Here is a 262,511-nt window from a genome sequence, read left to right on the forward strand (position 1 = left end):
CCCCCCCACCCCCAAAGCAATGCTGCTGCTGCTGCAGTCTCTCAACACATCACAGAAGGGATCGATTTTAATGTAAAAATAGACTTTAGGGCTTAATTATTCTCACCATCTGCAAATAGAAAGAAACAATCATGTAAAAATGTAGGTCACACATGACAATCTTGCAAATCCAGATCATTAATTCATTATTGCGTTGTTGAGGTTGCCTTGCAGTTGTGTTTAAATGCATAATTAATCAGATGCATTGAAGCACCAGAGGAAATGTGTAAACAGAAGTGAGATGAAAAAGTGATCAAGTGAGGAAAAGTAGAAAAAGTGAGCATCAAGCCGGCAGTGTGTCAATTTGTTGTTTTCAGGCACTCTGGTATAACCAACATGTATATAGCCCTGGTCCATGCTTCATAGTTTTCTTCCAGTAGAAAAAAGGAAGTCAAGCAGCGTGACAACATTACACGGTTCGGGGGGATTGCTTTCCACTCTTGTGGACCTGAAGCTGAAATATGCAGGTACACTTAAATCCAACACAGGGTGAAGTCAAAGATGGAAAATGTATTCTTTAGCCAGTGTTGCACAAAAAAAACAACAGAAAAGAAATAGATTTTTGCACTCATAATCTTAAGTTAAACTATTTTGAGCCTTGCAGACCAATACTGAAAATAAAATATATGGCTTTGTATTACATTCTCTCTAAAAAAACATACACTTTATTGATCTTCTGCCTCATGTCTGCAATAAAAAAAAAATAGAATTGCTTGTTTGATTGGCAGGGAATGATGTCTGGTACTTGTTTTATGTCATAAGGATCAAATAGTCACATTAAAGCATGGCTTTGTCCCTGCCTTGCAGTGTATAATCGACGATGGATAAGCCCCTGTGTGTCCTACTGGTGGCTCCATAGTTTCTCATGTTCACTGCTCCCTGGAGACTGGCGGCCTCGGATGAGATCCCGCTGCGAGACCACTCCTCTAAACCCATGGCTCATCCAATCCACTTCCCTCCGACTACAGATGTGGGGGAATTAAGAGATAAACAGAGTAGAAATAATCCAATTACCTCTAATGGGTATGCCAACTATGGAAGTATCTGAGGAAGGAAGAGCCTTGAATCATCCAAAAGCCTGCTCTAATTACTGTAGAGGTGTTTACAAAAAACACACTTCCAAGGTGAGTTACAGAGAAAAGCAGGCAGCATTTTATGGAAAGCAGCTCTTAAGTAGTGGCTCAGCTGTGATGTGAAATTAAAGTGCTGAAGTGTTGTTGTTTTTTTCTTATCTTCTGCATCTTATTTTATCTGTGTGTTGACTGTTGTGGCATTTTGGCTGTTCAATTTCCATTTGTAATTTTAAAAATGTCAAGGTTATTGCATTCTCTTATCAATTTGACCTTTTTGAAGAGTAAACATGTAAACGCTTTATGTGAAAATCACATTCGTAGTGCATTAGGGAGCGTTTAAAGTGAATCATAATGCATCCTTAAATGTTTTATGACTGCAATAATAAACACACAAAACAACTTCTGGTGCAAAGTAAAGACATTAAACATTATAGATGGAACTTCACATGACTTAATGAATTGTACGTTTTAAGGTTTATGGATGTCTCGAGTTGTAAGCTGGACTAATGGTGCTTATAATGCATTATGACAACCTCCATTCACGAATACACACCTCTACGATCAACCATGGTTAGCAGTGATGGCATGTGTAGAAACCATCACAACTTATTCCTTTGGTTATACAGAAAAAGGAGCCTTATTATCATTTATCTTTAAAAAAAAAAAAAAAATTAGAACATATGCATTATGTTTTTTTTTATAAACTAAGGCTCACTTTGTGGAAAAACTGAACCTGTAATAATCTGCTTGTTAGTTAGTTTGTCATTTTAACTTCATGAAAATGATTGGCACTTTCTTTACGCATAACTGAGTGTTGAGATGAGGCATGCTTTATTTCAGATGAAGATGAAGATGAATCATGCATATTGACTTAATATATACAAAGGTACTGCATGGACTATATATAGACTGTAAATATTAATGGACGAAGCCTGAGTGACATCAGCCATCTGTTCCTGCAGGGGGCTCTGGAGGCTCATCGGCAGCAGCCGCCATGCTAGAAATCCTGTCTCAGCCTAACTTTCAAGTCAATCAAACGACAGGCTGAGAGCTGGAGATGAGGCTCTTGACGAACCGTTACATCACGCACATCTGTCAATCATGTCAGCTACGCACCTAACTATGGATAACACGTATTGTTAATAAAATCAAAACGGAGCCGTTTAAATAAAGATTCACCCCCCGTGCAGTGTGTGCCAGTGAGACAATAACTAATCAGATCTATTTTGTTTTTTTAACCATCCTGTAAACATGTTAATTTCTGCTTTTTTGGTTGTTGTGTGTTTGCAACTTCCGGTGTTCCTGGAGCCAGCCTCAAGCGGACACTCGAACAACTGCAGGACTTTGCATTTCCGCATTGGCTTAATATCACGGTTTAAGACTCACCTCGATAATATTTTTAACTATATCATTCTGCACTGTACTTTTTATATAACTTTTTAGTATTTTAGCTTTTTTTTTGGTTACATTTTTGAGACGTGGTTTTAATTATTTTTATCGTGTGTCCTTTGTGCTATATAAATAAACTAGCCTGAGAGTCTTTGTCAGTTGAGGTGTGAAAGGTATTACATCATCGTGTATTATTAGTCCCACCAGTCAGACCTTTGAGGCCTTTGACCTCCTTCATTAAATATTCATTATAAGACATATCTTGAATTTTTCATGACTATTGATAGAAAACATCAGAAAGCATTTAAGTGTGTTTATCAGTCTAGTCAGAACACATTACACTTTGCACCATGAATGCTCTCAGTATACTAAGAATGTGGTCCTCTTACATAGTGTCACAGGGTATGTATCTGAAGATTGACATCAGCTTACCTGAGGTGTCTCTGGTTGACTTTGCAGAAGATTAACTGTTACAGGATAAACAAACAAGTAACTCTGGAAGGCAGCTTAGGCAGAAGCTAATGTGCTAACAAATGCTAGCAACCTAATACTAAGCAGGTATAATGTTTTTCATCTAATGTGAACAGTCTTTGTATAGTGCAGCTTGGGCTAACGGGGGTGCAATCATTTTGCAGGTTTACTGATGGACATTGGTGGATACAATGTGACCAGCCCCACTTTGTGAATCACTGGGTTAACACTACTTGGACTACACTCGAAACCCATAAATAATTGATGAGGAAATCTTGGTCCTTGCTCACAATTTTTTTTTTTTCATATGCTGACATTTTATAAAGAAGGCTCCATACGTTACTACAGTTATTCTGAGGAGGATATAAACATTAGAACGTAATTCAATTAAGTTGTTGTTGAGACTAAAAAAACACAAATGTAAACCTCTATGAAACATGATTGTAAAAACCATCCAATGCTCCAAGAAAAAAAAAAAATCCAAGATATTTCCAAGTGGACCAAAGTGAATCAACCATCTGACCAATAATGAGATCCCTTGAGCTAAGCGTTAGCATGGCAAGAGATGTAACAAAGTATTACTGTGGGGGGTTGGAGCTGCTGCATTGCTTTGCTGAATATGAATCATTCATGATAAAATGTACCATTTATTTTGTTTGCACCGAAATTCCATATCCACAGGAGGAGACTGGCAGTTGACATCAACTTTCACTGGAGCGTGCCCGCCTGCTGTTTTTTTCATATCTCATTAGGCGGGATGTGGTCATGTTCTGCGGTGCAAACACAACGATCAACAGCCATCAGGTAGCTCAACCCCATCTATAACACTCTAAGGACAGCATGCTACCCACACTGATGCACACACCATTAGCTCCTATGCAGATATAATGCCACAGAAAGGTAAGCAAAGACCAGGCAGGGACTCTCCACTGACCAATCTAATAATATATAGATATATTAATGTAAACATTGTAATAAAGTTCCACATATTGTACGTTTAAAGGTCAAATTACTTCCTGCAACGGCACAGGACTTGAATCAGCCAATATGATTGGCTATGAAAATAAGCCAGCCAAGTAAAGATTTTATTTCGAAAATGAAATCCTACATGATATCTTAATGATATCGCAGCAAATCACCAAAAAAAAGAGTAAAGATTCAAATAGTTTCTTATTTCTTTGTTCAGTTTTCCTGATGAGGGCCAACGTGTTATTTAAAGAGGAAGACAACTGGCTCCGATTGTCCCTACAAAGACTGATTTGTGTAGTTTTGTGATACAAAAATACACACTCTATATATGAACATATCCATAAACTTTAATATAAAAAGAATATCTAACACAGTGAACCTCTCATTTTCTTTCCCCATCTTTTTCCCTCTTTCTGTGTCATTAGATGATATTTGAATGAAAGGAAATACCGTATTTCTTAAATCAATTTTTCCTAAAGTAATATCTCTGTGTTTAGTGAATTCATTACTCATTCATGCCTTCTCTGGTTTTTTAATCCATTTCCTTGCTACTTCTTATTTTTATTTTGAAGCCCTCTTGAGTTTTGACAGAAATTGAATGTTGTGACTAATCAGTGTGGGGGCTGCAAAGATAAAAAAGACAAGGCAGAAAAACCCTGGTGTATCATGATGAAATGGAAAGATCTCAAGTGCCTTGAAAGAATTGAAAGCTTATTTCTAGACTTGATTCAGACGCGTTATGTTCAGTCAAAGAAATGCTAAATTAAATACTCAAAAGGCGTTCCCCCCTTAAAACATTCGCTGTCTGGAAATATTAAAGCTTGTCCTCTCTAAGCCTCTCCCAAAAGAAAAGGCACTTCAATTTAGAAAGCATGGACACAAACATGGCAGCTGGGACAAAAGGGTGCCTGCAGTGTGTCAGACACCAAATGAAATGCTGCAAAGACTTCCTTAATTGATATGTAGGCCATGCAACCTTTGTCTTAACACTCTTCCTCGGTTATACTCTGCAGTATAAGCCACGGTGTGTTACTGAAACTGCTGTGACAGAGATGACAAAAATTTAATTCAAAGCAGCCATGTAAGAGTACGCAAAGTGCGAGCTCTTTTGAATGTTAATAGTGTAGATACACACGGTGCTTTTAAGCTCCATCCTCAGGTCTCAGTGTGAGACACACTAGCTCCCAGAGCGGGCCTCCCAAGTGTACGTGTCAAAAACACTTTGAAGTTCTGAGCAATCTGGCAAAAGAGGCTGTTAGTACCACGGCAATACTGCTTCACTCTGGATAAGAAGTTTAGTCTGAGAGGGAAAAAAAACAGACTGGGGAAAAACAGAGCGATAGGACAAACACCCACACGCACACACTCCCACAAAAAAAAGGGGGGATAGAGGGGGGGTGGGTTTGTGTGTAGTGTGTGTCCCAGTGGTTTTGTTTTGTTCTCTCACTGTAAGCCTCTTGCATACTACAGTCTGTCTTCTGTTAAAACATCAGACGGGTGAACTTCCAGGCAGCACAGTTGTTTGTCTGTCTTGAAAAATGACAAGCAATATATTATCATTATTGTTATTGAGGTAGAGGTAAAACTAAATAACCACCATGATCAATGTTTCCCGGTCAATGACTGTATAGTTTTTTGTTTTTTTTCTCCTAAACTAGAACCTGCTTCACTGCTCCAATGCACTTTATATGTCAGTTAGGGAAATCCTCACTGCTTCACACGTTCAGTCAAAATATCAGACTCCATAATGCATGAAATATGTATACCATAATGGAATGTTAAAGGCTGTCAAACACTTATGAAGTGAAATAGTTCTTGATTGGGGGCGTTGCATAAACATTGCTTTAACATTGCTGTTGGATATGAAATGTACAATTTTTTTTTTGTTAGTATTTGTTCAGTTTTAAAAGATGTGCAGCAGAAACACAAGTACAACTTCTACACGTGTCTACTTTAGGTTTTCCCAACCTTAGGGTCCCGACCCCGCCTGTGGTCGCATGCAATTCAAATGAGGTCGTGTGAAATTTGTATTTACTGATCAATGAAAAAACATATTGATTGTGTATTAAAATATATTGAACACAGACTACTGTGGGCCATTTCCAAAGCCAAAACTCTGTCTGTCGTCCATTGTGCAGAAAGGTCATCCCAACCTTTTTTCATCTGTCCACAATTAATGTGGACAGGGGATTAATGAATGTTTACTTGCAACACAGTAGAAAAACTATTACGTGATTGAAAACAAATTAATTTTAATAAATTGCTGTATGTGTTTTGGATGTCTGGGGTCACCAGAGTTTGTGAAGTCAACTTGAGGTTACAAGTAAAGAAAGGTTGGGAACTTGACTGGTCTACTGGCTAGAAGAAACCTGATACCATTCACTGACGTCCACTGACGTCCTGGAGCGTCTAGCCATAAGAGAAGAGTGTGTTAAAGAGGTCTGGTAAGCTCACTTTATTTGTACCTCACACGGAACTTTTTTCACATCTACATAAGTACTCAAAATACCTGGACAAATGTAATTTAAAATCAATTTGTAGAATAAATGCTTCCTGGGTTGTAGTGGTGCAATGGATCAAAGTTGAACCCTGATCCATTTGGATCATCCCCCCATGGTTCTGACCACATGCAATCCGCAGATGGATGGAAAGTTTATTTGCTGTAAAACAAATGTACTGCCGCTAAATCCCTGCTCAGAGTCTTATTGAGAACAAGGTGGCATTTTTTTTCTGCTTGCACATTGAAAAGGGTTTTAAAGTGTTGATATTCCATTTCATGTGGATTCTTTTGTATCACAAACAGTGCTCCGCTCACTCTCACTAATTCTGAATTTATCATGCGACTAACAGCTGGTTACTTTGAGTGACAACAATCAGTAGCACGACGTTAACGACGAGATCCTGCAGCCTTCTGAAGTCTTTAGCTGTAAACTTATTCAAACTAACTCCCTTACAGAGCGCTGTGTTTGGTCCAAAAACTGAAGATATAGTCCCCATATGCATGCTCCCTGTTTGTTGTTTTGCCTGACTCACACAACAGGCGCTTCAGGAGCAGTCTGTTCAAACACACAGACAAACACATCTGATGAATAACTTGTGCTTTCAACTTTTGCAAAGCTCATACAAGAGAAAAAAACAGTTTTCGTATACTGCAGAAAACTTGTAATTCACAGAAAACTTTCTATTTTGTGTTTGAAATGTTGATGTACTTCATCAGGGATTAACAAATGAAGCTCAGCATAATTTAAAGAAGGAAGTCTGTTTCTCTTTAAGTTCTTAACCAATCAGATTCTCCCTCTATAGACCAATCTTGCGGTCATATTTTTAAAATCGGTTCCCCTGCAGTTTGTCATTTCAGTCCAATCGCTGTCACCTTCCTTCACTGCATTTCTTTCATTCCATCTCAACAGTGTACAGGTCTAGCTCCTCCTAAGTCCTCAACACATCTTTGTGTCACCACCACCACCAGTGTTCAGACTTCATCAGAGGGATGCACAGTGGCGATTCTAGAGTCTGTTGGGGCCCTAGGCAAGAATGTATTATGGGCCCCTCCAACCACCATTGTGCTGTTTTCACTCTGACAGAAAATTCCTCTTCATTTTCCTTTAGTGCTTTTAACAGGAAGCTGTCAGATGGGGCTCAATTAGAGAGGTTTCCTACTGTCATTGCAAAATTTGCACAGTTTGAACTACTGCTGTGGTTTAAAGTTTGTCAGCCCTTGGGGGCCCCCTACTGGCCTGGGGCCCCCAAGCAGTTGCCTGCCTTGCCTGTTGACAAGTAGCGCCTCTGGGGATGCAGTCAGCCTCACTACCCCTTCGAAATACATGAAGACACAAATTCATTCCCTGATGACAGAGGTTGCTATGTAGTGAGACCATCAGAAGTAACTAATCCCATTCATACGCATTCATACAGCGCCAATGAAGCAGAGGGAGCAATTCGGGGTTAAGTGTCTTGCCCAAGGACGCATCGGACATGTTTCTGCAGGAGCTGGGGTTTGAACCCCCAACCTTCCGGTTAATAGATGACCGACTCTAACACTGAGCCACAGCCGAGTTTAACGCTAAAGTTGAATGGAAATCCAAACAATGAAATATGTATGTATTGTCAAGTTTATTTTGTGCTTTTACCAAAACCTACATACAAGCCAGCACTTCAACATCTTTAATCTTTCTTTAATGACTGATGATATAGTGAGGTAATTTTACAATTGAATTAAGTAGATTTCTTACATTTTGGACTTTTGAAATCATTCATCATCATGGCTCATGCCTAAAAATATTTTTTGTACTATGAATATGAAAATACATATACATACAGACTTACACAAGTGACAGTCACACAAATCTCAGAAACATAACTATGCTAATATACCAAACCAGGGCATTTGACACCATAAACATATCTGCTTGATATTAGTTTGTTACAATCTCATATATAAGTTGATATGTGTTCCACATTGGGTGCTCCCCTGGGGGAAAATCCTTTCCAATTTTAAAGGTCTATATCCTTTCTACAACCAAGTTCTCTTATCTAAGAGACAGAATTCTAAGTTTTCTTAGTGCATACATAATCACAAGGGGATGAAGCCTTTTGCTCAAAACAAAGCTATGATCTTTTTCTTGAGCTCATCCTTGAAAGTACAAACATCACATTTTTCAAATGAGGCACTGCAGCCTCTGCAGACAAGAAAAAGGCTTTTGTACAGACTTTTAATGTAGACCATAAAGACTTTTAATGGTGATTAATTTCAACTTTGCCATCAAATATGTGCCCACAAACTTTCTATGAACTGTGCTGCTCTCCCCTGTAGCAGACAACACAGCGTGATAAATTTGGACACAGAGTGGCTGATACATGGCAAGTGTCACACCATGCCAATAAGCCATCTGACGCCCACGTTGGGTTTCAGTGCTGAGGCACTTTTACAAATTGACAACTGTGGACTATTTGAACAAAAACTACTCGGGGATCAGAAGCGAGGGCATTGCTGAATCACTTTTTGCAAGAGGATAAAAACACTCACAGTTGCTGTTTTAGATGGACTCTGCAGGCTGGAGTTCTGTCTTCACCCCCTGTGCCCTTAATGCTTTTGATTATGTTTCTCCATCAACAAGACGGATTCTAGCCCCCTCCGCAGAGACCCTGCTCACATCTCTCCTCAGAAGCCATGTAGCGCTCTCGCTGTTTTTACTGAGTGCGAAACACTTACTGCTTTTTACTATATCCTCAGTACTCTGTGTCGTCTCCTCAAGCCAGCCCGATCAATCTGCATGTCTTGCATGTACACACAAAGATGCACACTCACGTTGGCCCTGCAAACATAATGTAATTGGACAAAGATTTGAAATAACGACATATCCCAGTGGAGAGATAGGTTTCTCCTGGCAAAAGTGAATTGATAATCCACTCTGTAAAATGTTCCTGGGGTCTTTACTCTCATGTGTAGCTATTGCTGAATTCGTAGAGGCAGTGTAAAGGGGCCGCAACACTCAATTTTCCATATCTCATGCCGCCTAATCCTAATTGCCCATGGCTGCAGAGCCACAAAACAGCAACATGCCAATAACGCAATTAATTATATGTCAAGAACTTTAATTTATATGGTACGGCATCCACAAATCTGAAGGAGTTTGCTGCTGCAAGGCTGAAAAAGTTTCTCTTGATAATCTTAATAGTTTTTTTCCCCCTGAATGACTGATGTAATGTTACTCTGCCATGACAACAAAGCTTTCTCGCCTCCACATTAATCCGTGGAAGAGGTTGCCATGTGGATTTCTCTCCTAAGAGACAATTTTTTATCATCCAAGCTCAAAGAGTGATGATTTTATTTAACTGTGCCGAAAGAGAAACTTTAGCATAAGCTACTAATATGTATGAATTCAAGACCCGACTGTTTAATATACACTGTTTGAGCAGAGAGGAAGACAGAGCATGAGTGGGAGGAGGTGAGAGACCCATCTTTGGAGGAGAGCCAAAAGCATCCAGGTCCATTTTTTCTACAGGTGCAATTATGTGCATCTGGTTAGAGTGAGAATGAGAGCAACACTCTCTGCACACTGAATAACTAAAGGAGACATAACCTCAGAGTCAACAGCACTTCATGACGGAGGGTCTGTTGATAAAAAGAGCGATGGTATAGAAGCCGCCCAACAAACTGGTAATCCTTTTGCATTGTGAGATGAGATACTGTAGTTAGCCAAGTGACCTTGGCTCCATGTGAGAAGGATATTGCCTGAGGGCTGTACGCCCCATGCTGGGAGATATTGCTGTTTGGCGCACAGATTCTGCAGCTGAAGCCCAGCGTGCATCGCACTTGCTGTGTAAAAAGAAACAAAACATTCTTGTAAGAGGCGTTTATTCTGGATCCCACATCGTGTCAAACAAATGGGTTTTAGGTTTTTTTGCAAGAAATTATTATTACCATCTGTGAGGATGTACAGCATTAGCCAAATGATCATCCCCTAAATATTGAAATTACCAAAACGTCTTTATTTGAAATTCTAATCGCTGTACCAACATCAAACATGTACTTTCAAAATCAAATTAATAAAACCCCTTGTTACGCAGATCTTTTTAAGATCCAGCTCTCCAAAAGATTGGTTACACAAGACACTTGCATTAGAAACTGCAAACTTGATTTATTCCTGCGCCTTGGGACACTTTTGTCCGCATTAGTAACTTTAGACAAGGGTAAAAAATATTGTCTTGGCTTCTAATCTTTATTTTCTAATGACAAAATAATGAGATGGCTGACTGCAAGCTATATCGTCTCTCTGGCAAACGCCCTCTCTAATTCACGACTGATGGCCATAATAAAAACATGTGAAGTTACAAATCCTGACAAAGTTTGAAACCACAACATTTATCTTCCATCCTTTGTTAATTGAACATCTGCAGGCTACCATTTGGAGAGAATTGTTAATGTTCACAGTATTGATTGGTCTGTAGTGGGCCTTTAGAGTAACATTTGCAGCGCTGCTGTGAGGTGCCCAAATCCAATCTTGCTCTTTTTTCTTTTTTGTAATTACGAGCTGACATTATAGCCTACATTAATTTTTTATAACCTGGGGACAAACGCATGCCACTGAAATAAATCAGCCGAGGGTGTCAATCGACGCATGAACCAATTAATCTTAATTCCTCTAAACTTTTGAAAAAGTAACCTTCACAGCAACTTTTACACGTAAATAAAGTCTTAAATGACAGTTTGCTACCCCACTAATTAACAAAGAGCTTTGCTTACCATAGTGGTTAGTTATGCTGGGGCATGGCAGGTCTGCAGGGCTCTTTATTTCATTACATGCTAGCTGAATTTGAGAGCAGCATTTTTTTCCACCCTTTCTTAAACAATAAGTAGGCTACAGTAATCAAAAATGTTAGCCAGATGTGGTAACAGTTGCGGCTTAGAACAAACATGAGTCTGTGTAACTAACCTATCGAACCGAGCTTCAGGGCCTGGAGCACATCATTGACTAATTATATGAGTTTAGGGCTTACAAAACAAAGCAAAATTGGGGCGCTGGTGGGACAGTGGTTTGTGCGCGCCCCATGCATGGAGGCTATGGTCCTCCAATAAGGGGGGCCCAGGTTCGAATCTGGCCTGTGGCTCCCTTCCCGCATGTCATTCCCCTCTCTCTCTCCCTGATTTCCAGCTCTATCCACTGTCTTATCTCTCCATTAAAGGCCCAAAAAGCCCAAAAATAAATTTAAAAAAAAAACATAAAAACAAAGCAAAATTATGGCGATCATGGTTCAGTGCCGTGGGAATGTCCAGCTGTCTAGTCTTTATGCTCAGAAACACCGGCCATTATGTCAGAGCCGGCCCGAACACACTGGTGCCCTAGACAAGATTTTAGCTGGTACCCCTTGTATTGCAACCAAATCCACAACCAACCACACTTAAAGATACAATATGTAGATTCCGCCGCCAGGGGGCTCTCAATCAATACTACAATAACAAAAGATGACGTCGAGGCCTGCACGGTATCATGGGAGTTCTCTCTGCTACTCCCTTTGCAGACTTTCTTCATTTAAACTTGATATTTATCCGTACGGTCAGTGTCACTCACTTCTGATAACTCGTCTGCCCTCCTCCCCCACAACGAGCAGCTAACGAGCAGCTAACGAGCAGCGGCGTTGTGAAGCATCAGGTTGAGCAGGGGACATTTTTAATTAGATGATGTAGTTATGTTTTCTTGGCTTCTTTTGTTATAGCATGAAAATTACATTAGCTAGTGGTAGTTAAACACACTTATTATCTAACTTTTCTTCCTCACTTATTTCGGGTGCCAGGGCGCCCCCTATGGATGGCTGGCGTCCCTACCATATACTACCATATACTGCCTAATCCGCGGGCCGGCCCTGCATTATGTCAGAGATCCTACGTAATGTTCTTCCTTTATCTCCCACTGTTCGCATTTTAGGCAGTGAGCCTGAGAATAAAACTAATCTTGTCGTCACACACCTTTGGGCCTTAGGGTGCCTGTCACTTATGAGACTGATACTTCTTAACTGGAAGGAGCTAAAGCCAGCATGCTTCATGAAGGGGCCATGAGGTATACCTTGACCTGCTTAACATGGCGAGAGCAGCCACTTCACTAAAAGACTCTGACAGGGGTCTTAGTGGGCACTGAGATAGTGTCAGGAGACTTGATGTAACACAACACACACACACACACACACACACACACACACACATTTCTTGTTCTATGTTTTTGTTTGTTTGCTTGTTTTCCCCCATTTTTCTTTTCGTACTGTATCTTGTGTTAGTAAATGTTTATGTTGTTGAACATTTAAATAAAAAAAAGCCATTATTTGGTATTTTTATCTTTCTGCCCGTCTTTCACAAGATATTGATTAACAAAACACATAAGCCTAATTCAAAAACAACTCTAATAAAATCAATTGGCTGCAGGCAAACACAGCCTATAGAGTCCTCGGTAAGTTCATTTTATTCCATTCAAAGCAGATCACAAACTTATTTTTGTGTTGAAACAGAACAAAAAACCTCATCCACACAATTCATCATATTTTTCAACAAACTGGCTTTAATTTTTCTTTAACATATAATGTTTGGTTTAGATTCTGTCAGACTGGACCATTAAACAAAGAACCCAAAATGCACGACTCCACAAACACTTGAGTCCATTTATTCAGAAGGAGGTCGGTACACAATAATCCAAAAATCACCAAGCGAAGGTATCCACAACGTCAGGTTAGGGCAGGTCAAAATTCAGAAACAGGTTTGAAAAGAATAACTAGGAAAATACACAAGAAAACTGGAACGTAGTCTCTAAGGAACACGATGAACTGGCACAGAAGGAGAGGAACACTGAGGCTAAATACTCAAGGGGAATGAAGACACACAGGTGAGACACATCAGGTAATCACATACGCGGGAGACACAGAGAGGAGGGCAGGAAGCAAAGGATCTGAAACAGGACACAGGGTAAGTATCAACATAAAAGAAAGCAGAAGACATGAAACATGAGAATAACAGAACAAAACTCTATTATTATGTAGACATGACAGATTCTTTGGTTTCTCTGTTGAAACAACGATCTCAATTTGGTTCTGAATCTCTGGCTATCACCTGAACTATGGCATGTGAAAACCAGAAAAGAACAAATGTATTAATAACAATGCATGTATGATATACAGTCTCATATGTCTGTATAAGTGTAACAATCAAAGTTCATGCTGTGTTAAAATGAAACAAGACTCTTCATTTCTATTGTTCTTTTCTTATTTGTATTCTTCCTCTGGGGCAATTTTTAAAACATCATTTGAGTTGTAAACCAAGTCATCTGGAAAAGTTTCAATCTCAACCGAGACAAACTTTTCAAGTGATTCATGGAGCTGAACTAAGCTTAAGTCACGAGCTGTGTGCAGTCTCCGGTTCTCATTTCAGCCAGAAAATGTGTCGCTGGTTAGAATAAATCTAAATCAGGCACCTTTTGTTTTGCTTTAAGTTATTAGTCTCAGTCAGTTATCTGGCACGGTAAATTGCATTTATGCAATGAGACATACAGAGAAAAGAGGCCCAGCAAACTGCCATATGCAAAATGATTTCTTAGAAAAGAGATTTTATAATTGGCAGCCAAATCAGCTTTGTGGTGTCCTCACACTTACACATGGCAGGAGTTCATTTTTTCTCTTGATTTTACTTTTACGATAAGATAAACCTTTATTTATGAAAATAGAAGAAACCCTAATGATTTTAATTGGAAACAAATTACTATGAGCTACTGCCTCCTTTTTTTTGCAAAGCACCATGGCAACGATTTTCACCATCCAACACCATCACTTCTGCATATGTTGCCAAAAGCAAGAAAAAACTTGATTTTACAGCGAATCTCTCTCTCTCTCTGTCACACACACACACACACACACACTCGCACACACACACACTCACACACTGCCAGCAGCCTTCATTCCATTTTGTATGTATGTTCAGCTGGCCTGTCAAGTCCCCATTCAGCCAAGTGCCCACCCATCTGTTGAACCTAAGACAGCATGCCAATCTCAACCCGAGAGGAAATGATCCATCAAATGATGAACAGATCTATATGCAAACAATGGCTTGCAGGGCTACCCTGAGGTCAAGGTGCTTTAAGGTGTTTGCAGAAGTGAAAGAAAGAGCATCTCCCTGCAAAGTTATGTAACCTTCTGCACGTAAACAGTCTTGACCTTAGTTCCTTGGTTACAAAAAGTTTTTTTTTTATTGGTGCATTGCTGTTCATTCAGTGTTCCTGTAAGGAGTTTTTAGCTGGTTAACAGACAAGAGTTGTTGTTATGAGCAACAAGAGCAAACAAGACCACCAACATTACCAGTCTTTTTGTACATGTAGCCTACCACAGGATGGAGTGATAGGCTACCTTTGACTATTAAATTAAGCAGGATGAGATATTTTGTCAGAAAACACTACTTGGGCACTACAGAAAATCAGCAGAGAGATGAGCGGTAACACTTTCATCCACAGGGGGCGCCAAAAATAGCCACAAACTGAACATTTCTGAAAGAAGATTGAAGCTTTTAGGCTACAAGTAACTTTTTATTGTAACCAATTTAAATGCATTTGTTGATTTATTCTGTAAATACATGCATTCAGACATTGCAATTTTTGGGGTATACATTTTAATAGATGTGAAACTGAAATCACAAAGACTCCAGCTTTGTAAGGTCATAATCAATGTCAGCAGGGAGTAGGTACTTTCTGGCCAAGGGCACAAGTCAGACCAGCAGGCTGTTCTGGCGGAGTGAACTTAAGCATAGTTGAGCTCACCCTGCTTACTCACTGCCGGTAACTGACCACTCACCTCTGTTATCCTATTAGTCAGCTGCACGTATGGATACGAGATGCAGTGATCCTGTGCGGAAAAGTAGAATATGAATATTTATTGATGGAACACCTAGTAACTTACTGCCAACTTTCACCTGTGGTGAGTGTGCAGAATAGATCGTATCCCTAAGATGTGAGGCTTTCATTTCTGCTGTAAATTCAGACCATTGCAAGACATGGATGTGGGATTTTACGCGGAATGGAGAGGATCTCTCACCCTTACATGAGATTATTGTTCATTCCTGCAGCAATGAGCTGGAGGCAAACAACAGCATGAGCTGGACATGCATGCCAAAAGAAAAAAAAATATCCAGATGTGAGAGTGTGTGAGTGAGGATGCTGAGGGGCGTAGCAGTGTTGTGCCCCTCATGGTCAGCGCTCAGGAATTAAAATGCATGCCTCTCATTGCCTGGGAGCGTGTAATACGCGAGAAACTGTTCCCATCCTCCTCGCTCGCAGGATATAAAAAAAAAACGCATGGATGTGCTTGTTCCAGGAGGTGAGTGAGTAAATCTCCTCCCGGTGTTTTCGTATTCAAACAGACAGCGATGTGAGGTTGCCGGTTTTGAGCTTGTTTTCCCTCATAGTGGAGCCTCTAAGCTGTGACTGAGCTGATTTCCCTGCTTTTTCCCTTCTCCGCGGAGCTTTCAGACGCACCGCGCGGAAATAACGGGACTCCACTCGCGGACTTTCGGTGAGTAGCTCAATGCACAACATGCTCTAAAACCCGTTTGACAGCTATAGTATCACCTCCAGTTCTATTTAAAGGTGTTAATCTCAGTGCTTTAAACAGAGTAGCGCACTCGAGGGCTTAAAGTCTTAAAGTGCTGTTGACCAGGTGTTGCACTGTAACTTTCTTCTGCAAAAAAATCTGCAAACCCTACGAGGTCTAATAGACAACAGCCGCATGTTTTAACAGGTTTTATTGTTTGTGTTTAAATAATGCATGCAGGTTTGCATATCTTGTAATTAATTCCTATAGCCTAATGAATTTTATAATTACTATTCCCGTGTTTAGGTTTTAATGTGCATGCTTGTGCAAATCCCTTTACTGTTAATAACCAGCCCACACTGTAGAGACATGGTGGTGGAAAAAAAACAAACTTTTTTTCTTTTTGAGGACTGGTTTTGATTTATTCGCTTCAGATCCCGTGTTTTGGGGCTGCTGGCTAACTTGTGCACTGCTCAGCCTTCTGACTTCAAAAACACCATATACACTACACTGTATCACCCAGCTGTGGACCAAAGCCTAAAAGCGACTGTTGCTTACAGAAAGAGAGATATCTGTGCTATACACATTACACTATGTGTAATTGTGTGATGTTCTGGCGACAGTCCCTTTTAGAAAAAAAAACCCTTAGTCCACTAAGAGGAATCATTTAAAACCATTGTAAATACTAATCACTCAGTGTTTCAATGTCACTTTAATATCCCAGTGAGTAAACTCTTGGTTCATGGGTTATGCGTTTTTGAAGTGATCCTCTCGGTGGTCTATTTTGCATGAGATGTCACCTCATTTAGTAATGAAGGTGTCTGTGGCGTGTTGGTTAATTTTCCACTGAAACCTCTCCTCGCCATTATAAATAATAAGCAAGTGGAATACATTAGCTGAGCCGCTTGCTCATCACGTCTCCTATCAGATTGGATGGTGTGACCTTGGGGGACAGTGCTGCAGTATTTAGAGAGGAGAGTGGCAGAGATGGAGATGGGGCGCTTTGGTGGCACCTATTATCAAGGAAGCCAATTACATCTGGAAATGGTAGTTGCCATAAGCAATTGCCATTTGTGACACTATAGGAGATAGAGCAGCTATTTTTGAGAGGGATGTGTATCATCCTGATAATATGCTCTTCAGTCGGGCTCTCATCTGTATATTCTTTGTTATCTGAAAGATCTTTGTGATTCCTTTGAAAGGAGACCTTTGTGGACTCCTTTTAACAATAGAGTGTGAGAGAAGCAATGAGTCACTGTGAATCATGGCAACTCTCACCAGCTGCCAGCCAGATGAAGACATGCTGCAAGGAAAAGTCTGATGAAACCGCAGTCACAGCCGTGCTACTGTTTCCACTTTTAAAGCACGCTACCCTGAACAGATTTGTAAAGCTTTCGACAAGGGCGTCTTACGTCTCATTCAAAGTTTCTGCAAGTTTCTCTAACAATCTCTAACTTCCACTTTTAAGATCTTTTCCTGAAAGGCATTTCCTCTAGTCTTTAGCTGTCGTGGTGGAAAGGCTCAGTTAAGTCAGTGCAGGCTTTACTGTAATCATGTATTCAGCTCTAGCATTTGGGCTCCCATCTCCAGACAGAGGAATCCTCGTGGCTCACCACAGACCCAATCAGACCCTTTAAGTACACGGCTTTCCAACAAGGTCTGGGACCAAGAGTGGAGTGGCAACTACAAGAATGTTTCCAGTCCCTCGTGTGGTGGTCTGCAAGGGTCTGCAGCATGTACGGGAACATTTCACTCATAGTTTGTGTCTTTTGTTCAGGGCCTCCCAGCTTGGTCGCAGACTGTCTTTTTCCTCCGCTGTTTTCCCCTTGGACTTCTCCCTGGCTTTTTGATTTGCCCTCTGTTTCCACTTAACAGTCCTGGCTTTTGTCCAAGAAACACCTCAGCACCATTCTTGCTTTTTTTTCCCCCAAGCATGAGCAGACTTCTTATACTCCCAAGTCGATGAGGAGAAAACATGGTATTGACTTTATATGAGCATCTAAAAGCAGAATCCTCCTAGATTTTTTACCTAGACTTGGGAGGCTATCGCAGATGATTACAAAATGAAAATAAAGGCACGACTGCCTCCGCTCCAAAGACAGCCGTCGTGTGATTGCTGTCTTAATCTTTCCCAAGCGCAATCAGTGATGTCGAGACTATGCATCACTTCTGTAATTAGGCTTGTCAAATTACTGCATGGCTTTTATCTGCCACTGCTTGTATGATAATTCTTATTGGCAGGTGCCTTTGGAGGAGCGGAGGAAGGGAGTCCACAGCTGGGGCATTTCAAGAGGGATGGATGCATTATGTAAAACTGTACTGTGCAGCTGATGTCTGTGTCTTCCTCCTGATGGCTAGCTCAGCTATACTGTATAGCCATCTCCATTTCACAAGATCCTTAAGTTTTGTGCTTTTTTCCCCCAATTTAATGGACACATGCATCCTTGACTTTCATTGTTTTGTTGTCAAACTGAGCCACTCTCCACAAATTGTCCCCTCGCTTTCTTAATCGTTCTCTGGCACGATCAGTTGGGCTGAAAGTGTGCGTCAGTCCGACAGCACAGTTTGTTGAAGCATCATCCTCAATATAAAGCATCTTGTGTACCTTTTATTCTCTTTATTGTCATGTTGACAGGCCTGCATTGTCGCTGACCTTGTCTGGAAAAATGGCGTCATTCTCCAGTAGAGTCTCACTCGTACAATGTGTATGCTTCTATGATCCATTAGCTCTGACTCTACAAGACTTTGCAGGATTAGGGTTACTCTTCTGTTTTTAAACGCATTGCTCGTTCGCAGTAGAGTATAGTTTGGCAAATGAAAAGGAAAAGATGATTTTGTTGGTGGGCTTGACATGCATCCTTTTTGTGTGTTTTTTGAAGGAAAAGCTAATTGTAATGCCTCAGAGGTCCTTTGTTAATTAGACGTTATCCTGGGCAGCGCTCACATGGTCACCACTCTAATTGGCAGTCAAAGCTGTGAACCACCTGGCCTTGCCTTTAACTCACCAGGTGCTTGCAGCAAAACCGTCAGCCCTGGGTATAAAGACCCTGAAATGTGGCAGTCAAATTTGCTACAAAACAGCAGTAAACTGTAATTGCAGGCAACATAGCTCAGCAAGGCTTTGAAGCGAGCAAGAGACATTTGTTCAAAGAAATAAGTGTAATCTTTTGACGAACAAACATCTTTCACACATCTGTGGTTTAAGATATTAAATACCCGATGGAATTTAATATGGCAGCATGTCAATACTCGACAAAGACTGTGGAGGTTTGTTTTTCCGAGTTATGTCGTAAAAAGGTGTTGAGAAATGAAGCCAGTGTGGAAGTGCAAAAACCAAGTGTGAGCGAGTGTCCACTTGAGGCTGCATGCAAAAGCCAATGAAACCCCATTAGGTCAAATATTAAAATCCCAATTTTACAGCAGAAAGAAACGTGTTTACAGACTGGCTCAAAAAACAAATGTGGTAACAAAACTTGTTTCTTTTTGGGAGACACTGTACAGGGAGTAGATGTTTTTTTAAACTCATCTGTTTTGACAGCAAGTTACTTCTAATTTTGCATCATTAGGGGCGTGCCAGAGTTGCCTGACAGTCTGATATGCACATAGCTGTATGTCAGGATGCTTTAAGCCCACCTTGGTACCATTGTCAAACAAGGATATGCCTTGTGGAACAGATTCCAATATTTTGGTAATTCTGGCAATAGTAAATGGAGCTTGTATAGCGCTGTTCTAGTCTTTGACTACTCAAAGCGTTTTAACACCTAAGGTCACACCTACCCATTCACACACTGATGGCAGAGGTTGTGTCCACCAGTATTACCTAATCCCATTCATACACATTTATAAATTGCTCATGAAGCAGCAGGAGCAACTTGGGGTTAAGTGTCTCGCACATCGGACATGTTGCTGCAGAAGTGGGGATCGAGCCTCCGACCTTCTGGTTGACAGACGACCGACTCTACCACTGAGCCACAGCCGTCACTACCTCTTCGCCTGTTTCTAGACTGTGTTAAAATTAGGTTAAGAGCATTTCCAACTATGGCAACCGCTTCATTATGTCTCTTCAGAAACCACTGGGTGATGTCACTGAGGTCCATGTTTTATAAAGTCTACAATAAAATTAGGCACATGACTGAATGTACGTGGAAACTGAAAGGTGTAAACAACACTCAACAGGACCACAAAGCCTGACAAAGAGCTGTTAGTTAGGCTCAAAAGTCAGAATAGGCATTGCCTTACCCTGCCTAAAGCATATTTACACCAAGCACTGCAAGAATAGGGCTAGGAGAATCATTTCAGATCCCAAACACCCACATAATGTTCTTTTCTCCCTGCTGCTGTTGGAAAGAAGATAGCAGATACAATATAGGACAGGAACTGCCTTTGCCCTCAGGCCACTATAGGATCCTAAATGAGGTCACTTCCTAACTCTAGCCCCTATCATGTGATTATGATTATTACTTTCTATTCTATTCTTAGTTATAACTATTTTAAACACTGTTATGTATAAAGGGAATACAGAAGACTTTTTAACAGTGATTCCATCTTGTAGAATTGCATTTGACAGGTAGACCTTATTCATTAACTGCACCTTTTCAGCAGCTGTTTTTACATGGTAAATGAAGAATGAGGGGACAGCCACTGGATTTAGTCTATTTTGCTAATCATGGAGAAAGGTTTGTGTTAAATGGATCCAGGCAGAAAGATTTTCTCCCTAAATAATGCAATCCAGATTAAGCCCTGTAATAAGTAGATTTGCAACACTGAGCTGGGAACGGTGGAGAAGAGGCGGTGATTAAACCCAGAGATAGTGCAGCTGCTTTCCCACAATGATTTGGAAACTCACACTTGAATTATTCCGAGTATTGTAAAAAGAAATGTTGGAATGTGTTGCATTTCTATGATTGAAGGCTGCGTTTCCTCCACTGTGGGAGAAACTTTACCCATGCCCCTCATAAATCCAGGACTTACTGGTCCAAGTCCGGGGGTTCCATAATGCTTTGTCCTTTCAAAAGGCCAGACAGGTGTGTCCTGTGTTTGACACAAACAAACCTCTGATAAAATGTCCCATGCATCGCTGTGCTCTGGAGGACAAAAGCCTTTTTGTCTTTTTAGTTCACAAAAGTCAATAGGGTGGTTTTGTCTTGCAGCTCCAGCGTCTAAAGTTCACTCTTATTCCCAAATGTGTCGTCTGTTTGTTCTCTGATCACACAGGGAATTGGAAATGTAAAGCAGGTTTAGACAATGCACTTTATCTTGATAGGAACAGCAGAGAGCAGTGATAAAAAAGAAAAGAAAAAACTGCATTGTAACAGTGTTGTGTTAGCAGCCTCAGGCAGAATGTGTTCACATTGTACAATAGAACAGAGGATTATCTGTGTTTGAATCTGTGTGATTTTCTTGTTGTTGTTGTTGTTGTTGTTGTTGTAAGAGTTTTTTTTTTTTTCCAGGAACTGTTGAGCGCTGGCCCAAAACTTTGGCAGTTTTTGGCAGCAAAGTGTTGTCTAATTTTAACCTACATATACAGTATGAACATTACATGTACACAGTACTTTCACCAAGATAATCAGTCTTTTTTAGCACATAAAACATAATGTTGAATCAACATGGCTGCAGCAGCTGAAGCAACAAGAAGTAAGAATTTAGTTGCAAATAACAATAAAAACTAGACCAATGCAAAGACTATAAAACCCACTGCCTTAAACAGACTCATCCTAATAAACAGGCCTATTACTAATTAAACTACTGACAGTAGAATCATTACTTCCCCTAATGCGACCATCATTAATAACAGTTCATTAATTAAACATACTATATGGAAAACAGTAGCTCTGCTCTGTTAAGACTTCCTCTTCTCTGGACTCACAGAGTGTAACTTAATTTTGCTCTCGAGGTCATTGCAGGAATAATGAGCGGGAGAAATGTAAATACTCCTCTTTGCCTAATTGCTTGGGCATTTTAAGTACCTGAGAGAAGCCAAATTGAGATTTAGCTACATAATGGGCAGCTCATTGAACTACATCAGGAGTGAAAATGCTTTTATGCTTAAGTGAAAAAGGAAAAATAAATAGATATTTTATCTTTTAGATTTGTAGGAAAACACAAGAGAAGATGTCAGAATAGTTCAGGACAAATTAAACAGTTGTTTTAAGTAACAAAAGAAGACTGATTCAATTATTAGATGATGGAACTTTCTAAAAGAACTCAAATCCCCATCGGACAGTTCTCTCCGTGCATCAGTGGGTTCCCTCCTGGGTAGCCGGCTTCCTCATACAGTCCAACCACGTGCTCGGGATGTTAGTAGGTGACTTAAATTAACCCGTGAGTGTGAGTGTACCTGGTTGTTTTCCTCTGTATGTCTGCCATGTGTCTGGCGACTAGTCCACGGTGTACCCCGCTTCTCGCCCAATAACAGCCGGGATTGGCTTTAGCCCCCCACAGTATGATATCAAACACTAACTTTATGTTGAATTGTTCTGTAAACGTGTTCCTCTCAGTATATCTTACAGATACTTTGCATTGTGGTAGTTCATTTCTTCCAGATTGGATTTTTCCAATACCAACAAATAATCTTTGTTCTGAACTACTTCAAACTCTCAAACTGCTGTAGACCTATATGGCTGTTTTTAAATTACTGCAAATTCTTTATTTGCACAATCTAGTTGAGCTCTCTCCTCAAACTTTTGAAGATTGTCCTTCGAGCACATCAGGGTTCAGGTATTTTCAGAAAACCACCCACATGCTAGCTTGCTTTTATAATGGTAATGAATAATTGCTGTCTTGACTAAGTCTTACATCAGGATTTGAAGTACACGAGGCTTACTTCTGTGTGGACATACAATGGATATCAGAGGTCTACAGGCTCTGTTCTAATTTTTCTTGCAATTATTGCCTTGAAGTCTGAAATGAAAACCCATTAAAGCAAACTTCATTTTCCCATTACCATTTCGATATGCTGAAGAAACGAGTTAAAGGTAAAACGGAGTTGCAGCTAATTTGTGGCTAAGTATTAAGAAGGAAAAATGAAAACTCAAGTTATGCACTCATTGCCTTGATAACAACCGTGACCTTTTCAGATGAGTTTCTACTGTCTGAAGACATCTGAATGTGGAATGTGATGCCTTTTTTCTCCCTCCAGATTTGAAGGAGTTTCTCTCTGCACATTTTTCTTTGGATCAATACACAGACTTTGAACAATATTTAAAAGTCCAGGATAAAGACCTTTCTTTTGTCTCAGCTGGATGTGTACTTCTGTGTCAAGTTGAAAGATGGAATCCAACTTTGACTGGAGCTTCGTGTTTTTTTTACTCCAGAGGGCAGTATATTTTCCCCAAGAATATCTTGTTTTTTTTAAACCTTTTGTTTCCCTCTCTAACCTGACCAGGATCTTGTCCATCCAAGTAGAATGTAAAGCTGTTGCACACATCAAAAATGCCTTTGTTGTTTCAGATATTGATTGGTCACTGGCGACAGGAGCTGCCTAAGTTGCTTTTATTTGCAATACATCTTTTTTGAGAATGGGGTTAGCTCTGCATAAAATCAGACATTTGTTTGCCCACCTCATTATACAGTCACTTTTCCAAGAGTCTGTCAATTATCCTCATGGGTCATTAGGAAGAAAAAGTCTACAGATGACACTCTAAACCAGGGTCATTCCCTCAGCTCCCCTTTGCAACACTGTTGAAATGTGTGTGATAATTGGTGCTTGGCGCATAATGTGTCCTAGTTTAACATCTCTTTATTAGTTATTGTGTTTAAAATACAGTGTAAACCCTCCTGTATCTTAGAGGTGGAATAAAATAATTATGGGTAGAACAACTCATATTTTTAATCTAATCTGAATGATATTACTATTTTAAAAATTCATGATATCATTGGAGGCACAAGGAGCTATAACTAACAAGTTATCTCTCTTTTAAAGATCTTCAGGCTGAGGTCTGGGCTTACCACCAACAAACTTTATGTAATGCAAAAAACTTCCCAGAACAATTTCCCTTTGTGGAGAATGATGATGGATTTGGGTAGAGCCTTCTCAGGTAGATCTTTCGCCAAAAGCTAATCACAGAACCCATTGGCAATTATCGTCCACCATTGTCAATCAAGGATATGCCTTGAGGAACAGATTCCAATTTCTTGGTAATTATGGTTATAGTAAATTGACTTGAACTTGTATAACGCTTTTCTAGTCTTCTGACAACTCAAAGAGCTTTTACACCGCAGGTCACACTTACCCATTCACATCCATTCACACACTGAAGGCTGACACTGACCATCAGCTGTAACTAATTCATTCATACATATTCATATGCCTTTGATTAAGCAGCGCAAGAAACTTGGGGTTAAGTGACTTGCCCAAGGACATATCGGTCATGTGACTGCAGGAGCTGGGGATCGAACCCCCAACATTCCAGTTGAGAGACGACCTACTCCACCAACTGAGTCACCGCCACCCCAATGTTAGTGACTAATTTTCAGTAACTTGCACATCACTGCTAATGAGTGATTGGTCAATACAGCTCCAACTACAAATGTACTCCCAACAGAAATCAGAACACTTCCTTTGCTGAAGATCCAGCCCACTGAGATTCTACATTTTATATGTTCTGTGAAAGAGATTTGTTCGGCACTAAACAGGAGTTTTTTGTTTTTTTTTAGAATTATTGAGAGGAAAATGGTTTTGTTAAACAACAAAAGAACAATCCTGAAATCTTCATCAAATCTTTTGGTAAGAAGACAAACAATTTTAAACTCCAGTTTTGTCAGACCTTAAAATACCTATTCCCCATCCTTTTGAGTGCTTCTTCTTGCATAATTAAGATGAACTTGGTTTTATTTTTAGGGGGAAAATGGTGCCTGTCTTGCCACCTGACCGCACAGCCCTGAAACCTTGCAAACATGCAAATGAGCTTTTATACCAGTGGAGCTTGGAAGACTCTTGCACATGGTACACACTGCTGTGTGTAAGATTGCTGCTGGCCTCTTTGCCTCTCTGATGAGTTTGGTCCTGCACAGCCATTCATCTCAGAGGAACCTCCCGGTCCTGGCAAGAGCCTGCCGCTGTATTACCTCTAGTCTGTGATCACAGCCAGTAACACATCGTGTTACAAAGAAATCTTACTATGGCTCCATTTTGATCTCAGCCTTTTAAATATTATCATATTTTAAATATGTATAGCCCTATTGATATTAAAGTCTTTAGGTGTAATGGTTTGATTTATAGAGCACAAATATGAAGCAACAAAAAATATCCTCATTGAGAAAGACATAAATAATGGCTAATTTGAGACCAAGAGGGGGGTATTATATGTTACTGCCTCAAGAAACTGCTTGCAAAGATATGATCAGGAAGTATCAAATGACAAATAGACAATCTTTTTTTGTCTTACATTAATCAGACTTTGATTTAAAGCATGCTCATTTAAAATACAAGAGCAATGTTAGAAAGTAAAGAACTTATTCTGAGGATTATAAAGATTAGAGGGTAGGTTGTTGGCTGGATGACAACAAGTAATAGTTGAACTGGCTTTGCTGAATGTAAGGTGGTGTGATTAGCTGGAGTAAGTGATGTGGTGAGTAGTGAGCAAGCAGGAGAGCATGCAGGCAGGCAAACTGGCAGGCTGGAAAGAGTTGATCCTGGAGCACAGTATAGCGACGGTTAAACATACCTCGGACTACAGGAGTTTTAAAATCCCAACCACTTTTGAAATCAGGATGCATCACAGGAGAAAGTTCAGATATTCTTTTCTGTAATTTTGAGTGGCACCTGACACATGCCATGGCACATGCAAGTGCTACTTCAGGAACACCTGGGAAATTGTAAGATGGCGCGGCCGTGTCCAGATGCCATCCGGGTTGCTCCGCTGAAGCTGTGTGTTTTTTTCTTTATTTATGTTGTTTTTGTGAATTTTTTTACATCAGCTCTTTCAGCAAAGATAACTTATGACCGAAATACGCTTTTGGACATAAAGAGACTGGTCACAAACACAGTTTCCAGCTGTTTCAACGATGATCAGTGGTTGCCGGTCGAACTTCTGCGTAACACAACGCAGGACGGGAACAATGGCCGGAGGAGGAAAAAGCACAGAGGAAGACGGGGTGGTGTCCGAAACAGGCAAGAACTCAGGCCCACCCCTGCCAAGCATCCTTCTTGCCAACATCCAGTCCCTGGATAACAACGCTGCCCTCATCGTGGCTGGGGATTTTAACAAGGCGAACCTTAATAAAATTATGCCAAACTTTTTCCAACACTCCACCAGGGGCAACAATACACTGGACCATTGCTACACGCCATTCAAAGAGGACTACAGGGCTTTTTATGCCTTTAATGGAGAGATAGGACAGTGGATAGAGTCAGAAATCAGGGAGAGAGAGTGGGGAATGACATGCGGGAAAGGAGCCACAGGCCGGATTTGAACCTGGGCTGCCCGCTTGGAAGACCACAACCTCCATACATGGGGCGCACACACTAACCACTGCGCCACCAGCGCCCCAACTGCCATTTACCTTTTGCCAAGATACAAGCAGACTATTGTACGCGAAAAGGTGGTGAAGAGGCAGGTTAGGCGCTGGAAAGACCAATCAGAGGCTACGCTGCGAGACGATCTGGATGACGTCGACTGGGGCATGTTCCAATCCAGCTCAAGTGACGTAGATGAGTTTAGGGAAGTTGTGACGGACTTCATAGCAACGCTTGTAGACGATACCGTTCCTATGGTGTCTGTCCGGTTTTTCCCACCCCCACCCATCTGGACAGAAGGAAAGGGGACTATGTGAGACTGCTGTTCATTGATTTTAGTTCAGCTTTCAACACCATAGTCCCCGCCAACCTCCATTCCAAGCTGATCAACCTCGGACTAAACACCTCCCTGTGTGCTTGGATCCTGGACTTCCTGACGAACAGATTCCAGGTGGTCAGAGTGGGCAGACACACATCCACCCTGCATCCTCAACACCGGAGCACCACAGGGCTGTGTCCTCAGCCCCCTGCTCTTCACCCTGTACACACATGACTGTGTGGCCACAAGCAGCCCCAACATCATCGTGAAATTTGCAGATGACAATGTGGTTGTTGGTCGCATCAGCAACAACGATGAGCAGACCTATACAGGGGAGGTTGGAAACCTGTCACAGTGGTGCCAGGACAAAAACCTGCTCCTGAATGTCAGCAAAACCAAGGAGCTGATTGTGGACTTCAGGAGAGGACAGCAGAGGGATTACAACCAACTAAGAATTGATGGGACGCTGGTGGACAGGGTGTGCGGCTTCAAGTACATGGACAACCCACATAGACAGTCAGGTGAAGAGGGTGAGGCAGCGCCTCTATCACCTCAGACAGCTGAGGAAATTCAAAGTCTCTGTGAAGGTCCTGAAGACTTTTTATTCCGGAGCGGTGGAGAGTGCGCTAACTGGAAACATCACCAAGTGGTACGGGAACGACACTGTGCGTGACCGAAGAGCCCTGCAGAGGGTGCTGAAGTCAACAGAGCGTACCATGGGTACAACACTCCCCACCCTCCAGGACATCTTCACAAGGAGGAGCACAGCCAGGGCAAACAGGATCATGAGTGATCCCCACCAGCCACGTAACAGACTGTTTACGTGGCTACCCTCTGGCAGGCGCCTTCAACACATCAAGGCGAACACAGAAAGACTCAGGAAGAGCTTCTTTCCTCAGGCTGTGCGGACTGTTAACTCCACTCTCCTCAGTTAAAAACAAAACAGAACTAAACAAAACATAACTATGATTACATGATGCACACACACCACACATTCCAATCTGCACATTGCACTTTGACACTTTACACACTGACACTTTACACTGTTTACATTATTCTATATTTGTATATTCAAATATTTATTTTATATATTACTGTTTATATGTGTATTAGTAATTTGAATTTTTATTGCATGGCCTTGCGGAACAGTCTTTACATTTCATGTGACAAATAAAAATCTTGAAAATCTTGAATCTTGAACAGCGGCGTGCCACAGTTATCCCACAGCACATGGAAGTCCTGGTGGCTTGCCAAAAGGAGCCACTGATATTTTACTCAAGAATCACCAATCTTCCACCACCATGATTCATTTGTACATTATTACCAGTGGATTTGCTTTACCACATTTACTGCAGTAAATGTGTACGTACTTAATTAATTTGTTTACTCACTCATCAGCTACCGTGGTCATCCAGATTTCAAATCCTAAATGTATGACATTTAAAAAACAAGTGAAGACAACTGTGTTGCTGTGGGTTAATATGTGAGCTGTTCAAAAGATTAAAGGTTGGACCACTAAACCCCTCAGGTTATCAGATATTCTTGGTAAAACATCACTACAGACAGGGTGCCCCCTTAGTCCTCCAACTTTCAGGAGAATAGATTCTGGTATAAATGGCCCCAAACACTCTCTATTCTGAGCCTGGCCTTGAGTTGCCTGAAGTGTCTCCCCAGGTAAAAGTAAAAAGATCTGGGGCTGAGTGAGTGAGTGGAGAGTCCAGGTGGATGTGCTGCTGCTGTGATGAGCATTATGGTAGGCAGGTGTGCAGACAGGAGCAAAGGGAGATGAATGTTAGGCTACCGCTGTATTTGCAACAACAATCTGTCAATGAGTGATTTGGAAGTGTGTGCAGATGTACTGCTGAGTGATGAGCTTGACTGAGGGCAGATGTGCAGACAGAAGCAGCAGAGTTGAAACAGGAGGGTGGTGGTAGAGTGCCAGGGGGACAGCACACAGACACCTAACACCCACACGTGATGAGAGAGAGAGAGTTGGACAGGATAGGCCTAAAAAAACATTGGAAAGAGGAAACACATGGGAAGGTATCTGCTCATTGGCCACAGTGCTGACACATTTTTCCAGTTCTAAGTACATTTGATCAAATCTTATAAATAATTGTACTTGATGGCTTGTATGCTCGTGTTTTAATTTTTGATGCTGTTTGTGGTTGATGCAATAACACTTACTCGATAACTTATTGCATTCACAATATCTACACAGCCTTGTTTGTTAGCAAGAGCAGCAGTGGCAGTATCTCTATACAAGTTGCATCCAGGTACAGTATTGAGGGTAGGTCGTCTACATTGTGTCACCAGTCAGACACCACACAGTCAGTGAAGATAAGCATATGGAGTGTGCTTTAATACAGTGTTTTAATACAGCCCCCCCTTCAATATGATGTGCATTACAAGGTCATTTATTGACTTAATCTTATTTCGGTTTTTATTTAGATTTTGGCACACTATGATTAAAATGATGTAGCTACTTTCTTTGTTGAGTACAGCTTAAAATGTGTTGTTTTTGTGTCTTTAGTTAACAATCGTTATGAATTGGCAGTATACGAATAAAGGCTGATTGATTGACTGATTGATTGACTCATTGATTGATTCATCTTTAGGGTCTTGCGATCAGAAGTCCTCAAGCAGCTGCTTAGTTGGTTTTTCAACCTTGCAGAATGTGTCTTGACTTTTTAATTGAACTGATGGCAGTAGTGCTGTGGAAATCAAACATTAAGTTGAATGACACATAATAATTTCCTTTTAAATGTGTTTATACTGCCTTTATTTGTTTTCTCCTCTTGGCCACCACAAATGAAGGTCTTTACTGAGACTCAGTTGAGAATTGAGTTTTTCCACAGGAAATCTATCGCAGTCAGTAGCAGGTCTATACATTAGACCTGCCTGCTCTGAACACTCTTGATGCAAAGCTGTATTCAAAAGCTTTACTGTATGTGTGGATCAGTTGGTAGAGTTGGTCGTCTCTCAACTGAAACGTTGGGGGGTCGATCTCCAGCTCCTGCAGCCACGTGTCCTTGGGCAAGACACTTTACCCGAAGCTGCTCATGTTGTTTTGTCGGCGGTGTGTGTTTTTGTATGAATGATAATGGTAGTAATTATTAATACTGATGGGCACTTAACATAGCAACCTCTGCCATCAGTGTGAGAATTATGTAAATATGTAGGTGTGACCTGAGGTGTAAAAGTGATTTGAGTAGTCAGAAGACTAGAAAAGCACCAAACAAGCTAAAGTCCATTTAAAATAATATAACTTCAAAGTGAAGACAAACACATTTACAGCATGATACAATAATTCTGAAAAATAATTTTGAATAAACCCTGTTCTAAAATAAATTATTATTTTCACAGGTTTGAAATTAACTTGTATTATTCTGGTGTTAAAAGGAAAAAATCTGGCGCTTTAGATGTAATCTGTCATGTTGCAATGCAATAGTTCTTCAATATCCTGGTCAAAACAACTTGTTTAAGAGTGAAATACTGAGTTTTTAGAAAGTTTTGCAGTCAGGGCATGGTTCTCCTAACCATTTTAAACTTTACATAAACAATGGCAGCAGCTAGTGTCAATCTGAAACCCACTGCTGGATGCTACTTACCAGGTGAACTAAATCATTTTTCTAGCTGCAGTTTCACTGTAAAAGCTTTAAAGATTTTCACAAACATGCATGAATAACAATGCTTACATAGAGTAGATGTTGTAAAGACATAACATTGGAAGTCCAGTTTTCTCTGTAAAACTTGCATTCAGTGAGTGGAGCCGTCTCCATTACTCCACCTTTGAATCACTGTTGTGGTGGCCTCACCCGCTGAGCCTCTCACTGAGACAGACTTCATTTCATTCTTAACAGCCACACAGACTAGGGCCTGTGTGGCTTTCAAACTGTGTAGTTTTCATTCCCATTGATCAAACAGCTAAATGTGTCTGTGCCACAGATGTTGTGATCAAAGCTGAGCTGCAGAAAAGGAACACAGAGTGTCGGAAATGAAAGAGACGGATCCTCACCTCTGCCTAATGAAATGAACTGAGTCCTCGGAAAAGAAGAATATTCCTATACTGTTGGATCCAGCAAAGATGTGAATCACACCTATGACTTTCCCAATCCGCAAAGTAAACACACACAATCTCTGTCAGATTAGACCTAGCCATCTCAAAGGGGCTAGTAATCAGCTTAAAGGATATTACCACCATTATTGAGCTTTTCCTTATCTGTAGCGGCTAGTGATTCCCTGTATCCACCCTGACAATTTTACTTCACTCTCTCCAAATTCAAATTACCTGATTTTATTGCTCCTATTGCAGTCTTAGTGCATTAGAAGTGGAGACTTCATAGTATTCCACCAGAGTGAAATGGGGTGAAAGTAAGCTTTGAGGGTGCAGCCCACCCTCCCGATTAAAGATGTTTTCACATGCCAACACCACCTGAGGCTGAGTTATCGTTTCACAGTGAAGATTAATAACGGTGACAACTGATTTATGGACAATGATGAAATCAGTCCTGCATCTACATGCAGAGAATTTATGTGCCTGACTGAATGGAAGGAATGACAATAATCTATTTTATCTGCCCTGTTCAGCTTGACGCGTGCTTGCTGCTAGCTCCGTCAAAAATAGATTTGACGTGTTTTTGGAGCGGAGAAGGGTAAAGTGGCTCTACTAGGGTGCTGGTATCCTAGTTGGTGCGTGCGCCCCATGCACGGAGGCTATGTTCAATCCCCCACTCTCTCTCTCCCTGATTTCTGACTCTATCCACTGTTGTATCTATAAAAAAAAGGAATAAAAAGCCCCAGAATAAACCTATTAAAAATGAAAAGTGACGCTTCTGGCACCAGCCAGAGACAGCCAGGAAACACAAAACATTGACTAGAGGGCACAATCAGATCTGGAGTGCACAGTGACGATGGAACGCTTTGCACACTGAGCCTGTGGAATCTGCCCGTCCCAGGTTCATCTCTGACCCCATGTCAATTTGGTTTTCTCTTGAGCCACAATCTTTCCATCATTTTGCCTAAACTAGATCAGTCCTACAGATGAATTGTGTTGTTTCTCTGATCTGTTTGTGCCACTATTACAGACTTAATCTGTTTAGTGTTTGACTTGACAGCCTAGGATTAGGCTGTTCGCACGTTCCCTGACTAATTTTGGAATCAAACTAAATTTTCACTGGATCATCCTTCTTTTGGCATTCAGTTTAAGGAGTGTCACATGTTTGGATTGATTGCTGTATGATCAAAGAGCTGGCTCTTCTATGATCGTCCAGCAAGCTGTATTTCTGGCAGGTGATACAAATAAAAGTGAACTTAGCTGCCAAATGAACCCCACTCACTTCATCTGTCCAGCATCTTCTGGGTCCCTGGCGTTCTGTCTTTGTTCTTGTTTTCTCTTAAACGAATTATTGCACAAAGCTCAGAGTCACCGTAGAAATCATGCATTCTTATTATGCAGAAAGGAGGATTTAAATAAGTGTATGTTAAAGGATTGGGATGGCAGTCCTTAGTGAATCTTTCATAGGTCTAGGTGACTGTTGGAGCAATATGGAATATCAGAAAATGAATCCAATGTCCAAGTTAATAAATGTATAAATCCTCTTCCCATCCCTACATACTGTCTTCTATGCAGATTTGTTAAATTAAAAAAAATACTGAATGGTGCAAGTATAACATACTGTACATATCATGTCTTGCAACACTTCAAAGAGAGGCTGGGTGTTAAACCAATTGCAAGAAATGTTAATCAAGTTTCAACCTCATCATCTTTGATTTCAGATCGAGTTAATTAATACAAAAAAGCTTCTTCAAAAGCCCAGTCCTTTCACCACCGGCCCAAGTGCAAGCTTTACAGTACAGAGCGACACACTGGATGTATTTTTCTTCATGAGGCACGATCACAAATACTTCGCCATGATCAATGAATGTCAAAGGCTCCCTGGTTGCCCATGACTACTTATTGATCAGTGATACAGAGTGTGCATGGCTGCACATTAAAGTGCTTTCATGTGTTGACAGGTGGTGGCAGAGATGTGCTGAAAACTGTCTGAAAATTGACCCAGTGTTTTTTTTTCTTCTGCAGCATCCAGTTGACTCCTTTTTCAGGCTGATTCATAATGTGAAATCATAGCATACATTAGTGTAGTTAATATTTTATGAGGACAGGATTTCTGAGGAGGGCTTAAAACACAGGAGATATGAATATAATGTGAGGCTGCTGTGCACCTGAATAAATCAGCGTGAAGCTGGGGTAGCTGCTTGGCGCCGAAAAAGGAGTACAAACTAACTAATAAATTAAAAATTATTTCAAATGCCTTTTCAGAGTTTGTATTAAAACCTTATGTGTGTGGAAAGGTAAGTAGAGGGGCAAACTATTCTTCACAAACTGGCAGGGAGCCTCAGAGGATTCTGGGAAGCCTTCACAACCTCCCCCCAAAAAAAACCTTTAAAGCGCCCTTAAAGCATCCTACTTATTTAGAGTACACCGAGGGATGGTTTACTGAGAATATGAGCTCCAGGAATGTACGGCATGCCAAGTAGAGATTGCTGACAGAAAATGGAAAAAATAAATTTCCTGCTTAATATTAAAACTGTCTTCTCCAGAGGATAAGAGCTGCACATCAAGCTGATACTTAGTTGCTTAAGGAAATCCCCGGAAATTCTGTTTTTTGTTTTTTTTAGCTCTAAGGTAGATTATGGCAGATTTATGTTAAATAGCAACCCCTGCAGGCACAGCAACAGATGGCGAATCAAAATCGAAACCCGAGAAGGGCTCCCTCCCTCTGGTCTCTATTTGTCTACAGGACACGCTGAAGGAAAAAGCTTTAATCCACAGCAAAGTCTTGGACTGTCTTGACAAGTTGTCCTGTTGAACATCGACACAGATAGAGTAGCAGAAGACAAACTGCGGAGGGAAAGGCCAACCTGCGAGCCTCATTATCATCCTTTATCTATACCTGCTGTCCATCACAAGTCAACATATGTGTTATCAGATCAGTTAATCGTTAAAGTAAACCTGCGTCTTTCTTAACATTAGAGGAGATATTCTTGTCATTTTCGTGTTAGTAAGTAACAGCTCTGCAAACCTGGAAAGACAAATTACAACAATTTATCTTTAATTGTGCAGGAATGCACTGTGGGGACATTTTCTGTCTTTTATTTTTAAAGATATTGTTCTGGGCTAGGCTTTTTCTTTCCCACTGAGAAGCTCTTATGGCTTCATCTAGCTCTAGTTGTTCAATTGCTTTTGAATCTGCGTATTTACATGGACAGCACGGCTGACTCCTCTACTTGTGTTTAAAGCTGTTTCAGTGAAGGACTAGAGAAAACTGAATATCAAACTCGCTGCAACGTTTTTAGATAAGTTTAGATAAGTTAAAAGCATTATGAAGCTACGTGCTAACTCGTGTGTGCTAACGTTAGTCTTCTAATGCAGGCCACAAGCAAATGCGGCTCGAGCCAAGGATAATTTTGTCTGATTGCGCTTAAGTCCTGCATGCAAACGCGATGGGAGGGGGGTTGGAGGTGAGTCACTGGAGGAGAGCGGAGACCTTTGCATTACTGGAGAGGTCTCAGAGTGAGGGGGCTGCCCACAGCGGGCGCTCCAGAGCAGTTTTGGGGTTTTGTGCCTTGTTCAAGGGCTCCTCGACAGTCAGCTCAGCAAGTGGACTGGCACCCCTCCAGCTACAAGACAAACTTCCGGACTTGGTCCTGGACTTGAACCGGCGACCCTCCGATTCCCAACCCAAGTCCCCACAGACTGCCACCCCAATATAAGTGATACAATACAATAAAATACATATAATAGTCAAGAAAAGGCTGGAGGGGGGATTTTAATGTATAAATAAAACATTTTGTACATTTTATTTTCCTATAAAGTACACATTATCGCCGTTATCTTACTTACTCTGAGCACTTTGAAATGTAAGAGTTCAAGAATGGAGAAACCAGGTCATCTATTCCAAAAAGACATTTAAAAACCACTTAGTCAAGAAACATGTACTCTCTGTTCATGTTGAATATTTTTGAGGTTAAAGTAATGGGACATTTGCTTAATATGTGAAAGAAGTAGGTACCACAGAAATGTGTAAAACCACACTGGCCTTTTAGATTCCAGCCCTGTCCTAAACTTCATTTTATTAGCGATGTGTCTGCTTAAAAAAAAAAAAAAAGCTCTAGAGAAATCAAATGGGTGAAAATGTGTCCTGTAACCTCTGCTTACAGTCCCTTGGCTTACATAATGAAGCAGACGTATTTGACTTTTGTTTGACATTTATACAAAGTGCTCTGTCAGAGCTGAGTGTGGTTTTAGTGAAAGTTAGGTGAAAGAAGAGAAGTGCAGACACACATTGTCTATCCACTCTGCATGGACTGAAGTGTTTTGTTGATAAGATGTCTGTAGCAGCAGTTTCTCTCTGATCTGTGTCATGATGAGACTTTTCACATCGGCTCCCTTAAAAGTAGAGAACTGTGAATGTTTTCATTGTGTTTTTATTAGAATCAGTCAGTGTGACTTATCTGTTTCATCTAGAGATGTCAGAGCTAGACTTTCTATTAGGAGGGCTGTGGTTCCATAACACTGTCTAGATTAAGAAATAAAGTAAAGCAGCGCTTCTGTTTCAAATGTTATCTCTTAGGTTAAGCTTCAACATTTAATAACATAGAGTGACAAAAAAAGTTTATAAAAAGTTTGAATGGTTTCGTTCTTAATTATTTTTCTCATTGTTTTTTATTCAATAGATTTTTTATGTATTGAGGTGGTCCTTATGTTTTTATAGGCACAAAGACTATTTTTTACAGAAAATTGTGTTAATTTTTTAAGTCCAAAACAACAACAACAAATGACAAGAACAACAACAGCAAAAAAAACAAGACAAGGAAATGATGACAGGACAGCATCTAGCTCAAGACTCAGCCATGGTATAATATTTCACAACATGTGTTACAAAACTACTGTAACACACACACAAAAAGAGAGTTGAACAGAATAATGCCCCTAGTTTGCGTAAAAGATAAAAGGGGGGAGGAGTTATAGTAATAATCAATCTGTTTCTTTATGAGATGCGATTCACACTAAGAGGCAATCCACCCCTCTGTTTATGATTCTTTGTAAATAGTTGATAAGTACGTTATAGTCTTTTGATTTGGCCCTTGCCAAAAACCTGACTCCATGGAGGTTGTTGCACTGCAGGTTAACACAGGAAACATTTGGGGGGAGGTCGGGTGGGATAGAAGGGCTATTGTACTACAGCAGGTGTTACTGTTACTGCCACAGGATTCTGTTTATCTTTATTGTTCTGCACCTTACTGTTCTCTATGTGGCAATGGGCCTGCCCAGCCCCGGTGCTTTCTTTGTCTATTTATATATTTGTATTATTTCTAAGACTCAATAAAAAATATTTTGAAAAAGATAAATACTGTATAGGCAGTGTAGGCATCATTTGTTTGGCAATTGTAAAGTTGCAGCTGAGATTTAGAATACTTAATAACAGGTTCATAAATAAGGGTAAACGGTTTGCATTAGGAAAAACCTGCAGCAAATCCAAAAACAAATTCTAAAGCCCCAAAACAATAAACAGCTAAAGAAACGCCCTGAAAGTGGAAAAACAAAACAAAAACTGCTTAGAGTCTAAATAAGTATTTTAACAGCAGCACTGTGTTCTGATGGATTACAAGGAAATCTTTACCAAGACAGAGCCATGTGAAGAAAATCTGACTCCATGAGAAAGTCTGCTTGTGACGTTGTATTATGTGATGTTCCTTCAATGGAAACGAGCTGTGAGTGATTTTCACTGCAGAGCAAAATTGAGTTAAACCTGAAGGAATCCTATATTAATGCATTGGGGGGAAATAACAAAATGTGCAGGAAACGTATTGATTATTTCCATTGTGTAAGATGTAACCAGTCCTTCAGTAGATTGATACAGACACATCATTGGATTAGTGTTTCTGAGTAGACTATTCCAGGATCCTCTTCTTTTTATTTTTCCAGACTGCATCACACTGTGACAGGTATTATTTTGTATTTACATCTGACCTGCTTGTAAGCCATTGGCTATTTTTGATAAATGTATAGGAATATATATGTATATTGTTACAAGCAGAGGGATGTCCTTACACAGTGAGTAACCGAGAGGAATCCAGTTGTGATAATAATCGGATGCTTGCCTTTATTAAGCTAATTAAAATTTAAAAAAAGGAATCCCATTAAGTCTTTCCTGTATCAGGTTAACATTGATTATCTGAATGTTTGTAAATCCACTCAGTGACTGTAGAGCAGTGGTAAATTTATCCTGAACCTTCTCAGACCTCTCCTGAGCGTTTTTTCTGGACCCCTTCAGTTTCCTTCCCTGGTGGATGATGCCATCACCCTGCTGCTTCACCCCACTTCCTCCCGTTTAGATGACTTTGATAGCGCTGCGAGGGTCATATCTCTCTCTCTCCTTATGCCTTTGATTGCAAAGTGCTGGGATAAGCTGTAGGCGATGCAGGTGGATGCCCCTGTGGTGCGCTGGATTACAGACTATCTTGCCCACAGGCCGTGGTTGGTACTCTCCAGGTGCCACCTCAGGGTCCCATACTGTTATCTCTCATTCTTCTTCCCTTCTCTGATTTAAGCGAGACATTTTTTCCAAGTTAAAGACAGACTCTGGCGTAACCTCAGTTGCAGGATTTAACAGTAATGAGAACAAGGATTACCTGAGGAAGGGTCTGTGTAGATTCATATTAGTCATCCAAGTAGTGAGATGTCAACCAGAGTTCGAAACAATCCAGTGGACAGCAATTAAATGGTTCAACTGCTTCACAAAGTCTGCTGTCAGAAAAGATTGCTCCATATTTATCTCCTTGGAGGCACCAAACCTCCTGAAAAATTATGACATGTCACTGGCTACTGTTCCATAGAGGGTGATAGGACGTCACCCCAACTGCTCCCCAAGGGGAGAATTACAGACCTTCACTTAATATAATTTTTTAAAATAATTTTCAATAAAGGCAATGCAATGCAAAAATTGGGCCCGGGCTCGAATCCGACACTGCGTCTCATCCACTCAGTCTATATTCCAGACACTATATTCCAGCGCTCTTGGCCTCCATTGACTCACATTTTATGTTGCACATGTGCAATCTATTTCTCTTTAATACAAGAGATAGACACATCTCAGGAGCGAAGGAAAAAAGCGAGTTGTGCAGTGTCACTGGATCAGAGCAGAGACTGTTGATTAAGATCAGAGCATCAGTCAGCAGTTTTTTTAAAGCTTGTCTCCACAGAGATGAGGAAATACAGGCTTTAAGTACAAATAGATTTGGTGTTGTTTGTTAAGTATGTACAGATCGTTTACTAAGTTACAATTATTGTGGTGCTATTTCAGCATGTTTCCAGTATTTGTTAGCATCAAGCTAACAAACTAAGATGTACATCCTGGTGAAATTGTGTCCTCCCTGTCCCTAGCCGCCACTGGGAATGTTTGAGTCACTCTGAAGAACACCTGTAAGTAGTAGACAGACTATCCTATGAAAATGTGCATGCATACCGGATAAAGGATTGGTGCTGGTACTCTTTTTGGCACTGACTAAATTGCATTTTCCCAGTTCACTTTCAAATGCAAAGAAAAGCTCCAATTCCAAAATCGACATTGTTCATTCAGTAGATATTATAAGACACTCTGCATTCGAGACACTTAATTTCAAAGATAGTGTTGGAAATGTATCCAAATAGCTGCAGCAGCTATGTGTCACAAACAACACTGTTGAAGTGGAAACTGCATTGAAAAGTGTAGAGCCGAGAATAGCTTTAAAAATCTGCTGAAGTGTTATATCGCTACACGTGGAGTGAGAAAATAGAAGGCTGGATTAGTAAGTGAGAGAGGAAGAAACTGTGAAAACGTCTCAACTGTTCCACATGAAAATACTTTACTGGGGGCGGATAAGAACTTCAAATTAAGGAACATTTGTTAATTAAACAGAGGCATTATATTCTCCACCAGACAAAAGGGCAGCGATGTGACCGTTACTTTTTGAGCCTGAGTCTCTAATTTTCTTTATGCCTCTCCATCTACATAAGCTGCGGCAGATTTTTCCTAGTTATGTCACATTCTTATACACGGGATCTTATCTTTAAATTTAGTACAAAAGATTAGAATTTGGTCAATACATGCACTTAACACAATACTCCACAGAAGTGCTTGGCGCGGCTGTGGCTCAGTGGTAGAGTCTGTCAACTCTCAGCTGGGAGGTCGGGGGTTCGATCCCCAGCTCTTGCAGCCACATGTCCGATGTGTCCTTGGGCAAGAGCTCTTCACCCCAAGTTGCTCCTGTTGCTTAGCTGGTGGCATGAGAATATGTATGAATGGATTAGTTAATACTGATGGACACTTTGCATAGCAGCCTCTACCATCAGTGTGAGAATATGTAGGTGTGACATGCAGTGTAAAAGTGCTTTGAGTCGTCAGAAGGCTAGCAGAGCGCTATATAAGCTCAAGTCCATTTACCTTGTAACAATTTAGCTCATCTTGGGGTCTGTTTTGCTTTCTAGTAAATAATATCTAGTGCCCATAGAGGCTCATGTGCCTGTGAAAAATGTGTTAGTTAAGTAATCCATCCCTGTCTTCAACCAATATTCCAAATTCAGCCATGGTTTGTTGTTAGCATCAATACTTTTGTCTTGAAAAAATATTTTTGAATATATCAGCCTTAGCAGCACTTCAAGATTGACAGCCGATGGCATTATTCACTTCTTAAATCTTGGTAGAGTACCCTGCTGGAATAAAAATGGCTTTGAAAAACTTTTGCCTTCAAATACACATTTAAAGTGTTTTTGCAGCTCTGTTTTTAAAATGTTCCAAACCTATGAGAACTTTCAGTGAAAAAGTCAGATTTGCCCATCCTCAAAAATCCCTATTCATTAGTGATTTCCTCCTCTACAATACTTTTTTTGTTGCTGTATTGTTTCTATTATTGATGGCATAGCTGCTCCTGAACCTGGACTCAGACTACCAAGGAGAGAAGAACTGATTAACAAAAGAGTAATATTTCTCTCTAAATTGTAAAAGAACTGCCCTTGGCGATTGTGCTCATTAAATGGCCGTGATTGGTTGTTCACATTCAAAATATTGCAAGCCACCCAGAAAGATTAAAGCATTAATTACACTGTTAAAAATAAATGTTGCCCAACAATGAATGCATTCTAGGGGAAGTTGGGAATGTGTGCGTTTGTTAGCTTTGGAGGAACAGCTTCTACTTTCATCAGTATTCTGTTGCCTCCTGCATGTAGTGATTTGTTTGTTTGTGTCACATCGTCATTGTTGATAGCTCCGTGTCATGAAGTTATTGATTACAGTTTGAAAAGAAAATGATGGCTTACGCTCATGTGCCCACAGCAGAGACCGCTGCTGATTAATCCCTTTATCAGTTTCACTTCTGTTTAGTTCATCATCAGTGACTCAAATACAGACTTGCTTTGTATCCGCCTCCAGGGAGGAGTGTTTGGACTACTTACTTATTATTACTGCAATGTCAAAAGGAATCCTTTTTTTATAAACAGTGAATGCAAACATGTTTCAGCTGCTCACATCAACTGTACTTAAAATGCATTTTCAAGGTACTTGTCTTTTGCTTTAGTTTTTTAATGTATTATTACTGTATACCTTCCCTCCACAAAGATTTAAGGGCACAGTTTGCATCTCTTTATCCACTTTATATACCTGATTGTAACTTAGTACTTTTTTCATTCATTTGGGGGTCCCTCTCAGGCTACTCTAAATGATTTCTCAATGAATTGATGAATCATTTGCTCCATAAAATGTTGGAAATTAGTTGAAATTGATAACCACTAATACTCCAAACCAAATCAATCAACAAATCTTTCGGGGTCGGCTGAGGCTCAGTTGGTAGAGTCGGTTGTCCTCGATTTTATGATACTTCTGATGGTCACTTTGCATAGCAGCCTCTGACATCAGTGTGTGAATGGGTGTGAATGTGTGACCTGTGGTGTAAAAGCACTTTGAGTAGTCAGAAGACTAGTAAGTCTAGAAATAGAGATTCATATAAAATGTTATCTCTGGACACTTGACAAGATTTAGCAAAGTAACTATTGCAAGGAAAAACGTGCCTTTTAAACAGATCTGGGATATTTAATTGTTTGTGTCATCTAATTAAATGAATCAAAATATATTAGATTTTTACTATGAAACACCAGATTTGTCAATTCAGAGAAGCTGGCCCCAGTCCTATTTGGAATTTCATGATCAAAGATGTTATAGATAGATGCAGACGTGATTTCTCTAAATCAACAAATTACTTTCACAATGCATCTCGTCAAATCTCTTCAACATATATTTTTAGGTAGCCTTTAAAATCCATTGACTAAAAAGTATAAAGTCTATCTGAGGGCCCTCACAAATCTGATATGATCATGTGCAAATAACTCACTAAGAAGCTTGAGGCAGATGCTTAATTACAAATTAAAAACAAGTGTACTTCGGCCGTCATCAGATCCTTATATATGGACCGTTTATGGAGTGGATGCTGTTGCTGATTGTTTACTTTACCTGCAGGGCACACAGTGACATGTGTGAGTCACAGGCAGCTCAAGATGGCGAGCTCTTGTTTAATTAGAAGTTATAACAACCGCTCATGGGCTTAATGTAACTTTATTATTGTTAGAAATTGTTGATGCTCTGTAAATTATTCCATTGCAAGCCACAGCTTGTAAAGTTTATTTAGAAATGTCGCTCCACCTGCTGTCTCTCCTCCTTCCTTCATCCTTTGAAATCCGAATATGACTTAAAGACTGAAATAATAAAAAATACTAGTAGTTTGATTACAATTGTAATTGGTGTACATAAAAAGTGACTGTATTTATCTGGAGGGAAGTGATTCTTCTGGATAAATCCAGAATTCCAGATTTGGAGAAGTGAAGCGGTGACCCACGGGAATCATAGCAGACTTAAAAACACGTTTTTAAAGAGGCTATAAGATGTTTTGTGAAAAAGGAGAATTTCAGGACATATGGGATTACATTTGTGATGAAACTATTTATTTACAAGTATCCATGCTTATGTTTGTGTATAGCTTGAATTCAACCTTTTTTTTTAATTGCCAGCTGTGAGCCATGTTATCTGTAAGCGCTTTGTTTCTGTGTGTCTAGCGACTGCTGTAACCAACTTTGATGCACGTTGGATTTTCTGTGGTTTCAACACAAACATTGATCAGAAGTCTCAATCTTCATTAAACCCAACCCCTTGTTGCAAGAATTAACTACCGCTATGCTGTTTGAAAAAAAAATGAATTAAAAGAGCACAAGACATTCTTTTTTTTAAAGTCTAAATCAACTTTAAAAAAAATGTCTATGAGAATCACTTTTTTTAAGTGCACCTTGAGAAAAAGCTGGACTTATTTCTGAGAAACAGCTCTTAAAAAAAGTAAAAGCATTTTCATAAATCGTGATACTTGTTGGGATAAGTGTGAGATGTGACTGTAGCAGCTAAGAGTGGTTTATAGAAGAGGATGAGATGTAGCGTTGCCCTGACTTATGCCGGTCAATACAGGTCAATAACGTCATATCGGGTGTTAATGCACTGTTCATTAAACCCTGATTAACATGGCTTTTTTTTTTACTGACTGACACAGACAGATTCCACCAGTTACAGCTGCAGCAATGCCATCGTACTGGGAATAAAACTAAATTGCTGTTGGTGAATTTCTGACTGCTAAAAGAATCTGAATTCATCCAACAGTCCACATGGTGGCCCAGTCCTGACTACTCTGGTGGTGGAGGGATGGGGGGGGGGGGGGTATGTTATTAACAACCTGCAGTGGTCCGATAACACTGTGGGAATAGATTAGACAGGGCAGAGCTGGCTGTTCTTCCTTAGGAGGTTACATTTTTTTTTCTTATGCAGTCTGTCTTAATCCCACACACTGTAAGTTAGAGTCTGCCTCAAAAGGTCCATCTGTTCCCTGCATATATTGGCGCCTTGACTGTGCAAAGTTCTGTTACTTTTAAAAAGTTTTTGCCATACTTTCATCGGAAGAAATTTGAATGAAAAAGAGCAAAACAGATCTTTGTATTGATTTTCTGGGTGGCAATGATTTAAAAGTGATTTATCCCAAAAAATATACGATACATTAATAAGGCCATGAAGGCATGGTTTTCACCAATATCTCTGCAGGAACAGTAAATTGTGTAATAAGACTAATATTTATTCTCTCCTCCTACACAAGCCCCTATGCTGTCTCCTGCTTCTCTTCCTTTGCTGTGACTGGAACACACCATTTTCTCAACAGAGATGTCTGAGCTTTTTAATGGCAAGACTCCACCGAATGTTCTAGAGACAAGCAAGCAAAGTAAAGTGTTTGTCACGTGCGCAAATCTGCTGCAGATCCACCATATACATGGAGTTAGTCATTTCAGTCGCAGTTTGCGTCCATAGTCCGAGTCTAATGAAAAATAATATTCCACTAATTTTCCTGTTGACATGCAGCCATTCATACAGCAATTATCCACAACATTAGTATTGTAGTCAAGACCACACTAACCGAGACCAAGATATATACCAGAGACCAGAGAGACCAAAACAAGATCAAGACATTTAGGGATCCAGACCGAGATAAGACCAAGACCAAATACAAGACCATAAATATCAATGAAAAATCAACAATTTGTGTGCAGCGGGCACATCACTCACTTAGACTCTAACGCGGGGAAGGTTGTGGCCGTAACCAGGGAATAAAAATCAAATTATTATTTTTGAACAAAAGACACCATTTTCTTGTAATCACAGTAATGATGTGGAAAAATAGCCTTTAAGTGGTGGTTTTGGCCGGTCTTCATTTGAAATCCGGAGTCCACCCAGCCTGAGACTGGGAAAAGACAGAGAAAAAATGTTTTCGATTCTGAGACGAGACCTTCAAAAAGTAGACTAGAGACCGGTCCTGAGACCAAGACCAATTTCGAGTTCTACAACATTACTCTGCACACTGTTAATGGTGTGCTTTATATCATGGTAATTGTTTTAAATGTATTTATTAATATTGCATCAGAAGTACCCTGTTAACTAACCTAACCTTATTGGTAAATGGCATAATTGCATTGATTTGTGAATTTTATTTACATTCACTGTCCCTGAGCGTTTCTAAATAATGAATATATTATTCACAGGTTATCTTCGTAATAAGTGAAACTGTTCAAATCAAATTTTGGAATTTTAGAATCTTAAAACCCCTGATTCATAATTTTGATTTATTGTAAAAAGCATCAACTAATACAAACTAATTTTGCTCGGTTTCTCCCTTAAGGCATCTTCTTGCTCTATACTGGGCATCAACTAGATTGTGAGAGGAGATTGGGATCATTGGGGGCAGGCAGTGTCTGTTGCAGAAAAGAGCACAAGCTACAAAGTCGGCTGTGAAAGCCAGAAATGTCAACACTCAGACACATATTCTGGTCTATTCTATTTGAGTCACTGGTATGGACCAATGACAATATCAATCCCCTACAGATATACAGTAATGAGGGGATGAACTGAGCTGATTGAGCTGTCAGTTGAAGAGACAGAGTCAGGACGAAAAAAAAAATCCATCCATGAGCTTTTTCTGAGCTGCAGTCCAATTGTTTGAGTCTTGTCCAAGACTTCGACACCAAATACTCCTTCCTAAGATTAATAAGGAAAAACACATTGGTAAGTTAAAAGTAAAGCATTACATGGAGTGAGTTGAAGACATGATGTAATATCTGCATCAAAGTCAAAGACTTCAAAACATCCACACAAACCCCCTAAGCAATGATTTTCAGCCCACTAACTACGTAAATTGGTTCTTTTAAGTTGCTGAAAACAAACAACCAATGCTGTTGATCTCTGGAGAGAACATCATGCTTCTTTCTGACAGTAGTGGATTTTATTTTTTCCGAATGCAGAAGTGGTTCTGGAACAAGATCAGAGGCAGACTGAACTTCTCAGTGGATCTGAATGACACCGAACGCCCTGCTGATTAACTGTAGACACGGATCTAAAAACCCACATGATGTCAGAAATGAAATAAAACAAGCATGCCTTTGCCATGCAGGACAGCTTTCATTTTGGAATCGGGTGTGATTGAAACATGCATCCAATTTGTGTGCCAAAATTGTCCAATCTTTGGAGTATACTCTCCAGGCTGCAACCTTTTATGTCGCCATGTGTTGTCAGCCACCACTAAACATGGGGCCTTGGGCTCTGATATCTTTTATGGCTTATATTTTAATATCAACATAAAAAGGAAACGCATCCCTCTTGGATAGAACACCTGTAATAAACCTGCAATAATCAGATCCAGGGAACATAAAGAATCATCTTCCATAATGTGAGACATATTTATGTTGACAAAAATGGAAACAGAGTTGATTATTTCATTCGCGGCTCCCAACACCTTCCTTTGCTGATGATTAATGGGACAGACACCCCTGTTTGGACGGAGAACTTCTCTGACAAAACACATTAATAACAAGGCCTGTTTTACATTCTCTTCCTGGCTGCGTCAAGCTATCAGTGGATGTGCAGGAAGAGCATTTGTCTGCATGCAAAATGGCCTAATCCAAAAACATAGGAAACTGTTAACATCAACGGCATCATGGAAACACGTATTCTCTGCTGACAAATGTGCAAACAGCCATTTCATCCCATCAGAGGTATCCATGTCTTTCCTTTAGTTAATGATTATAAGACAGGCGTCCCATTTTGGATGGAGAATGTGCCAGACAACACACAATCAATATTCAAAGCTGCTTTGCATTCTGTCCAGCTTGCTATCTGTGGAAGTGCAGGAAGAAACATTTGACTGCATGCAAAATGGCTGGAGATTTTCAATTCAAGACTAAACATCAAAACCAATTTTCAGGGGCGACTGGAGCTGCAGCTACCTTTACTTGAGTCAGGTTTTTATTACATCTGGGCTTTACTATCTGAAAAATCTGAGCTGGAAAAAGCAATTGGATTTTTAAACTGTATTCATCAACCTTATAACGTGTTTATGCATTTGTAGGTTTCATTAGCATATTCATGCACTTTGTTGTATCTTTCTGTGTCTGTCTCAATATGTATTTATACAGCACCGAGCAGTATACACTGTTCAAGGGCATTTTTTCTCAGTGATATATTAATTTTCATTTCTAGATTTTTTTAATATCCAAAAGTAATATAGAAAGAAAGCTAAATAAAATGGCGTTTATTTATGGTAAATGAACTTGAGCTTATATCGCGCTTTTCTAGTCTTCCGACTACTCAAAGTGCTTTTACACCACATGTCACACCTACACATTCACACCCATTCACACACTGATGGTAGTGGTCGCTATGTAGTATCATCCATCAGAAGTAACTAATCCCATTCTTGCCCAAGGACACATCGGATGCTGCCCAGCTGGGGATCGAACCCTCGACCTTCTGGTTGAGAGACAATGACTCTACCAACAGTTGGTAATAGCTACATACTTTGAGGGCTATGATGACGACTTATCATATTGAGTCACATCTAAAGTAGTTTTGATACAGACAAATCCTTGTGATAATTGACAGCTGTACACTGTAGCTGGTTAGGCTAATGTTAGCATCATAGACTTACAGGATGGACAGCTTTAAACCTCTGAACCTTGGATGTCTAAATTCAAAACTGTCAAGCTAGAAAGCTTCAGACCTTCAGAGAATTCTCTTAAATTTGATAGGAAGATTTTGAAAACTCGTCATTTGCACTCACCAACTGCCTTAGCCACCAGTTAGCTAGTCTTAAATCAACCTGAAACAATGTGCAAGGCCTTGTAGAAAACATTTACCAATCTGTGTCTCTTACACGCAGTAAAATTACATACAGTACTTTACAAACTTGAACAATGATCTCAACTACTCGTTTGTTTATGTTCACTTTATTTCTAGAAAATCAACGGATGCTATTCACCCTCTAGATCTTAATCAGGCGTTAGTTGCTTAATAGTAACATTTAAAACGCAACTTAGTGATTTTTTATTTATTTAAAGTTTATTTTGTTGATAGAATGACTCATCTGAGGTAAAAGTAAGAAGAGCAGGTTGTCCACTTGGGCAAGTCATACACCGATTGTGTAATTTCATGGTAGAATTTAAAGACATACACTGTCCACAAGGCTGGACAGCCACTCTGGTATATGGGGCATTTTCCCGGGGGTCTGTCTTTTCACACTTGGGGGTCTGTAAAAATGTGTGTGTGTGTGTGTGTGTGTGTGTGTGTGTGTGTGTGTGTGTGTGTGTGTGTGTGTGTGTGTGCGTGTGTCAATCGACAGCCCAGGGGAAGTGGACAATTGGTTTTTTTCTTTATGATGACAGTTGGATGGCCCATACGTGCCTCCTACAGCCCCCTCGTCTCCTAAGCTCCCCCCCCCCCCCCCCCACCGCCCACGCTGTGTTTGCTCCTGCTCAGAAAGTGGAAGTGTCCGGAGGATGTGTGACATTACATGAGTGTCAAAACAATCGCTTGCCTTTACAATGAAGCAAAAGACTTTTACTCATGATGCCACATATATTTTTTTAAATGCTGCAGTTCCTGCCACACTGCCAGAAAGACACAGGTGGAGATGTGTGTTACACTGCCAGGCAGAGAGCTGGATGATAAGGTGTTTGGGGGGGGGTTAAGCAGAGTAAGGCCGTATAGATAAAGAGCATTAGAGCTGATGATAGTATAGCCTAGCAGTGAGAGAATTAGTAATTAGTTTTATTGAGAAAGGACATTTGAGCTCCATAGTTACCTCTGACCACAAGGGAGTCAGTCTAAACAAAGCAGCAACTTCCTGTGTTAAACAAAAAAAAGCAGATGCAGAGGTGCAGAATCCTGCAGTTTGTCAAGTGTCTGCTTAAGGCTGGCTGCAGATGCACCTGAAGTCACATACACACCCGTTAAAATTTTTTTTTATTTTGGATGTTTGTTGTATGTTTCTATGGCACTAGCTTCTCAGCTTTGTAATGATTTCAGGGAATAATGTTGTCACGCTATTAAAAAGGGACACATGGATGGTGAACACTAATGTTGTGTTCGACTGATTATAATGGGCTGGTTTGAAACCTACTGTAAAATGCCAGAGCCAAATTCTCTTCCCTGTCCAGCGCTGCTTGTCCAGCATGTTCAGAGTACTCACCCTGTCCATGTTAAATCAGGACAGAGCATTGTTTGAATTACATGAGGTCTCCAGGTAATACTGGTCCTGTGTGAGTAGGGCTTAATACGGCTCCATTGATGTTCGTGTGTCTGTGAATATGAATTCCATCTGAATGTAATGAGCAGGCACCTTGCATAGCAGCCTCAATCTTCAGTGAATGACTGTGTTTTAATGGGTCCATATTGACATGTAGTGTAATGCATTCTGATTGGTGGTGACACAAGAAGCTGAGTAGATGAATTCAGTACAGCAACACAGCTTTATTTAATTTTCATTTTGCATTTATAAATATAATGTTTCATTGTAAATCAAATACTGTAAATCAGGGTAAGTCATTTCCAGACAGTATAAGGATTATTCCTTAACACTATGAAAAAAACATTTCATTTTTGAAAAGGTACACATAGAATTGAATTACAATCCTTACTGATTCACTTATGGGCCAGTCGAAAGTAGTGCTGTGTATGTCATTTTCACGACAGAAAGGAATTCAATAAAACATTTAGGGGGATGCTAAAAGATACCAAACATGATAAATTGAATTTAGTGTTTTTTAAAATATTTTCCCCAGATTGAATGGCGCAGCAATAAAACAATTATTAAGTTGTTTGTTATGAAGCTTTTCCTCAGTGTAAACTGCATACGGCTAAAACAAAAAGCTTAATACCAGTGCTGTCAGACATGATGGATTAAGTTGATATTTTCTAAAAAATTAAATCTACCTTAGGTAATAAATACAACTTTTTTAAATGGTAAACGATAGCTTATTGAATTGTTTTGAATTATAGAGTGAAGGTTCATCCCAGACTGCAGTGCTCTCTGCTTTTGTTCGGTGACACAAGCCAGACTCACAGGGAGTTAACACACCAGGGAAACTTCATTTCTCCAGGCAACGGCAGGTAAGGGTGTGAAGGACGTGAGGAAAAAGAGGCTGCAGTAATCACTGGAAAATGCAATGAGTGAATCTCAAAGTGGCTAGATAATACAATTTTGCAATAATAAAATTAGAGATATAACAAACTGCTGAGCCAGGGTGAATGAGTAAAGGTCAATTCGAGTTAATAACAGTAAACCTAAGTGTAACAAGGACATAAAAGAGGCAGGGAGATGGTGGAAGGCACAGTGATGAATATCTGCTGCTGTGTAGCCCTATTGCAATTACTATGAGAGAACTATTACACAAAAAGCAATTCCTTCCTCCCATGACATCCTATAATAGCAGAAAGGAAATAAATGAAAGACATGAAGAGATCAAGAACTCCTTAAAGCTAATCAAATGCGCTGTTGAAAGGTCAGCTACATATAGGTATAACGATATTCTGTTTCCATCCTCACTTTTTAAGCTTACATGAAAGAGAGTTGATGGTTTTGTCCTGTTAAATATCTTCTTGGATTACACACCCTATCCTGTTGCTTTCTTCAGTTTATTTATGGAGGCACTGTACATTTTTCATTGCCCACCTACTGCTGTTATGTTTATAGAATGAGTTTTTACTAATATGCTGAAAATAGACAATTTTAGTGACGTCACCCATCGGTTTCTGAAGAGGCAATAATGAGCCTTAGCAATACCAGTCACCATGTTGTTAATGATTTCTAAACATAGCATTCCATTAATCTAGTAGCAGACAAAGGTGTGGAGGTGAGGCGGGCCAAGCTTTGCAAACAGCTACAACACATCCACCTGTAAGTCATCTCAGTCTCACCGCTAATTATGTAAAAGTATGAATAAGTGGTAAATGGACTTGAGCTTGTATAGCTCTTTTCTAGTCTTCTGGCAATGTGCTGCTTTGGCATGGCACATGTGGCTGCAGGAGCTGGGAATCTAACCCCCGACTCTACCTCTGAACCACAGCTTTATAGGCTTAATAAAATCACTTCTGCATTGGCTTCACTTTTGAACATTAACGGTTGCTGCTTGGCTTCACTATTTTTTTTTGTTTTGTCATCAAATCAATTGCAGCATTTACTAAAGTGTTTTTCCATAAAAGAAAAAAAAAATCAGCAGTGCTTTCTTATCATGGGGAAGAAACATGTCATTATGTGCAGCCCTCTTTACCTTAGCATGTTGCTAGCTCTGTCACTGATTATTGCCACACAAGTGTTGTCACTTTTGTGAAAATGATCACTGTGTGTGTGTGTGTGTGTGTGTGTGTGTGTGTAAAGCATCACAAAGCTGAGTGTAGACTGTTTGTCTTGTTAGTTTTTTTGATACCATGAGAGCTCTATGGAACAGAGGAAATGCTTTCATATGGAGAGAATACCTTTTGGATTAATTAGTTTATTGTTGAGCTTGGATTCCTTATCAAAATAGTCAAAAATAACCATCACTGGCTTTGTCCTTCAACAAACAACCAAGCCAGGAAATCTGCAGTGGTCTCCAGACTTTAATGTGAGTTAAAACACGAGCCAATGGTCACTTCAGAATGTCAGTGTTGGATACAAAAACAAAAGAAAAAAAAAGGATTTGTTCTCTCTTGTGACTTGTGTGAGGATGCCAGTCACATCCACAAATCAGGACGTGTAAACATCAATAGCTAGAAAAGCACACTATGCCAGTTTAAAAATCTATAAATAACACATGGCTGCTGGGCAAAAATAAAACCTCTAACCTTCAAAATGTCACGATAAACGGCTGCATTTTAAATTTGACCACTCTGCAGCTCCTATTTTGTGCTCTGGATTTTGTAAAGGTTCCATGAAACCAGAGGTCGCACAATGTACCCAGCATTGTGAGTACACCCCCTTAAATAAACCAATCCACCTTTTATATAATGACATGCATCTGAAAAGAAATCAGTACACCTGTTATTTCTATTAACCATTCCTCAATTCATTATCATCATGTGAGAACACCTTGTCCTGCTTTTTCAATCTATCAATACCAATGGAATCCTCTTTATGTGCTTTAACAAGAAACATAACCCTGTCTCCTTTCTATCCATATGAAGCACTGACTGAAAGTCAATATCTGTGAAAATGAAACACTCTCCACTAAACCATAAAGATTCATAGATCTGATGCCATCAAATGTAAAAATCTTTTAGAGCTTTTTCTTTTCATTTTCTATTTTATAATATATTATAAATTGATGGATCGGAAATTTCACAGAATCCTGCTGGGTTTCTTCTATGTTGCCTTAAACATCTGTTCTTATTGATCTTGGCTGTTGAGGTTTCACATATTGAATGTTGAGGGATGCAGAGATTCAAGTGTTTTTATTTGCTCTGGCATGATATTGTGAATATTATGAATTCTGACTGTAGGGTAAACATTAAGAGATCTCGTGCCCTTTTCAGACTTAGTTGACTTCACGTCTGTTACAGTAATGGATGTTGTTTTACTCAGACATTGGTGTTAGTTTTTTGTCAATTTTAGTCATCCAAATATCCTCTGTACTTTGTGTACTGAATTTAGCCCTTTGAATTTAAAAGCCCAGGCTTCCCGTTCATTTCATGAAGCTGACAAACCAGTAGGAATTGCCGATGCAGAATATGGCCTGCATTGTCCAATCTAATTTAGGCATATACGCATCGTCCAAAAATAATGCTGTATTTCTTGAACCTACTCTCCAAGGAAAGATATGAATTAATGATGAGATGGAAAAATTGTTTTGCAATATCTACACTGCAAAAACTCAAATTTTAGCAATTGTGCTGGTCTCATTTTTTGTCAATATCCATTTATTAACCTTATTATAAGCCACATTCACCTAGCAAGTCCAGATTTATATATTTCAAGAAGTAAAAAGCAAAACAACAGGGCCTGAATTGCATGTAATAAGCACAAAATATCTGCCAATATTTCTTCAATTGAGATTCTTATCTGATTTTACACTCAACAAGATTTACCTACTGATGGAGACAGTGCATGTCATTTTAAAACAAAGTGGGCATTGTTAATGGGTTTAATGGCTGCACAGGGGTGCGCTGGTTAGTGCTGTTGCCTCACAGTCCTGGTTCAAATCCCTGTGAGACAGAGCCTTTCTGTGTGGAGTTGTTATGTTCTCCCTGTCCCACTCCAAAGACATGCTCGTCAGGTCAATTGGTGACTCGAAAAGTATCCATAGGTGTGAATGTGAGTTTGGCTGGTTGTCTGTCTCTATATGTCAGCCCTGTGATTGACTGGCCAACAGTCCCGGGTGTATGTTCATGGATTTTGGAGCCAGCCAAGTGGACAGTTGAAGAACTGTAGGTCTTTTCACTTCCACAGGTCTTTGACGCCTAGTGCTTGAGAAGGTGGGGCGAGGGGGTTTTCTTTTCTTCATCTTTTGTCTGCAACGACGGAGACAATCTTTTTTTATGTACTGTTCTTACATGAGAAGATTATCCTCAGCACATAAAACGGGCTAATTTTGATGTGCTTTGTGGTTTATGGGTGATTTTAGCAACCAAGTCGTGCATTTAATTTATATCTGTGCATGCATGTTTAACCTTGCGCTTGTGAAGCTTTTCCCATTAATATTACAACATTAATTTCCGTCTTGAGTCATATTCGAGGTAGTCAAATTGCTGTCATGACTTTAAAGTTAAAGTGACTCAGACGCTTATTCAGACATGACATGTTGAATTACCGTCACATTAATGTCATGAGAGGCATGTCAAGTGTCAAGGTTACTTCCTTAGAGTTAACTCATACTGCGAGGCTCGGGTTACCTCAGCAAGCAAGTCCTCCCAAGCTCAGCAGAAAAACCTTTCTGAAGTATATAATACAAAGGAGCCCTTGAAACTGCAGAATTTTTGATTTCTCAGAATGCTCACAAGTGGAAGGCATAAGCCGGAGAGGAAAACAATTTCCACACAACACCAACTGAAAACACTTTACAGTAACTACACCCTGCAAAGTTGATGACTTCTCAAAACTGAAGATTAGGGTGAAAATCACAGCTTACACACCACTGCTTTCCACCCCCTCTCCTTCGCTTTCTTTCGCACTCCCCCTCCTCTGAAGTGTGAACAGACGCTTTGCTGTCTCAGCTTAGCAAACTTTGATCAGTGCAGGGTTGCCAAGCTTCAGTCAGACAAGGTCAGAGGAACGAGATGATGGCCGGCATGTTGTCAAAAGCGGGGAGTTGCCACCTGTTTCAGAATATATTCTGCTTGCGCTCATGTCTTCCAGGACCCCTAATGCCAAAGGGCTTCAAACTGAGTGGAGTCAACAGCCTGCTTTATCGAGGTAGGCTTCATTGAAGTGTCCATTATAAGAGTCCCCAGGTTTCCTTGTCAAACTTGCTGCCTTAGACAATAACCAACCTTGGGTTGGTATGCAAATCCACCCTCTGCTGTGAGTTATGGAGCTCCCACCAGCCGACAGGATCACTTCTAAGCTGTCCTGAGCATTGGCCTGTGTCAGGGCTGCTGATAAACGGCTGTACAGTTTGTTTTTCTGCGCTGATAGCAAGAAAAGAATCAACAGAAAAGCTGTGCTGCTGTGTAGTCTTTCTCAGACAGTCTTAAACTGAATCCGCTTTGCTTCCCTCCAGGGTGAAATTTGAATGACCTGATCAATTTCTAATCAGGAGAAACCTAGAGCCTTTCTCTTGTCGTAATGGAGCCCCACAAATCTTCCATATGGAAAGCTCCCTCAGAAATGGTGCAGAGCAAAGGGCAGGTAGCAGTTTTTCTGTTCATTTTTCACGTATATATTTCTAACTTGTGAGGCAATGATAGCACCGCTACAATGCAACTCAGCTTTTAGCTAAATATACCAGTGTTTGTGAAATCCTGAACACTGCTGCATATCAGAATAAAAAAAATCCAGGCCCTGTTTAAAGGCAGAGGTGGCCTTTTCATGTCGGAAATGGAACCCTAGGAAGTCTGCCTGCTTTGTCGGTCATGAAAGCCAGAGTCTGAAAAAAAATGTATCCTGGGAATTCTGTCACCAGCAAGGTTTCTTGCAAACTGTACAGACTACATAAAGCTTGAACAAGGTATAAACCTGTTTGTCACAGGTCAGTAGGTCTAATCTCACAGACCTGTCAAATGCAATAAATATTGCACCTGAAATGTTCCAAATGTGTTCATTTGAAATGATTGCGTTTGTTGGCCATGATTGAATTCATTTTGCTACCTTGTTCTGTAAGAAGCCTGATGTTCTTTTAACTAATTCAAACCAAAGATGGTATGTAAAAAGAGGATGAAGCCACCATGACATAACCCTTTTGTGAACCCCTTCTGTTGAAGCATCAATTCAGCATCTTTGCTGTTGCCATCTTGGGTTTTTGACACCTTTAGTCAACATATTTTTCTCACCTCCTTCTGGGTTTACGGACCACCCTGGTAGTGACTTTTCAATCACCCTCTGCTATGGTCTAACGTTATTTACAGATGTTTTTTTTTTCTCTAAATGAGACCAATACTAACAAAATGAGCATAATGCTGTGTTTAAAAAAATACTTGAAACTAGTCTTTGACGGGCAGATCCTGTGGATGGCCAGGGAAACAGGGCCATCCTATAAATGTAATGGGCCACTCAGGTGGCTTCCACAAAATACTAAATGATTGGCTTTTTGCAATGTCCATTGCCAATAGATTAAAGTTCTTAAGAGGCCATGATGACTTAAAAATGATTAACAATTGATGAATAAGGTATTAACAGACGTTTTCTCAGCTCTGTCCTTAACTTTTATTTAAGTTTAGGGTCTGTCATTATCCTGTGGCCAATAAATTGAGCTTTATGTGTTAATGATATATTCATTGACTTCAATTTAGTTTTCCAGACACTTAAATGAAACATTAAACCAGATGTTTGTGGGCAGATTTCAGTTGTATGTTCACAAGTGGATAAAAAAATGGTAAGCTATCAAAAAGAGCAAAACAACCGCAAACTGTTTATGTACAATGTGTGCTTGATGAACATTTGTCGGATCAATAACTCGTTTTGGCATTGTCCCAGGAGTTTGTCAATGAATTGTGAACATGGACTTTCCTTTTATTTCAGTTAACAAAAGCTTCCTCTGGTTATTGACATTTTCTTGACAGAGGGGTTTGAGGGGGATTGGGTTGTTGTCTTTTTGTCCAATGGAAACTGTATTAATTTGCACAATCAATCAAAGTTGTTTGATTGTCTTTTTAAGAGCTTTGATACTGCAACACGTCCTGTGTAATTTGGCAGAGAAAACATAGCCATAAACAAAACACTGTCAATGAAAGATTATCTCAGAAAAAAGTGGTGTGATATTACAGAGACATTGACACTTTTATTAAAGACTGTCAGTGCTTCATGAAATACTGAGCAGTGTACAATTTACCTCCTTTGTGCATTTAAAGGTATTTATTATGACAGGCTTGTAGGCTGTTTTTTCCCCACATTTTTTCCATGCGTCACAAAAATGTCCTTTTATTTGCCTTCCAGGTGGATCATTAAACAATGTCTGGTGGATCAGTAACTGACCTCTCAGTGTCAACATCTGAGTAGTTAGTTACACTGACTGAATCTGATTCACCGGGAGCCATCAAGCTGACGGATTAACTTTTTGGATTTGACTTTTATTTGGTTTCAAAGAATCAGAAAAGTAAAAATGCCAATGGATTGTTCTGATTAACATTCATGCACCCAATCCTGTGTTGTATGAAGAGAACAGCAGGGTATGCTCATTGGACAGCAGTGGCTATATTTGAGCTCCTTGCACCATGTGGTCAACAGGGTGGCTTTATCCTCACACCTTCAGGACTCTAGAATTATCATGATGCTATTTTTGTCTGCTGCTCTTGCAAAATTCCTAGCCAGCGGAATCTGACTGTGACAACATGTCCGTACCAAAGCGAAGAAAAATCAGGACTTTGGCTCTGCTATTTTGTGTCATCACATTCACAATGTTCTTCTTCAGTTACACCTTTCGGGACCCCTCTTTCTACTTCTTCAAGTACGCTTTTCGCCTCTCAGACAACTTTTTCTCCAAAGGGCTATGCGCCTGTAGACAGTGCATGACAGAGCTGGAGGACGACCCTTGGTTTGCTGAGCACTTCAATCAGTCCATCCACCCTTTGATGACCAGGGAGAACAGCGTTCTTTCCGATGAAACCTTTAAATGGTGGCAGGTAAGATTCAGTGAATGCTTAAAGGGGATTTGAGACGCTATCCCACAGAAGATTGAAAAACAAAAAAAACATGCACATTCAGCTACTGAGGGCAGATGAGGTGGAGGTAAAAGAAAGATCATGAATAAAGAACAGAGATTTGCAGACCGCTTTAATGCTCCCAAGAAGTGTTTGTTTTTGCCATATTGATTGTTTCAAATCCGAGGGATCTTCGGCAGGATCAAGTTGTGAAGCAAACTCCCACGTACAATTTGTTCATATTAAAAAGTGAGGTGGTGGATATCTATCACCATCTTTCCCACATATATTTAGAAGAAAAGAGATTTGTGCCACCACACCATTAATACATGTTAACATAACCATTCACTTTAAGCATTTAGCGTTTGCCCTGCAGAAATACATTTCTCTTTAAGCATCTTTTTTTTTCGATCATGTGTCTCAAAAGAAAATAAGCTGAAACATTTTGCAAACATGCCACTCTTGTCCATGACTATGTGCTTAAAATATTCCCTATACTGTACCACAGTGAAGACAGAAATCTGGCCATCAAGCTCTCTAAATTATGTTCAAAAATAAACAACACGATATACATTTAATTGGTCTGCCCTCCTCTCCACCTGCCTGCCTCGCCAACATTACATTTCTCCAGCTGCCAATAAAAATAATAAACTTTATTTTTGCAGCACTTTTCAAAACAGGCTTATAAAGCGCTTCACAAAATGAGATGACAAAGCATGAGCATGTAACCATTTCCTTTGGGTATGACAAGAGTTTCATATTCTATTTGACTATGTATTCTTTTCTTTTGTTACATCATAGCAATGATATAACACAACTCTACTCAGGACACATTATAAGGTGTGGGACATAACCTTTTGTAAGAAACACTTCCGAAGCATGTGCTGAGAAGATCTAACCTGAATATGTTTAATTTGGATTCATAGTGGCAGACGGTAATGGTGTGATGAGGACACAGTGTGTTGAATTAAGTGAAATTCATTGCACCAGAGATACTTCAATGCATGTGGGATATGTTGGGAAGTCAAAGAAGATTTCCAAGGGCAAAGGAACAGATTTTGATAGAACAGAAACATTTTTTTTTTTTCACAATCAGAAGTGGGCCTTAAAACTTAAGACTTACACTGGTATCAATGTCAAGTTATGAAAGCCAGAGTCTGAAAAAAAATGTATCCTGGGAATTCTGTCACCAGCAAGGTTTCTTGCAAACTGTACAGACTACATAAAGCTTGAACAAGGTATAAACCAGTAGTATGTCTGTTTGTCACAGGTCAGTAGGTCTAATCTCACAGACCTGTCAAATGCAATAAATATTGCACCTGAAATGTTCCAAATGTGTTCATTTGAAATGATTGCGTTTGTTGGCCATGATTGAATTCATTTTGCTACCTTGTTCTGTAAGAAGCCTGATGTTCTTTTAACTAATTCAAACCAAAGATGGTATGTAAAAAGAGGATGAAGCCACCATGACATAACCCTTTTGTGAACCCCTTCTGTTGAAGCATCAATTCAGCATCTTTGCTGTTGCCATCTTGGGTTTTTGACACCTTTAGTCAACATATTTTTCTCACCTCCTTCTGGGTTTACGGACCACCCTGGTAGTGACTTTTCAATCACCCTCTGCTATGGTCTAACGTTATTTACAGATGTTTTTTTTTTTCTCTAAATGAGACCAATACTAACAAAATGAGATGACAAAGCATGAGCATGTAACCATTTCCTTTGGGTATGACAAGAGTTTCATATTCTATTTGACTATGTATTCTTTTCTTTTGTTACATCATAGCAATGATATAACACAACTCTACTCAGGACACATTATAAGGTGTGGGACATAACCTTTTGTAAGAAACACTTCCGAAGCATGTGCTGAGAAGATCTAACCTGAATATGTTTAATTTGGATTCATAGTGGCAGACGGTAATGGTGTGATGAGGACACAGTGTGTTGAATTAAGTGAAATTCATTGCACCAGAGATACTTCAATGCATGTGGGATATGTTGGGAAGTCAAAGAAGATTTCCAAGGGCAAAGGAACAGATTTTGATAGAACAGAAACATTTTTTTTTTTTCACAATCAGAAGTGGGCCTTAAAACTTAAGACTTACACTGGTATCAATGTCAAGTTAAAGGTAACTCATGCGCTTCAGCCACTCCACAAATGGAGGTCAGTGCTCTCAGAGAAGGACCTGAGACGTTCAAAATATAATTCAGTGGACTCCTTCTCTCAGACAGGATCCGAAGAAAGTACTGGAGCACACCAACCACTTAAGGCAAATTACTTAAAGGAAGAATATGTGATTTCTCACACTTAAATGTAATAGAAATCAAGTATATCCTCTGAAAATAACTCTGTGAGTAATGACTGTCTACAATGGGTGTAACACTAGAGTCCCACTGTCTGTGATGCTTTCTGAGTTTTCAGAGTCCTATCTTCACTTTGTTTACATGCCGGCCGACTCATCCCCTTGCGTATAAAAGTTGTTTCATTGAAGGACTAGAGAAAAGAAGAATAACATACTGTACTCACTGCTTAATTGAATGTTATCATTTTTAGATTTAGTGAATTTACATGCAGTGTGAAGATACGAGTAAAATAAAGAGCACTAGCATTAGCATGCTAACACAACAATGCAGCGCGAGTTGTTTTGGTTTCATGCTGGTGCTCAAGGGCGACATCTGCTGGATCAAAAAGTCGTATATTCTTCCTTTAAGTGCAAAGGACTAAGGTTTTAACACACTGCATGTTCCTCAGAGAGTTCAACAGTGGTGCTGGTGGTATTAATGTGTTGTGTTTTGGCTTAGCCCTATAATTGCTATCTGTAAAGTTTAACACATAACTCCCAGAATAAATATTGTGTAAATATTAGGTGAAAGTTGTATAACAATTGAATAATTTATTGTGTAGCTGTGGAGAAGCATCTTTAAGTCAAAGAAAAAAAACCTGTTGATGTCATCAGGGTTACATCACGTAAGGGTTGAAATCATTTCTAACTGTGTAAACCATCTGGGGATGTGGAGTTTGAAAATAAACATTTGTTTTAACCAGTCATTTAAGTGACAAAACATGCTATTGTGATGCATTAGGGGAAGTGTAGGATTACGTTTATGTGGTGCTTGAAACATGCAAGGGGCATGAAATTAGGATTTCATTATATCTAAATTCAAAAACTTTGACCATTCTTTTTAAAGGGGTCTTCCTTAGTAAGAGAAAATGTGTAAATGTATTTGCAGCTTTCTTTGCATGTCACTGACGACACAAAAACGGGTATTTGACGGATATCCAGTTCCAGACTGTTTTTTATTCCTTTTTTTTTAACTTGTTTCTTCTCTCTGACACTGCAGACAATGTCAGGATCGTTATCTCTGCCTCTTCCAGGATGGGTTTTGTCACTTTCTTGATTGCTGAGTGTCGGTGTTAAATGGCTGCTCGGGGGAAAAACCATACGAGTCAGAGTGATTGACAGGAAGACCTTCTGTTCACTGTTAGTGTTAGTGAAACATTTCCTCATATCAAACTCCATTTCAGCTCCACTCAGAGTATCTTAATTGTTGAAATTCCAGGTACATTTGGCCAGTCGTGCACATAAAAATGAATCCAGAATTATTTGATAGAATAGCTATAAAGTGTTTTATGGAGGATGTCTTGTTTAAATCCATTTTCTTGTAAATTAGAATTCACATCAGCTCTATAACTAATTACCTACCAGCCCTAATTTAATCCCGTCCAAACAATATATATTGTGATTGCTGTGAATCCCATTATTGGGGTTCAGCAGTCTAAATTAGAAAAGCCTATTCACAAAATGTATGTCACATAATTATCCTACCTTTTGTCTGGAAGGCATCCACTGCCTTAAGTAGTTCAGCATTCACCTCACACCTTGTCCAATTAGAGGCAAGAATAGAAAAATTACTGCAAGGTTGCCTCCTGTCACTTCTGGTTTTGGAAAGTTCTTCTCACAGGGAGTCTGATGAGGCAAGTGTCACATATCAACAACGTTAGCTCGACCAGATGGTTCATGTGGCACTCCTGCGAGGCAAGGGTGTGTGACCTTTCAGGTGTACCCAGGCTGCTTGTTTCATGTCAAAGCGTACATGTTACACGGCTAAGTGTAATTTCTGTAATAAGACAGAATAGGCATCCACCATGTCATTTGTAATCAATGTTTATGATCTAAACTAAAGCAATTTTTACACTTAAACTGCATTTTTATAAATATTATAATATTGCCCATATTCAATGGTAAATAAATAACGTTAAAAATGTTGAAGACATTTCCCAGAGTTCTGTTTGCTCAGTTTCAAAGCCTCCAAAACAATATTTTGACTATGAGTCACTAAAACTCTGCAATAAATTGTGCCACAGCACAATATATGTAACAGTATATACTGCACACACATTCCTATATTTATTCTCTGTCTCTCCGAGTTAAAAGCCCCCAGAAGAAGGCAGAGGCAAAGGAGCCCCCGCAGACAGAGCTAAGCCGCCCCTGAGGTTATTTCAGAAATGTGTTTGGTGTCTCGAGCGCCGCTGCCCTTGTTCAATCACTTCTACTTAAAGTGGCCCTGGAGCCACCACTCTCTCTGAGGCGTCTCTCTGCTGTGTCACCAGTGGTTGCAGTCAGAGAGGCAGCCGGCCAACTTCAGTGGAGTGGTGGAGGAGCTGTTCCAAGTCATCCCTGATGATGTGCTCTACATGGACGCCAGCCCTGAGCGCTGCAGGACCTGTGCCGTGGTTGGGAACTCTGGGAACCTAAAGGGCTCCCTGTACGGCGGCCTCATCGACTCCAGTGACTTCATCATAAGGTCAGCTGGCATTTCAATCTGTGTGGGGATCATGAGAGTATCACCAACACACACGCACACACACTTGCCTTTTATAATTAGACATACTTACTTTTATAGTAAACAGTTTACCACGTCTGCCTTAACTGTTTCAGGTTTGTTTGAAGGATCTTTGCCATTTCTGAAAATTAGCGTGTTATGTCAGTATCTTGACAAATGGCTTAATTTCTGTCAGTTGTGAGAAACCTTTAACTCGCAAAGAAAATGCTAAAGTACAATCACAGCAACTGAGGGGAAGAAATATCCATCCAAACAACTTTGAGTGAAGGTAAAACTTTAAAAAGTTAACTTAAAAAATCCATAAATGTCCGGGCCCCTCTCATATCATCTTATACTTATTTAACCTTTTGCATTTCATACAGACGGACCATTCTGTGTCTGTTTTCTTCCTTTCCAGCAATTCGTTAAAATTGAATGTGATGCTATATCACTCACCCCATGCACAGAGGCTATAGACCTCAAAGCAGGTGGCCCAGGTTTGAATCTGACCCTCTGCCGCATGTTATTCCCACCCCCAGTTTCATCCTCTAGCCACTGTGTTTGAAAAACTACATGAATAGGTTTATGAAAAGCTTGATGGTGTAAGTTAAACCAATGAATGTGTTATGAGCAGTGTTGGCAGGTGCATTATTCTTCAGAGGTAACGCAGTTACTCACAGATGGACTAGAATGTTAGTCGGTCAGCTTGGTGGTAACACAAAAATAAAAAACAGAATTAGCATACAGTTATAATTTTCACTAAGAAATGTGAAGTCAAATAGATCGTTTTTTAAATCAAGAGATGCAAAGGTAGTTTATTTGCATCTCTACAATCTGTTTTGCAACAGTGATGTCATTGGTCAAAGTCAGTTGCCTGTGGGCTGAATGTCGCTCTCTGTAGCAACAATTGCAGCTTTAAAGTGATTTAATTGGTAAAGATTGAAAACACAAGAGCTCTGTGGTGTGCTTTCTTCTTTAAACTGTTGGCTTAATGATAAAATCAAGCTTTTTTTTTTTTTTTTTGCACAAACACAGTGAACAAACACTCTGGCTCAGACTTCAGTTCAATGTTCATGCAATATCTCCAGGCTGGACAAAGCATACGTTAAAGCCTTTTCTGTATTTCCTTTATTTAGGTTTTGTCAGGGCTGCGAGGGTCAAACGTGCAATTTCCTAAAGTACAGTGGTATTCTGTTTTTCTCCGAATATTACATAAGAACTTTGCACAATGTCGCACAATCTTCAATCGCAATTTGTATTACGAATATGCTATAAGAAATAAAGATTCAATCAGCAGCGTAAGACTGTTTCTGCACAGATGGGATGACGTATATCATTCTAGAAGATACTTATCGCCATGGCAGAAAAAAACAACTCATTTTTAGATTGAATGTTCCAACCAAAGGTAGTTTATTTATTTATTTGCATCTCTACAATCTGTTTTGCAACATTGGTCAAAGTCAGTTGCCTGTGGGCTGAATGAATTTAACTCAAATTGTGAACAGATCAATGGAGTGTGCCATGATACCTGTCGCTCATTAATATTACGTAAGTGAATTGAAGAGGATTCTACAGTGCTTGGCAGGAAACGAACATGAGCCTTTTAAGAGATATTTTGTGGGGGGTTTTACTATTAAGTTCATTGCTACTCTAGGTCCCACCCAAAATATAAAACAATCTGTTTTGAGTTATTTGAAGAATTACTTTCTCATTGTATAAGACAGGGTGGGCTTAACCCTGCTAACCCGTTGAGTCCACATGAAAGTCTAAAGGAACCAATAAAACATGTTGTTATAAAACATTGAGTGTTTGCCTACCAAGAAATGTGATGGGCTGTGATAGCTCATAATTTAGGTCAAAAGATACCATTGAGCACAATGGGAATATGTTTTTTTTATATAGTTATTTCGTCATAATTATACTACTTGCCTAGAATGCCTGTTATTGCCAGATATCATTTTTGACTGTGAGTACAATCAAACTTCAGATAGGTTTTATGGTGAAATCTATTTTTAAAAAAGGGACCTGTTTAGTAGAAAACTGTACATGCAACTAATGCTTTTTTCACATGTTAGATGAAAAGAAAAGAATGCCATTCACAGACAGCCCAATGTAATATCTTCAGAGGGCTTCTTGCATAAACACTTGGATACTTTCCTTCTACTTCCTCAAGGGTCTCATCCGTTTTCAAAAAAGTATTTATTCAAATCATAATCAATTCATCATTATAAACACTAGATTAAAAGGGTATAGTTTTGCTTACCTTGAAGAGGCCCCCGTGTCTCTCTCACAGTGCCCCAGCCTGCTCTCAGCTCAGAGATGCTGTCGGATATTTCAATTCACACACCCTTGTTCTTTATTCCCCAAACATTATCTTGACAAAAACAGCAATAGAAGACAATAAAGTTTGATTATTCAGATGTTCTTTTTCCTGCGCCTTAGGGCAGCTGGGAACAAGAGGTGAGTTTGTCGCTCTCTGTAGCAACAATTGCAGCTTTAAAGTGATTTAATTGGTAAAGATTGAAAACACAAGGGCTCTGTGGTGTGCTTTCTTCTTTAAACTGTTGGCTTAATGATAAAATCAAGCTCTTTTTTTTTTTTGCAAAGGGTGAACAAACACTCTGGCTCAGACTTCAGTTCAATGTTCATGCAATATCTCCAGGCTGGACAAAGCATACGTTAAAGCCTTTTCTGTATTTCCTTTATTTAGGTTTTGTCAGGGCTGCGAGGGTCAAACGTGCAATTTCCTAAAGTACAGTGGTATTCTGTTTTTCTCCGAATATTACATAAGAACTTTGCACAATGTCGCACAATCTTCAATCGCAATTTGTATTACGAATATGCTATAAGAAATAAAGATTCAATCAGCAGCGTAAGACTGTTTCTGCACAGATGGGATGACGTATATCATTCTAGAAGATACTTATCGCCATGGCAGAAAAAAACAACTCATTTTTAGATTGAATGTTCCAACCAAAGGTAGTTTATTTATTTATTTGCATCTCTACAATCTGTTTTGCAACATTGGTCAAAGTCAGTTGCCTGTGGGCTGAATGAATTTAACTCAAATTGTGAACAGATCAATGGAGTGTGCCATGATACCTGTCGCTCATTAATATTACGTAAGTGAATTGAAGAGGATTCTACAGTGCTTGGCAGGAAACGAACATGAGCCTTTTAAGAGATATTTTGTGGGGGGTTTTACTATTAAGTTCATTGCTACTCTAGGTCCCACCCAAAATATAAAACAATCTGTTTTGAGTTATTTGAAGAATTACTTTCTCATTGTATAAGACAGGGTGGGCTTAACCCTGCTAACCCGTTGAGTCCACATGAAAGTCTAAAGGAACCAATAAAACATGTTGTTATAAAACATTGAGTGTTTGCCTACCAAGAAATGTGATGGGCTGTGATAGCTCATAATTTAGGTCAAAAGATACCATTGAGCACAATGGGAATATGTTTTTTTTATATAGTTATTTCGTCATAATTATACTACTTGCCTAGAATGCCTGTTATTGCCAGATATCATTTTTGACTGTGAGTACAATCAAACTTCAGATAGGTTTTATGGTGAAATCTATTTTTAAAAAAGGGACCTGTTTAGTAGAAAACTGTACATGCAACTAATGCTTTTTTCACATGTTAGATGAAAAGAAAAGAATGCCATTCACAGACAGCCCAATGTAATATCTTCAGAGGGCTTCTTGCATAAACACTTGGATACTTTCCTTCTACTTCCTCAAGGGTCTCATCCGTTTTCAAAAAAGTATTTATTCAAATCATAATCAATTCATCATTATAAACACTAGATTAAAAGGGTATAGTTTTGCTTACCTTGAAGAGGCCCCCGTGTCTCTCTCACAGTGCCCCAGCCTGCTCTCAGCTCAGAGATGCTGTCGGATATTTCAATTCACACACCCTTGTTCTTTATTCCCCAAACATTATCTTGACAAAAACAGCAATAGAAGACAATAAAGTTTGATTATTCAGATGTTCTTTTTCCTGCGCCTTAGGGCAGCTGGGAACAAGAGGTGAGTTTGTCGCTCTCTGTAGCAACAATTGCAGCTTTAAAGTGATTTAATTGGTAAAGATTGAAAACACAAGGGCTCTGTGGTGTGCTTTCTTCTTTAAACTGTTGGCTTAATGATAAAATCAAGCTCTTTTTTTTTTTTGCAAAGGGTGAACAAACACTCTGGCTCAGACTTCAGTTCAATGTTCATGCAATATCTCCAGGCTGGACAAAGCACACATTAAAGCCTTTTCTGTATTTCCTTTATTTAGGTTTTGTCAGGGCTGCGAGGGTCAAATGTGCAATTTCCTAAAGTACAGTGGTATTCCGTTTTTCTCCGAATATTACATAAGAACTTTGCACAATGTTGCAATCTTCAATCGCAATTTGTATTACAAATATGCTATAAGAAATAAAGATTCAATCAGTAGCGTAAGACTGTTTCTGCACAGATGGGATGACGTATATCATTCTAGAAGATACTTATCGCCATGGCAGAAAAAAACAACTCATTTTTAGATTGAATGTTCCAACCAATGGCAGTGATAGGATATCAGATCAGAAAAACCAATGCCTTTCAAATACCCACAATGCAATCTGCCCAGATCCTCTAAAGCCCCCTTTATAGACTATTATGAATATCGAGCAGCATAGGCCTGGCGGCTAAAGCCCCTTGTTTGCTCAGCAGATTGAAGTGGTGAAATAGATTTGAGTCTTAAAAAGAGCCTTTGCTTTTGCCTTTGACGGACAAAAAAAAGAGCTCTGTGGCTTTGGAATAATTATATTTTTAAATATGTTAAGACGTCGTAGTTATTCAGATTACACTGAATGTCTTTAGTGCTTCTGAAACGTAATAACTAGTAAGCAGATGGATATCTTGTTAGAGCACCTTTTTTTCCCGATCCTTTATCTCGGGGGAACTTAGAAGAACAAACCATACCCATTTTCAGGTTCAGTTTGTATGTGATTGCAGATAAAAAAAAAAGTACATCTAAGACACAAAGTCAATGCTTTTATCAAGCTAAAGTGAAAATGCAGCTAACTTGATGGAGACACAGATAATCTCACTTCATTTCCCAGGCAACTCAGACCCATAGTGGTGATAAGGAGGACAAATCTGAACCAATCACCAGACAACAGTGGCCTTTAGGACTAACATAAATTATTCACCACGATGGAATGACAAAAAAGAGAATGTGAACAAATGTGCTGTTGTGTACCCTTAATACTTGTACTCGACAAATGTAGCATTTATGGAGTCTTATCAGTGAAGACTTGTCGGTCCTTGCTTTGTCATGGCCCAATCACCACTCTCAGCCTTTACTACCAGCAGTAAATACAACATAGATTACAAATTAAAAGAATTGCTGACCTTGTTTTCCTTGCTAGCAGCTGTTGTGCAGTTACATTCTTCATGTTATGATGTCAGTGCCGCCTGCATAGACAGAAGGCGACATTGTCAGTCCTACATGGGGCGTTGGTTGTGGGTGAGGGAGTAAAGAACCATCATTTTCTACACCCCGTATAATAGACACATCTGTTTATTCTATAGTGAGCCATAAAATGAAACTTCAGACACTTAAAAAGTGTGTCATTATTTTGCCTCATCATTAACTGTCTATGTGTTGTGCGTGTAAGTTTTGCCCTGATAAAACGCAGAGTATTGGCTGGTGGGATTGTTGAAAGAAAACTCTGCACATGCCGTGGGCACTACTTTTTTCTTTTCAATTATAGAAATTGAAAGTGGCACTGGGGCGTAGTTTTTAAGAGCTGAGTGCATAAAATACAAACCAGTATTCAGGCAAAGCCTAATCCTGAAGGTTCATCAACATCTTAATAAAGACGCTTTGAGCAGCTGTTGTAAAAAAAAAAATAAAAAAAAAGGTTTTGAATTATAAGCATGCATGTGCAATTGTTTTACAATTTTTTAACTGTCTGGATGCACAGGGTGGAGTGTGCCTATCTGTAACTCAATAAGTAAATTACTGTAATATTGAGACTGTGAAATTGAGTTATAATACTGTTTAGCCTATAATTAATAGATTCTGTTGATCTATGATAGCAACTTAGCTGGTAAGGGTGAAAGGTCCAATCAGTGAGATGTGTAGTGAGTGAAATGATAAAGTGACCTTACTATATGATCAGACATTAAGAAAAACATGCTATGTTGAAGTGCTGGCTTCTCTGACAACAATGCAGCAGCCAGTATGTCCTCCTTCTAACTTTAGATTCCGGTGTGGAAAGGTTTTGACCAGAGAAGGTAGACAATTTTGAGGCCCCTCAGCTTTCCAGACAAACAGCAAACCATCCGGTGTTGCAGCGATGGAAGCGGGCAAGCTAACTGGTTCAGATATAACTGATTCTAACCGACCTTAAAAGCCTCCGCATTTTTCTAATAAGCTCCACGACCACACACGTAGTAAAACTAGGATAAATATTGACAATGCTTTTGAAAAATGGAGAGATGTTAGAATGTAGACGTGGCTAAATACTGAAGCTTCAGTGTCCTTGATATGTCAACCTGTGTGAGCATGGACTTGAGGGAGGAGAGGGCGGGGGGGGGGGGACAGCCCCACAATGTTTTGAATTTGGTCTGCAGCACCCATTTTAATTGCTAGGTGTCAGAGTTATTGCTCCTTTAAGTTTTATACATTAGAATAAATCTTGATGTTTATAAGCAAAAATAAAGAGATTTATCTGGCTTCATTTCATACAAACCACAACGAACATGTTTTAGTACCATTGTAACACAGAAGTTTCACTTACATATTGCATTTCTCAGTGATTGTGAAACTAGATGTAAACATTGATTCTTCTGGTCTGGGAGTCATAAATTGCTTTTTGTGAATCTCAATAACAGCGGGAACAGGGCGTAGAATAACTGTATAGATATGGTATCTTCTGACTGAATCTGGTTTCTTTTGAATGTTTTAGGGAGGCATTTGTATTCAATTGAGACCATTTGTTTTACCAATTAAAACACCTCAGAGTATCTGAAATCTCTCTGGGAATATTCCCAATTTTGTTTGGAATAAAAAGTGTGGATACCTAAGAGTAGGCTAAGACACTCACTAGGCTGTTCTATTTCTGGGGTAAAATGAGGACACTGTTGAGATTCTTGGAAAATAAGTGTCATGATGATACAGCTGACATGCAGATCTTGCCAGCAGTATAACCAGACTAGCGCTTCAATAACCAAAAGGCAATTTAATGCAGTATTGTTGCATCCCTTTATTTTATCACAGCATGGCTTTGTCAACCTGCTGTGACATGTTGCCTCGGTAAAAAGCCACATTACTGCACTTATCTTCTTTGACAGCCCCCGCTGTGACAGCAGCATGCCATTGTCTAACAATTGAATTATCCATTGGCAGGGACAGCAACAAGACAAGAGTTATTACTTTGATATTAGCTGAGTAGTTTGGGGCAGGAGCATGCTACTGTTTGAGACTGCGCAGGTTTCGTTTTTTTCATATTCCCCTTCATCATTATTTAATATATTTTCAAGACTCATTATTTCAACTCCACATTTCATCCGCTCCTCCTTAAGCTTTTCTCTGTGAGCTTTTTTTTCTGGCAATGCAAAATAACACGTTCTTTACCGTTTCTTGATGTTGTCCACAATCACACTAACTTGACTTATGCTTACCTATTAAGTGTATTGTTTTATTTAACCCTGCATGTCCTAGTCTTAGTCTCATCATTCATGCCAAATCTTTTGCCAGGCCGACATGATTTTGCTTCGGACTACTGCTTTAGCCTCAGCTTTGCTAAACGTTACCGCCATGGTTGAATTTCTCCTTATAAGCTTGGTGCTTCCGAATTGCAAAGTGCCTACACAATCTGACAGTAGACAGTCCCTTCTACTGTTCAGTAGGTGCACACAGTAGGCCGATATATCAGTGTAGAAGTGGCGTCATTAGCCCGCCTCATGTTATTGACACTCCAACTCAGATGTGATATGATTGATGGCTCAGTAAAAAATACAAAACTTTACATTGCATGACAACAATTTTACAACTTAACATTTGAAAGGGGCGTTACCCAAACCAGCCGCATCTATCCTCCTTTTTTTTTTTTTTTGGAGGCGCACATGAAGTGACATTTTACATTTAATATTGCACAGCATTGTGGGTGTTAAAATACAACTCATTATCTAAAAGGATGCATCCAAACCATACTGCACAAAACCCGAACGTTTAGCATCCATGCTCAAATGTTCAGTCTACTGAGGTGGACCCAAATAATGCCCACTGAATGACCAAGAGGGTTCAGTCTATACTGAAACCCCCTACTGAAAATTCTGCACTCCATATTGAATTGTGGCTTTTTTCAGAAAGGGCCACAATCTACCTGAACTCAGCACTGGGCTTTAAAGCACGAGGTGCACCTCGTTAGGCCGCCAGTAGCTTCACCTGGTCAGAGCTGAAGACAAACATAAGGGGAGGAGAGAGCACATTTTGAAGTGGTTGGTCTTCCAGTGATATAAGGATTACATTTTTTTTTCATCATGTTGAACAGAAGATTTGATCATATGCAATCACATCCCCTCATGTGCATTTTATTTGCTCTATGGGAACAGCAGCATATATTATTTGAAAAGCAGCAGGCTTTACAGGGTTTGTGATTGTCTCATCATTCATATTTACTCTGCTGAATTGAGGATCAGTCAAGCTTATATACTACACGCTGATGAAAGCCCTTCCAAATAACTTCATTAAGATGGATTTTAAAGCCAGCAGATGTAAGAAGGCAGGATCATCGCGTTTGTGACTCACAATCCCCGTTTGAAATTGGTTCTAAAACCAGCATTTTCACACCTCTTATGTGCTGTGTCTCGCTTTGGCTGTCTGCTGGTTTTGCTTAGCAACTAGCGACAATGCTCTTAAAACCTGTTTCCAAGAATCAGAAAATTGCCTTTTTTCTTACTCTGTAAGAGGGTAATTACCATAATTGTATGTTCCCAAAGGCCCACAAGTGACCACAATGTCCCTTACAAGTACCTCTTACCCATCAGCACAGCCTGACCATAAACAAAGTAGCTATTGTATTTGAATCAGCGCCCTGAAGCTTGTTGTATTTTTTCATCTATTTATGGTTATTATTCTTTTAAAGACTTTAGTTTCCTGTAACAATTCTGCAATCTACTCTGCACTTTGTTTATTGAACATATTTGTTATTGTAGCACATCTACATTGGAGTTCAAGGTCTTGATTGCCACTTGGGTTGCCTGAAGCTAAGAGCGGGCGAAGAGCATTCATCAAAGTCCTCTTGTGATGTAGACTCAAATTATTGCTGCAGCTGCAGATCATTCTGTGGTGGGAGTAGTTTAACCTTTATTTATATTGTTCATTTCCATTGTGTATTTTGTAAAAAGCAGCCTGGCAAAACCCCTCTTAATCAATCAGTCAATCATTGTTTGTATAGCGCCAATTCATAAAAAATGTTATCTCAAGACAAAAAGCAGGTCAAACACCTTGCTCATTTTTAGTTACAAAAGAAAAATTGGATGGGGGGGGAGATGGGATAAGATGCAGGAAGGATTTCTCATTTGTTGTCCTTGCGTTCCTGTTGTCCACACTTCCTTGCCGCTGAGGTGGAGGTCAGTTAGATTGGTTTGGGGTATTACTGATGGTAAAACTTTCTGGCATTTTAAGGCCGAAACAATTCATCTATTCACTTCGTGTTTTATTCAGTCTGTTATAGATAGTACAAAGCAGTTACTTTTTTAAGTCTCCTGCAGGCACTTGGCTGGTATACTCAGTATCAGCTGATCTGTAAATTCTAGTTTCAGAATTGGTATCAGAAGGAAAAAATGTATTGGGACATCCCTAGCAGTAAGTGATTAAAACAGGCCAAAAAGCACAAGAAGATGATATGTATTATAGTTATATAGTGTGAACCAATAGAAGATGACTTTGGAGTAAGCGGTATGTCATCTCAAAGACCCGCACTATGTACAAATGTGCAATGGTACTGGTTGGTTATGTGCCTACACATACATAAAATAGATCAAAGGTGAGGGTATAAACCCTAAAATGTAAGAAAAAAAGTTGTATGAGCACTCAACCAATTGTTATGTAAATGCTTGCAGTGTGATATTTGTTGTGTGTTTTAACTTCCACGTGTGTCTAATTATGAGGATCTGGTCAATATTAAAGAACAGTCTTTGCTGTTGGCTGTCCTCCTTCTTACAAGTATGGAAACAAGGCAACTATTCAGCTGAATATGATATTGCATTGGCTTTAATCTTCCAAAGCTTCTCTGGATACCTATTTGATTGTGAATTAACTGCAACATACTGCTTTTGAACCATTATGTGAGAAAACTTTACATAATCTTCTGTGCTGCTGGTGCTTCATCACAGCATTCTTTAATCCACATGGATAATATCACCTGTGGTTTTAGGACACTGAAACAGGTAGACTGCTACACCGCTCTCAAAAACAACCTTGAGTTAAAGTTTAGTATTCACCCTGTTAATTACAAAGCCTCGGGCTTTAAAACTTCACCTGAGACTTTCTGCTTTCATCTCATCGGGGGCTGTTGCCTCATTCTGCTCCCACTGCTTCACTAACCTGATAAAAATGTACACAGCGTTCATTCCTCATCATGACAATTAGTCAGCTGGAACTGCAAAAGCATTTGGAAAATTCACACAGTTTGGCTTTGAAAGGAGAGTGTATGAGAGGGAACTAGCGAGTAAATAAATGGAACGGCACTGAAATACCACTGACCTTTGAAAGTGCCAGTTGGCTGTGACATGCTGCGTGATCTGGCTGCACCTTGAAGCGCAGGGCTGTGTTGTGGCATGCCGGAGTTCACTGCTTCAAGCATTTTAAGGACTAATGAATAATAATTTGACAAATAATGTCTCACTCTCTGCTGCTTGGCAAACTGCATTGACATTAAGATGCCATTAATCAGAGATCAGCATGATGGTCTTACTTTTATCACCTTTTAAAGAAGAAGCAGAGACATTTTCAGACAGAGAGAATATGATTTAAGCAGTAGTTCAACAGCAAACAAAATGTCGGGCCCAAATAGAATATCACGTCAGTAATGGTTGAATGTCAAAAGTTAACGTTTGATTCCTAATATGAAGACAAACTCTTTAGACCTCCACCTACTGCTCGACAGAATATAATCTGACTTCACAGCCGTTTGTTTTAACTTCAATTATTCTGCTTGACATTTTGTGTTTATGTCAACAGCCAGTGATATATCCAGCAAAGCTTGAGTACGCTTTAAGGTTTTCACAACCAAAGATGTAACTTTAAACATCACGAGTAGTTACTTAGGGTTTGCACCAACCTGTTTTTCTGCTGCAGCTCATTCCTTTTTTCCTGTCACTCCTTTTTTATCGTGTCAAAGTTTGTTTGCCAGCACCTGGGTAACAAATGAAACAGTTGAGTCCTGACAATACACTTTACCAGCACACTAATTGAAAAGAATACTCAGATTATAGTTTTAACTGTCTACTACACCTTACCTTTATTATGTAGGAGGGATACTATAAACCTTAATTTACGTATTCACAAAGTCTGTGATTATTTGCCATCTGTCCGTCTTGTAATTGGCCACTGCAGTTTTTTTTCTCTTTTCCTGGACAGAATTGGGATGGCTGGTATAAATGGGCTTGCAGGGCTAAGCCCTACCCCTTTCTCAAACAGTAAAGATAAGTTAATATAAGTTATAATAGATTGCTTTACATTTTTTGGAACGTGGGTGGCAACCAAACCTAATATTTATAATATAAAATCTCTAATGGGGCACTGTTGCATCCTCTTCCATTCACTTAGTGTAAATGAGTGACAGGTGTCATGGAACGCCCCCTAGATTTGCTGATAATTTGTCAAGTTAGTATTTAAAGGAAGCCTAGTACTGTTGTTACTGTAAATTATGTTTTGGTTTATCTTTTTAGCATTCCTGTACTGTTGTTCAGCCATGAATCTATTAAAGGTCACATATTATCCTCATTTTCAACCAGTTTAAATAATTCTCAGAGCTCCCCAAAACATGTCTGTGAAGTTTCTTGTTTTAAATCCACTCTGATCTTTTTTTTGATCATGTCTATAAACCCCTCTATTTCAGCCGTGCTCAGAACAGGCTGTTTCTGTGTTTGTAGCTTTAAATGTAAATGAGCTGTGTCTGAACACGCCCCTCAAAAAGGCTTGGATGGCTCGGGCTTTCTTGCACCTTGCCACATTGTTAACGTTGAGAAGACAGACTCAGAGGGCAGAACAAACACCTAGATGTGGGAGTGTCACCCACCTGGGGGAGGGGTTACTTCCCTTTGTGATGTCATCCAAACGGACTGTTTGAGCACACATTTTATGAAAAGTGGAGCAGGCAGAAGACAGAGGGGTTTGACTTTTCTCATAATTGGGGGGTTTATAGACAGGCCCACTGACATCTTACACTTTTTTTTCTTTTTTTTTCCAAATCATACATTTTTAAACTGCCATGAATCCTGCTCTAGGTCATGCATAATCTCCATTATTAAATCAGATCATATAGCAAAGGCTGTAGTGGAAGGTCAATGAATATTGACATCCAACAATAGTGTTTACTCATCTTTTCATAAAGATCCTTACATATGTGCCATTAAATGTGTCTTTCTTTGTTTTTGGCAATTACATTTCTCGGTGACTTTTTCAGTATGCATGGTAATCTGAAGGGTTATTCATGTTTTAAGCTATCCATCTGATGTCCTAAAAAGTACCCAAAGCTTCAACTCTGAAAAACATGTCAGAAAAATCGAACCCAATTCACCTCTTCGTACAAACCTGACCTCTACATATGTGGAGTCTCTTGACTTGAATCATAACAGAAACACACAATCTGGACCGCAAAAGGCACAAACCAATGAGTATCTAACCTCTGAATTTGGCCAAGTCATAAGGTCATGTTCTGATACACGTACACACATACCCACCCACTCTTTCCTGGTAAGAGACCAGGTGTCCGTCCAAAAAACTTCTAGGAAATAGTCTTTATATAGCACACATGTTGTAATTGCTCAGTGTGTTTATTGCCCATGAAAGGATGATTGGTATAAAAGAACTGCTCCAAGAGAAATAAACAGATCCTCGATTCACAAACCACATGGCTCTGTCTGATTGTTCAAGAGCATTTACTATTCTACAATGCTTTAAGTACTGGCAATTAACTCCTTAGCATTAAGATAGCCCTGCTATATATCACCGGTCAAGATATCTGTCATCAGTACAAAAGACCTCCAATTTGAATTTCACTCCTCCACTGAGTCTGAGTCATTTGTCCTGGCTTCATGCTTTCTCTGGAGGTGTTGTAGTCCCGCCAAGCTTTAAGATTCCAAATCTATTATAATAAGAGAGCTGCATAAAATCTTTATATGAGCTAATGTTTGATATCAAATATTTAGCATAATTCCTTCCACCAACATTTCTAAAAAGAAATGTCTTGATAATCATTGCTGTACTCGTTTGACCGTTTTGCTATATTCCAGGTAAAAATTGTTGGTTTCCTGTGCATGAGAAACCCATCCTGGTGGCGGAATGAGCTTTTCAAGGGCTCAATACATCTCCTTCAGTTTCTTTCAAGCCCATCTGGTACAAATTTCCAGTGCCAAGGGGGAGTTAGAGCAGAAGTTGAATATTGATTAGACCAATCTGAAATATACGCCTCCTTAGAGCAGTTGACACCACATGCCCCCGTAAGATTAAGTGGATGAGCAGCACACTGAATCCACTTAGGTTAACTTCTCGAGTGCCCTAACTGATTTGCATAATCATGGTATTGAAACATGCAGTGAGTAACGGCAAGATGGGTACAGTAAGGAACTTCATAGTTGCACAAAAAAAGGAAGAAAAAGTGCAAAGACAGGTCTGTTCTGGAAATTGACTGAATGTTTTTGGCTTTTTTAGCAAAAGAGAATGACTTGCCTTTTTATAGCAGTATTGTAAGTTGTCAAAACAAGTATAGTTTGGTCTTTTTCAACATTTAAAGAACAAAACAAGGTAGCTTGTGTTGTTGGATTCCTTCTATGTGCAGGTTGAGAAGAACATGAGATTTAGTCCCATCGACGCAGAGTCTAAGGAGAATGTAACCTGCATGTAGTATCTCTGAATGTGCAGCAGAAGTGATGAATTTGTCACATAATACAGTTTAATATGTGCCATGGTGTTCCTCTGCCCTCACTGCCATACTTTTTCATCTGTTCAGGGTGGCAGGGATCCATTCTGTGAGCAATTCTTGCATTCCCAGAAGCTTTAGTTACCATTAAAAGAGAACTTCACCAATGTTCTGCTGTCAGAATTTTCTTTTCTACTGAGATATTGCTCCATAAAAAAACCTCTTGCCAATACTTCTCCTTTTCCATCTGCAGCAGTGTTGAGCTAAGTCATTACCAAGAAGCTGGTTTGTTGTGGAGGAAACAGTACACCCGGAGAGTAAACCAATAACTCTTCTTCTTCTCTCCTTTTCTGATGTAAAATGGACCAAACAGTCTGCTCTGTGAGATTTGTTGATGTGTTCGCACAAAATGACACATCATTATTGTTTAAAATACAGCTCTTTTCCCCCCAGAATGCAATAACTGATGATGCAATGTCATAATAATCAGCGCTGTGTCGATGATAACCACATCTGGTGCTGCAGCTTTGTTACTGGTGACACAACACTTCTCATCACTGGGACTGAAGGGCCTCCCAAACAATACACAGATGTATGATTGCTTTAGTTAGCTGTTACATTCAAGACAGCAGTGCTTTTATGTACCTCCTTTCTATGTACCATGACCTATCTGATACATGCTTTTAATTAAGGTGCTTGAATTAGACCTTTCCTGCTTGAAAGAACGCAATGCAAAAGCCCAATGTGAAAATAACAGCATATTTTCTTTAAGTTATTTTTTGGCCATTGTTGTCTTTATTGGATAGTTCAGCTAAAGAAATTGTATGGTGGAGAAAGTGGAGGATGACAAGAAGCAAAGGGTTGAGGTTAGAGTATAACCCGCTGCGACGAAGACAACAGCCTCTGGGCGCGTGTTATAACCACTATCCCGTGTCCCAGCTGCAGATTATTAACTGATTTTATAAAATAAAAAGCATGCATTTATAGTAAGCTTGAAATCTCCTATCATCAATAGTTTTTTAATAACAATATTGACAATCACATTTTTCAGTATGCATAATAAAAATATCTGTAATACAACCACAGGAAAATTCATGCATTCGTAGATTTAGTCACTTAAGAGCCGAAATATAGCCGTCAGGATTTGGTAAATAATTGGAAAAAAAGAGCTAAAAGAAGGGAATATTGGACTTATATTCAACCTTGTCTCCAAAAATGAAAAGCAATCAAATAGTTATGTTCCTCCAAATGAGCCATGTGACATTTAAAGAGATAACTGTCAATGTCATAACAGCAATGTTAGCCACCAGGTAGTCATCAAGTTTAAAGCCGATACAGTAATATTACAGTGTTGTGTAGATTGTTAACTTCCCCCATTATCACTTACAGATATACTTGTGTTTTATGGCTTTGTAGTTAATTAATAATATAAAGGTGTATTGTTCTCCAGGGTGGGCACAATATTTCATACAGCTGGACTTGGATGTTTGGACTTAGTTTGTTATAATTTTGTTAACTTTAACTTAGGAAACAATCAAAATGTATTACACTTAACAAATAACACCATATGCATTCGTACTTACAGGCATCAGTCTCCTAAATTTTGGGACGACTAAACACAGTCAGTTGACTCGTGCTATTGCCTGGTTTGCTGCTTTGATGCTGATTTGGGCAGCAGTAGCTCAGTCTGTAGGGACTTGGGTTGGGAACCGGAGGGTCACCGGTTCAAGTCCCAGTGTGGACCAAGTATGGAATTTGGTCCAGTAGCTGGAGAGGTGCCAGATCACTTCCTGAGCACTGCTGAGGTGCCCTTGAGCAAGGCACCAAACCCCCTACCCACCACCAGCTCAGGAGCACGACTTACAGAGTGTAAAAACAGAATTTCCCCTTGCGGGATCAATAAAGTAAATCTTAATCTTAATCTTTGATCCATCATGATAAACAGCCAAAGCTCTGATCCAGTGACACTGCATGCCTCACTCATTATGTCTCAGTTCATGGGACAAATCCATCTGCTGCCTCCTTTTGGATGGTGGCTTGTAATGTGTCTATGAGCACTTTTATCCTGCACCCAACGGACCTCCTATCTCTTGTCATTAAAAGTCAACAGAGGCCCAGGGGTTGGAGTCTAGCACCCAAGACTGGAAAGATGTCACCAATCCATAACTTTAGACACATAGAACATTTTTTTTTAATTTTTACTGCAGATTATACATTTTACTCAATAAGTATTGACCAGTCGTCACTCGTGATTACTCTTTATTTTACTCTTAAAGGTGTGTTATTGATTAATTCATCAGTGTACACATGTTTGATGGACTGACCCCCATCATTTGTCAGAAGTGATGCTTTGCATTGTTTTTGCATTTGATTTGCAAAGAAAGATATTTGGTAAATATGCAAATAATTTGTTATTCAAAGAGTATATTTGTTTCTAGCATCATAAACAAAATGAAATAACTGATCATTTTTTTATTTTTTTGAAAACATGAAGAAATAAAGCTGATGCAATAGTTTAGAAAAGTTTAGAAAAGTTGGTACATTAACTATTAATAGAAAGGGGGATGTTGTAAGTATTGCTTGAATCTCTGCAATGTACAGATACAGAGTGTTAACCAGAAGGGGAAAAAAAGAGAAAGAAATTGTGTTATTTTGGTCTAGATACATTAGAGAATAGCAAATGAATTTATTTTCCAAAATATTTGTACAGTTAAATTGTAAATTGACTTGGACTTGTATATTCTTTTGACAACGCAAAGCCCTTTTACACTACATGTCACAATCACCAATTTACCACATTCACACACTGCTGGTAGAGGACGCTATGTAAAGTGTCCAACTGCCCATCAGGATAGTTCCATTCACTGTGACTGTAGGAGCTGGGGATCAAACCCCCAAACTTCCGGATTAGAGACAATAAACTCTACCTCTGAGCCACAGGCCATTTTAAGTTAAGTGGAAGAAGAATAACTTCATTTAATGTATTTGTCGAGCCATGTCATGGTAATTTTTGAAGTCAAGATGCTTGATCATATGTAAAGATGCAACATGAAATAGCCAAAACAAATGTCATTGACTCTGAGATAGCCGAGACACAAAATGCCTTTAGCAGGAGGTCCGTCTGAGGTTCTGACAGGCTCAGGCTGCAAATGTCAAACTGCTGTCATCTGAGAGTCAGTAATGAGGAAGATGATACTGGAGCATCCAACAGGTGATGCCGGATACACATGGAGTCAGATTAAAATGTTTCTTCTATGTGTCACTTCCTCCCACTGACCAACCGACACTGTCAAACTGTGTTCCTGCCAATTACTGCCCCAGCCCCTGAGAGAGTATTGTTAATAATAATAGGGCCGCCTAGTCTATCTTGCCAAACGGTAATTGTTCTGCTTTGATTGGACACCGGATGGTTCTGAATTGCTATTTGGAAGTGGGACACATTGTCCTTTAGGTTTCAATGTTTCTTGCTGAAATAGTTATCATGTCTGGTTTCGATGTCTAAAGTATGTACCACCTGGTTGGCTTACATATTTATAGATGGTGGGTATTGGCACAACAAAGTCAAAGGTTTTCCATCTTCATAACATGCAGGTGAAATAAACCTCAATTTGAGCTGCAATGGAATAGAAAAAAATGGTATGGCAGCCAGAATAAAAACAACCTTTGCTTCTTTGTCCTTGCAGAATGAATCAGGCTCCCACCTCCGGTTTTGAGGAGGATGTGGGTGCGAGGACGACACATCATGTCATGTATCCAGAAAGTGCCATAGACCTGGACAATGCCACCAGCCTGGTGCTGATCCCTTTTAAGACACTGGACCTGCAGTGGATTGTTAGTGCTCTTACAACGGGAACCATTAAACAGTAAGTATAATTATGCATATGATAAGCAGCACTTATCAATATGATTTAGTTTAGAATGAATTAGTTGTAACATAAAAGTCAATGCTTCTCGTGATGAATCCACAAGAATCAATCTGCTGCTGGAGAGCTTTTTTTTTTACGTTCATTGTTTTTGAACCACATAAGTAACAGATTGTGTTCTTTTAGTATCTAGCTGGTAAATCAAGTGGAACATTTAGATGCTAAAGAGACATTTATTTGTAAGGAGTTGGTGGAGACGAAAAGAGACTTTAAAGGGAAATTGTGCTGGCTTTGCATTCATCAAAGGGCCAGAAACATGACTCTAAGTGATTTAGTGCTGGTGCTCAAGGGCGACATCTACTGGATTAAAAAGTCGCACTTTCTTCCTTTGATAACATGGTACTCCTAATACTGTCCATGAGCTGCCATGTATGTCTGCCAGATGAGTGAATTGCTTTAATGTTTTAGCTGTAAAACTTAATTAGATGACTTGTCAATGTTGAGTTACAGCTAGTAGCCAAACAGTTCAACAAGGTTTAAAAGTGAGGTCTAAATTGAATTTGGTAACATGTCATTAGGTGCAACAATAACAGTGAAAGCTAAAGCTAAGCTAACACATTTGTTTTATCAGTATAATTAGTTACATTTAAAAGGTGAATTCATTTAAAACACACTTTATTAATAACAATGGGCAGGTCTAAAAAATACAAATAATTGTTTAATTTTCATATCCTGCCAAGCAATATCTATTCTACATCTAAAACAAGGGGGCCTCTGATTAAGGCTATTATTTTAAAATGTCTTATTGAATTAATGAATGTGATAATTTGTTAAAAAATGTACCTCTCAATAAAAGTTCAGTTCAATGACTTTAACTGTCTTAGAAATATGAAAGGCTTGCATGCATTATAATGCTTCATGTTTGTCTTGCAGCCCCAGAGTCATTTACACTCTACAAAAACCTGATTGTCACAACAATCACATTCACTGGATGCCCCTGTTTGTCAGATTGCCAAAACAAGGATAATCCCTCAGTTTTAATCTTCCAGTAGATTTCACTTTCATTCCCAGTGACCCATAATCATTATCTTAATTACTGGACATCCGGGGAAAGATGAAACAACTGCCAATTAATGCCACTGCCAATAACTCAGACACGGCAACATGTTAGATGGTAGAAGGACGAGCAAATCCCAACAAATGTTTCCTATAAAATGTGCTGTTGTCTTCCAGCTCTGCCAGAGCAATCTTTCTGCATCATTAAATTCCACTTTACTGCCAGTAATGTCAGCATTAGCCCACCAGCCATTAGCTCTTCACTGAGTGTGGTGAATATTTTGTCAAATTATTTCCATACACAAAGAACTGTGTGAAGAGGGTACAGGGCTCACTGCTTCTCGTCCATATTCACACTCCTGACTTTGAAGTTAGCGATCCTGAAACTCAAGCACCTCTCTATATGTGAAATTGTCAAGTCTGTGTGTGTGTGTGTGTGTGTGTGTGTGTGTGTGTGTGTGTGTGTGTGTGTGTGTGTGTGTGTGTGTGTGTGTGTGTGTGTGTGTGTGTGTGTGTGTGTGTGCGTGCGTGTGTTGAATGATGTACTTTCTAACTTTATAATGCAGTGTGTAATATATAGCACCAGACACATGGGCATTCCATTTTCATATTCATACACCGCAAGAGTAAGAGAAACTGGCTGGACTGTTATATTGTACAGCACATGATATCAAACAGCACTGGACAAGTCAGTGTAATCTTTGAATTTTAATGAGACTCTCTGCTGCAGAGGAAATAGCATTGATAAACCATTTCTTTAATTGGAAACGTTTGTCTGGATTGTATCTTGCCATATACTCATTACATTTCATTTGAGTCATTTGTATGCCATCCCTTCACTTTTTCATCCAAGTCCGCACAGGCTTCATGTAGAATTCACACTCTAGATTTGTTAATTTGTCAGCTAATCATGGTTGTCCTTTTTAGCTCCCTTTTCTTCTGGAAAATTGTATTAATGCAACTTTTGCTTTATGAAAATGTAGACATTTTCAGGAGTAAACTGAATATGGACACCTCCAGGGAGCAGCCCCCACCTTTGTTCAAAGTGCCTCTCCCAGTTTCATGTTTTCACCTTGCCTACCTGGAATGAAGCACATCTCTGCACTGCATGCTCTTGTATGATGAATAATTCAAAATGCAAAAAACACAACAAAAAAAAACATGACAATGAGCATGTTACTGCGATGACTTCAGAAACCTGCACGTGAACAGCTTCCCTTGTGAATTTGTACAAAAAAGACACTTGCTTTATATTTTGAAATGTTCTTAGTTATGAAAAATGTGTGTGATTGCGTAATTATGCCAGTTATGAAAGACAAACAAGCAGAAATGTGTAAAATGTTTTGAGATTTTAAAGGAAATTAAACTGGGATTATAAACCCTCTGTTCTTATCTTTTGTCACAGCACATATATACCTGTTATGTCCAGGATAACGGCAAACAAAGATAAGGTGAGTTATATTTCTTTATTTTACATTTTTATTTAATATGCATTAGTTTGGCAATCATATATTTAGAAATGTGCTGTTACATCAATTCACAAAAAAACTATTCTAAAAAAATAAAGTGAGCAAGGGGCTGAGATGGGCGGTATAGGGGCTTTGTCTGAGTCAGGAGTTCAGTCATGGAGCTGCTTAAACATTCTTAACATGACATAGATAAAGTCCCTGCCGCTTGGTATGTGTCATCATTTGCCTTTCTATAGTTTATTTCATAACAACTAATTAAATGTTGAAGAAATGTTTAACCCATATGCTATATACCTTTACACATTTGGTATAAAATGTCAATATAATGACATCATTATGTCTGTTTAGGTTCTCAGTCTCAGCATTATTGTGTTCCATCACAGTACAGTCATCTTAGTTCTGTGCCTTCTAAAAACATGTTCAAGGGTGAAGTATATCTTCAAACAGGGTATACAAATTTTAAAGAACTGGACTGATTGTTAGTAGTATTATCATGGGTCAAATGATTATTTCTTTAGAGATCCCTCCGATCTTGAAAAGTTAAGCCAATGCCGAAATGCAAAAATCCTGCAGTTCGTCAAGTCGAGGGTGCGATTGAGGCTAGCTCTAGGAACCCTGGAAGTCACATACACACCACAGCCAAAAAAGCCAGTTTTTATAGACATTAACATGTTCACAGCCTGGTATCAAAAACAAAATAGGTCTGATTAGTTATTGTCGTCATGGAAACACACTGTACAGGGGATGAATTTCCTTTTTTTTTAAACGGCTCCGTTTTGATTTTATGAACGATAAGTGTTATCCATGGTTAAGCGCATAGCTTACATGATTGACAGGTGGTTGGGCACGATGTAACGGTTTATCATCAGTCTTAAAACCCGCCTCAGCTCCAGCTTTCAGCCTGTCGTTAGCTTGACTGAACGTTAGGGTGAGACAGGATTTCCTGCATGGCGGCTGCTGACAGATGGGTGACGTCACACATTCATCCATTAATATTAACAGTCTATGGTTATGACACAGACTGAAGGACTATATGACCTACATAATGAACCATCAGAGAGAAGGCAGACTTTTTCTACATTGTTCTTTTTAACACCTGTTAATCTATATTTACAGATTCTAAATGAAAATGCAGCATCGGTACTCAGGGTTTTGATTTTAGTATGGAAAGTGTTTTGGTTTCCATTTCTAGTTTGTGTGTAGTCCGAGTAGTGTTGACCAAAGCACACTTTGGTTGCAGGAAACACAGTCAGTGTGGAGAACAAATGCAGGTGGAACGCAATCTGCTGTGATTACATACTGGCTCCCATCGGGAGAATTCATTTATTTCTCAAAAACAGATATTTTCCTGCAAGTGCAGCGAACAATCCATGCTAGATCAACAATTTAAACTTGAGCAAACAATCTACCTGACACTGTGCCATGACAAGTCAATCTTTGTTTAGATTTTCAGACTTCCTAGAAGGCATCCGAAATGACTGGTCCAACCCCCATTCAACAAACAAACATTTTAGAAATTGTTTCTTCATCGCATAAGGACAGACTTGACAAGGGTTTCTTCTTTACGTCTGCATCTTGATGCAATTACTTACTGACCTATTAAATGCCAAAAACCAGAAAAGTGGTTTAATTTTTGAGCTTATACATCTTAAATTAGCCAGAGTTAAGCTTCCTCGTAATTATGTATTTACAGTTAAACTGAAACTCATCAAAAAACAAATGAACGGGTGCTCCTCTAGCCGATGTAGCAAGAAACGATTTACCAAGAAATGACAGCATTTACTTTTCAGACATATTTCAAGGGGTGAATTTCATTTCCCTTTTGATCAGAACACATGGTTGCTTCTCAAAATGCTAATTGGCCTGTAAACAATGCCGCACATGGAAAGTAGTATTGGCTCCCTGAAATAACTGAGAAGTTGGCCATTGTTCCCAGAGGCATATGTGGTTGTTGTCAGACAATAGCAGATGGTTTTGGAGATTGAATGTTTGTTAAGCATGTCAGTCAGTTGGTGCCAATTTAAATGCAGACCTTTTCTTGTATAGGGCTTTTTCAGACTTTGTTATTTCTTCTTTTGCAGGTTCTAATTTACAGTCCAACGTTTTTCAAGTATGTTTATGAGTCTTGGCTTGAGGGTCATGGACGATATCCTTCCACTGGATTTCTCAGCTTGCTGCTGGCTATCCACATATGTGATGAGGTAAGTTGAAACACTTGAAGTAATGCTACATGAATGACCTCAGAAAATCTTCAGTAAAGTGGAATACATTTAGAAGGCCATGTTGCTTGATATCGTATTACACTGCATTTTTAGAATGCTGTAATAGAAAAATTATGAACTAAAAGGATGTTGATTTCAACATATGCATGATGCTTTTCTTCATATCTGCTCCAGGTCAGTGTGTATGGATTCGGGGCAGACCAGTATGGAAACTGGCACCATTACTGGGAGGAGAACCATTTGGCGGGAGCCTTCCGACACACAGGAGTCCATGATGGAGATTTTGAATATAATGTCACTCTGCTGCTCGCAGACAAGCACAAAATCAGAATGTTCAAAGGCAGATGATATGTGGAGTGGGATGACCACCAAATGGCCCTGAAGAGCCTTTCTTATCTTCTCTTTATCTCATGTAGGAAGAATGTTCCGACCTTCAAGAACACATTCAAACTCTGGAACTCTGGTCTGTCCTGTTTCGCGTCCTTTAACTAAGCCACTGTTTGAGAAATGTCATTCTTACTGACAAACCAACCAACCAACCAAAACACACAGGAGAAAAGCAACATTGCCACTCCTACTCCCATGGTATGCATTATTATCTAGGGAACATTCTTTATGGTCTGGCATAACAAATGAAATGTGTCTGACTTGTCAGCAGACATACGTGTGTTCTCTTTATGTTCTTTTTTCTTCCAATGGCTTGGAATCTGACTGTTGGACGGTTTGTTAACGTTGTTGACAGCCATAGTCAATGTGTCATTATTACTCTGTTGATGTACAGTATGTATGGGCTAAAATTAGTAGTAATAGATCTGAAAAGGAGTATTATTGGTATTAAAACACATGCAACAAATTGTTATTAACTACTAGCTACTTTCATTTGCTTGTCTGAGCTATACAGTAATACTGTTTGTCAAGTCCAAGGGATACCTGGGATAATAGCAACAAAGAAATAGCTTTAATAAGAGAAAAATATAGAAAGCCTACAATTCATGTTTAGACATTTATGGACTCCGGAAAGGAATCTTGACTTCCTGTTCTTCAGATTTTACCCCATTGGATTTTCATTTATAATTATTTTTTTATGACATACAGTATGTCATCAACTATTATTGTGGCGAAATTTGGTACCTATATTTATGCCCCCATCCCCCTAACGAACTGTGAAAATGTTGGTGGTTTGTATTTAATGTAATGTCATCATCAAGTCAAAAATGAAATTTGTCCAGTAACACAGTGCAACCAAATACTTGCAAAACCAATGACATGCCATTAGCCTCAGATGGAGATTGTTTGCCATGCTATTTAGAAAATACTAGCATGCTAAAAGGCTAAACATACATGGTGAACGTGATAATCATTGTGCTATTTCACATCAGCATGTTAGCATCGCTGCGTGAGCATTAGCTGGATGCTATTGTTAGCATTTAGGTCAATGCACCAATGTGCCTGTGTAAGGATACACAAAGCCCCTAGCTTGGCTATAGACTTTAGCTTCAACTCAAGCAGAACAAGTATACTGTAGCTGCAACTTTGAGCAAAGGGCCTCATTCACCATGTATTCCTAAGCTTTTTCTTACATTTCTGTTCTCAAGAAGTCAAGGAAGATTTGTAGACCTGTTTTAAATGTTCACACAGCCTGTGTTCTTAAACTGATGAATGCTAAGCCCTTGTAAGTAAAAGTTTACGCACCTGACTCTCAGTGTTTCCTCAAACAGATGTATCGGATGATATCAATGAACTAGAGAACGCTGTCACCAGACAAAAGAGACACCAGATCAAGTGAATTGAATCTGATCTAATATCTTCACAGTAAAAGTTTGCAAAAATGGGAGACACTAACTATATGTTGTAACATTGTAAACATTGTGCAACATGTAAACATTTTGCAGTTTAGACCAACCATAATACAACTGAAATGAAAGCTGGCTACACTAATATCGAGTATTTATATACAGTACACCTACAATGGTGCAAAACTAAGAAAAACACAATACCTGATAATTTTGCCCTGGCATAGCCACAAGTTTGCTCACAAGTGTTTGTAGATGCACTTCTTAGCTAAGAACAAATCCTTACAAAGACAACTTTGGTGAATGTCAGAATCCTCTTGAGATCATGTGTACGTGGGTTTTAAGAAGAAAGGTTCTTTTTAAGACGTGTTGGTGAATGAGGCCTAAAGTTCTCAACCCGTGTCAAAGTTAGCACATACATTGTCCTAAAAATGTGAGAATGAACGTCAGTTTTACTCATGTAATTTAACTGCATGGCTTATTACAAAATGGGTAATTAATGATGAAACACATTGTTTAAGGGTTGATTTTTGAAAAGTCCTGATGTACAGTAGAGTTCTGCTATTGTAGATGTTATGAAAAAAATAACTAAAGAAATGTTTGAGAGGCTACACAACACAACAGCTTATTTATCAATGTATAGAAAGTTGTTATTTATTTGCAGAAATCTGACATTTAATACAGCCTATAGGGTGCCTTATGAATATAATCAATGATGTTCTGTCATTATTATGTACATTGTAATATATCTTTTCATAAAACAGTAGGAGTTAAGTGCCTTTAATGGATTCTTTTTTAGAATTATTAGTGTTACAGCATTTGAATTAATCTTCACATGTTTAAATATTATTGTTGCGTATAGAGTGTTAATTTGAAGAATAATATGCATGGTTCATGTGTACGGTGTATCTTATTAATTCTTTATCAGTAATATCATTTTGTTGATGCCACAGAATAAAATGTTTGATTACAAGTGTATGATAGTCAGTATGGCTTTACAAGGTTGTCTCAATTTTAAATTATAAACTGCACTCTGAACTTTTTGTCCATGTGTGACGACTTCATTAAAGGTCACATATTGTACTCCTTTTAACAAGTTTAATGTCTCAGAGCTCCCCAAAACATGTTTGTTGCATAAAATCCACTCCGATCTAGTATTTGATCATGCCTATAAACCCCTTTATTTCAGCCCTGCTCAGAACAGGCTGTTTCTGTGTCTGTAGCTTTAAATGTAAATGAGCTGTGTCTGACCATGGAAAGGGATGACGATCAGGCTTTCTTGCTCCATGTCCTATTGTTTACAGTGGAAAGGTGGACTCAGAAGGCAGAACAAACACCTAGCTGTAGGAGTGTCACCCACAGGGGGGAGGGGTTACTGCCCTTTGTAATGTCATGAGGGGAAAATCTCATATTTTCTGAAAAGTGGAGCAGGCAAGAGAAGGAGAGGATGGGCTCATAATTGGGAGCTTCGTAGACAGACTAGAGACACATATTAGTGTTAGAGAAACCTTGGTAAAGTGCTTGTTGCATAATATGTGACTTAAGACTGTAATTTAATGCTGGCTTTACACCTAGCGACTTTTCAAGCCATTTTAAAGTCAAAGACACATTTACAAAATGGGAGTAAAATCAAGAGAGTTTTATTGTTGGGGCGGGGTCCCGTGATCTCGGTCGTTTGGTATAAAGTGGTCATTAACCTCAATCTGAGCTGTTTCAAGGCAGTCTTTTTTTAAATTAAACATGTTAATATTAACTCAGGTCTTTAGTCTTGTTTCATGAAAATTATGTTGTTCAGTGACTTGGCCATTGTCAACAACCAATAGGAGCGGACTCAGTATAACAGTAATTGAATTATTTTTTAACTGCTGTTGGGGTCTGATTAGGTTAAAGACTAGAAAGGCATTCATGAGGTATAAGGTAGATCTTATATGTTTCAAAGAGACTTGAAAAATAGATAACTCTTTGAAGAATAATGTAAGCTTGGCAAGGTATTGCTTAAAAATTCAAACTTTCTGTCCTCCATTAAAACAAAAAACAAACATGATCTAATTATAAATCAAGGTTGCCATATAGTCATATTATCACCCCTAATCCAGTTTTGAAATTCCCCCCTAAATAAACTATATTTATTTTTGCCCTTAAGTTGTAGTTGTACATTTCTACAATGTGCATTATGGGAAATTAACTCAAAGAGATATAAGTGTTACCTTGCAGTTAGTGACCTTGCAGTTTGTCTTTATAAAGTCTTTGTATGTGACTAAAAACTCTGTGAGCTGCCGTCACATTGTCTTTCGATGTGAGAGGGTGTCAGACGTTAGTCTTTAAATAGTCCTTCTTGAGTTTTTGCAAAGGGTTCTGGTGTATTAGAGGCATAAGAAAAACAGAAGCTCTCATTCTGCTCTCAAGTTACCATTTTCATCAATCAAATCATTAGTTTGAAATCTTATTCCAGAGTGGTCAGGATGTGCTCTGTGGAGCTCATCTAAGAGCCTACTTCCTCCAGGTGCCTTCAATCATTATGGGACATTTGCCTGTTCCTTGTCTTTATGGGAGCAGCAGGCTGATGAGAAGAAACCACAACATTTGTTCAATTCAAATTACTGAGCCAATTCACAACAACTGTGGTGTTGTATATAGGATCTTCGGTTAACACTGCCACCTAGTGGTCAAAAACACATCAGCATTAATGTCCCTTCTGATCTGTCTTTTACATGACTGATGTGATGATTACACATTTGATGTATTCATTGTTAAATGACAACAAATAAACAACAGAAATTACTCATGTCATATAAAACATTTTATGTTTATGATCCAAGTTTCCAAGTTTGTCACACTCCTTTATTAGCACGGCTAGCAGCTATCTTAACCATGAATGCTAACATTAACATAGATCAATTCCACTAGGCCTATATGATTTATGAAACAATGTAGGATTAAATGTTTAAAGCACAGATATAAAACATGTTAGATAAAACATCCTCATATTTCAAATATGATTAATATATGATGATATCTGGATTGAAGTAATTTTCTATCCTAGCCCAGCTAGCTATAGCAACATCTTTGATAAACTAGAAAATGTAGCACCATAAATGCCTGCTACAGGGCATTAGACTGAAATGTGTGTTGTTGTTTTTTGTTAATATAAAAACTGGAATGTGAAAAGACCAAGTGGTGCTATACATTAAGCAATCCCTTCCCTCACCACACCTAAACATGCGCCAGTTAGAGTCATTGTATGGCTTAGGTGACATTGGCTTGTGACCTATTATTTTAATGTAAATTTAAATAATGTTTGCCATGCTGCGTTTGTTCAATATGTTGATTGAGTAAGAGTAACATACCACTGAAAATTTGCATATACAATTAGGAGTGGTGCAACATTAGTATCTGCTAGTGAACAGGAGTGATATGTCATTTTTGAAGGTCACATATTATAGCATACTCCTTTCCAAAAAGTTTAAATAATGATCACAGGATGTTTTGTTTAGTATAATATATGCCGTTTTTTTCCCCCCATGGAACAGCTGTCACATGTACATTTATCTTAATCTGCGTTAAGAGGCACAGCCAAAACAATGACGGTCACCCCAACCTCTGTTAGAGTTGTTTATATAAAGACTTATGTCATTGATGAAAAATACAGAAAAGAAAAACCTCTTGTGTAGGTAAATTTCAAAAGAGTAGAAATTGCTTAGATGCGTTGGCATGTTCTGATTAAAATTCCCACCTTTTCCAAACTCCTTCATTAGTTCTTGAGGCTCTTGATGATATCCTTCCAATGGGATCCTTAGCTCATGCTTGCTATCTGAATGTGTGACAATGATGCAAGAATAAACACTTTGTGAGGTCATGTTTCATGTACGACCTTGTCAAACACGTGCTGCTCAAATATTTACCAAGACAATTTTCTCTATGTTGAGTAAAAACTATACTTTCATTGAAAAGATGATTCTGAACATTAAATTGAACAAAATACTCAGATGAACATGTGTATGAAACTGTTGTTTTACATTTCCTTCACAGCTCCAGGTCTGTTTGGATTTAGTGCAAGACAGTTTGGAAACTCATGGCGCCATAGCTGGGGAAAAAAACATTTGGCCTGTGTACAATATGGAGATTATGCATATAAAGTCATCCTGTTGCTGGCAAACAAACCCAAAATCCAAAGTTCACAGGCAAACAATATCAAGGCCATATGTGCTGCAGCATCGCCACCAAATGAACCTAATAACCCTTTACTGCTTAACTTATACTGAAAGAATGTTTTGCACACTCTAACTTCAACTCTTGAAACCTTGTCTGTCTGGTTTTGTGTCCATCATGAAGGACTCTGCTTGAGAAACATCTTTACATTGACAAACCAACAGATCTATTGTCTGTGAACAACAGGGGGAGAGATGCAACACTGCCACTCCTTCTCCACCTCCCAGTCTATACACAAATGTCATTCAACCTAATCCCTTTATATTCTTTTCTATGGAAATGGAATCTGACCACCTAAAGGTTGCCACTACAACTCAAACTGCTCAGCCACCTTTTACGTCTATGTGTGCATTAACTTTACAGGGGACACTGCCACCTAGTGGAAAAGGATATGCATCCAAATCCTAACTTGACTCGTGATGACTTAATATTAACTGAATTCAATGTTCAATGGTCAAACATAATTAAAAGTATGTCATGTGCCTGTACATGATCTCCCTTTTCATGCAGTCTTGATTGGTGAATATCTTTAATAAAAAAAATCTATTCAGGCTGCTCCAAGAAAAATCCTGTTCTGTAGTTTGTTTCCTGTCAAGAAGATATGAATAAGAACTAATTAGAATAATGAAAAGCTCACATAGTTCATTTATTCCTTTCAGTGGCTGTGACTCCGACAATAATACGAGAAACATAGTTGAAGGTTTTTTGCTGAAATGTATAGAAAGACACGTCTCAGTTTTTTTTAAGGTTTAAGGGGGTTCAAATGATTTATAGTTATAAATACATGATGTCCTGATTTCAAGAGGGATAACATGGCAACAAATGCTTTGAAGTACTTTAAATAGTATTTATGACTCTGCCTTTATTGACTGCACATGTTACATTAAAATTTCAACATGCTCTCATTGGTAAGGTGATTATCTATGTATAAGCTCATTATAAAGATGTGGAAAGACAATATACGAAGGAGTGCACTGAAGTGTATGGATTCTACTTACTAGCTATTTCATTTAAATCTCAAATTACACTAAATACTATTCAGTACTGTATACTGATGCACTGTTTGAGTGTAGATTATATATTTTACATCCACTGGTGAGATCTATGTCTGTTAGGTTAACTTGACTCTGACTCTGTAGGCCTATTTATTCTGTATTTTAAGATACTCAGTATCACAATCAAACATACACCGCTTCTGAAATGAAAACATTTATAATCCATGAGTTTGAGAGAGATCTTAACTTAGATCCAATATTATGAATGCAGGGACGTATTGAGCATGCAGCATTACTAATTCTGTTTAACTAAGCTCACGCTGATAGTTCCATATCAGTACTGCATCTGATCAACCATTCCAGTTCATGCAATATAACTCCAAACTATAGGATTATTTAATTAATGCAATTCATGCTGCTATTGTGCCCACCCATACTTTTTTATCTGGTTTTTTATAATGTTGGTTAATATTGTTAATGGTGGCATCTTATCAACTTATGACTATATGATACTCTGAAAATATGTACTAAAGAAATGTGCTTTGACTTTATTAGAAATTTTCAGAAGTAATCAAAAAGTACATTCTAAGAAATGGAAAAAGTAAGTAGGGCTAAGTACAATGTTAAAACATATTTTACCTGTAAATTGAAAGTATTACTGAGGGCAGCAGTCTGTAGGGACTGTAGGAACCACAGGGTTGTTGGCTAAAGTCCCAGTGCGGACCATGTCTGGATATTGGTCTGGTAGCTCTCCTGAGCATGTCTGAGGTGCCATTGAGCAAGGCATTGAACCCCGCCCCCCAACAAAAAAAGAAAAAAAGAAAATTATACATCACATTCTTAAGTCACTCTTGTTAAAGCGTTAACTTTTTGACAAATTAAATGGTTTAGCAGGTGTAAATTATTTAATCCAAAACCATGCATTGTATTTTGATGATGCTTTGAATGGTAGCAAATGCAAAGCAAATAGTAAGGCTACTTATAAAAAAAAAAGAAAGAGAGAATTTACAAATATCGAAAATGTAGGCTACATATCCAGAGTAGGCTAAATATAGCCTACCTCTCCAGTATTCTGTGGTGGAAAATCAAGGCAATCTGCATGCTAAAATCAATTTAACCACAAGATCAGTTTGGTGGTGTGGTATCATCTTTATGAGCAGAATAAAAATTGAACATAAAATGACAAATAGATTACTATAAACGTTTAATATGGAAAGTTCGTAGACACTGTTTTTCATACTGTAGAAAATAATATTGATTTAATGTAATTTTATATCATGTGTCATAATATCTTATAATATCTCATAACATCATGTAATGTCATATATCGTATCATTAATGAAGCTTTTTAATGGAGAAGTGATTAAAAGAGGGCATGACACTGTCTGTTCCCCGTTAACACATGAGTCATGACGTCATGACGCTGATGACGCCCCCTGCTGTTCAACAAGCAGCACAACAAGGAAGTGTTCAGAGTCACCAGCTCAACCCGTTTGATCATAACGAGCATTTCGACCAATGTTTTCCTTGTAAGGTAAGAAACACTTTTAGAAAGTGTCAGTCAGTCTTACGTGAACACATATTTTCTAATCCTGTCGTTAGATGTAAAAGTGTTCGCTTTCAGGGTCTAAACATTGCAACTAGCCACTAGTTTCACTTTATAGAAGTGATATCAATTGATACGTACTTCAGCTAAACTACGCAGTAAAAACACATCGAAGTCTTTCCACGGCGACTACATTTAAGTCTTTGGAGGTAAAGTTTCTCCTAGAAAATACACTTAAGGCTGCATAACACCTTGCCCTTTATACATGATATCATAAACAGACGAGCTTCCTGTTTGGTAGCTTTTCAGTGCAAGCTAGGCCATGATAACCAACATGACATGCTAAGTTTTAGTCAGTCTTAAGTTTACGTGGAAAAATCCTTAATTTAGCTGCAAGCCGATATTGACAGTCCTAGAAGCTAAACAAAGCATGTAGGAGAATATTAGCCTGTTAGCTGCTAATGTAAAATGCATGTGAAGAAAGTAAACAACACGAGGGAGTGTGTAAGGAGGCTACTAGTGGAAAAACAACAACATGTGGTCTTTCCTGTATTCAGAAATATTTAATATAGGATATGCATTTTTAAAGGTTGAACAAAATGTTTAAAAAAAATAAATAAAGCAATACACTGTTATTGAATGTGTTCTGGAAACTTCCAAGTTTAACATGTATGGCCCAGAAACTTTGTACTTCTGACTGCCCAATTTAAATAATATGTTAATTTGTTAGAATTGTAAGTCATTGTTTATAATCAATGTGCTCAGATATCTTTCAAATCATTACAAATCACATGGTGAAGAGTTACGTTCATTTAAGTTTACATTTTCACTAATACTATCCTATAATTTTCCCAATCTGAAAAATATTGAATATCTTGTGCTGTGTCAGCTTTAGTTGTTATGAAACTGTCATTCATGTTATTTCAGGATTTTGACATATAGTGTTGTGTATATATGGCCTTGTGTGAAATTTTACAGTATGGACCCACCCTTTTTGTTACAATTAATTTAGCAGACGCTTTTATCCAAAGCAACGAACATCAGAGAGTAAGTATAACACAAGCCAGGATTTAGAAAGGAGGAAACAACGTCAGTAAGTGCAAACTGACAGCTTTAAGTCCGGTTGGACACACAGGTGATGGCAGGCAGTGCACAGAGGTAAAGCACTTTACCCCCCCCTTTATTCAAAGTGAATATATCGCCATCAACAGCATCAAAACCATCCTAGATATCGTCGTCATCATCATCAGATACCATTTCATTCTACACACCACAATTTCCAAAAGCCAAGATGACATGTGATACCTTTTGTTTTTACTGATCATGGACGACAAGCATTCAATAAATCAAAGATATTCAATTGAATGTATAAAACAATCAAAGGAAGCATGTGGAGAGGCAGCAGTAGCTCAGTCTGTAGGAACTTGGGTTTGAAACCAGAGGATTTCTGGTTCAAGTCCTGGTGCAGACCTAGTCTGGAAATTGGTCTGGTAGCTGAAGAAGTGCCAGATCACTTCCTGAGCACTGCCATGGTGCCCTTGAGCAAAGCGCCAACCCCCCAGCACTAATTCAGGAGCTTCTCTGTTCTTGTGTTTTTTTTAAGGATGCCTGTTGAAAACCTGGAGGAGAGGACGCTGGAGTTGCTGGCTCTGCCTGAAGAAGTTGATGAGGAGCTGCTCTTTCTGTACTTTGAGAACAAACGGCGCTCCGGGGGAGGTCAACTCGTCTCTGTGGAGAAGAAGGCCGGCCGAGCCCTACTGGTGTTTGAAGAGGCAGAAGGCAAGTGGCAACATGGAGTCGTTTTATCAATTCATTTGTCATGTGTTAGCTTTTGACATGAGATGCTACGAAACATTTTGTGCCTCGTTTGTGACACCTGTAGGACAGAAAAGTAAATCAACACCTTTTGGATAACTTGTGTTGTGAGTGCTCAACAAAGATCAGATATCTGCTGAATCTTATTTTAAGGTGTTTATTAAAAGTCTGACTAATTTGACTCCTATTTGTTCTAAGATTTGTGTCAGTTTCTAGATCTTACATTGAGCAAGTTAGGGGGAGCAGACTTTCTGCAGAGCCTTAAAAAGTCTGAAACAATATTTTTTTTAATTTAAGGTGATAAAACGTCTTCAAAATTCTTCTTTTTTTTTTTTACTTAAAAGAGGTCTTACATTTTAGATTTCCCTTTGACTTAAATATGTCTGAATTCTTTATCTACACAACAAATCATGAAATTAACAGAAACATTTACCGCAGCATTTATGGGATGAATTATGTATGAATTTCGGCAAATTTTTAAATGTTTAGCAAGATATGCAAAAGAAATTAACTAAAATTAACAATGGCAGACAAAGCAGTGAAGTCCCATGAGAAATGTGAAAAAGAACCTATGCTACGTGGTGCAAAGATTTTATTAACGTTTTTTTTGTTTGTGTCTTAAAAGGTCTTAAAATGTCTTTAATTTGATTAAAAAAATGTTTTACAACAACCCTGAAGTAGTGCCTAAAAATCACTTCTTGTTTCCTCCAGAATCTACTGGAAAATGAGCTCTACTCTGCTCAGAGGAAAAAGCTAATTCTCGGCGCAAAATGAAAACCATGCTTTCTACTTTTTTATTTCTGCTCTTTGGATTTTGACAGCTGCAGCTCGAGTGCTGGATAAAGGCCACCATGTTCTGCAAAATGTAGAGCTGTGTGTGAGGAAGCCGGCCACAAAAGACCCATGTAGACTCCTGCTGCGAGGGATCAACCCAAAGACCAGCGTAGAGATGATTGAGCTTTTTGTGGAGAATATGATGAATCTGGATGACTACAGTCTGCATCCGTCACCTGGGAGAGACCTCATCCTCATTCATCTTCGCCAACCCTTCTCTAAAGGTGAAGTACTTTTTATTTTAATCTTTAAAAATCACTGATTTCTTTGGAAAAGCGTTTCAAATTGTCATTTACTTTTATGGAATCATTATAGTCTAATTGATTCTTTGCAGATTTCCAAAGTGTTAGTGCTAAAATCTCCAAGAGGACCCTTGATGGAGCCAAGTTAACTCTTGAACAGGTTGAACAAACGGACTCCATCTTGGTGCAGAACCTGCACCCTGGCACCACTTCAGACCTGCTCACTTTATACTTTGAGAACAAGGGGGGCGGGAGTGAGAAGGTGAAGGAGGTCACCAGGCTTTCAGAGGGCACAGCCAAAGTGTCCTTTACAAATTATGAAAGTAAGTTTTGTAGTATACTATTTTAGAAAAAATGTTTCCTTTTCGTTGTCTTTAACAAACAACATGTTGTCATGTATTTCTTCTGTCAGCTGTTGACATGGTTTTGGATCAGGGCCACAAACTGGACGGAGCTGATCTTGAAGTCAGGGCGTTCTTCGACTTTCTTCAACCTGCACCGAGTTTAACATCACAAGAGTCTGCAGTAGAAGCCCGAGTCACAACTGAGAGAAACAACAAGGACCTGAGGGATACCCCCATGCAGACTAGTCCTCCTATTGTCGCCAGCGCTAACAGCCAGTCGTCCTCCGAAATGGCTTCGGGGTCCCTTGCTGGCCATGCCACTGTAGAAGAGGATGCAGCCGAGGTCATGGATGCAGCCGAGGTCATGGTTGCAGCCGAGGTCATGGTTGCAGCCGAGGTCATGGATGCAGCCGAGGTCATTGAGGATCAAATGCAAGAAGAAGAAGAAGAAGCACCAACAAGCCATATTCCTATTGCGGATCCATCAAAACTAGCTTTGTTTCAACTCAGCAGCTTTAAACAAGACACTGAAAAGGCTCATCCAAATTTCACCATCCAAATCAAAGACAATGGTGTGCACATTGCAGGTGCTGACAGACAAACGATAGAGCAGATAAAAGGCACAATCTTGGACTTTTTTGGCAAAATGGCTGAGAGTTATTTCACCCTTGAGCCAGAGATGGCTAATTTCCTCGCCAGAACAGATGTCAAAGAGCGTTTAGAGAAAGCAATGAATGCATCTGGGTTATCCTCTATTTACACCGTTTCCGACTGTAATGTTTTGGTAACCTCCCTAAGTCAGAACTCCGCGAACCAGGGGTGTAGCTTTTTGAAATCACAGATTTGTCACTTCAGCATACCTGTGGTCTCCGAATATGAGTGCATGTTCTATTGCAGGGAGTGGACTGAGTTCCTGCAGTCTCTGAGTTTCTCGTCTGTAAAGGTGTCGGAACGAGAAAGGAATATTGATGTGTTAACTCTGAAAGAGATGGAGAGTGAGAAGCAGACTGCAATCATAGGGTTTCTTACTACACCCATTGAAAGGGAGACGATCATCCCTATGGAACCGGACATGCTGAAATACATCCAGAACCATTGTCATCAGCTGATGGCTGACATGGACCAAGTGTCCATTTTCCCACTGGAAGCAGAAGACGTTTGTGGGTTAAAGGTATGTGATGCATCAGTTTCATATGAATAAATGTCCATATATTTTGTATGTCTGAATTAGTATTTGCTGAAATGTGTTAAGGAAAATCAGTAGCCCTTCTGATTCTGTCTTTTGTTTTTTAATCCCCTCGTAATGTTAGATCCATGGCCCTGCCATTGCCTGTCAAATGGCTGAGGAGGTGTTGCAAGGTATCGTTTCCTCCACCCTCACCAAAACCATCACCTTTAGTGCTCCTGGAATTACCCGCTTTTTAGTTGTAGAGGACTGCAAGAGTATCCTAGAGGAGATGCAGAGAAAGTTCCAGGTCTATATCAATATCCAGCATGTGCCCTGGGAACCACTGCCAAACCAGGTACTGAAATAATAGAACTAAGCTCCAACTTTCTTATCTGTTCTTTTCTTCTGTGTATTTGAAGCTCTGATATGTGACCTCATTGTATCTCACTTCCTTCCAGTTGGCCAGCTATACAAAATGTCATTCATATTAAAGTGCTGTGCGCCTTGAGGCCGTGTACAGTAATAGCCTGAGGCTCACTTAACAAGCACACACCAGGCAGACAAAACACACAGAGGTTTACTGTGTTACAGAACAAGACCTGCCTGCTTATGTTTTCAGCATTACTTTGCTATTTTCTGCTGCTTGGCTATCAGCTTAATGTCAAACACAGTAAAAAAAAACATGTTCAGGAGTGTTAATGTTGCAATATTCACAGAGAAACCAACTTTAGGAATACAGTATCAACACAGGATGAGGAGGCAGGCATACATCAATAAGTTATTACATTTTGAGTCATGTTGTACAAAACATATATATTTTAACTTTTTATGACCAAACGGGTATCATTCTCCAACATCTTCCTTTAGATTTTTATTCGATGCTTCCTTAAGAAGATGCTAGGATAGATTCATGACACTTTCTTAAACTGCTTAATATTATGCACTTGTGCTCTTAAATCGATGAATGCCATGCCCTCGGAAGCTGGAAGCTTGTGCATGTCCCCCCCCCCTCCATTAACAAAGACCCTATGAATCCCGTATTAGGTTATGAGACTGCAGGGCTGTGTGCATACGCAAGGTTCGCACAGGATTGAAAAAAAAGTAAATAGATAGACACTGAGAATGTCCAAATTAAGTGTAAGAAAGCATAAGAAATATGCTTTTGCACTATCAGCTCTCAAATGTTCCTAGATTTTTGCTCTTAGCTACGAACAAATCCCAGATAAGAAAACCTGGCACTTTTTCCAAAACATACCGAGTTTTGAGATAAATTATGCACTCCCAGTCTTTGAGTAAATGCCTGTACATTGGTAGAGAAGTCTTAAAAACGTTGCTTGAGATATCATTGACTGTTGTTTGATTTAGTGAAAACAACATTGAAGTTCTTTTATAATTCAGTTACAGTTCAGAAAATCTGACATCTGAATCAGTATCTTTTTAATGCAGAAATTACTTTTTTTTTCTTTAAAAAAAAAAAAATCTATATTCTCTGATTGCTAATTCTGTTAACATTGTATGTAAATATGTTGTCTTGTAGCAGCTTGCTTTTTGAACTCAACAACATGGAAGTCATCAAAAGCTTTTTTCTTGTAATCCGCGTCGTCCTTGTTCAAAAACAATTCTTGCCTTTGGAGACTCCGCCACCTGCTGTCTGACAGGGAAAGTCTCTTGCTGTGAGATGCTGATGTCAACAGGCAACTCTGAACTTGAAGATTTCAAAGTGTCTGAAGTGGCTGTGTGAAAATTGCTTTAGTCTCTTTAAGACCAAAGTGGAGTAAATTTGTCTTTGTATTACTACATTGAAATAAGAAGGCAGAAATAAAGCCCAAAACTTCTGATGATAATCTTGATGACTGTTGTTTTTTCAGAACATTCCTGAAGCTGCATGGACACTGATGTCGCACAAAAACTTCCAGAGAATGTCTCCGGATGGTTCTCCGCAGGAGTTAAAATCTGATTCAATGCAAACTGGAGCTGCAGGCAAAGGTAATATCTGTCTCTTAAGTAATTGATCATATTTCTGTGCAGTCTCAAACAATCTGTTTACCTCTTTGTAGGCCTTTTAGATGAGGCAAAGAGAATTGTCTCAACCATTGATGAAAGACTCCAGGAGGCGGTGTCTAATTCAGACACAGTCAATGATGTGGATGAAGAGGATCTGTACACAGCTGAGGCACCAACTACCCCTGCAGACCAGGACCCGGGTTTGATGGTTGTCGATGCTCCCCTGCTCTCGGCTGAGGAGAATGCTACTGGTGGGTATCTCCAGCTGAACGATGATGATGAAGCTCTGGGCCGCTCCATGGAGCTTGAAGAAGAGGCCCAACTGTCTTTAGCCATCCAGTACTCTATGGAGACAAGCCATTGGTCCGTGGAGGATGAGGAGGAACAGCTACAAAGAGCCTTGGAGCTATCCAAGACAATGGTTCAACATGAAGTTTCCTCTAGTAGTACTGACAAAAGCCCCAAAGTAGGCAAAATAAGAAAGAACATGAATACTATCATACAGGACGCCATGAAGGCAGCCAACACAATACATCTGCATGTGTTTGCAGCTTATACTTCTGACCTGAGTAGGGTGGAAATAGCCTTCGGGAAGAAGGTTTCCTTGAGACAGGTAGAGGAGAGAGTAGAGCACCGGGCTTTAAGGAAACTGTCTGAGTACCACAGGAATTGTCTCGAGTTGATCAAGAGAAAGCATGCTGTCGAGATTCAGCTTCAGGGAACCATAATCACTGTTTCGGGCTTCAAGGATTTTGTGCCTGGAGGAATTTCGGATGTGAACCTGCTGCTGGAAAAAATGTCCAACTATGTACCCGATCGTGAAATCCTGAAAGCTGTTCATTGGCTGCATCAAGACCCAGACTCTTCAGACACGACTCCGTACTCGCCGGTTGCTACCGTGTTCATTGAGAATATTTGGAGGAAGAAGCAGACAACGGTTGACATTTTGCTGGACAATCAGCCCCACACCCTAGACTTTGAGAAGATGCAAGAATACAACGTAGCTACTGGGAAATCCGTGAAAATCTTCAGGAAAATGATCGATATAGGGGATGTGGAAGACGATGTGCCAGGTAACGGGAACTTTGTTGTCTTGTCTTTTTCTGCAGAACATTGCCAATGTGTTAGAGCCACAGTGTTTAAAAACGCATGCTACAGCAGTATCACTGAGACAAATGTAAAACTGAGACAAACTTTACATATTTGATTTGAAAGTTACATTTGCGCATGACTACATGCGAAAATTGCAATTTTGCCATACTACACCTGCCAATACACCTACTGGTAAGACACAGTAAACCTTGGTTTATGTTGTCGAAAACACTGTGACAAGCACCACACCGCGTTGTGCAAAGGCTTTTTCAGTCCTCCCCTCAGCCCTACTTATTTTTGTTTTGATTATCAACGGTCTGATCATCTTTTTACATATTTTGAACTTCATGTATATGTTAACAAGTCCGTCCATCCAACCATTATCTATACCGCTTTTCACGTTCTGGGTCCAGGGGGGCTGGAGCCGATCCCAGCTGTCATTGGGCGTGAGGCGGGGTTACACCCTGGACTGTTCGCCAGTCAATCACAGGGCTGACATATAGAGACCGACAACCAGACAAACTCACATTCACACTTACGGGCAATTTAGAGTCACCAGTTAACCTAACGAGCATGTCTTTGGACTGTGGGAGGAAGCCGGAGTACACATGCATGCACGGGGAGAACATGTAAACTCCACACAGAAAGGCTCTGTCTGATCCGACAGGGATTGGAAACAGGAACCTTCTAGCTGTGAGCAACAGTGCTAACCAGTGCACCACTGTGCAGTTATATGTTAGCAAGCAATTTTTAAATAAAATCCCTTTTTTTTTTTTCTCAAATAATGCTTTCATTGATGAAAACTGTATCTTTTGTTTGTAGAAGAGGAATACTCTCTGCTGGCCAACCTTCCTGAGGCAAGCAAAGTCGACGAGGAATCTGACGAATTTCAGAATGTGATCAAAAGTTTCTATGAGACCATACAGGAGTATCACAGCAAAATCAGAATCGTAAAGGTAAAAAAATGTTGTGACAAAAAGTGGAGGGGGTAAAAAAAAAAAAAAAAAAAGCATTTTTGGTGTGTATATTAAAAGTCACATTTCCATCAGGTGGAGAAGCTCATGAATCGACTTCTGTACAATCAGTACAAGTTGAAGAAGGCCAGTGTACTGCAGCGCGCCACATATCCGGTTATTGAACGGACACTCTACCATGGCACAAGTGAGACGAGTGTGAAAGAGATCTGCGTTCATGGATTCAACAGAAGCTTCTGTGGAAAGAATGGTATGTTTTTAACAAATTGTCTCTAGTTGTCACTGTCTGTTTGTGTTATGTTGAGTATTAATTGCTGACATCTTGGTTTCTCCATGCAGCCACCGTCTATGGCCAGGGGGTGTATTTTGCTGTCAACTCTGGACTATCCGTCCAGGATCAGTATTCACCCCCAAATGCAGACGAACACAAATTTATTTTTGTGTCAAAGGTTCTAACAGGGGACTACACCAAGGGCTGCCATTCGATGAAAACAGCCCCTCTGAAGGAGACCGGAGATATTCCCCTTAGATACGAGAGCGTGACTGACGACATCACCAAGCCGTCAATGTTTGTCATCTTCAACGATACGCAAGCTTTTCCTGAGTATCTCATTACATGCCAGAGAATTCACAGATGAGGAAACGGATTAGTCTGGATGAAGAGATGCCGCTGATGAGCATAAAATATGAAGAAAGAAAGGACTTTGAATTTCCCTGCATTTGATTGAAAAGTGCATTCGACTTAAAAGGGCTAACGTGTTATCGTTTTCATTTTGTATTTTTACTTTCATTATCAAAATATCATTGAGTATTTTGTTGTTGGCTGTTTGATTTGTAGCTCCACTTCCTTCAGTGAAGTCAAGTTTGATCAAAAGAAACTCAGAAACCTGAACTCGAGTTGCCCACTTTGATTTTATTTCTTAAAAAAGTGCCCTTTCAGCACAATACCACTCCCTTCTGTGGCTCCTTGAGTTACTCAACAGCTATTACATGACATTTCACCTGTACTAGTCACTTGATGCGTGTAAGGATTGCTCATCCGTGCAACATTTATTGTCTTTGCCTTACTTTCAAGCATCCAATCTTAAGTTTTTTGTAAAGATTTTGAATCACTAATCAACCATTATTGATCTGCTGCACATGGCTCTAGATTTACCTTAATAAAGGTCATTGTATCAATGTGTGAAAACCAAAAACATTAATCAGTTAATAGCCCAGGCTTTTATTTACTCTAGTCTATAAAATGACCCTGCCTTTGTTTGGAACAGGCGTCAATACGAGACAGCCTTTAATTAGTTGCAAACAGAACTTGAGTGCGGCAATGATGGGAAAGACTATCAACTGTTGTAATATTTAACAACATCAGGATATCGATAAACCAATTTAATTAGAATTCACTTATTTGATCTCGCTTTGTAAGCCAGCCTCAAAATCGGTCTTATGGTCTTGTCTCCGTCTAGCCCTGTCTTGGTCTTGACTCTGTCACGATCCTTTAATGTCTTTGTCTCGTCTCTGTCTCGGAGCACTCTGGTCTCAGTCTTGAATACAACACTAAGCCAGCTCATCCAGACCAATTTGGGCTTAAATTAAGATGGGCTTTTATTTGAAGTTTTATGGTGCATCAATATGAACGTTTGATATCGTTTCATACCGTGCTAATTATTATACTATCTGCCTGTAATTACGTGATATACCGAAATTCTGATTCGACTTTAAAATGTAGCTCATGTTCATGTTCTAATTTGTTTTTTTTGTTTTTTTTTTATCGGGTTTCCCTGAAGTTACTCTACAATGTCAAGGTTCTGGAGGTTTTATTTTTTATCTTGATTATTTAACAGAAATTGTTTAAGCATTTGTTTTCCCCATTGTAAAAAAAAAAAAAAACCCGCTTTGGAGTATTTGTAAATATCGTCATTGTTTTTAAGAAAAATAAAGATCCTTCAAATTATGAAACATAAGGAGTTGAATTAAAACATTTTTTAAAGAATGCCCTTTTTGTGCTCAAAGCAAAGTTAGATTTATTTCAGAATGTCTTACAATAATATTTACACACAGCAGACACAAAGAGGAGAAAAAGGAATCGTGCTGCAAACATCGACCAATGTAAAACTGTGACGTTAGTTAGGAGATGGACTGATGTATTTATTGAATAGTCACAGAGATTTTCTTCATTCAGAACCACTGTTCTGTCTCGAAACGTAGCACTCAGAATGTGTCCAGTAAGATTGCTTGGTCAGAGCTCACTGTTAGTTGCTCCTGGAAATCCAAGGAGCCTTTTGCGTCAGCACCACATTTATAAATATATTATTTCAATTAATATTATATTAATTATTATAAAAAATAATCAGGATTTATTGTTAAATGTTGCTTTGAACAAAGTCATGTTGCCTTAGTGAAACTTTCCAAAACTCAGTGGACCTCGGAAAGCTACAGCTCCAATTACACCATTTTAACCAATGGGGGCAGCAGTACGACTCAGATCCTAATGGGACAGCCGGAAAAGGAAAAAAAAAACACGAAGAAGAAGGAAGCGGCAACAACACAAGTTGCTAAGTGCTAGCTTACCTAGCTATCGGGGAGCTAGTTGTAGTTTGAAAACCACAAAATATGACGCCTTAAATGTAAGACGAAGAAGGACAAACAAAGCTGCGGACTCTGATAACGTGATTGATATAGGTACGTTGACAGGTTTAATTCACCATTTGCAAAAAAAACATGTCAGAAAAACGTGTCAGGTGCAGCCGCTGTAACATCATCGAGTTGCTAACATAGCTAACGTTACCTGCCTTCCCTGCTCAGTAATAACAAAGTCCCCACATGTGAAGTGCTGTGTGCGTGTGCGTGTTTAATTAATACAAAGTAAAGGTGTTTAAATAACCTACTGGTTGCAAAAGCCCAATGATGTGCTAGTTAGCGTTTGTTTATCATGGAAACCTCTTTAAAAATCCATGATTACATCAAACAATGCTTACCTGGTTGTTCAATGATGTCACAGCCACACAAAGTATTTTATAGTATAAAATGTAACGTGTGAGGTCAGTATGCATGTTAGATTTTGTTAATGTTCACCAAAATCAGCACGAGTTTTTATATTTTATGTCGCTTAAATATGATGCTCTTCCTTCCCTTTAAAGATAAAACACATCTTTTACTCCACTGTTCAGTAAGTAACCAACCTCAGCTTTGTTTCCCACTGCCTATAAAGAAACACTTTGTGTGTGTGTGTGTTTCCTAATGGGACAGTTACCATCAGAGTGCTTTTTAGAGATTTTAAAAACTAGATGCTTCTACCTTTCTGTCAGATGCTGAGGGTATCATACCAGGATGTATGCTGTGTACAGACAAGCCCACACACCCACTGCGGTGGAGTTTTCTGTCTACTGCAACTTCATATCCAGCAAGGAGAAGAACTTGGTTGTTGCCGGGACATCTCAGCTGTACGTCTACAGAATTATCCACGATGTGGAGGTAACTATAATCCTCCAAAATCAATTGTTTTCTTTGTTTCAAGTTTTGAAACTCAAGCAATGAAACCATCAAAATCTTTTAGTGATGTGTGTAACGATAATGTTTTTTTTTTTTTTCAGAGTACGTCAAAGGTTGACAAGTCTTCAGGTAGGCTATGTGTTGTGTTTACACTCAAAGTATTACTAGTAAACTACAACTCTGTCATTACTCAGTCATACAAACTTAGTTATTTGCATTCACTTATTTTCGTCTACAGATACCAAATCCCGTAAGGAGAAGCTGGAGCAAGTGGCAGCCTTTTCTCTTTTTGGCAATGTTATGTCCATGGCCAGTGTACAGCTTGTGGGAGCCAACAGAGATGCACTCCTTCTCAGTTTCAAAGACGCCAAGGTATCATTTTTTTATGCTGAGCATTGAATAACTGTCATTTTTAATGGCCTAAAATAAATAATAGGCAAAAATAACTTGATTTGAGTTGACCTCTTGGTGTGTTTCTTCTTTCAATAGTTATCTGTAGTGGAGTACGACCCGGGGACACACGACCTGAAGACGCTGTCTCTTCATTTCTTTGAGGAGCCAGAGCTTAGAGTATGTACTGTGGGAACAGGAAACACTAAATATATTGAAAAAAAAAAAAATGTTTGTAGATTTATCTGTCAAAAAATAGAGAAACGTTTAACATGAGCAAGCTTATGAATTCTGTTTTTCTTTTCATTTTCAGGATGGTTTTGTACAGAATGTACATATTCCCATTGTGCGCGTTGATCCAGAGAATCGCTGCGCTGTAATGCTCGTTTATGGCACCCAGCTTGTGGTGTTGCCATTCAGGAAGGATACTCTCACTGATGAACAGGAGGGTGGAGTCGGAGAAGGGTATGATTGCCGTCTGCTTGTTGTGGTTGTTTAGTTGCATGTCAATTTCTTAGGTGCACCAAAACCTGATCTTGAGTTTGTTTATTTCTGATCGTTCACAGGCTGACCGATTAGTTGTTTGTCTGATATTATTGGTTGATAATATCTGTTTTTTGGGCTATCACAGATACATCACTGTCAGTGAATATGTTTTCTGGTATACACTGTTATGATGAAGACAACTATTCAAAGAAAACAAGCTTGGGGTCATTTAGAAATGGTGACTTCATGTAGTTTTTCTGGCCAAGTGTTCTATAACTGCATTGTTTACCATACTGTGTGTACTGTCAATTCTGCATGTAGCAGAGCTGATGGGATGATCCTTGCTAGAATTGGTAAACAATGTATAATGTTTAAGATTAGATTATTCTTTTGAGTTTCTTTGCATCATCATGTTGGTGCAAAAATGATTTCACAGAAAATGTTTTTTCCTTTTTTCAACTGAAAATTCAAACACATTGGTCACAGTATCAGTAAAGCTGTTCTTTGGTTAAACTTTTCTGACACTGGACACTTCTAAATCAAACGGATTGGGTTTAATATGTGCCACATGCATTATCTATTTATCATCTATGTGTTCTTCTTATCCCCAGGCCTAAATCCAGCTTCCTGCCCAGCTACATCATTGATGTCCGTGAGCTGGACGAGAAGCTGCTGAACATAATAGACATGAAGTTCCTCCATGGCTACTACGAGCCAACGTTGCTCATCCTGTTTGAGCCCAACCAGACGTGGCCGGGGTAAGTCCAACAAATGATCTACTAGATTAAGTATTTATTTTAGTTTTGGTTCAGCTATATATGGACAAAGTTACTGCTGAAGTTGGTGACTGAGTTTTCTACAATTATGGACCTGACTTTTTTTTTTTTTTACACTTCTCAAACTATTTATTTCCTGATTCAACTGACAGGCGTGTGGCTGTGCGTCAGGACACTTGCAGTATAGTTGCCATCTCCCTCAACATAATGCAGAAGGTTCATCCTGTCATCTGGTCTCTCAGTAATCTGCCTTTTGACTGTACGCAAGTCATGCCTGTCCCAAAGCCGATCGGTGAGCTCAGTGAATTCTCTCCTTTTGGCAATACTAACGGTTGATGGCATCCCAAAGTTGCCAGGTCATAATAATTTCTGTCCGAGTTGGAGATGTTTATTTACACTTAATCTTTCAGGTGGCGTTGTGGTATTTGCTGTGAATTCATTGCTGTATCTCAACCAGAGTGTTCCACCATACGGAGTTTCTCTTAATTCTCAGACAACTGGGACCACAGCGTTCCCTCTACGTGAGTATCATCTTCATAAAACACACGTCTATATATCTTTCTTTTTTTTCTTTTTTTTATGGACTAAACCCATCATTTAGACTTTTACCCTAACAAAATGAGATGTGTTATTTACCAGGTATACAGGATGAAGTGAAGATCACACTGGATTGTTCCCAGTCTGACTTCATCGCCTATGACAAAATGGTCATCTCTTTGAAAGGAGGAGAAATGTGAGTCTGTGTGATTACCAAGAAAATTGTACAAAAATGATGAATGGATGTAGTTCATGCATCCTCACTGACTCTTGTTTTCTGACAGTTATGTGTTGACCCTCATTACTGACGGCATGAGGAGTGTCCGGGCGTTCCACTTTGACAAAGCTGCTGCCAGCGTCCTGACAACTTGTGTAAGTTTGTGGTGGAACTGTGAGCAACAACAACTGGATGAGACTGGAATTCTCTTTCTTGAACAAATGTACTTTTCTTTTTATCTATGGATAAACACAAAGGCCCGGATGGATCAGTTATTTTAAAATGTTGCATACTGCAGCCTTAAATTAATAATGATAAAGGACACTGATGTGATTTGAGAACTTTGAAAGTAGACCGATTTCTTGCTTATTATCTTATTGCGAATCAGAATCTGATTCATCATAAAAAATCTGAGTAGAATTCAGCCAACCTCACTCAAAACCCAGAGGTAATTTCCTCATATATATTTTTAAATATAAAGGAAATGCACAACATGTACAAAGTTTTTCAGCTTTTAGAGACTTCAGAAGAGTCTGCCGTCCCTCACACTCTGCGCGTTCCCTCTCCAGATGGTGACCATGGAACCCGGTTATCTTTTCCTGGGTTCCCGCCTCGGAAATTCGCTGCTCTTGAAGTACACCGAGAAGCTTCAGGAGACGCCGTCAGAGGAGGGAAAAGAAACGCTGGACAAAGATAAAGAAAAAGACAAACCGGTATGTTTGTAATTGCATGAAAGATGAGAGAAAATCCAGATGCTATGTGATTGTTTAGTTATAGTGATTCGTCGAGATGCTGTTTGATTTGACATAACTGATCCATTTCAGGAGGAACCACCAAGCAAAAAGAAACGCATGGAATCTTCCACCAACTGGACAGGTATGTTAAGATATATGTATTTTTTGTGCCAGAAATGTGTGTGTGAGATCTTCTAAGCTGTGTTTCCCTCATCCTTTATTTTTTCAGATGAGGTGGACGAGATAGAAGTGTATGGAAGTGAGGCCCAATCAGGCACTCAGCTGGCCACCTACTCCTTTGAGGTAAAACAAAAACAAACACCTAACAGCCCTATAGCTTTTCTTTGGAGGTCTTTGAGGAAGTTAACTAATTCATCTTTTCTATGTGTTTCGTAAAGGTGTGTGACAGCATACTCAACATAGGACCTTGTGCAAATGCTTCCATGGGCGAGCCCGCCTTCTTGTCTGAAGAGGTACACTCATTCAAACACTCCCAGGTGTCTCTGTAGATTATTTCCTGTGTTTAGAGGTGTCTGATTTGGTTCTCATCTTACCCACAGTTCCAGGGTAACCCCGAGCCTGACCTGGAGGTTGTGGTGTGTTCTGGCAATGGCAAGAATGGTGCTCTGTCTGTACTCCAGGTAAAACCTCCCTTCACTTTTATTTATTGTTTTAATGCAACTGTTCCGGTTTTACTGAAGCCCTGTGTGGCAAGTGAGAGAAAAAAGTTAGTGATCCTCCTGAACAAGATAGTTTTCTCTTATGTGTCTGTGACTTAAGCACTGATGCAGTAAAAACATTTAGCTGAATAATTAAAGCTTTCTACCTGTTCCTAAAGAGAGAAACAACTCAGATCAGACTGTAAAACAGTAGATCACCAGATTTTTTTTCTCACTTGCCTATCGTGGCTTCTGTGCTGGTCAGTTATATATAGTATATAGTATATGCACTGTCCTAAAACCTGTGGTCGCGAGGGCCGTCTGCCACAGGTCCAGTGACGGTGCTACAGTAAAGTCTGGGTCTACCAGGGCTGCCTCAGAGATCGACGGAGTAGCCTGTAAACAACCCAGACACAAGCTGCTAACACGTGATTTTGTAGCTACTGTACATACATACGAGCGTGGAAATCCAGATAATGTACTGTGAACTGTCTGTGACTTGGACTTTTGTTCAATCTTTTTCTTTCTGTTCTCAGAGAAGCATCCGGCCCCAAGTAGTCACTACATTTGAGTTGCCAGGTTGCCACGACATGTGGACAGTCATCTCAAGTGAAGTAAAGGAAGACAAAAAAGTACAGTTTATGTCCGCCTCACAGCTTTCACTGGAATGAGTGTTGAAATGGTCCGTCATTGATGTTGGCAGCTTCAAAAAAAGAATTTTAATTTTTTGAATTTTTTTGATTTTTATCCTCTAGCCTGTGAAAGGCAGTGATTCAGAAGATGGGACAGAAACCGAGACGGGTGAGGATGGTGAAGAGGGAGAAAAGGAGAAAGAAGAGGAGGAGGGGGAGAAGACGGAGGCGCCCCTGGAGGACGATACAAAGAAGCATGGCTTTCTCATTCTGAGCAGAGAGGATTCAACTATGGTAAAACCAAAACTTCAATAAATATCTGTCTGGCAGTTTAAATTGCAATAAATTAAGGTTTAAAAAAAAGCTGATGGCCTCGCAGTTTGGTCGCGCCTCATGTACGGATGCTATAGTCCTCCAAGTGGGTGGCTCGGGTTTAAGTCCAAACTGTGGCTCCTTTCCCATAAGTCATTCACAACTCTCAAATAACACAACATGTCTTTAATATCATGAAGATGGTCTCTAAAAGACTTTGGCTTGGTTTTTCTTTTTCTTTGTAGATCCTTCAGACGGGTCAGGAGATCATGGAGTTGGACACTAGTGGTTTTGCTACTCAGGGACCAACAGTGTTTGCTGGAAACATCGGCAACAACAAGTACATCATCCAAGTTTCTCCCATGGGTATTCGACTTCTGGAAGGAGGTGAAATTGATTTTTTTTTTTGTAATTTCTTTGGAAAACAGTAGGAAGGGAATATTCCAGTAGATTTATACTTTGGCAAAATGGGCTGTATCGGCTGAAATGTAGTATTCAGGACAAAGCAGGAGTTGCGACTCATATCATGTTCTGTCATTGAAGGTTGGTTGATTTGAAGACAGTGACACAGCCAACAGCTTGATCTGTAAAAGTAAAACAAGAAACACCTTAAAATGGTCTGTTTCTGTGGCAACCCTTTCTTTTATGTTGTCAGAATTAAAAGCTGTGTGAACCTGCAGGGGGCAAAAACTCAACTGTTATTTGATCAGGTTTTGAAAAAATTACATATCAGACAGTATAGCTTGTTTTGAAGCTGCATGTTAGTCATTTATACCTGAAAATATGTAAGACAAAATAGCAACTTGAATTTTCCTTTATGGCCAGTATAAGGAGTTTAACATCATTCAAACCTGTTTTACTGACATGTACTCTGATTTTTTGCCTCCAGTGACACAGCTTCACTTCATCCCTGTGGACCTGGGCTCTCCCATAGTGCACTGCTCTGTGGCGGACCCTTACGTGGTCATCATGACTGCAGACGGAGTGGTCACCATGTTTGTGCTAAAAACTGACTCATACATGGGGAAGACACATCGACTGGCCCTGCAGAAGCCACAGATCCCCACTGTGAGTAAAGCATACTCAACAGGCTTTTCTTTTGAACAAACACGCCCCCTGCTGGCCGAACCAAAGCTCTCATTCTCGGGTTGCTTGTTCTCCTGGCTCTCAGCAGGGTCACTCTCTGCAATTCTGTGTAAAAAAAAAAAAACTTGAAACCCTAAAATTCACAGATTCTATAAACTCAGTCATTACATTGTAAGCTTCACAATATTCAGTGAAATCATTTTTATTTGTGCTAAACTTGTTAAAAACATATTCTTTTTTTAAACAGCAATCTCGTGTGATAGCATTGTGCGCGTACCGTGATGTAAGCGGCATGTTCACCACAGAAAACAAAGTGAGCTGCTCCGTCAAAGATGACACAGTCATCACAGGTCAGTCTGAAGAAGAGACCATCATTCACGACCTCAGGTAAATAAAATATCCTCCGTAACACATAACAATGCACATGTCATATTTAGTAAAAGAGTAACCTATTCTTAAATGTTATTAAATGTGTGTCTGCAGCAATGCTGTAGATGACGAGGAGGAAATGCTGTATGGAGACTCTAATGCGAGTGCAGCACTTGCGAGGGAGGAATCAAACAACAACTCCGGGGGGCCGGGTCATTTTGGAAGTGATGGAAACTCGGGCAAAGCCGAACCCACCCATTGGTGCATGATCACCAGGGAGAGTGGTGTTATGGAGGTGAAAGGGCATATAATGCACCATTAAAAAAAATACACATAATGCAATGTCTTTCCTTAACATCCCTGTTTTAACTGTCTGATTGTTTCTTACTTTTCAACAGATTTACCAGCTCCCAGACTGGCGGTTAGTTTTCCTGGTGAAGAACTTCCCGGTTGGTCAAAGAGTGCTCGTTGACAGTTCAGCCGGCCAATCAGCAACACAGGGGGAGGGTAAAAAAGAGGAAGTAACACGTCAAGGAGATTTGCCACTGGTTAGAGAGGTGTCTTTGGTTTCACTTGGAAACAACCAAAGCAGACCTTATTTATTGGTGAGTCCTTACTTTAAGAGTCTTCCTGTTGATTTCATTGATGTGTTTGTGCCTCACTCAATCAACCCTTTGAAAGTGGACTGAGGGGGGTGCAGTCTTGACAAATTCTGTTTAAATTGACTAAATGAAAACCATCACAGTTACGAGTATATCGATGAAAGGTTTGAGGTTGTGCAGACTTTATGGATATGAAGAATCTTAGAAGTAACATCTAAGTTAGGGTTGTCACAATACAACATTTTTAACATGATATGACAAGCAGAAATCAAATGAGATCAATACCTGTTACCACAGTGATACAAATGGAAGTCCAAGGCACCCAGTATCGTCATTTCTTGTTTTAATGACCAAAAAATTAAAGCAAACTCCTGCACACTATCTCAGTAGCACAAATCAATTGGCAACATTTTGTTACCAAAACGTTGCAAATGTGTCTGTGGCCTGTGTCTTTAGTTGATATACCTGTTTTTAAATTTCTTGATTATCACTTAAAATCCTTACTTTTTTGGGGGGGAGGACAGATCTGTATTTTTTTTAAGCTCTGGTTCTTTCTTTACTTTTGATGAAGAAAATAACTGAGATTGTTTTAAAAGATGGGATTTTGAAAAGTATCCAAATATTGACAATTTGACAACCCTTTTTTACAATAAAAAATACCAAAGTGAGTATTATTTCTAAAGCTTTCAAGAGGCCTTCACACTTTGCTCAGTCAAATGGCTCAATCACAGAAATTAAAAAATACTCAGACTTCAAATGACTAATGGTGAGTTAACAGATATTATGTCATGAAAAAATGTGCACAGAGATAAGAGGTAGCACTTGTCCTAAGGTGTCGCCAAAATCAATGCAAGACATTAAAGTTCCTCACGAGCTTTAAATACTTAAATAGATGTAAGATTTTTAGGGATATGACTCGCTTCCAAATATTTCAAGGAATGACGGCACAATAGGCAAAAACACAAATGTAGGCCCTGGAGGAGCCATTCCTATTGTGGAGGTTTAAGGGTGCAAATGTTTCATGGAAGGAAATAAATAAAAATGTTGAATAAAAAAGAAAACTAGGTATGTTAATAAATGTTTTTGTTTTTAAGGTCCATGTTGAAAACGAGCTTCTAATATACGAGGCTTTCCCGTACGATCAACAGCAACAGACGAACCTGAAAGTGCGCTTCAAAAAAGTAAGAACCCGCTCTGGATTCTTTTGGACTACATAGAGTGTGGTTTATAATGAAGTGAATCTTTAATGTTTGACTTTGCCCTGCACAGGTGCCTCACAACATCAACTACAGAGAAAAGAAATCAAAGCTTAAGAGGGATAAGAAGACAGACAGCGGGGCTCCTGAGGACAGTTCAGCTGTGAAAAGTCGGATTGCCAGGTTCAGATACTTTGAGGACATCTCTGGATACTCAGGGGTAAGAAAGCCAATTTATCAAGTTGATTTTTAGACACTTTTTTAAAAATAGGACAAGCATTTTTTGACTGTTTTTTATAAGCAATAATAATAATAAAGTACTCTCTGACAAACCCGCTCGCACCCGTGCTTGTTGTAACAGGTGTTTATCTGTGGGCCGTCTCCTCACTGGATGCTGGTCACCTCTCGCGGAGCCCTGAGGCTTCACCCCATGATTATCGATGGTGCAATTGAGTCTTTCTCACCTTTCCATAACATCAACTGCCCCAAAGGTTTCCTCTACTTCAACAAACAGGTACAGTAAGAACACTGAAATTGTTTGTAACTTTAAAAGGTTCTCTTCTCCACCGACATCGCTCTGTGGTTTAAAGGCAGGGTTGGTAATTTTCTCCAGAAAAAACTTTTTAAAGATTTTGGTTGAAATTGTCTTTAGGTCCTGACAGACATTTAGAATTCATGTGCTCTGGAAAAGGAACAAGGAAAATCCATCATCTGTAGCAGTTGTAAACCTGTAAAAACTTTGACCAATGTCTGCCATGAGGTACCGATCTGATGAACCAATCATGAACCTCCCTGTCTCGTGCCTCGTTCTCTACCCCATGCGTGCCCTAGCCTACACTCAAAGCACGTCAGTAAAATTTACGACGTAGTATCTACACAATACAAGCGATGAGCTGAGGCATGCTTCTGGAGAAACGGCGCTCGTGCATGTAAGTGAGGGGGCGTGGCTTTTGAGGGAGCACAGAGGGGACGGGCTGGATGTAGACGGGGCACTGAGGGAATGCTTCTTTCAAAATCATGCTAGTTTTAGAAAATGACCAACCCTTGCCTTTAAGTTTAGGATTCCACACATATACGGATGATAATATTTCATTTTAACAGCAGTGATGTAAAAGTTACTTGTAGTTATTTAATGTAATGCTGTAATGTAAAGTCTTTATAACATTAGTACTACACTTTAATGAATATGAGCAGTGTTTCCCATACATTGATTAATCCGTGGCGGCCCGCCACATTATCGACAAGGTCCGCCACGGATTAATTTTTGTATTCATAAAATTGCTGCGTGCACGAGAGAGAGCACGCGAGAGAGTGCAGGTGCACTATGAGTATGAAGCGCATTAGATGTAGCTGCATCAACTTTCCCCGCTCCTCTCTCTGCTGTCATGACTGTGAGCATTGCAGGGAACATTGCTGCACAAACGCACGCACACACACACTGGCACACCTTACTTTGCAACAGCACAAAGTTGATCCGTGATCCGTACGGACCATAGACTGTACATAGTAGATACGGACCAAGTCGGGAACACACGTGATCCGGTCAAACGGTCGGTTCGACTTTACTCCGTTTACTCTCACTGTGTCTACAGCCAAGTTAACAATAGCAACGCCATCTCACAGCCTGCTAAACTAATGTAGAGGGAAAAAACATATTTGATATGAATACAAACGCCCCCGACTCCACCGCCCAGGTATCGCATCATTCTGTGGGAAACACTGTATGAGCCTCTGCGATTGAATGTTTCTTTCCAAAAAAAAAACATCTTGGGTATAGAGGATCCTCAGCCTTTTTTTAAAACAAAGATCCACATACTGTCTTACTCACTTCTATATTATTTTTTTTGAATATACAAACTTGTAAAAGTGCTGCAACCTTAAGAGGATTGGTCTATGTATAAAATATTTAAGAGTTGAACTTTGAGAACCAGTTAAACTCAATAAGGTCCATGCACTTTTGGACCTCCATATGCAATATTTAAAGATTTTCACAGCAACTGACACAAGGCAAAAACCGTAGAACCATTTCAAATCCTTGGAATTCTCATGGATAGTTTCTAGTTTTAGTGTCTTATCTTGTGTTTGTTTCCCCAGGGTGAGCTGAGGATCAGCGTCCTGCCTACCTATCTGTCCTACGATGCCCCTTGGCCAGTCCGGAAAATCCCACTGAGGTGCACCGTCCACTACGTCTCCTACCACGTCGAATCCAAGGCAAGGCTCCTCTCACTCTGCCCACACAGCACCAGAGGCACTGAAGCAGCTACGTGACACAAATTCAAGCTGTGAAACTCATTCCCTGGACTCACACACCTCGTCTTGCATAAAGCGATGCAAAATAAAAAAGCGTATCGATCGAGCAGCTTTGAAAAAGTTTGAGATGAAAGCCCTCTGGCCTTTAAGTTTTACTTGCTGCAAAGAGAGAAAAAAATCAATGAATGTGACTTTGAAGGAGTTAGACTTTGATGTGAAGTTTACTGTGTGTTTTTTGGCTTCCTCTCTCTCAGGTGTATGCTGTGTGTACAAGTATAAAAGAGCCCTGCACACGCATCCCCAGGATGACTGGAGAGGAGAAAGAGTTTGAAACCATAGACCGAGGTCAGGCATAATGACACACACTGTTAATATCACTGATTCCCAACCTTCTTTGCCCCAGCAGACCTATCAGATGAACTCCTGTACCTGTTTATCAACACCACCTGCTAAAATTGGATATGGATAATTAGATGCAGAAAAATGAACTAACTGAAATATTCTGCTGTCTATATATAATCTGTTAACGGCACAGGTCAACAACAAGGTCAAATGTTGCATCCTTTATGATATTTTGGTCTGCAAGCGCAATGACTATTTATTCCTGCTCTCCCTGTGGTGGTTGACCCTGCTGTGCCTTTGAATGGCTCATATTTCACTTAAAGAAAAATGTAAAGTGCTCAGTTTCCTGATAGTCTTCACACACTTTCTATTTCAAAGAATGGTTTGCATGCTCTAATGGACTCAGTTTTAAGGAAGGCTTCTTGACAGTCCACTTTAGGTAGCTGGTAGTTTACTGATTCAATGGCACTTTCTAAAACACACCATTCCCCCAGTTTGTTGTCCAGTTTCAGATTCTATTTCCTTCAACCACAGATATGTTCATAAGTTGCTGTTGTTTCTCCTGTGTCTTTCTGCAGATGAGCGGTACATTAATCCTCAGCAAGAGAAGTTCTCCATCCAACTCATATCTCCAGTCAGCTGGGAGGCCATCCCCAACGCAAGGTAAAAGCATTCTTCACTATGAATTGCACTCCGATGATAAGCAAGGGTGCAGTTTGCGAAATGAATAAGAGAGCCTTTTATTAATACCTGTTAAGCTTCTATAAATGAAAAGGTCCAATAAACACAGAGTTGTTGGCAGATTTGGTTCTCTCATTTTCTCCTCACCAGGTCGTCCCAGTGGAGACTTTGCGCTCCTTTCATTAAAATTCATGGGTCACTTATCCAAGTTGTAGAAAATTGATCAAGTCTCTCATGGCTTCTTTCTCATTTCAGGGAACGAGTAATGTAGGTTATTTTATCCAAGACCCAATTATTTATATGCACTTATTTGTGGTCACCTACTTTTGTGGAAGCTCTTCTCTGGGGACCTAAAACACATACATGTAGCATGCAGCATTTTTTGCATTGTATATAAGGGCCATGGGCTGTATACACAGATAAACAACCAGCTCAACCTCTTCCCGATCTGCAAAGACAAAGCCAAAGTACCCTAGTGACGGGCACTGACATATTTCATAATTGGAGCCTAAGTCTGCATAGTAGAGACAGGCTGCAGGAACTGCGGCACAGATGTTACTTGGCCAATCAAAACTCACCTTTAACATCCAAATAAAACAGGAGAGATCCCTCAGGATTGGTACAGTCCACAGCAGAACATTCTTCTGTCTGTTTGAAGCAGACACTCAAGGTTATGCAAGTTCAATGACTCTTGTGTTAGTTTGTTGAGTTCACTCTACTCCAGGGCACACAGCGCTGCAGTAGCTGCATCCATCAAAAGAGACGTCAAACATGGCACTTTAGACCTTTTTGTGACATAAAAATGACTAATTAAAAAGAAAATTCTAAAATAATTTGAACACAAATCAACATGACAACTATCACAATGAAATGAAATGTCATGTATTTTGATTTGATAGTTTAACCCCTGTCCCATCTGTTATTGATAAAGAAGGGTTTATGACCTGTACTGCAGCCAGTGAGAAGAGGGAGCTCTAAATCTATTTGCTTCATTTCAGGCAAGGTGTTGTGCTGTCCATCATGTATACAGTCTTAAATGAACACACTGATTCTGTGAGATTAGATTAGGGAGCACTATACCTTCTGTCAAACCAGATATAATGTAGTGTGATTCAAATCTGGAGATATTGGACAGTACTGTCCACAAACAGCAGAAGTAGACATAGCCACAGTGACAACACCCATTGGTTTGTGTTATTAACCATTATCCTTTGTTTCCTAGATGACTGGTAGCTGTGCCTTAAATTATATTTTGTCTGGTTACCTTTTTATAAAAAAACCCAACTCATTAAAAATGTTCTCTGAGGTAAATAATCAGAGAACAAGGGTCAGCTTAGCATCTCTCATACAATCAAATGATTGTAACCAGTAAAGCTCTGGTGGACATTAAAGAGAATACAGACATGCTTCCCTTTTAAACCAATGAAAACATCATATTTGTAGGTATATAACTATATCATAACAGAAGAATGTGTGGCCCGTCAAAATGTGTCCATAAAATATTTCACTGGAAAAAACAACGAGTAGACTCTTAGTGATGTTTGAGTGTGTCCTTGCTTCATTGTGTGTCTGTCGCTTTAAGGATCGACCTGGAGGAGTGGGAACATGTAACCTGTATGAAGACAGTGGCACTGAGGAGTCAGGAGACAGTTTCAGGGCTGAAAGGATACGTGGCAGCAGGGACCTGTCTGATGCAGGGGGAAGAGGTCACCTGTCGAGGCAGAGTGAGCAGAACAAAAATAACACCAGCATGAGATTTATTATACAGTATATATTTATGTTAGAACCAAATGATAAAAGTAAGGAAGGGAAAAAAAAAACACTGATGACTTTTTATTTGATGCTTGTGTTAAGATTTTGATCCTGGATGTAATTGAAGTGGTGCCAGAGCCAGGGCAGCCCCTCACCAAAAACAAGTTCAAAGTGCTGTATGAGAAGGAACAGAAGGGGCCGGTGACAGCCATGTGTCACTGCAACGGATACCTGGTGTCAGCCATCGGACAGAAGGTCTCAGCCACACTCTCACATCACAACTCTGGGAAATCACACAGCAGAAAACAGAAATATAACACTGTACAAAGGGGTGGATCTTATGTATGTATGTTGCATGTAAATATGCAAAAACAAGGGGTAACCTCCTCTGTGTTCCTGTAGATCTTCCTGTGGGTCTTGAAGGACAACGACCTGACGGGCATGGCCTTCATCGACACTCAGCTCTACATCCACCAGATGTTCAGCATCAAGAACTTCATCCTCGCTGCCGATCTTATGAAGAGCATCTCACTGCTCCGCTACCAGGAGGAGAGCAAGACACTTTCGCTCGTCAGCAGGGTGAGGAAATGACACCACTGAAGCAGTTGATTAACTGCAGGGATTGAATTGTTCCTCTGACGATTAAGATTAGCACCTTAGTGTTGTATTTGATTGCTGAGGGAGATTGCACTACTCACACTCAAGTGTTTATTGATTAGGATGTACTAGTAAGTATTGACAATGTGTCTCCTTGAATCCAATCAAGTTAATCTTGAAGAGAGCAGCTTTAGCAGCAGGAAATAATTCAGTAGCCATCTTTGTTTGGGTTTAACTTTTTTTTCTATTTTGGCAACAGGATGCAAAGCCCCTGGAGGTTTACAGCATTGACTTCGTGGTGGATAACAACCAGCTTGGGTTCTTAGGTAATGTTTAGTTCCCTTTGTAAGGAAAATTAATCTAAAATAAAATATCCTGGTCTCATTCATTCTTATTCTTTTTACTTTTAGTGTCGGATCGAGACAAGAACCTCTATGTGTATATGTATCTTCCTGAAGGTAAGACATTGTTCAGGAAGATGCAGATTTTTAGCAGCTCAGTTTGACTGCTCTTCCTCTCTAGTAACGTGCCGTGTGTGCTTGCAGCTAAAGAGAGCTTTGGAGGAATGCGCCTGCTGAGGCGAGCAGACTTCAACGCTGGAGCAAACATTAACACTTTCTGGAGGATGCCGTGCAGAGGAGCGCTGGATACTGGCAGCAAAAAGTCTCTGACCTGGGACAACAAGCACATCACATGGTTCGGTAAGTGGCCAAGATATCCAAAGCTGACCGGGCAGTTATTAGGGATGTTATGATTCACTGAACCTCGCAATACTGTATCTATCATCGTCTTCATTTTTACATCGGTAAAACACCCATGCATGTAGTAATCTCATTGGCTCTTGCACTTGTTTGTGCAAGTGAGGTTTCATATCTGCTTCCCAGCAGATGATAATGTGGTTTTTCATGTCTCGAGCATTTCAGCATGGTACTGTTTTACATGCTGCATCATGTTGGTTGTTCTATTTGTGTAGTTCATCAGCCTCTTGCAATATTTGCACATTGATTTTGTCCATTATGTGCTCAACTCACTTCTTCTGAAATCAAAACAGGAGAGACTTAAAGCATGTAACATCCTCTGCTGGGTAAAAATGGAGTATCACAATACAGTTTTTGTCTTATAATTTAAGTTGTCCATATTTGTATTGATTTTTGATTGCATTGCAAGTATTGTGACATCCCTAGCTATAATAAACAAGTGACCTGCAATTGATGACTGATGACAAATAGATGTAGAGAAAAGCAGAGCTGTGTCCATAACTGCCAATTTAGTTGTAAATACAGTTAATAAATAAAGGTACCGGTAATTCTCGTGTATATCCAAGAATGATACTATGGAGGAGGAAAGATGCCATATCAAAAATATTAAATGTACCCTAATACATTTATTTACTAGTGTATCCAATTTGATGTATTTGCAAAGGTATAATATGCAAATTTAAATGAAATGTACAAAAACAAAGCTAAATAAAATAAATAATTTATTTGTTGTAAAATGTGACGTACATACATTTAAATGGCTTGTTGGTGTGATGTGTAACACAACAGCTTTGGCCTCAAATAGCAGTCCTGTTCTGCAACATCCTTTGATGGCAGAGTAGAGTTTTCTGGCACAACTTCAGCAACCACCGAAGGTGCATGAAGAGCGGAAGGCTTGAAGAGGTCAAAAAGCTCCAGCAACACTTGTAGTACAAAGATCATCTTTATTGGACAGACGCGTTTCGGCTTGTGGACTTCATCAGGGTCATGGTCTTGATGAAGTCCACAAGCCGAGCTGCACCTTTCCTCTTGTTCTGTCATCAGGCCTCTGTCGAAGCGAAACGAGTACCTTTCCTCACAGTGTAAAACATTGCCACTGACAATTGATCAATCATTTTCCAATGTTTTTATTTTATTTTTTTCCACACTGGCTGAGTGGGGGATTCAGGGAGAGAGAGTGATACAATATATTGTGTGTATTTTAAAGAATCATATTGTTGTTGTAGACCTTTGTTAGGCAATAGATTAATTGATATTTCTGCACGGAAGAAACACCCTTTTATTCTGTATTCTAACAGCAACTCTAGATGGAGGAGTTGGCTTACTCCTTCCCATGCAGGAGAAGACTTACCGCCGTCTGCTCATGTTGCAAAATGCTCTGAACACGATGCTGCCTCATCATGCTGGTCTGAACCCAAAGGCCTTCAGGTTTGCCTCCGCCTGTCATACAGTACTTTTTATACACATCACTGTTGAGAGATGTGAGCGTGCTCTCTTGTACACAGACAGTGTGTAAGTCAAAAGTTTTAGTATGTGACTGATGGAGTTAGCCGTTTGGTAAAACCAACCCTTTTGTATCTTGTGTCCAGGATGCTGCAAAGCAACAGACGGGGCTTGCAGAACGCTGTGAGAAACATCCTGGATGGAGAACTCCTCAATAAGTACTTGTACCTCAGTACAATGGAGCGGAGTGAGCTGGCAAAGAAGATTGGTACCACTCAGGACATAGTAAGTACAAAAAACAGGAGATAGGATGCTGGGACTTCAGCTCTTCCTTTTTCTCATTTCCCTCTTCCTAAATCCTGTTTTTTTTTAATCTCTAGATCCTGGACGACCTTTTGGAGATCGACAGAGTCACAGCTCATTTCTGAGATTCACATTCCCACAGTCTCGTTCACTGAAGCCGTTTTATACTGAATGAAGAGAAAGAAATTGTCGACTTTTTTGCAAACTTAATGATTTTTCTTAGTTAAAAAAAAAGAGAGAGCAGCCATGTTTTCTTAGGATATTTTGTATAAAAACAAAAAAATCAGTAAAAGTAATTTACCCAAACCTTGTGTGTGTGTGTTTATTGTACTTTAAGAGATCAAGACAGGAACGCTGATTTTAATAAAAGATTTAAAATATTTTATTAACATAGTGACATTACATAAAAAGTATTTGGTGAGTTGGCATTGATGTTCCTTTGATTCTGAGCGTACTACATCTGAGATGCACTGTTCAGAGATGCTTATTAAAAACATAGATTGATCCTTGTATCACAGACTATTCAACATTTAGTTATTGCCATCATTAAAGCATAGTGTTTCTATTGAAGAACTGAAATCTCAAAGGCAACCCCTGATAACGCTCACTGTTAATTTGAACTCTTGCTCAAGTGGGTACGCACCTTTGTAATGGTACAATAATTTGGCATAACTCATTACAGAGACACTTTCAATCATCTCAAGTACTGATGACATGAGCATCTGCTACAAAACGTTGTCTTCCATTGATTCTAGAAAACCAACTTAGCTTAAAATCAGTCGAATATAAGAGCATTTTCACAACAGTTTAAAACAACTTTAACAATTTAAATGTCCAGATATAAAATTAATTTAAATAAAATCTGACAACATGATGTTCAGAGAGTACTCTGAAGTGGGTTTGGTGCTTTAAAAGTCCTGCAGGTTAAAATATCTCACTGATGATGGAGACTTCATGTCTGCCACCAGAGTCCAGGATGATTTGGTGTCGAGCACTCGAGCAGCAGCAGCTGCAGTTTTTGGAGCTGCTGCTGAAGTGAAAAGCTGTTGGATTGCATTAACGTGCTTGGAATAGCTCCTTATTCGCTCTTCCTTGTGGGAGCAGCTTGAACTACCTCAGGTACTCGTACATTTCTGCATCCACAGATGCTAGGCCGAAGTATGACAGCATGCTCAGGAACCAACGGGTCAGACTCATGGCTGCCATTTCCCATCTGTAGAGCAGAGTTAACGGAGTCAGAACTTATGCAAGGTAGTTTTTACAGATACAGGAAGTTTGTCTTGGTGTTTCAATGCTTTACAATAATATAAATGGCCAATACAAAAGAAAAAAAATGGAAGCAAAGTAAACAGTAGTACCCCTAACATGTAAAAGTATTTAATGTAAATATTTTTATTAAAGGATGAATGTGCGTAGATGTCGCGTTTGAGCACCAGCATGAAATCAAAACAAACTGCTGTTTAGCTACAACTCTGCCATACTAGAGCCTCCGCTCTCCTCCAGCATCATACTCCCAACTTCCAAAATTGTCCTTTGCTCGAGCTGCAATTGCCAGTGGCTTGCATTGTTGTGTGAGCAGGCTAATGTTAGCACGCTTTAGTTAGCTCGTAGCTTCACTTTGTATGTAAATGTATACGGAATGACCGTGATCTAAAAAAGCTTATGTGACATCCAAATAAGCAGTGAGTGTTATTCTTCTTTCCTCTAGTCCTTGACTAAAACAGCTTTTATATGCAAGAGGAGGAGCCGGCCGTCCCATCAATGTAAACACGGCTCTCACAACAACACCGCCAGCAGGACTCGAGCTTCTCACTCATTGTAGACAGTCATGACTCAGAGAGATATACAGTACTTGATTTCTGCTATATTCATGTCAAATGATGCACATTCTTCCTTTAAAGTAAAAAAAAAAAAGGATGTGCAGGAATGAGAAGATGTTGCCATGTGAGTTTACAGCGATCTAAATACATAGATTATAATGAATTCTGGCATCCACCGTGGACCAAGTAATAACTTATCTCTTGTCCTGTAAATATGCAAGTAGTGTTATCTGAAAAAAGTGGAATCCTGCTTCCTTAAGTATCACTCTATGAATATTAGCTGTAGAAAAAGTAAGTCATAAAAATGCATCAATGTTGATTTCAGTCTTTCATAACCAGAGTCACAGTTTTTAATTTAATGCAACAAAGAAGTGACTGAAAATAAATGATATGCATTATTGACTCAAAGTAAATGAGTCTTTACCTTAAGGCCAGTTCAAACTTGAGGCTCTCCCATGTTAACCTGACCCAGCTGAAGATCCAGAGTCCAGTTATCATCCTGCTCCTCTCTGCCTGAATCTTCCCCCAACCTCTGACCGCACTAAAAAAAAAGAAGAGAGAGAGAGAGAGAGGTGCATCGTTTGTTTCAAACCTGTTAAGATTTTGTGACTTTTAGCGCAAGTGTCCACTGACAACAGTGTTTTGTTCAACAATGCTCACTCACTGGCTTCCATCATTGGGCTTTTCAAACAGTGCATGGGGATGAGAATGTTTTCCATTTCACTTTGCTCTTTTGCTTTTCCACATTGGGAATATTGTGCTTTGGGCTGCAGCTTATTTGCCAATGCTTCACTGACTAAGCTCTAAAACGAACCTCTTAGCCATGACAAAGTAGCGATCCACTGGTGCTCCAAGAGTGATGTTGATGCTCCGGACGGTGTTAATGTTCCTGAAGACGAGCAGCATGGGCCGAGGCATCGACTTGAGCACCTGCATGATGCTTTCGAAGCGCTGCATGGCCATGTCGCGCATGTAGGTGGTCTCCTCTCGACTGAGGATGTTGGACAGACCCAGCTCGCGCATGTTGATGGGCCGCTGCAACAGCATCTCGCAGAAGAGGAAGTATTCTGCAGATCATTAGATAAGACAGCTGGTTATTTTTTCAAGCTGCAGCAACCGGGTGGATCTGCTTGACACGCTAAGTAAAAGAAAACGCATCTAGTATTGAAAAATGAGGGGGATCATAGCACCCAAACAAGGGGGGGGATATGCAGCATTTATTGAAACAGGAAGTTGAAAAATATGTACCTTTGACCCCAAGTGCATTGGAGTACTTCTGCATTGCTGCCTCGTCTCTCAGGACTATGGACCTCCACAGTTTACAAAGGGCAACTCTGTCACTGAGGTAAAGGTTACAGTTACAGTTGATAACGGAGTGTTGCCGGAGGTTTTGCTAAACAGACTCCGTCTTAAAATCTTACCGTTGACTGAGGAACTCGTACAAGCCGTGGTCCAGGAGCACCAACTCTGCCTTCTTATCAGGACCTGGTCTCACTAGAACTGTAGAGGAAGAAGTGGATGAGGGTTAAATGAGTTCATTGTTGATGACAACTGTGCAGCTTTGATTGATTGTGTCCACAAAATCAAGGGTGAATGCAGTCATTAAGGTCTGGTTTCCCTTCACATGTAAGACTGTTTGTTTACTTTTCTGAGAAGCACATGACTGCAGAACACCATTGATCAAACTCTGTTGTTGTAGAATTTGTTGTTTTGTTTTCACAAATTGTGAAATGTCTTATTTGGAAACAGATTATTTTCCATTCTCTCTTTTTCTTCATGTATGTGAACCTGTTTTTGGGCGGCTGTGGCTCAGTTGGTAGAGTCGGGGTTCGATCCCCAGCTCCTGCAGCCACATGTCCGATTTGTCCTTGGGCAAGACACTTAACACCAAGTTGCTCCCATTGCTTCATCATTGGCACGTGAAAATGTATGAATGGGATTAGTTACTTCTGATGCTACTTCACATAGCAGCCTCTACCATCAGTGTGTGAATGTGTAGGTGTGAACTGTGGTGTAAAAAAACGCTTTAGAAGACTAGAAAAGTGCTATACAAGCTCAAGTCCATTTATCATTTTGGTCCCCATTTTTCCATTCTAGAGGGAACCCTGTTTAAGGTCAATGCTAACGTGCTCATGATGGATAGGCCGGGTCTTTGTAACATAACAATGAGTAAGGTCTTTTACCTGCTTTTTGTGTCTAGAGATAACACTTGTTATGACGCTATACAAATAACGATTGATTGAGATTGATTGATTGAGCTCATTAGCATGTTAAATGCACTAGTTAACAATTCTTATACAAGGGAAATGTTTTTACACTCTAGTATTACACAAATGAATGAACCAACCGTTCCCAGGATGAGGGTCAGCATGGATGAAACCCGTGTAGAATATTTGCTCAGCAAAAGTTCGGATCAGTTTATCTGCAGTCTGAAAAAAACAAACAGATTTGAATATTTCAAAACAGCATGATCATATGGTTAAACTCTGCTCCACATATTGTAGCGTTCATTAACTCACATCTTTCAAACTTAATCCTTGTCTTTTAATTTCTTCCACATTGTTGATTTTGCAGCCATGGCAAAACTCCGCTGTCAAGACTCTCTATGAATTGGAGAGAAAAGGTATAGGTATATGAAAGGTTAAGTCGATGAAATGTTAGAAGTCATGGTGTTTTGTAACCCTGATATAAGCTCACCTTACTAGTTTGCTCCCAGAAAACTTTGGGCACAACAACAAAACTAAAGTGTCCCAGCTCCTCTGCACACCTCTCAGAATTCCTGGCCTCATTTTCAAAGTCCAGCTCTTGTGCCAATGTTCCTTTTAGATCCTACACAAAGACAATTATAAATCAATACTGGATAACTATCAACCTCAAAAAGACATTCAAAGCAAGCCCATCAAGGAATACAAACGTTTTCTGACCTTAAGAACCCATCGGAATCCAAAGCTGGGGTGCATGAACTTCACAATGTCCAGCAGAATTTCCAATGTTCTGATGTCACCATCAAAGCGATCCCTGAGATCAATGTACTGCACCTATAGGGGCCAAAAAAAACAGAGATGAAGGGTTATGCTGAACAATGTGGACTTTACCCTCCCATAATTGACTTAAAATGCCTGTTAGGTGGGGGAGTTTCTTTTGTAAACGTTCAATGATGAAACAGTGGGACAGACTATCAATTATCTTAGATTTATTCAGCCGAGTTCAGACAGTACAGAGCATGAATGACTGACATGTTTTCATGTTAACAGTCTTGCTTAATATTCTATTAGCAGGTACAGCCTACAAATTCCTTTCCATTTGGGTACACTTCTAATAGGCTAGAAAGAAGACGTTACCTTTACTTGAAACTGTCAGACATACACTTCTTCAGCCTCAGTAAATCATACTTCCTTTTCAGCTCACAACACACACCTGGCTCTCCAAATATAGACCTGCTGCTATGAGGTGTCTTAAACCCTTTTCACACATACGGAAATCTCCTGGAAAAACTCCGGAGATTTGGCTACGCTTGACCAGTTGAGAACCACTGGTTTAGAATATATTCACTGGAATGCCAGTGAAGAACAGGAACACTTACTCAGGGTGTTTGAAAAGTGTCTAAAATCAGGTTTGTGTCTGCACTGTACACTTTTTATATCTATCTGACATAATCTGACACTTTCTGGATTTCCTGTACTTGGAAGTAAGAACCCAAAATTCAGCAAGAAGAAGGACATTATAATGTTAACTTCAGCTTCTCAGACACCTTGCTTACCTTCACAGCAACAGGAGTCCCGTCAAACAGTTCTGCCTTGTGAACCTGGGCCAGGCTGGCCGCAGCGATGGGATCATAGTCGAATGTTTTAAAAAGCTGCTCCGGGGTTTTGTCGAAGTCTTCTTGGAAGAGAGCATCCACCTGTCACAGAGACAAACGATCAGACATTTTTTTTTTTTTTTTTTTTTTTAAAGCTGTCCTCGCTCACTGAAGCGCGTGCCTTGTTTGTGCTGCAGTTCTCACCTCTTTGTACTTCCTGTTCAAGGCTTTGTCTTCAAGTATTTGCAAGGTACGGATGTATTCGGGGGGTAAGAGGTGATTGAAGGAACACAGACCTTGGCCCAGTTTGATGTATATTCCTCCATTCTTCACGGCTCCTTCCACCATGCATTCTGCTGCCCTCTGGTGGCACGCTGACATCTCAGTATGGTAGGATGGGCTGTTCTAGCAGGGGAGGACGACAGTATTCATTGGCCTATTGACATTAACACCATTAGCAGCAGGAACAACAATGACTGTCTAAACACGGCTCATGGTTCAGCCTTTTTTTGAAACATTTGTTTTTGCATGTGTTACCTAAAAGTGTATACTGATGTGGAGAGAATATGTGACCAAGGTACATATTAACAGTTTGTTTTTTGTCGACACATACAACCAGAAGAAACAGGTCTTTTTTTTGTCTGTGGCTAAGAAACGGCATGTGTCAGGAAGAAACATGGAGTTGTCCCCCACCCTGCAGGTGCTGATATCTCTCAGAGAGTGTGCGCTTATCTCTCTCTTTTTGTCAGAATCACCCGTTTGCAGAAAGCGGCGATAAACAATTCAGTAATTGAATCTTGCGGGGCGCTAATTTGCTTTGTGTAACAGATTCTCCTCAAACTGTGAGAATCCAGAAGCTTTTATGTCACGTCCTGGCTTATCAATAATCACAACTTATTTCAATTACATGATGGAACTTACCTCATCTAGACCACGAAGAGCCACGTTGGCAGTCCACCAGTAATCCACAGAGATGAAGACTCCCACAGAGAGAGATCTAAGGACACACAGGTAAGAGGTTGCTGTTACTTTAAAAGCGTTGGAGTTGACTTTGTTAAATGACATAAACAGGCACAATCACAAATGATCAATATAAGCGCTGTGCCCAAGATCAGTTCCAACCCAGGGGACACAAACTTCACTCAGGTCATACCAGTCACAGAATGAATCCAAAATAATGATCTCATGATCGGCAGAGAGGTCAGCAAATCAGTGTGTGAATGTGTAGGTGCGACCTGTGGTGTAAAAGCGCTTTGAGTAGTCAGAAGACTAGAAAAGCGATATACACGCTCAAGTCCATTTACAAACAAATCAAGTGATTTTTTTGTGCCTCCGTGAAGTGACTTAGCTGAGCTTTAAAATCTGTGTCCAAGTTTACTGGACACAAATTCATACTGGTAAAATAGATTTTTTTTTTACCACCATCAGATGACCCAGATGAACAGTTTCCTCTTATTGTAGATACCTTATTTAATGTGTGCAATTCTGCGTCTCAATCTACAAAGTTTCTTCACGGTATTGTGGGAAAATAGGGGAAAAGGGCAAGCCAATAAGTGACCTTGTTGGACTAGTAGCTCAGGGTGGCTAATGCTAGCTAATGAGGACAACTGTCACATACTGAAGTTCCCTCAAAAGGTCCCTAGTTCCGGGGGAGAGTTCTTGAGGTTGAAAAGGGGCAAAACATCACCTGCTCGGTTGATTCCTCTTTACTGAAAACCAATTGTGTGAGCACAACACCTGAATGAATACAGTAAGGTGCATCTATTGACAAACACAAACCTGAAGAAGCGGCCAAATCCTTCGATCACAATCTGCGTCTTCCTTCTGGCTCTTTGATCGGACGCTGCATAACGGACACCCACTGCCACAGGCACACCGACAGAGACGCCAACAAGTGTCTTCCACAACATCCCTCTGCGCTTGCCTTCCCTGGGAGCAAGATCGGAAGAAGTCCCATTCATAAACAGAAAGAGAAACATCTCCACGGCTGAAATGTCATCTGTGACTTTGGTCGGGCTGTTCATTTTTGTACCTGAGTGAGCTGAAGGATTGTGTTGTTTGGAGGGAAGAGCCGGGATGTGGACATCTTCTGGGCAGAGCCATGTGACGCAGACACAACCTTATCTGAAGACAACAAAAAGCACAGCATGAGGAGAACCCTATGTTTTACTCTTAAAGACTTTTGCAAGAAAAAAAAAACGTTCCGCTGCTAACCAGAGTTCTGTAAACACATCTTTAGGGACAGCAAGTTAATTGTGGACTGTGTCTCAGATATTATTTTTACCTGGGGAAGATCATTGCAGTTTTTGTTTTGTTTTTTTGAGCGGTGTTGATATGTTCAATCTTAAGAGCTAGATATAAAGAAAGACTTATTCTGAGTGGATTGTGCATGCATTTTTCCAACCAAGAAAGTTTTCAGAAAGCTGCTCTCCAGGGAAAGAAAAACATCGGAGAGAAAAACCAGTTGGGCTCTAATTTAACGTAATCCAATAGTCTTATTATTTTCCCAAGCAGGACGCGTTGGGTTTTGTTCGGCTGCAACTACTGGATGATTATTGTCGTTGTTGACTTCAAGCTTGATTCACAACACAGGCCTGGATAGTGGGTTGAGATGTGCAAGCTTGTATTTATGTTTGTATATGCTTGCCGGGAAAGAAGAAGAAGGTTGTGGGGGGTGGGGGGTGTGGGGGGGGGATTCTAGATCAAGGTCAACATGGTAGGCAGGGGTACTTAGTTGTTTTTGTTCCCTGTCTGTCAACTGAGGGACAAAATGTCTCTAGTGCTGACAAATTGATGTACAGATAGCAGTAATGTCAGGGACCTTAGCACAGACATATCAAACAAACTCTGTCACTCACACACAGAACAAGCCTGAAAAATGCTTCTCACGACCTAAATACATTTAACAAATGTAACTGAGAAGATAATTAGCTCTGATCAACACTGGTGTTGTGATAGTAAGAAATCCACTGATAGTTTTCATGTGGTGCACTTCTGCTCTCATCTGTCAAACTCAAAATACAGTAACAACATATATTAAGTAAGTTGCCAACCAACCTGGACTTCAAATGACACATTACAACACTTACGTATCTAATGTGTGTTTAACACGTAAATAAAAAAACAGCTTTAAGTCCTTAACAGTTCTCTTCTCCCATTGGTCTACGTTGCTAACGTGGGTAGTTACAGTGAAGGCTAACCTGGCTAGCTGTTGGTCAACCGGCTAACTTTAGCTATCACAACTAAGGTTGCCAATACAAGACAGAAAACGTTCAAACATTTCGTTTATTTACCACTCTGTTGGTCTCTCCTTGCATTGTGTCGCGGGTGAAAAATAGCTCTGCTCAAAGGGATGTGTAAATTCCAGGGTGTCTTTCTCAATGTGATCGACTGCAAGAACCACCTCCTTTGGAAACGGGGCGGTCGGACAAAAACGGAACAAGAGGTTACATGGCCATTGACTTCCGTTTTCGCTTACATCTAGTCCACCAAATGAAATACATAAAGTCTATAAAGTTTATGATTTTACTCTATTCGATCAATCGACAGTGTGGAACCTGGTGTGAGCGAACGTGAAAATTACAATGAACAAGTTTTCGAATTTAAAGTATTATTATTATTATTATTATTATTATTATTATTATTATTATTATTATTATCATTATTATTATTATCATCATTATTATTATTATCATTATTATCATTATTATTATTATTATAATATTATCATTATTATTATCATCATTATTATTATTATTATTATTTATAATGTAACATTAATAATGATATTATTAATATTATTTTAATGTTTAAGAGCAGATTGCCTGTTCAAATGGTCCGAATACAACTCTGCTCCTTTTAAAAATTGTGACATTTGGTTAAAACAACAGCTCAGTGAGTTGTTCGACATGTGCATTTTCCTTTTTTATTTATTCACATGCTATTAATGTGAAGTAAGTCGCAAAAAGTGTTAGCTTATCATTAGGATGTGATTGTGATTTTAAATGTACGCTCTAAACTAAGGCGTAATATTTCTCAGTAGTAAATGATGCATCCTATTGCAATTAAGCCATCAGACTGTGTCACATGAGAGATTAGTGCAGTATTATTTCTGCGTTACATCATATTACATCACGTAGGTCTCGTGGGGAACAAGGTTCCCATCTCAAGCTTTATGGAAAGTTTTGGCAGACAAACACAATAACAAAAACAGGAATGGGCAATGGTAGCTTGAATGGATTAGTTATTATAGTCAAACTTTGACTTAGTTAATGTTCTTTTATGATAAGAAACCAAATCAAAAAGTAAAAAGAAATTGCTTGTCGTAAGAAGTGCATGGTCCACATTTGGGTTCACAGTGTTGACAATTTGCCAAAGTCAAGTTAGCCGGATTCTGAGGAAAAGAAACCAGAAACGCGGAATGACCTTCAAAATAAAGGTTGTTAAAGTGGTCACACACACACCATACAGTCCATGATACACACGCCAAAAGTTATTTTTTTTTTAGCGTATAGAAAAATAATAAGGTGTATAACTGAATTATGTTTCCAACCAAACGTGTGTTGATAAAGTACTTCAATAAACCACGTGATCGTAGTATTTCAGTATGCGTTTTATTTTGAAACGTCAGAAATAGTTGTCATCTTGCTGGTTGAGTTGTCTACCGGAAGCTGTAGTGACTCGTGTCGCTGCAGTATTGCGCTTTCCTGTTTACGGGCGGGAAGAGCGAACCAGGCTGACTGCTGGAGCTTCTGTGATCAAATTGACAGCACATTTGTTTGAATTTCCTTTTTCAGCTAATGATTTACTCGTTTTAATGATACACAGGACATTGCGAGATTTAGTGCAAAGGTTATAAAAGCGGACCATTGCTTAAAACAAAAGGGGATTTTTGGGTTGTGCAGGGACAGATGGAGGATCCTCCTGCAGATTCTGGCGGTGGTGCAGCAGCGGAGGGCCCCGTGGTGCAGGTGGCAGATATCCGCTGGCCGACCGGGGCTCTCCCTCTCCGGCTTCTCGAGTGGAAAGTCAAACCCGGGGCTCTTGTTAACGTGGACTCTGTGCTTGCACTGTGTGCCCCCATACCTCATGAAAGGGGGGCAGAGGCACCAAGGCTGCCAGAGAAGAAGGTGAAATCGGACCGAGCAGGAGTAATTAAGGAGCTATGCTGTCAACTTGGACAAGTCATACACCCCGGGTGAGTCTCTCTGCTACCTATACGGTTACTTAGTAAACCTGCAGGACACATACTAGCTGTGGCTTCTGCATAGCTTCGCTTGTTGCTGACATCTCCCTCACTGCAATTTCAGCTAGCTATCAAGCTAACATTGCTATGTGTTTAGGTAGGTTAACGTTAGCTTGTTTGCTAGCCGTACTCAAACCAGTGCTCGCATCACTCGCTCGATACCACTATCAAGTTAGTCAAAACAAACAAGGACACTATTTGGGCCAAAATATTCAAAATAAAAGCGATATTTTCTGGATACGCCGTGTCTTATCCTTGTATTGTCGAAATTAATTATTGAACATAATCCAAGTCAGAGCAGAATGTTGCTAATATCGGATGTTTTGTTTCGTAATCTTTTCCACTATTATCTCGACATCGTGGTTTACAAGTTATAAGTGGAGAGCTTTTATTTTGAAGGCGAACTCCCCGTGAAGCGTCGCATTGTTTTGTATGTCTTGAGGTCTGCTAAACTCGCGTGCACGATGTGTGTACAAGCTGGGAAAGTGTCAGATAGCTTTTTAAAACTGTGTGACTTCTGCTCACATTGTTGCGTTTTACGACACATTATCATTATTATTATTACAGTAAATGCAAACATTTTGACTGGATTTACAACTTGTTCTTTAGGTAATTACTAGTGCTGTCAAACGAGAAAAATCTGTGTCGTGATTAATCTCTACATTTTCAAAGTTATTGTGATTAATCACATTTTTATTGCATGTTTGTAAGTCCATTATTTCAGAATGTTAAAAATGGAGGCCTGTACTGTGTTAAACTGAGAATACTTTACTTTTACCCTGGCACTAAATAGCCTTTGATGAGTTAGTGATAAAAAAAAACAACAGAATATTGTATCTATTTAAGACCTAATGAATAGTCATGAACTAGTAAATACTGACAGCTCTGGTAATTACCCAGCATTTGCCATTTACTCAAAGCATCCCTATGAGTTTTGAGGATAATATGTGACGACCGATGGCCGAAACATTGACCTGATGTTCAACACTATTCAGTAATACACATTTATTAAATGATTCTGCCTGCCTCATCCAATTAAACAAAGTATTTACCCTTTGTTTAACATTCTCTTTTCTTTTTTCAGAGGTGTAATCGTCAGAATAGAGGAATGCAGCCATCCAGTGGTGATGAAGGGTTTATGTGCTGAATGTGGCCAGGACCTGACTCAGTAAGGACATACAAATTGCAATCCCCTTTTTTTACACTGTAAATGACAGGTGTTTGTTTTCCTTCCTCCTCTGTCTGTTCTTTTAATGATGTGCTGGCCAGTTTTGCTCACACTGTAACCCTCCCAGTACACTGAGCTAAACAAACCATCCAGAGGAATGCAGGCGTTCATGCTGACAATATCACACAGTATTATAATAAGTTCTAAAATGATTGATAAGAAAGGCCCAGTATTGTGCATTAAAAACCTACTTAATCCAAACCAAATATTTATGGTTGATTCTGTTACATTTAATACCATCAGGGGGCACTGGAGGTCATAAAAAGAAAGATGAATTCAACTCAGGGCATTCCCTCTTACTGTTGTTAAAGGAACTTTGTTAGTGAAACTTGTTAGGTACATCATCCCCCTCAGAGTTTGCATGCTGAGGATACATGGTGTTTGTTTACACCTGGTATACTTTAACTATAGGTATGATTTTCAACTCAAAAATCTGTTACTTGATGAACAAAACAAGGTCAGTCTGAATGAGGCTTTTAGAAAAGCGGTCTTTATTACCATCATACGACTCATAAGGCTTCTTTGACTTGTCCCTACACATGATTCCTTTTTGTTTGAACTATGAACTCTTTTTGACAATTCTACCCAGGAACCAATAAAGGCTTACATTTATAACCATCCGTAAAAAGTCTTTTCCAAAACCTTTCTTTTGAAAACCTTTGTACGATGTATTGAGTCCGCTAAGATAAGAACAATTTCTGGAAATTCTACCCAATACCTCCATATTCTAAAGTTGCTAACAAGAGCCCATCCAAGGTGTTCTACTGAGAACCCTTTAATATTTCAGGTATTTGAACATTCTTATTCAGGGTTATCATAAAGTAATATTGATTTTTCTTCTGTATATCATATTTTTGAGACAGCACGTTCAGTACAGCTGCCACGAGCTGGTGCAGGACTTCCTTTTGTTGCTTTTATGTTGCTTTTCTTGGCTGTCAGACTCAGTATTGGACTCATATCCCTCTCCAGTCTTATCTTGGTGCATCCCTAGGAAGAGAATAGGAGTGCCATCCTGAGGACTTAATGGTTCAAAACACAATCTTCCTCCCAAGTGTTTTCTTTCTTTTCACTCCGTATAAAAGCTCATAATAAGAGTCATATGCCAAGCATTATAAATTATATTAAGTAACAAAAGCAAAACAATTTTAAACCGATATTCGAAAGACTAATGTCACTCAGCTAATCCGTTTAGTCTCTATGGTCCCTGAACAGTGAATAAACCTACATGTACAACTATGTATTACAAGTTAGAGTGGTAGAGATATCAACATATCAGAATGTAATTTTTATTAATTTGAAAATCCCTTTTCAAACATGGGTGAACACTTGAATCATTTCTGGTGTAAATTCTTGCTTTTAACAACCCTGAAAAAAACCTTCCTGGTCAAAAGGTTCTTGTATAAATGCTTCTTAATGCTGCTTGAAGTCTTCACAAACAAAAAGTTCTTGGTAGGACCTTGTTGATTTGTCAATAACCGGGCAAAATCATTTATTTTCTGTGTGGTTAGACATATTTTCTGATAAACCAGTTACCTCTACTTGATTGACACGTTATGTAAGAGGACGTAATAGACACACAAACTACACAATCTATGACTCTCTTTATTTTCTCTCCCTCTCAGGCTGCAGAGCACCAATGGAAAACAGCAAACTCCCATCTCCACAGCAACAGTCTCCATGGTGCACAGTGTCCCTGAGCTGATGGTCAGCTCAGAGGTGAGTCATATGATGGAGATACCTGGAAGACTGGGCTAGTAGGGCAGCTGCACTTCACAATATAGGATCTCTGTTTGTACTTTTTTCTCTCTGAAGCACAGTGCCTCAGATCATCATCTGGGGAGGAGGTGGTGGTGTCCTAACCATATTTTAACTAGCTTGTGTTATATTTGAATATTAGGCTTGTATATGTTTTAATTTTGCTTTATTATTTAACTTATTTTAGTTTGTGAATAACGACTTTCTCTACCCATCTTAACTCCCGTCCTTTTCTATTTACACATCCACACACCACACATACCTGCTCCTCTCCTCTCTGCTTCCTCCATTTCATTTCTCACACAAAGCAGCCGGCTTGTTCCACCTTGCCTCATTCCTCAGCTTTGTTAATTGTGTGTTTTTGACATTATTCATCGGTAGTAGTATGTTAGAGACGCTAAGGTTCACTACTTGTGTTTTGAAATGTTGCACTCGATATTCTGCTATCACATCAGGAGACCTGCGCTTATTTATGATGCTGCATTTGACACGCATCACAGCGATCACAGTAGCTGGACAATGTTATTAAAACAACGGCATAAGAAGCTTCAGTTTTAAAATGAGACGTAGCACCACAATCGTTGCACTTATAGGAGGGATGCGTGGTCAGCAGACTTCTCTCTCTCTCTTTCTCTCTCTCTCTCTCTCACTCTCTCTCTCTCTCACTCTCTCTCTCTCTCTCTTGCTTTCTGTGATTTATAAAAGTTTATTTTGGGACATTTTGTTTAGAGATAGGACAGTGAATAGGGAAAAATCTACATTTCCTTCTCCCCATGCCTGACTCCAACGCTGTCAACTCTATTCTTGAAAATTAAATTATTCTCACATTGATAAATAAATAAAAAATCTTCCTCCAGATTGATTTTCCTTATCCCTCTCCCGAATAGTTATACAAAAACATTAAAAATAGTTCATACAACACAGAGAAAGAAAACTTCAAATCGTGTGATGAACTGTGTAATAAAAATGTCAATAAATATGATTTATTCATGAACTAAGTGTGAGTGGTGGCCCCTTGATGTTTTCTCATAGTCCTCTCATTATTTACATTCACAGCAAGCGGAACAGCTGGGCAGAGAAGACCAGCAGAGACTCCATCGGAACAAGAAGCTGGTCCTGATGGTGGATCTAGACCAGACACTTATCCACACGACGGAACAGCACTGCCAGCGTATGTCCAACAAGGTATCATTCCATTTGATCACTATTTCAAACCGTTGTAGAAAGTCACATGTAAATGATCTTAGATGAATTGAGCAGCTGTTTTTTTTTTTTCACTTTATCCACATCTTGAATGAAACTCAATTTCATGTTTAAAGGATAAATGCTTGACCCCGAGCTGCACAGATTTGAGTCCTTGAATAAAAATGTGTTGCCTCATTATGCATGGTAATGAAACAGCCTGTCTGAAAGGAACAGTTTTTTTGGAGTTTTCTTGTAATAGAACATTTATTTCCGAGCCTTAACAAACTTGTTGTATGCATACCTCTCTTCTGAGAACATTTTTGAGCACTAAAGGAACATTTTAAACGGTCCATTTTGTACATCTGTTTGTATCCCTGACTCTGTCCCTACAGATTCAGCTCTCTTTTTTTTCCACTGCCTTTGCTGCTTTATTGTGATTTTTACTAATGCTTCACAGTCAATGACGGGATGACATTTGAAACAGCTTAATGTAGATTGTGCTGTCCATTTGTAGAATTAATGGTGTCCTATTAAATACTCTTGTTATTCCCCCCAGGGCATTTTCCACTTTCAGCTGGGGCGAGGAGAGCCAATGCTCCACACGCGACTACGCCCACACTGCAAGGAATTCTTAGAGAAAATTGCCAAACTCTACGAGTTACACGTCTTCACATTTGGGAGTCGCCTTTACGCTCACACCATTGCTGGTAATTGACTTGTTGTTTTACATGTCACTGAACTTTTCTCTCATTAGACACAATATAGATGAATCCGTATAGTTTGATTGATTTTTAAAATTCAATAGAATACTTAAAATAAGTTTGACAGTTTAGAAAAATGTCTTGGTGTCCTACTTGTAATGCCTGGTTTTGTCCACAAGAGGGAAGTGTCTGCTAATGTTTTTTTGGCTGGTATGCATCTCAGGTGTTAAAGGTGTCATTTGAAAGCAGTAATGGGGTTTAATTGTAGAATACGTGTAAAACCATTTCATGTTTTGCATTAAACATTTTGGAAGGTACCCAGTCCTCCCATTAACAGCCTCGTTTTAGCATCGTTTGTCTGGTAACTGATTAGAGTCAGATTCAGTTTATGATTCAAGGTAGTGTAGGAAGTGTTTTTATGCGTTTATATTTGGCCTTGTATAATATATGCTGCAATCTGTCATCCTACTGTATATAATTGAAGCAGCGCCTTTCTCAGTACTGTTCTGCCTCCGTAAGATGAATGTTTAATGCATTTTGAATCTGATTTTTTACGACTGCCCAATGCTGTGTGGAGGTCTGTATGTTTTAGAGAAGTGCTCCAGCTCATAAGAACAGCCTCTCTTCTGATTTAAGCAGATTGGCCTGCCTCAGGTTTCATAAAAATAACATTTTCTGTGGCATTATAAGAAACCCTGAGATAGTTTTCTGATTCTGAGTTAATACCAAAAAAAAGTAAATTATTTTAAATTCCAGGGGTTTAAGATTTCAGATCGAGCTGGATTGCTATAAAAAATAATCTGAATTGTACTTTCTATTTTCCTTTTGTTAGGTTTTCTGGACCCTGAAAAGAAGCTTTTCTCTCATCGCATCCTTTCTAGAGATGAATGCATTGATCCTTTCTCCAAGACGGGAAATCTAAGGTGGGAATTGGCTTCTTTGATAGGTGTCAGCTACATGAGTCGTGTGCAGTTAGGTCTGTGATGCACCTGTCCCCTCTATGGATAATATTGAGCTCTTTTTAGTTTAAAAAAAAAAAAAAAAAAGAGACAGTTTCCTGTTTTCAGTGCTCTGGACTTTAACTTTTACACTGATGAAACAGATACAAGTATCATTTTTAATATGTTACACCAGGCAGTAACACAACATCAGTCGTTTCCTATCATAGACTGACGGACAGCTGGAAGATAGTTTGCTCCCTTTCAGCCTCTGTTCTAGTCCTGGGTTCATCAAACTGTAGATGTACTGTTTTTTATTTTAACCAAAACTATCATTTTTCTTAAGCTCAGCAAAGTACTGTTTATACCTACAGTAAATCGTGGTTAATGGTTTGAAATTTAGTGTTTGCCGATCACAGCACAGCACGGAGGGATTAAAGAATATTCCCCCGAGCTGGTTGGCACACCGTCTTTTCTCCGGTTGTCTGTGTTTCTTTGACACTGGTAGTGTATCAGTAACAATTAATTTGTGCTGCTCTCCTTCCTTTAGAAACTTCCTCTCTTATCAGGCATTTACATAATTACACGCGCCTCAGTTCTGCAAGTTTTGGTCATAATTTTAACAAATAGTGATGGCCTCGCTTACCCTCCTCTCACGGACTTTAAGCTTGTCCTCCTGTTTTCTGCAGTGCTAAGGTGAAAATGGGAAATGTGACATATGAAGTGTTTATGTAGTATATAGGCAACGATTAGTAAAAATGGTAATGCACCATGAAAACTCAATATTTAGATATTGTAGCTAGCCATCCCCCAGTAGCCAATAAGGGCCTCAGGTTTGTAAAATATTTAAGTTGATCGACTATTTTCTGGCACAACAGGGGAAAAGAAGACATATAGTCATAACCACAACCCCATTTTTCCCAATGATTAGACTCATTTTTATTTTTTACAAGGTAACGATGGGACCATTTTATTTTAGTTCCTTTGTTTTTGTACCATGGACACACAGTACACAGCAGAAACAGTAAAGCTCTTACAGTATGACACTTACGAATGTTAAGCAGTAGCATTTTCTTTGTAAAACAAAAGTGTAGGATAATGAGGAGCCTTTTATTTTGATTTATAGCAGAACATAGCATCTGTCACTACTTCACTTCAGTCAAATAGAAAACAAATAATGGCTTCAGCTGCATTTCTCAGTAAAAGTTTGTGCATCGGTCAAATCTCTGTCGTTTTACGAGTGTCTTGTGCACCATTTTCCTGACAGGAATCTTTTCCCCTGCGGAGACTCAATGGTCTGCATAATCGACGACCGGGAAGATGTGTGGAAGTTTGCACCCAACCTCATCACTGTGAAGAAATATATTTACTTCCAGGGTACGGGGGACATCAACGCTCCCCCTGGATCCCGGGAAGCTCAGACGGCAAAGAAAGGTACAGTGCCCACACATCTTTGATAGCACTGCTCCAAGTTGAGCCGATACTGAAGATCAAGTGGGCAACCCAAGGATACACTGTCCACTCATTCATTTTCGGTTCTGTGAGCATATCCCTGAGAGGCAGTTTTTGCTGCAGTTAACAAGCAAGCCAGACCAGTTGAGTCACTGATCCTCGGCTGCCCTTCTGAGTCCAGAGTGCTAATTCCGAATGTTACATGGTCCGTTACTTAGATTGAAATCAAGGCAGAGTTCACTTACGTCAAACTGCATCTCACTGAGCCTGGGCTGGAATAGGAAGACTTATTCAGTGTAGGTTGTTATAAAAAAAAAAGATCAGTGTTGCTCTGTTGCTTTATTACTGTTAAAACACAATGGTTTGGAGTGCACTCATAATGATATCAGATATTTTTTAATTTATTTTTAAATATTTGAAAAGCTTAGCTATGTTATGTTTTTGATGATTGAGGTCAAATACGTTTTTTAATAGTATCCCTTTCATTTCATAGAAATTGCACCTTACATGTTTCTAACTTATCTAACCCAATATCAACTTGTTGTTAATGTCAACTTACGAAGAGGGTAAAGGGCCAAGAATGGTTCAAAATGTTTGACGTTCATACTCACTTGAAAAGTCATTCTGACTCTCACTCAGCTACTTAACTGTTGAAGTTTTTATAACTTATGTATATAGAGATGTATTCATCTGAAGCCAGCACTGTTCACACTGTTTCAACTGTTATTGTAGATAATGGTAACAGTGGGTGTCTGTGGCTCAGTTGGTAGAGTCGGCCTTCTCTCAACCAGAAGGTCGAGGGTTCGATCCCCTGCTCCTGTCCGATGTGACCTTAGGAAAGACACTTAACCCTGAATTGCTCCCGCTGCTTCGTCAGTGGAGTATGAATGTGTATGAATGGGATTAGTTACGTCTGATGATCTTTAAGGATTCTGATACTTTCACCTCATTTAACTTGTAAAGGGGATCTTCTCAAAACACAGATTTATCCCCTGCATTATCATCATTACACCAAACAAGCTGCTTGGAGCCAGCTAATGTGTCTCCCCGGGGTGCTTTAGCAGGACCCCCCCCCCCCCCCCCCTCCTCCCCCATTGACACCCACACTCAGGCTGTCACATCAATTAGTGATAATTCCTGATTGTACTGATCCCATGTTACAACAGCTGCCAGGCTCAGCAGTAGGCCTTATTGTTGATACAAAGGAGAGTTTTTTTTCTTATGTGGATAAAACAAAGGCTACAATTAGCCTCAAGCAGATTTCTAACAAATATAAGTGCAGACACATTCACGTATGAAGCAGATGTTAAAGTGTGCTGTTTTCTAGGCATGTTCAGACATTTTGAAGTAAAGGACGTGGTTAAGAAATGGATACAGGAGGTTCATTTTTAATCAAGCATGCTGGAATAGAACATAAATGTGATGCCCTCTAATTTAGGAGGCATCATTTATCAACGCAACGTTACAGAGACCCACACAAACTGGCCTACTTTAAACTTATTTATTTATTTTAAGACATCAGGCTAAAGAAAAAGTCAATTCTTCACAGAAATGGAGTGATTTCTAGACTACTGTTTTATACTCTATGTGGCAGCAGGATGATATGACAGTGAAATAGCAGCTGGAGATGGAGGACAAGCTTGCAAACTTTCTCAATGCCACAAAAAGTTTAATAATCACAACCTTTTGATCAGGTCGACACTAGAGATGCACCGATCCACTTTTTTCCATTTCTGATCCGATTCAGATACATATGTACCGGTTCTGATACTTATTCAGATATTTTTATTGTTGTCGTATTGGCCACACAAAGAAAGTTGTTGTACACCATTTCTTATTCATAGAGCAAAAAATACATTCATTTGAACTGCATAAAAATTAAAACCATTCCAAATAAATTAGTTTGAACTTTGAGCTGGCTTCACATACAAACAGGAAGCAGCAACAACTGTCAGGTTTTCAAGTTGAGTCTTTAAAACTGAAGTGTAAGATTTATACTTTTGATCACATAGAAGAAGCTGTTTCATCTCCTCTGCATGTCTCGATGGAGACAATTTGTGGACACTTCTTACAGTTCAGTCCGAACGTCTTCAAAGTGAGACTGTACGAGCTGAGAATGTTTAAAGTGCCCAACCATCTTTCTTGATTGCTTACATGGATCGGCGCAATCCAACCGATGTCGAAGTAAATATCGGACCCAATAGCGGTATTAGGATCTGTCCCATCTCTATTTGACACGTTGTGAACCTCTTGTGACATTAAGTAAGATTGTTTCCGTAAACAACAATGGCAGAACATTTTGCTTGTGATTATCATTATAACACTCCGAGGAAACAATCACGCGGAGACAATCGTCAGACTTCTTGATATTGAAATGTTACAAACCCTGTAGGTCTTAAAAAATACTTTTTGTGTTTGTGAATGCTCCCAACACTGTTGGAAAGTTTGGCCCACACTCTTAAGTTGCTGCATTTGTGTTGTGAAGGCTGTTGTCTACTGGCCTGTGACTGCTCTACCGTGACCTGCCTCCTCACATTATTGAGGTTTTCTTCCTATCCATGCAGTATTTTGGCTCCTAATGGTACAGTTCACTTCTTGGAAGAAGTAAACTTCTAATCATAATTGCTTACAAGTCATCACTTATGATCAAGTTGGTTTCACACTCATACAGTCACTTGCAATAGAGTGACTTGACATCCCCAGAAGAATCTAATTTCCTTTAGGCAAAGATTTTACACCAAAAGATTTGCAGCCAAAGCAGCTCTTTCTGACTTCAATTCTGGGCAGTGTGTTCTACCATAAATGTTTAGGTAGTTTATGGCTAGTTGGTTCATTATCACAAGGCCACAGGCCCTCCATTATTTATAGAACATGGTGAAAAGGGCCTTAACTGTTACTTACTGACGCTGTATGCTGTCAAATTGTGCAGTAAAATTCAGAGCACACTCTGTATTGTTAAATGCATTGCATAAGTCATGATAGACCATTTAAAACACAGCTTTTTGTGAAATCTGGGTCCTTATTTTCCTGAAATATTACAGGATTTTGGAGTTTTTAATATCGGTGTTATATTATCGATACAATCATAGACGTTGGAGATTTTAAGTTTGTGACTGTGAAACCCCAAAGCCCTGTTTGTTTGTCTCTGTGTGTCATCCTGTGATTGACGATTAACCTGTCAGGCATTTACCCCACCTCCTCGGCTAATGACTTCTGAGATTGCTACAGCCCCCCCCACCCATTACCCATCACCATAACATGTGCAGTACTTTGGAGTTCATCATCACTGTATTATTTTAAGCCAGTAGCAACGCTGCATAAACTCTTGAAACAGCTACTCGAAAGGTGACAGACAACATGCTACTATCATCAGCTGGGGTGTCTCTCAACCAGAAGGTCGGGGGTTCGATCCCCAGGTCCTGCAGCCACATGTCAGAGGTGTCCTTGGGCAAGAAACTTAACCCAAGTTGCTCCCGCTGCTTTGCCGGCTCAAATGAATGTTTATGAATGGAATTAGTTCAAACTAATGAACACTTAACATAGCAGCCTCTGCCATCAGTGGGTGAATGGGTGTGAATAGGTAGGTGTGACCTGCTGTTAAAAAGCCCATCCATCCATCCGTCTCTCTTCTATGATATTCACATAATTGTTATTGAGAGGAGTTCTACATTTATTTTATTTTAGTGACATTACTGAACATAAAAACTCTTCATGCGTTTTTTTTGTTTATATATACTGTATTTGCAGAAACTTTTTTTATGTGATCATTTATTTAATAATTTACTGATTTAATATTTGACACATTGGTACTTTGCTGATTTCAGGATGTTGATTGGCTAGACTGACACCAGAATCCATTAATCTGTAGCCTTTCTCCCAGTTACCTCACCTATTGATTCTGGTGCATATGTCCTTGAATACTTTGCGATCACCTTGTCTTGTTCCAGCAGGAGGCCCGTCAAGTCGCTCAGCAGAGAGCGCAGAGCCATCAGGGACACCTGCTGGCGATGAGCTGAGTAATGGCCCCAGGAAAAGGGCAAAAGACCAAAGCGTTTCCGAAAAGGAAGAGTCCACAACACAGTCTTCTCAGGGAGTATCCACAAATGAACGGACACATCCTGCAGGTGCGGTGGAGGATGAATCAGGTAAAGGGTCAGAGACCGAGGCAGAGCCTGGGCTGGGGTCGAGGGACGCTCAGGTGGACGACAGAACAAATGTTAAGGATGTAGATAGCAACAGGACACTGTCGCCACGAGAGGCACAGGACAGTACAAACTCATCTGTACCCAGCCATGAGTCCAATAACTTGGACTTTGACCTCTCCAGTGACAGTGACAATGACTCAATTTCTGACAAGCCTCCCTCATCAGAGAGTGATAGTGAAATCAAGTCGGCAAAATCCCGACAAGAAGGAGTAACGCAAGAGCCTGGTGATGAGGATGGGGCAAGGGACGGGCACAGTAAAGGTGGCTGTGAGGGAGAAATCAGTTGTGACACGGCAGAACCGTCAGGAGTTCTTCTTCCTGATCCTGAGCTGGGTAATGGCTGCCCCGATCGGATAGAACCTGAAACGGAATCCCAGAATAGTGAACAATCTGGTGTCACCATGGGAGAGGAGCTGCTTGACCAGAGCATGGAGGATGAGGAGGAGGAAGAAGAAATTGATATAGACCAGGACGATCACCTGATCTATCTCGAGGAAGTGCTGCAAAGGATCCACGCTGAATACTACGCACGATACCAGGGCTACCTGAAGAAGGAGGCATCGGAAACCCCAGATATCCGCAAGATCGTGCCAGAGCTGAAAAGCAAGACACTGGAAGGCACAATGATAGTGTTCAGCGGCTTGTACCCGACCAACTACCCAATGGAGAGGACGCGGGAATTTTACCATGCCAAAGCGCTTGGGGCTAAGATAGGCAAGAACTTGCTTCTTAGCTCCAAAGATCCAAGTCAGACAACGCATCTCATCGCAGCAAGAGCTGGTAAGTACAAATGTCCAACAGGAATACAGCAGTTGCATATTGAATGTGAATTTTACAAGAAATGATTCATTTCAACCTTTTTAGATAATGAGTCCTAGTTGTATGCTGCAGTTCTAGCGAGGTTACAATATAATACGGTATAACTGTCTTCGTAGGCATTAGTTCAGGACTCTGTCTTGTAATTCCGCTTAAGATAAAGACTACATAGAAAGCAGCACATGTGTTTTCTGGTGTATATGCTCATGAGAACTTATTTTTCCAAGGTTTAAAGGAAGTTTCATGGCATCTGGAAACAAGCGTCCCATTTAAAGGAGCAATGTGTATCTCCGACACGTTGCGTTTAAAATGGATCATGCAGTCCAAATTCAAAACATCCCCCCGCCCCCTCCTCCTTAAAGGCGATGCACACACATAATGCCATGTCGCGGTCACTGCAGCTTCAGTTTTAACCAGCTCTGTACCGGTCTTGAAACCTTTCTGTGCTCTAACCTCTCTTCATTTTTTTTAAAAGCATTGCCAAAATGTATTCTAGTTTGAGCACGTTTCTGGTGTTGGAGCTTATTAGAAAAATGCAGAGGCTTTTTTTTAGGTCAGGTAAAATCATTTATCTGACCCAGTTCCAATGCCTGCCTCCATCGCTGCAACACCTGTTGGTTTGCTGTGATAACTGGTCTCATATCTTGACTGAGGGGTGTCGAAAACGGCTGTTTGGGTTGCCTTATTACTGCCTACCTTCTCTGGTCCAAACAAATCCAGACCGTTTAGGACCTGAATTGATACTAAGAAGGAGGACGCCAGCAACACATCAGGTGTCCTTAATGTCTGATGATATAGAAATTAATTTTATGATTTAATTTTGTAGATTTCTTACATATTGCTCCTCTATGAATCAGAGATGATCTCGTGGTCAAAAGTCAAGGCAATGGGGTCACCCTTAAAAATGTTATGGCCATAAAATGACATCATATAGGATGAATTGATAGGTAATGACATGTTTCCTAAAAGGTCAAATGTCAACTTGAATTACTAGAACTGAATGCTCAATGCAGGATTGTGATGAAGAGAGGGCCAACGTTGGTCTTGACCCCACATCATCTTGCCCACTCCTACTGTACAAACAACTGTTTTTTTACATCTAGATCTGCTTGGTATTAGTGCTGGGCACTTATGTGGCTGTGGCTCAGTTGGTGGAGTCGGTTGTCTTTTAACCAGAAGATTGGGGGTTCGATCCCCAGCTCTTGCAGCCACATGTCCGATGTGTCCCTTACCAAGTACATATGATATTTATTTTAAAGATAGGATAGTCCTTTATTAGTGCCTGAACAGGGACATTTGTGTTGTTACAGCAGTAAAAGAAAATTCAGATAAACATCTATAAAAGAAACAGTAGTAAGAACTGTGAAAACAAAAACTTTAGTTTTTCATTTTAGGAGAGCCGCTTTTATTTACTTTTTCTATATTGCTATTGTTCTCAATAAGCTAAAGGGATTTAATGAAAATAATTGCTGAGCAATATTGATTATTCGAATAACAAATAGAACACTTGATTATGAAAATAATTGATCACTGTGGCCCTACAATGATGTTGTAATCTAATCAGTTGTTACTGTTGTCAGAAAAACAGTTTTTTTTTTCTTGGCAGTTAACAACATACAAACAATGCAGCCTCTTTATGAATTTCTTCTCTGTCTGAAGAGCAGCAGAAGAGGATTCCAGCCTTTTACAGAAACATATTTGAGTTTAGATTTTTGAAAACAATCAAAGAAAGTGGAAGCAGCATTCCTGTAGGACACATTCCTGCTGAGAGAGGCACTCATTAACCGCTCATGTTGAGCCGGAGTAGGACAGAAAAATCAGCCAAAGACGGGATCTGGGATGTGCAATCAGTCAGTCACACAGTCTGAAAAGAAACCGAAATACAGATTGTGTTGACAGAATTTCATGTTTGACATGCATTCATTATGCACAGTTAACACATTTTTAGATTGATATGTTGAGTTTAGTATTTTCTGTACGCTGATTGAGGGGTTATGGATAGTAGGGGCTGCCCTGACTAGACATTTAACAAGTTTATATAGGTTTATATTAATTTAACTATCTAAGTGTTAAGTCATTGTCCGATATAACGTAATTAAAACTACAGTGAGGACCTTTATTTTGTGATGCTCTTGGCACTTCCTGAAGTTTCTCTTTAGTGATCTGCTCCTTTACATGCATTAGTATTAATTTAACAAACAGCAAGCTCTAGATCTGCTCATTTTGTGAAGTGCCTTGAGATAACATTTGTAATGATTTGGCACTGTACAAATAAAGATTGAGATTGATTTCTGATTCTGATTTAAAAATAAATATCTTGTTCCTTTAAACAGTCATATGACTTACTATGAATATCTTCAGTGGGAATTTAGATTGTAAATCAGCTGAAAACAGCTTTGTGTGACACAAATTGGTGACTGCAGTGACAGACATTACAAATAACTGAATAGACTTAATATATTTTCTTTCTGTTAGTCTTGTTAAGAGGTATATAGGAAAATGAATGTATTGTCATTTCAGTTGATTGAACCATTCATTTTTACATCTCTCACAGAGACAGTCTAGCAGCATGTTAACAACAAGGCTAAGTCTCTGTTCATGGAGATTACATCCTTTTAGTGAGCAGATCAACGCACTTCAGGAACAGCGTACTGTACACGGACTGAAGAGGATACATGCACAAACAGAAGGAGAAGTCAAATGTGGACAGGAATTGGATTTTAAGCCAAGCATGACTACAATAACCAAGGGTTAATGAGATTTGAGGCAGTCTGTGTAAAATGTCAATTTAGTCTCATTCATGCAGAAACACTTCTCTCTGTGGATTTCACTGAACAAAACATGACTTCTGATTTTTTTTTTTAAACTATTGACTCAAAAATGAAAGGAGAGTGACTTCAATAAGTCCACTAGAAACATCTTCCTTTGTATCTTTCTAATACTATTGAGCCGTGAATGATTCTTACTATTGTCTCAACATTGATCTGAATTATTCAGAAGACCCACAGCGTGTGTGTGTTCTAATAGCCTTTGATCGTAAGGTCAAAACCTTTTCACCTTTCCCTCTTTCATTTCTGTTCCCCAGGCACAGAGAAGGTTCGCCAGGCTCAAGGCTGCAAGCACCTCCATGTTGTAAACCCTGACTGGCTGTGGAGCTGCCTGGAGCGCTGGGAGAGGGTAGAGGAGCAGTTGTATCCACTAAAAGAGGACTATTCCAAAACACCAAGGTAAATCATTATTTAATGAGATTTTGTCTGACAAGCCACCCAAGAACCCAGAGTCGTTACCATGAACAATAATTCATCGGAATCTTTTAACAAGGTAACTCCAAATCTGATATCTTCTCTTTTGTCTGTTGTAGGAGCAATAGTCCAGCAGCGTTTTCTGACAATCTGGGCTTTCTGCAGAAGCCTTTTTTCCAACCCTCAGCCATTCAACACAGACCCCCAGTTCCAGCCCCTGAGGTCCGAACCTATGACCCTGTCACTGGGAAGCTGATCCGCAGGGGCCCTCAGGTGTCACGGCTACCACCCTACCTCCAGACGTCAGGGTCTATGCTGCTGTCTGATCAAAGAGAGCAGACTTGTCTCAGGTGAGGAAAAAAGTGAAAGCAGCTCAATATAGTGTTCAAAATGGATGCACTGATATAAAGCCATATTCTGTGTTTTTATTTTAGAGTTTGGACATGTAGAAAATTGGCTTGAAATACTGAAAACGTAAATGTGTTATTGACGGTGAAAAAAAATGAAGCACACACAAAAATCTGAATTAAATATAAAACTTCAAAACCATTTAAAATCGTTCAAAACAGCTCAGGAGCATTTCTCTGCTCTGCACATAACCACGGCACACGTGACAATCATCATATGGCAGTTGTGCAGCCCTATGTTTCAGTCGTCTGAGTCGGAATCAAAGGCTTCTACATCTGAAAGTGTTCATTTCACTGGACGGTGAGTTATAAATGGTTAGCTTTCCATAGTCAAGTCAGCAGTTAGTGCACATATGTAACAGTAGCTTAGGTCACCCTTTTTGTTCAGAAAGCTATAAATGCAATGCTAAAAAAAAAAAAAAGAAATCTGTCATCAGCAAACTGTATACAATTAAGAATGCAAAAATTGGCTACCAAGGTCAACACCCACAGACATCAGCAATCAGCTAATGCCATGCATGTGGCTACCCTGTTAATTTTGCTATGATTGGTTCTGGTTCCTGAAATTAAGTGTGTAATTATCTGACAAAATAATCACAAAGCATAACCACCTAAAAGGATAACCTCCGATGTTGAAAAAATGAAGCCAATGAGGAAATGGAAAAAGCCACAGATCCTCGAGTGTCCACATGAGGCTGGTTGCAAAAGCCAAGGAATCCCCATTAGGTCCCTTTATTAAAAGACTATTTTAATAGCAGAAATAAACATGATTACAGACTTTTTTTCAAACAACAAATGTTGCATCAATATCTTATTTCTTAATTTGCACACATTGTACAAGGAGTGAAAATGTGCTCATCCCTTTGGATCTCATTAAGCCGAGTTATTCATAAGTTTGCATTGACTGACTTGATTTGACTTGCTGCAGTTTGAGAGTAGGCTGAAAGCCAGCTTGAGCTTTACCTCTTTGTCGTTTCAAATGTGCATATCGCCTTCGTTGAACTTCATAACTACAATACCTAAGGGTGTCAATAACAGCTCTGTTTAGTAAGGGCTTCAAACAAGGGCCTGATATGGGATTTTTGGGGCCAATACTGATATCAATGTTTGGGAGCAAAAAAATCTGATACGATATATCAGCCGATATCTTTCTTAGGTATTTGTTCAATCAGTAGCGATAGATATATCTAGATGTACACATTTATTGCCTTGATCCCTCAAATGATCAAACACTTGTTGAAAAGAAATGTAATGACGACAAGATGGTCACTCAACTGGAGAGTAACTGAGCATGTACATGCATCACTGCTTGACACCCTGGAGAGTGATAATACTTGTTGTAATCCATAAAGCACACTCTGCTGGTGAAAGAGAACTGCTAGTGTAATCCAAAGATTCTCAAATGAAATGCTTTTTGACTGCTGAATAAATCGAGTAACATTGGCTCATATCTGGGATAAAATTAGCCGATACCGATAGTCACTGGATAAAGGTTATACCGGCCAATATTATCAGCTGGCAGATTAAACGGTTGGACTCTACTTCAAACATGTGCAGCGGACCCAATGATACAATTTTGATATAAGGGGACCTTTTTTGCTTTTCATCATTGCTATGATGGTTCCCTGAACACACAGGTCAATTCAGTGTGGTGCTGAAATGTGAAATTACAAAATTACATCATGACATTTAGTACCTAGATTGATCTCAGCTATAGACATGTAAATAAGCTTTTGTAAAGAGCAACAGTTGCTCTAGTCTGTTTTTTTCAATGTAGTATCACTCCCCACAGATTTTAAATGTATTGATTTCCCCCCCAGGACTCGTTTCCATCCCTCTGTTCTCTGTAAGCCACAACAGATGTTGGTGTAGTGCTACACTACATTCAGTTTACAAGAATTACCCACAATAGAGACATGCTGAGTCCTCAGCTATCAACTGAAGCACCATAAACCCCAACAACAGACCTTTTATTGTACAGGTTGTTTGCAGTATTTGGTGGCAGGGGATACCTGTAAACCACAGAATGTGTGGCTTAGCTCCAGCTACATGTTATGTCTTAAATCAGACATAATGGATCAATAAAATTCAGGCCACTTTGATACCACTAGGCAAAATAGTCTCTTAGTGTAAAGTGGAAGCATTTCAAAAAGTTTTTTTACTCGTCCAGACATATAAATATTTTATTTTCAGTCTAGTGCTCATTTAATTTCCACCTATAGTTTGACTGGAAGGATTTGGCAGGTAGAGGAAAGCTTCACAGCTCTTCAAGTCACCTCGGTGATCTTCGACTCCATTTGTCATTCATCCATCAGTTACGGATGCTAATGAGGAGTTTGTACTTTATAAATCTGTGTGTGTGTGTTTGTGTCCTCTCTATGTGTATGTCTGCCATTTGGGTGAAAGCGAGAGGCTGACTTCTCCACATAATTTAAAAGCAATGAAATATCCTTACCATCTTTTTACAAGCTTGTCACTGCGGCTTGAATCTTGTTAAGCGAACAAGTAGATGACGATACTGAAATTATTAATCACAAGCATGACAGTGTCCAACTATTATTATTATAAGGAGGAAGATTATGCACATTAAGCTGTTGTTTTCCAGCCACAGACATAAGTAATTATCCTTCAATATTTTTATAGACAGAAAAAAATGTAAATGTTGACTGCATCCCAATATCACTGTATGTCTTGAACTTGCTTTAATAAAAATATGTTGAAATGAAAAAATATATATATTTTTATAGACATGAAAAAAGACAGATACGATAGCAGAAGACAGGTTTCTCTATATTTTAATCAACTTCATTGATAATATGACGAGAGTGGGGATCATATGCACCAACGGGCTGTGGCCAGGAGTCGAATCTGCAGCCAATGCATTAGGGGCTTTGCCTCTGATCTACAGACTAAGATAAACTGAATATATGACAGGCTTTGCTCTGCCTACTCTGCACCATGCATGACAGCATGTCATGCTATTGGTTAGTGCACGAGCCCCGCGCACCCAGGCTGTAGTCCTCCAAGCAGGAGGCCCAGGTTCGAATCCGACCTCTGGCTCCTTTCCTGTATGTAATAAGGTTTTCTAATCTAATTCCCCACTCTCTCTCTCTACCGAATTTCTGACTCTATCCACCGTCCTGTCTCTGAAATAAAGGCATAAAAATGGGAGTTGAATCTTCTGGATAGAAACCGAAGATTCCACTCCATCATTATATTTTACATTTTAACCTATCGTTTATTCATGTTTATGTCTGTTTCTGTATGTTTATCTTTCTGCCTGGCTGGTAAAATAAGTTTACATTCTTTGTGTTTTTGTGCCATCAATCAGGGGAACTTCACAGAGTCAGCAAGATGACGCGGCAGGACCCAGCCAAGACAACGAGCAGCCAGGACCATCTCGTCGGAAACGGCAGCCGAGCATGTCAGAAACGAATCCTCTGTACACTCTTTGCAAGGAGGACCTAGAGAGCATGGACAAAGAGGTAGGAAAGGGGGGAATTATTGACTATATGACATACTGTTTTGTGTCAATATTAAATGAAACAGTAGGAATTAAATGTCTAAAGAGGTCTGAAAAGTGTATCTGCTTTAAGAGAGGAAAATACATAAGACTGTAAAGTGACCATATCATTCAAATACTCTGGTCTCAGCAGCGACTGGTTATTTTTTCCCCAGTTAGGTTTATCCTCCAAAGCACATCCATCTGTCGAGCCAGTGTCCAACAATCAAAGAAACGTTTTCAGTGTTATCTGTTGACTGTATATTAATATGGACAGTGCGTCTCCAGCTCCTTCCATTGTACAAAAGTGAAGCAAAAATACCTTGCAATAGGCACTGACATATTGCGCTGGTTTTGCAATTTGGAATTAAATCGTGCAGAAGGAAGCTGGCTGGTACAACCGCAGAATTTAGGCAACGCCCCTTCCACTGACTGAAACATACATTTAATTTACGGATAATCCGCCAACGATCCCTCAGGTCAGTGTAGTCCACAGCAGAACAGATTTTTGTGTTAGTTAGGAGCAGACACGCACAGCTATGGAAAGTTCATAGACTGAATTGTTATTTTTTGTTGAGTTTTTTTGTTGTTGTTCCTCCTCTACTCCATCAGTTTGGTTAAGAACGCTACAAGAAGCCGCATTTGTCAACAATAACACATTTAAAAAAAAATGTTCAGAAAAGGAACACTTGGAAAAAAATCACTCTGATAACTTTGTAGGTTAGACAAAAATGTATTTGATGTATGTTGTAACTTTATAGTTTTACCCATGTCCAATCTGTTACCATGGCGGGGGCAGGGTAAAGATCTATACTGCAGCCAGTCAGCAGGGGGAGCTCTAAATGTTTTGGCTTTACTCCTAGGCGACTTTTGTTCCATCCATCTTTTTATACGGTCTAAAGTATCATCGCAAACATTTTCTAAAGACTTACTTCCTTTGTCGTTGTGTGTTCCCTTTTACTCCTACCGAGTAATGATGTGATAGGAGCTTTGAGATTTTCTTTCTCTTACTTTGCTTAACTGTCTGCAATGGAGCATTCATTATCATGGCCAGTGTTTTCTTCTGACTACACAGTGAAAGTCTTTTACCAGAAAACAACTGACAGCCTTTTGTTTGTAAGCAATTGCATGTTGCATTGATCAAGGTTAGCTACAGTCCCTCTGCTTTTTGGTAATTTTTCAGGATGACTTGTCCATAGCACTTTGGGAATTAGGGCTGACCCCATATAGTTGAGTACTTGACGATTTGTTTTCACAGCCTCAGTCGACTGCCATTCTCATAGTTGAGCACATGGATTATTCCATTCCAGTTATATGGTGGCGTTTAATGTCTAATTTTACATAGATTTGCCTGCTTTTCTTCAAAGAAGTCATGGCCTAAAGATAATAGTATAAATATCACCTTATTAATACTTTCAATACAGTTCTGAAAACTCGTACTTTGAATCAATCTCTTTATGTGTGCAAGAAGAAAGCACCCTGAAGTATTGATAGAAGCAGCATATCCATGTTTCAAGAATCTCATTGGCTACAAGAGATTTCAGTCGTTACATGGGGACAGTGGCGTGCAATTGGCCTTGAGAACAGGGGGAGGCACCTCCTTTCGACAAAGGCTCTCATTGGCTGTTAAAGGCTGTAATGAGTTGTCATCAAAAGGCCAAGACTGTATGTCTGCAGCCTGGCTGCTCTCGTCTGTGTGCTCTCGTCTGTGTGCTCTCGCCTGGATGCATGAAGCCGAGCCCCCTGAGCTTCTAATTTTCAACATAAAGCTCCGGAAATAAAAAAAATATATATATGTGATATATTACAAACATACGAGGTGCTTATACATTCAAGACTAAATAAAAAATAAGCAATTTCGCCATTCTATATGTATATGTGCATTTTTAGTAATATATAAACACACAGCTCAATCAGCAGCGTCGGTTCAGCTATTGAAAAAAAACGGCGCTCTTACTCTCCCCTCTGCGTGACTCGTTTGAACGTCTTTTCATTCATACATTCATTTGGGCTTCTTGTAAACTGGCCCGTCTTCTTCACCGTCTTCTACACTCTTGTCTTCCTTTCGCGCGGTAGTAATGTTTGAATTAATCATAGACTGTAAATATTAATTAAAGCGCGAGTTCATGAACTGCTTCTTGGCCCAGCGCACTTGCGGTTGTAAATTTCTGGAGGAGCGGGGCGCCAGAGCACATGAGACGAGAGCACATAGACGGGAGAGCGCCAGGATGCAGCCATACCCGACTCTCAAAAGGTCAGCTGAATAGGGGACTTTTTTTAATGGATCTAGTGTGTTTGTATTTCATATTTCACTGAATTTAAATTGTGGGGACTCATTTTTGGTAGAACATTAGGATCAGTGGATTTCAGTAAATGTTTAATGATGGTCTGATCTGCACAAACTGGGCCGTCAGTGTGAGTGTATTCTGTATTGGACATGTGTTATATGGTTATAAGGTCACATTACTGCAGATGTAATGAGTGAGTAAAACATTGCCCTGTCATAGAATTACTTGTTTTTCCAACATTAGATTAGAAGACATATAGTTTAATAATGTGATTAAACTCAAATGAGAATATGGATCAATGAGCGCAAAAAAAAAACAACAATAAAACTTTCCACTATCAGCAAAATCTGTCGAATCAGGTTCAGTGTTAATCCCTAGTGGGGAACTGGCATATTGGGATTATTTATTAAACAAATGATGTGTATTTAGATCTATAGACAGCAGTGAAACATTCAGAGCAACACATCACTTAGTGTTACTTATTTCTCACTTGTTCTCACTTTCCCTCTCTTCTGATTTTTCCTTTCCTCACATAATATATTTATTTTCTGCATTTTCTTTTTTTTCTCTATCCTGGTGAGGCGGGGGAAGTGCTTATAATGTCTAGGAGCCTTGCACCCCCTGCTTGGATAATACTCTTTAATGGAGCCTGAGTTCTGCTAATCTTAATCGAGGAAAAATGTGCTAGACGGGTCTTTGAGAGTTGTCAAGGGCCTCTCAGCAGGTTATTATACTTAAGAAGGAGCCCTGTCGCCTGTTCACATGGGATGTAACATGTGACAAGCCATGTGTGAGTGAAATCACATGTAGCTAGTGGTTAGGGTTTATTCTCTTTCACATACAATGAGAATATCTCGTTGGAAAGCAGCATTGTTTACCCAGGGATTTTGTACCTGCATTTGAATCCTGACAGCAGCAATTACGAGGTTGTTTTCATTTAGAACAATGTTATCAAGGACAGCAGATTGTGAAATTGTCATTTCTAACTGCAATTAGGTCAATGTGGTGTCGACAACCAGACTGCCAAGGAGGACGAAAAGTGAAAGGAGAAAAACAAGTGAAAAGTTTTCCCCTGAGAGCATCTGTGTTTTTTCACTGCCGGCTAGATGTAGAATTGGGAAGGAACGTCAGTGTCCTGTCTACCAATAAATACTGATTTTGGGCGACTGTGGCTCAGTTGGTAGATTCAGTTGTTTCTGAAACTGCTCCTGCAGCCACATGTCCGATGACTCCTTGGGCAAGGCACTTAACACCAAGTTGCTCCCGCCGCTTCAGCAGTGTATGGATGTGTATGAAATCTATGAATGGGATTAGTTACTTCTGATGGTACTTCACATAGCAGCCTCTCCCATCAGTGTGGTGATGGGTAGGTGGGACATGAGGTGTAAAAGTTCTTTGAGTAGTCAGAAGACTAGAAAAACGCTATACAAGCTCAAGTCCATTTACCATTTCACCAAATATTATTGTCCTAAAATTAAAATATACCGCACGAATCTCCAAACATGCGTTCGACCTGCAGAGGAATTGTTATATAAGACAGCTGTCCCTGTTTGTCTGTTTGCAAACCGACTCCAGACAGCAGTGGATTTCTACTTCATTGTTAAAACAGAAATTCTTGCAGAGCAACAACAGACTTCATCATTGATGTCCGGGTGTGTTTGTGTCCAAACTGCTGTCCATATGCAAATGCTCTATGTTTGTCTCTCCCTGGTACTGTCAAAGTAAAAAAAAAGTTGGTTATTTATTTCATACTCAGTGACTTCTCGCCTTGGTCACAGCGTGTTGACATGTAATTAACAAGCTCCAACCTGCTGAAGTATATAGATCAGAATCTGGATTACTTTTTTAATCCTGGGGGTAATGATGCATTCATATTGATAATGAACAGATAAAACAGCTTATTGCCCCAAATATCTGTCACAGAGGGAAGAGAAGGTAACATTTCATAATCATACAGTCAGGATTTGGTCATCAGGTCATGGAAACTGTTTCAGGTCATGGACATTTTCAAAACTGTTTTCCAGGACTGGGGAACATTTTGAAAAAGGATTCATTTATCAATTAAATGTTTCTAAGTGCAATAAAAAATACAGAAAATTAGTCCCCCAATCATGTTAAAATCTGAATTCCATTCATAAGTCTGTAAGGGTAGCGTAAAGCTGAGGCAAAGAATGAACTCCACTCTGTCTGGAGAAGACTCAGACCTGGAGCCCTGAGACATTTCAAAATGTTTTGCATTATATTTTTAACTAGTATTGGAGATATTGAAATCAACATATAAAGCTACTTTTAAATGTACATGTAAAAGTGGGCGTGGGTGTTTTTCCACCAAGGAGTGTTTTTTTTTTTTTTTGCAAAACAAATGTTTGCAATGGATTCAGAATCCTAAAGAACCCCTAGTTTGACCCCTCACAAGCTACCATAGGCAGATGTTAACATTTTCAATTTTTCGACACTAAGGTTCCAGGTACCACAACTTTTTAGCAGCTCTCACAGATTTCCCTACAGATGTTGAATTTCAAATCTTTAAGTATGTGTAATGAGACACCTTTATGAACACATTTGTGAAGAAATGTATTGGTAAGGAATTTATTCCCAGATTGGCCAAATATCTGATCAAACTCCCTCACTAATGGGGAAGATGCTTATCAACAATAGATAGAGCTCATTTGCTGTAAACTGTTGTATCAAGCAATGTGCCAGTGAAGCAGAAACGGAACAAGTTACGTTTGCACATGATTTTGTGGCTATACACATGAAGGATTTAAGGATTGACACAATTAACATGTGCAAGAAAGAACATCCTGGTATGTTATCATTCTCTTACTCAAGAACTCTTCTACAAGAACTTGAAGAACAGGATTCACAAGGCTTCCTCTGAATTAACCTTTGAACACAGATTATAGATCCTGCAAGGGAATGGGACTTTACTTAGTCCAATTTAATTGAATAATCTGGATGTCAGTGTGATTGGTCATGCTTTAAATGATGAACAGACTCGTGTTAATGGGATGCAAAAACAGACTGCCCGATTATTAACTCAATTTAATTTTCATGTTAAGTAACCCTGTAGCTGCAGGCAACAGCTTAGTGAGAGAACTGCTGTGCTATGCCTTTCTGGGGAAAGTACTTCCTTATCTGTTTGTCATAACAGCTTTATGCTTGAAGAAGATGCATTGCTGCATCCCATCCACTTAAAATGACTGACCTACAATACCGTCAAAGCAGTTTAGCTCAGCTTGCTAACTTCTGAAATATAGAGAAATATATTTAGTTTATACTAAAGTTTTGAAATAGAAAATGTAGCTCTTCTTAGACACGACAGGGTCCATTCGTATTGGAACCCACTGATCCAGCTTTTCTCTACAGGAGATAAAACAATTATCCTGAAAGTAATTGTTCCAGGTCTAGGACTATTTGTCCTCCACATACAGCACATGTGGCAAAAAATAGGTAATATTCTCAAAGGCCACGCCTGTGTTTGTGCCTATTAGACATCATGACGACTGTAAAAAGAAGTGAAGTGGAAATTGTGTTTCTATTATTAATCTGGAAATGGTACATTATGTCAGCAGCAGTGTTCAGGCCTTCTGTGTCATTAAGTCTGAGCCAGTGTGGTGAGAGTGCAAACGATTTCCTCGATCCTTAATTAATCAAAAGGAGGTATTTTAATAGAATGTTCTTTATGTTTTATCCATTTCTTGAATTAAGTCAAGTTTTAACAATGTATTAAAAACTTTGAATGAATCAATCTGTTCATTGTTTAAAACATGGATCCAATTCATGTGCTGGGGTTTTCCATCAGTGAGGAGCTTGAGCAAAAGGCATGTTGAACTGAGATCAATGGAATCTCAAATGGTTTTTGATCTTTTTTGGCAAGGATTGTTGTTCTATGTTGAAATCATTGCACTGTCCCGGCTGTATAATGGTTTGCCCCTAAAAAAAAACAACCTTTTGTGGTAATAATCTGTGGTAAACTCAGATTTCCCCCCCTTGAACTTCAATCTAAGTATACTGAGAAATGACCAGTGCTACTTCAGAAAAAAACCCTAAAACACGAAATGACTACTGTTTGAGCACAAAAGCTCCTTCATTTGAGTCTTTTTGTAAATCCGTACCACTGTGCAATAAAAAATATTATCTGTGTCGCATACTTTTTTTAATTTTCAGTCTTTTTAAAGGTCAACTTCACGCTATTGTAGCTCTATCTTGGTTAAAGATCGAGCTGTTAATGAGGTTTTCAGTGCTCACACCGAGCAATCTGTCCAAACCACTAGCAGAACTTTTTGTGCAACAAATGTGACATTTAGAATGATTGAGCATAAAGCTGAGGGACGTTCACCGGTTATGGGGAAGTATTTGGTCATGTTCAATTTGATTTGGTTGTTTTTGTTTTATAAAAGAGGTACTGACCCCTTCTGGCAGATCTAATGTCATTTACCTTGAAGGCTTAAAAATGATTTCATTGTTGTAACACTTAAAGTAGTGCCACTTATCATTACTATCTTTTATCAGGAGGATAAAGGACTGTTACCTTTGTATAAGCAAAGTCAGATCCTTGTCTAACATCTTCTGTTCTGTAGAGAAGGTATCTGGAAGGAAGGGTCCTCTGTAGATACACTGTTTCAAATGTCAACCTTCACTGGCTGCTCTAGCTAAAGGGCAGCCTGTGACGTTCTTGAACACTCAAGATCTGCAGGCCAACCTGTCTTAATTGGCTGCGACAAGGTCCACTTCTGAGTCAGGTGGTCAGTGTTGCGTTTAAATGTCACCAGAGGTTACATGGAGGTATGTGCTAGTTTACCTGGATCATCAGCTGTCCAGCACAGAATCACAGCAGAGTGCCAACTGACCTTTCTTTAAAAACACAGTACCCTTAATGTCAGGTTATTGGAGGGTCATTTTCTTTCTGATTATGAATTCAGAACAGCTATCCAGTTTTCCCCATTAACATATTCATTTTGGCGTGCAATCTTCTTAAAAAAGAACTGGTGTGCCTCATTCATATGGTCTTGGGGTATAATAGCTGATTAACTGAAAGTCACAAAATAACATGAAAACGTGTTAACATCTTGAAACTGAACATGTAACACTTTTAATGTTGCAGGGCAGTCAGATTCTTTCTACTTACAAGCCTGATTAAAATCGGATTAAGTGATTGTTTTGTTTATTAGAGAGCAAGATGAAGATTTACACACAGGCCTGGGATGGTGTGACATGTGTAGCACCATAGGGGCCTTCTGAAACATGGCTCATTAAGTCTGGGATCATAGGAGAGCTAACACAGTCATCAGTCACATCAAGCCATGCTCCCTCTCCGCCTGCAGATATTGATCTTACACATCCTTGGTGAGATATAATCTTTGAGAGTACTGTGCAGGACAAGGTTTTGTGTTAGTCTGCAGAATTTAGAGGCTGATTAGTGAATATATTATTAAGACTGGTGAAGTTTCACAGACTACTTTTTCCTGTGTCTACTCTGTGGTCTACCCAGCACTTGGTGGCTTAGTGCTGTTTTGCAACAGAAATTAAGATTAGTAATGCTGCAAGAGCAGAAATATTGCCCCTAAGGAAGTTTGGGAAGTGTTAAACCAGGGGTTCTCAACTGGTGGGATAGGACCCACAAGTGGATCGGGGAGCTGTTTTTAGTGGGTCAGAATGATGTGCCTGAAAAAGAATTGTGTCAAAAAGTCTGTAAAGCGCTTTTTGAACATGATGTTTTTTTGTTCTGTAACGTTTTGATCTGTCTGAGGTCCAAACCTCAGCATTTTTCATTAAATAAATCTTACTGGTTGCAGGGCGGCTGTGGCTCAGTTGGTAGTCTGTCGTCTCTAAACCGAAAGGTCGGGGTTCGATCACCAGCTCCTGCAGCCACATGTCTGATGTGTCTTTGGGCAAGACACTTAACCCCAAGTTGCTCCAGCTGCTTCGTTGGCAGCATGTGAATGGGATTAGTTTCTTCTGATGGTCACTTTACAGAGCAGCTTCTGCCATCAGTATGTGAATGTGTAGGTGTGACCTGCGGTGTAAAAGTGCTTTAAATATTCAGAAGACTAGAAAAACGCTATACAAGCTCAAGTCCATTTACCATTTAAAATATAAGACATTTGGGTCACAATTTTTCATGGCATAGTTGGTGGTGGGTTCTGAGGCTGGACCAGTTGAGAACCACTGTGTTAAACATACAAATTGTATGTTAATGAATTTAAGTCAAGCCAATATTGGAAAATGATGTGAAGCAAGACTTCCTGTTGTCTTTCTCCGCTGGTGTCTCCTTGTGCCTTAAGCGCATGTGCTTAAGCATCAAACAAGCATTTCTTTGATTCTTAATTTTCTTAGTAATTACTTACTATTACTTTTCTCTAATAAATTCCCAAGAGTGTCATTGTGACATGGGTTGCGGGGTGCTGTCTGTGGTCTTATGTAACTACCCTCGACTAACCTCAGCTGCAGTGTTGCAAGTCTTTTTGATGCGATGGTGAAAAGAGGCCATATCATCCTGTTTGCAGATCTGTTCAAGTATTCTACGTTTCAAAGAACAGTTGTATTCACAACTTTTGAGTTCTTTTATGTAGGAGATGGCAGGGTTAGAGTAAAGTGGGTATCCTTGTGTTGTGATTCTTCCGTGAAGAACTCGGCAGCAGTGTAGCTTTTTGCCTTCAATGTGACCCTGAGCTAATGAGCATCTCAGGTGAATAGTTCGAAGCAGAGATGCCTCAAAGGTCTTCATTCGAGGCTCTCACCGGATATTACTTCTTGACTTTTCTTCTGTTTTTTGATTTTCTAATGCACCCCGTCCTAAGGTTTACCTCTCCTACTATACATTTGCATTCACTTTGCCTTCCTTTGGGCATCAGGTGAGCTTTCAGCTATTAATCCTGATCCCTTATCTTCTTCTGTGCTCTCTTAAAGTGGCCTGTCAACGGTGTATCTCTATCCAGTAATCAACTATCTGCCCTATTACCACCCCTGACTACGTTCCGCAGATGAAGTCAGTCATTTTGGCAGGGAATGAAGCTTGTGATAAACCCCCTTCAGTGGGAATATGTTATGTAAATTTCTCCCCATGCAGTCTTCAGTCTGGTGAAGACATAAGCTCCTGGAACAATAACCAAGCAGAAGTAGAAATTGCTCCGGACAATGAGTTGTGATTTTCTGCATGGAAATGTGTTATGCTCTCTCTGTGGGTTCCTGCTTCACATTTTCTGCTCTGGATTTTTCTTAGCAGGTACTCAGACATTGATGTTTTTCATTTTACGGCAGTACTGAAGTGAACCTGTTTCCTTCCTAAACTGTGTTCTACCTTTTTGTGGGTTTATTCCCTTGGTGAACTCCCATGCATGTTTTTTTTCTGAGTTGATATTTATGTCAGTTGATTGTAAGATCTGTATGTTTGAGTATCTTAAAGGCCTGTGCTATTTAACAGTGTCCAGTTGTGCTGTGATGTTGATGGCATTTTAGCCAATAATCTCTTGATGCAAACAGTTGTTGTTTAGTTTTTTTGAGAAAGTACATTTTTAAGCTAAATGTATTCAATCTAGTTATCTTGGTAGCATTTGCACAAAGGGAAGAAATCGGCACTATTTCTGTATGATCCTCCATTGCACCTTTTGTACATTTTCTGTTTTTATAGTTTATATTCCATTATATATTTTTTTAATCGCTTGTTATATTTGTATCTTATTCTATTTAAGTCGTCTTTGCAGTTTTTTTTAAAGATTCTTAACATTTTTTCTTTAACCCTAACCCTTTGCTGACCAAAACACCAAGTCAAATTCCTTGTATGTGTAAATGGACTTGGCAATAAAAAACAATTCTGATTCTGATGATAGCATTTAAAAACAAAGTAATGCCATTCAGTTATTATTTGACAACATGATGTTATATTGGTGTTTTGGCCAAAAGATTTCAATGGACGCAACATTTTTGCAAATCCAGTCTTATAACTGCATGGTCATTTTGATAAATTAAAGGTAAATGAAATGTCATTTGACAAAAAGCAGCATTAGCAACGTTTGGATTTCTCAAGTTAGGTCTTGCCTAGTGTTGTAGTACTCGACATCGGACTTGGTCTAAAGACTGGTCTCGAGACCACTTTTTTTGCGGTCTCGTCTCGGAATCGAAAGCATTTTCACTCAGTCTCGTCTTGGTCTCGGACTGACCGGACCCAGTATTACGGTCTAAGTGAGTGAAAAGCCCCCTGCACACAGGTTTATTTTTTCGATGATTTTTGGTGATATTTATGGTCTTGGTCCTGACTCTGTCTCTATCCCTTAATGTCTCGGTCTTGTCTCGGTCTTGTCTCTGTCTCGCCCTGCTTTGGTCTTGGTCTTGACTCTGTCTCTATCCCTTAATGTCTCGGTCTTGTCTCGGTCTTGTCTCTGTCTCGCCCTGCTTTGGTCTTGGTCTTGACTCTGTCTCGATCCCTAAATATCTTGGGCTTGTCTCGGTCTCGGAGCACTCTGGTCTCTGGATGTCTTGGTCTCGGTTAGTGTGGTCTTGACTACAGCACTAGTCCTTCCTAGCTGTGAGGATGTGCTTTTCTTTCCTCATCTTACACTTTGATCCATAATCAGCTGACATCCACAATTCCAGAAAAACAAAAGTTAATAATTAAGAAAAATGTATGATACAGCCCTTGCAATTTAAACTCAGATCAAATCTCAGAAATTGCTCTTGTGACCAATTAAGGCATTTCTTTAATACTTTTAAAGAAGTACATCTTTTACAATCGGCGATGCTCAGCAGATTTAAACCTTCCCTTCATGTCAGCTGTGAGAGGGTGTGTGTTCTTTCAGAGCTTTCATACATAGCAGGAAAGCGATCGCAGCCATCATCCCCTCTCAGAAATTAAACCTCTGCGCCACTCTGCTGGGCTCCATGCATGTAAGGGATTTCCTGTTAAATGGTATTCACGTTCCTTTTTTTCCACTCATGCATTAAATATAGCCAGTGGGATAACACTGATACTTACAAAAACCTGACTTTTCAAAATAACATTTAAATTGGACCCAGTTTCAGCAAGTAAATCAGGCGTATTGTGACAGATATTAAATTCAGTCTGAGGTTAAACAACAGGAATTTAATCAAATGATAATCCCTGAGTAATGGCTGCTATTTTTCTTTATATAAATATGCTGGTTGAAAGTCATTGCTCCGGGCAACATCTGTCCACTGCTTCAACTGTGACAGCTACTCCTTATTACTGGGTTACGTTTAAAATGAATAACGGTTGCTTTCTTTGCTGCACATCAATCTTTAAATGTGAGGATTAACTCTGGCTAGATTGAGTGTGATGTCAAAATATCTGTCCAGAGTTTAAAAGTGAAATGCAAAAAAGTTTTGTTGGGCAGGAAACATTTAATCTTTTTAAATTGTGAATTATGTGTGTTTCATGCGTCCGACCATGTCTAATTATTGTATTCCATTATATGAACACTAGGCTTATGATCAACCAACAATCAATTCTCTTTTGAGTGCAGAACAGCAGAAGCCTCTTTTTAAGCTCTCTATTTCACTCTCTATGTTGTGCTCTTCTACTCTCTACATCTTGCATCTTCTTCCAAACAGAAACATCATAGCAGTACACCACAGGTTTGCTACAACTGTCCCAAGCACAGCAGTGTAGCAACTGAAGCGCTTAGCCAAGAATACATTCTTTGCCCCGAGATTACACTCCTGCCACTATATGATCTCACAGTGATCAGACCAAAAGCCTCGCTGCTCGGAGGGGTTGCCATGCTGTGCTTTGAAAACGTTCATGGAGGCTCTTTGCCTGGCCTTTTGATCATAGCCAGGAAAAACAAGGCTGAAGGAAGTTTCTCCTAAGCTTTTTGTGGAGACAGTTGATGCTTCTACTTTTGTGAAGGCTATAAAGCCTTCCCTGACATAGTGAACTGTGGATTGGTTTTTTAAAGGGTCATGATCAAATGTGCCAGGATACTGTATGGCCATATATATATACTCAGTGGTATTTGTAGGTTGTCAACAAGAGCTGCACTAATCAAATCTAAAACCATGAGAGTGCTTTGAACTCTTTGTATGTAATCTGTGCTCAGAAATGAACTCATTCCTGTTCCTGGGAAAATCTGTCAAATAAATGACCCGCTTACTTTTCCTTGTATTTGCTGTGGCATAGTTCATCTTAGACTTCCCATCGATTTGATGATTTGTTAATTGGCTGTTAAACCTGCTTTATTAGATGGTAACCTCAGGGAAGTATAAGTAATGTGCTGCCTAATGAGTACTAGATTGATGAGCTGTTGGAAGCTGGTGCAATATTACTTTTGATAGCCAGAAGGATATCCGTGTGGACGAATTGACGTGATGTATTTGGATCTAGATTGTTTCCTTAGAAATTTTATCGGATGAGTTTATTACCCAGCCACAAACATTTTTTCCATCTGCAGGGGGTTGAGGGTTAAAATCAATCAACATTAGTTCAATGTATTAACTCATTTCTTACTCTGCGAAAATAGAATACTTTGGTATTAGATTTAAATTTGCATTTTGCCTTCTATTATTACAAGTCTATAAACAAAACTAAAGTAAATCCAGTAATTTGGTGCAAACTTTATATGGACCAGAGTCGACTTAACAGCTACATCTTAGGAAATGATGCTGGGCTAAACCAGTCCTGAAACACAAAAACCCTTAAAGTCCACATGCTTGTAGAACTATTAAAACAAACTTTAGAAGACACAAAAGACGACACAATGTGTATCATACGTATAACAAAATGCAGGAAATACATAAATTGGCTCATTAAAAACGGCAGAATGCAGTAACAGACAGTCATTTATTTACTCTAGACCAGAGTCAGTTTTGGTGTTTGTAGTTATTTAGCTAAGCTAATCAGCTTCTGGCTTTAGCTTTCTAATTACTGTACAGACACACACGCTCTGTCAATTTTCATACTTAAACCTTGGCATTAAAGCAAATTTTCCTAAAAAAAACTGAGAGAAATCCTTATCCAGCACTTTTTAAAGACTGTGTTTATGCATCAAAGAAAACTGGCTTGTTATTGATTGGGTAATGGGTTTTGATCACTTAGATATCATACTGCATTATTATAACATTTGTCATCTTTTAGTCTCTTGTTGCCTTAATGGCACTCCTAATCATCCTTGTATGCCAACCAATGATTTAGTGAAGGAAAACCACTTTCCAGCAATAATTAGATGCTTAATTGGAACTCTGCAGTACATTAAGGGATGGGTTTACACACATAGTTCTCCCCTTGTGATACTTTAAGCAGACATAATTCATTAAATACAACTCTTATCATTTCTGTTAAGTAATGTTTAAAGTAATTCACAATAAATGCCAAATGTAAGCTTTAGAATACTTTGGCTCTGATTCGGTGGATGTCTGCAACGAATTGGAATTTATTGGGTGAAGAAAATAAGTAAGAAAATTAAATCTTACCTGCACATGAGAAGCTCATATGCTGAGTGATTAGTTATTTTTGGAGATATGTTATATATGTACGCTGAAAATGATAACATGTAAAGTACTGAATAAAACTGAAAGGAAAGAGAGGAACTACCTGATTTGTTTTGGTGAGTGATGTGTTGTAGTGACACATAAGTCACATGACCAGACCTGTCCTAAAGCTTTCCAAAAAAAAACAAATTTCACAAAAGCTCCTTTTTTTAATAAATAGGTGGACGACATCTTAGGGGAGGAGAGCGACAATGAAAGTGAGGGCAAGGGGAAGGAGAAGCCATGCAATGAAGAGGTGGATGAAGAGGAGGAGCGACAGCAGCAGCAGCCAGGAGCTGGAGAGATAGCAGGAGGTGGGCCTGATCCTAAGGTGCCTGGTATGGAGGACAGACAGCAGACACAGTTTCTGGCCAGACTGCAGGACAATGTCCAAAGGTGAGCACAGGTCTATATTGAAAAACCCACCTTCCTCTTTAGTATTCACCTATAGTTTGTGACTATTTTTGGTATATTTTTGGTACATTTTGTGTCTTCACTGCTACGACTGTACTGTAGCTCTTCTTAAAGGGATACTTCACCCGTTGAAACATGAATCTGTATTGACATTGGGTCATATATGTAGTAGAAATGTGAAATACATTTTGAAGTTGGTGCCTTCTTGACCGAGAAAAGGCAGAAAGTGTCTTTTTGGCTCATGTGGATGAAAGACAACAACTCCCAGAATGCACAGCAACGCAGGCCACTCCCACTGATCTAGAAAACACCGCCTACCAAGCTAGCTACTACCAGACTGAGGCGGAATTCATTTCACACACAAATTCTACTGAGTTTTTCCAGGCAGGAAAGCGCTGGCTGTACGCTCGGGAGTATCTGCATGAAGCGTTTGTGCGCCGAGAAGAAAAGCACTGCACATCCGTCCGCTCAAGTTGAAAGTCTTGCAACTTTTCAGAAAGGCGCCGTTGACATCACAGGCGCTCTTTTCAAAATGTATGATATTCCCTGTATTATAGCGACCTACAAGATCGTATCTTACACATCCTCTTCGCTCCGTGTCTGCTGGGGTAAAAAACGATCTTGAATATAAAACCTGCAGTCAAAAGTAACAGAGCAGTCTCGGTCATACAGCGGCCATTGTCATCAAACTGTTGTCATAGAGACAGGACGGATGTGCAGCACTTTTCTTCTCAGAGCACAAACGCTTCATGTAGACACTCCAGGTGATATTGGTTGTAAGGTGAACAAAATGAAATAAGAATATATAGACATGACATAGACATGACAACCAAAGCGAGAACAAATAAACAAAGACAAAAAAATAGATACAAAATAGCAAAACATAAGCAAAGATACAGAGCAACCATACAGAGAAATACATTTAAATGAGATGAAAGTCAAGCAATGATTTTTATGTTCACTTCTGAAGTACTCTTACTTTTCTTTCAACATTTAAATTATTTTCAGTTGGTCCCACCCCCTATGGGATTGCATGAGGACCTACTAATGTGGTTTTACCCCCGCTAACCAAAGCAGCCTCCAATGACGCAAAATGACGATTTTTGCGTCATCAGAAGCTCCTTTTCTGACAAGAAATATGGAGCTTTCCCGTCTCAGTGGAAAATGAGGGCGGGATGCACGACCATTCAAAAATACTACCAGGTTTCTAATGATACAAAGCTTAATGCAAATGGGTGAAGTATCCCTTTAAGTTAATGTCGTACTTTTTTTTGTTGTTGTTGTTATCTTTCCCTCTAACTAACTATCCCTCAAGCCTAAATATTTACCATTTGTATTAGCAGCTCAACTAAAGTGCTCAGTTTAGCCTACTTAGATATATTCACACCAGTTTTTTTGTTTCTAGAGGAGAGGTTGACTGAAAGAATACAGGCACAAAAAGCATTTGGAGTCATAGAAGTTGTGTTTTTTTTTAACGTTCAGATTTGTGTTCTTTTGTTAAATGACAAGTAAATACAGTTGTCAAATAAAAATGTCACATACGCCAAAGGAAAAGTGGTTATATAACACACTTCACTTGCATCAGAAGAAAATGTCTAAAGCTTGACAAAGTTCAACTTTATTCCTTTGTAGTGCTCAGTCCATACTTTAGTTTCAGCAAGAAAAGGATGGTTCTAGTCCATCAAAAAAATCTAACGGTTCTACAATTCACTTAGCAGACGCTTTTATCTAAAGCGACGTACATCAGAGAGTAAGAACAACACAAGCAAGGATCTAGAAAAGAGGAAACGATGTCAGTAAGAGCAAACGGACAGCTTTAATTTTGATCCGACACACAGGTGCTGACAGGAAGTGCACAGCGGCAAAGCACAACATCGACAGCAGTTCTTGAGAGCTCTAATCAGTATAGAAACTATCTTAAAAACGTTATCAAACAAAACCATCGTCATCATCATCATCAATGATATCAAAACCATCATCAGTTCTACCAAACTGGTAAGTGATTGAAAAAGTAATGGACGTTCTTCAGTATTAATTGTGACTTAATACAGACAATCAGAATCAAATAATTTAGTCTATATCTATTGTAGATAGTGTGATATATTGTGAATGGCAGATCCATGAGGATCACAATTATTTTTTTTTATTTATTTATTTATATATATATATATATATATATATATTTTAAGCTATGAAAAGATGCAAATTCCTCATTTAAATTGACAACAACTATCTTAATATCACATGAGCGGCAGGTGGTATTTGCCTCCTCAAGCAGCTTAGTGAGATGGAAAATAAAATCCCAAACTATCTTGTTGCCTTCAGCTTGATGTTTCAGCCTCCTATCAAGGTGAGACACAGTGCATAATAGTGACAGAGAGCAGCCAGTTAGGCACACTGTTCCTGCTCACCCACTACACTGGTGGAGTGGTAGAAGAGACTATTTTGGGCAAAAGTCACGGATTAAGTTTATTTTTCTGTCTGCAGGTAATACAGACTACACCATGAATCTCAGCAATATGTTTTTTTTTATCCGATTACATTTATGAATTGAAGTATAAACATTTTAGGTTTAACTAAAAACCCAACGTCTTTCACAGACAAACAAAGAGTTACAGTTTGTTTACAGCGAATGTGTCAAGTGTTAGATGATTGCTTGTGTAGCCTCTGTGAATCAATGATGAAAGTGTTGACAGTATAAAACAAGCGAAAGTATTGAAATCCATTATCAGGGTCATTTCTATTTTCCCTCAAAGTCGTATTCCGTCTTCTACATTCATTCATGAAGCAAGCAGCAATAAAAGTAAAAGCCCTCTCTGGCACATTGTGTCAACAAACAGCATTCTCCTCTTTCATAGTTGATTCTCTGCATCCTGCATTCAAACCTTCAGAGGAGAAGGACGATGAACTACATTACAGTTGGCAAGGCTCTATATCCATTCAGAGGTCTTGCAAATGTATTGTATATTTTCAGACCATACTTATCCACTGGCTATAATCATAACACACCACTCAATCAGCATGGACTTGCTGAAGCCAGACAGTCTGGTCCGTTGCCATGGAGACAAATTTCAAACAGACATCAGGTAGTCGAAGAGTTCTGATGAGAGCCTCCTTTTGCTGAAGGACATGATTTAGTTCGGTCAGTCTTGTAGATTCAGTTGTTCCCTGTGGATTATTTAGTTGTCTCCTGTCCATCCTCTTTATCTAGTATTTGTGTTTGTCATTTTAACATTTTACACCTGAGAATTGTGCAATTTATTTCAGAGTTCAGTAACAAACCAGTCTGGAAACCCCAGACCAAAGTAAAATACAATATCCCATCTGTCTATGGCTGTACATGACTCTAAAAAAACACTTAATCCTCTGACCATCAGTCCTCTTTCTGTGCCGCAAGTGCAACTTTGTATGATACTGTATGATCACTAGGGATGTTTTTTTAGCCCGTTTGGAATTCTCCTTGGTCAAGTTTTTGGCCCTCTGTTGTCGTGTTTACAACAGCAATTTGTTATTATCTTGAGTATGACAGAACTGACAGTTACATTGACTTTATTGGGGTGATCTTTAACAGTGCAAAAATAATGCAGGATTGTTACTTTGAAGAGAAGAGGATTACAGACAAGGTTGGCACTTGAAAAACTAACTTCAGCATTGATATTACGTACATAAATTGGTACAACGTGAACATGTGCCTGTGCATTCAGGATCTGTATTTTGCACACAGAGCATATGCTTTAAAAAATAGGCACTTTGGCAGCATTCAACATGTAACAAGTGCAGACTGTTTGTAAAGTTTCCTTTAAGTGTGCCAGAATTAGGAGGGTTTTTAGTTAAAGAAACACGATTTTTAAAGTGATAAAAATCGTCCTTGTTAATTTTATATCTGTACATGAATAACAAAAGTCAGGTGGGTAGATAAAACGTGCAAGACATGACTAATTTGATTTGCCTTAGTACTGTGCTAATGATGGATAAATGTTGGGTCTTTGTGGATGGTATAACAAAGAGTAAGGTCTTTTATCTGCTCTTTTGTAAAGTCTCTTGAGAAAACATTAGTTATGATTTGGCACTATACTTATAAAGATTGATTGATTGATTGATTGATTGATTCCTCCCAGTCAATAACCAGTCTTGTGCTCTATGTCATTTTGGTATTTGGATACATTTTGTCTTTCATTACTATCCTTACAAGCATCAGAGTACTCTTGTTTCTTTATTGTTCATAAATGAATCAGATTCTGAAGATTTATCCAAAATCCCTCCTCCACAGTCACTCTGTTATTCTTCCCTGGGTGATAGACAGTCGGTAATTATTTCTTTAGTAGTGTAAAATGTCGTGTTCAGGCTTATGATTTGTCATTTTGCACCGTCTCTGAAGTGTTGTTTCAAAGAATTCGATAGCATCTATTCAACTTCATGCACTGCATTGTGGGACAATTGAAAATAGCGTTCATGCATGAAATTATTAATTAGAAGTCCCATTGTTAAATTGTATTGAATATATTTCAGGTGTTTCACTTGACATAGAGGGAAAAAATCACATTTGAAAATAACAAGTTCCAAAAAACTATCACAATGCAGTAATGTATTAGTAATGGTATAAGTTACATAGGCTTTTGATAAGTTTAGATGTTTGCTCAGCAACATATGTTCTCAGGTTGAACCCTTAGGTTGAATTGGTATAGGTCTGCTCTTTGGTTGGTAAAGGACTAGGACATGGACAGGGTTGTTTGGGTTGGAGAAAGGGGGTCATGCTGCGTGAATAAATGTTCATATGGCGGCTGTGGCTCAGTTGGTATAGACGTCGTCTCTCAACCAGAAGGTCTAGGGTTCGATTCCCAGCTCCTGCAGCAATATGTCCGATGTGCAAGACTGAATGGGATTAGTTACTTCTGATGGTCTCACTACATAAGTGCCACTACCACTGCCATAAGTGTGTGAATGGGTATGAGTGGGTAGGTGTGACATGCTATACAAGCTCAAGTCCATTTACCATTTACCATACGTGCAAGCCTTATTATACTGTAATATGGTGATATAGTACGTTTACCCCAAAAAGCAAAACAAAAAATACCGTGATATGAATCAGAGGTCACATCGCCCACCACTAACCACTGCTACTCTACTTTGAGACTTTGGTTTCCTGTCTGTAGGCCAGTGTTCAACCTCACAGTTATGATTGACAGCGCTTTAAAAAATATGATACCTTGTTAGCTGTGTTTCCTTCACTTTTGGAAAACTCTCTTCTTTTTCTGGACGGTCTGGTTGTGGTCCAGTATCCATGGCTACCCAGGCCTCAGCAGGCAGCAAAGTGGTGATTTTCTTCCTCCCCGCGCATTCTTTGTGACACATCAGTCTGTCTGTCACCTGGCCCCTTATGTTACTGCTAATGAGTTGAGCCTGAAATCACTGTCCGCTGAGTTGTGAAGTTGTTATTGAAGACTTCAGGAAGTCCAACTCCAGTCAAGTCAGTGGTGGAGGGAAAAGGCACAAGACAGGCAGACTGCCACACAAGGAGAAGAACATAGGTTTGAATGTGAAAGCACTGTGGGCTCACTTTGGCAGGTAATCTGGGATGCTTCCACAGATAGATTCAAGTTACTTAGTGTCTTCCTCAGTGATGCCCCAACAACTTTTCTGGGAGTGTAAAGTAGCGAGTGGGGAGTGTGGCTATGGCTAGCCTTCGGCACTCCTTGCAGGTTAACAGCCACATGTCTGTGTTAAATGTGGTTATGCATTCCTCCAGTCAATATGCCAGTTAAAAACCTGACAGCCTACAAACATTTTTATCTCAATTTCCTTGATCAAAGTACTGCTAGTCACGCTGTTGCTATAAGATGCTCATTCACATTCAGGCAGTAGAGCCAGAAGAAAAAGGACAATTAGCCAGTACTACAGCCAGTCTAGACTGCCATGAAGAGCAACAGTGACCACCCATTTTTTTTCAACGACTGTGCTTCTAGAAGTAAATTCTCCCATGCAAATCCTCCATTGACATTTTTACAAAATCCCTATATCAAGAGATTGACGTCTGAAACCACGATAACCAGCTATTCCTATACTCGTGACCATAGTACATTTGAATCTGCGCTGAAACGGCATTGAAAAACTGACAAAAAAGCAAAGGTACAAGAATGTGTACATAATTTTCATCCGGCGTCAAGGAACTACCCATCCCATCTGTTTTCATTCAGCACTATTCCAAACATCTATCAAATATCAAAAATAAGCTGCTGTACATAAAACTCTTTACCGGTTTCTTACAGTGGACACAACAGGTATAGTGTACATTCTGTTAAGATTAACACAAGTCATAAACCATGTATTTCCATTGTAAAAATAAAAAAAGAAAGAAGGAAAAAGTCAACATACATTACTGTCTGCTGAACTGCATCACTGTCATTTTCCTGTCAGACAGTGAGGGAATCTGACTGGATTGTTGCCCAGTATTACATTAGAAGCAACTTAAGATTTCTTTATTTAAAAGAAGTTGTACAGTCTATTCTTGATTTAGTCTCTGTGGGACCTCCATTCCTTCGAGAGATGGCTTAAGAGTTGACATTGTGTCAGTTGCCATCCCTGGCTTCACCAATTGCTGATATTTGGCACAAAACAGACTTACATCTGTTGCTAAGAAACTGTTTTGTTCACAGCATCATTCAGTATTTGCTCCTGTCTTTCTTTCATGTTTCCGTCTAAAGTAGAAGAAACTTTGTGATCTTATCTGCATCCACAGGGGTTATCTTGAATGCATTTTCAGTACGATGCACTTAAATAACTGACTGCAATCAAGTTATAATGTCTTATAATGTCTCATAGAGGTGATTACACCTTTAACACCAAGTTCAAGCAAATAAAAATCTTAATTGGTAGAAGGTTAGGAGACCAGATTCAAAAGAATGGTGTCGCTAACCATGGATTTAATTTAAATAATTAGCTTCAACAAAGGTGATCCCAACTTACCTTTAATGACAGTTCTTCTGAACACTGCTGAGTGCTGGTAAAGTCCAACAACTCACTTAAATAATTATATGCTGTCTTTTTTAAACCCATTAAGAAAGAATCTGCATTTGAATGATTCCATGTTGCATATTTTATGTGAAGTCTTTTATTTAAAATCAGTTTTCAGGCCCATTTCACATTCAGTGTATCAAGGATTAGATTCATGACAGGGTATGATCTTGAATTTCAAAATTGAAGGAAAAGGAGCCCATCAAGAGGTTGAAACTAATATTCTTTTTCAACAATTATGTCCAGTTTACCTTCTCAGACGACTGAGGATTTGTAATGAGCAAGTTATTACTCTGCAACTTACAGCATACAGCTTAAAGATATCTTCTTTAAACAAGTTGTCAAAAGAAAAAAATCTTTGGTAAGAACCTTTCCCTTCTTCAGCTTGTGCAATGAAAGAATCTGTCACTTTTGTTTGTAAAAACATCTTTATCAAGGTTCCTTCAACTGTCTTTTTGTTGTTTTTATGAAGCTGCTTGGGAAAACATCCCCTCATAATTTCTTTCAAGAATTTAAGATTGCATGAACATTGACAGAAAAAACAAAGTTTACTTCTTCATGGTCAGGTCTGAGTGTGTCTAGAGTAGGTGTATCTCTGGCAAATATGAAATTCAATGGAGTCATTGGCAACATGTTTTGAGTATTACCCTCCTCCATTGCTGTGTCCTCTAATTAGCTTCTTAGCAAAGGGTCGAGTTTACAGACCTGGAACTGCCTTAACCCCAACAGTCTTAACTTTCCATCTAATTTATATTGCGACTGTTCACCTTGTCAATAGTGTGTTGCTATAATTCAAGTTGAATTCATGTCTTAAACTCAAACTGTAGGATCATTAATTGCAAGCTGGTATTTTAGCTCCCATAAGGACGTATTGGAAGTCTCCAGCTGAATTGATGTGAACGATTTCAGAAGAGGCACTTGGCAGTGGCACTTAGGGATCTGACAGTTTTAAAGTTTAACAAGGAAGTTACAGGGAGGTTAAAAAGGTGGTTGAACTCTTACCTCCCACCAGCTGATACAGACACAGTTTCAGGCCATAGCTGTAGCGCACATTTTAGGCTTATAGTTGTTTTTTTTCTTGGTCATGTTTTTTTTAAAGGTTGTTTTGTTTATCAGGCAATCAGTGGAAATCATGACTTTAAAAGTTAAGTCTTCAAGTTGAAGGCTTCTAAAATTAAGTTTTTCTTAACATACTGTGAGCTGTTTGAATAATTTATATTGCTCCCTAGTAGGAACTACACCAACGAGAAGAATGAAAGGCATTTGATGGAGGCTGAATCAAACTTTATCCCCTAAACTTGGGTTTATGGAGAAATTATTTTGCTTCAGACTCTGCTCTTCTTGTTTCTCTTGCCTGAACAAATTAATACAGAGACTAAATAGGTATATTCTCTTATTGCAGGTCTTCTTTTAACCCTTCTACGCTTGAAACCAAATTTCAAAAGTACCTGGCAAATATTTAGAAATCAATGTCTCTGATTTTGGGCAGACTAAGACTTATAACGTTCCTATTTATTATTTTTATTTTTGCAGTTGCCTAGGGATAAGGGCCCTTCATTTTAAGGGGTTTGGAGAGTTATACCAAAGGTGGTTCCTTTGAAATACCTTTCGAGTCATCAACATACTGGAGCTGTTCAGTTTTATGTAATCTGGCAGCTCTATCCAGACCAAAGAATCTCCTGAATTCAAACTTTTAAACCGGGCATTTTCCAGCAACATACTATATCCCTTGTGTTTTTTGTCCCGATTTGATTCAAAATCAATATTAAGTTCCACTTGTAAACCTAGAAATAACTACAACTGTCTACTAAAGCAGTGACTATATGTGCCTGGACGATCCTCTATACAATTTTAAAGACAGTCTTGTTATTTTCAAATACGGCTATGCCGGTTTTGCACAAACTTTAGAAACTTCATAGAAACGATTTATGAAGTGTTGGTATTTCAGTGTGTATGGCTTCTTTGTTTAAAACGGTGCATTGACTTCATCCTCTCCCTCTCACCGTGTCTTCATTTAATTAGCATTTTTTTGATCTGATTCATGGCTCAAATTCATTGTTCAAAAAAACTGAAACAATACAGAGCTTGAGTTTTATGATCTTTCGCACCTCTAAGAAGTAGTGTCACAAAATGATGAATTTCATAAAACTACACTCAGTTTATTAAGAGAGACTTCTGAGACTGCAAACTGAAGTGAATTTATGGAGCTGAAGCCAAACAACAAACAGAGGCTTCCAATTGAGGATTAGTGAGGCAAACTTTTGGTGCCAAGTCATGCATGGCCTGAGGATTTACTCCTAACTATAACTACACGTTTTCCACTAAGATTCTGACAATGGATTGAGTCCAGGAATGTGACTGCAGGTACACACATGCCACACACTCCAATCAGCATCAGAGTCATTTCTCTGTTAGCCTATTTTAAAGACTCTGCTCAAAAAGGGGACAGAGTGACTACACTTCAGTTGTAAACTTTTAGGGGTATTATTAGAAATGTAGTCCAATTTCACCCGTATCTCTCTATGGTAAACTTCTGCTGTAAGTGTAATTTTCCCATGTCTTCGCAAACAACTTGGTCTGAGCGAACCACTCAGCCATTTGATGGAGTTGGTCACCTGGAAAAACGACAGGCTATTTCAGCACAGATTTTTAGTCTGCCCTCGATTAGACTGCAACAAGTTGCATTACTAACAGATAGAATGGCATAGCAAAATATGAGTGCGGAGAGAGGAAACATTTGAAGCATTCTGCTGACAAGCCATATAGCCCAGAAAATTGAAACAGCATTTTTGGCAGAACAAATGAAGAATAGAAAGACTGGGGCAACAGCTGCTCAAGTACAGTTCAGTTCATTCTGGTACATGTAAGCTGGCGCGTGCAGGCACGAGAACTTGGCTTTCTTTGTCAACAATCACACAATCAGAAATTGATTACTGAAGTGGAGTACATTTACAATGAACACTAATTTAACATTCACATACAATATGGCATCATTTCCTTTACACATAACCCATTGACCATACATTTTAATACATCAACATGTTCAGAGTGACTAACACAAATGGAACATAATACATTTTATCCATCTTTTAATATGTGGTATGGATGTATTTTCCATGATATGATTTGATCACCGTGACAACCTCTACCTTTATCACTGCAGAAACATTGGTATTTTGGGTAATTCTGTCTGGTCTCCAAGTAGGCATATTCTTGGCCAAATGGGTACTGTTAAGCCTAAGCATTTTACAGTACCAAGATTGTTGAAATGACAATCAAGTTAAGTTCCAACTATGTACAGTACCCTGCCCTGGGACCTGTGGCTCAGTTGGGTAGAGTCAGTCGTCTCTCAACCAAAAGGTCGGGGTTCAAATAGGTGTGGATGGGTTGGTGTGACCTGGGGTGTGAAAGCGCTTGAGGAGTAAGAAGACTAGAAAGAGAAGATAAGTAAGACTAGAAAAGTGCTTTGCAAGCTCAAGTCTATTTATCATTTAACATTGACCTTGCCATCATAAGTTAGTCATGACTGATATTCATTTTACAGATAGTCTGGTCTTTACAATGAAGTATGTGGAAAGTTTGCAGGCCTAAATTAATCACTGTCAACATGATCACATTCCATCCAATATTTTCCCTCTAGTTGCTGAATGTGTTGCATCCAACAATTTCTACTACGACACATTACAGCAATCAGACCCATTCACTGCTCAACACATCTGCTGTTATCAGTTCTCCTCACTTTTAATTTCCTGTTTCTCTCAAGGTGATGCGCATTCACTCAGGGTCTCCATTACCTCCCTCTCCTGGACCGTGTTACTCTGGAGTGTATTTATTTTGGAGTGAAAATTAAAGTGTGAAACTTGTCAGCATGAGGAAGCATGTTATTACAACATCTCCAGAGCAGAGGCGATGAAGGAGAGCAAATGGATTGTGTAATTTTTCATTCAGGTTGTAAGACAGCAGTGTGAGAAATTCAAAATATTCTCTCTATTTAAAATGTTTTTAAACCTAAAGGTGTTCCTGATAATGTGTCAGATGAAATGCTGCCATGAAGAGTTTTGCCCCTGCTCCATGACTATAGATTCTGCCAAGGTTACAAGGTTAAAAGCTACATGCTTACCAGTGTTTCCCCTACCATTATATTAGGGGGGCGGCCTTATTTTTGGGCTTTTTGGGCCTTTATTGTATTGTCAGGGAAAGAAGTCATTTAAGGATACGTTTCCGATAGAAAAGGACAGCTGTCATTAAAAGTAACGCATGAACACCAAGATTCCTTCAAGTGTTTGTGTCAGCATGTCGGCTTGTCTCCACCCCCCCCCCCCCCCCCAACGCTGTAAACCTAGGGGAAACACTGCTTACCAATCATTAATTTTGCCGTACCATTTTCTCACTTTATGTGGAAAATACCGCACTAGCTCTTCGTAGATTAATAGAGCTTTGATCCAAAATAAAACCCCACAGTGTTGCTAATCAGTCATGTTCTGAGTGGGACACATTGAGCGGAACCTCTAAACAGAAGCTACAGGTTTGGTTGGGAATGCCTGTTTGGATGATAACTATAAGATACCTCTCAGAAAATATTTATTCAGGTTTTTTCTTAATTATTTTCCGTATTTCAGTAAAAAGTGATTGTCCTGATGTTAAGATTAGAATAAACCTTTACTCTTCACAACAAAGGTTCCTAGACCTATTCTTTGTTAGAAAAGAAAAATGCAAAACCAGTCAGAAAACATATCTACTTTAGGTGGTTGTAAACGACCTGCGTGGTCCACATAGCTAAAGTATCTGTGTGGAAAAACACTTTCACGGTTAATTACCATCCTGTGGGTCATATATCAGGTTTGAAAATCCAGAATTTCCCAATAAATCCGGCAGAATCACATCCAAACAATTGAAATGAGTAGATTGAAATGACTTGATTGTACTCTGCAGCACACTCCCATAAACGTACATCATACTTTTAAAAGAAACTACAATTGTGTCTACACCATATCCACTGCATCAAAACCCCTCATAGCGTTTCCCACACATTAAACGTAAAACTTTTGAAGAACTTTCCATTTTTGTAGAAATTATTTAAACAGCACTTTTCATGTAGAGACGATTCCCTCAGCTAAACTTCTAAACTCTTCTTTTCAATATTCTTGAGGAGAAGCCGGTGATTAAATTGCAACCTCTCATTAATGAAGGCATAGATGTACAGCAGGGAAGCAGAGCAGGACGTCTTGTCTTCTTGTAGACTGTACCCATTGTAGAGATCAAAGAAGTGCTTCAGTCTGAGAGCGGATTAAACATGAATAAAACACAGAGCAGCAAAATGATCCAGACCTACCCAGAAGCTCAGACTATTACTTTCCTGCCTCCCTGCCTTCTAGCTGCCAGTCACTCAGTGACCATCTGTCCTGTTGCTGCCTAGACTATAGTATAAACCTTGTTGTGAATCGATTTTAGACTGCAGCAAACGTAAAAAAAAAAGAAAGAAATCTGATGATGCTCTCCTTTTCTTTCATTTTAGAGATTTATACTTTCGATCCCCATGCATTTTACCATCCTCCTCATGAAAAGTTTATTTTTTGTATCAGCCGAAGGTGTCTGTCTGACACTGGTTCGAGTTTGAGCAAGGCAGTAGTAAGTAAGAGAAGAGGAATTTATTGTAGCTCAGTTTGTCTTTAACAGCACAGTCATGGATCTGTAGGCTGTTGGACACCCCTATTTAGGCTACACATGATAGAAGAAGCCCTGTCCTCTTTGCTACAAGTGTTTTTAATAGCTGTTTGAATATCTCTTAGCTTTATATTTTGCTGTAGAAGCTTTGGCTAAATGACCTGGCCTGACTGAAATGGAAAATATATTTAATTGCTATTTTAATGACCATGGGTGTCACAAAAATGTACAAAGCATTATTTCCTACATGAATTTAACTCCTGGTCTATGATTTTGGTCGACAGAGTATGAAATTAAACATGATTGGACATCTGACACTGAGACTGTTTTGATACTTGACTAATGACATTGTTGTCCAGGCAAGTCCAACAACTGCCCAGTGTTCACCACTGTTGGTCATGTGGACTTCATTACTACCAAGCTATCTGCTTAATAAAAAAATTATTGTGTCATAAGCCATATTTTTTTATTTAGAAACTATATAGTACATGATTGTTAGCTGATTTTACTTTGCTTGCACCAGCTGCTGTCATAGACTAGAGGTGGGGGTCTAATATTAAAGTCTCACAACAACCAGTACAAAGAAAGTTTATTTGAATTCCATTTAAAATTGACACAATGAGTGCTAGTAAAAAATGATAAACACTGCTAAACCTATCGGAATTAAGATTTCAAACACTAACTTGGCATGGCTGACTTTTCGCCCTGCTTTGCAACCCTACACTTTCCTTGTTGGGCTGCATCCTTATCATATGTCACTCATCAATTATAACATCTGGGCCTCATTCATCTGGTTTAGAGCTATGCTTCATAAATTTCAAAGAAAGGCTTCGAAATGGAGGGTTGAAGAGACCTTTCAGTGTGTACCAGTCATTTTGTTAAATGCCTTTTTCAGTAGGTGCTTTATCAGCAGGAGGCTGTTCTTAGAAAGCATGTTGTTTTCCACTGACAGACACCATTGGAAAATGTTTCACGTAATTGTGCTTGTCCACTTTTCCCCCAAAGGATGTTAATGCAACAGCAATATACCTGGACCACTGTTGTTATGAAAGGTAACATGGCAGAGCATGGGATGTATTCTGCCTCAGGCTATGTAACTAATTGAACAGCACTACTGTATGTACTATTTTTGCTGATTTAGCAGCATTTATTTTCTAGCAGGCTCCGATGAATCATCAAAGCTTTTACATCAATGTTTCCACAGGAGGGGTTTCCTTATGCATTCAAAAGTAGTCACGAGATTTCTTACGGCCTCATGGCCACTGTATCATTTCCTTGTTCATATACCTTCAATAGACACACTAACCTCCTTGGAAAGAAACAACAATTCTCAGCATTTTTATTTAATGTTAAATATTCTATTGTGTCTATTTTTGTCTTTCTCTCAATTTTAAATCTTAAATTAAGTATCATTAGATATTAGCACATGATTTTATATAGAATAAATGCAGTACATTTTTTTTGTTCCATACTGCTAGTACATTGCTTTGACCTGTGTATTTTTCCAGAGATGTACAATTTGGCCTCATAGTATTACAAACTGTTGAACCTTTTCTGTGTGTTTTGTGTTTTCCCCCCAATGTCTTTTATGACTATAAGAACAGCTGCTACAAGTTCTTCTTTGAGTCATCAATCATTTTTTATATAGGTCCAATTCATAACAAGTGTTATCTCAAGACTCTTTACAAAAGAGCAGATGAGATAATGTGCAGGAACTGGAAGGATTTCTACTTTGTATTCCTCGCGTTCCTGTTGTCCACACTTACCTTGCCGCTGAGGTGGAGGTCGGAGCAGGCCGTGCATGAATGAGGGCTGGGTGTCAGGCGGCGGTGGTGCAGACGACACAGTCCGATGGTGGTGCCTGGACGTCAGGAATGTCGGGTGGTAGTAGTGCCAGATCACTGCTGGGACAGGGCCTCCTGGGCTTAATTTCCATTTTTGTAAAAAGTGTAGTTACATAAGTAAAGTAATGGTAAAAGTATAGAATGTTTCACTTTTTAGGACGGCTTGCATTCAGATGCGCTCATTTTGTAGGGAGTTCCCACCTCAGTACAGGCGGCTTGTAATCTTCCCGTTTTCCCCCGGATTCGTCTTTAAAAACAGTCTATCGTGTGCACATTGGATGGTAAGATATTACAAGCTGTGTAATACAGCACACCTTGAGGAATCAGGACCATTGTGTTAAAGTATTCTTTCTATTCTATAGCTATAAACTGTAGTAACCTTTATCTCCCACTTTGGCTTCTAAAGTTTTATTTGTCACCTCTCTCGTTCACATTATTACAAAATGTCTTGGGAAGGATATATTTCTCACGCCAAGTACAGGCTTTTTTTTTTTTGGGCAGCTAACATTCATTAGAGTAAAAAAAACTGCTTGTAACGTTGGGCAGTTTGTCAGGAGCATCAAGAATATCACACTGGTCACAGAAGAAGTAATTTCCCTGTGAGCTCCTGTTGCTCATGAGGATAGAAACATTATTTTGTTGAGGCAAAAGAAAAGCATTTCAATTCAAACAACCAGATACTTTCCCATCTTTTTACTGAAACCCATTTATAACCAAATCCATCTTATCGCTCCAATTTCAACACTGCTTTCAGATTTACTTGGCACCCAATGGAGGCCAATTCATTACACACAATACTTGGTACAAAATCTTGTTTTTACTCTGATGAAGTTTGGATTTTCTTCTGTGGAAAATTTTTCAATTCTGTTTTTCATTGACCAGCTGATTGCACGTTCAGCTGGCCCGCTCAGGTCAGTTAAAATACTGCCTGAAAAAAAAATAGACAGTAACACGTTCTCAATTTCACAGCGCTTTCCTGTCATACAGCATCACAGCATCAACGTATCATAAGCGCTCGTGCGCGCTAGTGTGTCACAGTTGAAAGGCAGCCGACGGCTTCACTGCTGTCCCTCCCGCGAGCGCCCTCGCTACTCTCGAATTGAACACTCGCACACAGTTTTTAGCGCAGGTTTTGTCTGATAATAAATACGTTTTGTAAAACGTTCTTAAAAACCATGAGATCTCGACAAAAGCCGAGCTTAAATCAGAATTCAGAGGAAAAAAATCACCAGAAGAGTCGAGAGTGACAGCAGGGCATGACAAAAACAGAATGGAGAAAAGTTTCAGCCACAGTGGCCTTTCAGGCATACACATCATCTTATGATAGCCTTAAGTACAAGAAAACAAACACTGTACTGGTGTCAAATTAACTTATTATTACTTATATCAAGGAAAGTTGTGAATATAACTGTTGGTGAATTGTAATCTTTTACTCTTCTTGATACTGGGGAGACTAGTTTGATTACTGTGTTACTGCCCAGCACTGAATTAAGCTTCACACCTCCACTCTGGTTGGGCTACATTGGACTGTTGAAACAGTTCTGAATGATTGCACCATTGTCTCATCTGGTCATTTCAGTTCACGGCCACACAAAATTGACGCGCAGAGCTTTACCTGGCAAATCCAATCGACAACCTTTTCAGGCTTCAAAGAGTTCCTCTTTGAAAAAGTTTCACTTCATTTCCAAAATCATCCAATATGACGTCAGTAAGCTGGATACAGCATGCTCATGTCTGCCAACCCAGCCAGTCTGTGATGCTTTATGCAAAAGAACCACAGGGGAAAGAGAGGCAAAAGATCTGACAGTCTAACTGGATAGAGCTCTTTCTTGTTTTTTGTTCAGCAGACAGTTTGTTTTACTCTTGAGATTGTTATTCTCTAGCTGTGGTTGTAGAGAGATTTCAGGACAAACAAGCTACATTTACAGGTAGGGTGGAATGAAAATAAAAATCATGTTAAATCAAATCTCTTACATGTGCAGCCCTGTATAATTAATGCAATGTTGTCGCCTTTACTGCTCAGTCCACAAACTTTTCAAGTTATTTTCCCTGTAACCCCTTTTCTCCAATTACATGTCTTTGAATGCTTTTTAGCCTGGCAGGTTAGCATTCTGTGCTATAAAAGCAGTGTAGGTTATTATGTGTCTTGTATAGAGTCTGATTTGCCCCTAATCTTTTAAAAGCACAGTTTGATTTGTTTTAGATTTTGCTTAGTTAGTGCAATGAATGATCAGAAGTTGATTGGGTCATCTAAATATTTGTTCTACTCAAAGTCAATTTCCCTGTAGCATGTTTCTCTGCCGCTGATGAAGCTGCATTTATACAGGCATAGATTCAAATGTCCTTTCTCCAACTGGGTCACGTTACCTGATCAGGGGTTATTCTGTATTGCATGTTATTCTATACATGAGGCGAGCCTGCAACAATTGTTGCTGATACACAGCAACTTATTGTAGGGCTCAATGCAGCTGATTTGGGTTAGCTAAATTTAGTTGAAAATACAACACCCATTCAGCCTAGAATCACAATTAGCTGACTGATTGTGTCAGTGTTTGGTGTTAACTCGAGCTTGAGGATGTAGATGCTAAATGTACTTGAGCTTGTATATGAGCTTTTCTGGTCTTCTGACTAATCAAAGCGCTTTTTACACCACATTCACACACTGATGGTAGAGGCTGCTATGTAAAGTGTCTGTCAGTATTAACTATTCAATTCATGCACATTCACACACCCCTGATGTAGCAGAGGGAGCAATTTGAGGTTCAGCGTCTTTCCCAAGAACACTGTGACGTGTGACTGAAGGAGCTTGGGATTGAACTCCTGAATCTTCTGGTTGAGAGACAATCGGCTCTTAACACTAAGCCACTGTCGCCCAATGGTAGATTTGATTTGCACTCCTCTATTTCATTTTCATGTTGTCTGTTGGCTTTACTCTTTGCTGGCATCCTATCAGCTGTTTAGCACCCTTTCAGATATCTACTAGTTGAAGATGAAAGCCTATAGTACGGTCATGAAACTCACTGCCTGTACTGGTCTGCCAACTTGCTCTCTGTTAACTGTCTGTTGGCAGTAAGTGTTAGTTTGCAGGTAACCCTCACCACACAGAACTCAAATCAACCTACCGGTAATTAAATAACACAGTAGAAACCTTCACACTACGGAAGTTATCCAGTATCACTTTTTTTCCAATTAACTCTTTATACAGAGACAGTAAATTATCATACTTGACATTCATCACCTCAACAAATTGCAATCTGCCCCCTCACAGCCTAGCCTAGCTGATTTGTTTTAGACCTGTATAAGAAGTACTTAGACAAATAATCTGCTATGTATGTTATAGTTGTGATGTTTTAATTGTGGCCTGCCGAGGGACTGCAGATGTAAACGAGCTCTAAGCTAACTCTGGTGCAATGCATCAAATGGCAACATTTATGTTTGATATTGTACATGGTCCCTTTACAAATAAAAAAGTTAAGTAAGTAATGATAAATGAGCTCTGCACATTGGGCTCGATATGTATTTGTTGAGAATTTCTTTGAAAAGGAGCTGTTTGCTTCACGAGGAAGACAGAACTGGAGACTTGAACACTGCTTGTTGGTTGTGCTTTAATGGCGTACATTCAGCTTTGTCAAAACATCTCAGCCTTGGTTAAGGTTACATAACATGATATGCAGTATTCATATAAGTATTACTTCACATCTGTATGAGATTTGCATCTATGGGAAATCAGAGTTCTAATGATTTGATTATGTTGACCTAAATAATGAGAAAATACTTTTCACTGTTGTCTTAAATATTTAGCATTGCAATAAGATCAAATGCTGTAAACAGAAGGAAAAGATGATTATCTGAATCCCTATGCTTATCTTCGTCTTCTTCAAACAGCAGAAAAAAGATTGGTTGGTCTCATCAGCATTTGCCGCCTTTTGTTCAGTGTGTGCTTTGACCGAGATGAAAGGGAAAAAATAAAAATACAGCCCATCTTGGCGTTCTGTGAATTGGACTCCCTCGCTTTCTTGTCTTGCTCTTTTCTCCCACCTCAGTGCCGTTGCATTGTTCTTCTTCAGGCTTCGGTTCTGTGTTGAACCAGCTATGTAGTCAGGCATCCTGTGCTTATATTAGGGTTTAGCAGAAAGCCTTGTAGTCCCATCTTCTCATGAAATGATTGTTCTGGTTCTACTGCTTTTAATCATTCAGTGGGATCAATTCATTCATGATCTCAATTCCTCTACAGAGCCTTTTATGTAAAAGTTTCTGGTCTTAGTTATTCATGTCTTGTTCATGTTGTCTTCTTAATTACACTTAAAGCTGAATAAAACGAATTCTCTATTAGCAGTAATGAATCGAACAAGAGTTGTGTTGTCCTGGATATTCCAGTAATTGGCTTTTATAGCAATTGTTTATTTTTCCCTTTCAGATGTGGGATTAGGTGTGCAAAAACCCACACAAAATGTCTCGTGTATTAAAATAATAAAATAAACAACATTTCCGAAGACCAGTCAAATTTCCTTTCAGCAATAACTGCTCCATTCCAATTAGCACTTTATGCAGATAAATAGCATGAACCTCTGCCAGTGAACACTGGAGCTAAAAGCATGTTGGCTGAACTACACAGCTGTGCTGCATCTTTTCTGTGCCTGCTGTGACTGCTTTCAACACAGCCTGAATATATTTTGGCAGCATTCTTAATCTTTAAAGGCACCCAGAGATTGCATGTAAACAAACAAGTCTGTTTTGTCTGTTTTTCTTGTGTCCATCTTTACCTGTTAGCAGTCCTATTCTTCACCATCTTTGCTGGGATTTTTCTACTATTAATGGCACATAATTGCCATTTCTTCAATAGATTTCAAACATTAGGAGGAAGGCCAATGATGTCACTTTTATGCTCCTGCCTTCTCAAAACAGATACCAACTCATTTATTTAGTCTTTGTGTTGGTTTAAACGCCAAAGGGTACTTTTGTATGCAGTATCTACTGTAGCAAGAAAACCAATTGAGATTTAAAGCAGTGTGATATATGTTGAATTATCCAGGGTTAACCTTAAGTACTGGCACTTCCAGTTAATTACAGGAAGTCATAAGACTTGTGTAAATCAGTGTACTTCTAGTGATGAAAAATACAACAGAAAACTCAAAGTACTTGGTCTTTTCAATCCTCTGATTTTTTGAAATTTTCAAAATCCAAAACAATCCACAGTACAATCGCAACTCTTATGCCAACTGTATGTGTTCTTATCCTCTGTGCAAACCAATAAAGCCATTTTGGAGGGGGGAAAAAATGCATATCCTACATAAATAATAAAATAATAATAATAAAAGACATCCTACTTTAAATTGTTCTTATTCGAGGCAAAAGTCTGATGCTGCAGTGCACTAAAATAAAAACAGTCTAAATGCTGAACACTGCCAGTTAAATAGGATTACTATTTAGACATGCACCTAGTTAACACAGTTAAATCTTAAGGAACTGCTATTAAATACTGAGAGGTTCATCACGACGTTCATTCCATCTGAGTAACTGGAGTTCGGTTAATTTACCTCTCGTTTTCAAGTGAAGAAGATGATGTGGGTGTAGTTGGGAAAACAAGGCTGTTATCTTTATGCTTGTATTATACGTTAGACTCCATGAGCTTTCCAATTACAATGTCTGCACCCGAGGGCCCTGTTGTGGGTAATTGTTTTTAAGGATCTGCTGATGCCCTGAAGACCTCAGTAATGGGGATGTATTTCTCCAGTATGTGCTCAATTTATTCTATTTGCATTATCATCAGCTTATCATCACGTGGTGTGCCAGAACTTTTTTTTTTTTAACTTCATATCTGTCTTCTGCTGTAGGGCATGTTGAAGCTTGCCTCAGACTAATTAAATGTCTACTGTTACAGCAGGAATTTCTGCAGGTGTCTTGACATTCAGGATGAGAAAGCAACAAAGAATATTCCATAATTGAGTTTAGCCTGTCATATATCTTCCCTGCACCTGATTTATATCTAAACACAGCTATCTACCGTGACTCTGTTCTTTTTCTTATGACAAGCAGTCAGAGCTGCTTCTGTTCGAGCGGGTTCTGTGATTGTGTGATTTGTCAGGCACAAACAGTCGTCAACAGCCTGAGAGGGAACCCTTTCCTTCTGCCTTGCTGTGTAGAGTTTGTGTTCAAACAACTGCTAGAAAAGGTGACTGGGAGTTTGTTGACGCTTCCAAAAGGTCAGCTGTCAGATTAGTTGAGGAGGTGTACGTTAGTGATAGTGTGCACAGTAGTTCCCTACACATTTATTGTGTCATGATTGTATCAGAGCATTGAGTGATGCATTGCATCTATGTGAGTAACTAATTAACAATCAAACATTATTTGTATAGCGTCAATTCATAACAACCTAATCATACATCGATGCACAGCAATAAACACGACAACCATGAAAACTCCTTTAATGGAGTCCAGTGTCTGGCACGGTCTACTGAATTATGTGTAAAACGTTTCAAACTGAGTCTTAAAATGATCACAAACCATAAAACTAACTGTGAGGAAAGAGGTGAAAGGTGAAGCTGGACAGCACGAGGTAGTGCAGTGCTCCAGTCTGACGGCAGCTCCAACACTCTCTGCACTGTTGATGACTGTCAAGTCAGGCTGTTAATTAATTAAGAGATTCTACATGATGTACAGGGATTTTTACCACGAGCAGGATGCCCTTAGGGGCAAGGAAGTGTGGGCAACAGGAACGCGAGGAATAGAAATCCTACCTGGATATTATCCCATATGCTATTTTGTAAATAGAGATAACACTTGTAAGGGATCACTTCAACGCCATGTCTCGCCTCAAGGAGTCGATCAATCTGGCCCATGAGACATTTTGTCAAGTGACAACCAGCTGTCCTATTAGTCTGACAATGAAGCCTGGCACCTGAACCCCAGAAGTGCTTTTAAAAGACGTCACATGCTGTAAAGGAGGATTATGAAAGTAACACGGGTTAAGAAGACACTGACAGCCATCCGCCTTGCTCAGCTGCCCCTGGGAGCACACAGAATCCAGCTGGATGTGTTTCTCAGCCGACATCCCCACACTCCCTGTTCTTGATAAACAAAGCTCAGCCGTGCAAGAAAGAGGGTGACCTGTTAGGAATAGGAATGCTTACTCAGGCTTTTCACATATATGAAATAAGACGAAGGAGGAATACGTTAGTAGGAACGACTGAAATTGCAAGTAATGTGACCCAGTTTTTTCTTCCCGGCTCGTGGCACCAAGCTGGTGATGCAAGCAGTTTTTCTATTTATGCTCTTGGTTTGGATTGATCTCACTTTGAAACTCGGAGGTGCATCTCAGGGGAAGGCTGGCCTGTTAATAATCATTGTTTATCACCAACTATACACACATGCATAAGTCATTTTTCCTCAGAAAGAAAAGTGTTTACAATGGGGTTTTCTGTTGAGAAAAAGCAGCTTTTCCCATTCTTCTGAGGACCTGCCAAAGACTATACCTCTATTTTTTTCAAACATGAATCACCACTCCATATATTTCTCATACTGGTTATTCCCAGTTATTTCTACAGCATCTTTAGGAAGGCTTATTTTTGATAAGAGGTTCAGTGTTGTATTTGTTTTTTGTGCCTGTATTTTTCGTCAACCTGCCGAACGTACTTTAGAAAGCATGATTGACAAGATACCCAGAATAACATTCAGCATCCTCAGTGCCTAGTGCTTTCAGCTATTCAGTTTATCTCTGTTGAAAGAACAATAGCGACTTTATGAGCACAATTTTGTTCTTGATCAAGACAAGGCTGAAGACGCATCCCAGATTTGTATCCAAAACTGCAATGTCAGAAGCAACAAGGCATGCTTAAGCTTCTTGGGGATGTTTTGCCTTTCAACTGAAAGACTTTCTGAATGACTGGTGAAAAGTCCCTGGCCTAGATATACCATGACTAAGAGGCTTCACAGAAAAGTGTCTGCGATAAAGATCCCGTGGGCACTAAGAATTAAAGCAGCATTGTTCAAAACAACACAAGGGGGCTACAATTGTGCTGGCCTTAATCAGAATGAAGACTCTTGCTTGAGCTCTTCAAACTTATTGTGCTCATTTCACCCATACCCACTACCAAGGGGTAGAGATAAATATTGTTTTAAACTAAAAGGAATGATATTCATAAGAAAGTTCAATATTTCAAAGACCATTATTGCTTACCCTTTTTTCTCACCAAAAGCCAATTACATCCTGTACTAGTCTGAAACATGCCCCTTATGTGAGGACCAGTCAAAGCAACCTAATTTAACAAGAAATTCTCATCCTGAATGCCAAAAATTCAAACCAACACCAATACTACTACAACTGACTGAGACCCTATGAGTGGTCTCTAACTAGAGCTCAATATTATGAGATAGATGGCAATTATATAAGACAGCTGCCAGCAATGGAGGTGTGAAGAGTTCCTCATTAGGAGCCACCTCTTCATAGTGTGGCAATTAGTCGTTTTTCGGAGCAATACTTTGAGCTCAGACACTGCTCAATGCTCTCCACCCACAGCATGGCATGACGAGGAGAGCATGAATGGTAGGAGTTTCAAAGTAGGCTTGGTTTTCAAACTGTTCTGCAGCTCAACCTTAATGCAAGTGTTCAAAAACCAATTCCACTTCAACTATGATTTAATTTTTGCTTTTTGTTTAAATGGTGGTGCAGTGGTTAGCTATGTTCCCTCACAGCTAGGAGGTTCCTGGTTTGAATCCCCGTCTGACAGGAGCCTCTCTGTGTGGAGTTTGCATGTTCTCCCCGTGCACGTGTGGGTTCTCTCCGGGTACTCCGGCTTCCTCCCACAGTCCAAAGACATGCTCGTTAATTGGTGACTTTAAAATTGTCTGTAGGTGTGAATGTGAGTGTGGCTGGTTGGCTGCCTCTTTATGTCACTCCTGTAATTAACTGGCAATTAGCTCAGGGTGTACCTTTGCCCCAATGACAGCTGGGATTGGCTCCAGCCCCCCGGCGACCCCGAACTGGAAAAGCCGTATAGCAATGGGATGGATGGATTTAAAAACTGATATCTTTGTGTTCCTATAACAGTATGATAAAGCAGAGAAGCTTGTGAAAAAGATGTCTCCCAATGTATACAAAAAGTTCTTCCAACATATCAATTGTTTCTATAACCAGACACAATTCTCAGATGTCCTCCTTTTAAGGTTATATTCTGGTCCGATATGGTCTGTAGGTGGTTTTAAGGCACCCACATTTGGCCATTTTGGACGCCCCTCGGTTTGCCAGACATCAGACCAGTTATCATGGCAAACCAACATGTGTTACAACGATGGAAGCTTCATTGTTGCAGACACGATATTGCAACCCGCGTGCACATGACTCTACTCTAGGGAGCGGGGGGGGGGGGGGGGAAACAGCTCTCTCCAGCGTTTTAAATTTGGACTACAGTACCCATTTTAAACGCTTATGTGTCAGAGTTACATATTGCTCCTTTAACTGATGACCAGTTTTTCCCCAATAAAAGACCAAACATTGGAATAAACTGAAGGTTCTTATAACTGAGAGACATTTATTATTAAAAAAAAAATTCACATTTACTCTCTCAGGTTTAAAATTGCAAGTGCCATCAATGGCACTCAGAGCTTTTTAAGTTATCAGAATGTTTTACTCTCCTTATCATTCCTCATCCTGTCTCGCATGTGTCACCTGTCATTTTGAGTTTGCGTGTGTGGGCTTTCATATTTTCGAGATATGACAGAGAAAGCAGACGGCTGGAGCGAGAAGGTTGTTTGCGTAGCTCTGGTAGAGTGTAGAGATGGAAAACCCCAAAGCAAAAACACCTCTCAAATATTTTATGAACAGAGACACTCAGAGCTTATGAATGAATTAGGATGCTTTGGAGTTGTTCAAATTTACTTAAAACATAACTCCTTCAGTAACCCTGTATTTGGTATTCCATGCATGTACGAAAGAGTTTGTCTTTGAAAAGCTTCCTTTCCTTTTTCAAGGACAGCTTGACATTTGATGGTTGTTTATTGGTACATTCACTGTCACAGGGATTAAACCGGAGGCCTCTCTGTTATTGGATAGTAACTAATAACTTTATGTCCTACCTCACCAGCCTGTAAAAAGTAAAGAGCAAGACGATGTTTTGTCCTCTACTCTTGGTAGAACTCTCAAGAACAGCTGTCGATGTGTTGCATTGCCTATCAGCACCTGTGTCTGGTCGGACTTGAAGCCGTTAGTTTGAACTTACTGACATTGTTTCCTCCTCTCTAGATTTGCACGTGTTGTACTTACTCTCTGATGTACGTCACTTTGGATAAAAGCTTCTGCTAAATTAATTGTAGAGTAGTACTAGCGGCAGGGTCCAAAAGCTCTGAGTAAAAAGATCCATGCAGCCTTGTCAAAACTGTTGCAAGCAGTAAGCAGACAGCGTAGAGAAGTTACTTACCGGTATATGAAAGGACGCCTGGGGCCTTAACTGTGACTCTGCTCCCCGTGGCTGAGCCAGTGATAGATGTGGTTTGACGCAGACATGGATGACTGGGGCGATATAAAGGACACTGACGGTGAATCACACAGTTGACAGGCTACATCACACCTCTGTCACACTTGTTGGTCTGGATTGTTACTGTTAGAAAGGTTGTTTTTTTTCTATATGTATAATTTTTGGTCTGCTGAATCTTGGTGAGGGAATATCGCTCAGACTGAACTTTATTCTGTGTGTGTGAAGCCATTGATCAGAACATCTGCTGGAGCTGGATCCTCCTCTAAGTGGAGCCATACCAACAGTTGTACATGTACCAGGATGTGTTATCAGCAAATAGTCACATCATCAGTCTGGCTCATCTTCAGTCCTTTATACATAAACTTATATACATTTAAACCATGTAAATATATTCCTGGTCATAACATAACCTGCAGTCACATTTTAGGGATGCGTCTCTCCCTCTTCGCAGCAGAGTCTCGTAGCTAGTTTGCAGTACAAGCTAAAGCAAAGAACACAGATCCAAGCTGAAGTGGCCTGCAGTTCTTCTTTGCAAAAAAAAGAGTTTGCTTAGTAACCATATAAACTTATTATATATCAATGTTCTGTTTATGATTTGATTCCCTACCTCCAAAAATAAAGAAACCCTGCTGTAAATTAGATTCCTGCTGTAAATTAGATTCCCAGTCAAACCAGAAGAAACATGTTAACTTTAAACATCCATATGTGTGTGTAAGTTTAATTTAAAGTCTTCAGAGACATACTTGAATAAATAAAAAAATTTGTTCTTGAAGTTGCTGGACATAATTATACTGTACTTCTTCCCAGCTGGAGGCATGTAATGGCTCTAGAAGAGGTTAGGTATTAATCAGCACTTCCAGAGCTGCTGGATATCAGTTCAGATCAGTTAACTGCATTTCTGCACAATGCTGTGCATAAGCATAACAAATCTGTCAACCATGAGCTTCATTCCTTAACCTTCTGTCAACATTTTTATGCCTTAAAAGCTAGTGGCCTCAGACACATCTGAGTGGTTGTATAACTGCATGTTTTTGAACTTTGATGCACTTTTGTTTCTTATTGCCTTTTAAAAGAGTTGAAAGATTTTTTTTTTGTTTGCTTGTTTGAAGCAAAGCTAAGCAAATCTTTCCCACCCCCACAAAAGCGCTTGTCCATTTATCCTCCCGTTGTTAGTTTTGATTGTAATATCATAAACTGAGGGACAGGCAAGATAAGGTCTTTATAAAAACAATCGTTTAACTCTGCTGCTTATCAGCTCACTGCATATGGAGCCGTTGAATGCATTAGGGATGGGGAATGAATGTATCTAACCATCTGCATTCGGCACATCTGCTGTAAATGATATGGGATTGTGGAGGATGTGTGATACAGAATAGAGGTGAGCAGCAGAGCTGAGTTGTATCGCCTCTGCCCTTGTAAGGCTTTTGTGTTGTTGGTTCGACCATTGTTGTCCTTTCACACAGGTTGAACACAACAAGGGTTCAAGAGTAGAAGGAAACTCTGGCGCTCTATCCACTCCACAAATGGAGGTCTGTGCTCACAGAGAATGACCCCAGACGTTCAAAAGTCCCCTGAGACCCTGAGGAAGACAATGCGTCGAAACCTTTGCATCTAAATACATTTCTGAAAAGTGATTTGTGTGCTCCAGTAAATGTTTTTCTTTGGATCCTTTCTGGGAGAAGGAGTGTCTGATGAGTGGAAATACTCAGTAAGGTTGAGGCAAAGGGTGTTGTTGGTGCTCCCAACTTTTCCAGACATTTTCATTCTTACTTGCAGCCCATCTACAGATGGAGCCACCTTACAAACCGTGACCGTAATGAGTCACAACGACGTAGCGCCACTTCTGGCTGGTTCTGTCTGAAACGTTTAAGGGAGGAAGTGTATGTTTCAGAGGAGCGAAACAATCCCTTATGTATGCAAAAAGATTTAGGAATGTTATAGTATACTTGATTAGTGTTAATCCTGTTTAGTTGTTTGGGTCTTTGCTTCTTTAGTTGAGACCTGTGGTTGTTGACCCTGCAACACCAAACGATTCTATGCAAGGAGAGTTGGTATGTGTCCTAAAAGTCTAGTTCATGATTTAGTTCATTACCTCAATCTTCTCTATTCTGCGCTCTGCTTCCTCCTCTTTCACACTCCATTTGCCTTTTTACTCCCTCTTTTCCTCAACTCCTCTAAGCAGAGTTGACAGAAGTATTTGAAGTCTCTCTTCTTTTTTTAACGTGGCTTCCTCCTCTCTTGATATGTCGTTGCCTCCTTTCTCATCAGTGGTGGATTGGCATGCCTTGGGTGATGTTTGCAGCCTCTGACTTCAGTGCTTACTTCGTTCTTAATCAGCGATGGTAGTTTGCCTGCATCACAGGATTACACTTCAGGCTAGCCCGTTCTTTAAGGGTCTCCCTTTTGTAGCCACTCTAAATCTTCCCTTGGGCAGGATTTGTGCTGACCTGAACACGCAGTTCCATAAAATGTTTCTCAGGGGGAAGATGCAGTTTTACTAACTTTAATTAGTCATTTTATATCACTTATGTATCTCTAATTATGCATAGAGGATGGTGTAGCTGCGGGCTGTTTATTCATCAGCATACCGTCTTAGCACCCCTGATTTAATCATGCTCCCATAGTGCAAAGAGAAAACAACACCTCAGAGTAATCACCTCAGCACCTCTGCATCTATAATCAAATCCATCTTACTTCCTTTCTTAGAACCGACTTTTGAGGCATTTTTGCTAAACCAATTAACACATGAGGTTCATTAAAAAATTATGTGGAGAAAATGTAAAATGCCCATGTCCATAATAAGTCTGTTTATTTTGTCCCAGTTTTCACACTAATTGAGATCCTAATTGTTGTACTAACTCTAACCTGATGATGAGCACCTGACAGTTCAGGTTAGCATTGCTTATGGCTGGATCGCTTTGTGCCTGTGTTGTGTCTAAGCTTATTCCATTCAGCTGTCGACATTGCACAACTACTGGATTTTGTGTTTTTATTTGGAAGCTAAATGTATCAAGTCAAATGAAACCTTGTGTGCAACATTCTTCTGTTGTTGTTGTTGTTGTTGTTGTGAGGACAGGTTGTCATTTACAGCCACATCTTTGGCTTTACTGGCCAATAACAGCTCCGCTTTTGATGCCTTTTAACGGAAGAGACTTTCATGAGATACTGCCATCAAAGCCCTCACTCTGTGTTTGATATATGGGAGCAAATAATTGAGAAACTTACAATAAGTCTGCCACCCTGCTTTGGGTAGTGTTACATTTAGATTATTTTGTCTTTCAAGCTGAAAATCCTTGTCCCTTTCATCTTTCCCATAAGTTGGTTTGTGATCCTCACCTTTGAAAATTGGCTCTGCCTTTCAGGGGAACCACTTAAAACAGTAAAAGTTCACTCCTTAAAGAGAGAGTAGGTAATAAACAGAGAGAGCAAAGTGAGGTGATATAGTAACTAAAATAACAATGCATATATTCTCTATTGTGAGGTATCATTTCTCAGCAGTACAACCTAACTTACCTGGTCAATAATAATAACTTTAGACTATTGAACCAGTTGTGGCTCCCATTCAATCAAAGCATGTATGGCTTTAAGTGTCATTAATAACTTTATATTTTATTGTTTTTATTGGAAAACTAATGGATGCATTACCAATACATTTTGCCCAGATATTCATGTTCCCCAGAATGTGAAGCCTCCAGTTGTGTGTTAACAGTAGTGTGCTTGTTGTATCACCTTAAATGTAAGTACAGTTGTTTGCTGCCAGAAGCTCCCTTTGGTACCAATTTCAGTGTAACTGCATGTGAAACCAACAAAGTCTATAAAAAGTGGACTACATTTGAAGCCCATTTGAAAAGCTGACATGACTGAGCGTGGTGAGAGTTTTGCCACTGTGTAAGACGGTGGGTGGTTGGATTAATAGACAAGGATTTAGATTGGATGTAATGATGCAGAGCAGGAAGCAATGGAGGAAGTCATCCCCTCCAAACCCCCCCGCTGTCTCAACTGTTAATATTTGGAAATGAGAGAGAGATGGTGGGGTAGTGCTGTAAAATCATACAGACAGTCTTTACCCATCCAGTCAATGTGTAAAGATGCACACACTTAACTGCAGTGACTCATAACATGCAACTAGCCAGACTCGTACCAAGAACAATATTACTTATCATGGGCTATTGAGGATTGCTCATTTTTTCCATTGATGCCAGAAAATCACTTTCGCCTATTTCCCCTCTTCCTTTATTGCACAGATTCATATTTAGCAATAACCACCAAGCCCAAGCTTTGAGGAGCAAAAATGTTACTTGTTGTCAGTTTGGAGGATCATAGTTCTGCTGTTGTAATACACAAACACAACCCATCACATTCCCTCCTACTCACGCGCACCATGCTGTCTGCTGGAGTCCACTGTAAATGTCTTGTCACCAAGCCTCTCTGCTCATATTAGTAGACATGTGACCTTTAATGAGCACACAACAGAGCCATGCTGTTGTGGGAGGTTAGCGAGACTGTCTGACAGCGATGTGGTCTAATGAGAGGGGCTCTCTCAGCGGAGCCCTTGTCAGTCCTCCACAATAACCATAACAAAACCCCTACACACGTCATTAGCATCATGCTAATAAGCCACTCTGCTGGGAAGCACATGGAGAAGCTGGAGTATGGTGGGAAGAGGGATGGCATGTTTACAGTCATATCAAAAGATTCTCCAGTAATAAGCCCATTTATTTGTAAGGTGCTTAAGACCCTAAGCACCTGATACATAAGGCAAACATTAGAGCATATGGGTGCATTTGGTGATACAAAACAAAAACATTAGAGGTAAAAGCCCACAGAGAATTGTGCAGATATAGACAAAAGAAATAAATACTGATGGCATAAAAGCAAAAAATATATTAGGAATAGACAGTGACAGAAAGATTTCCTACTGGTGTAAAGCCAGTTATTTTCCACCTTACTTATTATTATAAAATACACTTTCTGACAAGGTGGTGGCTTGTCTGATTTGTAATGGCTTCTTCATATAAAGGTTATATTAGTTCAGTTTGATTTTGCCTTCACCTCCATGCTCTCTCTGTAACTGTATTCATGTCTCCCAATCTCCATGTCCCTGGCTTACTGATTGTTTTGAATCCTTTAAAACCACACTTCAACATTTGAGTGGCTTCACATCTCCTACCAGCTCTGCTCATTAAATCATTAAGTGATTTTTCTTTGACTTGGCGTGAAAAGTCTGCACAGTGGAAACAGTCTATATGAAGAACAAGCGCTTGTTAATTGCATTGACTCAGTCTAAAAAGCACATGCCGTACTGAACAAGAAGTGCAGCAAATTGTTCACTTTTTAAAGTGAGAGTACTGTTTACTGTGTTGCTCTCATAATCCAGTAAAACAACTTGAAGATCTCGAGCTCAGTTTTTGCATCCAGATGGAAACATGCACAAAGTTCAGAGATGGGTCTTACATATCCAATCTGCAAAGGTATGAGTTGATAGCGCCTCCACAGACTCCCAAACAACTTCTTAAAACTGTTTACAAATTAAATCAGAAACTAAACAGAAACCCATTTTTTTGTTGTTGTTTTTTCCTAGAACTTTGAGAACAAAGACCATTAACAGCTGCTAGAGTTGTATTGAACACGTTTGGAAAGGGTTCATTTCTGAAAGAACAATTCAGGATTTTTTCAATCTTTCTCTTACTGCTTTGATTGTGCTCATTCTGGCCAATGCATCGTGGTAATTTAGTACTTGCTATCTTTGTGGTTGCGGTTCTGGATATCTGACAAGCAAAACAGAACATAGGGGCAAGCACGCCCAGCTAAACCCTAACCCTAAAGATAATAATACATGAGTAAGTTTCAAATGTAGTAAACACAAAATGTAGATCATTAGATGAGCTAATTACATATAGAACAACTCACAGGGAGACTCACAGCTAAGCTAGATTTTTGGGTAATCGGTAGCTAGATTTTTTTTTTTTTTTAAACAAAAAACCATGTTCTAACAATTCCTTTAAATAAGGCTACTAGGGGCACCGGTAGCCTAGTGGTTAGTGCATGCACCCCATGTTTGGAGGCATTGGTCCTACAAGCGGGCGGCCCGCGTTCAGATCGGGCCTGTTGTTCCTTTCGGGCATGTCATTCTCCACTCTCTCTCTCTCCCCTATTTCTGACTCTATCCACTGTCCTGTCTCTTAAAATAAAGGTATAAAAATCCCAAAGAATAAACCTTTAAAAAAAATTAAAAAATAGGGCTGCTAACAGATCATGTCATGCCAAGACACATCGGCTTACACCTACTCCAGATGAGTCGCACAGATTGAAGGTAAAATAGTTCTATTTCTAAATCGCCCTTTGTTGTTTTCTTTAGGGGCCACAAACGTAAGCATGACGAAGCCAAGGAGGAGGGCGTCGAAGAGAAGAAAGAGGAGTCAGAGGAATCTGCCGACGAGTCTTCTAAAGACTCCAACGAGGAAGAAGGCGGGAGCAGCTCAGAGGCAGACGAGATGGCGGCCGCCTTGGATGCAGAGCTTAATGACTTCATGTGATGTAGAAATAGAAGGGACTCAAAAATCAACCCCAGTCACCCCTGCAAAGTGGTACATAAAGATCCTATTTTTCTGGTTTGGAGTGGAGTCTGTGTGAGTAGGATGTTTGAGCCATGAGTGTGTGTTGTGATACAAATGAATGTCCTGTACAGAAATGGTGTGTTGCTATGTAAATAAAGACTTCATTTTTTTGTAGCATTGATATATGGACTTTTTGGCATAAAACAATTTGAGGTCAACATTTTATTGTAAGATAACAAACCATAGGAGACATGGAATTTGATAATTTTTTGGTTTCACTTTTTTCTATTTCAATTTTTTATATTGATGAGAAAAAGCTAAATGAACATTTTTCTGGTCATACATGCCAAAGAGTTTGGGAAAGGTTTGCCAAGGCGTGTAGCTAAATCTTTTACTCTGGACTTCCAGTTTTACTTTTTTCTCTTGGCCTGAACCGTTTTTTAAGGTCATAAATGCAACCAGCGGATCTAGACGTTTGAATGTGTTTTTTCAAGACATGTGTTTCTCCTCATTGTTGTTTGTACCTTTGATGACATATAGGTAGGATACGTTTTGCATTCTTTTGTTAAAACCAGCCCCTTAATGCACTATCATCGTGAAGTGAATCCAACTTAACTGCAAGTTTAAGTCTCTTGTCATGTGTTTTAAACGTGTGAGCTCACCTTTTCCCCTTGTCAGCCCAGTGTCACTTACATTCTGTACAGTTCAGAGGGACAGGTGAACTCTCACAAGGACACTGCTTTATGTACACTGGAGCTTCTACCTTGAGAACACATTATTCACACACATATTGAACCTTTATTGTTCTCTTACATGCAGATAGCTGTTGATTTTCTGCTCAGGTTAAGAGGTATACATCTCTCAGACTTCTACCTCCAGGCGGTCCAGGCAGTTCAAATAGTACGGGGGAAAAAACTGATATGGAAATCTTTTGAAATAGTGTTGTCAGAGTGTAACATCTCTCCAGAATTATTGTTCCCTTTTTTTTTGTAAGTTTTTGTTAATATAATGTATGCTATCAACAGTTTAAAGACATACAAGGATTATGCTGAGTAGCATATGGTGTCAAAAGGGATGCTTGACTTCTGTTATTTTTATTAAGACATCTTAGTAAAGTAGGAATGCCAGAAACAAGAATATGTTCATTTCAGTCATGTGAAGGCCCTGACACACCAAGGAGATCGTCGGTCCTAGTTGGACGGTCCTAGTTGGACCGTCAGTGTGCGGTCGTCACTCTAGTATTTGCTGTATGTCCGGCTCCATCACTACCCGTCTGCCTTTTTTTGGCCAATTCAACATGTTGAATCGCCGTCGGTGAGATGAATCTCTCTGATTGGCTGTTCTGAGGTTTCATTTCTCTCCAGCCCTCGACACAGGTTCGGTAAAGCCCATTGAGCATGCCGCTGTAGTATCCATTCTTTCACCCATTAGTGCGGTTTCTCCTTATTTGTCGCCCCCGCCTCTTCTTTTCTTTTTCCACTAAAAGACCAAGGGCTGATATTATACTCAATTAGTAGGCTACTTGTAATAGCCTACTAATTGATTGTGCGCGGCAGCGGTGTGAAAATGGTCTTCTATCAGTATTTCCTCTCACATGGGCAGAACATATGTGGTTGTTGGCCGTCGGGTGTAGTCTTTGCGGTGTGTTCTTTTGGCCAAGACGTGAGGCGACGCCACTAGTTCTTCGCCCTCTACTTGGTGTGTCAGGGCCTTCAGGGTTGCAGCAGAAATGTCTGAGACAAAAACATCTGCATGTAAGACACAACCAGAGGTCACCTGGAAAATTCAAATTGTTGACCTTTTTGGTGAACAGACCCTTTAAACCTGCTTCATAACAATAAGCAAGATAAACAAAATGTTATACCTGCAAGATAAGAAAGTTCAAAGCTCAACGTTATGAGCAGTGAGAACAGAGCGCAGGACTCACCAGCATCAAACCCCTTCAGTGGTTTCAGCAATTCTGCATGCATTTCACTAACATCACACTTTACAGGATAATATTTATTGAAGATTTAATGCTTCTTCATCACTGTCTTCTCAAACCACTCTCATGCAAAGTTGCCTAGTGTGACTCATCCGGAGCACATACTGTGACAAGGTTGCTTCATTCTGTTGTAAAAGTGTTTGCCATCTATTTGGAGCAAAACCCACAGCACTGACTTTTTGTTTTGTTTTTGACTCTATTAAAACTCTTCTAAACAGTGGGAGATCTTCATTCATCTGCATTAAGTCTATAGAAGAACAAAAAAAACTGTCCCAAGGCAGGGGAGCAGATGTCTGTTTGTGTCGCTGCTGAATTCATTATTTACCCTCACCTTCGCCTAGAACAACCAACAAAACATGAAGATGAACCTTTCACAGTAGAAATCCTTTTTGTTTTGTTTGTGTTGGTTTTATCATGAATTTCACTGAAACAGCTGACATGTACAGTATTTGTAAAGTACATTTCCTACTTGACCCCAAGAGAAAAGATACTTTCATTAAATAAAGATGTTTATAAAGAACACAACAGAATTTACTATTGTTCTTTTTTTCCCATGGAGTATTACATTCAATATTTTGTATCCCTGGAATCCCCTTCGCACAATTAATGACCATTATCCTTTTCTTCTTTTTTGGGGGTTTTATTCATTAGTCATAATTTTGAGACTTCCGATATGCCATGATTCTCAGTTAAGGGCTCTTTGTCATGAAAACCAAACCATTAGGCTTTGTTCCATTAACTGCTTGGGTTGGAACATGTGGTGCAAATATGTGACAAACCCTCTGATTTTTGTTCCTTGTTATTACACCAAGACAGACAGCATCATTATTGGAGAGTACAGACAGCGCGAGTCATCAGTTTGTAATTTCTTATGCCTGAGGGAGAAGACAACAGCAGGGTGTAGTCATCAGGATATATCATTCTCACCTTTCATCACATGTAAATAAAATAGGATTGTTCCAACTCGGGTGTATCCTCAACTAAATATATCTATGTGATCGGTGTAAATTGTTGATACAAGATGTTGCTTCATCTGGGAGGGGGAGGGGCGAGCAGGAAGGTGAAACCCATCATTATGTCATTATGTATTAGTTATGGGTCTTTAGGTGAAATGTTGATTGCACCAGAAACAGTGGGATAATCATGGTCATAAACACTGTTTAATGCCATCCTCCACTATCTCTGTAACCACACTTGGCGGTGTCTATTACCCAGAATGCCTCGGGATCCAACACTTTAAGAGCCCAAGCAAACAGCAGTACTAATGCTTATCCTTTGATAAGATGAGAAATATTCCTTAGCAAGTGATGTTTTTCACAATCATAGTGTGGCATTGTGTCGCCATATTGGAAATGCCGTTCAAACTAACTTTCGGTCTTATCAAAAGGCCAAGAGGCCGCCTCAACTAATTACGCATAACTCGTAGCCTTCATATGATCAAAACAGACGGTGTAGGTATCCACTGAATGAAGCCGTAGCTTAACGCTCCCAAAACTCCTCTCTTACGTAATTTTCATCCAAAAAATCCACAAGATCAAAGTTTAAATGTTTACTTAAACAAAAATAAACAAAAAACAGATACAGGTTAGTCCAAAACTATACAAACAGAGAGAGATGAGGAGAGAGAGGTCAAAAGACTGTGTGGCTCCACTCTCTACTTGTCTCAACTAAGCCCAATTAAGTTCACAAGCCCCTCCCCCTCCCAGATCCAATGAACAAAACTAAAAAAATTACATGCATCCATACATTTAACATGATGAGCAATAAGGCTCCTACAGACGGGTTATTAAAAAAAAGACGTACCCTCGGACAGTGTTCCAATAAACATGATCTATTCAGATCAAAAGTGTTTTTTGAGCCGGGCTGTAAACATGTTTATTTTTGCTGTCAAAATGTTGCCCTGTTCAGCCCTGCTCAGAACAGGCTGTGTCTGTACCTTTAAATGCAAATGAGCTGTGTCTGACCACGCCCCCTCTCTGGAAAGGGCTTTGGCTCTTTTCACCATGCCCCGGGCCGTATCCGAATTGCCAAGTACATACTCAATCTGTCAGTAGGCAGTATGCAGTACGTACTATCCGTGCTGCATACTGTTAGTACCTACTATTCAGTATGCACACACAGTAGGCAGATATTTGTTCCTACTTCATCTGATTCATTCAGTATGGAAGTGACGTCATTTACGTTACCCAAACCGGCCACCCGTTTTTTTTTGTTTGTTTTTTTTGTTTAGCTTTATTCAAGAAGAGTAATGCGCATATACAGTCAGGTAAACAAAAAACAATATCACAATGTAAATCAAGTAAAAGACAGATTAAATAACTAAATAACATACAGTACATAACGGAAAGAACAAATGAAAGACAGTAATATACAGAATATAAAGTAAAATAAACAAATAAAGACACATTTAAATAGTGACATCATTATTTAAATAGAGGGGGAAAGGTTTTATAATAATGCAGACATTTGTTATATTTTCTGTTGTTAATTAAAAGTAGTGATTTCAGTCGGGACTTTAACTCTAGATTAAAAATTGATTCAATTAATCCACGCTCGTTTGTTTTGATTTGGAGGCGGACGTGACGTGACGATTTACGTTTAATTTCGCACAGCATTGTGGGTGGTAAAATACAATTCATTTCCTGAAAGCACGCATCCGATCCATACTGCATGAAACCCGGAAGTTAGTATCCATGCTGAAATGTTCAGTATACTGAGGTGGACCCAAAAAATGCATACTGAATGACCACGAAAGTTCAGTATACTGAAACTCCCGACTGAATAGTACGTACTGCCTACTGAACTGTGACAATTCGGAAAGGGCCCTGGTGTTTACATTGGAAAGGCAGACTCACAGGGCGGAACAAAAAATCCAGCTGTGGGAGTGTCACCCACCTGAGGGAGGGGTTACTGCCCTTTGTGATGATAATATTCATTGTTTTATGTTTAATGTGAATGATGTTGATTGTTTTCTTTTTATGGTTGTAGCATGGGTGAAGAGCCAACAATATTCAAACAAACAATAAAGTTAATCTTGATCTTGATGTTGGTCACAAAGGGGAAAATCTCCAAACGGCTTGTCTGAGAAAACTTCTGAAAAGTGGAGCAGGCAGAAGACGAAGAGGATGGACTTTTCTCCTAATTGGGGATTTGTACTGTAGACAGACTAGGGACACATAATAGTGTTAGAAAATGGTAACGTGTATTTTGCATAATGTATGACCTTTAACAAAGCTAACAAGCTGCAATAGGTTTGAATGTTTTTGACCTTTCAGTTCTCAATTATTTTAAATATCAGCACTGCCATTATATGAATTTATTTCAATTTGCTTTTCAAAATTGAGGATAATTGAAACGATGCAAAAAGATTTGTTATTCTCCTCCACAAGAAAAGATCCTGTGATCCTTGCCACATGTTCTTGCTGGTGTGGTCAGCCTTTTAAGTTCTGGAAAAGCTAGTAAGTGGGGTTTTTAATAATTTCGTCATGCATGTTTGAAGTTGTGTTTTCATTGTCAGCAGATACAAACATCCAGCGGCTCAGCAAGACTTTCATGCAGGTGAGGCTGCAACATCTGCTTCCCTTTCATCACTCTTTTCTCTGGATGTTCTATGCCAAAGGTCGGCCGATGTGAAAAATGTTTTTTTTTTTCTCATGATGAGTGACAGAAGCTCCCTCTGGCACCTTCCCAAGGACACACTTTCATATGCCCCGTCTTTCTTCCCATGTGCCTGATTATCTTCTTTTGTCTTTGTCCTGAAGGTGGCCAGCCAAGAATATGATGGATTGATGGCCAATGGAGCTTTGTTCTGATTGGCACTTGAGGTCAGAGCTCTGTGAGTAGTTCTGCTCAGGGTTGATTGGCTGAGTCAGTATGAAGAACTGGGGAGTGAGCCTAATGAACGTTGTCTATCTTTAAGCAAGAACTAGAAAGAAACCCTCAAGGATGTTTTAGCCATTACATTTACTTTCTACTGGATCCTACCTTATCAGAGGTGTTAGTTTGGGGGGGGGGGGGGGGGGGCATTGGCTGTGTTGAACTTCAGTATTACTCTGTAAGAGTCAGTGATGCTTTATTGTCCTGACAGCTGCGGGGTACGTGTTAAGCCACAGGCGATAAACACAAAGAAAGAACCTACATATAAAAAAGGATATATCTTAATTGGCTATTAAAAGGAAGGATAAAAGCAGAACACCATTGCAAATGTGTTTGTTGATTGTATCTTTTTGTGTAGGTGTGTGTCTGTGTAGTGGTCTGTTAGTAAGCTGCCTCCAGGTACTCTTTACTCTCTAACTATGACCCCCCCCCACTCCCACCCACCTTCTTGTATGGATCCCTCCAGGTTAAGTCACATACAGCTGTGATTTGTTGCACTTTGAAAGGTCAGAAGCAACCAAGGTCAAAGTTTAAGGAGGGTGGATGGGCACAACTGCACAGTCAGCAGTTAATTGCATGTGAGGGTTGCTTTAATATGTTGTACACATGCTGTGACTCATAAAAGACCAGAAATACTGCAGTCGTTAAATAATTATCAGGAAATTATACAACGTCTTAGTGATTACATTACACTGCATTTTCTTTTTAAAATTACCCCTTTGGTGCCAGTTTAGCACCGCTAGTAGAGACAAAGTCCCTTGGAGCTTTGGCCTAGGGTTTGACTCCAGCCCTCAGACAATTGGTGCATGTCATGCTTGTCCTTTCTATCTTCAGCGTATCCAATAAAGGCAAAGCAAGGACAAATTATATTTAATGCATACTAACCTTATGGTAAGTATTTCGTGTTACAGTACAGTTACTCTTGTTTTTATATTCTGCCTGTTGGATGGCTGGCTGCCATGCTCCGCCATTGTATAGTCTGAAGAGCTGCCTGCAATTGTGGGGACAGCTGAGTATGAATAGTGAGCTCCCATATCAAACCTGGTGTGGGCTAGTGGTTATGTTGTGTGCCCCATGTACAGAGGCCAAAGTCCTCGTCGCAGCAGCTGTGGGTGCGAATCTGACCTCTGCCCTTTGCTGAGGTCTATTAATTGAAGACCAGAAATAATGTGTTTAATTGTATATTCCTTGGTCTTAACTCATGTAAGCGTGTCTCAATGGGGTTACAAGGTGGTGAATAATAACAGCGCTCAGATCAAAGGTTCTCCCAACTATTTCCATCTTTGATTGCCACAGTGCAGACATGCAGCAGCTGTTAGTGTACAGTATGTAGGGCAGCAGGAGAAGGGGGATGTGGCTGTAAATCGGTGAGCGCTTCCATCAATTAGTGAAAGAAAAGGACTGATTACTCTAATTTTAGCAAGCAATTACAGGATCCTGCATCCACAGTTATTGACTCAATCTGTTATTTAAGTGTGAGTTATCATGAAAATAAATCATCTTTGACAAATACTAAGGATAAGTATGCCATTTATCTGATTTGAAACCGTAAATCCTATTTAGGTTATTGCTGGTTCCAGAAAGTGAACTAAAGCATGTGAGTTTAAAAAACAGCAAAAACTGTGTGAGCAATGGCAGTGTGACTCCATTTCTTATTTATTGTTATAACTGAACATGCTTTTAATGGTACATATTTTCATCCAGTTTAGTTAATCATTTTCGGTGCATTATTTAGTTTAGGAAGCTTGTTGTGGCTCTATACAGTTTTGTTGTTTTTTCCTCCTTTCCAAGCGCTTACGATTTTGTGGTTATCCTACTGGGATATCTGTGTCTGGGTGTCTGGGCTCTTTAGCAGCCTCTGCCATGCAGTGTGCGAATGGGAGAATGTGAGTGAGGCAGTGGTGAGAGGACAAGAAAAGCCCTTTACAATTTAAAAACACAATATGTAACAAAACACTTCAAATCACAACTTTCAAAAACACATGAAATATGTGCTTTTCACAAACTGCCCATGCTATAAATGTCACAGGAAAGGTGTTTGTGACACTTGTTTGTGATTGGACAGAACTGTCTGAGTCATCTCATGTCCCGCTTCTATTGTGTACAACTCTATTACAACCCTATAGTTTCCCCATGACAAGATTTCCTCACATCTTTGAAGTTTGAACATTTGATATGGTTTCCATGTCCAATGGGATACAAAACGGTGTATAGACTGTAATGTGCAGGCAAAAGGCTGAAGCAAAGGACCAATGCTGAAGGACATGATTAATAAACTTTACTGAGGTGTGAATGAGCAAGCATTGAAACTGTGCTCCTAAGAAAAGTTTTCTAAAGACGTTAAGACCTCTGATGTGTACCTACATGTCACAAGATTTAATATTTACTATGGTTTAGGGAGAGGTGATGACGCTGGAGAAGGTTTGGACATTAAGAGATGGGAAAGCTTTGAAGCTGTTTCATCTGGTCATACATGATAAGAGCGTTCTGAGAGCAATAAGGTTGACGATGGTGTCTTGAATTGTCGCGAATAGATAGTACCAGCTGAGGGGTGCATTTGAAATGGGTGCAAAAATAAGGAGACAAAAGTTATGAGAGGGTTGGAGACTGGAGTCATATGTCCGAATTTCTGAAAAGAAAGGCAAAATGTTGAATCAGCTATTGAGTTTTTGTGCCTGGGGATGTTTGAGTCCTGCATGAACTGCTGCTTGGCCGAAAACCGGGACGAGCCTCTTCTGCATGAAATGCATTGTGGCTGGACAATGTTTCCATCCTTTGTTGATGAGAACTGTTTTCAGAGTATGTTGCATGGTATTCTTCATTTTTTTTGTTGTTGCCAGGAACGATAATGTAGAGATGGGATATAAATGGCAACTGGAAAGAGCAATGACACTGATGGCATAGTAGAGATGGTCAAGCAGGCAGAGTTGCTGATGTTCTGTGAATCTGTGAGCTAAAAGAAAAATTAAAACAACTAACTAAAATAACTTGTAGGTAGGAATGTTTGGAGTGTGATCAGGTTAAGGATAGGATAGTACTTTATTGATTCCCAGAGGGGAAATTCGGGCGTTGCAGCAGCACAGACAAGTAAGGTTAAAATACAAAATATACATTAAACAGAATAGATTAGATAAGATAAATAAAAATAGGGGGTATATACAAGTACAAAATGAATGACGATGTTAACTCTGCAGGGAGTTGAGACAGTAAGTGCAGGGAATGGCAAGATAAAGTGACAAGTGATGATTAAAGTGACTTGGTATGATAAATAGCAGCAAGTAATGTAAAACAGCAGAGAAGAGAGGCAGTGTTGTACCACAGTAATGCAGAGTGCAGTTATATAATATAATGTAGTTTAATATAATATAATATAATATAATATAGTGCAATATGAACAATATAGTGTAATATAATGAAATGTTACATAATATAGACTAATATAATAATATATATAAGAATGTACAGTATATATGTGTATGTATATATATTGATGCTAAATAATAATAATAATAATAATAATAATAATAATAATAATACAATAGTACAATGTTAGTAATGATAATAATGAAGCAAGTCATGTGGGTAGTGTTTTATGGGGGTGAAGTTTTGTGTCAAGGACGGACTGTTATTGTTGTTAAGTTTAAGGCCAAGAAATTCAAAGGATCTTACAATAAAAGAGAAGAACAATAAAGGTCATATGAACAGGAATGTAGTATGCACCATCAGGAAGGCTACCTGCCAATTATTGTATGAATAGACACATGTGATAACCTGTAGAGTTGGGTGAAAAACTGCAGAAAACGGAGGGGCTTCAGTTAGTTAGAGTTGAGATTTTAGGCAGGGTTATGGTGAGGCTAATGCTTTGGTTTCATTGGATGGTGCACCACATGATTCACAACTGATGATCATCTGCAAAAATTAATCAATACAGCTCAGCGTCAATTTTTCTTTGCTTATATTGCTTTAGTCGCTGTTGGTTTGTAAGCAAAAGAAGTGTAAGTGTATATTTGTTTGTCTCTGATACATAAGGCCTGATCAAGGTTCAGCTCATCATCAAGCATTAAATACAGCCGGGTATATTAAGCATATAACATTTTGTGATAAACCCAACAATTGTAGAGTACCATTGGGCTTTATCATCAAAGAAACATGTTATATCATATCTTATGAGTTATCTTCTCTCAAACCGGACTCTGCAACTTACTTTTGTTTAGCAATTGATGCTGAAATGATGAATGTGTTTATTTGAATAAAGAACATGTCCGTGAGATGGAAACAATGTCACTCAAAATGTATCTTGACTGCATTCTTATACCTTTTGTGAACTAATGTACTTAAACTTGCTCACTTATAATCTGTCATCCTAGTCTCATGTTTATACAAGTTCTAAACACAGCCTAAGTGGGATCCTCAGCCAGCAGCTGTTTGGCCTCGCTTAGCAAAAAGACTGGAAACAGAGGTGGGTCAACAGTCTGCCTGGGTGATGTCCAAAGGTGCAGTAACAGAAACTTTGAGACAGCACCTCAAGTGTTCTGTTCAGTAGTTCCTCTGTTAAATCTGAGTGTTCCTGGCCAAGTAATAGTCTGAACCATAGACCATTGATTAAATGATTAAAATGTTGTGTTGTTGGACTGATTGGGTTAATGAATTTGAAAATGTATGCTAAACACAGTCAGGCTAGACTAACATTACTGTACATTAATCTTGCACATATGGTACCAATATACCCATCTAAATAAACGTTACTTAAGAGGATGGTAGTCCTATTTTCACACTTTAGAAGCAGCCGGGCTAACTGTTTACCTTCTGCTTCGAGTCTTAATGCTAAACCATAGACTGCCTTAGTTATGTCACCCATTGGTTTCTGAAGAGGCTTTTTGTATAGCTGCATTTTGGTGGTTGGCGTACTGGAAATAATTTGTCCATCCAACATTTGATCAATCTAGTAATCATTAAAAAGTTGGGGTTAGGGCGGGCCTTAAGCCTCCTGGCAAACAGCTACTATGCACCCATCTGTAAGTTAAATCAGTTTGAAAATGTATGAATAACTCTTAGCCTTAATATAATCAAATTGGATGAAAAAATAGTGTGGAAGTAAATACTTGAGCCAAACCCTGTTTTTGTACCAGGCTGTTAACATGTTTAATTCTGCTATAACAATGGGCATTTTAACATGGGTGTTAATGGAGCATCCTGGACTTTTGGGGCCTGCCTCAAGTGGACACTCTAGGAACTGGTATTGTTTTTTTGAACTTCCACATTGGCTTTATTTTTCAACACTGGAGGTTGCTGCTTGTGCTAAACTAAGCAAATTACTTACAAGCTCCAATTTTCCATTGAGTACAAACACAAGACTAATATCAATAATATCTTATTAAGAAAGTGAAAAAGTGCACTTCCCCAAATATCTAACTTTTTCCTTCTAAGTGGACTAGACTGCAACAAATCATAAAGACTAATTATTTCTCCATATATCCAGATCCTATGCCTCTCATAGGGAAATCTAGCTATTATCGGCCAATAGCTCTCTGGCCCTGAGTTATTAGTGACTGAGCATATTAATCAAAACCCCACACCTCAGCTAATTTCCGTTCCTCCAGAAATACAGCACTCACTAATATCCATGTTATTTTTGTCCATTGCAATGTACAGCAGTTGATTTTTCTGTCCTCTTTTTGCAAACATCGAAGACCTTTAAAGATTATGTTTTGTACTGACAGACTTATTCATGGCTCTGTGTGTTATTATGCTCTGTTTATGTAATAGGGATTTTCAAAACACCACTGGAGCTTTGCAAAAGCTTGACAGACCTTCCTATCGAGCAAAATATATGCAACTAATTTATTAGTCGGAGAAGTATATTCTCTGAAAATATAGGAAATGTAGTTATAATTGGGTGTATTATATCAACTGTTTATGATGCTAACGAGAAAATGATTTTCTTTATGCAACTAAAAAGGACTTCACTGTGTATCAGTATTAGATTCAAGTGTTGAAGCTCTGTTTTATCTGTGTGCCTTACCAAAAATCAATGATTTCTGCAGAATTCTCAAAAAGACTCCACGTTCTGCAACAGATGGAGCTAAATATGATGTTTATTCCTGAGTAAAAAGATATAAAGGAGCAGGGCGTAGGAGGCAAGACAAAAACAATGGCAACACAGCAAGTACACACTTCCTAGACAGAAAGAAAGCCTTCTGTGTAAAACACAACCATACTTGTTCTCATAGAAAACATTCTTTCCAGTATCCTAAAGCAAAAAGCTGGCCCTTGGTAACTGTATCAGAGCATTAATGGCTGGTGTGTTTTTTATGACAGTGAAATGGTACTTTGTTTGCTGATGTGGAAAACTGGGTTGCTTTATGATGAGCCCATTGTGTTTTCAGACACGCTCTGTTGTAGAGAGATATGAGGCTCAGCTTGGGATCAGTGACACTCGCTTCCAGGTGACCTTTAGATCCAGGATAAATATGCATATGGGAGATCAGCTATATTAGGGGTTATACATATGCCACTGATATCAGCACATCTGCATGTATGACATAATTTAGCTTTTACCGTATGTTCCCATCCCGCAAAGATAAAAACATGTTGTTTCTACTTTGACAGTAAAGGGAATTAAAATTTTTGAATTCTAATATAATATGATGAATATGAATATGAGTTGTGCCTCCATTCCCTTCCTCGTATCTGTAGAGTTCATTATTACAATAAATTAGTTCAACCTAATACCTAAATGATTTAATGCCTTTTTAATTTCATTACATGTCAAATTACTGATTCATAAAAACATAGTAGGCAATAATATATGGCTAATGTCATCAGGGGCACTGCCCATAAAAAAATGAAGAATAATAATAATAATTTGAAAAAAAATGTACATATGTTTTAAATGTTATGGTCCTCTTTCAATCATGGGTCGTCCTCACTTTTCACCCCCATCCAGCACTCCTGACTGTCATAGACCAGCAGTAATGCCTAATCCTTAACAAGGGGAATTATTTAATCTAAGAAATTACTATTGATACTAAAACTACTGTTACTATGTTGTACCATTTCTCTCATAAAGCAGCAGCAGGTATACCAGGTGAACAATTCATCCACCGGATTCAATATAAAACAAAACTTTGTGAGTTAGTTAAGAATTACATATCAGTGCCATTTTGATATACAGTCCTCATAAAGCCAGTGGCCCCCAGGCGTCAGTCGGAGCCACAGTATGCTTTCTCATGTCACTGGGGTAGATAAAGTCCTGTAGACCAGGTTTAATTAAACAGAGAGTATAGCAGCAGAGCTTGGACTTCACCTTGTTATTAATATCCCAGCAATTCAAGCCATGCTCAGCACATAGCACATGTTGACTAAATGTCTGCAGGGGTTATTGGTTTACTGTAAAATAACACTTTGACTCTTTAAATGCAACAGCAGAAATCAGTTCATCACAAAGCTCTATATCAATTAGCCTGATAAAAACAAACTGCGTTCATGGACCTTTTCAATAATCCAGCCTCTGAGGATTCCACAGGTGAAGCACAGAAAGAAGAGGACAGACACTTAGTCGAGTTATTTCTGCTGTTTGTGCCCAAAGGAATAACTACATATTTTATTTTTCAGTTAAGCTAAGTATATTCCTGAAATCACTGCAGGCTCAAGTTCATTCTTCATGACATCAACTCTGATAAGGTATTAGATAATAAGAACAAGTGTGAGGTTGAAAATTGGCACGCTTGGCTAAATGGCAGAGTCAGCATGTTAATGTTTGTTAACGTTAACCATGTATTTAGTTTGGTGTTTAAGCATGCACATACTTTCAAATCAGCAATACAAACACAGCAACACTAGGAGCAGGGGTGGATCCAAAGAATGGCCAATCAGATTTCTAGGGTTGCCATGGCCACCCAAAAATCCTTAACTTTGATTTGATATCTAAATAATGGATTTAGAGTTCGGGTTAGGGTTGTGCACACATACTTAAGGCCACCCCTGCATAAGTCAGTGACCCAGTCGGGCAACCCCAAAAAGACTGGCTGAGTGTAATGGTAATGTCATTATTTTTTCAGGTATTCAGTAATGTAACGGAGAACTTAACACAATCATCTTCATTTATTTAGAGCTGGTAATGGTTAGGAACAAAAGTTTAGATCACCGATGTTATAAAAAAAACTATCTTAAAGGGAACATGTATATGTGTGAAAACTTTCAACTTTAAAATCACAAAAATAAACCTTTTGGTGTTGCTTTCCGAAGTCAAGAATTCACCAATGTTACCAGCATTACACCTTTCAGGACCATGAATGTTTCCAAGGCTGTGTGTACTTTTGCATTTCATTGAAGTGCATCTGACTGTTGCTGGGGAATTTCAGTACTGACCAAAGTTGGGGACTGACCAGCTGACATGGAATCATGATACCAGATTGGTTCTGGCTATATCCGTCTGAAATGTTATTTGTTACTTTGGGTTCACCTGTTAAAGCACTGATCCTTATCTCTAATAGTGTATTTTATTGCAATTAAAGGACAATGACTGGAAGTGTTCTGTTATTTAGTTTTTCCATGGTCTCCAGTTGAGTAACACTTGTATGCAACTATTTGCTTTTATTCTACAAGCATTTACCAAAATACTCCCATGAGGCCAATTAAATGGTATTATTGCAGGTATGCAGGGGTTATTGGTAGGCATGGAATAGGCATGGAATGCTCAGTAAACATTGACTGAGAAATAGGTTTTGATTAAATGTCAGTGGAGCACCATTTTTATTACAATTCATCCTCGGGGGCTTTCAGTATTTGCCAAGGTTCATAATATACTTAATTCACTCAAAAACAAAACTGTTAACCTCATACTGGCTGGACAAAACAATCTTAGGGCTTTATCCAAAATAATTAGCCATGTTGGGGTTTTATCTAGTCAACTTTGGTTATCTTCTTTAATAATTAAATGTAATTATTATTAATACAAATAACAATATCATTAAACTATGTTTAATCAAATCAGGGGGCACCACCCTGAAATCAGGGAAACATAACCAAAATATCGCTAAAATCAGTCTCTAATTTGTTACTTAATTACTAATATTATTAATAATTAATAACTGGATTTAATAAATTGAAGGCGTGAAATCCGTACACAAAGCCTTCGCACCCAGCTTATATCACAATGCAAATACACCAGTAATCACAAACAACTGCTCTCTTAAATTATAACAGAATTTATTTAAACAAAGCAACACCAATCCAAAATCAATGAACTCAATCAAACAAATAACTATTACAAACTATTCTAAGCAAAACTTGTGAATGAGGTGTAAAAGTGTAGTGTGTGTGGGTGTGTGTGTGTGTGTGTGTGTGTGTGTGGATGAAAGAGAGAGAGAGAGAGAGAGAGAGAGAGAGAGAGAGAAAACAAGATGGTGGAGAGAGACAATGCACCGTGTGGCTTCGTAACATGGGGACAAAATGTTGGACAACAAAGGAAGCCGCGTGGCTGCCTTTTTAAATAGTTTGAGCTCTCTAAGCTGAGTTCAGTAACTGTTACTTAAACACCAGAAAGCCAGTGGCCGGACTTTGATTCAACGGTGGGTACACTGGTCTTTCTGATTGTGAAAGCCGTTGACTGACGGTAAACTAGCTTAGCATTATACACATATGCGAGCACGGCGGTTCATGCAGCAGCTTACAACAGATAATAAACAGAATGTGACGTCTCGTCAACAATGATGCATAATTATCAGTGGTTATAAAAGAAACATAACTATTTCAGAAACAATTTCTGCCCAGACCGAAGCTCTTACTTGGGGTAACTCCTGGTGCTCATTACAAAGTTGGTTAGATCTTCACTCTGTTGAATGTTAAATCAACAGATTCAGGCAGGGTTCCTTCGTGGCAGATGTAGGAGGAGGGTAGTGGGATTCAGATCTTCGACCAGAGCGCTGCTCTGTGGTCTTCTGGTTGCAGGAGCCGAGTTCTTCATGTGTCCTTGTGGATTCAGGGATCAGTGGGCTTTCTTCAGCCTGTCCAGTTGCATTCAATGATGTCTTACCCAAAACTCCTAAAAATATGCCATGGAAGTAATCAGCTGGATCCTCTGATGCTTAAATTCAGCATGTGAAGAGCTACCTATACTGAGCAACCTCAATTCCGGAATTTAACCTTTGTAAGTCAAGAACAGGAAGATAGCCTCCTCGAATGCTGGAGTCCATCATGTGCAAAAAGGGAATCCTCTGATGTAGGCAGACCACACTTGAAGAGATTAAACAATGTGATTGCTTTTAAGGACTGGAACTGAATGTGGCTTTACCTCAGGCCTCCTCCAATGAGGATAGAGAATTCAGACACAACTTGGGGTTTGTACAAGCACACACTGACATGTGTCTGCAGGAGCAGGTGATGAAACTCCCGACCCTCTGGTTGAGATGGGACATACCACAGAGTGCCAAGGGTTGGAGTAAAACCCAGGCTGCCAACTTTGAGGACTATAGCCTCTGTTCATGGGGCCCACATCATAACTACCAAGCCATCAGATGCCCCGTTAATTTCCTGACTATTACCTGCTGCGTTTACACATCATCTCACCACGACTTCAGGGGGCTATTATACGTCTAGGGGGCTTGATGGGGTAAAGTTGTGGTGAAAAAAATCTGCCATTTGCCTGGAAATTTTCAGGAGTTTCTTTGTCTTTACTGTAACTGGTTTATCCAAAAGTGTTGAAAAGTAAAGGATTTACAGTCTTATGATTTGTAACTGTGAACACATCAGGGCATTGTAGTAACAGCATTTGAACTTCTCACCATGAGCATAATGTCGCACATATCAGCCTTTGTGAATATTGTTGAATTTTCTCTTTATTAATTTTTGCTTTGATTTTAAATATGTTTTTGTTTATTTTGACAAAGACTTACCAAAATCTCTAACCCTTACCCCGTCTCAGCCATAGTCGACTGAGTTACAAAATATATTTTTCCTTCTAAAAGTGAGCAATTTGATCACAAGGTGAACTCTTCTTACTCTCCTCAACACAAATTCGCTTTTTAAAAGCCGCTGGTAAGATTGCTGCTGAGATCTTCCATATGTCATCTGGTGGAATTTGTATTATCTCACTGGAAACTCATTTTTGTTTCTAGAAAAAGAAGTCTTAAAAACTCTGCACCAGAATTTTTTGGACAGATATTTTTGCAGGGTATAGATTTTTTTTCTCAATTAGTTCTTTAGCTGCCAGGGAGGTGTGTGAAACAGAATAACTCAGCCAGGTTGTGAGCGGTCAGAGGTTCATCGAGAGATCCAGCTGCTTTTGAGACTGCTCTCTGAAGCTGGCAGGGCTTCTCTTCTGTGCACGTCTGACAAGAGATGTCACGCAGTTCCTTTTTCATCCCTGACTCATGAGACTGTTACAAGTTGAAGACGTGCTGATAGAACAGCCAACGTATTTCTCCACTCCTAACATACAGGAGCTGTTTTGTATCCTGGTGAACACTTTGACATTTTCCACTCCTGCCTGTTTCCCCCTAAATCAAATCAAAACATGATAAAATCAAATTCAAATTCCTCTCTACTTCCCCACAAATCAAATCACACACATGTTAATGCACACGTGCACAATATGTACACTAATGCACATTCAGGCATCAATCAGGCAGCCTTGAGTTTCCATTGCTGCGATTTCTGTCTCTGTGGTGGATGGATGAATTGTTTCATCTTGTCTCAGTTTCGTTCCAGGCTTGGTAAAGATAAGATTTTTCCATCTAAAGAAGATGTGACATTAAAGAAAAAACCATGTCACAGTAGGATGGCAGTTGGCGAGGGAATTGCTCCCCTTCCCCTTTCTCTCTCTCTCCTCTTCAATATTGCACCACAGCAGCCTAGCACTTGTCATCCTGATGTGGCCAATAAAGAGAGAAAGACCTGTTCTCTGATGGGATGAGATACCAAAAAGAAAGCTCGCCAGGAGGCTCTACATTATTTACTGTCTTCAAAACTCTCATCTCTGCAACGCCGGATGAAACAGCAACAGCAACAAGGCTACTGTGATCTGGACAACAATTCCATCCCCTTCATATCCTTGCCTAGCTTTCTTTCTTGCCTAGCAAATCTATGAACTACTCAGAAATCCACATCTTTGTTATTTTTCATGTGAACTTCTCTAGCAATGCACTAGACATGACAAATATGAATTAGCTAAAAAGGTTAAGAGAACAGGGAGCTACCATCAGTTATCTTATTGGTGCTACTGCCATTGAACAATCTTTAAGGATACATACATGTTGACCATGATTTACAAATGATTTCATTTTATCTTTTTAGAAAGAGAGCTTGACCATTTTTGTGTTTACTGCTGGTCTGGCAGTTGACATTTCTGCTTCAAAAGAGCTTTCATGTTCTTGGAAGTGAGACCAACTTCAATATTTTCCCAGTTTGGAGACACAATGTTAATACAGTGCTTAAAGATTTCTGTCCATTTGGAGACAGACACTATGTGTACATGTTTTGTCATCATATAAATTTGATTGGTCAAATGTGAAGGTAAATGATGAATAACCTTAAAAAAATAGATGTGCACAGTGCACTCCCCCTTCAACCTCCATAACCTAAAACTATAAATACATGTATTTGAGCTGTCCCTTTGTGCATTATTTAATTTCAAAGGCCACATAAAATGTTCAAAAAGGGGTTGAAAGTGATAGTTTATAACTGACTTTTTGAAGGGTATAAATGTTCATGTTTAGACAGGATTAAAGCAGGGAATGTTCTTTTGTCTGAAGAGGCATCACTCAATCACAAAATTCACACAAATGTCAAAATAAAATTTTGCAAATTTTTACTAAAAACACGAGGAAACACTTACTGGATAGTTCATACAAAGTTATTTTGGTAAGAACAAGTGTGAGTAGGCCTATTGTGTTGGGACTTTTAAAGAAAAAAACATTTAAAGCTTATACCAGAAAAGAAAAATCTGTTTATAAGTTAGTTAATTAATTTATTAAGATCCCCATCAATGTCTACTCTTCCTGGAGTCTCCATATCTTCATGGAGAAGATTTCATTCATCTGTCAATGGTAGATGGTAAATGGGCTTGAGCTTATATAGCGCTTTTCTAGTCTTCTGGCTACTCAAAGCACATCGCATGCACATCACATGTCACACCTACACAATTGCACACTGATGGCAGTGGTTGCTGTGCAGTGAGACCATCAGATGAAACTAATCCCACTAATTTGCTGCGACAAAGCATCGGGAGCAATTCTGGGTTAAGTGTCTTGCCCAAGGACACATCAGACATGCTGCTGCAGGAGCTGGGGATTGAACCCTCGACCTTCCGGTAGAGACAACGACTCTACCAACTTAGCCAGAAGTCCCAATGAAAACATCCAAAAGTTATTCTAATCTTTGACAGTCGGGGGCTCAGCGTTTCTGAGATCAAAGTAGGGGGGGCTCCAAAGAAAAAGGTTGGGAACCACTGCTTTACACCATCAGCCACTGACATTTCTGTTGAACCCTCCTCCTGTCAGGAATCAAATAATGATGTCAGCTTCCAGGAGTCTTCTTGTCTAAGAAGTTAGACCTGTACAGCTTAAGTACCAGCATTTATAAGCAGTCTTTTTTCTTCTTCTTCTTCTATAGAAGATGTGTAATACTGCCGCCATTACAATGTATTTGAACCGTCTTGTTAACATCACTCAGCACAAATTAATGTTTCCTTTTATGAAAAATGAAATGGGTTAAAGTTACATCTTTGTAATGACAGGATTTCACAGACCACTACAAAATAACTTTTGACAAATTAAACTACAATCATCCTTTACATCGACCTTTCAGTGTTAAAATGAACAAATGACATGTTGAATTTATAACCATTTTCTAGCTTGTAAAATTTGTATTAGGTCTAAGATGTTCAGACTTGATTCAAACTTGTTCTCAATCAAATTTAGATGTTCCAAACGCTCAGTGGGGTTTATCTTTTCTCACCAGCTAGTCACTGACATTGCATGTGTAAAGACTGTTGCAGCTTAGTCAGCATTGTACATTGCTTTTAGCTGTTTAAAAAAATCCATAAATAAATTAGAAGAAAAAACAACAAAGGTTTCTGCTGCTGGAAAGGAGGTTGAAAAGATAAGTGAAGTATAGTGCATCATATAATACATGTTATACATCATAAATTACTATATTATGATTTTTTTTTTTAAATCACTGAGTCAGATTGTCAATTTGAGCTTCCCCTGGTTTTTATTGGGTGTAGCTTTAAGTGTTGCATATAAAAGAACAAGATTAATTTACAATATGTGCTGTACAAAAAATGATTCATCACCTTTGTCTGTGTGCTGCCTTATAGCTGTGAGGTCTGGCCTTGATTGATACATCCTGAGCCCACCCTTTGTGCAAAGATGAATGACATTTAAAAAAAAAAGTCTATCAAAGTGAGAAAGAAAGGCTCACAATGAAATGCATTCATGTGATTTATTCATCTCTAAAGTGCATTATGTCTAAATCGATTTGACCATTATGACTCATTATCTCATAATCATAACCGGATGTTGGAGAGCTGGGCTTTCTACACTATTTCTTTTCACTTAAAGGAAAAAATCAGTGAGAAAGGTAAATTGCTGCAGGGATACTGTGGGAACAAATGCCATTCAATGGTGACATTTGGCTCTTTCCGCTCTGAACAAGCATTTATTTTACAGCTTTATTCCTGCTCACATCCCCATTAGCTGTTGCCCCAGTGACTACTTGCCTCACTATGGTGTTCAGAATGAAACAGTAATGGATCAGCCCCATTCCATTATGTTTGACAAATTATCTGCATGTCTGTTTGTGTTTAGATCTCTGTCTCTCCACTTGGCTGCATTGTACCGTCCAAACATGTTCAGTGCTGTGTGAGCCAGTGGAAAGAAATAGAAGTGTACTGCCAGGTAGATTTTTATGAACAGAGACATGCTTTGGTTATTTTGGAAAATGTATTTTTTCACAGTCTTGCAAATACAGATAGATGAAAAGATACCACTCGGACACCCGTTCTCTACGAAGCATCACCTAACAGCAGGTGAGCTAAAAACAAAGTCATTATTTATCTTGATTATTTTAACTAGTCCTTACTGCTGACAATCTATAGACTGTACTTAAACATGTGTGTTGGGGTCAGTTGGTCTGTCAAATACACTTCTTACTTACAAAAAGCACTATAGTTTAAAAAAAAAAAGACAAGTCGTAGTCCATCAGAGCTCAAATTCAACTTATAATCTTTCTCACAAGCACACTAAACTGAGAAGAAAAATCAGATCTACTGTTATCTACTGAACTTGGAAACATCAACAACTGTCCTGACAATACAGGACGTGCTGTCTTCAGACTTCAAGCTCATTCTTGACTGCCGATCCTGACGCAATTTGGTGTCATCCCCCCACTGTCAAAAAAAAAAAAGATTTGGAAAGTCTGCCTTGACTTTTACCTGTGAGCTGTGAGCTCAGCGAAGCTTACCGACAGGAGGAAACACATAAACAGCTTGTGTCATGAATGTTGAAGCCCCCACTGTTGGCCTTGGGCCATGGTGAGAACTTTCACACGACACAGTGAGCATCTCATTACAACTGCAAGATCATAAGGCTAAAGCTGGGATTAGGTGATTCATGTTTTTCATTGTGTAAGTTGGATACTCGTGTACTAAGGTACTGTGCCCTTGAAAAAATAACACACTGTGGAGAGGGAATCAATCAATATCCTTGTTGGTCAAAACCTTTACAAACAGACAAAAACAGCAATAATAATGAAATTGAAAAAAACATACTACCTGCTTTCAACAACTCAGATGGAATATTGGCTCTTATGTGTCAGTGATTCTTAGCCAGGGTATCCATAAAAAATATACTACAATAGGTACTGGTCCAAAATAAAAATCATTACAATGAAAGTTAAATATCCTGAATAAAACCCTTCGATATGAGCACTAAAGCTGTGTCACTATTCAAGGGCAGCATCCAGGCTGAAGGAGCCAGCCGTTGTACATAAGAGTTCCTGTTTGCACCAGCTGTTCCTGAACTAACTCTATGTGCCGCTCCTGTGGCCTAGCAACCTCGACAGCTGCAGCAGAATGAGGGAACATAACTGACATCATTTGACTTAACCTATTATTTAAGAGGCATTTTTAAAGTATCAAGGCTCCTCTCATTGCTGGCTTATTGCGCGAGTTGAAACCAATTACCCACATTTAAAAGTGTAATCTTCAGGTCCACTAAGGATGCACTGGGTGCATCTTCCATGGCCTGGTAAAAGTCGAACACATTTGTTGGACACATTTGAAGAGCCTTCGTAATGGGACAGCTTTTGATGTGCCACCATGTTGCAATTGGTATTCAAAATGCACCCTTAAAAGGATAGGGAAAGCCCCCGATTTGAGACACAGATGATGGGTTATGAAAAGGGATGAAAAACTGGCAAAACAATTACAAAGAAAAAACATGTTAATTAAGATTAGTAAACTAGTGTGTTTTACAAGCTAGAAAGGGTCAGCTGCCGCACAAAAATTAGAAATGAGTTATTTCCTTTATAAAAAGGATCTCTAATACATACCCTTCCCCCTCTTGTGCTTATCTGCAGTGAGGGGGAGTACAATTGAAGAGATGATAAGCCTACAGTGACATTATGCTAAAAAAAAGAAAGAAAAAAAGAAAGACATACCACAAGCAAGCAGTTGGCAAAGGGCTCATTCTGAACTAGAGCTACAATAAAACCCAGGCTGCTCTTGCCACTGTTGCTCATTCTCATAAACCCAGAGAGCATTGGTTTTTGACTAATTGTGCTTCGTTGTTGGAGTTGAATGAGCGATAGCTCTGGAAGTCTTCTGCATACAAATGCAGCCTGTTGTATTTATGAAATACCTAATAGAATAAATAGAATAAAAATAGAATAATAATGGGCCCATGACTGAGCCCTGAGGCTTAACATTGAGACATTAGGAGATGGGCAATGATAGTCTTCAATGGCCAAAAATAACTTTACATCAGAATTTTAGAATTTTATATGCCAGTCCACTACTTAAGATGAAATAAATGGTAAATGATAAATGGACTTGAGCTTGTATAGCAAAGTGAAGATCATATACTGGTGAAAGTGGCAGAAATGTGACACTGAGGTGATACAAATAATGTAAAGTTGATCTGTTTTAAAATATTTAAACAAAAACATGCTTTATATAATCAACTTTGATGAAAAAAAACACACGTGGAAGCTGACAGATGGTACCAAGTTGATCCGAGACGGAGCTGTCCGACTAAATAAGTTAGAAACCAAAGGTAACATAATGAAAACCGGAAACCGGAAATGACTGGCCAGCCTTGCAAGCCTGTCCAGCCTGGCCAATCATTTCCTGCAACACGATAAAATCATGGAAAAGGGTTCAAGACCAAAGAAATGCTGTTTTTATGCACACCGCGGTAACTGCGATTTTCAGCCAACACTCTTTGTCCTGTTCGGCCTTACAGTATATCTTTCTCTCATCTCTTCCTCCAGTGCAGCTTCAGGCCTGAGGACACAAGGCTAGAAACATATTGGAATCATAAACTCAGGTTAAGCATTTGGTTTCTCATCATGTAGTACCTTCACCCCCCAGCCCAGGAAAGATAAGGCAGCCAAGATGATGAGGTCAAAGTTTATTACACACTCACATGGCTGATGCAGCATATTCGGAGCAGGGTTATTTATCAATGTCAGACGCATGTAGAGAGCGGCTAATAGCTGTATGACTGTAGTTAACTCTCACACTGTAAACACATTCTGTAAATGTTATTTGTTGTTTTTTTTGTTCGTACTGAATATGCATGCCTAAGCAATAATTTCGTGTAAAAGCTGAAAACCTAAAATAGCTGCCTGACCTAGAATAGTTAAATTAAATATGATTTCACACAACAACAACAAGCTTCCATTTTCCTTTCATCAGGCAAACTGAGAACACGTTGAATAACAAGTTCACACACTGGCACAGGAAAAGTCTAAAGAGTCTGGGTGGTGGGAGAATAAATTCAAGGTAACTGATGACAGATTAATAATGTCTGTCGGCAGACTAAGAGACCTGGGAGGATTTCTTACCTTGATGTGAGCTGAAATTAACTGTGAAAACACACCAATTAAAGTTGGAGACTCAAACAAAAAGAGGAATCTACTTGCAGGTTTAATAATTCCTCGAGGAGACTTCTAACGGGTTTTGTTTTGGCTGACATTGTAAGTTTCCCAACTCCATTAAAAAGTCCTATTAACTTTTCCTGAATGTAAAGGATGTCTCTCTTTCCAATCTTTATGGTCGTTCTCCCCGAAGTCATTTCACTGGTTAAATTTGACTCAAAGGGGCTATTTTTCAAACAGAATGGCCTCGCAGATAGGGCAGGATGCAACATCTTACTCTGTGGATGCCTTTAAAGTGAAGACGTGATACTTTCATGCAGTTCAAAGTCAGGATAGGAGTGACATGTCAAAGAGAAGTAAGGAAAAAGGAATTATTGCACCCATTCCAAAACAAAACAATCTTTAAAAGAGTGTGTTGATAATCTAGGGATGTTTGTCCCCTGTAAAATGTAAAAGTAGACATTGTGACCTGTGAAAGAAGAAATGACACATTGTTCACCTACCCCAAAGTTAAAGCCTGAGCCATTATTGCATTGAATATATACTGTATATTGCACTGAATTGTAACTTTCTTATATCATAAGCTCACATTGTAATATCTATTTATCTTTCTGCTGCTTCTTATAAGTATACATGTCATGGATTAACCATACAAGCCTACTGTGCTGAGTTGAAAACCGGGAAAACATTTTTTTCCTTTCACGGGAAATTTAAGCTTTTTCTTCTTGAACCCTGAGTTTATCAGGAAGGAAATCTCAAATGCTTGAGCATAACTTTAACGGAATCTATCTCCTTTTGGATTTAAAGCCCCTTTGTGGAGTTTTTATTAGGTTATGAAAAAAGATTGATTATAATAATGATGCCTGTTTATGAACAACAAAAGCAAAAAAAATGCTCATTTAGCAACCAGATTAATCATTTTGATAGTCATTTTTAGTGTGGCACTGCCGTGGGATAGGTGCCAGACTAATTGAGTTACAGTAAAAAACAGCCTTTGTTTACATTTTCTACTGCAAAGAATCACAGTGACTGATACAACTGAGACAGCAGGATGCGTTTTTTCATCGCATAGCTTATGTATGCACAGGTCAAAATTAGTAAAGAGACAAGAGTTTTGGCTTCTCCACATGGGGCACCAAAATCTGCACAACTGAAAAATATACTACTTATATCAGCTTTAAAATGATGCTGTATTTTTTTCATTCAATAAAAGTCTATTTTTTCTTTTTGCAGGGTTCTTTTCTGTCGTGTTTGCACAGAGTTCGGAGATCAAACTCAAAACAACAGCACCTCTAGGATTGATTTGATTTGAGTTTTCTGCTCAAGGACACCAAACATCACATCATGTGTTTGAGGGGATGGTTTCTTCAGGGAACATTGGGTCTCTAAAACAATTATCCGCCCCTTGGTTCTATTTTTAAGTCAGTGAATGTTTTTTAAATCTGACCAGAGTGTTTTTTTTATGTGACCACATTATTACCCTGAGCTGTTAGCAGGAACAGAGTACACCAGATACACCGCAAATGAATGCTTCTACTGCCATCATCACTGTTTACTTTGGAATCAATCAGACTGCTGCAATCATTGTCTCTCTGCTGTCTCTCATTGAGAGTATATATCAGTAGAGCTGATGTTGTGTTGACAGACCAGGCTGAAATTACAGCGAGACTCCAGCCAGTATGATAGGCTTTCAGCTGGTCTGCAAACCGCACTTTCTCTATCAGGGTGTGTCTGCCTCTTACTGAGTGTCCAGTGTGCCTAAATCACCACATCATAAACCCGTATTTCCCAGCGCATGGCCCACAATATGCAGACGCTTGTGTTAAGTTATCTTGTTGTTGGAAAATGTTAAGATGTATCTTAAAGAGCAAAGACGACGTGCAAAGTATCCCAGATATGAGCTCGCGGTCTGTTATCTAAAATCAAATTAAATACATCCTAGGGTGACCTACATAAGCGCATAAGCGTCAGTCATATTCACTGATACAACTTAAAAAGCGGAAATCATTTGTGAAGCAAATTTAGGTACCAGATGCGAGAAATGATGAGGATATTACACTCCCCTCAAGGGAGAGGGAATAATAGAGTCCATAGCAGGGAAAATACATGTCTAAAAAACACTCCCTCTGACGCTGTGAAATTGTACTGAGGCACTTGGTGGTTTCCCAGAGACAGAGTTGAGTTGGGCAGAGCGCAGCGCGCAGCGGAGCTCCGGACGCACCTGCATGGACAGAGAGCGGAGTGACCATCAGTGAGCAGGAAGCAGCCTTTCACCTGCTTCGAACTACACACACCCCCCTGCAAACATCTGTCGTCTCTGGCAGAGAGGACCATTCTGACGAAGACTTTACTGCTGAGGAGTAACACGTCTACCTCTTTTGCGTGTGCCATGGACCACTGCGTTGTTTTAGCGCTTTGCACGCGTTTAACCGGCTTCATGGTTTAAACCACCTACAGCCTATTGAAAACTCCGCGCGACCTGCGAGGGGCTGCAAATCGAGTTCAGAGTTAATTGTTCGACAATGTCCCAGAGCATCTGCGTGGAAAACTTGAAGGCATGCTGCATATTCACAGCTGTGACCGTGCGAGCACGCTGAAACAGATGGACACAACAACACACTGGGTGAGTCTGCCAAGTAGGGTTGTTATTTTTCACATCACTGGTTCTTTCTGCTTCAATTCAGTCACAAAATTAAAAAAAATGAAATTGCCCGAATAATATGGAACCAGAGGAAATAATTCCAAATGACTGAACGCATTTTTTTTGATGAAACTCTGAAGAATAACAGTAGATTTCTAATATGTTTCATTTCATCAATTCGACAAACTTTTTATTTTATTTTTTGTACTGTCCCTTGCTTTTCTAATGGGGGGATTTGGGGTAACGGTTCTAAATGAATGCTTTCATAATGTCCTCTGGTATTTGAGTTAATTTCTGTAAAGTCCTATAATATAATGGTCTTGAAGGGCTGTTTCCAGTGTTCTCATGGTTAATATCATCCCCTCCTCCCATCCTACAGTGCGGTTATAGTGTGGTTCTATACCATTCTGATTTATGTATGCAAGTCTTAGCATATTACAGAGCTCCTGTCATCACGTTTGCTTTTTTTGTCAGCTTTTGAATTCCAAGAGTTCTCCCCTTACAACATATGTTGGAGAGCCTCTTCAGACAATCCATACCATTCTGGAGCATTGTCCAGGATTGAATGGATTTGTCAGAATTTGAGCAAATAACTTAGAGAGAAGCTTTTAAAACATCAGTCCTGCCTTTAAGAGACACCCCCCTCTTACTTTCTCCTATTGATTGTCCATATGCACGTGCCACTACCTTCCCGTGTGGGATCATTAACCTGTTAATGTGAGAAGACGAAATGCTGCCGTCTCTCCTGTACAGTATATCCTCCTGTCAAAGCGCACACACACCGGTGGGCCTCTGAAACCATTGAGAACAAACTAATGAGAACAGATGTGCAAAATATGACAGCCTGCACTATGTCACGGTGTAATTCAACATCAGATTTGCCCTGCAACTAAATAAAACAGCAGCTCTTTTCGCTCTGGAGCTCACAGTGAGTTAATGAGTCTGAAGTATTTTTTTGGACAGAGGAACCTGCAACATAATGAGAAGGTGAAATAGAGAAAATAGACGGGTGATGCCACATTTTCATGTGTTCGTAAGTACACATGGCAGCTGTTGTCCTTTTTTTCTATTTTGCTTTGATCTCTAAACTCTGTGAACTAATGACTGTGCTTCCACACAGACATCACATTCCCCGCTTTCAGGCTCACCATCAAATAGAACCTTTCCCTTTCAGCAATTTACTCATCCCGTTATCTCCTCCTCCTTGTTTCACACTTTGTAACATCCAGCCCTTTGTGTTTCCTGATTGACGCTGACTGTCAGGCTCAGACAGGAGGTTTAATTTTCAATTAGAGACTTTCACGGTTCTTCTGAAATATTCAAAAAGCGGCACTGATGTACAGTACAGTTTGATAGACTGAGAATGAAGTTCTGAAGTCTCGAGCTGTGGCACTGGATGATTGTGTACTTTGGTTGAGCCCGTGCTAAAGGGAGTGGGTCAGGTATTCCCAGCAGAACTGACTTCTAAGGAACTTCTTGTTGCATTAGGACATGGTCCAAAAAGGTCAGCATCTGTAACAGCTTTAGAAACATATGAGAGAAGTACAGGAGGAGTTATGGTGCACTTATTCAAGAGCAAAACAAAGTGACTTGTGAGTCCGCTGTTTGTTTTACATTTCCAGCCCCCCCTTTAAAAAAAAAAGATCATTCCTTGGTGAATGTACCAATGCCATTTCAACCTATGTTTTGATCTTTCCGTTAATCTTTCCAAATTTGTTGTTGTACCTAAATCCATAACCTATCACAACCATAGGTTTTCTCAGATGATAAAAATAGATGATTTCTCAACAGTGTTAACTCATTTTTGAAGGCAAAGAGAAAGGTCCTGCTGAAAGTGGTGTCAGATAAGAAAAAGCTTCCGGCTGAGAGTTCAGCCTGGGAACTGAATGAATACATGAAAGACATAAACACCAATGCTGAACAAAGAATAATTGTCTTTGCTGCCCTCCAGAAAGGCACCTTGACTTTCCATTTGTAATTGGTCACAGGCAGGAGCACTTTCAAACGAATGAGCTTCATTGATTACACAGAAATTGTTTAAGAAAAATGGCTACTGTTGGGTCAGGTCATAGCAGGCAGCTACGCAACCTCATTGTGGACCAATTAAGCTAAAGAAGTGGTGCTGGGAAGACTTGTGCTCAGTCCCCTTGTGCTCAGATTGTTACTCCTGCCCCTCGTTTTTTTAAGAAGCCCCTTTGACCCCTGAACAGATCTTCAAGGGATTGTGTTGAAATCTCCCTCTAGGAAATGGGACGCCCCCTCAGGACCCTTATAGGTCACCAGTAGTCGTTGAGAGCATTTACGTGAACAGACGTGACAATGTTACTGGATAGACATTCTGGGAGATTTCTCACAACACTCAGTTTATAATGTCTATGTAAAGAATTTCAGTTTAATAGGGACATGTAGCCCGAACACTACCGTCTACCCCTCCACTCCAACAAGAATCTGGACACCCTACCCCTACAAGTGACCGCACAAAATGGGTGGTGGCTAAGTGGTAAAGGGCGAGTGGTATATTGGGACAGAGCCTTGGTTTCCTGAAGAAGTGGCATTTCTTCTTCCCTAACTCTTTGGATTTTAGAATAATTAAGGAACTCTGTTCAGCTTGTAGGGCATACTTTGCATCACATTAAACACCAGATAGCAAAAAGGCTGTAGGCAGCTAAGAAAAGAGATCCCATTGGGCTGAACCTGGGAGGAAATTAAATTGTGATATATTTTTTCTGCAATATACATTGTGATATAAAAAAATCAAACTGGATAAAATGTAATAAGAAAAGTTCAATATGGGATTACAATGTTCAATATTTCAAAAACAAAATGAAGCAAAGTAAATGTTCTTAACGTGTGAATCTTAGCTATGACTCTGTTTCTGCTGCAATAGTTTTTCACAATACCAGTGTTTTCAACATGTCCTTCTTTACGGCAAATACAATCAAAACGCATTTGTCTTGCCTCTAAATTGTCACCAATTTAACTGAGGGTAGCTGAAAGCTAGCTTGAGCTTCGTGTGATTGCATCATCATGGGGGGGCGGCCGTGGCCCAGTTGGGGGTTCGATCCCCAGCTCCTGCAGCAACATGTCCGATGTGTCCTTGAGCAAGACACTTAACCCCAAGTTGCTCCTGCAGCTTCGTCGGCGGCGTATGAATGTGTATGAATGGGATGAGTTACTTCTGAAGGTCTCACTACATAGCAACCTCTACCATCAGTGTGTGAATGGGTGTGAATATGACATGAGTCCATCCAACAGGTAAAATGTACACATGCTCAGTAAAAAATATTCTATTCTTTAAATATTGTAAATTCTTCCTTTTTTATTGCGATTATAGCAGACTTTTTGATATTTTATTGCTAATGCTCAAATTGCGATAGATAACATTGCAATTTATTTTGCAGCCGTAGTCTCATTTAAGTCCCAGTTCCTTTCATACTGTAAGCTGATAATGCTCTTACAACAAGTCAATGAATGGACTTTGAGGCAAAGAAAGTCTTGTCATTTTGGGTCAACCAAACTAGCCCATTAATAATTCATACTGTGGAAACCAGACCTTGATGTTTGGCCATTTTCAATAATGGCATTGTAAATTTAATCAATATTAATTAAGCAATCCAAAAATGTCTTACTTCCTGTGACTCAGGATCTAAAAGTTGTTTTGCATCTCTACCCCTCAGACCCATATGATTAAGTTTTGAGAATTACTCTTTGTTTGATTATCAGAGTCCAGGGAGATTTGTCGTCCTTCTTGGTTATAAAACAGTGTTCTCTCTGCTTATTGCAGCACTGCTTCTGCAGGCAAGGAACTTAATTGTTCTCATATTTTTGAGTACAGATTGTCACAGAAAAAAAGTCACTTTGAGGAGCAGCAATCAGTCTGACTTACTAGCAGGTCAGGTGATGGTTCAGCATCATTCAAGATCTCTTTGACTTAAAATAGACTTGTGCATCAGGCCTTCTCTCAGATGAAGATTGAGGGGATGTGGGAAGGCACATGTATCAGTGATGCATGGGCTGCGGAGTTCTGCAGAAAGGCATGCAAATTATATTTGCATGAGCAACTGGTGGGAAAAGAACAATGCAATGAGTCAAAATGTACTCCATCTTTTTCAGGTAATAGTTTAAAGAGTCCTCTTTCATCTCCAGCAGTGTGGAAGAAGACAGAGATGTTGTTATGGTTTTAATCGACCAATTTGTAACAGATCCACATGCACAAAGGCCATTTGGGTCACAGAAAAGAGCCTCTTATGTTGAGGATGAAAGGAAATGAGTGACCTCATCTGCTCTGCTCGACTCATCTAATGAGCATAAGAGGATGTAAAGTACTTGAAATGAAAGCTATTTTTTGACTGAAAATCACATGTAATTGGTACACTGATGAATTAATGGTTGGTTTGATTTTATTTTCTGTGCCAAAGCTTTGCTTGTGTTTTTGTTTTAATAGATTAATTTTCTATTCCTTATGAAAACAGCCATCAACGTTTTTCAAGTTGAATAAACCAACTTTTTTTTTTTTTACTTTAATACATGACAAATCTTCCATCACCAAACGATACAAAACTCAAACCTTTAATCAGAAATCAGTCAATCTTCATTTGTATAGTTATAATTCAAATGTTAACTTAAGACAGTCTTCAAAAGATGTGGGTCTAGAACATACTCTTTGTTATATTAGTTACAGAGACTCAACATGAGCTAAACCAATATTTGGCAAAACTGTCAAGGAAAAATGTCTTTAAACAGGAAGAAATCTTGAGCAGAACAAGACTCATGTTTGATCACTACCTGCGGTGACTTGAGACCTTAAGACATCCTGTGCATTTCTTCAAGATGAATCTAATAATTTACAACTGTTGGAGCGCAGGTAGAGGTTATTTAGAAAGTTATTTCGAAACGAAACCGAGCATATACATCTTCCCAATCCCCTAAAACTACAGTACATTAACACTTTCCTATAGATCAGGGGTTCCCAAACCTTTTCAGCTCGGGACCCCCAAAATGAGAGTGCCAGAGACTTTGGCCCTTTCCAAACACTGGAAACAACAAAACAAAAAACCAAAAAAAAAACCAAACACAACACAAAACAACAACACAGAAGACTATTAGCCTATAAACCACAACATGATTTTATATAGTCTTTTATTGTAAGGAAGGCTAGAAGTTATTTCCTTATACAGACTTAAACATCACTGAGTGGACATATAAAATGTAATAAATAGACACACAGGTGTATGTGCATCTTTATACTGAGCAGCAGACACCTGCAATGTTGCTGTTGTGTGCAAACTACTTTTTACGTAGGCTATATATGTATTTTAAATAATGGATAAAATATACAATTTTATATTCTCGTATCATCTCGTAACCCCCTTCTTGGTGGCCAGTGACCTACGGGGTACCCGACCCCCACTGCTGTAGATAAGTGAAAATTCTGAATACAAGATCTAAAACTATTGTGGCCTCCAAAACAGCCATGGCCTACATACACAGCTGTTCTCAGTTATTGTGCGTGATAAGACCTCTACTGAGGACATTTCAGGTTGCTCCTTTTCACTCACCTGTTGCACCTGCCAATATGGAACAAATTATGCCAACCTTATACTGAGACAATTTAAAAGCAATTTCACTGTCCCTAAAAAAGCTCCAGTGTTGAACTGAAATACAAACTGTCTGGTGTAAGGGATACGCTCCTATTATGTAAGGTGGTTAGAACTCAGTCTGAACTCTGTCCCTCTTTCTTTCATCACATTGTCATTTCATCTCGTTCATAATTAACTGAAGTTAAAACCATCGTTAACTTTCACCACTATTATCATAAAAAATCAGCTTTTGCAATGTCAATAGATTAGAGTTCTCAAGAGGCCATGATGCGAAAATTACACGCATGTCTATGTTGAAAATCTAGAAATAATAGAAACAGTTTTTTCTCTTCTGCGAACGGGCTAAAAGTATGTCTTCTCATTATCACTCTTATTTACACAACTGCTGTGTATAACTATCAATCATGCATACATCACTAGAAAGCTAGGTCTGTAGTGATTCATACCATGTAAACCATGAGATCCAACCAAAGTAGCAGCTACAACGATCTGTCAGAGCATCAAACAAGTCTGATTCTGGACCACGTTTCTTACCGTCTGAAGGTCTACTGTACTCTTCCAGTCATAATATTCCAACAAAAACAGTCCCGCTGCTCCGGCAAGGATCCCCATGATCCGAATCCAGTAAAAGATTTCCCAGTTTTCATCCGTCTTCTTTTGTACTAATTCAATAAACAGGACTTTCTTTCTCTCCTCTCCATGGCCGGCCTTACACTTGATACAGATGTGTCAGTTAAAAAAAGGGATAACAACAGTCTCATCTTTTCAGAGAGCAGTTTTCCGCTACCATTCATTTGGAGTGGCGGACCACCCCTGTTATTAGTGTGGGTAGAACAAGCCAGATAACAACTTTAATGAGATAAATAATTGTTTATTGTCATAACATGCATACCAAGCAAATCACAAAAGACTGTTTAAGCACAGTGTATAAATGTTATATCATTTTTTTTTTTTAGAAATCTACTCGTCTAGTTCTACATTCAGTATACTCTCATTTGGGCAATCAGATTGAGCCTTAGCTAGCCGTTAGCTACTCTTGGACTAAATGGTGTCAGTTTTGCTGAAAATCTGAAGTCAGCAAGCACGACTGGCTGATGAAGTAGAAGAGTAAGACAGCACTTCCGGTATTTTGAACAATTTCTGAAGCTTATATAGGAGAGTCAATGTTTCACAGATCACGTCAAACTTGTTTCACAGCAGAAAGGCAGATAGGCTGTAAAATCAGCATATATGCACACTGCAGTATTTATTCGTAACGAGTCAAATCTTCATCTGCATTTTTAACAGTGTTGCAGATTTTCTTAGTATTGTGCAGCCCTAATCTGGACAGAGCCAAGCCTGTTGTTTCTGCTGCTTGCAGACTTTACGCTAAGCTAACTGACAGCAGTTTATCAAATCATGCAACTCTAAGCAAGAAGCTAAAAAAGTAATTTCCCAAACACTCAACTCAAATATACTTTTAAGGTCACGATCTGCTGCAACCGCCTTATTCCTAAATATATTTGATCCTAAATGTCAGACTTCAAGGAGCCATATCTGACAATTTGCCCTTTTATGGATCTCCTATATAACTTGAATTAATTCTTGCTGTGCCCCTGAAGCCACCCCTGGGTGCCGTGTCATGCTCAATAAACTGCTGCTGTCAGAGCCACTTTGCAGAGTCGCTGTAGAGGTGCTGCACTCTGCCCCCCTCTCTGGGAGAAAGCGGCCTGTTTCTAAAATGATTGGCCTCACAACAGAAGAGCAAACTCTGAGGATAGCTAGAGGGTCCCAACTCTTAATTTGTTGTGATGATGTGGTGAGCCTCCCTACATCAGCCCCACAGCCTTCAGGGCCAGAACACTCATCCTTAGTGACTAAAGGTTCTCTGACATGTTGCTGGACTTTCATCCTGTGTTTTCCGGATGCTGTATCCAGATGGCAATGTTTAATGAAACAAAAAATATCTCAGCTTTAGACAGCATGGCGTCACAAACATGTAATGTGCAAATATATTTTTTTTTCTTCAGAAGATGTGAAAAGCGTCAATCCGCTCTCTGACTGACACATTTCACTGTTTGAAAGGGGAGTGATGAAACTGGTCTGATTCACCAAAACAGCAGGAGCCCGCAAACCACTGTCATGATGTCAAAAACTTAAAAAGTAGCCTTTTACTTGATCATCGTCTCTTTTGATTCTCTTTTTTCTCTTAGGGGGGGATGTATCCGACTGTCTTTGACAAAGTCTCAAGTTCTTTAGACAAATGTTTCCTCAGCCTCTACAGCTGTGGTGAGCAGTCTCTTCTCATGTCTTCATTTGTAATCCGTTTATTTTCTCCATGGAAAAATCGACATTACTCAACATTTCAGGAAATACATCAAAGTGTGTCAGTAGGTAGGATTCTGGATCAGCTAACTTTCAGGGGCAGGTTAGTTGAAACAAGCAACACCACAGTGAATGTTGGACAATAGTAGATATTCGTCTGTCACAAGCTGTCCAAACGTGTCCATCATGTTGTTTTGATTACAAGTCAAGAGTTGTTTGCTTTTTAGGACTTTATTTAGAGATAGGACAGTGGGTAGAGTCAGAAATTGGGGAGAGACAGTGTTGAATGACATGCAGGAAAAGGAGCAACAGGTCGGATTCGAACCCAGGCTGCACGCTCGGAGGCATATAGCGTTCATACATAGGGGCATGCACACTTACCACTAAGCCACCAGCACCCCTGATGGTCAATTCCTTGAGGCATAACTCTTGACAAACGCACAAAACATGATAAATCTAGGCCTGTCCTCAAGGAATGCAAAACTGGACAAAACTTACTTTCACAAAGGGGAAAGCTAGATTTCACCCATAAATGATATTAATATATGATCCTGTACAGCATCATCAGTTGATGCACTCTGGTCTACTTTATATTGCACGACCAAAAAAACATTTGAGGAGAAATCTATTTTTCCCCCTCTGAGGTTCTCCTTTCTCTTTGTGCTGTTGGTTGTTTTATTCAGTTTTCTATGTTGCAACCTACATTTTTTTATTGGCCACAAACAGTAAAAGTAAATAATTATCACAATCAAATTTTAACTCATTGTCCTCATGAGTAGCAACCCATGCATTTGGATATAGTTGTACTTTGTGAAGAGTAAATGTGACTTGCCGCATCATTACAGTAAGTCAGCACTCCTTACAGAAGTTGTCCTTTTGATCTTCAGTGTAAAGAATATTTTTCATGTTGACAGAAAAGCCTGGTGTGAATAATACATTGTTGCAGAAGCTGCGTGTTCATATGAAATGAACAATGAATAAACCATTACTACATACATAAAACATTGGACATATGTTTACTTCACGTGTGTACTTTACAGCATTTGGTACTTAACTTCAGATCTCACATCTTCTTTGTGCTTCTTTGTGCTGTGATTAGACCAAAATGATTCTCTTGATTTGCTAGTTTTAGACACAATCCTGTGTCCATTCAATTCATTGATGATGCAGTAAATGGAAAAACATCTTTAATTACTGCTTGTTTGGATTTGCATCTTCTGTAACAGGCTGTAAAATGATTTACACTCTTTTCAATCAAACAAGAACAAGTGCTACACTTGTAATTAGCTAAAGTAGCTTGGTTTGTCGTGAAATCTCCAGCTCTCTGTTTCCTCAGTCAGAGGAGGCCCACAAAAATTCCATCCATAAGTCATGATCAACACAATGAGTGAATAAAGTTTGAAGTTTTTGTTTGACCAGTAATGGGTGAGGCCCAGTATCTGGAAGCACTATAATTTGGTGAATTTTGCCTTGACCAAAATAAAGACATTGTGTGCAACTCTGCATGTTTGGTAGATAACGTTTTTAACATAGATATTAACAGACGGAGCCCAAGTGATGTCACCCAACTGGAGGGGGCTTTGGAGTCCAAACGATGCTGGAAATGCTGTCTCACCCTAACTTTCAGTCAATCTACTGACAGGCTAAGAGCTGGGGCTGAGTCGGGTTTTAAGCCTTTGTCAAAAAATGTAACCCCCGTACAGTGTGTGCGGATTGAGATATCAGCTCTTTTAAGCGCGTGTGTATTTGACTTCTGGTGTTTCTGCAGCCAGCTTCATGTGGACCCTCGACAGACTGCAGGATTTTTCCACGCAGGCTTCATTTTTCAACACCGGAGGTTGCCGCCTGTGTTTAACCTGCAGCTTCTACCGTAGGCATTTGTCATTCCGTGTTAACAAAAGCTTACACGATCGAATATTGAGGGTTCAATGACATTATCAAAGGCATTCATGGTTTGGTACTTGAGAGATGGGCTCAAAATATTCTCACCTCATGTTGTTTATTGCTTTCTAAAGACAGAAGGAATGTTCCACTTGAGAGTTTTGAGGGGTTACAAAAGTTGTCAGATGCAGCCACACAACCACCTTTAGATCCTACGTGTAGTGACATGTCTGGATGTTTCATACAAAAGAGGAAGAGATGGGTGATGGACAAAATTGACAAAACACTTAATAATAGAAAACTTTTTTTTTTTTTCCTACAGAGTCGTGCTGTGTTGCTGAATGGGTGACGAGCTACCAGTCACCTCACAAACCCTGTGAAGCTCCCTTCCACCGCACCGTGCAGGACAGGGTCCCCCAACAGAGTAGCAGGAATGTACCAGGAAGTGGCATTCCTCGCTGGCAGCACTGAGCACCAGTTCACCCCCTATCACTTCAACCCTGTGGAGAACCCAAAGGAGGTCACCTCCAAGAAGGGCTTATTCTACAAACGAGCTCAGCTACTACTTCAACCCCAGCCTCGCAAGCAGGATGGCGATGAGATCGGCCTGGCTGACGGCGCAGCCATTATCAACGTGGGGGGCATCAAGTACCGCATTCCCTGGTCAACACTGGAGGAGTTCCCCCTGACACGACTGGGCAAGCTGCGCGGCTGTAGCAGTGAGGCCGAGATCATGGATTTGTGCGACGACTACGACGACAGCCGAAATGAGTATTTCTTTGACCGCAGCCCGACTGCTTTCCGCACCATAGTCTCTTTCTTAGCAGCGGGAAAGCTACGGCTGCTGAGGGAGATGTGTGCCCTGTCCTTTCAGGAGGAGCTGCTGTATTGGGGGGTGGAGGAGAACAACCTGGACTGGTGCTGCCTCAGAAAGCTGCGGCTCAGGCAGGAGGAATACAAGGAGCTGCAGAGGCTAGAGGAGGAGGAGGCCGAGCTGACCTCGCCCCAGTCCTGCGATGAGAGCCAGCAGCTTCCCGGAGTGGTGATGCAGGAAGAGACCCGAACGGGAGGCTGCATGCGAAGACTGCGGGACATGGTGGAGAACCCCCACTCTGGCCTGCCAGGGAAGATCTTTGCCTGTTTGTCAGTGATATTTGTAGCCATTACTGCTGTGACGCTGTGTGTCAGCACCATGCCAGATCTCAGAGAGGAGGAGGAGAGGGTGAGTTCACTCAGTCTATTCACTGATCACTTTTAGTAATAACTTTATTCATTCACAGGTTTACATCAGTTACACACTGCATCCAAACTCATATCCGGTGTCCTTTGTTAAATTTCTGGAATGACCATACAGTTACTGCACGTTCTTTATCAGCAAAAGCAGCAGCATTCAGCATTAGAACCATTTATCCACCGCTGTCATTACACAAAGGTTCAAAAGACAGTCCTCTCAGATTTTTTTAGGTAAGACAGGATCAAATTACCAGTTTAATTCAGGTTAAAAATATACAGTAATATATTGCTCTTACAGCCCAGAGTGGCTTTTAACTGCAGAACAAAAGTAAATAAAATGACATGAACAGATTTTGAAGATAAACACTAAGGTTATTGCACTACACAACACACATAACTTTAAACTAAAGGCATTCGGGTCCCAGGGTTCCTTTTCCCTGCAGCAGCCTCAGGGATGTGAATGCTTTACAGCTGCTACAGTAGGATTCAGATTATGTTGATGCTGCAGCCCACATACAGAGTCTTCCTGGGCTTTATTGTAAATCATAGTGACAGAGGGGAAGGCTCAGGGACATTGAGGCTTCCAATCCATTCTCTTGAATACCCGATTATTGTGTTGCTCCCTTTACTGTTTCTGCAGCATAAAGTCCTTCAACACGGAATCCATGTTCTCCCAAATGTATGCAGTAATTGACAGTGAAAACACAACATCACGATGTGCTAAAAAAATGCTGTTCATTCAAACATCTTTAAATGAATAATCTTTTTTGGTTTTGGGCTTCAGTTCTGTAAAATCCCACGGATATTCTCTCCATGCTGTTGATTTGTCTTGACCTGCTTCCAAAAATGCATGTGAAATAAGCTCAGATGAATATGAAATAGGTTCTCATTTATTATATAACGATGCAATGATTATGCAAATTAAAGCCATGAAGCCTCAATCCGTACTGTACAAGGCTTGTTTACCCAAACCTCATGGAGACCAGCTGACCGGTAAACAAATTAAGAGCTGCAATGGAATACATTCAACCATGTGTGTGAAATATATAATGTGCATATCTTACAACAGGTTTTTTTTTCTACTTAGGAAACAAAATGAAATATGTGACACCTGAAGAAGTAATAGGTAACAGGGTCATGAAACCAGATTTCTGAACTTCGATGTGATTCTAGATACCTGCTTCATTACCATGGCAACAAAAATATAAGTTCTAGGCAACGGATATTGTGAAGTTTCTTGCTTCTGATGTATTAAAATAGCAGACAAACGCCTGCACGCTGTCTAAATTGCACAAGTATGTTGACAATGTTTCAGTACCAAAAAAAGTGCAACATATTTGTGCAGTTTCGACCAGTGGTTCTCAAGTGGTGAACGCTTTTTAAACATGTTTGTTTTGTCCGGTTTCTCGCTTATGTCACACGTTTCGTATCCTCTGAGGTCCAAACTGCACAATTTTCACTCAAGAAATCTGATTTGTTTCACCAGTTGAGAACCAGTGGTTTGGACCATGCTCTCCTTCTTTTTGCTCACGGACACTTTTGATTAAGAATATGACTGGAGGTCTGTGTTTTTTTCAGTAGTAGTAGTTTTCCGTAGTTTATCTGAAGTTTCAGTATTATTGCATTAATGGAGATGGTATTATTTTAGGACACATGGTATCATAAATGATCACAGTAGCAAACATTTTGTCAACATTGATTGGTAATAGTTCAACATTTTGGAAAATATTTATATATTCTTGGTTATTTTGAGTTAAATGAAAAGACAATCGCAGTCTCCTGTTAGTGGAGGCGGGGTTTTGAAAGTGTTAAGACCCTCAAATGAAGGGGAAAGAGCTAGACTGCTTCATCTAGACTGAAAGAAGACACCGTCACAGCTAGTCTATAAACACCGAAGAGGTTTAAGAATGAGGTCTGTGTGAACAAAGAAGATTGGTCACTGAACTTCTTTCAGTGTCTGCAGCTGTATGTAAAGTCAGACATCATTTTTTGAATCAGTTAAACATGTGCTGCCCTTTTAAACTTAAATTAAATTGATTAAGAAACTTTCATTGATTCATGAATGATCAATGTCCGACACCAAGGTTTGTCACAATAACACATTTTTGAACTTCAGTACAATTCTAGTCAAATGAAGGCACACTCCTGCAAGGTTGCCAACCAATTTGTGCTATTAAATGGTAAATGGACTTGAGCTCTTATAGCGCTCTTCTAGTCTTCTGACTACTCCGGCTTTCGGGCAGTCACACCTTCTCATTCATACACTGGTGGTAGAGGCTGGGACCATCAGAAGAAACTAATCCCAATATCACACATTTATACACCGCTGAAGAAGCAGCGGGAACAGCTTCGGATTAAGTGTCTTTCCCAAGGACACATCAGACTTGAAGCTGCATTAGCTGGGGATCAAACCCCCCCAACCTTCCAGTTAGAGACGACCGACTCTACCAACTGAGCCACAGCACAAAGCCAACACTTCTAACTAAGACAATGCACTCTCCATTTTTCTCAAAATATGGCAAAATATTACTGAAGATCTGAAGTTTTTGTAAAGCTTTGATGCTTTTCAATACTATTAATCATTCAAATAATATAAATTATATTGTATCATTTTAAAACGTTTTGGTATCGAAAAAAGTATTGAATAGCTGATGTTTAGACAACCTAACTTATGATAAAAAAAAAACCCTGATGTACAAATTCTCAACTCATTAACCTTTCTTGTGGCTTCTTGAACAGTAGCCCATTATGCCCCAAAAGTTGCTTGCTCATTTTTTTTTGTAGAAAGGTCACAAAAAGGGCAGAATTCTTGTCTTGTTGTCATCTCAGTGAGGATGTTCAGCTTTGTTCTATTGTGCTTTGAATCCAACATTAATGCTTTACCTCACCAATGGTATCTGGCAACCCATGTTACAGATCTTATCACTCTTTTGGCAATTATGAAAACCCACTTCATCTGTTTGATGATATGCCAAAGCTAAACCTTTTGTCTTAAAATAAAAATAAAAGATAATGCTCATAACTAACAGCCTCTGGCCGCTAATTAAGTCTGACAGTGAGAGCAGAGCTCGTCCACTTGTTGCTGCATTAAGCGCTCATCCTGTACAAGGAGAAGTATTTCTACCTCTGGCTTTTGTTCCCACTAACTACACATGTTGTCACCGGGTGTGACAAGTGGAGCAGAAAAGCATATTAGAGCTGACGATGTCATCCTCCCCAGCCTATTCATGTCCTCCTTTGCCTTGGACACTTCAGAAGGCCTCGGAGATCCGGCTCCACAGCGTCTTTGTGTTGCACTAATTCACATCTTGAATGACATCAGCAGACCATAGTATGATTAAAGAGGAACCCTGCAGCCTCCTCTGGCTGGGGGGGGGGGGGGGGGGGGTTGTTAGCAAGAAGTTCTTCAAAGAGAAAATCAACAAAGCGGGTGAAAGCTGAACCAAGACCAGCTGAAGCATGATCTCATTTTCATCTCTAATTAAGTGTCATATGTCATCAGACGCCTGTATGAATCTGCAGCTTTCATTTTTTTTCAATCCAAAGAGCAACAGGTGTGATTAGGGACCCACTGTGTTTAATACTCTTCATGTTTGAAAACAATGTAATCTAGACACTAATTAACCAGCCAGACAGACACACCTTTAAGAATTTATGTGTGGTTGATTAGGAGGGAGTAAAAAACTCTCCTCCTGATGAGACATAAACACAAGGGTTAATAAAGATAATGAGGTGGCTGTGTCACTTTTTGAAAAACAAGCGTTACAAAGGGAGCCAAACCACAATGATCCACTTCTTCACATATTCTTAACTGCCATAAACACTAGAGAGGGCAAATCAGAACAAAGTGCCAACCTCAGATGCCAAGCCAGTTAATATGAGCACATCAGTGAAAGAACATTGCATGGAAAAGTATTGTTAGTGCACTTACAGCCTCAGGCTGTCTGGAAGTTGTTCCTTGTGCTCATGAATGAATAAAGCATGGAAAAAGGGGACAAAGTGAACTTTCTCACAATAACTCAATTTGAATGATGATTGCCGGGTGTTATAATCCAGCAGTCGTGGTATATACCACAGTGTCAGGCAGAGCTGGCCGTGGCGTGGCTCCTCATTTCATTTCCATGTTAGGAGACGTGTTTGTCCGAGCTCACATAAGCTCTGTGAGTGGCCGTTGCTTTTGGGATTGTCTTTATTCACACACATTTCAGGCAAATCATTCAAAGAGCAGAACACATGAATCCAGCTCAACATGCTGAATTGCTTTGGCTAATTACCACATCTCTTTCAGTTGAGTCCACCCACTTATCCCCCTCCATTACACAGCTTCCTAATGTTCATTAGCTTTGATAGCAAGTCATTTGCATCTGCTTAGATCTCCCTATGCTTATGAAAGTAATGAAATGAACGCTTCATCAGATTTATTTATTGTAGTATATTGTATTTTTATATTGTATTGTTTTGTCATGTATAGTTCTTTGAGGTTTCACTTATGGCTCCAGCGTTGTTGGTATGAATGCAACAGCACTGCATGTTACCCAAGATTTCCACATACTCTGTGTTCCGCGATGCGGAGCGCAGCCATGAGCATGCTGTACACACATCACAGGAGAACTGCAAGATCACGCAGGAATAAAGAGAAAAAAACGTTCATTTGGTGCCTGTTTTGCCTCAGTATTGATAAAGTGATGGAAAATATGGTTGTGAGTCCATATATCGTGTTTTATTTTGAAATTGACCGGACGCTGTGTGCGCTTCTTTGTCTGACTTCCTGTCAAGGTTGTTCTATTTTGTCAAGCTTGACGCGTGCCTGCAGCGCACTCCGTCGAAAGTAGACTCGCAGCGTATCTGAAACGTATTTTGGACCCCGTCAAAACGAGACGATTAATCTAAAGGCAATATCAGTCAATAAATGTACTTCTGATACATTATCAACGTGACATTTTTGGTTACTCATGGTTCCTACTTACACACCAAGCAGTCAGGAAGTAACATTAGCACTAACCTTGAGTAGTTTATGGAATTATTCACTCGACTTTTAGCTGATTTGGTGGTCCAGTTACTGCAGAGAGCTGCTGACTCATTCACTACAGAGTAGATCACTTTTATCTGGCTGCCATTTGTAATCAGGCAGGTACGGGCGCACATTGCATAATTCAAATGAGAAAATATAAATTTTCTCTGAATTATGAGTTAAGTTTTAATGAAGAATAAAAAAGATAACCTGTTTTTCTGAATCGACGATTTACCTCAAGACCTAACAGAAGCTCACATGTAGACCACATGAAGTAGCAAACATACCCAGACTGTTTACTTTAACCCAGTTTTATTTTGGTTTTGGTTTGAATCAAAAGGAGAAAGGGTCTTCAGGTAATATAGATGTTTGCTGAAGCAACTTAGATCTTTGCAGTTCAGATGCTAACCGTACTCTGAGCTGTCAGGATCAGCTCTGCTGCTGATAAGACTTCATGCGTCACTGATGTTAACGTGATGCATCGGAAATGCATTAAGGCTGGCTATGTAATGACTCGAGAGACATTAAGAGGAAAGCCGTGATGCTGTTGTTGTGCCGAGAAATGCAAGCAACTCATTGTATTAACACGATGTACGTCTTAATAATTCAGAAAAACAGAGCAGATGTTTTATTTTTCATATCAACGTAACTCATGATTCACAGACTATTACCTCGTACAAATGGAAAAAGAGAAGATTTTCATTCTCTCATATGAATGCAGCACACTCTCGTAGACAGGAAGTGTAGAGCTTTAGTTTTAGAAGCTGTGTTTAATACATTTACAAAAAACATCACAGTGGGAGTTTTTTTGTTGACAAGAAATCAGTTCCAGATTCACAAGGTAAAATATACAGTTTTTTTTAGCTGCTCAATGTCACAGAATGTTCACAAGAAAGCTGACTTCAAGTGTGTCCTTTGTAATGATAGGAAGGTATCTTATCAGTTACAGTTGCCTGCTGTGGGTGAAAAAAGTTGGAGGCCAGAAAACCTAAACAATGAGACGAGAGATGGTACCGCGCTTTATGGAGTTGAGGGGAACAGGAGAGTCGGTTGCTTATGATTCTTTGTTGGTCTGTCAGCATGAAAGACCCCTTTCACCTATACAGTCATGGAAGCCATAAAAGACACTCAAAAGCATCTCAACATTTTTATTTGCCAGTAAATGAAATCTCCTCATGAAGCAGTCAGACATGAGGATTCCAATCTAAATTAAATTGCACTTTGAAACAGGAGGGTAATGCAGCCTTAATCCAGGAAGTGGACATGTTTATGAACTCATTCTTTTGAGCAGGAGTAGACAGTTCGGGCAGAAACCAAAAGTTTTCCAAAAGCTACATGCAATGGAAAGCACTTAGCCTGGCTGTCTAATCTAATGTGGCTCTTAGAAAAGCATTCAGTGGCTGAGAGACCGCTCTCTATCCCCCTTCTCCAACACACAAGACAAAGAAGAAGCAATAATGCGGTTCACTTTTCATGGTCCGTCTTCCACACCCTCTGAATGAATAGAGGATTAAGAAGCTCAAGTGTTTGTCGATTTCTTCCTTCACAATCGCTTATTCTGCTCCCGTGAGCATCTTTTAAAGAAACGTGTCCCTGTCCCATTTATCACCAGAAAGAGCCCGACTGTGGCTCTCACCTTTCAGTGACTTAGCTTGTGCCTCAGAGCTCTGTACACTCCATTCATATGTAAGTCCTTGCCACTTTAAAGTACAACCCTGCCCAAGTAATATATCATCAAAAAAGAAAAGCTGGAGTGCAGAGGGTGTGGAGGGGCGGAAGAAAAATGTGTGCAAAAGCAGCAGGAAAATTTAAGAGAATTCTGTCTATGCTGAAAATACGAGGTGCACATCATTCATTCCCCCTGTCCGAGAGTTAAAAAATACTGCTGTTCAGATGCAGACTAATGTGCAATCCATCATGGAGCTGATGATTTGTGTTTCTCATCCCATGTTTGGTGAATATTTTCTGTCGTGTAGAGGATGGATTCCTTTCTTAAGTACAAACTGTAAATCACAATGGGAATATGTCTATTAAAGCTACAACGTCATCAAACCCTCTGTACTGTCAGGTTCATGATGTATAGTCGATGAAAAGAGTGAGGAAAATGTATTGCATGGAAATGTAATGCTATATAAAGCATTACTTGAAGCTGTGTTGCAAGCATTGCTTTCTGCTTTGCATTAAAGTCAGGCATGGTCAATTCTCAAATAGATTGATTATAATGTAGTTATTTTCCATAGAGCTATTTATGGTATGATGTCAGGCTAAGTGAATAACAGCTTGATGCAAAAACAATCTTTCAATTTTCCAAGACAAAGATTCACAGTGAGTGACATATTTGATTGTTAAAAAAAAACAAATGGATGAGATTTTCCAATAGAAAACTCTACTTTTGCAGGTAGAAGACAAGTTCAGCAAAGAGATAAGTAGTACACCTTTGTTCACAGGGGGTCACCGAGTGTCATACAAACCCAAAGTTCCTGCAGGAGCTTCAAATTTGTGCATATTTGATCTTTACCAAAAGCTTAACCATTAAATCTTCAAAAGAACCATTTGAAGCCACTGTACTAAACTTTGTGAAGGCTTTACATTCCCTTGACAATAACTGGGCTATTATTTGCAATCAGCAGTTCCTTAGAATATATTTGTGTTTTATTTGTAAAAGAATAGAAGTTGTAATTCAATATTTTTCTGAAATACTATGTAATCAAACGACCTGCAGATTTTCTTGACTCATTTTTAGTGGCTCTCACCAGCTCATAACACCAAGCAAGCCAGTTCTGCTTGCAGACAAAGTGAAAGTTAAGATACCAGTTATGAGAATCTCTCCTTTCCAAGATGATCTGATTCGTCAAAGACTTCGCTGAGTTGTGACTAAGAAAAGTGTTTAATTTCTGGGTCTGCTTGTGCTGCTGCTTGCTAGTGTTAGCATCTTAGCCAAATGCAGTCTCACTTGGTGAGATTTTGACATGCTGTGGTTGTACTGTGGCGGAAGGTTATGAGGATGGTAGTGTTTTTAATTTCCTTCGAGTTGCCATTGCTTGCTCTAGCGAGAAAGTTTGTCTTAAACAGTGAAACTCATATATATCTTTTCGAGGGCTGGCCTCAAAATACACTGTAAAAAGTTTCCCATCGGTATGCGTGATACAAGAAAAATGTGCGATGAAATTATTTAAAATTTATAAATAAAGAAAAAGGACTGCATTTAAGTCAGACTCAGTTTGTGTGTGTACTCTTCTTCATATTTTATATAATATCATTTTTTTTATATAGGTTTTGTTACCATTCAAAATAAATCTGATTTTTTTTTTTCACCAATATTTCTGTAATAATACAGTAAATCCGAGCATAGCTTATAGTTAGCGTTAACTACATCTGACTGCATCAAATTGATTTGAAAGCATTGGGGCTGGGAATCTTTGGTTGTCTCACGATTCGATTCGATTTGATTCTTGGGGTCACGATTCGATTCAGAATCGATTTTCGATTCAAAACGATTCTGGATGAATTAATCCATGGATTCAAAGTCTATAGATGAATTAGTACATACTTCAGGATCTACTCCAGTCATCTGAGAGACTTGCTGAATTTCTTGTTGCTCTATTTGGCATTCTACTGAGTTAAAGAGCTAGCAGGGAGAGACCGAGTAGCCCCCAAAAAAAGAATTATGCATTATAATTGTGCGTTATGCATCGATTTTAAATCTTAGAAGAGAAGAATCTCGATTTTTAAATCAATCAATTTTTTCTCACCTCTAGAAAGCATAGTTTGTTATATCTAGGCTTCCGACCAATAGGTGCATTACACACATGCTGAGTGAGAAAGCTCTGCTTGACTACATTGAAAGTTGTTTTTATTCATGCGATAAATTCATCGTTTTGCGATGTATTTATTACGAAGGCTCATGTCACGATAACGATAAAACGCTACCAATTACTTAGCCCTACCTCCTAGTTCATCATCTTTATGTGGACAATGTAGTGCTCTGACAGCATGATAACACAGCTCTGCAATGCAGGTTACTTCTGTCCACATTCAGAAGCAAAACAAGAGCAGACTACGTGGAGCAGTCTAACTGTGTGGGCCTGAATATGATTGGTGATTTGTGTATTAGACCTTGAGACGGAACAGATAGCTGGAGAAAAAGGTTTGTTTTGCTGTATTTATTTATAGTATGGGTGAACTGAGCCGGTAGAAATAGGCTAAAGGTTAATGGACTCTTTATGTTTGAATATTGATCTCAGCAGAACCTGCAACTGCCATAATATAAATCATTTTACTCCAACCATTATCTTTCTCTCCTTCATGTGCTTTTAGCAGTTCAGTGCATTCTTTTGTTTAACCTATAGAGCCTTAAAACTGTGAGTAAAATGGTTGGAAATGTATTTCATCAACCTTTTAGGTGACTTCCTGTGAACAGAAATGCTTCAGTTGAGCTTGCTCTAATTGCTCCTCCCTGCGGAGCTGTAACACCCCCAGCTGATAAGCCACTCATCACATGAAGAGGGCACGTCATTGACTTAAAGTATTAGAAAATCTCTCTCTTGTTACCATAGAGGCATTTGCATTTGCAAACATTGCAGCTGACGCATTCTCGGGGCCAATGAGAAAACATCCGGTAATGTCCAAAATGTTTTTTAAATTGATTTTTTTATCAGATTAACCTATAACGAAGCACTTTGCTGCCTGGATAAGCAGAGGGACTTTGAGTGATGGTCTCCTGGGGGTATGAGGCTGTAGTTTTGCTGATATCTAATCACAGCATGGTAAGGATTTTGAGTCCCTAGAGATTAAAGTTGTGTCTAAATGTGCTGCACATGTAGTACAATGATCGGTTTTAAGGATATTATTTTCAGCCTAGTTGAGTTTTCACAATTCTTACCCATTAAAGTAAACACATTCTTCCTGCCATGACGTTGTGTTTAATCAGTTTGTCTCTTTGCCTGAGCACAGAAAACCTAAAACACATGTTAATAAGATTCAGCTGTAAAGAAGCACATGTGGATGTTGCACCTAAACCACTTCATTAACATTTACACTACTCCCCCTCTAGCACCTCTCAGATACAGTGATGTGTTATTAGGAGTGTACACCTGTCAGACATCAGCCATCTGTGATACTTTAGATTAGGTTAGATCGAATGAATTTATAATGACCCCCATGGGGAATTTGTGCTGTCAAAGCCGCAGTGAACATAAATAATAATAATAATAATAATAATAATAACAATAATAACTTTATTTATATAGCACCTTTAAAAACAAATGTTTACAAAGTTCTGTGACAGACAGAGCAAATACAGCAACACGACAACAGAACAGAGATCAACAGAGGGGCCAAACAGAGAGGGCAAAATTGTATAAGTGCAAATAACAGGAATAAGATAGATCCAACAGGCAGGTATGGAGAGGCAGTTCAGTACAATGAAGGAACATTAGTTTAAAATCAACCAGGAGAGAACAACATTAAAATTGAGGGAGAGTGGACGACATCACATCACGGGCTGTAAACACAGAATGAAGATAAAAAGAAGGGATGAGCGGGACATTGGTTAAATGAATAAAGCAACAGAGAGCTGACGAGTTAAACGATAAAAGGAGTAGGAATTAAAAAAAGCAGTAAAATGAATAAAAGGAAGGGTTACATTTAAAGGCTAAAACATTTAAAGAAGAGAAAGATAAAAAGGTTAAAAGCAATAAAATTAGTAAAAGGAAGGGATATATCTTTAAAGGAGAAATCACATAAACATGACATACATAACAGTGTATGGGCTTACAGTGTAAAGACACAGTGGTCCTGTTGTTGCAGAGTGGACAGCGGGCTATTCATCTTTACCATTATCTGGTGTCCAGAGTGAACAATGCATTAAAGAGGTCACATTATGCCCTTTTTGGGGTTCGTATATTTAATCTATGTACCTACTAAAGTATGTTCACGATAGCTAAAGTTCGAAAAAAGTGTCTGTTTTTCATATTTCAAGATTTAAGGGGGTAAAATATCCTGGTCCAGGGAGGAACAGAAAGCGGTCGTCAAGGCCATAAAGTTCCTCTGCCCTCCCCGAGAACTGATTGCAATAAATACATATTGACAAGCAACAAAATTGCTTGGGTTGAAGCCAATGTTCTGTGTGTATGAGTTATAGCAGTGTTTGCAGGCCATTGATAAACAAATAAATGTCCTTAATAATAAAGAAAAATGGATCACTCTCTGTGGCAACAGAGGATTAGACCTACTCATCTTGCAATATATGATGTTTATTGAAATCTTTAAAAAGTTCCGGACTTTTTCTAATTATTGAATCTGAGTATGAGCAGAATAACCTTAAAAACTTCTGCATCATATACGGAAACCACCAGAGGAACTTCACCGAGGCTCAGACGTCCTGGTTTGTAAGGACGATGTTGATGAAATGTATTATTATTTGGTCATTTGAAGAAATGATTAGATACTGAACAGGTCACTAAGCTATTAACTTAGTGGACACATTGGTCTTTTTTTGTGTAAAATGACTACAGCAAGCTCCAGATTCTTCCCTGAGGCATGTTTATCTCTATCCTGCTTTTGGAAATGGTGTCTGTCTCCTTCTCAGTCATCCAGTTTCTAACATTTATTTTTAGTCTGAACCTAACATTCAGTGTCACAGATTTCATGTGACCTGAAAGTCATTTTTTAAGGGTTGTGGAATAGGACTTAAGATAAGAATAGGTAAATAAACTTGACAGTATATGCAAGAGGTCATGTGCTGACTGGTTAAATAAGCTCTAATGGTTATTGAATATATCATTAACTGTGGGGGGAGCCTGTGACAGGTTGTCAGTCTTTTACAGGGTTATAATTAGACACAAATACACAATATTTCCTCTCTGGGCTTAGTGGGCTATGCAAAGTATCCAGTTAACATAAACTGCAACAGAAAGGGACAAGAATTCTGCCTGTGGAAATGAACCTTTGTTAATATTTGTGTATTGCTGCTTTGCATACTGATGTTATATAGAAACAAGGAAGAGATATTCGCTGGTTTTCAGCTGTTTCATCTTTTTGAATCAAAGTTATGTATGGCCAGGGATTTTTTTTCTCAGAAAATGGTTTGTTATAGATTTTGGAATCCTACTTCAATTCAATGATCTGTTTGTCAAATACAGTACCTGCAAACATTAACGACACATACTCACTCTCACATCAGTTTTACTCTGTGTGCAGTTATAATGACACATACTTACATGTTAAGTTAAATTGACAATAAAAGTTAGGATGCGATAGGATAACATATTTTCTTTCCATCCAGTACCTCAGTGATGTCACCCATTGGTTACTGAAGGGACACATTGACATTTTGCGATATTGAAAACGTTGTCTCAACCTAACTTTTGGTCAACTGAGCACCAGCAAAGCGATGGAGTTAAGGCGGGCCTTAATCCTCCTAGCCATCAGCCACGACACGTTTGCTTGCGGTCATATCAGTCACACCCTTAATTATGCATGACTCTTATCCTTCCAACTTCTAACTTCAAACTTTTCAGACCCAATTTAGTTTTTTGTACCAGGCTGTAAACATTTTTATTTCTGCTGTCAAAATGGGCATTTTAGAATAGGTGTGTATGTGACTTGCAGTGTTTTTGCAGCCAGCCCACATGTGGACACTTGAGGAGCTACACTCTTTTTGCACTTCACATTGGCTCCATTTTTCAACACTGGAGGTCGCCGCTTGATTGTCCTGTTAAAGCTGCAAATGTTAGTTTGTTATTTAAAAAAAAAAAAGTCCTTTCATTAAAATATGTACGAAGTCCTCCATCTAAAATATGTTGTAATTCCAAATTACTGTATAAAACTAATCAGATCCCTCATCTAGGTCAGCCTAGATATACCTGTTATTGTTTACTTGCTTTACCTGTGCAGCAGTTAACCTATCAGTCTGCAGTTGTTGCAGTCGGACTCTCTCTCCACGTAGGGAACACTCCAGTCCCGACCATTACACTACGTTCCTTATTGTTTCAGAGGTAAATTTAAGATTCCATTGATTACGTTTAAATCTCTTCATTATCTGGCTTTGGCTCAAAACTCAAAACTGTCAAAACTCAAGACTTTTTATGTTTCTCTGAGGCCCCTCAGATCAGAGGATCAGATGCTGTGCAGAGTTCCAGGATCCAGGCGTTAAACAAAGGGGATCTTACTTTCACTGTTTTAGCTCCAATGCTGTGGATCAAACTCCCACTCAATATCAGATCAGCTGAGTCAGTGCCCCAGTTTAGAGAGCCTTTAAAAACTCAGCTGCACCGGCAGGGTTTTCTATAACATTTATTTTTATTTTCTTTTATTTTATTGTCCTTTTTTTTCCCCATTCTTCTGTTAATTGTCATACTGCAAGCACATATTTTCATTTAACTTCTTTCTCTTCACTATCTTTTGCACCCTTTTTGTAGTATTGTAGTGAATACCTTGTAACTCTGGTTAATAAGTTTTGTTTTAGAAGTATTTTATTTATATTAAACCTAGGGGTAGCTAGATGGGAAAGTAAGCTGGGAAAATGTTTCCCCATCTTGATCTCTCTAAAATCAAAGCGTACTGTCTGAAACATTGAAAGCCACGTTTTCAAGACATATTTTCTGCTGCATAACTGAGAAAGCTTCGCTCATATTACCAACCAGTTGGTTTGGCATATGCACATCTAGATGAAGGGACTGCTCTGCTGTGTTTCAACCTAATCTCCGTCTATCTCAGTTATGGATATGATATACTGTGTAGAGATGCCTGCAGTTGTTGCCAATGTTGTCTGTGTCTCTGGGGCCTCGCTGCAAAATCTGTTTATCTTCTGGCACTAGCTCTGTCATTTGACATGTACAGTGCAAACGTTTGTGGCAAGAAAAAGAATCCCAAAGTCAATTTAAATTCTCAGGCTTTAATCGAATTGCAAATGAACTGAAAAGAAGAAGAAGAAAAAACACAGACTACAAACAGCTAAAACGGCATCTCGTAATATGAGTGACGTCATGGATGAAAACGCATGTTAAATGTTTTCCTGAATTTAAATCAAGCAAGAGAAAACAGTGGAAGAAGCAGAAGATGAAGAAGAAGACAAAGATTTATCTGGGCAGGGAAAAGGCTTGGGCTACTCGTGCAATGCATTGTGCTACATCACGGCAAAGCTGGTGTTGCTCAACACCATGCACAGTAAATATTAATGGATGAAGCCTGAGTGACATCACCCATCTGTTCCTGCAGGGGGCTTTGGAGTCCCATCGATGGCGGTCTCCATGCTGGAAATCCGAGTCGGGTATGACTGCATCCTGGCGCTCTCTCGTCTGTGTTCTCCCGTCTCGTGCTCTCGCGCCCCGCCCCCCCCCCAGAAATCTACAACGGCAAGTGCGTTGGGCCAAGTAGCTGAACAGTTCTTTGCAGAGATGAAGAAGAACAATTACTTCATCAACAACATGTCACCTTCAGCTCACGTTTTTCTGGTGCGGAACATTGTTCATCACCACAATGAAAAGAAAGAAAGACAAACCATTGAAAAGATGAGAAGAAATGTGTTGAATGTGGGCTTCACATTGGACAAACTTGGGAAGGCAGTGGCAGGTAACATACATTATTGTATATACACGTGTGTGTATATATATAAAAAAATTATTAGTCTTCGTTTATACACAAACATTTTATTCTGTTATTGTTTTTAAGTATTTTATTACTGACAATTCAATTGCATGACCTCCGGAGCTTTATTTTGAAAAATTTGAAGCTCAGGGGGCTCGGCTTTAGGCACACAGACATGAGCACACAGGAGAGCACACAGACGAGAGTAGCCAGGCTGCAGACTTACAGTCTAGGGAAATCCTGTCTCAGCCTAGCTTTCAGTCAACCTAACGACAGTCTGAGAGCTGGAGCTGAGGCGGGTCTTAAGGCTCTTAACAAACCGTTACACCGCGCCCGCCTGTCAATCAGGTCAGCTACACACCTTATTGTGAATAACGCTTATCCTTCAAATCAAAGTTGACGAGTTATCAAAAACTTCACCCCCCCCCCGACCCACACCCCTGTATCGTGTGAGGCGATCCACTCATGAGCTACTTAGACCAATTTCGTTTATTGAACCAGGCTGTAAACATGTTAATCTCTGCTGTAAAACCTGGCTTTTTGAATGGGTGTGTATGTGACTACCAGGACTTTTGCAGCCGGCCTCTAGTGGACACTCGACACTGCAGAATTTTGCACTCCCGGAGGTTGCTGCTTGTTTCACACTTAGTATATATCGCTGTAATTGCTTCGCCTCTATTTAAGCACCTCCAAGCTTTCTTGCAAGAAGCACTAGGACGTCACATCACTAGCCTCAAAGAATGTGTAGAATTTCAGTCTATAGTAAGTTACAGTTTATCGTTTTTTAATTGGCAAACATCTAAGTCTTTTAGTGCATACCCCAAATAAGTGTTGGCTTTGTGTAAATCATGTAATTAATCAATATAAGCTAAGGAAACATTAAACATATTCAGCACCAACTGCTAGTAATACAGCTCCTTTCATCCTATTTGTTAGTAATAGGTCTCAGTCTATTTAAATATTGATGAAAACACTTCCCTGACAGCTGATTGTTTTATGAATATCAAATTACGTCAACAGGAGAAAAACACATTTTTCATAGAGAAATGCATCTTTTTTATCTGCTTTTACATCAGTGTTGCATCTAAACATTACAAACACTGGCTGTACAATCCTGAGTTGGTGTATATTACCATAAGTCTCCCATCTGTTCTCGTGGATAGAAAAGCACTTGGTCGACCATAAAATCGAGAGGATTCACGCACAATCAAGTTATTGTTTTATAATGGGATTCATGCTTTTGTAGAAGCATATTAAGATGGTGTCTGGAAGAAAGGAAAAAGTGTGGAAACTCAATCTGGCCGGCAGAACAAACACTCACAGAGTACACACAGCAGAGGCCAGCGGAGGCCAGTGGGGTGGATAAATGAGAGTGGTAAATAAATCCATTAAAAGCATGGGTGTGCCAAAGACACAGCCAGCCCAGTACGTGATGTCTGCCTGTTTGTGACGCACACCAACTCCAACTTCTCTGTGGGATCGGCGGCGAGACGTCGCTTCCTGCGTTGTGACAGGGTCAAAGTCCTATGATCGCTCAGACGGATAATCGTGTTCTTTTAATTTGATCTTCTGTGCGCACATCAGCGGCTTCTCAGTGTAGAAAACAGGGGTTAGGAAGTGGAAAATGCACTCAGCCAGAAACTATGCAAATAAGCTGCCCAATTTACAAGAGAGGGACTGTATCAGTTGCAGTGTGTCACAAGCAAAACAGACTCCCTTGTGGACGCAGAGGAGCAGATGACAGAGGAAGTGTTGAAAATACTTGTAAACATGTGTAATTGAGTGAGCTCCTCAAGGAATTGGACAGAAGCGTGTTTTGTTTTGGCTTAGGAGTCATAATACTTTGGATCGAAAATTATAGCATGTGGCTGGAGGTAGGATCTCAGTGCTAATTTGAATTTCTGCTGCAATGGCATAGCTTCAAGAGTGATGTGTCATTCTCAATTCCATTACAGTAAAATTGGTAAAAAAGGGAAGAAACACTATATTTATACTCGGACATGCAGACAGCCTGCCCCTGAAATGTTACAGAGTTGCTATTCACACGCGTATAGGGATTTGGGGTGAAATCTCAGGAGTGCAGGACATGATGTAAGAATGAGAAGAAGAATTTGTAATGTTTACACAATATCCAAGCAGCAAGGGAAGCAAGGGAAGCAAAGTCAGGCGCTAGTGTTATTGGATGCAGCCATAGTGTAAAAACAGAAGAGAACATGCAGGCGAGCAGAAAAGAGTATGACCCTACTTCATTGTGTGCACGACAATCACACTGGTGAATCACTTGTTTTACCATTTAATCATGACCCCTCCCTCACCTTCTCACTGGTGGGGATTGTTCTTGACTTTTACCTGATGCTTTCATGTCTCACTGCGACTTGAAATAGTTTTACAAGGGGGCTTGCATGAAAAACTATGTCAGGGTGAAAAATGTGTCCCTTTGTGATTGCTGAGAGTTTCATGCCTGGTTGAAAACACTCTGTCATAAGGCATAAGTTGTATAGAGAGAGAAACAGGATATATGAGGAGATATGGTCGACTAACTTAAATCTGAATCTTATTTTTAACTGATTAAGAGGCAATTCAAGTGAATACAATAATATTCAACCAAACACTGTTGCCTCTATATTCAATCCAAAGCTTTTTGGCATTTGAAATGGGGGAATTTGAACAGAAAGTGTTCTTTATTTAAACATTTCAGGTCCAATCTGGCAAAAAAAAATCCCCTAAAACTGAAGTTGACAAATTGTGCACTTAACCCACAGTTATTTTATCATTTCACATTTCAAAACAAAGAATGACGGCTTGTTAGCAGCTGGCCAGGGACTGGAGCTGTGCTGAGGCAGAGAACAGACTCCCTACTGTTTATTTTCATTTAACTGTGGAACTCATCCAATGGAGACTCTCTTATGAGATGCTCAATAACAGAACATTGTTTTCCCCATGCTCTGATTTTAATTCTAGGAAAAACTGGTTTCGAGTTACATTTTTATTCCTTACAAAATACAATCTATTCAGAATGAAGAAATGTTACATTTTGTTAGGCAACTGTGTAGAATGTTTTTATAACGACTGAAATTGATTTAAATAAAGGTTTAAATGTATCCACAATATAAAGCCATGCAGCTCTTTATAGCTAAATGCTCATATTAAAGGCAGTGTTTTTTTTAAGGTCAGGTTGATGCTCTTGTATAAAGAAAGTGTATTAACCACAAGAGATGCTGGTCATCCTGGCTCCTTTATAGAGTAACCGACCGGAGTGCCGCCATGACAGCTAGGCCATATTTTGCTGTAGACAGGGCAACATAATTCAGCTAATTTTAAGAAAAAAAGACCATTTGGGTAAGTGTACGCTATACAGAGAAAAAATCCTAGCACTTTACCATCATCATGCTGCTTTGTTTTTGCACTTATGCAACACATACAGTATGTCCTTATCAAACTGTTTGTCTGATGAAGGTCTAGCACCGAGACGTGGCCAATAAATGTTTGTCTGCAAGTTAGACAGTGTGTGGGAGTTTAGCTGTAAGTTTCTGATGGATACATTGCTTTCCCATGCACCTCTCTTATGAAAAATATGTGCTAGTTTTTTTTTTTCCCTTTGGTCGATTTTCCTAAAGTTTGCCAAATTTTGTGGTTACAAATGACCTCGTCTTTGAGGTGTATAGCCAAGTTTCCATCCAGGCACTCCGGACGGTTTCTCATTGAAAGGGCTGAGCTGACAGACATCTCCTGTTGTCTAAGACATTAACTATACCCCATACAACCCCACCTAAGAAAAACAAAAAACTATCCCTTCAATGCTATCAATTAAGCAGTTACAACTAAAGCAAGCTGATGTTGACCATACGTTTGAAAACTATTCCTCCGTTTGAGTCAAGGGATCCCAAAGGAGTCATTAGAATGAATAATCTGGGACCATAGAAGTCTGTGAAAAAGCAACAAAGTTGACAAAGCAACATGTGACCATTTTTAATTAACAGACAGATCAACACTTGAATTAACTAATTATTCAACGTTAAAGGAAGACTTCAGGAGCCCCTGTTCAAAATCAGTGTTATAGGTTTTAACAACTGAATGCATTTATGTGCTAAATGTAAGTTTCAGGATTTTTAATAGCTAGAAAGCAGTTCTTGTGAAATTACAGCTTGCATTAGCGTTGCACATTCAGCTCCACACTGTTTCCCCTAAATGTTGTGACCAAATATTTTTTAAACTGATATTTGGAGGAACAACATCCTTTGTCTGTCAGAGAAGATTATTTCTGAACATTTCAGTCGATCATAGACGTTAAGTTTTACCCTGCCTTCGCAGTAATGACTTCACTAATTAATATAACTCTAGAGCGTACATCTGTTTGACTTTTGATCATTATGGTTTAATTAGCTCTATGCTTATGATTTTTTGTCTTATTTTACTGTTTTGACTATTTGAGCCAGATCAGCCAGGCTGCATCTTTGGTTGCTGCGCTGCTGTGTGAAAAGCTGCTCCTCCATCTTTGCAGATAAGTGATACACGGTTCTTTATGGGTTTAGCGGTTTGATGTCTCAAGGGCAAGAAAATGGCTATGTGCAAAACTAAATGTATTCTCTGAAAAATGCATGAGGCTCAATCTGAAAGGACTTTTTACTGCGAAGGGAGTTAATGATGTCTCTATGGAGCAGATCTGTTGAGTACGCAAATGCTAAAGGGGAGGGCTTGCTTATATATTCATCATTTTGTACAGCAACACCTGGAGATAACTCTTCAACTCAAGGAATATGTATATGGCTCCAAATTGTCATCATGTGTTTTTACGCAATCTCAAATTTCTGGTCATGAATATCTGAGCCACCAAATATTACAAACGACTTCAGAGAAGTGTGAAACCTTTTAGATCCTTCTTTCACAGCGTTACATGGCTTTCCTGAGAGGAGACACAAGCTTAAAACGGTGTGAAGAAAGTTTTCATCATTGCTTGAGCTCTCCATATATCGTCATGCTTTAATCAATCTGCACATAATTAACTGACACCAACAGAGCAAAGATTATGTTTTGTTCATTAATATAACACTTAAAAGTTAATGCGAAAAAAAATGAGCTCACTTTTCTGTTTCCCCCCCCAAGGGTGACTTTGACACAATAACTGTGTAATCTCTTATAATTATATTTTAAAATATTTATGAACATTATTCTAGCAGTCCTGAGAAAAATGATTTTCATAAAAGGATAGAACATTTCAGCTGTGGTGACTGTGAAAAATCCACTAATTGAGTTTTTTTTTTGTTTTTTTTTCTAAATGTGAAACATCAATGTGACAATCGGCAGGGTAAACCCCATTTAAAAGGACGTATATAAAGCTGTCTATCCAAACAAACAAAAAAACATGCAAACAAAACCAAAAATATCAAGACACCAATCAACATCATCTTAGGTATGCCCCTCCTCCAATAAATATTTGAAAAATAATGGTAAATGGACTTGAGCTTGATAGAACTTTTCTACTCCTCTGTCCAATCAAAGCACTTTTACAGGTCACACCAACACATTCACACATTCTGTTTGCAGAGGTTGCTATGTAAAGTGACCATCAGATCTAACTAATCCCATTCATATGCCACCGAAGACGCAGCGGGAGCAGCTTGGGGTTAAAAGTCTTGCCCAAGGACACATTGGACATGTGGCTGCAGGAGCTGGGTATCGAACCCCAGAGCTTCCGGTTGAGAGACGACCAACTAGTGCCCATAGTTCATCCCTCATGCTGGGACCAAAAGCATGAAACAAGTTCAAGTAGCTACAGTAGATAGCACAGTCAAACAGTCAAGTCAAATTTCCTAGATGTAATACATGATTCATTTAAAACATGAATAAAAAACAAGAAATAAACGTATTCAGTCAGTGAAGCTCACTTGCTAAGATAATCAGCCTTAGTTTCATGAATCTTTCGGCATCTTCTCTGCGGTGTTTTGTTCTGTGAAATAACACAACAACCTTTTTGTTGTGAGATCAAACGTATAAACCTCTCCAATCAATGCCAAACCAACAGCTCAAACCGCTGACTTTGAAATACATTCTTAATTACTATGTTTCATCCTGCGTCCTCCTGTCAGCCTTTATCTGGATCAGTGTCAGAGTCTTGCACACTCAGTGTTGTTTAGTACAGGTGTGTATTGTATCACAACCCTTAATGTCGGTCTTTATGTCCTCTTTCTTTTTTCCTGCAGGGTGAGTGCTCCCAGAGGTGCTATAACATCTTCGTGCTGGAGACGGTGTGCGTTGCCTGGTTTTCGCTGGAGTTCATGCTGCGCTTCATTCAGACGCAGAGCAAGTGTATGTTCCTGCGTACGCCTCTAAACGTCATCGACGTGGTGGCCATCCTTCCCTACTACATCACTCTCATCGTGGACTCTATGTCAGTGGGAGGGAAACCAACAGGCTCAGGGAACAACTACCTGGAGAAGGTGGGGTTAGTCCTACGAGTCCTGCGGGCTCTAAGGATCTTTTACGTAATGAGGTTGGCTCGTCATTCTTTAGGCCTGCAGACGCTCGGCTTGACAGTGAGGAGGTGCACGCGCGAGTTTGGCCTGTTGCTGCTGTTCCTTTGTGTGGCCATGGCTCTTTTCTCCCCACTGGTGTTTCTAGCTGAGAGTGAGCTGGGTGCCAAGCAGGAGTTCACAAGTATCCCTGGTAGCTACTGGTGGGCCGTTATCTCCATGACGACAGTGGGATATGGAGATATGGTGCCTAGAAGCATCCCTGGCCAGGTGGTGGCACTCAGCAGCATCCTGAGCGGCATTCTCCTCATGGCCTTCCCCGTCACCTCCATCTTTCACACATTCTCCCGCTCTTATTTGGAGCTGAAGGAGGAGCAGAACCGGGCACTGCGGCAGAAGCTGGACTCGCAGGACAGCACCAAGTCCCAGAACAGCGAAGACTCTCAGGAGACGGACAGCTACCATGGCATCACGGAGGCCACAGCCTCAACCTTGCAGAGGAGGAAGGCCATGGCTGCGCAGAGGGCCGCTGAAATCAAGGCGTCCACGCGAACATAGCTGATCTGTCTGTCTTCGTCAAGCAACAGCCCGGGAGGCTGTGACACTGAGCGCCAGGACTTCAAAGTTGACAAGCTGCAGGATTGTGAGCAGGGAGGAGATTTTCCTCTCCGGAGCTTGACTTCCCTGCTTTGATCATGTAAAGCGACTGTGCACCAGAGTGTGTCTGAATTTGTTTAGTTTAACAGAGAAGTTGCAGGGGTCTTTTTATTCCTCCACATATTTGACTTGAAAACACAAGTTACTGTAAACTGTTTGTAATTAAACAAATGAGATTGAAAAAGTAATTTATACAGTACTCTCATTGACTGGGGTTCAGAGTTGAGAATGCTTACATGCAAAGTGCGTGCAAAGGATAACTTATACAAACACAGTGTTATTTAGTCCTCAGACTAAATTCATTTTTCCTATGTAGCTACATTTTAGAGGATTGTCTGTTAAGAGGTAAAATGCCAGACATGTATTATTATTTATCAGATGCAGCATCATCTCCATTTGCTTAAATGCATTTTACCCTAGGATGATCAAGGGAAGATCCATTTTTAAAGATTTAGCTATCTGCTTGTTATATACTCCCAAAAAAGGCATCTCTTTTGCAGAATTTAATTGTAAAGCTTTTTACTTAACTCTCACACAATGCATTAATGTTTTTTATTTTATTTTTTATTTTTATTTTTCATAGTTTTGTCCTGTTTTGCTCAAAAATGAAACTCAAATAAAAATAATCTCACAGGGCATTCATGAAACACGAGCTGACAGCCAAGTCTGTTCTTACCAACCATGCTATGTTGATGAATAGGGGGTTAACCTTTAATTGGGTGGGGGAAATTTGCATCGTGAAATACCCTAATAAACCAATTTAAAGGCAACACACTCAATTTCAATGTTCAATCCACAAACCAACGAGCCCCCCCATCAGGCAGTTAATCGTAGACATTGGCCGTAATTATAAAGATATTACACTTCACCACTGAGCAACGGTGGATTAATTAAAATGTGCTAATGCTGAAAGGTAATTATGCATACTTGTGAAAATGTTTGAATTTTAACACTATGAATAAGCTGCCAACTTCCAGCAGCACCTTAATAAAAATTCAGCGATTCTGTTTATCACATATTATTTGATGTTGATAGAAGGATTTTTTATTCTGTTGGTTAAGGGAAATTAATTTACGGACGGGACCTAGTCACACATTGGGTCTTTTGTTCCAATAACAGTACAATAAATACTGGACTATCGTATAATCCCGTCGTAGCATTACATTTAATTTAATTAAAAGGGGATTTAATAGCATTAAATCCCCTTTTTATCTGCTGAGCAGCTGAGGAAATGAAATGTAGTTTAGTGTTAAGTCTCTCTCTGGAAGGTCCAATGTTGATGTTGATTATTGCCACAAGGGTCTTAAAAGACCAATATGTAAGATATCTACTGAATTAAATCATAAAATTACCATATCATCAGACATTAAGGAAATATGATATATTGAAGTGCTTGTCCTCCTTCTAAGTTTCAATTCTGTTGTTTGTTTTTGTTTTGACCAGAGGAAGTGAATTGGTTCAGACATAACTGATACTTACCCGACCTAAAAAGCCTCGGCATTATTTAAATAAGCTCCGAGACCAAATATGTTGCAAAACTAGGATAAATATTGGAGATGCTTTTGAAAAATTGAGAGAGGTTAGAACGCAGAAAAGTTTCAAGACCGTTGCAGAGCTGGCTAAACACTGAAGCTTCCCTGTCTGCGACCTGGCAACCTTTGTGCACCTCAGCTCTGGGGAGGAGGGGGCGGGGGGAGACAGCTCTCTCCAATGTTTTGAATTTGGACTGCAGTACCACATGTCGGAGTATTCATGCATGAGGCTCAATGTGTTCTTATATTAAATAACCCCCTAATGGCTCACTTAAAGATACAAAGATTTAGGGTTCTATTTACTCTTAGAAAATTAAGAGTATACCCACTTCTTAAAGCACCACTGCATAGTGTCCCTGATACTTAAAGTTAAATTTCCTCAGGTAAGTTGAACTTTCTGTGGTGGAGAGATGGAGTTGCTATTTGTGTACATTCTTGTGTCACATGTTTTACGAGTCAGAGAAGCAAACATCCTTTGATTCTCCTGTAAGAGAAAATGTACGGCATATATTTCACATCCACATCCAGGTAATGAAAAACACCAACCTCAGCTTCAACAGCCTTAAACCATTTCGGATACAGCAAATATGTTTCAGTCTTACAGTGTTTCCTCATATTATTGCAAATACAGCACCTTTTTTCTTTTGACTTGAGTGCCTTGTGCTTTGAAGTAACACATTAAAAAAACATTTCCTCAAATTGTTGTCAAGTCAGATCCCATCAAAGCAGTTAAGTGCTTTAGAGTGCAAATGAGGCTTAGATATTTTTAATATGCCAAAGTTTCATGTTAAGCCTACCAACTCTGAATCGCAGTCACTGGATTAACTGAATCATTAAGCATGAAAACATAACACAGACACTATTATATCCACAATAATATGTTTTAAATATAAAACTGCTGTTTTGATGAGGAGGGAATGAGATCATTAGACATCACAGAATACAAACCCTGCTTTAATAGATCTGTGCTCTGCGTCATGAATCCATGAAATAAAGATGATAATGAACACAGTCCCATGTGAGAAGGCTTTGATTTAACAACTTACAGGGACGCTCTCAAGTTTGAGGACACTGTGTGCTGCACTTAGGACATCCTAAATTGGTTTGTCTGCGGCTTGGTTCATGTTTTCTCCCCCCCCTGTATCAATAATAAATGAATTCTGTTTCCAGGAGTGAAGTTGGCTCTATACACTACGGATTTCATAGATGGTGACAATGCTTCTATGAAGTGTAAAGAGAGCCTCTTTGATGAACTTTCATGCTCACACAGTTGGTACCGCAAGGTCAAGCTAAGGGGAAAAATAGACCATGGACATGAGCTCAAGCAGTTGGTTATCGACGACATCGCTTCAGAGTATATTATAAAATCTTTGTGTGAAAACAAAGTCAATGAGATGATATTTTAAAGGATATGTAACAGGAAACCGCAGAATTGGATTTCAAATATATTGGTGTAAGCATTAAAGTATTAGCCAACTGTTGCATACATACATAACCAGCAGTAATTCAGTTTTCTTACGGACAAATTATAAACAAGGTGTCCTCTCTGAAATAATAGACCGGGTTATTTGAGCCAGCAAATTCTCTTAATAAAGCAATTTGTATTTAAAGAGTGTCTCTCCAATACTCTCTCCTGGGGCTTTAGAGACAGCCAGCTGAGCTGCCACTAACTTTAGCCTGTATCTGACTTAAATCTGGCTGAAAGTGACATTATATGAAATACTAAAAAGGTTTCCAATTGTAACTGTTACAGTTTTCCATTCGACCAACAGTCAGTACGAACATTTAAACGTAAAACTCTTTTAGGCTGATAAGTATGGGAAGTGCAAAACAAAATTACAAAGTGTGAGACACTTTTACATAGCTTGAGACAAATTTATATTTTGGAAATCATTTTCACATTTTAAGGAACGATAAAGCTCTATATTTACCGGTTGATCTTGGTTACAACCCTCACCTATGGTCATGAGCTGTGGGTAGGGACCGAAAGAATAAGATTTGAGGATACAAGCAGACAAAACGAGTTTCCTCCGTCTGGCATGGGAACACCCCGGAGCGCTCAAGGAGGAGCTGCAAAACGTTGCTGGGGTGAGGGAACTATGGGTTGACTTACTGCGCTTGTTGCCACAGTGACCCGACTTTGGATAAGCAGAAGAAAATGGATGGATGGGTGGATGGATGGATTTGACATTATATAAAACAAAATAACAAAACACTTTTACAGAGGAAAAACAATGTATTATTTCAGAAACAAATGTAAAAGATGTGAAACACACGAGTGCTGAGACAAACTTACTAGTGTCAGAACACTTTTACCAGTCCCGAAAAAAATGCTGGAAGTGACCGGGAAATGATTGAGTGAGCGGTCAATTAGTTTGTTTTGGTGGAAAGAATGTGTGAAATGTGTTCTACTGAGTTTTTGGTGACTGAATGATGTTTTGTCAGTTTTGTGGAACCCTCCTTAGACAGTTAACGGGACTTTGCTTTTTGTCTGGACTTCTGACTACTCAAAGCGCTTCTACACCGCATGTCACACCTACACATTCGCACACTGATGGCAGTCACTATGTAGTGAGACCATCAGAAGTAACTAATCCCATTCATACGCCGCAGACGAAGCAGCGGTGTCTTGCCCAAGGACACATCATACATGTTGCTACAAGAGCTGGGGATCAAACCAGAGACGACGACTCTACCACTGAACCACAGCCACCCAATGTCTCAGGTGGATTCCACAAAACAGACTCAACATTATTTGATGTTGTAAATTTGTCTCAGCACTCAGAAAAAGTGTTTTACATCTTGTAAAAAATGTTTTGTCCTTGGCAAAAGTGTTTCTCTTGTGTGAGATGGTTTTCATAAAATCAAAAAATATTTTCCAAAATAAAAATGCTTCACACTTTGTGAACACATTTGGGTTTGTACTTCCCAGCCACGATCGATAAGGGAGTTTGTACCACTGGAAATAAAAGAATGATGGCCAAAGATTTGTATTCAGCAACCAAATTTGATTAGACTGAAAGAATTCTGACTCAGGTAAAGCATTCATAAAAAGATGGGAGGGGAGGTACATTCTTTTAGCCTTTTAAAAAACAAAAAGAGGCAAGAGGAAAATCACAAGGAATAACGCTTACAGTACCATCAACTGTCTTTTTTATGCAATAGCATTGTGACTGGATATGTTATAAAAGAGTCCTGTTCACAACTACATTGTGTATTTCTTCACTGTGTTGTATCTGGTAGTGAATGCTGTCACAGTCCATCAGAGATAAGGGTGATGTTAAAACCTTCTTCTTCTCTTAAATGCATTTGGAAATGTTTATTTCTCGTAAGTAATTTGACACCTTGGGCCAACTGTAGGCGAGTAGTATGGAGATGATGCGGAATCTGACAATATTTACAACACACCAAATGACAAATTAAAGTAGAGGGTTATTTTACTGGGAGAGATGACCAAGAGATGGCAAGCTTGTGTTTTACCTGAATCCTGATGTCTTTCGTTTCCTTTCAGCATGAGGCTGATCTGGTGATGCCAGAAGACGAGGAAAGGCTCAGCACTACAAATTGCACGCCTGCTTCCCCTCATGGTGATGCACGCTATTTAATACATGCAGAAACACACGCAGTAACACATACACTCTCAGTAATTATTCACACAGGTACCCCCAGTATCCATTATGCATGCAGTACAGAATAAAGCAATGGATTCATGCAGAAAAAATAAATAAATAAATGTTCACTGCCCATCTTTCTGTTAGACATGTTAAGATGTAATAATGTTTGTTATGACAATATCCTGTATGTTGTTGTCTTGATGTTGTGTGTTGTTGTCTGGATGTTGTGTGTTGGTGTCTGGATGTTGTGTGTTGTTGTCTGGATGTTGTGTGTTGGTGTCTTGATGTTGTGTGTTGGTTGTGTGTTGGTGTCTGGATGTTGTGTGTTGTTGTCTGGATGTTGTGTGTTGGTGTGTGGATGTTGTGTGTTGTTGTCTTGATGTTGTGTGTTGGTGTGTGGATGTTGTGTGTTGATGTCTGGATGTTGTGTGTTGGTGTGTGGATGTTGTGTGTTGGTGTGTGGATGTTGTGTGTTGGTGTGTGGATGTTGTGTGTTGGTGTGTGGATGTTGTGTGTTGGTGTGTGGATGTTGTGTGTTGGTGTGTGGATGTTGTGTGTTGGTGTCTGGATGTTGTGTGTTGTTGTCTGGATGTTGTATGTTGTTGTCTTGATGTTGTGTGTTGGTGTGTGGATGTTGTGTGTTGGTGTGTGGATGTTGTATGTTGGTGACTGGATGTTGTATGTTGTTGTCTTGATGTTGTGTGTTGTTGTCTGGATGTTGTATGTTGTTGTCTGGATGTTGTGTGTTGGTGTGTGGATGTTGTGTGTTGGTGTGTGGATGTTGTATGTTGGTGACTGGATGTTGTGTGTTGTTGTCTTGATGTTGTATGTTGTTGTCTTGATGTTGTGTGTTGGTGTGTGGATGTTGTGTGTTGGTGTGTGGATGTTGTGTGTTGGTGTGTGGATGTTGTGTGTTGTTGTCTGGATGTTGTGTGTTGGTGTGTGGATGTTGTGTGTTGGTGTCTTGATGTTGTGTGTTGGTGTCTTGATGTTGTGTGTTGGTGTGTGGATGTTGTGTGTTGGTGTCTTGATGTTGTGTGTTGGTGTGTGGATGTTGTGTGTTGATGTCTGGATGTTGTGTGTTGGTGTGTGGATGTTGTGTGTTGGTGTCTTGATGTTGTGTGTTGGTGTCTTGATGTTGTGTGTTGTTGTCTTGATGTTGTGTGTTGGTGACTGGATGTTGTGTGTTGTTGTCTGGATGTTGTGTGTTGGTGACTGGATGTTGTGTGTTGGTGTGTGGATGTTGTGTGTTGTTGTCTGGATGTTGTGTGTTGGTGTGTGGATGTTGTGTGTTGGTGTCTTGATGTTGTGTGTTGGTGACTGGATGTTGTGTGTTGTTGTCTGGATGTTGTGTGTTGTTGTCTGGATGTTGTGTGTTGGTGTGTGGATGTTGTGTGTTGGTGTCTGGATGTTGTGTGTTGGTGACTGGATGTTGTGTGTTGTTGTCTGGATGTTGTGTGTTGGTGACTGGATGTTGTGTGTTGTTGTCTTGATGTTGTGTGTTGGTGTCTTGATGTTGTGTGTTGATGTCTGGATGTTGTGTGTTGGTGTGTGGATGTTGTGTGTTGATGTCTGGAGATGTCTGTATATCAAAAGAACATGTCAGCCATGTGTGTGTTCTGTGTTTGGGGGCAAACTAAAGGAGAGAAGCTACTTGAGCTGACTGGAAGCCATTTCATCTTGGAATAAAGAATGATGTAAATAGTTTTCACAGGCACACCTGGCTTTTGAAAGGAGTGACAGCTGCTGTCACTTTAAATGGTTTGATTCATGTTACGTCTGAAATACACACCAGTGTAAACAGTATGATCAAACAA

General features: G+C 39.5%; 6 protein-coding genes and 1 long non-coding RNA gene across 13 annotated transcripts; 6 read left to right on the forward strand and 1 right to left on the reverse strand.

Annotated features, from left to right (window-relative positions):
• The first annotated feature begins 14,922 nt into the window (after nt 1-14,922).
• Nucleotides 14,923-86,382, forward strand: LOC132991183 (CMP-N-acetylneuraminate-beta-galactosamide-alpha-2,3-sialyltransferase 1-like). Of its 2 annotated transcripts, XM_061059831.1 has the most exons (8): nt 14,923-15,785; nt 15,874-15,980; nt 55,283-55,968; nt 60,602-60,795; nt 78,625-78,804; nt 81,266-81,311; nt 83,411-83,530; nt 83,726-86,382. In XM_061059831.1, exons 3-8 carry the CDS (start codon nt 55,678-55,680, stop codon nt 83,897-83,899), a joined length of 1,005 nt encoding a protein of 334 aa, XP_060915814.1. In that variant the 5' UTR covers nt 14,923-15,785; nt 15,874-15,980; nt 55,283-55,677; the 3' UTR covers nt 83,900-86,382. The 2 variants fall into 2 exon arrangements, with proteins under 2 accessions (XP_060915814.1, XP_060915813.1); XM_061059830.1 differs by having other exon boundaries at nt 14,923-15,980.
• A 5,616-nt stretch (nt 86,383-91,998) lies between these two features.
• parp10 (poly(ADP-ribose) polymerase family member 10) lies at nt 91,999-102,525 on the forward strand. Of its 2 annotated transcripts, none has more exons than XM_061058881.1 (11): nt 91,999-92,082; nt 93,698-93,873; nt 94,731-94,967; nt 95,078-95,308; nt 95,398-96,500; nt 96,640-96,852; nt 98,366-98,483; nt 98,555-99,574; nt 100,416-100,549; nt 100,643-100,817; nt 100,907-102,525. In XM_061058881.1, exons 2-11 carry the CDS (start codon nt 93,699-93,701, stop codon nt 101,203-101,205), a joined length of 3,705 nt encoding a protein of 1,234 aa, XP_060914864.1. In that variant the 5' UTR covers nt 91,999-92,082; nt 93,698; the 3' UTR covers nt 101,206-102,525. The 2 variants fall into 2 exon arrangements, with proteins under 2 accessions (XP_060914864.1, XP_060914865.1); XM_061058882.1 differs by lacking the exon at nt 91,999-92,082 and adding an exon at nt 92,663-93,139.
• Nucleotides 102,526-103,082: 557 nt separating this feature from the next.
• cpsf1 (cleavage and polyadenylation specific factor 1) lies at nt 103,083-120,481 on the forward strand. Of its 2 annotated transcripts, none has more exons than XM_061058863.1 (38): nt 103,083-103,243; nt 103,870-104,035; nt 104,155-104,182; nt 104,292-104,425; nt 104,543-104,623; nt 104,757-104,908; nt 105,541-105,687; nt 105,858-105,997; nt 106,116-106,226; nt 106,345-106,438; nt 106,527-106,614; nt 107,029-107,172; nt 107,284-107,335; nt 107,423-107,496; nt 107,592-107,666; nt 107,754-107,834; nt 108,389-108,484; nt 108,608-108,778; nt 109,042-109,183; nt 109,686-109,864; nt 110,130-110,269; nt 110,366-110,546; nt 110,650-110,856; nt 111,948-112,034; nt 112,123-112,269; nt 112,411-112,563; nt 114,144-114,260; nt 114,554-114,644; nt 115,220-115,304; nt 116,905-117,046; nt 117,177-117,329; nt 117,477-117,653; nt 117,931-117,997; nt 118,082-118,129; nt 118,217-118,372; nt 119,728-119,857; nt 120,019-120,157; nt 120,253-120,481. In XM_061058863.1, the coding sequence occupies exons 2-38, from the start codon at nt 103,892-103,894 to the stop codon at nt 120,298-120,300; spliced, it is 4,401 nt and encodes a 1,466-aa protein (XP_060914846.1). In that variant the 5' UTR covers nt 103,083-103,243; nt 103,870-103,891; the 3' UTR covers nt 120,301-120,481. The 2 variants fall into 2 exon arrangements, with proteins under 2 accessions (XP_060914846.1, XP_060914847.1); XM_061058864.1 differs by having other exon boundaries at nt 108,389-108,466.
• Nucleotides 120,482-120,882: 401 nt separating this feature from the next.
• adck5 (aarF domain containing kinase 5) lies at nt 120,883-129,211 on the reverse strand. Of its 2 annotated transcripts, XM_061058865.1 has the most exons (15): nt 129,088-129,211; nt 127,827-127,918; nt 127,574-127,723; nt 126,716-126,791; nt 125,999-126,199; nt 125,756-125,896; nt 124,920-125,033; nt 124,693-124,824; nt 124,515-124,598; nt 124,343-124,424; nt 123,417-123,495; nt 123,244-123,335; nt 122,810-123,062; nt 122,420-122,536; nt 120,883-121,388 (listed from the first exon to the last, which is right to left on the reverse strand). In XM_061058865.1, exons 1-15 carry the CDS (start codon nt 129,109-129,111, stop codon nt 121,286-121,288), a joined length of 1,740 nt encoding a protein of 579 aa, XP_060914848.1. In that variant the 5' UTR covers nt 129,112-129,211; the 3' UTR covers nt 120,883-121,285. The 2 variants fall into 2 exon arrangements, with proteins under 2 accessions (XP_060914848.1, XP_060914850.1); XM_061058867.1 differs by lacking the exons at nt 127,827-127,918; nt 129,088-129,211 and having other exon boundaries at nt 125,999-126,194; nt 127,574-127,627.
• A 1,275-nt stretch (nt 129,212-130,486) lies between these two features.
• On the forward strand, nt 130,487-197,187 carry ctdp1 (CTD (carboxy-terminal domain, RNA polymerase II, polypeptide A) phosphatase, subunit 1). 3 transcript variants are annotated; one of them, XM_061060408.1, is made up of 13 exons: nt 130,488-130,991; nt 132,124-132,207; nt 133,890-133,983; nt 135,079-135,207; nt 135,764-135,914; nt 136,741-136,831; nt 138,114-138,280; nt 142,246-143,283; nt 146,405-146,546; nt 146,681-146,911; nt 150,300-150,453; nt 164,424-164,638; nt 196,003-197,187. In XM_061060408.1, the coding sequence occupies exons 1-13, from the start codon at nt 130,705-130,707 to the stop codon at nt 196,178-196,180; spliced, it is 2,961 nt and encodes a 986-aa protein (XP_060916391.1). In that variant the 5' UTR covers nt 130,488-130,704; the 3' UTR covers nt 196,181-197,187. The 3 variants fall into 3 exon arrangements, with proteins under 3 accessions (XP_060916393.1, XP_060916391.1, XP_060916392.1); XM_061060409.1 differs by having other exon boundaries at nt 142,249-143,283; XM_061060410.1 differs by lacking the exon at nt 164,424-164,638 and having other exon boundaries at nt 130,487-130,991; nt 196,003-196,154.
• Nucleotides 197,188-200,199: 3,012 nt separating this feature from the next.
• Nucleotides 200,200-201,012, forward strand: LOC132991553 (uncharacterized). Its single transcript, XR_009676197.1, has 3 exons — nt 200,200-200,400; nt 200,432-200,805; nt 200,946-201,012. It is a non-coding gene; the product is annotated as an uncharacterized LOC132991553 (long non-coding RNA).
• Nucleotides 201,013-222,348: 21,336 nt separating this feature from the next.
• On the forward strand, nt 222,349-256,012 carry kcng2 (potassium voltage-gated channel, subfamily G, member 2). Its single transcript, XM_061060055.1, has 3 exons — nt 222,349-222,786; nt 232,912-233,811; nt 254,622-256,012. Exons 2-3 carry the CDS (start codon nt 233,023-233,025, stop codon nt 255,447-255,449), a joined length of 1,617 nt encoding a protein of 538 aa, XP_060916038.1. The 5' UTR covers nt 222,349-222,786; nt 232,912-233,022; the 3' UTR covers nt 255,450-256,012.
• Nucleotides 256,013-262,511: the final 6,499 nt, after the last annotated feature.

Source organism: Labrus mixtus, chromosome 16, assembly GCF_963584025.1.
Source record: "Labrus mixtus chromosome 16, fLabMix1.1, whole genome shotgun sequence".
In the NCBI taxonomy this organism is placed as follows: domain Eukaryota; kingdom Metazoa; phylum Chordata; class Actinopteri; order Labriformes; family Labridae; genus Labrus; species Labrus mixtus.

Excerpts from the sequence above, each read along its gene's own strand:
- LOC132991183 (XM_061059830.1), top strand. The coding sequence starts at position 55,678 with ATGTCCGTACCAAAGCGAAGAAAAATCAGGACTTTGGCTCTGCTATTT. Across the intron at positions 55,969-60,601 it reads AAACCTTTAAATGGTGGCAG|TGGTTGCAGTCAGAGAGGCA; the intron begins GTAAGATTCAGT and ends CTGTGTCACCAG. Across the intron at positions 60,796-78,624 it reads TCCAGTGACTTCATCATAAG|AATGAATCAGGCTCCCACCT; the intron begins GTCAGCTGGCAT and ends TTGTCCTTGCAG.
- parp10 (XM_061058881.1), top strand. The coding sequence starts at position 93,699 with ATGCCTGTTGAAAACCTGGAGGAGAGGACGCTGGAGTTGCTGGCTCTG. Across the intron at positions 96,501-96,639 it reads AAGACGTTTGTGGGTTAAAG|ATCCATGGCCCTGCCATTGC; the intron begins GTATGTGATGCA and ends TCGTAATGTTAG. Across the intron at positions 98,484-98,554 it reads AACTGGAGCTGCAGGCAAAG|GCCTTTTAGATGAGGCAAAG; the intron begins GTAATATCTGTC and ends ACCTCTTTGTAG.
- cpsf1 (XM_061058863.1), top strand. The coding sequence starts at position 103,892 with ATGTATGCTGTGTACAGACAAGCCCACACACCCACTGCGGTGGAGTTT. Across the intron at positions 104,624-104,756 it reads TTGAGGAGCCAGAGCTTAGA|GATGGTTTTGTACAGAATGT; the intron begins GTATGTACTGTG and ends TTTCATTTTCAG. Across the intron at positions 119,858-120,018 it reads CTGAACCCAAAGGCCTTCAG|GATGCTGCAAAGCAACAGAC; the intron begins GTTTGCCTCCGC and ends TCTTGTGTCCAG.
- adck5 (XM_061058865.1), bottom strand. The coding sequence starts at position 129,111 with ATGCAAGGAGAGACCAACAGAGTG. Across the intron at positions 127,724-127,826 it reads CAATCCTTCAGCTCACTCAG|GGAAGGCAAGCGCAGAGGGA; the intron begins GTACAAAAATGA and ends TCTTGCTCCCAG. Across the intron at positions 123,336-123,416 it reads TACGAGTTCCTCAGTCAACG|TGACAGAGTTGCCCTTTGTA; the intron begins GTAAGATTTTAA and ends CCTTTACCTCAG.
- ctdp1 (XM_061060408.1), top strand. The coding sequence starts at position 130,705 with ATGGAGGATCCTCCTGCAGATTCTGGCGGTGGTGCAGCAGCGGAGGGC. Across the intron at positions 146,547-146,680 it reads GACTATTCCAAAACACCAAG|GAGCAATAGTCCAGCAGCGT; the intron begins GTAAATCATTAT and ends TGTCTGTTGTAG. Across the intron at positions 150,454-164,423 it reads TAGAGAGCATGGACAAAGAG|GTGGACGACATCTTAGGGGA; the intron begins GTAGGAAAGGGG and ends TTTAATAAATAG.
- kcng2 (XM_061060055.1), top strand. The coding sequence starts at position 233,023 with ATGTACCAGGAAGTGGCATTCCTCGCTGGCAGCACTGAGCACCAGTTC. Across the intron at positions 233,812-254,621 it reads TCAGAGAGGAGGAGGAGAGG|GGTGAGTGCTCCCAGAGGTG; the intron begins GTGAGTTCACTC and ends TTTTTCCTGCAG.